The sequence below is a fragment of the Hemiscyllium ocellatum genome, chromosome 2 (assembly GCF_020745735.1).
Source record: "Hemiscyllium ocellatum isolate sHemOce1 chromosome 2, sHemOce1.pat.X.cur, whole genome shotgun sequence".
Taxonomy (NCBI): Eukaryota; Metazoa; Chordata; class Chondrichthyes; order Orectolobiformes; family Hemiscylliidae; genus Hemiscyllium; species Hemiscyllium ocellatum.
In genome coordinates, this window is record NC_083402.1 from 85,656,144 (window position 1) to 85,944,501 (window position 288,358).

The 288,358-nt window shown below is 40.3% G+C and overlaps 1 protein-coding gene across 2 annotated transcripts; it reads right to left on the reverse strand.

Annotated features, from left to right (window-relative positions):
- Positions 1-39,490: 39,490 nt before the first annotated feature.
- LOC132823933 (transducin-like enhancer protein 1) lies at positions 39,491-163,409 on the reverse strand. 2 transcript variants are annotated; one of them, XM_060838071.1, is made up of 20 exons: positions 162,929-163,409; positions 162,361-162,461; positions 161,682-161,745; positions 161,475-161,519; positions 134,276-134,338; positions 133,220-133,294; positions 115,287-115,491; positions 111,421-111,437; positions 78,734-78,853; positions 71,983-72,036; positions 69,039-69,191; positions 61,605-61,737; positions 61,078-61,262; positions 52,022-52,098; positions 51,113-51,362; positions 48,811-49,058; positions 47,854-48,001; positions 42,640-42,790; positions 41,773-41,849; positions 39,491-40,152 (listed from the first exon to the last, which is right to left on the reverse strand). In XM_060838071.1, the coding sequence occupies exons 1-20, from the start codon at positions 162,950-162,952 to the stop codon at positions 40,045-40,047; spliced, it is 2,298 nt and encodes a 765-aa protein (XP_060694054.1). In that variant the 5' UTR covers positions 162,953-163,409; the 3' UTR covers positions 39,491-40,044. The 2 variants fall into 2 exon arrangements, with proteins under 2 accessions (XP_060694054.1, XP_060694043.1); XM_060838060.1 differs by having other exon boundaries at positions 133,190-133,294.
- Positions 163,410-288,358: the final 124,949 nt, after the last annotated feature.

The window sequence follows — 288,358 nt, forward strand, 5'->3', positions numbered from 1 at the left end:
TTCCAGACAAGCATAGAAGGCTAGAGCTTATCGGGAAAGGATGCATTCGTGTCAGCAATTCTACTCAAACTCACTTTATAGCCTGTTATATTATAGCCACAGTTAATAAGGGTTGTCTGGTAGTTCTGGGATTCTAGCTTAGTCTGGTATTGTCTCTTGGCATCCCTGATGGTCTTGCGAAGATCATACCTAGATTTCCTGTTCGGGTCACTTGACTTGAATGCCTTAAACCTGACTTCAGCAGGGAGTGGATCTCCTGGTTCATCCATAGTGTCCAGTTGGGGAACTTACAGGTTACCTTAGAATCATAGAGATGGATAGGATGGAAACAGACCCTTTGGTCCAACTCTTTCAGATATCCTAAATTAATCTAGTTCAATTTGCCAGAAATTGGCTCTTATCCCTCTAAACCCTTGCTATTCATATATCCATCCAAATGCCTTATAAATGTTGTATTGTACCAGCCTCCACCATTTCTTTTGGAAGATAATTTCATGACAAGCACTACCGTTGTGTCAAAATATCAGATCCCTTTTAAGTCTTTCCCCTCTCATGTTAACCCTATGCCTTCTAGTTTTGAATTCCCCTACCTTGGAGGAAAGACTTTGATTATTCTCCCTATCCATGTCCCTTATGGTTTTATAAACGTCTAGAAGGTCACCCTTCAGCCTTCAATGTCCCAGGGAAAATAGCTCCAGCCTATTCAGCGCCCCCCTGTAGTTCAAACCCTCCAACCCTGGCAACATCCTTGTAAATCTTTTCTGAACACTTTCAAGTTTCACAACATCTGTCCTAAAGCAGGGAGACCAGAATTGAATGCAATATTCCAAAAGTGGCCTAACCAATGTCCTGTACAGGCACAACATGACCTCCCAACTCCTTTACTCAGTGCACTGACCAATAAAGGCAAGCATACCAAATCCCTTCTTCCCTACTTGGTCTACCTGAGACTCTACTTTCAAGTAACTATGAAGCTGCACTTCAAGATCTCTTTGTTTGGCTATACTCCCCAGAACCTTACCATTAAGTGTATAAGTCCTGCCCTGATTTGCCCTACCAAAATGTAGCACCTTACATTTATCTAAACTTCAGGGGTGGCACGGTGGCTCAGTGGTTAGCACTGCTGCCTCACAGTGCCAGGGTCTCAGGTTTGATTCCAGCCTCGGATGACTGTCTGTGTGGAGTTTGCACATTCTCCCCGTGTCTGTGTGGGTTTCCTCCCACAATCCAAAGATATGGAGATTAGTTGAATTGGCCATGCTAAATTGTCCATAGTGTTAGGTACATTAGTCAGAGGAGGGTGGATTACTCTTCAGAGGATTGCTGTGGACTTGTTGGGCTGAAGGGCCTGTTTCCACACTGCAGGGAATCTAATCTAAACTCCACCTACCACTCCTCGGCTTAAGGGCCCATGTGGCTAACTCTATCCTTATTTCATTGTAATTCCTCTTATTTAACAGCTATTTCTGACCAGATTTTTCATTCTTAAACTGAATAATAAATTCTACCATCTTAAGATCACTACTTCCTTGGAGATAATTTCATCTGAGGTCATTATTTAAACTTGCCTCATTGCCCATTACCAAATCAAGATAGCCTGCTCCCTGGTGGACATATCATTTTGGAAAACTACCCCTGATTCACTCTATGAATTCATTGTCATAGCTACCCTTGCTAATTTGTTTACCCCAATTAACATAAATAATACAATAATTTAATTATTGCTCTATTCCTTTTACATACTCTAATTATTTTTTTGATTTACAGCATTTCTAACAGAGTGGCTACTGCTTGGAGTTCTATACATTACTGCTCCCAATGTCTTCTTTATCTTGCTGTATTTTTAACCTCTGCCCAAATGGACTGTACATCATCTGAGCCTGAATCATCTTTCACAACTGTGCTCATTTCATTGCTTATTAACAGTGCTGCCCTCCCATCTTTTCCGTCCCTCCCGTCTCGCCAAAAGGTCAAATATCCCTGATTGTTAAGTTCACAGTTTTTGTCTCCTTGTAACCAGCTTTCCATAATGGCTATGACATCATATTAGTTTATAGATGGACCATCTGCTCATCTACTGTATTCCAACTCCTATATGCACAAACAAATGAAGCCTTTAAACGTATTCTATTATCAAATTTCCTTACGTTACTATAGTTCCTTGGTGCAATATGACATTCACACATTGTGTTCCTTTTACTTTGGGGCAACAATCAGCCCCAACACTACCCAGCAATTCTACCTTCTCCCTCACCTTTCTAACTTTCCATGCCACTGGTGTCAATGTTTCATGAATTTAAGCCCATTTCTCCCATGTCAATCTTTCGCCGTATATTTACCTCTCTAATCTTGTTGTCGCTGTGCCAATTTGCTCATGGCTCAGGTATTAATCCAGAGTATTACGTTTTTGGTTCTGCTTTTTAATTTAGCCTCTGGCTGCTCATATTCCCTCAGCAGGATCTCTTTCCTCTTTCCACCTGTAGGAAGTCATTGGTATCTTTATAAAGCACAACTGCATCTTTCCCCTCCCACTCCAACTTACATTCCAGCCCATAGGAGATATCCTGAACCTGGGCACCAAGCAGGCAACACAGCCTTCAGGATCTGTGAGCCTGGTTACACAGAACAGTGTTTATTCCCCTGACTATTCTATTTTCAATTACAAATATATTTCACCTTTCTTACCCCTATTCGTAATACAGCAGATTTTACTAAAATCTTTAATCTTTTGGAAGATGGCAAATTAAGTATTCAGTGTTAATGCAATTAAATTTTTGTCTTCAAAATATCTTCCCTCGATATCAATAACATTTACTTAATAGAAAGGTTTCGTTCAATTAAAGGGATATAATATCTGATTGCATAGACTGCAAATTCATGAATTTCCCAAATATAATAGTTTTATGATTTTCCACCTCTGGTTTTTATCTGTACATTCACCACTGACAATGCACTTAACACTGATATTTTACTGGATACCGCATTTGTGCCAATACAGTGATTGATCCTAATAAGTTGGGAACACAGGAACACGAGTAAGCAATTCAGCCCATTGAGAATGCCCTGCCATTCAGAGGCGGTGGTGACATAGTGGTAATGTCAATGGTTCATGTCCTTGAAACATTGATTTTGTATCCCATCACAGCAGATGGTGAGATTTGAAATCAATAAAGATTTGGAATTGAAAGTGTTACATTACAAACAGCCAAAACGAAGCAGTCTTTCTACCTTTGTATTCACAACACAGTAAAAATAAACTGTTGAAGAACGTGCCATCACTCCCAAATAGTCACTCTAATAGCTCCTAACAAGATTTTTGATTAACCAAAACCAGACAGTGAATAATTAATTTCTAGACACCACTTTTGTGTCTTAAATAAAAGACTTAATTTATTAAATATAAACATTAGCAGAGAGAAAATTAAATGGAACAGTAAGCTGATTAGCTTTAAGCTCAAAACATTTGTTTTCAACCCATTCAAAAGACAGACAGATGGACAAACAAAGAAATAAATAAAAGAAAATAACAAATTGGCCAGATTACTTAAATGTCGTTCACTATGCAATGTTTATAGGCACAAATGTAGACTGTTTCTCTGGAAACATCGATCAGGGTTACCTTCTCAGTTCACCCAGGCAAAGGCATCAAAACTTCGAATGTAGCTTTCCTTTCTTTGGGCTTCCAGACGCTGGTGTATCAGATTAAGAAGGGAGGTTTCAAATCGTCATGCTGTCTGAGCAGTAGCCCAACACCATCTCTCAGAAGGTATTGTTCAAAGATAGACTAATTCACTCTCCCTGAGGCCTCAGTCACCTTTCAACAACTGCCATCTGTTTGAACATGGCATCTCTTTCATACTTATTGGGACCAACCCCCAGCTACTGACTTTGTTGTATCCAATTTCTGCTACCTGTTTAAGCACAATGTTTTCTCCAGGGGTTGCCATATACATTAGGAACTTTTAATCAAGGCTAAGCATTAGCCTCCAGACCAGGCCTCACAAACAAGCATAGCTTGCGTAGTCTTTTTTTTCTTTTTTAAATCCAAGCTGTCCCAAAATACATCAGTCATTTCCAACTCATAATTCAAAATTTATAAAATAAAAATAATGAAAAATCAGCCAGGGTTCTAACAAAAGCTCGTCTAATGGCAACCATGTAACCATTGTCAATTCATGTAAATACGCATGTCCTTTCGGGTTCACTTAATGTCCTTTAGGAAAGGAAATCTGCCAGCTTCACCCGGTCTGCCTATATATGACTCCAGACCAATGTGAGTGACTGCCCTGTAAGCAATTTGGGGTGGAAGATAAATGCTGGCCGATCCAACACGCCCACATCCTGTGAATGTTTCTGTTTTTTTTAATTTCTCTTCATAGGACAGTTCTGACATCTTGGGAGCAAGTCTGGTGAACTTTTATTGTGCTCTGTCTAATGCAAGGAGACCAAAACTCCATACATATGGAAAGTTCTTACACAATCCTCAAATCCTCTTACACTAAAAACTATCATTCTTAATAGCTTGCTACACAAACATAATAGGTTTTAGTGACATATGGACAAGGATACATAGATTTCCTTTGTACATCTACATTTTCCAGTCTCTTACCATTTCAGAAATACACTACATAACCTCCAAAGTGGATAAATACATTCTTCCACAGTATATTCTATCTGCTATGTTCTTGCTCACCTCCTAAACCTGTCCAAATCCTCCCCCAGCTGTTTTACATCTTCCTCAAAACGCACATTCCCACTTAACTTGATATCATCCACAAATGTGGCAATAATACATTTGGCCCTCATCTCCAAATCATTGATATACTTTGTGCAAAGGCACGTTCCAAGTACTGACCCTTCCGGTACCCAATGGTCACAGCCTGCCACTTAAGAATGATTCATTTATTCCTACTCTCTAGTTAACAGACAGAAAACAATCATTAATCCACATTATCTCCTATCCCATGTGCTTTAACCTTTCTAACCAACTTCCTGCAGGGAATTTGATCAAAAAACTTCTGAAAGTTTAATTATGCGACATCCATTAGCTCCCCTTTAATCAACTGTGTGAATAATACCTTCAAAAATCTCCAATAGGTTTGTCAAACACAATTTTTCATTGGCAAATCCATGCTGACTATGTCCAATAAGATTATTATCAACAAGGTGTCTATTTATTCAATCCTAACATTTTAATGCTATGATTCTAATAGGGATGGAGAGTGGCACCAGTTGAGTAGCTCTTTTGGAAGCTGGTACAGATATGATGGATCAAATGGCCTCCTTCTGTACTTTAAAATTCTATGATTCTATTTTCCCTGCTACTGATGCAAGGCTAACAGTATGTGTTGCCTGTTTTCTTTCACTCCATTTTTATATAGTGGGGTGACATTTCCTACCTTCCAATTTACTGGAATTATTCCAGAAACTGTAGAAATACGAAAGATAAATTTTACAAATACATTTTCAGCAAATTCTTTCTAAAGACATTACAGTGGTGTGTTATTATCCACAAATCTGGTAGAAATCTCAAATCCCCTAACTGTGTTCCCATCCTTATTATTTAGAGTGTCTTGGAACATTTTTGTCAGACTATTCCATACATTGTAAATATGCATCTGCCGTTTAGCACTGAATGATTGAAAGATTCTGTTAACAACACATTATTAGGCTGAGACTTCTTGAGGCTATACTCTCTCATTTATCCACATCTCCATTTTCTGCTTCCAAATTTTCCATTTAATGTTTAACTTTGACTACTCTAAGTTGCCTATTTGGGACAATTCATGCCAATTCAGAGTGACACAGTGGCTCAGTGGTTAGCACTGCTGCCTCACAGTGCCAGGGACTTAGGTTCAATTCTAGCTTCAGGTGCCTGCCTATGTGAAGCTTGCATGTTCTCCTCATGTGTACATCGGCTTCCACCTGGTGCTCTGGTTTCATCTCGCAGTCCAAAGATGTGTAGGTAGGATGAATTGGTCATGCTAAAATGCCTGTAGTGTCTGTCGATATGTACTAGGTGGGTTGGCTGTGGTAAATGTGGGCTTATGGGGATAGGTGAGGGCTGGGTCTGGGTGGAATGCCCTTCTGAGAGTCAGCGCAGATTCAAAGGGCTGAATGGCCTCTTTCTACACAGTTGGTATTCTGTAAATATGGTACTTTGAATCACAACTAAAGCGTTGACTAATTATAGCATGACATTTCACTTTCCTGATGTAACTGCTAAATTCTCTTTGTTTCACAAAACTATCAAAAGCACTGCTGCTTTCATTTCGTTAAGTTGTTGTCTCCCTTTCATACCATGCCTACAACTTAATCTAGAGAATTCCATTAACATTGCATCCTCCACTTTCTGTCACATAGCTAATTGTGTCCCTTGTTCTGGGAATGCTAGCAGGAAGAAATGCTTTCAAATGATCTTCTTTATGTTCTGGCACGTATCCTTACCTGCAAATTACCAACAAAAACTAGGGGGTCTATCACAGCAAAATCTAATACCTGAAATGCTAACACAGATTAAGGAATTTGCAAATGGAATTTTAGCAGTCTTGCATACAACCTACTGATGTTCATTATGTACCCTTCAATAGCACTATCTCCACTTTTTCCTAAATGTACCAAAATCTCACCATTTGATAATTTTCTGACCAATAAGCAGTTAGTGCATAATCTTTTTGACAATCTTTTTCCAATTAATTTAATATCTCATCCAAAGTTTAATCTGTATCCATATTATTAATCTTCAATTTTGCAAAAGAATTGCTTCTCGCCCAGCTTTTATATGGTAGCCAAAATGTTAAGGTCTTTTCTTGTTTCCTGTTCGGTAAAGAAATAATCCAATTAATTACTTCACTCTTCAAAAGATTTGCACTCAGAAAACTGGAGGTAGGTAGACATGCCAAATAGTGCATATTTTGTTCAATGGTCCTCTACTACCAATGTTGTACATTTGAGCTATTTCAGTTAACCACACACCAAAAACCCTCTTACCTTTTGACCGACTCACCTTTATATACATATTAAAACATTAATGCCAGGTACTTAGCTTCCTATTGACAGATTTAGATATTGTCAAAGCAGATTTAAGTGTTCATCATAGCAACTCACCCAATATCCACTACGTACAGTTCAGAGGAGTTATGTAAAAACAATGGGAAGTCTTTGAAATGGAGATGAAAGATATTAAACCTCTACCAGTTGTCACAGCACAGAAGGACCATCACTTTGGTGCTGACGTACCAAATAAGAATCAGATTCTGGGTTCATGTTCCATTCCAGAGTTGCAGGTTGATTAACAGTGAATTTTAAATGCCTTTTGTGATATACTGACGTAGAAACTAGGCATACAATAAATTGATGCCATGGTGAAAGAATGTTGTAAACTGCAATTAAAAGTTAAATTACAAAGCTAGTTGTGCAAGCTAATTCTGAACCTTCAATGAAATAAATGCCATGATTTAGCACTCTTGAGACAGAAGGGAATTGGTTAATGATTGAATATGTAGAACATTGTGTGATTTATTATTTGCATGAAATAAAACAGGACACAGTAAACGCTTAATCTGATGAGAACAAGGATATGAGAGACCCTCCCAGACAAGATAATGTGGAGGAGAAACTCTTCCACACAACAGAGTGATGTTGAGAAGAGACTGAAATTTAGAAGTTTCTAGACCTTGCATTCTTCCGTCCAGAATAGTATGGGCATTACGTTGATCAGATTAGACTGTCAGTCAGTAGGTGACTTACTTACTATAGTTTACATGAAACATGTTTTGACTTTATTTTATTAAAGTAATCTAATTTCTGAGCTATCTCTGTGATTCAGACCTATCTGGAAGAATTAAGATTGCCTGCCCCTAAGAAGTTTGCTTTAAAAATCATATAGGTCTGCCAATGGGAATAAATGCCTTCACAAAGCTTATATCTAAAAGCATTTTAGCCACAACATTTATCATTTTGGATTTAAAATTGTATCAAAAATTTCTGATGTCGGACATACCATTTTGGCCTCATGTTTCACATGGTGTTGGAACTGTGAGACAGAAGTCTGCTTTGGCCATTTTCAACTTGAACATTTCAATTAATGCCTTGTCTTAACCTTTCATAACTGATGACACATTCAAAACAACAAACTCAATTTATAGGGATCAGCAACAATTTTCAAGTTAGTTGCTGACTGATTCCTACTGCAAATTGCTGATTCAATGCAAGTGTTTTTCTTTCCACCTCTGTCAATATACTGAAGATTACTGGGAGGTGTGTAACACATGGTAAAAACTTTGGTTCTATCCTAAAGATCCTGATTAGGTGATTTTTTTTTCCCCGATTACAGATATAACATTTCTTATTCCTTTGGGTTGCAGATTGACAACAGAATGAAGGATAAATTGCTTGAAGAGACAAGAAGATGAAAGGCAGAAGCCAAAATCTACCAGGGTAATTAAGGATTACTTCTTCCATCTCAATCTCGTGAGGAATACTGTTTCAGATCTCTGAAGTACTCAACAGAGAGCATATCAGAGATGGTCTGCTGCAGTGGACACAACATCAATAGGATACAGTTCTTGACACCAGAATTATGAGTGAGGAACAGGAGTAGAATGCGAATGAGGAAGAGTAGGAAAATGAAAAAGAAAGAGGGAAGCTGGAAGCCAATATAGCTCATTTCTGGTAATCTTTCTACGATTAGTTCATCCAACTAATGAAGTCAATCACAATATACATTTACCAATGGTTCCAAGTCAAATAGCTATAAATGTTTGTTAAGACACTTTATTATTAATCATCACATTTACCTCTTGACCACAATGCTGAAAGAAAATCCAGCACAAATATTTTTCAAACCAAATTTATAAATCAAACTATCCAAGCGTCAACCAACTATCTTTAAGCATTGTTCTAAATTGCTGTCATCCATGTCTTTGTAGTGGTCCAATACCTTTTCACCCAGAGAATGCAATATGATTAGTGGAAACCTAATAATATTCAATAGAAGAGACCGTGGATGGCCTTGTAGGATGACCTTGATCAGTTGAGCCTAGAAAGTCCAGAGGGATTGCACTACCTTGGTGTTGGACTGGGTGCCTGGTAGAAATGGCACTGGCAGATGGACAGTATCAGTTGCTATATTTCAAGATAGACAGTGGATTTGCTTTCTGGAAGCCACTGCCATGCCACAGAACAAATATGGGAATGGAGATTGCTAGACGATTGTGAAAACCTGCAAACATTTTTACGTGCTAGAAACCACAGATATGCTGGCAATCGCGATTTCCCCTGTCTGATTTTGGGCCTCATTAAATCTTGTGGTCATTGTGGTATTTGTTTGAAAGTAACCCAAAGAGCTTGTGGAAGGTTTTATTATTCTGCATAATTTGAGAGGAATTTTTTGGGCAAATTTAAAATGTTGAAAGTTTGTAATTTATAACAATCTAGTTTCAAAACTGAAGTTGAATAATACTACAACTCTTCAGCCATTTTCTTTTTGTTAGGACTTGCTATAATTTATCAACTACTTATATATGGGCTCAGAAAGTACTACCTTAATGTGAACTTGAACCACGTGTTCAAATTGCATACTTTTAAATCATTCAACTTGTTCCAAAAATATCAGGAAAAAGAAAATCTTTGAACTTGGAATTAGAATCTGAAAAGTTCATTGCATTTAAGCATTTGTGCACAGAAATGGTTAAGGATTCCAAATATAAATTGTCAGATAACGTAATGCTGGGAACTTCAAGTCAGTAACTCAATCAAATGTTTGAATCTTATTGTGAACAGTGAAAGAAAGCTCCAGTACAAATATTGATTTAAAAGGTTTGATTAAAGAATATTTGGTGACTTGTTTATTCTGCTTAGAAATGCAGGATGTGTTGGCACAATTGAGCTACAGCCGTTCCATAGTTGGATAGAAATTACAGATGCCTTCAGCAATTGTTCCTTATTCCTTATTGCAAAATATCTATTATTCTTTCAAACATATCCTCAATAATCAATATTCTTACAGAGTCCTGGATGGAATCCAAGGGTAAATGTATGGGCATATGGATCAAACTGTTCCCAAAACTACATTCTATCATTATTGAGTCAATCACCGATCACATAAAGAATAATGACTTTGCAGATTGTACTGAAGAACTATCTGTGACCACAGTATTTTATTCCAGAGTATCGCTGATCAAATTTTAACAGTTATGCAACATGCACACTGAAAAGATGACATCAAAAAAGAAGGGCAATTTGCAGGATTCATGCAAAGTGCCAGGTATTATAAAATTCCAGGGTCTATTTTGGTAGCAGCTTATTCAGTAATAAATTATTTTAACTTTATTACATATGATCTAGCGATGATAATGGTGAAAACATATGTATTTATTGTTAATGTCTCAGTAAGGTCAACCTAAAAACTAACCAGTTAAGTATAATACCTCAGTTGATCTGTGTTCATTCTGAGTAAGAATCATAGAACCCCTGGAGTGTGGAAGACGGCCATTTGCGTATCAGGTCCACACCGACCCTCTGACGAGTATCTCACCCTGACACCCCCACCTACTCTATGCCTGTAACCCTGCATTTCCCACCTAATCCACCTAACCTACACATCTCTGAACACTATGGCCAATCCACCTAATCTGCACATCTTTAGACAGTGGATGAAAATTGATGCAGACACAGTGAGAATGTGCAGACTCCACACAGTCACCAAAGGCTGGAATAGAACCCAGGTCCCTCGCACTGTGAGGCAGCAGTACTAACCACTGAGCCACCGTGCTGATCTTATGATCGCCATATGAAAAATATTAAGAAAAACATGTGAAAACTGACAAAAGTGTCCTGTGGCTGCACAGATTTGAGTGTGCTGACAAATCCTGCAATCCACTTTACTCGATAAGTTCTGTGAACAGGACTGGTGTAATGTATGTGTCTTGTGATGATTGGCAACCACACAGATCACAAGATTCCAGATGAAAAAGGCCTGTGCAGTTATACAAGGCATTGCTCTTCCACAAAACAAGAATTCTGACTCTAATATGGATTGTCTGGTTAGCACGGACGCCAAAAGAATACTAATAGAAAACCTCCAAAAGGATAACTCTGAATGAGAAAATAAACCACTCATTTTGCAAGTTTGATGATTTAGATAAGGAACAAGCAGACATAAACATGCACTAAACTTCCTTGTCTCACTCAAGTCTTGATCCAAATATGATCCACATGATTCTGTGTTTGCTAATGTCTGGTTCAAAAATAATGATGAATTCATATTTAAAATACTAAATGATTTACTGTGCGGGCGTTTATCTCAAAATGACAAAGGGAGTTGTAGTGATCACTATTCATTGCCTAATTGTTGCTAGTAATATCACTAGTAATAATAAAGGTACAGCTTTTTAAAATTCTGAATTGCATCTTTCTACATACAATGATGTTTTTCACCACTGTCTTATATTGTTTCAAATAACATTGATGAATTCTATGTTGACTTTGCTCAACTAAACAAAAGATTTTCAGGAAACTAATGTAGTACTGTCTAACTGCAATAATAATGTTTTAATGTTGAGAAATCATTCCAAGGTGCAGGCTTAATCACATAAAAGTAAGCTGCAATGGTGTTATAACTCTAACAAAACAAATGCACTGGTAATTAAGCTGCACTACCCCATTCACCACACCGACATTGTAAATGCATTACTTAATTCCCAAAACTGTCATTTTATTTCTCTTTATTACTGATAACCAAAAGTAATTTTCAACAGGTTTATCCAATAAACTCAAAAATAACTTGTTTATTATAAACAAACTTATGCTGAAAATAAGTGGCAAAACTGGTTATTAATTAAGCTACTATGCAAAGGTAAATTGTATCCCCTTAATCCCAAATGTGCATAATCATATGACAGACAAGCCAATGTAACTCTGTAGAGATGATACAGGATTATTTTTGGAATGGCAAATGGTTGACCAAGGACCTAAATTCCAAAGATAAAGAAAGAGAAAGCCCCTCAGTCCAATTTATTTCCTGTCATTGAGGCTATGGCGCTGACAACTGTAGAACTGATGACATCTTAAATCAGACTTCAGTCCAGATGGAAAGGTAGTTAGTGGCTTAGAAAGTTAATAGACTTAATAGTTGAGCTTTTAGAATTTAAGAGAAATTTAAAGATATATTGAGGTGCATTGTGAGGCAATCTGCAGTACATAGGCCACATCTCTTCCAAATTTAATTAATCTATCCAGGATATCCAAATGGTTTCATACTCCAGTCAATCATAGTCCTCAAAAATGAATGTGTATTCCCATCAATATGCTAAAATGTGTTATGGAATAGTCTTGCTTGCAAACTGCCAATTCAATTCTTAAGCTATGTCAGGTATTTCAACATAATTATTGTTCAATGGTATTATTCTTGTTTATAAGCATTAACCTCCTTTTAAAGATTATTTAACACTAAAATTCTTGCTGCAATTTCTGGCCTACCCTCATTGCATTCTTGGATTCATTGTCACTGATTTCTCTCATAAAAGGTTGTGTATTCCTAACAACACAACATCTTTTTATAGAAGCAGAATACAGGAGCATGGGGACAAGAAGAAATGGAATGTGGGATCACAGGTCTGGTTTAACATTTCAACTTTTAATGTGAGGACAAATTTGAGTGCTTATGCAACTAAGTCATTTAAAGCCCATTTAATGGGTGATGCCTGATAAATCAATGCACTATGGATGCCTACTACAGGTGAAAAATACATTGTACACAACCTTGAAACGAAAAAATATGCCAGCGGAACAAAACACCAATGTACGTTTTTCTTAATGCTATATTTTCTGAAAACGAATATGACATGCTAGTGTCCATTTGATCCCCTACCGCCCTTGTTTGCTATACAAGAACGCACGGCCATTCTACAGGCAATCCTTTATCCGAAACCCTCAGGGCCAGCTGGCTTTACAATTTTGGAATTTTTAAGACAAAGGATTAAAGGACCTTTTCATAGTAAAATAAAAAGGTTACTGAACAGCAGTCTCACCTGTGATTACTAAGAGCACTGAGACAGAATTGACGCCCACCAGTGCTGGGCCAAACTGTTACATCACGACGTGGGTCAAGTTGCGTTAACTGTTAGCATGCCAAATAACCTTGTTAATGAGAAAAAAAACTTCAGGAAAAACTTTGGAGTTTGGAGCTTTTCGGATTTCGGAATTTCAGATAAAGGATTGTCTATCTGTATTTTCCAAGCAGGTGGGTCTTGATCGCAGGCCTCCTGCTTCAGAGATAGGGAAACTTCCACTACAAACATAAGCCACTAGAATTACATTTTTTTAACCTATTGACCAATCAACTTGTTCAGCGACATTATTACACACCTCTGGTACAGGTGGGACTTGAACCCAGGCCTTCTAGCAGAGGTAGAGATACAACCATTGCGCTGAAAGAGTCCTAATGACCATTCTATGTTGTTTGTTTTTTTTAAACACCTGCAAACCACCACTAAACACTTGTGTAACCAATTGAATATTAACAAGCAAAGCCCATTATTAACAATGCAAATTATCAAAAATGAAGGGGTTTAGAGAGAGCAGAAAGGGACTAACTCAAAATGGAGTTGGAGGGGCAGATATAGCACCATGTTCCCTGTGGTGTACACCACTCTCTAAAGGCATCAAGAGCATTGATGGACACTGCGTGCTCCCTCTTCAAAGACATGCAGAATGACCATTGTATTAACAAGCAGACAAACTGTGAATAGCTGCTCAAATAATGTGTTAAAGCATTGCTTTGAAAACAGCTTCAACACACTTACTTGGGAGGAAGGATATTTGACAATGATTCCTGCATGTTGACTGGCATTTCTTTTATTGGAGAGTTAATCTTGAAGAAGGTTAGTTGGTCTACATTATTTAAGAGACCTTGCTAGAGTCTAAGGTCTTTTCATCATAGCTGTTCTTAAACAGTCTGAGGCTATACACATTTAACACAAGGTCAACATTCAGCACTCTTAATCTCTCAGTTACCATGTAATCTTCATATATCACAAACGACATAGCTTAGTACACATTCAAGTTTTAACCTTTTAATCAACATCTCCCCTTCAATCATTGTCTTTATATAATAGTTCCATCTTCTCACAACTCCCCTAGGTTTCCCATTTTACAGGGATAATCACAATTGTAGCTTCCCCAAATCCCCTGATCTTATTTGAAGTTCTCTCTGAGCTGCTTGAAGGTGTGTTTGCGTGTGTACATTACAAATCATTGCTTAAATAATCAACAAATTCTTTCTCACTTGGTCATGTTCTCTTCCTGGATGCCTGAACCATCATAATATTGGCTAACTTCTCATGAATATTGATCCATTTCCATTTCCTCTTATGGCGCTATTACCCATTCTGACCTCAGTTGTTGAGTCTCCTCCATGACTGTGCCTTCTTGATCTTAGATTCACATGATACAATCTTACAGGAACCCGAACAACTTGATTTATGGCAGAATTGAATGAGAAGTTTGACATGCCCTATTTTGATGTCAGAAACATCTTTTATGCAACTGTCAAGCAACAGAGTGTGTTTCTTGCTGGGCAATGCCGAGTTGCCAATTAAAGGGGCTTATAGCATGTTAAACACTTTATGAATGTTTCAACCCACTTCATTAATATTCAACTTTCTATCTTAGCAAACACACTGAGCTAGTTAGACATCAAGAATTCTTGACATGGAAGCCAGACTGAGCACCTGGTAAACTCATTTTGTTGCTGGCTGCAAAGAGTCTCCATGTTGCTCAATACCAAGCAGCATTTCCGGCACCATCCTTCACGGTTATGAGCATCCAAAATTTGCTTGACCCATCACAACCATCATGGCACCTCTTCCATAAAGATGTAGGCTGATTATGAAGCTAGAACTCACACTGCAGGGCACGCTGGCAACTGGCATGAATGACATTTTGTGCCAGGGACAAGCATCCAGCTCATGTGTTGGATGGGATTGCACTAACCAAAATGTAAAAACGATCAATACTGCTGCAGGCTTTTGTGCAGACCGACAAGCACCCTGCTACTCACTAAGGATTTGTTGCAAATCAGAAATCCCACATTTGTTTTCAGTAGCTATTGACTTTAACCTCCAAAGAGTTTCATGTTGCTCTGGTGCAGTGAGTACTGCATATGAGTGAATAGGGGGAGTTAACAAATGTCCTCCAAACAAATGGAAGTCAAGATTTTACAATTTAATTTATTTTAATTCTTGTGATTATTAATTTTTAAGTGGGTTATTGCCGCCTTTATAACTCTACAGATCAAGACAGGGCAAACTATGAAGTTTTGAGATGAAGTTGAAAGAGCTCAGATTTTGATAAACACCTGCATCTTTTGTAACCAAATGGAATGAGAGTCAATAAACAGCAGCTCGTGTATCTTAAATTGCACATTGCCACATGCCTGAACAGACACTTTTGAAGTACATTTATGTAGCGACTTTACAGCTAAGAAAGGGCACAATGGTAGCACCCCTACTTCTAAATGTACAAATCAGAGAGGTGCTTCAGAGGTGTGTAATAATATTGTTGAACACTTTAATTAGGAAACTTCTATTTCTTAGAAAGGTCCTGAAGAAGAGATGCGACTAAGGGGAAAAGGTGGATTAAAAAGTGAGTTCATATGGGCATCTTATGAAAAGGAAGGAAGTGCTAAGGAAGAGGGATATCAGGAGGCTGGCTTTTCAAGGTATAGGATGTAAATTAGATAAAGGCATCACCATCAATGGTAAAGTAATGGATCTCAGGGAGAAGGCTCAGATCACCAGACAAAGAGGAATAAACAGTTCTTGGAGTGCAGCTGAGGGAAAGAGTAGGGGATATGGTAGGAAGCCAATTGTATGCAGTGCTGGAGAAGTTTAAAACACTGGTTTGGAGCAATGGATTGAAACAAAAGAAGTGACAAGTTAAAGTTGATGTACTGGGAACTGACAGTCACAGTTTATCGGTTAACTAAGTATTGGGATGGAATGTATGCAGCAGAGTTTTAGGCACTAGGTGTGAGGTCAATCAAGGCATTTGATGGTTTCAACTACAGTGACAGAAATGTTTCCTAGCTCCTTGAATTTATTGTTTGTGATGGGACGAGAGAGCAAATGTTTATAGAATATTTTTGAGGTTAATGGCTTAAGTATGGCATTTAATGGTGTATGGAATGATTAGATTAGATTAGACTTTTAGATTAGACTTACAGTGTGGAAACAGGCCCTTCGGCCCAACAAGTCCACACCGACCCGCCGAAGCGCAACCCACCCATACCCCTACATTTACCCCTTACCTAACACTACGGGCAATTTAGCTTGGCCAATTCACCTGACCCGCACATCTTTGTGACTGTGGGAGGAAACCGGAGCACCCGGAGGAAACCCACGCAGACACGGGGAGAACATGCAAACTCCACACAGTCAGTCGCCTGAGTCGGGAATTGAACCCGGGTCTACAGGCGCTGTGAGGCAGCAGTGCTATCCACTGTGCCACCGTGCCACCCACAAATGGTTGGTAACAAAAATAAAATAGTACTCTTTGTTCTCCAGGGTGGTGTTTTTGACAAAAATTAGATTTATACTGGCACCTAGAAAATTTGTTTTGTACCAAAGTGCGCATATATAGCAAGATATCTAAATGCCTTACTTGCTGCACCAGGTTAACAGTAAGATAATTGTATCATACATCATCTGACTAAAGGCTTTGTGTAAGCAAATATTTGGAACTCTTACAATGGTAATCTTGTTTAAACTGGTGAACTTTAACATTTGTTCCCATGATAACTGGGCATGAGAACCATCACTTCCTTCCACTTAGTACGGACAATCCTTTAGGATAGAGAGAGCCTCTCCTAACCGGTGAGTACCACAAAATGGCCGCAGTGTAGGGGCTGAAAATGGAATGATCTTACTTCTTCGCCTCATGAACCTAAAATCAAACTTGCAACAAAATACTAGTTCTGATCAAACAACGACACTCTAGAACTATAAATATTTTTTGGAGTTGAACATCTCACAGGCCATTTTGGGGCAGCACAGTGGCTCAGTGGTTAGCACTGCTGCCGTACAGTGCCAGAGACCCGGGTTTGATTCCAGCTTTGGGTGACTGTGTGGGTTTTCTCCAGGTGCTCCGGTTTCCTCCCACAATCCAAAGATGTACATGTTAGGTGAATTGAAATCAAGTAGGCAAAAGTGAGGACTGCAGATGTTGGAGATTAGAGTCGCGAGTGTGGTGCTGGAAAAGCACAGCAGGTGAGGCAGCATCCGAGGAGCAGGAGAGTCGACGTTTTGGGCAAAAGCCCGTCATCAAGAATGTTAGGTGAATTGGCCATGTTAAATTGCCCATAGTGCTAAGGAATGTGTAGGCCAGGTACGTTAGTCAGCAGAAATGTAGAGCACTAGGGTAGGGGAATGGATTTGGGTGGGATACTCTTTGGAGGGTCTGTATTGGACTTATTGGGCCAAATGGCCTATTTCCACACTGGAGGGTTTCTATGATGACAGTTTTGGTGCATTTGTGCAATATGAACTTTGACATCTTTACCTTTAGTGGCTAAAGCAGCAAAAAAGCACCCTCACTCCTACCAACAACTATCAACAAGTTGTTTGCAACAAATTCACAGATATATTAGTGACTGGCCATTCCATTAGACAAGACACAATTGCAGTTTTTGTATATCATAGTAGATTTTTGATAAGAGTTCAACACCAAGAATGGGAAAGTCATTCTTGTTTCACAATGGACTGGATACAATTGTGAGATAATTTTAGCACTGATAGACTATTAAAATGCATTTGTACAATAATGCATACTTTATCCCTGCAGATAAAATAATATAAATAATTGTCCACTGCTTCTTAAATGACCACTGGCAATAGTCAAAGTCATCTAAAGAGACAAAGTGAAACCTCTCTCCTGTTTTAGATTTTCTATTTTAGGAAAGACATCTCGAATTCATAAAAGAGATTCCCTGTACTAACATTAGAGTTAAAAGTCCTATGAGGAGAGTTTAGAGAAATGAGGCCTTTCTTCCTAAGAACAAAGATGGTTTTAAGGTTTTTGAAATTTTCTTGAATTTTGCTAAGATAGATCAGGGAAAAATTATTTCCAATGTTTCGTTGACTCAGCAAGTCAATTCATGCTGAATTTCAACAGAGCATGGATAGCACAATCCAAATATATTACCTTAGTAAATTTCATCCTCTTCACTAAGATCAATTCCATGTAGGATTGCACAAAAAACACAATTATTTTTTAAATTCACAGAGGTTTAGCGTGATGCCAGTTTTGATTTTCTTCCTTGTAAGACATTTAAGATGTCTATTTTTAAACAGTTTTATAAGTTTTATTAACAATTTGTTTGTCAACTTCCACATTTTTCTTCATATTGTTCCTCCAAGAAAATTCCAAGAATCATTCCTCCAAAAACAACTGGCCACCTTCCCTGATCCTGTTGAATTGTTCAGAAGTAGGGAGAGGTCACCTAATTAACATGAATGCTGTGGGCATGTTTGCCACTCTTGGTTTATGTTGGGATGCTGCCAATAGAACATAGTGGTCAAAGAATAGACACGCTATTCACCAATAAACTGACATCAACAGGAGAGAGCTGCCAAGACATCTCTTTCTCTCCAAATTAACCTCTTTTCAGGTGAAGCATGAATTATCTCTCTCTTAATGTAAAAACCAGAAGAGAAAACCACAGTAGTGAGTCTTTCCAGCAATTATTTTTTCTTACATTAGCTAAGAAGAAAATTAGCTTGGATATAGTTGGTGTTTTCTACATGTTCTGACAAGAACATTGTGTTTCAATCAAACAAATAGAAAGAACCACACCTGCTTTGCCAAGTTAGATGTAAAGGGCAGTGTATAGTGATTAAATGAATCATACCAATTTCACAAGAATCAGGGATTGCCAATCAACTGTGGTGATTTTACAGACCTCATAAATCAAGGTTATGTGGCTTGCAATCCCCATTGCAATAACATACAGACCACGCAAGCATTATTAAAGGGAATAGTGCAGAATTTATATTAGGACTTTCATTGTTTAACAGTTGGAACTGAAAGCAGAGACTGAAGACAGAAAGGTCCTCCAGGAATGACTGCTCAACCTGTGATGGAGAGACGTTTTTATTGTGTATGTCAGACATCCTGTGGCTTTTGCTTCCAAAAATATTTGGTAATGGCTTGAATAAAAAAATGAGTTTGATTACACAACTCTGCATGCTATTTTTCTTTCAAGTTTTGTTTATTCAAACTTTCCTATACAGTTCTGTTGAACAAGCTGCATGCACTTAACCAATTTTCCTCCTTTCCTCTGAAGTCAGGGGCTTGTGTTAAGATATGTCTCATGGATTATGCTGTACTGATAGATTCCTCCCAGGTCTAAGCTCCATATTCCAGCCACAGCCATGAATTCTGGTGGTCAAATTGTGGACGAACCTCCACAAATATCCCCATCCTCAATGATGGGGGAGCCCAGTCTATCAGTGCAAAATGTAAGGCTTAAGCATTTGTAATAATCTTCAACTAGAAGTGCTGATTGTATGATCCATCTCAGTCTCCTCCTGAGACACCCAGCATCACATATACCAGTATTCAACCAATTCCATTCACTCTACATGATATCAAGAAACAGTGAATAATCCAAAGGCTACAGAATCCGGCAATAGTAGTGAAGACTTGTGCTCCAGATCTTGCAGCACCCCCAGTCAAGGTGATCCAGTACAGCTGCAATAGTGGCATATACCCAACAATGTGGAAAAGTGCCCAGGTCCAGCCTTGTTTACAAAAGCAGGATAAGTCTATTCCAGCTAATTAATGCCCCATCAGTCTACCCTTGATCATCAGTAAAGCAATGGAAGGTGTCATCAACGGTGCTATCAAGTAGCATCTGCTCAGCAACAAACTGCTCAGTGACACCCAGGCCACTCAGCTCCTGAATCCTTGGTTCAATCATCATCCACAGAGCTGAATTACAGAGATTAGATGACTGACTGCCCTTGATATCAAGACCATATTTGATTGAGTATGGCATCTAGGAATCCTAGAAAAACTTGAGTCAATGGGAATTGAGGGAAAGTTCTGTGCTGATTGGAGTCACACCTGGCTCATTGGAATATTGTTGCGACTGTTGGAGGTCAATTCAGTCCAGGACATCATTGCAGGAGTTCCTCAGGGCAAATATTTTCTAGTGAACATGTTCAGAGGTGTTGTGATATACCACTTGAGGGGTTGGACTTGAACCTAGGACTCCATATCCAAAGATAAGGACACTATCACTGCACTACAGGAGTCCCTCAGCTTTGTGTCCATGTCCCAACCATATGGAAGCACACTTTATCCAAACATAGCAAGATCTAGACAATATCTGGGCTTAGGCTGAAAGGAGCAAATAACACTTGCTTTGATTTATTATTGTCACATGTAACTAAGCACAATGCAAAGTTTTGTTTTGTGTACAGTAGAGGCAGATCATAACATACAAAGATCATAGGGTGATTGAACAGAGCAATACAAAGTTACTTGCAAAGAAGCTGCATCCAAAGCAAGATCAACAGTAGATTCATGCCACACAAATGCCAGGCAATGACTCTCTCCAACAAGAGGGAATCCATTCATCATCCCTTGACATTCAATTGCATTCCCCACCCATTCTGGGTGTTACTGTTAATCAGAAACTGAACTCAGCTAGCAAATAAATACACTGGTAGCAACAGCAGGTCAGAGGCCTTCTATCTTGCTGTGAGTAGCCCACCATTTGATGCCCCAAAGCCTGTCCACCATTTGCAATGCACAAGTCTGGAGTATGATAGTTGCCTGATAACTTTTCACTTTATACTTCAATGATCTAGATGAAGGAACTGAGGGCACTCTGGTTAAGTTTGCAGATGAAACAAAGATAGGTGGAGGGACAGATAGTATTGACGTGGTGGGGAGGCTGCCGAAAGATTTAGACAGGAAATGACTGCCACACTACTCAGATCACTTGGCACCATGGTAGCCCACAAACCCACCAACACACTAAAACAGCAGCTAATGAACTTGAAAGACCCGATACAGACAACGAGCAAAACAAAAGTACTGTGCAAGGACTGTAACAAACACTACATTGGACAAACAGGCAGAAAACTAGCCATCAGAATACATGAACACCAACTGGCCACATGACCCTCCCTCACTAGTATCCTTATATACGGATGAAGAAGGACATCACTTCGACTGGGACAACACATCCATCCTAGGACAAGCCAAACAAAGACATGCAAGAGAATTCCTCGAAGCATGGCATCCCGACCGGAACTCTATCAACAAACACGTTGAGTTCGACCCCATTTACCACCCCCGAGAAAAGGAACAGGAAGTGACTTCACCACAGGAAATAATATCACCAACCCAAAGAAACCCAAACATACAAACAGAAAGCAGGAATTTTCAGCAGTGCTTCATCTGAAGCTCACTGAAGATGTTACCTAGTAGGGTGACAAAACATTTGGAAAAGAACCATCCAGCTCAGTGAGCAAACTACATTCAGAATAGTAGAGGCAGGCATGGTAGATTCATTTAAGATGCATCTGGACAGATGCATAAGTAGGTGGGGAGCAGAGGCATACAAATGCTTAGGCATTGGGTGACAGTGTCAAACAGTGGATTTGGATCAGTTCAGACTTGGAGGGCCAAAGGGCCTGTTCCTGGGCTGTAAATTTTCTTTGTTCTTTGTTCTTGGTTTGTCGAAATTCATCATGTAAAGGATGGTGGAAGCAGTTTCAATAGGCACTTTCAAAAGCAGACTGAACAAATATCTAAACGGAATGTGCATGGCACCGACTTTCAGAAAAACTCACCTGAGGTTGATGTGTAACAATGAGTGATAGCTGATTCTTCAGTCACGGGTTATCTCACATCAAGGAACCCAGTCAAAATCCATAGTGCATCAGTCCAGTTGAGCAAACTGCATTGAATCAGATGGAAGTATCCTTAATCAGTCTCAACTTTTTCAATTGCCAGGTCTTCCTCAGTCTGAATCTCCATTTGTCACTAGCGCACTGGAACAGTGGGAAAAGATGACAGAATTTATGAGAATGACAGGATGAAGGAGACTTTAAAAGGTGGTGGAAGACTGTATGTATGTGATTCTGTAGAAGGCTGGCAGGACTGGTTTGTATACACTCAGTGAACATGGTACCAGCCAGTGAAACAACTACTTCATGTGGCAGAATGCTCAACAACCAGAGGCAAAAGAACCAAAGAGTGAAAGCAAGCAGGACTTTCTTCAAATGTGATGAGTTTTATGATTTGGAATTCATTGTGTAAAGGATGGTGGAAGCAGGTTCAATAGGAAGTTTCAAAAGCAAACTGGACAAATATCTAAAGAGTAAAAATCGCAATGTCAAGGGGAAAGGGCAAGGAAATGACACTTCAGTAACTTAGTAAAAGAAACAGATCCAAATTATGGGTTGATTGGCTTTGATCTGAATGATAGCATTTTGATCCTAGACAGTCAGCTCTCCTTAAATGAAGCCAGTGCTGCCATTGATAAGTCACCTACTGATCATGAAACAAAAACATTAGCTTTCCATTCAGTCATTACCATGACCAACTGCAATGATCCTTTTCCTATTTCCTACATCACATTTTCAAAAGCAATTTGTTGTCATTCTCATCTTTTTTCTACCATTTTCCTTCCTTGAAACCTCTGCACGAGAAAACTGTTCCATAGATTCCTTCTAATATTTTCCTCAGGCAACCTGCACCATGTGAGAGACTTTATTGTAAATGTTGGTAGGACTGGGGCTCAGAATGATTTCTTATTAGCTAAGGCAATGACCATAGACAGATAATTGGCAATTTTATTCTACAATATCTACAGGGGATGTCTTTGCTTGTCACACACTTAAAAGGAACACTACTGTCTCTTAAAATCAGGTTTCCTTTTTGAATGACTAATTCTTTCCGAAATTCTAGACATGGTCCCAACCCCGTCGGTCCATGTCCAGGTGTGGGATTTTCCCATCCTTAGTTGCAATGCAGGAATAGGTCATAGTAACAGGGAGAAGTTACTGAGAATATGACTAGAACTAAAGGTTGATAATTCCCCAAGTCCCCATGGCTTCATCAGAAAGGTTTTTAAAATGTTTTCTCAGAATATGGAATTCACTGGATAGTTATTGCCCATCCCAAATTACCCTGAGAAAGTGAGAGTCAATCACCTTCTAGAAACTTTGCAGTTCATGTCTTAAAAGGGCCTTAAAAGAAATAGCTGCTAATAAAATGCTGTAATGGTTTTAATTTTCCAAAATTTCTTAAGGGACTTGAAAAATCTCATTAGATTGAAACGTAGCAAATCTTTCTCCTATATGCAAAAGACAGAAAACCAAGAAATTACAAAATAGTTAATCTCAGAACTGTCAAAGAAAAGTTGTTGTGATCTACTATTTAGGAGGTTGTAGGAGGGAGCATAGAAAATCTGAATGCAGTCAGACAGGGTCAATCTGGGTTTGTGAAAGCGGAATCATGTTTCAGAAAGCAACAAGCTATATGGATAAAGAAGAACCCAATGAGGTAGTGCATTTGGATTTCCAGGTGTTCTGTGCCTGATCCACAGACTTGGCATCTAGAGGGGGAAGGTGTTGCTAAAAGCCTTTGACTCCCTCTGCACCACCCCTGCTCAGCCTGAGGTCTACTTCCCACTCTCAATCACCTTTGACTTCTGGTCCTTTAGCAATCCTGGGCCTCTGATCAATTCATTGCAAGAGTTACCACTGTTCCCAGTAGCACTGATAGCAACAAGGAGCTGCTGGTTTTCAGTTAGTCAACAAATAGACTGTGGCGATTGAGTTCAAAGTAAGCAAATGAAAGGTTATCCATTTTGGACTAAAAAAGGATAGATCAGGGTACTTACTAGATGGTACGAAATTAAATGCAGTGAATATCCAAAGACCCTTGGGGATTCAGCTACTTAGGTCTTTAAAATGACATGAACAGGTGCAGAAAATAATGAAGAAAGCTAATGGAATGTTGGCCTTTATTAAAAGAGACTGGAGAATACGAATGCAGTAATCATGCTGCAGTTACACAAAACTTGGTTAGACCCCCACTTTGACAATTGTGAGCTGATCTGAGAATAACACTTTAAGCATGATATATTGGCTTTGGAGGGAATACAACATAGATTTACAAAACCTATACCTTAACTTCAGGGATTAAGATATAAGGAGAGAATATACAAATTAGGCCTGTTTACTTGAGAATTAAGCTAGCTAAGGGTGATCCAATCGATGTGTTCAAGATATTAACAGGGTAGATAAAGATAAACTATTTCCACTGTTTAGAAATTCTAGAACTAGGGGGCAGTGTGAGAGAAATAGGGCCAGACCATTCAGGAGAGATGTTAGGAAGTACTTAGGGTCACAGAGTCACATAGCACACAGAAACAGGCCCTTCAGTCCAAATCATCCATGCTAGCAGATATTCTAAACTGATCTAGTCCCACTTTCCAGCATTTGGCCCACATCTCTCTAAACCCTTTCTGTTCATGTACACATCCAGATAATATTTAAATGTTGTGATTGTACCCACTTCCACCACCTCTCTGGCAGCTTGTTCCATCCATACAGCATAATCTCCGAGAAAATTTGCCCCTCGGGTCCCTTTTAAATCTTTCTCCTCTCACCTAACATCTATGCCCCACACTATGGGACTCCTCTACCCTGGGAAAAAAGACCTGAGCTATTGACTCTATCCATGCCCCTCATGATTTTATAAACCTCTATCAGGTCACTACCCATCCCCCCACCACCACCCAGCCTCTGATGCTCCAGGGAAAACAGCCCTAGCCTATTCAGCCTCTCTCTATAGCTCAAACCCTCCAATCCCAGCAAAGCGCTTGTAAATCTTTTCCGAACTCTTTCAAGTTTAACAACATCTTTCCTATAGCAGGTACAGGTTTGGAACTATCTTCCACAAATGGCAGTTGATGCTAGATGAGTTGTTAATTTTAAATCTGAGAAAGAAAATATTTGATTAAGCAAAGATATTAAGGGATGTAGGCCAAAGGTAGGTATGTTGAATTAGGTCAGTGATAAGCCATGATCTCAGTGAATGGTTAAACAGGCCTGAGGGGCTCAATGGTCTACCCCTGTTCTTATGTTCCTAGTTCTCAGCCAGTGAGACTTCTGAATCTCTGCAGAAGGCCCAGCAGTGAACATTGAAACACTTGGAGGGCAGTTAGTACCATCAGACGTCATCAGGCTGATTAAAGTGTGGGATTTATTGCTTTTCTCCATTCTGTACTCTCCCAATTAAAAAGTTACTTATTTATTATACACTCATTTTTCATAGAATGGGTTTAATTCGAGCTATTTATTTTTGCATTTCAACGACTGAATGGAAAAGTGAAGGAGTTCAAGAGATAGCTATTGCTCAATTGTTTCTGATTATCAGTGGCTTAAAGAAAAGTTCAAACATCAAATAAAGTTCTCACTTGCTTGACATAAAACTTCACACTGTAAAGTCAAGAATTAACTGCCCCTGCATGTACCTACACAGCAATATAACAACAATCACCAGGTAAATATATTCGTTTGTAAAATAGCTATGTACCCAAAACAAACCCACAATGCACTTAACGTATGGATGGATGGATCAAGCCAGGCACTAGTGATGCAATATTACTATATTCTCTGGCTTAAGCCACAGAGAAAATCGCGAGAGAGTTACACTGAATTTGTCATAAAAATCTCTAAATGACTTTCAGATTTTGTATTTTTTATGAAGGTAACCTTTATCAACTCAAGTTATTTCAGTTAACAATGATAATTAAAATTATTATGAGCCACAATCAGATTATTAAAGAGATTATATTAAAGGTGAGAATTCAATTTTGCTAATAATGTTTGATAAAGTGTTTTAACTGTCTTAAAATTATTTGCAAATTTCAGATGGCACAGTGAGCAAAACTGAACACACAATAAAGATCTAGGTCTTTCTTCGGGGTATTTTTGGTGGTTTACTGCTGAATATATATATTCTATTGAGGTTGCAGAAATTCAAAGACATCTGGTTACATCCTATTGTCAAGCTTATACATCCAATCGGACATTACCATTAGTAAAACATGTTAAACAAATGATTGGTCGTCCTGGTTACAAGTTTGATGGTGCCTTTCCAGTTCAGATGTGCCCTTTATGCTTCCCTCCACTTAACCATCTCCAAGAGATCCACTGATGTATGATATAGAGTTGTACAGTTTGGAAACAAACTCTTCAGTCCAACTCATCCATGCCGACCAGATATCTTAAATTAATCAATGTTGCACCTCAAACTTTAAAATACCTTGCCCTATATTCTTGCAAAGCTGCTCCATTGGGAATGTCCCACATATGGAGCAAGCACATCCCATGCAAATGGACTTTTCGCTTTTCGTTAAGATGTGTGTATATATGGCCACATGCAAATCTTGAAGTGACTGTGCAGTGCAACAAGCTGGCTATATGTAGTGTAGGGGGAAGTAGCAGACACCAACATTTAGGGACGCACAATATCAAATATATCTTGAACAGGTACTTCACTGAGATGGGCATTCATAGAACAGGAACAGGAGAAGTCTAGCACAGAGGGGCCACCCAATTTCAGAATAATGTGGCTACAATAATGAATAAGATGAAAAACTGATCAAAATTTATCCCATCCAGATGAATTCAATTCTCCAGCAGGAATTGTAGCAATCTTTAAACACATGTTTTTCAGCACTGATCAGCAATATTTGCTTCAGGTGTTACAGCACATGGGTTTCATTTCAACATTCTTCATCTTCATTATTTGAATAGGCCTACCCCCCAAAGCAAGATTAGATGACAGTAATAGTTTCAAGCCATCTCTCTTTCCCCACAAATGCATGGTACATTATTCAAAAAGAAGGGCTCTTAAGGTAATTGGTTATATGGAGGATAGTTTGCAACAAAATATACTTCTCTAATGGATTTGTGGTGACACATGTTTGCAAATGCACTGTTAAATGTTTTTTTTTCGTGGAGGTAGCACTAGCTTGCATAAAGTGTCCTACGCATCAAACACCAAACAATACGTTGATTTACTTTAAATTCATTTCACTTTAAATCAACTATCAATAAGAAACTCTTTAAAAATAATTTACTGAGATGGCTCATTTGCATATTAGAATAATGGCACTTTTACAGTAAAGAGGGTCCTCAATCCCTACTGGTCATCAAATATCGAGCCATTCTAATCCCATTTTCCAGCACTTGGCCCATTGTCTTAAATGCCGCAGCATTTCAAGTGTTCACCGAAATAATTCTTAAATATCCTATGGGTTCCTGCATCTAGCAACCATTTAGGCAGTAAGTTCCTCATCATCCTCTCTGTGTAAAAAAAATGTTCATTAAATCCCCTCTAACCCTCCTGCTCCTCATCTTAAAACTGCTTCCCTAATTATTGACCCCTCACCAAGCAGAGAAGGTTCTCTGTATTGCCCTGCTCTATGGCCCCTTTTTGTATACCTCAGATGCCCCTCGATCTTATTTCATTTGTGGAAAACAACCCCATTCTATCTGTTCTCTCTTCATAGCTAAATCATTCCAGTCCAGATAACGTTCAGGCAAATTTCTTCTGCAACTCTTCTCAAGCAATACTGTGCCACAGACCACAACATCAATGGGAGAGAAATTATTCGAAAAAAAGCTGAAGGAGAGACGTAATCTCCACTGCAAGGTTTAATCAAGGATTCTCAGCGTAGCTTTGTCAGAGGAAGGCCATGCTTAACGTAATTGATAGGATTTTCCAAAAAAGGTGATCAGGTGTATAGATGAGGGCAATGTGATTGATGTAGTTGATGTGAATTTCAACAAAGAATTTGACAAGGATCCATATTGGAGATTGGGAAGGAAATCAAAAACATGCGGAATCCAGCGGAACTTGGCAAGTTGGATCCAAAATTGACTTTGCGGTGGATGACAGAGGGAAGTGGTAGAATGTTGATTATGTGACAGGAGACCAGTGTGCAGTCGCATACCATAGGGATCAGTGTTGGGTCCTTATAAAATATTACGGGAGAAGAGGGGGAGGTGTGTGTGGAATAAGTGGGTTTGTGAATGACATGAAGATTGGTCAGGTGGTAAATACTGAAGAAGGAGATCTTAGGTTACAGGATGATATTGACCCTTTGGTCAAATGGGCAGATCAGTCACAGATTGAACTTAGCCCTGGTAAGTGTAAAGTGATTGACTTTTGAAGAAAGAACAAGACAAGGGAATAATCAATGAATAGCAGGATTTATTGGAAGCATGGAGTGCTTGTCTGCTGATCCTTGAAGACAGCAGGACAGGTTAACAGGGTGGTTGAGAAGGCATACCGGCACTTGCATTTATTAGATGTGGCATAGGTTATGAAAGCAGGGAGGTTATGTTGGAGCAATCCAGAACTTCAGTTAGGCCACAGCTGGAGCACTATGTGCAGTTCTGGTCACTACACGAAAGGAAGGATGTGATTTCACTGGAGGGGGTGCAGAGGAGATTCACTAGGATGAAGCATTTTAGCTATGAAGAGAGGCTGGGTAAGCTTCGGTGGCTTTCTTTAGAGCAGAGAAGGTTGAGGAGAGTCCTGATCGAGGTGTATAAGATTATGAGGGACATGGTCATGATGGAAAGAAAGCAGCTGTTCCCCTTAGTTAAAGGGTCAATAACTGGAGGACATAATTTTAAGGTTAAAACATAGGCAGTTTAGAAAGGATTTGAAGAAAAAAGCTGTTCCTCCCCCCTCCCCTCCCCCCCGCCTCCCCCACCCCCCCTCCCCCCCACCTCCCCCACCCCCCCCGCCTCCCCCCCCCCCCCTCCCCTCCCCCCCGCCTCCCCCCCCCCCCCCGCCTCCCCCACCCCCCCCTCCCCCCCCCCCCCCCCCCCCCCACCCCCCCCCCCCCCGACTCCCCCCCCCCCCCCCCCCCCCCCCTCCCCCACCCCCCACCCCCCCCGCCCCCAGAATACAGTGGGAATCTAGAATGCACTCCCTGGGAGGGGAATTGAGATGGGAAACTTCATTACCCTTAAAAGTCTATGCATGGGTATATAATGTCAAAAAATACATTGCTATGCACCAGGTGCTGGAAAGTGGGGCCTAAGGTAGAGTTAGATTTGTGTAATTGGTACAGACCTGATTGGCAAAGGCTTCCTAGGTACTGTATGATTCTACATTGTGATAACCAGAACTGCACACTGTACTGCAGCCATGGCCTAACTAACATCATATACATCTCCACCACAATCTTCTTGTTCTTGTAGTCAATGCCTTGCCCAATAAAGCACATGCCTCAACAGTCTTATCTACTATCTTGTTGCTTTTAATGATCCATAGATATGCACAACATAGTCCCTCTAATCGTCTCTATTTTTAAGATCCTACCATTCAACATGTACCCTCTTGCTTCATTAGTTCTCCCCAAATGTAACACTTTACACTTTTCAAGATTAAATTCCATTTGCCACTGTTCAGTTTGTCTATACACCTGTAGTCTGAGATTCCCTCCTTGCCATGTACCACACACCCAATTTTCTTGGCATCTGCAAACTTCCCACATTCATGTGTGGATTATTAATGTATAAAACAAACAGCCAAGAGACCCAGCACTGAAACCTCTCGTACACCACTAAACATGTCTTGTCACAAAAATATCCCCTTTCACCATCACCCTCTGCTCCTTGATGCCATGCCAACTTTGGATCTAATGTGTCAAATTGTCCTGGATACCATGGGCTCTTAGCTTCATTACCAATCTTCCAAGTGATACCTGGTTAAAAGCCTTCCACTACCCTCATTACCACCTTGAAAAATTCAATCAAATCTGCAAGTCATGATTTCCCTGAACAAGGCCATGTTGACTGGCCTGGAAGAATCCTTGCTGCTTTAAGTGGAGGTTAATTTTGTCCCTTTGAATTTATGCAACAGTTTCCTTACTACAGATGTAAGAGTCGGTGGTTTGTAGTTTCCTAGTTTATCCTTAACCCCCTTCTTGAATTATAATACCACATTACCTGTCCTAAAGTCCTCTAGCATCTCTCCAATGGCCAGAGACAAATGAAAAATTAATGTGAAGCACCTCTGCAATCTTCTCCCTTGCCTCCTACAACAGCCTGGCGTACATCTCCTTTAGAACTTGGGATTTATTCACTTTTGAGCCTGTTAAAACCACGAGTACCTCCTCTTTCGCAATGCTAATTCATTCAAGTATAGTACAGTCTTCCTCCATGATTTCAGTATCTACAATGTCCTTCCTTACACTCTGTACAGATGCAAAGTAATCATTTGAAACATCCCATTGATTGTAACTTGAAATGGGCCGTACTATTCTTGGGTTTGTTTTTGCCCCTAAAGTACTTCGGAAGAATGTCGTGGAACTTGAAAAGTTCACAAAAGATTTACAAGGATGCTGCCAGGGTTGGATGACGTAAGCTATAGGGAAAGGCTGAACAGACTGGGGCTGTTTTCCCTGGAGCGGAGGCTGCAGGGTAACCTTATAGAGATTTATAAAATCATGGGGTATGGATAGGATAAATAGACAAAATCTTTTCCCTGGGGTGGGGAACTAGATTAGGTTAGAATATCTGGTCGGCGTAGATGAGTTGGACTGAAGGGTCTGTTTTCATGCTGTACATCTCTATGACTCTACTTATAAAATTATTTTGGATTTTCTTTAGCTTTTTTTTCATGTTCCTCTTCACTGTCCTAATTTCTGTTTTAAACAAATCCCTACACTTTCTATACTCATCTCAGGCATTTGCTGTTTCAATTGTCTGCATATGGTCTGAACGGATATAATGGAGCTTCAAGATGAGAGAAATGGTAAAGGGGAGAAACAGCGAAGTGTAATGGAGTCAGCGTGGACTGCAAGGATTTATAAACATCAGAAGGATGTCCGGATATGAATGAGATGTTCCAGGTCACATGTTTTTGATAAACTGGGAATGGTTGTGGGTCTTCAGGCTTCACCTCAGGACCATCATTTTTACCAGGGCAATTGTCAGCGTGACGCAAGTATGGTCATCAGTATATAGAGCAAGTTGCACCCACCGATTTCTCTGGCAGCTCATCCCACATGCTAACTACATTCTGGAAAAGCAGTTGTTCCACCTTTGAACTGACAAGATGGTGGCAGAGTAGGATGCTTCAGCCAGAGCTCATCAGCTCCATTCATTTCATTCTCATTTCTTCCTTTTTTTTTCTCTCTTGATGTTTCTTCTTTCCTTCATTTCTGGCCTCAGCGTGGATCCCGCAAAGCATTCTCTGGGCAATATCTCGGCCTTATCTATAGGGAGCCTATCGCAGTCCTGCAGCCTGGGATGGCAGTGTCTCAGCCTCATCTATAGGTAGCCCATGGTAGCCTCTTGGTGTTGGTGTGGCAGTGTCTCGCCTTGGTCTATAGGCAGCCCATGGTAGTCTCTCAGCCTGGGATGGTGGTATCTCAGCTTGGTCTATCGGCAGCCCACAGCAGTCTCTTGGCCCAGTATGGCAATGTCTTGTCCTGGTCAATAGGTGGCCCATGGTTGTCCCTCAGCCTGGTCTATAGGCAGTCCATAGTAGTCTATCAGCCTGGCATGTTCTGGGGGCATAGGAGGATAGATCAGGGAGACATCAACTTCAGCAGTAGCAGTGATGATGGTATTATGGCCCAAAGCGGGAAATGTGAGCAATGAGGGAGGACCCCTCCCTCCTTCCCACACCCCCCATTTCTGCCAATATCTGCAACAGCCTATCGAGAACAGGCAGCTGAGGCCTCCCAGGGAGTGAGATAAGGGGAGGACTCATCGAAGACTATTGAACTTTTAACATTATTCCATTATTTTTGTAGTTTATATTAAGAAGGACTTCGAGTTAACTATTACCTTATTTCTTTACTTTGCTACTTATTCTGTGAAGGTAATGTTTAACATTTTAACTTGTTTTCTTTTACCAATTTATCCCTGAGTTTTCGTACCTGGGTGCCATTGTAAAGGTGGGCTGTGTGTGGTGACATTGTACATTTTTCACTGTAGTCCTGTACTTCTGCACTTGAGTATACATGACAATAAAATCTAAGTCTATCTGACTGTCCCTTAAACATTGCTATTGCATCTGCTTCTGTCACCTCCCCAGCAGTGCATTTCAGGCACCTACCATCCTCTTGCCTCACACAACTCCTTTCAACCTTTCCTCTCTCACCATAAACCTATGCTCCTAGTGTCTGATTATCTACATGGCAAAAAGACTCCAACCATCCACCTTATTCATGTCTCTCATAATTTTATATCCTTCTAACAAGTTGCCTCTCAGCCTCCAACACTCTAGTAAAAACAATCGAAATTTGTCCAAACTTTCCTAATAGCTAATACACTCCAAATCTGGCAACATTCTGGTAAAGTTTTCCAAAGCCTCTGTCTTTTTTTCTATCGTGTGGCAACCAGAACCGCAGATAACACACCAAAATTGGCCTAAAATTCTATTCAAATGCAACATGACTTGCTAACTTTTAAAATTAATGCCATGACTGATGAAGGCAATTATGCTATACACCATCTTTATCATCTTATCCACTTGTGCTGTCACTTTCAGGGAGCTATGGACTTTCACCTAAAGATCCCTCTGCATATCAATGCTCCTAGGGGTCCTGTAATATACTATATACTTTTCTATTGCATTTGACTTCCCAAAATGCATCACCGCATACCTGTTTGAATTAAATGCCATCTGCCATTTCTCCACTTATTTTTCCAACTGATATAAATCCTGTTTTATCCGTTGACAACCTTCCAAAATTCCATCAATTTTTCATGTCATCTGCAAATTTACTAATCAGACCATCTAAATTACACACACACACACACACACACACACACACACACACACACACACACACACACACACACACACACACACACGTAATATACATATATATAAATTACAAATGACAGAGATCCCAGCACTGATCCTTGTGGAACATGATTGGTCACAGACCGCCAGTCAGAAAAACACCCCTTCACAACTACCCTCTGTCTTCTATGAACAAACTAATTTTATATCCAACTTACCAATTCACCATGGATTTCTGGACTGCTTCTGGATGCTGACTGCAGGATAATCTTCCCGGACCGTGTCACTATGATGCCGTCTTCAGGATACCCTTCTCAAGAGTCTTGAACACAATCAAAAGTATTTTGGATACAAATTAAAAATTACATGTGGAAATTTTGTTTTCTACACAGCTGCCTCTTTTTTGCTCAGAAAAAATAAATATACTTTTAGTCTTTCTTGTTTTTTCAATGTCGTGACCAACCACTTCACTCTGCTATCAAACCACAGACAGGAAATTTCCAAACTCAATCACCAGGACTATGCTGAGTCAGTTCAACTCAACACTCACTGCTGCCATCCTCTCTCTGATCGATATTAAACATTCCAGTTTTGCAATGACAATAAAGATCAACGGAGAGTTTAATTCCTTATCACATGATTTTCTGCTACTGAATTGTTGCTCTCAAGGGAATGTTGTCCAAGTTTGGAAACTGTGTTGTTTCAATTTATGTATTGAGACAATTGTTGATTGAGAAATGTCAGGGTGCAGTACAGTGATAAATCTGGTAGATTTCTTGAGACTTCAAGTTGAAGTATGACTGAAGCTATTTTACTGTTTATATCAGAGTGGTGTTGGAAAACCACAGCAGGTCAGGCAGCATCCGGGGAGCAGGAAAATCAATGTTTCGGGCAAAAGCCCTTCCTTAGTAATGGAGGCAGGGTGCCTGCAGAATGGAGAGATAAATAAAACATTGCCTGAAGATATTTTACTGTCAGCTGGAAACCTGGAAAAAAGCCGATAATATTATAAATATACTTTAAGTCCACAGCAGTATTAAAAGACATATTGAATGTCAGAAGTAAATAATGTTAACACAAGTACATTACTGAGGAAGGAACAACAGATATTTCAATCACACAGAGAGTTATAGGATTAAACCTGTTTAAAATATTCAGACTTAGCTAAGTGGTAGCAGCTTCACCGAGTTAGGTTTAGCAATTAATCCAGGAGAACATGTTATTGCAGGTCTGAGGATGTACAGTATTTACTGGTGTAATTTATTTTGAACAGACATTGAACAGTTTAGTCATAGTCATGATCAACATTTATCGATAAAACTGGTTACCTGCTCGATATTTCATTGATGTCTTTGGGATCTTGCTGAGACATATTTCAAAAACGACTGCATTTCAAATGAGTTTCCTCACTTAGAAATTGCTTTCAACTGTTCAATATTGGGATCTCTCAAAGACTGAACTTTCCTCGTATTTACCATGTAACATAAGATTCCATTTTACAGCAATTATAAGAGTAATTAACCTTTCAAAATTCTAAACATATGAAAGCAAAGGGAAGAATTATGAAAATGGTCACAATGTCCTTTGAACTAACATCAACAACTTACCTGATGTCAAACAGATTTTTGTTGTGTTGGTTTTGAAAATAAGAAATATTTTCTTTCAAAAAAAAGGTAAACTAACCCTCAGAAGAAGGCAGGCAATAGACAAGGATTATCCAACATGATGAGTGGCTGTCTGATGACGATTGACTCAAAATGTTCAGACAATTGGTTGATACAGAGAATAAAACCTGCCCCTAGAAATACGATATAATAATAATGGTTGGGGCTGAGGGGAATTCTGTTCTTGGGGAGTTCTTACTAAGCAGACCTTGCAGGTTACAGTTCTCATTGCTCTCTAGACACTATCCAATCATCATCAAGCAGTCTTCTCAATGTCAGCAAAATTGACTTCAGAAAGAAAGGAGGAGAACATCTATGTTAACAGTACTCGGGTTGAGAGGGTTGAGAGTGTCAAGTTCCTAGGAATGACGATAACGGATAACCTGTCCTGGACCTCCCACATAGATGCAACAATGCCCCTTCTTCCACAGGTGGAAATTTGGTAAGTCCATAAAGACCCTCACCAACTCTTACAGATGCACCATAGAAAACATACTGTCTGGGTGCATATAGCCTGGTGTAGCAACTGCTCTGCCCAGGACCGCAAGAAACTACAGAAGTTTGTGTACACAGCTGAGACCATCATGGAAGCTGATTTTCCATCACGGAACACCAATTATACCTCTCGTTGTTGCAGAACAGCTGTCAACATCTTCAAAGACTCATCCCACCCTGGTAATGCTCTCCTACAACCTCTTCCATCAGGCAGAAGATACAGAAGCTTAAACACGCACATCTACAAGTTCGAGAACACCTTTTTCCCATTCATTATTAGAGTGATGAGTGGACTGTCTAACCTTAAATAATACTGAGCTTGTTAATGTGATCTTGCCTAGTGCAAAGTGTAACCTGTATGCCTCACTCTGTCCAAATGTTTTTTCACCCTATGACATGCTGGCTTTCACCTTGCTTACTATGATCTACCTGTAGTGACATAAAAAAGCTTTTCACTGTACTTTGGTACATGTAACAATAAATCAAATCAAATCAAATCAAATAAATAACAAGGCAGATCAAAACTGGACTAGAAGGAGAGGAGAGACATGGGGAAGAGTTTTGTAATATCCCGGCTAGAGAGTAGGATGTTGTCCCCAACACTTTAACAAGACCAAAACTTTCCTTGCCAAGTCTGTTTGTCCTCTGATATCCTCACTATCCTCAATTGCCTCAGTTGTATACTACCTTTACCTAATTAACTAGTGTGACAGATCTACACTGTTGCTTCTTAACAAACTATCAAAAGATTGCTTACAAGTTGTTAACTGCCTGCATTAGGTAGCTGATCATGAACCCCAAATATCAACAAAGGAATCCTGAAGTCATGAATAGCATTATGTTGCTATGGGCTCCTACTTTCTCATTTGAAAAACAGCAATCACTATATGTGTGACAAGCCCATCTCAGTGAGGCAATAAAATATATTTGAAAAGTAAGAGTGTGATAATAGCTAAGCTGATGAAGAAGCTTTAGAAATTAAAATAAAAGGCAAACAAAATTAGAAATGAAAATCCGCAAGTACATTCAGGAACAAATCAAGTCACTTTTACCTCATTAGGGTGATCACTTATATTAGTTAATTCTATCCTGCTTTTCTATCAAGCAGTTCACACTGCTTCAGCCCATTGATCATTAGAGTGCATGTAGATTCTTTTCTCATTAGTACCACATACATTTTTGCATTTGGACAATGAATATTATCTTTTATCTTTTTGTTTGGACATGTGATGGATATTGGGTTGCCTTAGTGTCATTAACAAACAGCAGAACAAATATTCAGTGCCTCATGTTTAGGAACATAAACAAGTTTGGTTTATGATAAAAGCAACTCAGTAATATTGGCTAACAAACACACAATACTTTGGTGCTGCCCACAGTTACAAAATGCCCTGATGCTCACCAGTGTATGTGACATGCATTTCCCAAAACCATCCAATTAAGGCTACAGAAGAAATAGACTGCCAAAGGGACTGTAGTCACTAGTCATGCTAATTCTGCAGGAATTCCTGATCCCAAAGACTGGCGGATGCTCGATCAGGAAGTATATTCAAAGGAGTTTTTGAAATTTTTTGGGCACGAAGTGAATAAATAAGTGCCAGTAAAGTAGGAGAAGGTGGGGTCAGATAGGAGATTGGCTCTGGTATTTCTCCACGTTGGAGCAGCTGGAATAGTCTACCCTAATGGCCTACTCCAGCTCTTCTTCCTAATGTTCTTCAAGTTAAACTAAACAGGGACTACAATCTTTAACAATTCAGTTAGGCATGAAACATAGTTTCAACAAGGCTGATAAAACAGTAAACTGTTGAGTAGCTTTAAAAAAATATTTATTGCATCAATGTATTTACAACATTCTCTCTTTTCGGTAATCTCAAATATTACTGCAATGGATTTAGACAACACGAGAATATTTCAATCACAAAAGGGAGCGTGGGAACTCCATGACTTGCAAGTTTTTGTCGAAGCTACACACCATCCCAGCTTGGACTCTTCTGCATTGGCATTCCTTCAGGATTGAAGATGATGGAGGCAACAAAACAATCCAAAGCTGGAGCTGTACTCCCAGACTCAGTTTTTGATATGGTGGGACAGTGGGATGTTTGGGTTTCTACTTGCTCCTTCCTCTGTTTTCACTTGGCCTACACTTGGGCCTGTTGGAAATGCTCAAGGTGGATTGTACTATTGTAGATACTTCATCTCCAATTCTGGCAGTCTTGTACTACACATACCTTGTCAATGAGAACATTGTAGTTTTTTCAGGGAGACATTAAGGATATTCCTAAAGTGTTTCCTCTACCTTCGTGTTAACTGCTTGTTGAGATGAAGCTCAGAGTAAAGTTGGTTTTGGAAGTCTTGTGGCTGCGTGCAAATGTTGTGCACTGCCAACACAATTGATTGACTGTGACCAGTGCCATAATACTGGAGATATTGGCCTCAGAGAACACATTAACATCGAAGTTCCTATCTTGCCAGTTAATTTGTAGGATTTTGTGGGGGCATAGCTTGTGATATTTCTCCAGGGATTTGAAGATTGGTAACACCGCTTCCCTTTAGACCATTAACTTTGTGTTGGGCTCACGGTCTTGGTCATCAACCATTTTCTTTCCCAGATTAACCAAATTTTGCAGACTTGAGGCAATGATGAATTTTACCATCGACTTCTGCCCTCATTGAGAGGAGACTCCTAAACTATGAGAATTAATGCACATTGTCCAGTGGCTCATTGTGGATCTTGACAGTCAGTGTTGCATGACAGGAGCAAGATGGCAGAAGAACGTGGTCTTACACTTGTTTAGCTTAAGCCCTATTCTTTTATATTCCTCTGTAAATATAATGGATGAGGTTTGAAGCTCTGAGTATGAATATACACAGGCACCATCTACATATTGCAGCTTGATGACACGAGGCTGGGATGGTCTTGTTTCTAGACATTTCTCTCATTTTGCACAGAAGGTTGACACCACTGTGAAGCTTCGTGGAGGTGGGGTGGACAGTTGTAGCAAGGAAGATGGAGAAGAGCATTGGTGGAATGACACAAGCTTGCTTGATCCCAGTTTGCACATGTGCTGGGTCGGTGGTGTATTTGCTGCTGATGATCATGGTTTGTATGTTGTACTCGCAGGAGGTGGATGAGGACGATGCATGTTTTTGGGAACTGAATCTAAGAAGGAAGCTCCATATTTCCGCTCGTTTGACAGTAATAGTCCTTTCTGTGGTTAAAAGTGGCCATGAATGTAGCCTATCTGCCATGGGGAAGGCCATTGAAAAAACTCCCCCAGAACTATTGCACTATTCCTTCACATTGCTGTGTCAAAAAACCTGGGACTCCCTCCCTGGCAGCAATATGGGTATAGCTATACAACTCCCTCAATACTTTGAAGTAAACATAGATGAATTATTGATAAACAAGGGATCAATGCCCATCAGGTCTAGACAGAAGACTGGAATAATGTTATTGAATGTCTAAGGTGGTTCAAGGAGTTGTTCATATGTTTGGATGTAAATATGAGAATGGTAGCAGTTCAACAATGCAGCTCTTTATCAAATTCTCAAGGACAGTTAGGGGCAGGTAATAAATGCTGGCAAGTGATGACTACATCCCATGAACAAAATAAAAAACATCACTGATCAGGATATTTATACAGAATATTAAAAAGCTGAAAAATAGTATTGCTGGAGAACAACACTGTACTTTGCACAAAACTAGTCAGCCATAATTTGTCAATGATTTTTATTTTCAAAATGTTGTCTCTTCTGTCTCTGATAAGAACCTCAAATTTACTGCACAGTTTTCAGTCTGCCAATGTTTCAAAACAATTGAGAATCTTATGAAAATAAATGAGTTGAATTTGCTTAAAATCCTAACAAAGTATGCTAAGTTGCAGTAAGAGCCAAATCAGTTTTGAAGGCTTCTAGGATACATGGGCACTGTGTTGAGTACAGATGGTTCCTAGCAAACCCATTTTCAAAAGGAGCTCAGGGGAGGATGGTAAGAAACCACTCACTGATTTTGGTAAAAATCCAAGAAAGCATTACAAAAAAGTTACAAAACAGTAACTAATCAGTGTTGAAGGAAATGGAGTTCATGGGTATGCCATCAAACGCAGATGGCTCTCAGCATGTCTACTTTCAAAGGGAACTCACAGACAGAAGATAGGATGACAGGAAGATAGGAAGTCAATTCTAAAATTTGGTCAAAATCCAGTATGTACTTTAAACAAATGATGTGCAAAGTTCTACTGGTGTGTAATAGTTAGACAAAAAAAAAGCATTAAAGTTAAAGGAAGTGAATTCCAAAATCGAGTGACACAGTGATTACAGTACATTTTAAATTTTGCAAATTTAATGTATAATTTCTTTTATAAAATCACTTTTGCTTGCGAATTGTTCTGAACTAACTTTATTCCACTTGCTTGAAATGCTGATACATAACTGAATGATGATGATGTTCTTACGAGCTTGGATCCTTGTTTGAACCCTCTTTAGCTTGCAGCAAAATCTTTAAAAAAGTTACAAAACCACTTTTTTCAATACTGTCTTTACTGTATTAAACTGAATATTTACAATTTGTACAAATGTCTGAGCTCCATCAAGATACAAAATACAGTTCACAAGATGCAATAACCCAGGGTCCAATTTCACCTGGAATACCATTGCACTACAAAGGACAGAAAGTCTTTCAAAGAACAAATGAACATCTGGTTAGGCAACTCCACAAACGCAGCAATTCAGGCAATAACAAAAATACAACGTGAGGTCAGAGAGGATTCAAATACTCTTCTAATAATCCAGGGTTCTACAAAGCAGGGTCCTGGAATTTTTTTGGGACTACCAAAAAACAGCTAATTGCGCCTAGGTCGATGGAGTTTTCTTTGATCCAGTCAATCATTGGTGCACTGACGATCAGTCCTTAAGTATAGGCATTCAGAAAAGCATCTTTTAATTCTGAAGCCCAGGAGGGTGTATTTGTTTATGAAGAAAAACTGTTCTAGACATATTTTCTCAGTTGCAGATGTTAGTAAATAACTTCATAGACCGATGCTTTCTTATCTCCTGAGCCAGTGACTATATATTTATCATCCACTGAGATATCACAGCTCAACACTGATGATGACTCTTTAGACTGTAAAAGGAGGGGAAAAGAAAATCAGTAAATCTGAACTAACCAGAATTAATTCACAGACTATCTCTACATTTAAAAATCATAATGCCATTCAAAGCCTTAAGGAAAATTTCATAACAAAGTTTACATCATCTACTCCTACGTGCTTTCGAATTCTTCTTTTAAGTTTCCCTATTCCAGCTTCTCCAGTATCTTCACACATCTAAAACCATCCTGCTATCATGCTGGTAAATTTCCTTGGCAGCTTCTCCAAAACCTCGACACCCTCATGCATGCAGAAATGTCAGTGAGGATAATGAAGTGTTGAAAATCACTTAAATCATGTAAACTTTAAGGCAAACTTTCTCTGGTGTATTGACTTCTTAAAAGTCCTTTCAAGCTTCACGATTGCTTGATATTACTAAAACATTCTTGGGATCGGTAGATCATTTTTGGCCTGTCCAGTATTACTTTTCAGAGTGGGGTAGCTCAGTACTGCTGCCTCACAGCACCAGGGATCTGGGTTCAATTCCAGCCTTGGGTAACTTGTGTGGAGTGTGCATATTCTCCCTGTGCCTGTGGGGATTTCCTCCAGGTGCTCCGGTTTCCTCCCACAGTCCAAAGATGTGCAGGTCAGGTGGACTGGCTATTTTTAAATCACCCATAGCATGCAGGAATGTGCTGGCTAGGTGGATTAGCCATGGGAAATGCAGGGTTACAGGGATACTTTAGGGGAAGGAGTCTGGGTGGGATCCTCTTTGGATGATCGGTGTGGACTCGATAGACCGAATGGTCTGCTTCCACACTGTAGAGATTCTATGATTCAGAAGGTGTTGAAACTTCTTACTGAAATGCTAACGTTAATGTAATGTAGCTCCTAGATTATTTCAGAGGGTACTTCTAGGGTCACTATGTTGGTCACAGAGTTATACAGCACGGAAACAGACCCTTAGGTCCAGCCAGTCCATGCCGAACATAATCCCAAACTAAGCTATTCACACCTGCCTGCTCCTGGCCCATATCCCTCCAAGCCTTTCCTATCATGTATCTATCTAAATGTCTTTTAAACAATGTAATTGCACCCATAACCACCACTTTCTCAGGAAGTTCATTCCACACGCAAACCATTGTCTGTGTAAAACGTTTGCCTCAAGTCTTTTTTAAATTTCTCTCACAAACGTGCCCGATCATCTTGAAATCCCCTATCCTAGGGAAAAGATAACTACTATTAACTCTTATCTATACCTCTCATTGGTCTCAGCCTATCCACCCCTTCTTTATAACTCAAACCTTCTACACCTGTCAACATCTTGGTAAATCTCTTCTGAACCCTCTCTGGCTTGACAATATCCTTCCTATCATAAAAAGGCTAAGTTAGATATGGATGGCACTTATCCCCACCCCGCTCTTTGGGCATCGGTGAACTAACTGAGACTTCATGAAAATCCAACAGTTTCATAGTCTAATAAACCTGCCCCAGCACAAACTTTTCAAAGTTATAACATTTACAGTTAGCAGCAAACTATACTTAGTATATTTAACAGTTGCCACAGTATTCTTGATCTGAATGAGTTTGCTTAATATGTTTCTCAGTCAATTATAGAAATGAAGTTTTGTCTTGATATTTTGCCTTAAAATTACCTGGAAAATGCTGGCTCCATAAGGCGTCCTCCATGCATTTAGAAGATTATCTTTTCCAGTGCTTACAAACCATTTACCTGTGTCAACAAACCAAAAAATCAGTTAAGTTCACTGTCCACTGTCTGGTCAAAATTTAGTGCTAATCAACAGCCTAAAACCAATGGCCTCCTTCCTTTATCTTATTCTTTACTTCATCTTTTGGTCAATAAACTCAAATAACTTAAGTCCTTGCACACTCACATTAAGGATTCCCTGAACCAGGTCAACAGGTTCATACAGAATCATGGTAGAGACACCCAGTTATGACATGCTTAAGAGTGTGCTGTGATTTTCTTTGGCAAATCTCTTTCAGAAACTGCACCATAGGCTTCAAAACATCCTAAATTTGGGAAACTAAGATTACTTCCACTAAAATTTTGGAAAAAAAAGAAAACGATTTGTCAGCTGCAGCATGACAGCTGTAGTATAGATATCCTTGAACCACAACCACAACCATGCTATTGTTTACATTGATTGAACTAATCCAGTAATGATTCATTAAAATTAAGGTATAAACAGCAAATTTCATTCACCAAATTTTAAATTTTGCTTTCTCCACCCTGCAACTGTGGCTTACAACATGTTTATATCTGCTGGAATCAAAGAGGAATGATGTGAAACCCAAGAAAAGACAGGTTTCTTATTCCTAATCAAAATCCAGCAGCAATTACAGATGAAAGGTAAGGCAGACAAACATCTGGGTGAATAATCTGCTAAATGTAAGGGTATTTGGGCAAGTTATCACAGGATTAGAGATGTCCCAAGAACTGTATCACATCATAGAGTCAGTAACTTTAGGATAATGGAATCAAAGCTGACAATCCTTACCACAGTAAGCAAATTTAAGGGACAGAACACAACTTTCATGGAGGTGCAGTTGATATTTGTCTGGTTTTGTTACATGCAGCACTTCGACATTACTGCTCTCCATCCCCACAGCCAGCCATTCGCCTGTAGGACAGTAGCCAAGAGAGAAAATCTTTTTTCAAAAGAAAAGAAATGAGATTTAGTTAGAAATTATGCTTTAAAATTCTAGATATTACAAAAGTCTATTTTGACTCCAAGCCCTTTCTCCGTATGCCAACCATGTCTTGTTTGTGCCTGTTGGCTTTGTTATCAGCAGAGGATCCATTTTCTCTTCTTCATACTTAAGATGTAATAACACCTACTTTACCAAACTATCTCCCCTTTAACCACATTAGCATTCCTTTTTTTTTGCTCATCACCCTCACCATCTGTTCCACTACTCCCTGTCACCAAGAGTAATATTAGACTCGAAACATTAACTCTGTTTCTCTCATCACAGATGTGGCCAGACCTGCAACTTTCTCTATCATTTTCTCTATTTATTCCACATTTCCATTACTTGTGACCAAAGAAACCTGTTTGAGGTGGGGTGGTGAGGTGGGTTACAGGGACAGGAGATGTGCTTCCAAATTTGCATCAACACTCTAAACCAGTACCAAAATATGCATTAATCATCAGTCTAGGGAGAACTTTACAAACTAATTTCCAGCTCTCGTTAGGAGTTGCTCAGCCCCACTGCTTGGTGCTTTCTTGCACCAGAGATTGGGATTTGGTACTGAGAACCTGAACAGAAGCTGAAAAAAAAGCAAACCACCTGCTGCAAATAAATTAGCTACTCTTGAACTGGTTTAGAACAAGCTGTCATTCTAATTGCATCTTTCTTACACACTTTCTCACTTGTGAGATGTTGCACGGTAGACCTGAGATTATAGTATGTCATTTTCAAATGTTATTTTGAATCTCCACCAGCTATAGCTATAGCTTGGGCTAGAATAAACATGTTTTTTACAGTTCAGACTAATCTACTGATGGATTGTTCCAAAAATGTATTCTGTTTGGATTGCTGTAAAATCTGGGGAAGTGATGATGTAGTGGTAATGTCACTGGACTAGCAATCTGCAGGGCAGGGTTTTGGGTACATTGGGTTTAAATCCAATTGGGAAATCTGAAATCTGAAGCTTATCTGATGGTGATCAAGAGACCATTGTTTTGTTGCAAACCATCCGATTCACTAATGTCTGTTAGGGAAGAAAGTCTATTGCCTTTATCTGACATGGTCTACATTCAGCTCAGCCCCATAGCAATGTGGCTAGCTCTTAAAATGCCCTCTGAAACAGCCTGGCATAACACTCATTTATATGTAACTGCTACAATGTCTTTAAAAACAAAAGCCAAAAAGTTACTGTTCATTGACATAAGCAGCAGAATTTATACTGGTAAAGCTAGCCCAGTTGAGTCTACAAAGTTGTCCTTACTGAAAGCTGGATGCTCCTGCAAAAAATTTGGAAAGTTTCCCATGAACCGGTCAAGCAGGAAACAATGTCCCAAACACTATATTTACTTTCCCTGATTGTATCCTGGCCAGCTGGTAGGATAGGCACAGCAGAGTTAGCGGCAGAGTGGTACACGTTGAGAGGAAGTTGTCCTGGAAGCCCTCCAGACTGGCTCATGCCTTCAGTATAAGGAAATCCCCAACCCTCCCACTCATACATGAATTGCTACAGCTCCCTGTTGAACACCAATCGGAGGAAATAATGAGGCATGCAAATGCACCCTGGGCCAGGAACTTCAATGCCTATCACCAAGAGGACCACTATTGAGCAAGCTGCCAGGTCCTGAAGGATATAGGTGCTAGACTGGGTACATGGCAGTGGAAGAGAGAACAAAGTGCCAGGGACCCAGGTTCAATTCCTGCCTCAGGCAACTGTCTGTGTGGAGTTTCCTCCCACTGTCCAAAAATGTGCAGGTTAGGTGAATTGGCCATGCTAAATTGCATGTACTGTTAGGTGAAGGGGTAAATGTAGGGGAATGAGTCTGGGTGGGTTGCTCTTCACAGGGTCTGTGTGGACTCGTTGGGCCAAAGGGTCTGTTTCCACACTGTAGGGAATATAATCTAAACAAGGGGGAAAAATGTATTTGATCTTGTCCTCACTAATCTACTTGTTGCAGATGCATCTGTGCATCACAATTTTGGCAGATAGGGCTACTACAGAGTTGCACACGGCGACTCGCATGTATGGCAGCGGTGGAATTCAAACCCATGCGTCCCTAGAGACTGGAGCTTTAATCCAGTGCCTTAGATCACTTGGCCACACCACCAGACTTCAACCCCAGGGCATCAATGTGGACTTCAACAGTTTCCTCATTTCCCCTTCCCCCCACCTCACCCCAGTATGACTTGTCCTACCTGCCTATCTTCTTTTCCACCTATCCACTCCACCCTCCTCCCTGACCTCACCTTCATCCCCTCCGCCACTCACCTATTGTACTCTACGTTACTTCCTCCTCTCATTTATCTCTCCACCCTTCAGGCTCTCTGCCTATATTCGTGATGAAGGGCTTTTGCCCGAAACGTTGATTTGACTGCTTCTCGGATGCTGCCTGAACTGCTGTTTTTCCAGCACCATTCTAATCTAGACTCTGGTTTCCAGCATCTGCAGTCATTGTTTTTACCTAGTACAGAGACTATATGGATATGGTTAAAAATCACACAACACCAGTTTATAGTCCAACGGGTTTAATTGGAAGCACACTAGCTTTCAGAGCGCTGCTCCTTCACCAACTGATGAAGGAGCGGCACTCCGAAAGCTAGTGTGCTTCCAATTAAACCTGTTGGACTATAACCTGGTGTGAGATCTTTAACTTTGTACACCCCAGTCCAACACCGGCATCTCCAAGTACATAGATATGAAGTCCCAACTTCACATGAAGGATAATTTCCAAGACTCCCACTGTGCTAAAGTAAATAGGTTTCAAACAAACCTAGCAAATCAAGACTGGGCTTCCACAAAGCATTGTGGGTCATCAGCAAAAACAGAATTGCATTCAACCACAAGTCTGTAACCTCATGGTATGACAGTGTTAAACTGTGGTTGGATGTAGCCATTGTGAGCTGCATTCACTAGCATCACTTGCCATTTGCAAAAAGCAAGTTGTAACTAGAAGATGCCTGTGATGTGGAGCCAGTAATAAGCAAGAGTGCAGGCTCCACTCCTTCTGGACAGGAGAACATTTAGGGACAAAAGATCCAATCATGCATGATTGAAATGTGCAGATAAACATCATATGGAATCACGTCATCAAACATGTGCAATGCATTCAATCTGGGCGTATTGGGGTTGAGATGTTTGCCACAGATGATGTATATCGTGCTACTGGCCCTTGCAAATTGCATGTAGAGAAGCAGATGTCGTCACCACTGACTCTTAAACAGGTATTTACAGGCTACAATCGACACTACCTGTGAGAATTTCAACAGAACTGAGAATAGAATGACAGATGTTACTGCTTGCAAGAACTTCCATATCGATTTGGAGTTGAAATGAGAATGGTTCAAAGCACATGGAACAATCCCATGTGTTTGTCAATCTGTCGGTGCATCAGTTCTACCAAGTTCTGTGCTTCAGGAGGAAATCATTAACTAAATGATTACAAAAATGATCAAGAACCTCAGCAGTGTGCTTTCCTTAACAGATCAATCTGAAGATTTATACTCTTGAAACTGTTTTTTGCAACGATTGAAAACTATGGGCAGAATCTTCCCAGCCACTGAACGATATGGGCAACAGTGAGTCAGTTGGAAAACATAGTGAGATCGGTAGAATGAAATTCTCTACGTTGAGGAAAAAAGTCTAATTTTCCATCCAATGTTTTAACAGTGACACGAGAATCTTGCTAATGAGCATCAAGGAGCCTATTTGTTTATTAACATCTCAATATCCGTTAATCTTCCTCATTTATATGCAGCTTGCAATTTTATCAGGCAGTAGAGGATAATGCATTCGCAACAAATCTCGATTTGTGGGCACCTGACAGCTTCAGCTCATTGCTTGCTTCTTCAGGCTCCATCTTGTTCAGCATTCCTCAACAACACAGGGCATTAACCTCCTGCAACCTTTGTCGATGTAGTTTGGCATCGGCAAAACACCAACATCACATCTTCAGGGCACATTTGGGACTCACTTCAAGACTGCATTTTGGAGTTCACCGACTCCTTTCGATACAATGCTGCTACCAGACACCCTTATGCATAAGGGCAAGCAGCTATCTCATGCATCGGAGTAGGACATATCTCAGGGCTCTTACCCTGCTTTCTTCATGCTTACTCATTTTGTCACCATGTGAATGCCCACAGCATCTCCGCTTGCCTTGTCTTTTCGTACAGGCATGTAGCCAGGCACATTGTTCCTTGTTGCTAAACATAACAATCAAGGGAAACTATGGTCAGTGACGGGCTTGGTCCTTCATCAGTTAGGAAAGGTAGTGAGGTGTCACAACTGATCAAATGGGAAGCACAGAGAGCAGGTAAGGTTAATAATTCAAGTGGATGGGTGGATTGAGGCAAGATACTGCATGCAATTTTGAGAATACTAGGCCAAGCACTTTGGTGGGACATGGATGCAATGGTACAGTTGCAGCAAGTGCGAAGTAGCAGATAGAATTGAGTGCTGCAGACCTGTGAAGATCGTCAAGCTTCTTGCAGCATTGCCGTGCATTCCTCCCGACAATCCACAGCACACTGACCTGGGTGGCTAATACAGGCCAGGAAGCAGCATTTGAAATGGTGTACAGCTGTGGTTTAAATATGGCACTTGCAGCATGAGACCATAAGGTTTATCAGGAGTTAGGACATGTTGCTGCTGAGTGCAAGGAAGTACAAGAGTGATGCCATGGAGTCGTGGTGCTTACTTTAATGATGTACACAATGAAAAATTGTGCAAGGTAACTCTCTCTAGAGTGTTTAGACAAAAACATACAATGAAACTTCCCAAAAGTGACATATGGCCAATTATAGATAAAAATCAACCCATCACATTATTTTGTTCATGCTTTAAAAAGTCAGTAAAGTTAATTTGAGTGTGTAATTATCTGCTGTCAAACGCTAATGATTCTTAGCTGCTGACAGCTATGAAGGACAAACTCCAGTTTTCTCAGTTGATTTTTTTTAAAAATTGTAATTGTAGTGCAGCTCCAGGCATACAAAGAAATTAGGATTAGTGTTAGATCTCCAAATACCTGAGATGTGAAGTCATGCTGTTGCAGTTGCCTTCCTTCCCGGAGATCCCAGGATCTTACAGTGTTGTCTAAACCTCCCGTCCAAAGTTTGGTACCATCATTTGAAATGTCAATACAGCTGGCTCCATCTGTGTGACCCTGGAACTGCCTGATTAAACAAACAAAATAGAATAAAGACTTCCTCCGCAAGCCTTAGGCAAACACAATTGCGTTGTTAGTTTTGGACCTCAGATCAACATGTTTCTTCACTGTCTGGTATTGCATTTGGTTAAACAAACCACAGCAGGACATAACATTAGTTCATGATCTACGAATTGCAAATATTACCCAGGTGCAACAAGCCTAAAGCAAAATTTCTCTTCTTTGTAAAATAACATCAGCAAATCTGCAGCTGTGAAGAAAATACATTGTTTCCCCTTTAATCAAAGTTAGTGCCAAACTCATTTATTATTAAACGCCGACTATGCTTAGAGTACTTAAAGAAAGTATCCACATAATTACATACAAGGACTAACTCCTCCTCATTGAATTGAGATGATTAGTATCTAATGCCATTTTTAGATTACAAAAGTGGTCACTGGGGAGCAGTGCTCAAACAAAACATATGCCCTTTACCCACTTCTTTTCATTATTACTTATCCCAGTCAAAACCTTTAATTTTGATAGTTAAAAAGATAAGGGTGCAACTTGATTATACTGTACTTTTGATGAGATATCTAATAGCAGTTCAACGTCTATAAAAAGGCACATCCTTGAAGGCAGAGGTGCTACATGCCTGATATTCATTTAACTAACAATATAAAATAGGCAAAACATAGCATGCAGCAATTTGATTAAAATTAACTTTTAAAAATTGACTTGATTACAATTAATTTCTAAGCAGATATCTATCATATTTCCACCAACCTTTTAATGTAGCCAACTGCAGAACAACAATTTCTGTAATTAAACACATACCTGACTAACGTCTGATTGTGCAGATCCCAGACAGCAATATTACCATCGCTACAGCAGGAGAAACAGACTTTGGAGTCAGGGCTGATTGCCAGAGCATAGCAGGCAGGAGCAGAGGATGTCAACTCTGCCTTTATACGAGGAGTTGGAGCTGCCAGGTCCCAGATAGATAACGTGCTGGCTTCCCCACCAACAATCAGGGTACAACCATCAGGTAATAACTTGCATGATCGAATGTAGTTGTCTCTGTTCTGTGGATTAAGAAATAGAGCTTTTGTGTTAACTCTTAATAAATATACTTCAGATTTTCATTTAGCAAAATGTAGTAAAAAACTCAGCAACCTGGAAAACAACTACTCAAAGTCAGCTGTAAAACAATGTTTAGATAGAGATGAACGTTCAAAATTGGCATGCTCCAGGCACCAGTGTGTTTTGCATATAGGCTGTATAACATTTATGTTTAAGGGAAATTGGGAGCTTTCTGCTGCGTATGGATTTACATTGTTCCCCATATGGTAAAGAGCCAAATACCTCTTATCATCAGCTTGGGTTAAGGAAGGTTTTCTTATGTTCTTTAAACAACATCTTCTTTTATCCATTCATTCACTCATAAATTTACCTCAAATTCCAAAAGATCAATAAAAAATGCCTTCAAACCAGTTCAGCCATCCACTCACAAATAGGAAACATTTTTAAAACTGTAAAAATTATTTGACTTCTTAAACCAAGTGTGGTGGACTCATTGGATTTTCTTTACATACCTTGTGGTCAGCCACACACAATTATAATAAATTCTTCCTCTGTACAAATGGTTTCAATGACCACTGCTGAAATCTGGTTGACTAAACATGCAAGCAGTCTGTGTTCATGTCATCTTTGTACCATTACCATCAGTGCTACAGTTCTGAGAAACTCCTTCAAACAAAGCAGATACTGAGATTTATCAGCTAGCAATTTGGTTAACTTTTTCCTCAAAACTTCTAAAGCTAAATATAAAGTATCAGATTTGTTTATAAATGGCTTTTGAGCATGTAAAAACAAAATATTTTTAATATCAAAGCTTCTAAACAGTTCTTTACCCACTGTTCGTTTAAAATGCTGGAGGATGCGGAAATGTGTAGAAATCCACCATTACACAATAACATTTCAATCTGCTTGCACGTCATCAGCATAACTGCAAAATGATTGAATATCCTTTGCTAACTAATAAAACAACCTGAATGTAAAATGCTTCGCTATTTGTATATTTCCACACAAATTCATTTGTAGTCATCAGTTTATCACTAAGTCTTTCAGGTGTTTCTTTAGGTTTCCTCAAGTCTGGTATTTTCAGCTCGGCTTTTGAGACAGCCCAGTTTTTCAGCAAATGATTTGAAACTTAAAACAAGAAAGTAGAATCAAAAAGCCACTTTGTTATTTGCCTTGCAATGTGGAGACATTACTCAGTTCAATGTTTTGAGTGTTTTCACCCTCTGCAAATAACAAGAGTTCAAGCCAGATCCCATCATGAGTCTATTATTAGATTAGATTAGATGGAAACGGGCCCTTCGGCCCAACAAGTCCACACTGACCCTCCAAAGAGTAACCCACCTAGACCCATTCCCCCTACCCTATACTTACCACTGGCTAATGCACCTAACACTATGGGCAACTTAGCATGGCCAATTCACCTAACCTGCAAATCTTTAGATTGTGGGAGGAAACCCATGCAGACACAGGGAGAATGTGCAAACTTCACACAGTTAGTCACTCTAGGCAAGAATTGAACCCAGGTCCCTGGTACTTTGAGGCAGCAGTGCTAACCACTGAGCCACCATGCCACCCCAACACAGCAATGTTTAACACAGAACTTTAACAAGCTACAGTATAACAGGCACCACGCACAAATGGCAGCAGTGGGATTATGAACCTATTACTAATGCTGTTTTGAATTTGAGATCAAGTGCAAACTGTAAAATTATATGGAAATACAATTTGAAATTTTCTCACCAGGTCCACCTCCTCATCATGAACTTGTAAAACTAATAATTCTTTATTATGAGATCCAGTTTCTAAAGGAATTACAGATGTACACTAATATTAGTGTCCAACTGAACTTTTCAATTTCCCAGGTGAATCTGGTTCAGTTAGTTATGATGGAAATAAAAATATTTCAAAATTGGCATTAAATATGCACATCAGGGAAAAAAAAACTCATTATTTCCTTATCTGTGAACAAACAGCTACCTAGAATTGTTACAATTGTTTCAGATTTCCCTAATTGAATCCTTAAAAAAAAGGAACTGGATTGCAGTAATTCACTTACCAAGCAGTCCAGCTGTGATACTGGGCTTTTGCTGCCAGACTGGCTGATATCCCAGACCTTGACACAACCCTTCCCACCAGTGTACACATGCCTTGTGGGATTGCTGATGGTCACTGCACACACAACTTCACCATGGCTCAGTGTGTTGATTTGCCGAGCATGTCTTGGGATTCCTGGTCCAATCAGGGCATCAGGTGGAAAAGGCACAGGCTGCATTTGTCCATCCGCAGTGACATGAAATGAATAGGCTCTATTTAGCAAAAGTTGAAAATAAACAAAACTGAAGGATTTGGGCTAACATCTGCTGAGTACCAACCATGCTTTAATTTTGCTTGTAATTGCAAGTGACCACATCCAGCTTACATGTCTTAAGTTAGCATTTCACAAACTAGTCCATCAAACAGAACTCTCGAAATACTGTTGCTTTGCTTTACATTACAGTGGTGCACATGCAAAGGTTTGATTAATTCAAAAGTTGGCATACCTGAAAACACAAGGTCATTGCAAATCACAGAAGTGACAGATTTTGAAATCGGATTAAAATTTAATGTGGAATTAAACCTGTTCATTTAACAACTCTTTAGTTCTATAAGCCTTTACTAATTCAATAACGTGAATTAAGCAATTTTCATATCACAGCAACATGGGGAAACAACACTAAAATGAATTGCCAGCATACTGTACATCCTTCATCTGTAGACAATGCAAGTACTGCATTAACTTACTCTAATGAATAAAAATCATTATAAATGTTTGAAACAGTTAACATTCATGATTTTAAGGTCATGAAGATGGATTCAGAACTAACTTCCTCTGTTAATGCTCAAAAAAAAACACAGGGCCAGATGAAGTTCTAATATAAACTATACAGGTATATATGAAGCAGAAGAATTTTCATTGGTCACTTACGGTTTTCCACCAGGGATCCCAGTCAAATTTGGAGGCATTCCAGGTACACGCATATGAGGATGAGGGTCAAACCCAACCTGTAATTAAAATGCAGTGGATAACCCAAATTGGTTGGCACATGATTCTAAATAAAAATGTTCCAACCGTGTGATTTCCTGCTTGATGAGTTGTCTCTTGATACTCATTTGATCTTTGGCTTTAGAGGTAAACAAAAAAAGACCTAGGCCTAGTGATGCAAATGTGTGGATTCAGAACATCAACACTGCTCTCCAACAATCCAAACTGCAGAACAGAGGTATATATAGGCTCTTTTTTGAAAGGAATAATGAAAGTAATATTGCAACTTTTCTACTTACAACTATAACCACTCTTTCAAAATTATTCAATTTGCGGCAAAATAATCTGGAGTGTTCGGAGTTCATGACAGATGCTATTTGAGTTCAAGAGCATTCTTTAACATGAATAGAAAGCATTTAGATGGTATTTTTAGCAAAAAAAATAAATCCCCATGTACTCCTTGATGAAAACCAATGCTGAGCAAATGACAGCCTTGAATGCTGTCAAGGACATTAGCTGTAAGGGTTCTGAAAGGAGAAGAGAGAGGTGGGGGTTTCAGTCTCAATTTCCAGAGACTGGGATGAACTAGTTGAAAACATAGCCTCAAATGATAGCGTAGATGCATTACAGACAATTCACAATTAGGCTTGCACAAGGCAACTCAAGTATTTAATAGCAATGGTGTGAATTAGATGCAACTATCAGAGTTTCAGGTAAGCTGATGCCTAAAGTAAATGCAGGATGGTAGGAATACCTGTAAGGAGGCAGACAGCTTGGGGTTAAAGGACAAGAGTTGACATAAGCGAAAAAGGTATGGAAGAAGATAAGGGGATCAGTATAACAAAGTTAATCAGAGAAGGGAAAATAATTTTATGCATTTGGCATGTCTCCAAAAGTATCATTTTTTTCCTAAATATTAAACTACTTAATCCAATTAATAACATTTTACCTGTTAATTTCTATGTTTTTTAATATATTTAACATAACTTATTCTTAAGGGGCTAGACAGGGTAAATACTGAAAGGATGTTTCCACTCATGGAAGAGTCTAGGACCAGAGGGCAGAGTTTCAGAATTAAGGAGCACTAAGTTAAGACTAAGTAATGTCTTTTCTCAGATGGTTCAGTGTTTTTGAAACTCCTTGTCACAGAGAGCATTGGGGGCAGATTCCTTGCATATATTTAAGGCAGAGATAGTTAGATTCTTGATCATTGGGGGAAATCAAAGTTTATGGAGAAAGGGCAGCAGAGTGGATAGGAGGCGTATCAGATCAGCAATAATTCTACTGAATGGCAGAGCAGGTTCAAAGGGACAAACAGCCTACTCCTGTTCCTACTTCTTATGGTCTAACTTGGTTGCATTCAACAGGTCCAGTGCATCTGTTTCCCTTCCAACTGTTTCCTGAATGGCAGCTTTTGCTCAGACATGCCTCCATTATAATAGCTTCCTGGCATCTTTCCAAAATGGTTATGTTTCGTGCCTGAGCACATCACAAAGTCTTTACACCTCAAAGTAGGATGTGCAATAAATGATCTCCCAATTGCTGACACCTATATTCCCCTGTGATGCTGCTGCTCCTTTAACAAGGTTAGGTTGCTCTTGTTTTTTTTCAGGAGGTCGGAAAGACACAGGCTCTGAAATGTCTGGGGTTGATCAATTGAGGGAGCTTTTAAGTTTTAAAACAACACTTATTCAATGAAAAGGGAGTGGCCAATTCTTCCAACTCAGCTTTTCTCTGGTTTGGTTTAGGTTTTGGTTTTAGCAGTCTAACTGTTGAGAGCCACTAGCTTTTTTTTTTGAGGCTGATAGTCAAAGTAACAGTTATGTGGAAGAAGGTGTTCCATGTTGAATCTCTCTGCCATTTCTCTCTCTCTCTCTTTTCCCCTGTAAAACCTTTTTTTGATTTTTCCTTTTTTGTCAAGGGGTGTTTATGGGGATTGTTGCAAGTATTTGGAACAGCATCATTAAGTTGTGTTTTCGCACAGGTGAAGTTATTCTATATTCTGTTCCCTTTTGTTTGTGATTCATTTGGTAATCTTGCAAATAAATTCACTTTTGTTTAAAGCTAAGTGGTTGGACCAGCTGCATCACCCCGGAACACCTGCTTAAAACAGCTAGCAATGTTAGGGTCTGGACTACTTCCTTGAAATGTTTTGAAGGTGTCTGGCCTGGTCCCTAACACCCCAAAGAACAAAAGAAAACAATAAAGCCCATTCTTAGTTGCGTTCTGCATCCATAAGTAAGGTTCTTTCCATCAAATGTAAAAAAACAATGCTTCCATCAACAGTAGCAAGAATTGAAACACACTTGTCTCCCCTCACCCAATCCAATCTGGGAAACAATCACGAAAATGACTCTTACGTTTTTGTTACCAGCCTTATCATCACGTCAGTCTCAGCATCTTTACTTTCTGGGATGGAAGTGGTAAGGTTTGCTATTATTAATGATTAGCCACTACATCCTGTTCGAAATTAAGGACACTTGATAATTCAGGTAAACTTTGATTAAGCTCAGCTGTAGTGCCTGTTGTGCCTATTTATGTTACATAGGGTCCTGAAGAGCAGCCATTTGAGAAGGCACCAGTTTGTTATGAGAAACTATGGAACGGTGTTGCAGCATGTGCCACCAACTTCGAAGAGGAGAGGGAAGTTTTGCAAGAAATGTAAATTCATCTCAAAAGAATTCATGGCATTACCAAAAAACTGAAGCACTACTCTAATAGAATTTCAAATATCAAGACCAAAGTTTATTTAAGACCACATGATATATAATTTCAACTTGATGTTACACAGCAAGTTATTTCTTGTGAAAGAATTGCATGATTTAAGAACTGTGAAAACAATTATCACCTCAAGAGAAAAAAAGATTAGATTACAAACACGGTCACCTCTAGCTTTATTTTCGAATTGGTGTACTAATCATACCCACAAAGAGAAATCATAAAGATATGTTTAAATCTAGCTCATCACAAAAAAATCAGAAATTTTTAGAAGTCTTATTGAACGAAACCAATATGGGGTGCACAAAGTGGACAAAGGTTGTTACTTATTGTCTTTGCATAATGTACTGAGAATATAAGTTGAGAATATTATTAAAGCCAAACATTGTTCCTGCTAGACGTCTGAATTAAAAACTGGAAATGACCAGACAGCATATATAGGGAGAGAAATAAAAAGTTAATACTTTGGGGTCAATTGTCTTTCTTCTTCCTGTTCTAATGAACCGAGACAGCTCAAATTATTGATTCTCTCCGAAATGATTCTCTCTTAAGTACATAAGGAGGAGTCAGATAAACCCTGAGGAAATTCATTCCCTGCTTTTTATTGATTGAAGAGTTAATCTTTGCAAGCAATATTTCATTTGCGTTGAGCCTGTCATCTTCAACAGTCTAGCCTCAATTGAAAATATTTCATTATTTTTAAATTACTCTGTAATTTATTTCATGATTATTGTTACAAAAAAGCCCACAGCAAATTGTTAAAGATGCTTAATACTGTGCTGCATTATCACCAACATATTTGATGTTTTTTTAAGAACTTGTGTGGCTGGTACTTTGTCACTCAGTTTATCAACTGGCAAGTTTTCTGTTTATTACAATCAAAACCTCGAGCCAAAAAGTCTTAGAATGAGTACATTAAACCTGTCAGGTAGTCATGGGGGATTCAGAGATTTTGCTTTATAGATATTTTCAAAAACAGTCAAAACAATACAGTAAACCTTAAACATTAACTGATTATGCAATTTTCAAAGGAATCTGCAGTTCCTTTTCCTCCTTTCATCTTTCTCACTCATCTCAAATCCTTTCATTTATAGTGTATTACAGATTACAGCGCCTGTCTGGAATTCTAATGTTTCTTCCTAAGCAAGGATTCAATGTAAACACGTAAACATACGTGCTCCTCTCACCACAATGTTAAGCTGATTTACTTAGCTAATGCAATGTCCATGCTGTCAGCCATTAAATCATCTGTAGACAGATTTATAAAAGTGGCATCCTAGTATTTTCTAAAACTGTACGGACATTAAACTAAAGTTAACTCCAACAGTGAAACAGGTACAAGAGTACTCCTTCAAGACTCTTTTACTCTTTGTACTGCATGTGGTTGTGATTTTGATTATAGTGTAACTTTGGTACGCCACCTCTTCATAGCGATGTTAACATTTCTGTGTGTTCTCGTAAGAAATTTACAATTTCATTATGAATTATGACCAAGACAAATCATCCATTATTCATATTGGAACTACTTAGCTCATTTATGTAGAAATGATTCTTAAATTTAGACTTTAACAAGCGGGAAATGCATGAAATCAAATCTAATCATGGCAGCTGGGGAATTTGCATTCAGTTAATTGAATAAATCTGGGTTAAAAGCTAGTGTGGTTAGTAGTGGTTACTTTGAAATAATCAGATTGTTGTAAAGCCAACTTTGGGTGAAGTATCCTTCAGAGATGAAAGTCTGCTAACCATGCACAGTTCAGCATAAACATAACTCCAGATCTAGAGTAATGTGAATATGACCTAGTAAGTCACTTAGTTGTAGTTAGCCATTAGGAAAATACCTAACAATGAATTTGGATGGACCAGTGGCATCAACCTGGCATTGGACATGACAAAAGCACAACCAACCCAATCAACCCTGAAAAGTTCTCACTAACCTGTTGGGGCCTGTGCCTAAATATTCATACTCTCAGAATTAAGCCTTTGAACCAATGTCCCAGACATCTCCATCAGCATACCTGGATCTATTCCGGTCCACTGGTAGAATAGTCCCATCAGAGATTTCAATGATAATCAGCTAAGAAGGTGTGACCTTGGGAGCTCAAAAACCCAAGAAGTCTCAAAGCATTAAGAGTCATAGAGATGTACAGCATAGAAACAGACCCTTCGGTCCAACTCATCCATGCTGACCAGATATCCCAACCCAATCTAGTCCCAACTGCCAGCACATAGCTCATATCCCTCCAAACCCTTCCTATTCATATACCCATCCAGATGCCTTTTAAATATTGCAATTGTACTAGCCCCTACCACTACCAGCCCATTCCATACACACACCACCCTCTGCGTGAAGAAGTTGCCCCTTAGGTCTCTTTTATATCTTTCCCCTGTCACCCTAAGTCTATATTCTCTAGTTCTGGACTCCCCCACCCCAGGGAAAACACCTTGAATATTTACCCTATCCATGCCCCTCATGATTTTATAAACCTCTATAAGGTCACCCCTCAGCCTCCGATGCTCCAAGGAAAACAGCCCTATCATATTCAACCACTCCCTATAGCTCAAATCCTTGTAAATCTTTTCTGAACCCTTTCAAGTTTCACAACATCTTTCAGATAGGAAGGAGACTAGAATTAGATGCAAACTATTCCAAAAGTGGCCTAACCAATGTCCTGTACAGCCGCAACATGACCTTCCAACTCCTGTACTCAATACTCTGACCAATAAATGAAAGCATACCAATAAATGAAACACCTTCTTCACTATCCTATCTACCTGCAACTCTATTTTCAGAGAGCTATGAACCTGTACTCCAAGGTCTTTTTGATCAGCAACACTCCCTAGGACCATACCATTAAGATTTGCTTTCCCAAAATGCAGCATCTCACATTTATCCAAGCTAAACTCCATCTGCTACTCTTCAGCCCATTGGTCCATCTGATCAAGATCCTATTGTTATCCAGGGTAACCTTTCTTGCTGTCCACTATACCTCCAATTTTGATGTCCTCTACAAACTTACTAACTATACCTCTTATGCTTACATCCAAATCATTTATATAAATGATGAAAAGTAGAGGACCCAGCACCAATCCTTGTGGCACTCCACTGGTCACAGGCCTCCAATCTGAAAAATGACCCTCCACCACCACCCTCTGGCTTCTACTTTTAAGCCACTTCTGTATCCACATGGCTAGTTCTCCCTGTATGTCATGAGATCTAACCTTGCTAATCAGTCTCCCATGGGGAACCTTGTTGAATGCCTTACTGAAGTCCATACAGATCACATTTACCGCTCTGCCCTCATCAATCCTCGATGTTACTTCTTCAAAAAACTCAATCAAGTTTGTGAGACATGATTTCCCACGCACAAAGCCATGTTGACTATCTCTAATCAGTTCTTGCCATTCCAAATACATGTACATCCTTTCCCTCAGGATTCCCTCCAACAACTTGCTCACCAACGATGTTAAGCTCACAGGTCTATAGTTCCCCGAATCCTCCTTACCACCCTCTTTAAACAGTGGCACCACGTTAGCAACCTCCTATCTTCTGGCATCTCACCTGTGACTATCAGTGATACAAATATCTCAGCAAGGGGCCCAGCAATCACTTCCCTAGCTTCCCACAGCGTTCTAGGGTACACCTGATCAGGTCCTGGGGATTTATCCACTTTTAAGCATTTCAAGACATCCAACACTTTCTCCTTTGGAATATAGACCTTTTTCAAGATGTCACCATCTAATTCCCTACATTCTATGTCTTCCCTGGAAAGTTTATATATTGACAGGAAACTCTTGCTTATTATCACCGACACTGTATGGCAGCTTGTAAATCAAACACCACCACCAGTTAAGAAACATTAAGTGGAGCAAGAAGCAGAATGCACTTGGGACTTTTGATGCTCTCCACTTAAAAGTGACACAGTAGCTCTGTTGTTGACTGAGCTGGCCAGGTTTTGACTGCTGTGGCTGATGGATAGGTCCTGTACAGAGAACCAACAGAAGAAAAAACTATTTGACTTAATTCCCACCAAATTACCAGTCATTCAGGCTTTTTGTCTTGACAGTATTGGTAGGAATGATCACAACATATTTGCAAGAGTACTGTGCCTTTAAAAGAGGTTTATTCCGTGTTATTTCTCTTGCAGAGATGTATTGCCACAGTAGTATCAAAAGCAGTGGATAAACAGCTTTGAGCTCCCTGAGTCTTTCTTTAAAATTAGACAAAAGAGACATGGATGCATAGAGTCAGGCTGTCACAGAGCCACGGTTAGTTTAAGTTTTGCTTCTAGTTGGGGCTTTTAGAGATGATACAGTGTTCTCTCCATTGCAGTAAAAAGCTTGAGTTCTCTCTCTTTTGCTGGATTATTTTTCTTTTGGTGTTCCTTTGTCCAGGACTGTCCAGGAAATGGCATCTGAGAAAATCTGTTTTGCTGAATTAGCTTTTGCCAATGGTGCGTTTATGTGATGCTGCTACATTGGAACAGTTAATGATTAGTAGTTAAATAATATATTTTTTAAATTATTTCAATAAAGGTAGGCCAATTCTTCTTTGTTTATTTGTATTTAACTGTGCTGTAATAATCGAATCACATCTGGAATACAGCACTTTACATTTGTCTTAAATTAGATATAAAATTAGGATCTGGGAACCTCTTTGTTAGGTTTTTAGAACACAGAGCAGGCCCTTCGGCCCTCTATGTTGGGCCGACCTGTGAACTAACCTAAGCCCATCCCTCCTACACTATCCCATCATCATCCACGTGTTTATCCAAGGATTGTTTAAATGTCTCTGATATGGCTGAGTTAACTACACTGGTAGGCAGGGCACTCCACGCCTTTATCACTCTCTGAGTAAAGAACTTGCCTCTGACATCTGCCTTAAATCTATCACCCCTCAATTTGTAGCTATGTCCCCTCATACAAGCTGATGTCATCATCCTAGGAAAAAGACTTCCACTGTCAATCCTATCTAATCCTCTGATCATCTTGTATGTCTCTATCAAATCCCCTCTTAGCCGCCTTCTTTCCAATGAGAACACACCCAAGTCTCTCAGCCTTTCCTCACAAGACCTTCCCTCAAGAGGGGAATTAAGGGGGTTTGGTTTAGTCCTCAACATAGCCCTTTAGAAACAAAATCATGCCTTCATACCATGAACTCCTGTCATTTTCTGGGATACTAACATGGTGTTAACTGGCAACGATTCAGAACAGATATAGCAAAATAAAACTGAACACCCATGAGTTGGAGTGGCCCATCAACAGACAAAATAAATTGGTGACAATCTACAGTCTCTGTCTGGCAAATCTCCATTTTGCCATTACCATTAAGCTAGAGATCAACAAGAAATGTAGAATAGTTTGCCAAAGCAGCACCACACATACCTAAAGTAAAGAAATACCAATCTGGTAAAGCTACAACGCAAGCCTCAATGCATGTTAAACAGTGAAATCACAAGCAATAGATTAATTCAAACTTTTCCTCCCATATCCAGTCATAATTTATTTGTTTATTTATTCATTCATACATTCCTTACTTCATTTCATTCATGGGATGTATGCATCGTTTTTGCCCTAATCCAACTGGCTTTGAGAAGGTGATGGAAACTTATTACCCAGTGGAGACATAACTTACCAGGGGACACAGATTTAAGTGTTTGGCAAAAGGATGAGAGTGGACATGAGGAAAGGTTTTTTTTTAACCCAGAGGTGTCTGGAAATCGCTGTCCAGTTGCTAGTTGAGGAAGAAACACTCAATTCAATTAAAAGGAATCTGAATCTGCACATGAAGTGCTGAAACCTGTAAGGCTAGGGAACAAGTGTTGTAAAGTGGGATTAAAATGGGCTTCCAGTTTATTCAGCCAACTTAGCTCTTCTTAAAATAAACCTTAGCTCCACGTCTTTGGGTTATTATTTAATATCTTTCATTGGTTTAGCAACAGTTTTGTCTCTTTATACTTGCAAATTGCTTTTTCTTGTTAATGATGTCATTAAATTTAAAATCTCATTTAGTGAGTTATAAGTGTGTGTTCATTTTGTAAAAGAAATGATTGCTAATATCCTCAACACTTCCTCATAATTAAAGTTCATGTCACACAAAACCACCTTGAAAATGAAATAATTTATTTAATCAAAACTGTAGTTTTCAAAGGGATCTGATAAACATCTTATACAGCAAGAACGCAACCTACAGATCTGCAGTCAATCTTCTACTATTGCTATCTTTTCATTTACTTAATGAAGTCAACTAACTTTATGATTGTGTGTGATCCATGACTTACCATAGGGGGTCGCGCATAAGCGACAACTGCTGCTGCTGCTGCAGCACTCATCTGAGGTGAGATATTGTGCAAGCCTGGATATCCTCCTGGGCTGTTCAGATCTCCATTGATACCGGAATGAGGCACTATCCCAAAAGGTGAAGGATAAGGTCCTGGTACCGCCAAGGGTGGCCTTAATGCTGAGGCTATAAAGTAATTGTGAAAAAGGGTTAGTTTTTTTTTAATTTGCCCAATGTTAATTATGGTTAAGATTCAAAGATAAACCTACCCCTTACATTGCTAAAATTTTTATTCTTGCAGGATAGTTTACAACTGATCATAAATACAGAAACACTTTCAAAATATAGATCTGCTGAATTGGCTCAAAGTGTTGGCAACTTAAATTAATGTGACATGCTGCTCTACAGCATTCCGTTCTTAAATTAGACTTTGAATATGAACAAGACTACTCTAAAAATGAAACAAGGAACATTTATCAAATGTTTCACCATTTGTACACAAAAAAAGATAGATTATAGACAATTTACGTAATGAGTCCATTCCTGGAGGTTTGCAGAGGCCCGGACGTGGTCCTGAAGATGCACTTGTGCCCGGAGTTGGCACATCACCTCGCGGAGTTGGGGTACTGGATTTCATCACTGGGGTGCCGGTCTTTTCATGCTACAAAGTCAGGTTTAAAGTGTGTAAGTTATTCCAATGATTATAATATTAATTCAATTTCAAAACATACATTGGCTGAATGCTTCGTAAAAAAGAACAAAGCTTTTCTTTGAAACATTGAGCAGGATATTGCCCTCAACGTTCCTGGACTAGAGTGGATACAGCAAGTCAGGAAAGCTCTGAGCTTAGAAATGCTGCAAAGATCTTTTTTCAAAAGGGTGAACTGGACACAATTAATGATTTCTAGTTTTACCTAAAACTATTACCAATGTAATACCCTTATTTAAAAAAGGTAGGAGACCAAAAAAACAGATAAATGTAAGGCCAATTAGTTTAACATTGGTTATTGGGAAAACATTAAGAGTCTATTGTAAGAGATATAATAACGAAGCGTTTTGAAAACATAAATCGATCAAGCTCAATCAGCAAGATTCATAAAGGGGAAATCAAGTCCGACAAATTGATTAGAGTTCTTTGAGGAGGTAACAAGTGAGGTAGATAAAGATGAAGTAATGGATGCAAAATATTTGATTTCCAGAAGACATTTGATACCACACGCTCAGCTACTTAAAAAGATGTTGGGTTTTGGAGGTAGTACGTTGACAAGGATAGACGATTAGCTACAAATAGGAGACAGAGAGTTGGAATAAAGGGGGTTCTTCAGGATGGCAATCCGTAACGAGTGGAGTGTCACAGGAATCAGTGCTGAAACAACAGCTATTAACAATATATAAATGACTTGGATGAGGAAAGTCAATGTAGAGTAATTGAGTCATAGAGATGTACAGTATGGAAACAGACCTTTTGGTCTAACTCATCTATGCCAACCTGATATCCCAACCCAATCTAGTCCCACCTGCCAGCAGCTGGCCCATATCCCTCCAAACCCTTGCTAATCATAGACCCACCCAGATGTCTTTTAAATGTTGCAATTGTGCTAGCCTCCATCACTTCCTCTGGCAGCTCATTCCATGCATGTATCACCCTCTGTGTTAAAAAGTTGCCCCTTAGGTCTCTTTTATATCTTTCCCCTCTCACTAAACCTATGCCTTCTAGTTCTAGACTCAACCCTCCCAGGGAAAAGACTTCGTCTATTTATCTTATCCCTCATGCCCCTCAGGATTTTATAAATCTCTATAAGGTCACCACTCAATCTCAGATGCTCCAGGGAAAACAGCTCCAGCCTGTTCAACTTCTCCCTTTAGATCAAATCCTCCAACTCTTGCAACATCCTTGTAAATCTTTTCTGAACACTATCAAGTTTCACAACATCCTTCCAATAGGAAGGAGACCAGAATTGCACGCAATATTCCAAAAGTGGCCTAACCAATGTCCTGTACCGCCGCAACATAACTTCCCAACTCATGTACTCAATACTCTGACTATAAAGGAAAACGTACCAAATGCCTTCTTCACTATCCTACCTACTTGCGACTCTACTTTCAAGAAGCTACGAACTTGCACTCCAAGATCTCTTTGTTCAGCAACACTCCCTAGGACTTAAGTACACAAGTCCTGCTAAGATTTGCTTTCCCAAAATGGAGAACCTTGCATTGATCTAAATTAAACTCCATCTGCCTCTCCTCAGCCCATTAACTCATCTGATCTGCTGTACTCTGAGATAACTTTTTACTCTGTCTGCTACACCTCCAATTTTGGTGTCGTCTGCAAACTTACTAACTATACTTCTTATGCTCACATTCAAATCATTTATATAAATGACGAAAAATATTAGACCCAACACTGGTCCTTGTGGCGTACTTCTGTCAAATTCACAGAGAACACAAAAATAGGTGGGAAGGCATGAGGTAAAGATAGTACAGAGTCTGCAGAGTGATATAGAAAGGCTGAATGAGTGGGCAAGAATTTGGCAGATGAAACTAATGTTCAAAAATACAATGGGATGCACTTTGGCAGGTAAAAGAATGGTTTATTATTTAAAAGGAGTTACTGAAGAATTTGAGAGTCTTAATGCATAAATCACAAAATGCTGCACATAAGTTCAGCAGATAATAGGGAAAGCAAATGAAATGTTGACGTTTATTTCAAAGGGAAGTATGTATGAAAATTAGGAAGTCTTGCCAACACCAAAGGCAATGGTCAGACCACAGCTGGGAATACAGTGAACAGTTTCAAGCCCCTTATCTAAGGAAGGATATACTGACATTAGAGACAGTCCAGAGAATATTCACCAGACTGATCTCAGCTATGAGGGACTGTCTTGTGAGGAGATGTTAAGTAGGTTGGGCCTGTACTCATTCATATTTAGAAGAATGAGAAGTGATGTTACTGAAATGTATGAGCTTTTTAGGTGACATGACAGAGTGGATGCTGAAAGGTTATTTCTCCTTGTGGAAGAGTCTGAGACCAGATGCCTAACCTTCCAGAATAAGGGAGAGTAAAAGAATGTCCATCTAAGTTAGAGATGAGGAGGAAATTATTCTTTCAGACAGAAGTGTATTTGGGAATTTCTTTATTACAGAGGACTACAAAGGCTGAGATAGGCATACATCACTAAGAGGAATTAAGTGTCATGGGGCAAAGGTAGGAAAATGGGGTTGTGGATTTTCAGAGCAACCATGATCTCATTGAATGGCAGAGCAGATTTCATGGTTTGAATCACCTTTGTCTGTTCATTTGTCTTATGGCCTTGTGTTCTAGGAACAGAACAAGGCTTTTTGAGAGTGGAAATTCACGATCCCTGTACTGAGAGATCAGAAACCACGGCTTGGATCGTCACTTTCCCATAACAGCACCAGGTAAGAGCCAAGGTGGCTAACTGGTTTTGATCTCTCAAGGGGGTTGGTGGAGGGAAAGGACAATGCCTAGAAAGTGTTGGGGGAAGGCAATAGTGACCCCATGATCTGAGAGGAAAGGGCAAATGAATCAACACCATTTTTTAAGATAAATCTGATTCAACAAATATGTTTGTATGCAATCTGCTGCTCCTCAGATGCTGCCTGAACTGCTGTGCTCTTCCAGCACCACTAATCCAAAATCTGGTTTCCAGCATCTGCAGTCATTGTTTTTACCTAATCATAGTAGCCTGTCAGGAATAAAATACAGTCTCTAAAATAGTCATGCCAAATTGGAAGACAAATTAGGGCATGTGTAGTCACATTGGGGGCGAAGTGGTATTTTCGGGTTTCATGGTGGAGGTTACAAGGACATAGGAACGTAAGCAACAGGAGCAGGCATAGGCTATTCGGCTCCTCAAACCTGCCCTGTAATTCTGCTCAGATCAATCCTGATTCCCCCAGGTCTCAACTCCTCTTTTAGCCCAGCTCCTTAAAGTCCTTAACAACATGATACTTTGAAAACTGATCTACCGCTTCTTGAAATACTTTCAGTGATCTAGTGTCCACACTATCTGGGGTACAGAATTCCAGACTTTCACTAGCTTCTACTTTTCTTTCACGTCTTAATTTTAAATGAGTGCTCTCTTATTTTGTAACTGCATCTCATAGTTCAAGATTCCCCACTAGTGTAAACACTAGATCACTGAAAGAAGCGGTAGATCAGTTTTCAAAGTATCATCAGATTAGATTAGATGAGATTACTTACAGTGTGGAAACAGGCCCTTCGGCTCAACAAGTCCACACCAACCCGCCGAAGCGCAACCCACCCATACCCCTACATATACCCCTTACCTAACACCACGGGCAATTTAGCATGGCCAATTCACCTGAATCGCACATCTTTGGAATGTGGGAGGAAACCGGAGCACCCGGAGGAAACCCACGCAGACACGGGGAGAATGTGCAAACTCCATACAGTCAGTCGCCTGAGTCGGGAATTGAACCCGGGTCTCTGGTGCTGCGAGGCTGCAGTGCTAACCACTGTGCCACCGTGCCGCCCACATGTTGTTAAGGACTTTAAGGAGCTGGCCTAAAAGAGGAGTTGAGACCTGGGGGAATCAGGATTGATCTGGGTGAATTACAGGGCAGATTTGAGGAGCCGAATAGGCTATGCCTGCTCCTGTTTCTTATGTTCCTATGTCCTTGTAACCTCCACCATGAAACCCGAAAATACCACTTCGCCCCCAATGTGACTACACATGCCCTAATTTGTCTTCCAATTTGGCATGACTATTTTAGAGACATTTCCCCCCCCCCCTGTGAAGTACCCTCAGAGTCTTATGCTTCAATACGATCACCTTTCAGTCATCTAACATCTTATGGCTAAAGGCTCAAATTGTTTAGCTAGTATTGATACGTCAGACCTTTCATCCCAGGAATCAGTCTCTCAAATCTGTTTTGAATTTCCTCCAATGCTAGTATATCCGCTCTTAAATATGGTAACCAAAACTTTACACAGCATTCCAAGTGCAGCCTCAGAAACAGCCTGCTGTGGTGTTAGAAAAGTTGTCACAAGGGTTTTCTGTTTTTAATCTCCAACCCCTTCGCAATAAGGGGCAAAATTCTATTATACTTCTAAATTACTTGCACGCCAACTCATTACATTTCATGCACAAAGACCCAGATTCCTCTGTGCTGTACCTTCTTGGATTGTCTCTCCATTTAAATAACATACTGCCTTTTGATTCTGCCTACCAAAGTGCATAACCTCACATTTTCTTACATTAAATTTCACCTGTCAGGCTTTGCCTATTTGTTCAACCTATCTATATGCTCTTGCAAATTCTTTACAACCTCATCGAAGCATGTCCTCCAATCACTTTTTGTATCATCAACAAATCTGGATACATTGCATTCGGTCTCCTCCACTAAGTACAAGGCACAAGTCAGGAGTGTAATGGAATATTCGCACTTGCCTGGATGCAGTTCCTTCTAGACTCAAGAAACTTGGAACCATCCAGGACCAAGAAGCCTGTTTGATTGGCACCACGTTCACAATGTCCACACCCTCCACTATTGACGTTCAGTAGCAGCAGTGCACTACAAGATGCACTGCAGAAATTCACCAAAGATCCTTAAGCAGCGCCTTTCAAATTGACAATCCCTTCCAACTAAAAAAAAACAAGGGAAGCAAATATATGGGAACACCGCCACCAGCAAGTTCCCCTCCAAGCTATTCACCATTCTGACTTGGAAAATGCCACTGTTCCTTCAATGTCATTGGATTGAATGGAATGGAACTTGTCTCTAACAGCAGGTGAACTGCTGTGGTTTGGAAGGCAACTCACAACTACCTTCTCAAGTGCAAGGTGAGACAGACAATAAATGCAAGCCCAGACAGCAATGCCCATGTATCAAAAGTGAATGCAAAAAAATTTACTAAGGCTGGTAGTCACAATTAAATGCAAAGTGAATTAATGCTACAAAATATAGCTATGAGCTCTAAGATGAATCACATGTAGTTGCAGGAGATGGTTATGTATCCTTGTTCACAAAGCAATTCACCACAAGCATGCATGTCAAAGGTTCCCTGAGCTCCAAAACGAAAATCTTAAATTACTTCTAAGTTGACTGAAAATCGGCCATGATAATGTGGTGAGACTGGTGGTTTGTCACTGTTGACTTAGGTAGATGAGGATACCGTCTATGGAGCATTCATAGACATGATAGGGAGGTGATTTTAAAATGAAGGCCAAGATAAGAAGCAGAGCGCTACATCTGCCAGCTAACTTTTGACTTTCAATTCAGAATTATCACTGTCTAACTACTCAGGAAAGGAGGAGGGAGCTGCAAGCTGTACATACGCAGCACAGTTTGTTATTAATGAGATGCATATACATGAAAATGAGGTAGTTACCATTTGTCTGCAAGATTCTAATCTCACCATGAAAACCTCAAAGAAAAAATTGGAGATTTGTTTTTTTTGGTGGCAAGAATCAGATTGTTTCATTCTTGCCTATGTTCCCACATTTCGCACCAATGCCCACATCACTCTGGGCATGGGAAAATTCCACTCCAGGAATTGAATGTAAACATTTAGCCTATTACTACATGACTGATCTATGTACATCTCTGAATGAATACTTTCCAGCTATTTTGAGATTTCAGATTAAATTGCAAATGGAAAATATAAGATTAGCTTCTTTTGAAATATATAAAATGACATTACTTGGGTAAAACTTCCAGTTGCAAAATAAAGTAGTAATTATTGCAATGTTGCATGTTGCACTTGCATGCTTTTAGGCCACACAAACAATAATGATTCAGATCACAGCTGCATTCTTTCAGTCAAGCTTATACATCTTAAATCCTGCATTTATATACAGTGTGTAAATCATACTTTACAATGCACACTGTCAATAGCTTAAAAGATCAATTTTGCACTGGCAACTCAGGTAACAGACACTAATAAACACATTAAAGGTCAAACCTAACCTGAACTAATTAAGAGACAACATCAGCATGTGGAGTTATATCTGAATTTGATACTGTGTCATGATGATAATGGTCTCATAATCAATCACTTATCAGGGATTAATTAACTTGATAGGTTAGCTCACTCAAAACACATAGCAAATTAACCCTTGAAAACCCATCAAAATTCCTAACACCTCACTGTGCTGGTAAACTGTACATACCAAAATTGGTTGTTTTATTGCTCTAATGTCTGCTCTGTAACACATTAAACACATTACAAGTTATAAGGTAGACAATAGAGACCAAAAAAAAACTGATTATCTGTATATCTAGCTTGGAGACACAAAGCAGCAAGGAATGAGATGTTAAACCACTTTAAAGGACTTTAAGGACTCCAATCACTACATGTAGATAATTTTATGACTCTGTCTGCAAGTTTTTTCTCACACCAGTATGCTGTTTTCCAAAAATCTTAAGCATGTAAATTTCACCTGCAAATTATCTGCTTGTTAACTGTTCAAGAGCAGGAGGTGTCATCAGCACAATGTTATCTTATTATATGCCACCATAAAAGGCATCTGGATGGGTAAATGAATAGGAAGGGTTTAGAGGGATATGGGCCAAGTGCTGGCAAATGGGACTAGATTAGGTCAGGATATCTGGTTGGCATGGATGTATTGGAACAAAGGGTCTGTTTCCGTGCTGTACATCTCGGTGACTCTATGCACACAATTTGGCATGCATAGTTTTAATAGTCTTCTGCAAGACTCATTCTTAAATCTTTATAGGACTTAGTTCAAATATTTCCTGAGCCAAGTATCAAGACAGCATTTACATCATGCTTTACTCCCTATTCTAAACAAAACATGTGCAAACTTATTGCATAGCCACAATTATGGATGTGTCTAATCTTGTTATACAAAAGTCATGTAGTTTCTGCTCTAAAGCATTTTAAGGTAATAACCAAATTTGATTTCTATAATTTCTGGCATAATTTAAATGAAAATGCTTCCACCTGATACTCACATGGCCTAGCTCTTTGGATTTGAGAGATGAGGAGCTGCCAGAAGATGCTGTGGAAGCTGGGCTACTGGAAGCATCCTTCTTGAGTAAGCGAGATTTATCCAAGCCATTTTCACGAGGCGAGTGTGCAGGACTGCCTCGTGGTGACGATGGGTCCTACACATATAGATAGAACACATTCTTGTCATTTTTGCATTCACAAATTAATAACTTTGCAGATAAAAGGCAGGTTAACAAAATTCAGACTCATGGAATAATACCATCAGAGTGCTTTGATAAAAAGTTGGCTGTAAGATCAAAACAGCATGCTATGGTGAATAGCTGTTGTTCAGATAGGTGGATGGCAGACAGTGGTATTCTGCAAGTTTCAATACTTGGATAACTGCTTTCTTTGATAGATGTCAATTAACACAACTTTGGAATACAAAATAAAATTTCAAAATTTGTCAAAGAGGAGATGTGACTAACATTAAGGATGATTTCAATTGACTGCAACGTTTGATACCTAATTTAGTAGAATCGGTAGATAAATGATAGAAATTAATCAGTGAAGCTTGAGGCAGTACATTTTAATGGAAAGAATAGTGAAAGGTAATATTGATTAAATAGTACAGTTCTAAAGAGTAAACAAAGTCATGGGGACTTGGTGACTCATGAGCCTTGAATCCTTGAAGGTAAAAGGACACATTGGAGAGCAATTAGCAAACTTCATGGGCCTCACAATTAGTAAGAGATAAACAGAAGTCTTGCTGAAAGTTTATCGAGCTCTGGTTAGGCCACAATTGGAGTATTACATCAAGTCCTGGTCATTACAATTTAGGAACCTCCTTGACAGGCTGCAGAGGAAATTTACAAACATGGCTCCAGAGCTGAGGGAATTTAGCTACAACTGTGGGTGGGGTAGTTGGGCTGTCCTCCTTGGCAAGAGATTGAGAGGAAATTTTATCGCAGTATTCAATGTAATTATCTGGAACTTGCAGGATAGGAAGGTAGTGAAAGCAGAGATGGTAAATGATTTTGGAAGGAAATTGGAGAAGCAATTGAGGGAAGTCAACTTACAGAGCTGTGGGATTGAATTGTGTAATGTGTCTGATTGGTGAGGTCCAGAAAATGAGCATGGGTTTGAAGGGTTGATAGGATCATTATCACCGAAGGAGGCCAATGTTAAAATAGGAACCTGAGATATTGTAGTCAAAAATGGTATGTTCCTCATTTTAAAAGCTTGGAGGGATACTTTAGTAATGGCCCAAACTCTGATCGACCTGCATCAACAATCACTCATGGCACAAAGTAAATGTCAGGGCCTGGATGAAAAGTCAATATTTCACAAAGGAATTCAAGAATTGAATCCTAACTTCCAAAGATAGATGGTTGAAATCTAAGGTATCTGAACTTGCTACAATGGAAGTTGGATAAGGGGTGATAAGCAGGCAGCTTCCCTTCATTTCAATTATTATTCTATTTCCTACCATAGACAGCAAGTCTCCCAGACCTCAGGAAACCTGGCAACTTAAAGATGGGGTGAACAAGTGAATCTGCAAGGTAAGCACCTTTATAGCATTGTTCCCCACCTCATCACCTGTGCTTGGAACCTGCCAAACCACCATCTGAGACAACCAAACTTATGGACCACCACACGATTCCCCAATCACTCCTTTGTGCATGTAATTTCTTTTATCTGCCTCTGGTAAACTTTAATATTGCAAAGCAAACTTTTTGCCTGAACAGCCTCCAAGCCGCAAGACAATTAAATTCTGTAGGACATACTGGAAAACTATTTCTTTGACCTTATGGCATCACCTCCAGAATAAAATCCAGATTGAACTCTCCTTTCTAACAGACATAAAGGGGCCATTTTGGTTTAAGTGCAATGCTTTCATCTATTCAATGAATACCCAGCTGCAATGTGGGCACTAATTAGGAATCCATCTCAATGATGTTAAGTAATAACTGACAGCAGGAAAGGGAAATAAATCAACGATGCAATTGAAAGGAAGAACGAAAGGGGTGTCCTCTGTGTTGGGGTTAAAAGAGGTTGAAGAAAGGACTAAACTTTGACACCAATACCTAAAAGTGGAAAACATTCCAACTGTTAGCATAGATATCCTCAACACCCGAGAGCATAAAGGAGGATGAAACAAGACTTTAAAATAAATCAAATCATAGCATGATATTTTCTCTTCCCATCCTTCAGCAAAATGAATCCTCCAAAAATCCGACTTGCAATAAAAGGTACAGATGAAGGAAGTCTAAGGAAACTGTTTAACTATACATCTTTCTAAAGAAGGCTATGATTCTCTGTCCACGCCTAATGCTCTATCCAAAATAGCAAAAATAGAGATAAGACATTGAAATGATTTACACAGAGGACACCAAGATTTATAAACTGGTACATGAAATGAGAACAATGCACCTTTTCATCAAACAATATTTTTATGTCAGCAAGAGAATCAAAACCAGTATAAATAAGCTGATAAAGACTTGACCAGAGTTTCTCAGCATTCGGAGATGGTGGTAAATTTCAATCGGGGTTCCTGCTCATGTTGCTATTAAGTGCAGTTATGTCCTTGTGGGTTGACAGCAACTAAGGGGAGGATCAAATCATCTGTAAAGCCTATTATAACAAAATGCCCTTTGAACTTGTAAGTGACCTTGGTACTTGGGCTTCCAGCCCCGTTGAACCATTGCTCAATATAAACAAACATTTTAAAAGATTGGAATGGGAAGACAGAAAAAAAACACGTTGAAATTACACTGTGTGAAGATAACATAAAATGTTTACTACATTGAATTAAGCTTCATTTTCCATTATTTTAAGGTAAATGTTAAACAACATTTAATTTTGTATCGAGCATCTATTCAAAGCACAAAAAAGTTAAACATTGCTGCAAGGTCATTAAATAAAATATGAGACAGCATGACACACAAAATGAAAAAAAGTACAAACCTCATTAGAAACATCCACTACTAAATTGTCATCACTTTTATCTCCGTCGCTGTCCTTTAAAACAAGATAAATATTTTCAGATGAACTGAAATATTAAAATTTGTTAGGACTAATAGCTTGATCAACTAGCTACTACACTATGAATATAACATGCTTTCAGCAGGTACAAAGTCTACTGTGGTAGACTATTAGCAGTCACTGGACATAGGAGGAAATAGCTGGCAGGTTTTACCATAAATAAATATAAACGATTGGGATAGAGTCAGGCAAAATTCTGAGTATTTTATGAAGTCACCTCCAAACTGGAACTAACCCATTTACAGCAGGCATGTAACAATTATAATACTTAATAAAATTGGTAGCTTCCAATTCAGTCTGCTCTGCAGGTTTTGCTAGTGTGTTCCAGAGATTCACAAATCCTGGTAAATCTAGCATTCGATGTGAGACAACTTCAGCTTAAGGGAGAAGAGAAGCACCAAAACCGGATTTATGGAACTATAAGCAGCAGATTTTCCTGTAGAGAATGGGATTAACAACAGAAGTATACCTGATAACAATGTCATTGCATCATCAGCATCGAAGTCACAAAATCAACTGCAGAGTGTTGGAAAGGAGCAGAAGTTCTAAGTTTTATGAAAATAATGTAAGTCTCGATCATGCTGCAATTAACAAGTTTTTGCAGGAAGTTCCATGGACTTTTGCAGCATTTCTTTGGGAGACTAGGCAGAGCTGGACCTCAAACACAAGATAGCAGGAAAGGCAAAAAAAGCATCAAGCTGAAAGCTTCAGCAACTGAAGGGTGTCTCACAGTCAAGAAAAACATAAAAAGTGCTTTCAAAGGCTCATCTGGACATTGGAGGACTGGTGGGAAAGTTGAAGGCTGGAAAATAATATACAATACCCCAATTAATAAACTGCAAGATATTGTGGCAACTGCAGGAACAGGAGTTGTGAAATCCAACCTACCACTCACCGAAACATTCAAGAGACCATGCCCAGCGCCAGGAATGGGGAAGTAGAAGAAAAGATGGACCAGGCAGCAAACTGTTTCAGGATTAGTTAAGGCAAACCAGAAGGACAAAGTCAGTGCATTATCCTGTGGGAACCATTGCTACCAACATATTAACAAGACAAGGCATGTGCAGCTTCACATGAAAGCATATTATCGGTATTCAATGCAATTTTAGTGTTGGATTAAATCTAATTCCTGAACAGACAAAATTCAATAGAAAGAACAGAGGCCAGAAGAAGGCATGGATTCATTCATTCATTAATAATCCTGATGGTTGACAGAGAATTGTGCCTATGAAGAATCTAAGATAGAAGGACCAAACAACAGAAGATACAATTTCAAGGATATCGAATGGAACAGAACAAGATGACTTGGAATTCATGAAGTTGAAGCCTACAAATCAGAAGCTTCTAAATAACTTACCAGCTACTTAAAGGAATTTAGAACAAGTCCAAAAACAAGATGAAGAATACATCCAAGCCCAGAAATACTATCTGAAGGATGGGGAGACTATATATGGAACAAGTAAATACTGGCCCAGTATTTCGAACAGTACAAACATCTCATCATCATTGGTTGATGTTTTGAGTTGTAGCCTTTCAGATTTAGTAGAACAGAACTGAAGCAGTTCTTAGGAAGGGTCACAGGACTTAAAATGTTAACCCTACTTTCTCTCTACAGATGCTATCCGATCTGCAGAGTTTCTCCAGCAATTTTGGTTTATGCTTGTTGCAGATCTTCAGCATCTACAGTTCTTTGTTTTATTACATCACTAACCTTCCACCATAGCTTAGTAAATAATAAGAAATTTTCAGTTTGAAATTCTTCAAAAAATCCATCAAAGACACTTAGGAATTACAAAGTATCATTCAAAACAAAGACGGACACCACTTTGACTGCGACAACACACACATCCTATGACAGGCAAAACAAAGACATGCACAAGAATTCTTAGAGGCATGGCATTCTAATCAGAATTCCATCAATAAACACATTGATTAAAATCCTATCTACCTCCCCTTGAAAAAAAAAGGAGAAATGACATTATCCACCTTAAGAAACCAAGACCTATAATTAGAGAGGTGGGACGTACTACCAGCACTTCACCGAACACACACTCTGATGATGAAACATCTGAAAACAAACTTTCAAGCTCAGCGAGCTAACTTACATGCTTACCCTGATATATACCTCAACCTTCACTATAATACACGGATTTGATGGAAGCACAGGGATGTGAAAGTTATGCTGCAGTTATACAAAGCCCTGATTAGACCCTACATGCAGATTGTGAGCAGATCTGGGCACCAGAAATTAGGAAGGAGACTGGCCTTGGAGTGAGTACAATGTAGATCTACAAGAATGATACTGGACATCATGAGTTTTGTTATGAAGGGAGTTTATACAAATAAGGCCTATTTTATCTAGAATTTAGAATGTTAAGGTGTGAATTCTCTGAAATATTAACAGGAAAATCCAGGGTAGATAAAGATAAATGGTTTCCAATGGTTAGGGATTCTACAACCAAAGGGCACAGTCTGAGAATTGGGGGCATAATCTGAGAATTAGGGCCAGACCATTCAGGAGAGATGTTATGAAGCACTTTGACAAGTTCACAGTTTCTTGAAAGTGGCGTTGCAGGTAGATAGGATTGTGAAGGCAGCGCTTGGTACACGTGCATTTATTGGTCAGTGCACTGAGTATATGAATGGGAGGTCAGTTTTCGGATGTACAGAATGTTGGTTCGGCCACTTTTGGAATACTGTGTGCAAATCTGGTCTTCCTGCAATAGAAAGGATGTTGTGAAACTTGTAAGGGTTCAGATAAATTTACTAGGGTGTTGCCAGGGTTGGAGGGTTTGAGCTAAAGGGAGAGGCTGAAAGGCTGGGGCTATTTTCCCTGGAGTGTAGGAACCGGAGGGGCAACCTTACAGAGGTTTATAAAATCATGAGCGATATGGGTATGGTGAAAATCCAAGGTCTTTTCCCTGAGGTGGGGGTGTCCAAAACCAGAGAGCATAGACTTAAGGTGAGAGGGGAAAGATTTGAAAGGGACAACTTTTTAATGCAGAGGGTGGAGTGTGTTTAGAATGAGCTGCCAGAGGATGTGGTGGAGGCTGCTACAACATTTAAAAGGCATCTTGATGGATACATGAATAGGAAGGGTTTAGAGTGATACAGGCCAAATGCTGGTAAATAGGACTAGATTAATTTAGAATATCTGGTTGGCATGGACGAGTTGCACAGAAGGGTCTGTTTCCGTGCTGAACATATCTATGACTCTATGATTGTTAACGAAAAACAAAGATTTCAATCTTGCTCTAAGTTATCAATCTAAACTATTACAAAATTAGTTATTACTATCAAGAGTTACTGATGAACAAGAGATTGAGAGTACAACTTGCTGCCAGAGGAAGTGCCAGAGGTTGCAATAATTACAACATTCAAAAGGCATCTGGATGGGTTTATAAATAGGAAAGGAATAGGTTAATTTAGGATATCTGGTCGACATTGGCAAGTTGGACCGAAGGGTCTGTTTCCATGCTGTAGATGTTGAGAATGATTGTAAAGTGAACAATTGTGAGGAAAAGCATAGAAACAAACAGTTACCAGAGCTGTAACCCAGGGTGACAGCATGTGTAAGAGATCAGCAGAGACGGGATGATCAAAATAAAAACACCACAACTGAGATCACAAGATTATACGGAGAAATCAAAAGCAGTGATATCATTAAACAAGAAATTAATTGAAATTTGGAAATATTTCTCAGAAGAGGAGAATGAGGAAAGTTTACAACTACCTTGGGAGAGACACACACAACTGACAGAAGAGCAAGTGCAGAACATCTTCAACTTCAGAATGATATCAGAATTAGAATCAGAATCAGAATTTAGTTCTTTGAGAAGGTGACCAAGGAAGTGGATGAGGGTAAAGCAGTAGATGTTGTGTATATGGATTTTAGTAAGGCGTTCGATAAGGTTCCCCATGGTAGGCTAATGCTAAAACTTCGGAGGTATGGCATTGAGGATACATTAGAGGTTTGGATTAGGAATTGGCTGGCTGGAAGGAGACAGAGGGTAGTAGTTGATGGATTATGTTCATCTTGGAGCGCAGTTACTAGCGGTGTACCACAAGGATCTGTTTTGGGACCATTGCTTTTTGTTATCTTTATAAATGATCTAGAGGAAGGACTTGAAAGCTGGGTAAGCAAGTTTGCGGATGACACAAAAGTCGGTGGAGTTGTGGATAGTGAGGAAGGAAGTGGTAGGTTACAGCGGGATATAGATAAGTTGCAGAGCTGGGCGGAAATGTGGCAAATGGAATTCAATGTAGCTAAGTGCGAAGTCGTTCACTTTGGTAGGAATAACAAGATGATGGATTACTGGGCTAATGGTAGGCTACTTGGTAGTGTGGATGAGCAGAGGGATCTTGGTGTCCATGTACACAGATCTCTGAAAGTTGCCACCCAGGTAAATAGTGCTGTGAGGAAGGCATATGGTGTACTGGGCTTTATTGGCAGAGGAATTGAGTTCCGGAGTCCTGAGGTCATGTTGCAGTTGTATAAGACTCTGGTGCGGCCTCATCTGGAGTATTGTGTGCAGTTTTGGTCGCCATACTATAGGAAGGATGTGGAAGCTTTAGAACGAGTGCAGAGGAGGTTTACCAGGATGTTGCCTGGAATGGTAGGAAAATCTTATGAGGAAAGGCTGAGGCACTTGGGGCTGTTCTCATTGGAGAAGAGAAGGTTTAGGGGAGATCTGATAGAAGTGTATAAGATGATTAGGGGTTTAGATAGGGTAGATACTAAGAACCTTTTACCGCTAATGGAGTCAGGTGTTACTAGGGGACATAGCTTTAAATTAAGGGGTGGTAGGTATAGGACAGATGTTAGGGGTAGATTCTTCACACAGCGGGTTGTGAGTTCATGGAATGCCCTGCCCGTATCAGTGGTGAACTCTCCTTCTTTATGGTCATTTAAGCGGGCATTGGATAGGCATTTGGAAGTTATTGGGCTAGTATAGGTTAGGTAGGATTCGGTCGGCGCAACATCGAGGGCCGAAGGGCCTGTACTGTGCTGTATCCTTCTATGTTCTAGACCAGGGAGATTGGTCAAAGCATCAGAAACTAACTCTGTGAATTAGAGACTTTAGACAAGATGTTTGGAAAGTAAGTTTAATGGGGATAAAGACTTGGTAGGAGATCTAAAGTAACAGATTTAAAGCATGATAATGATGATGATGATGATGCAAATAACATATTCAGAGTTAATGATTAAGTAAAGCTAGCTGGAAGCGAACAGATTCTCTAAGATAATTTGTGAGCAGATCAAGCTGAAAAAAAGAGTTCTTGCAGAAAGTTTCGTGAACATTATTTTGCATATATTTATATCCCAACCACACACAAACACTTCCCGCTCGCACCTGTACATGCCCTAGATAATATTTGGCCAGTGTTTCTTCTGCTCTCATTTTTTTAAACACTTGAGCTATAGGCAGAGATTGAACAAGCTGGGGTTGTTTTCCCTGGAGCATCAGAGGCTGAGGGGTGACCTTATAGAGGTTTATATAATCATGAGGGGAATAGATAGGGTAAATAGACAAAGTCTTTTCCCTGGGGGTGGGGGAGTCCAAAACTAGAATGCATAGGTTTAGGGTAAGAGGGGAAAGATATAAAAGAGACCTAAGGGGCAACCTTTTCACGCAGAAGGTGGTACGTGTATGGACTGAGCTGCCAGAGGAAGTGGTGGAGGCTGGTACAATTGCAACATTTAAAAAGGCATTTGGATGGGTATATGACTAGGAAGGGTTCAGAGTGATATGGGCCGGGTGCTGGCAAATGGTTATGATTTGGAGATGCTGGTGTTGGACTGGGGTGTACAAAGTTAAAAATCACACAACACTAGGTTATAGTCCGACAGATTTAACTGGAAGCACACTAGCTTTGGGGCGCTGCTCCTTCATCAAGTGGATTAGATTAGATTGGGATATCTGGTTGGCATGGACGAATTGGACCTAAGCATCTGCTTCTGTGTTGTACATCTCTACGACTCAATGACTCTTCTTTCTTGCTCCCACTTGCTCAGCTGAAATTGTGCAATGACATCAGACTTTCTCCCTCAAGCAGGCCTGAAGATGTAATTGCCCTTTTACTTATATCTTATGATCTTCTAAAACTTATCCTGTACACAGATTTCATTCAAGTGTGCAAAAATTGTTTCCAAATACAAAGAATCTGTTACCACTGGCATGAAAGTTGGAAATTCAAGTATTAAAGATAATAGGCAACAGGCCCAGCAGGGAGGTGGGAAGATTATTTTCTTGAATGCAGCAAATTGCTATGATCTAGAATATCCAATCTGAAAGGCTGGTTGAAGCCAATTCAATTGTAACTTTTGAAACAGAATCATATATATGTTTGAAAAGAAGATACTTGTTGGGCTTTTGAGAAGAGCTGGGGAGTGGAACTTACTCCATAGCCATTTCTACCAGCTAATGCAGACACATTGGGCAAAATGGCCTTCTTCATTGTTGAACAGCTATACAATTCTAGAACATTCACAAGTAACTAAGCAAGTTTCTCACTTTTAACACTCAAATCATGCTTGTTTTAATTTTTTTATTTCATTCATAAACATTATGTTAAATATTAGCAAGGTTTCACATTTTGTACCAAAAATGGCAAGATTCTACATTTGAAGGTAAGTCTGCATTCTTCTGAAGCCTTCACTGCTTGCACTTACATAGTGGCTTATGGAGTCCTTATCATCAACCTTCCTCTTTTTCACATCATTAGAATAATCAGGTCCATTCCTGCGCTTATCAGTGCCTCGCAGATTGTCGGGTACCAACAGGGAATTGCTCTGTGAAGACATAATAGCTGCTTTCAAACTAAAATTCCTTTCAATTTCCCTGTACAATTCTATGAATGTTTATGATACTAAACACAAATATATAGTATTTACAGAGTATCCAGTGACCTTAGCAATTTACCAATTGAAAGTATTAAAGAAGGATGTTTGTTTAAAGATGGAGATATTTCCTCCTCCTATTGAACCACCAAGACCACATTTTAAAATGTTTAAACTGCAGCACATACTGCTCATGACAAAATACTCATGGGTAGCAAGCATTTAACATTACTCATTAATTAAGATTTTACTACCTAAGCCCATAAAGTCTGACAGCTTATTTGCAGTAGCTTCTTGCCAAACACCAACTATTTAGGGGATTTTTTTCCATTTAAGTCTGTAGTTATATTGCCACTTTCCACTTCATAATAATGCAAACGTGGCGATACAAGTTGAGAACCAGATGACTAATTAAAGTAGAAGTGATAGTCCCAGCGGTGGGATTTCAAATCAGACTTTCAATTTGCAGGTGTACAGCAAGGCATCAAATTGATGTACATAATGATGCAATGCCAACAGGACTGGAAGAACCAAATCTAAGTGGCAACATAAATTCAATCTGTTCACTTGGTGAGCATAAAAAAGATGTACTGAATCTCTGAACAGTGCATGTAATAATAACTGTAGCCAAAATGTCTTCCCTACAATAACAAAACACAATGTAAAAACTGCTTTATTAATGATCTGGTATTAATACAAAGTCCTGCTGCCTTCCAAGTGTGAGAAACTCCAAGTTTACAGTATGAAATCTAGCCCCTTTGTCCTGGCAGCATACTCTGAAACTTAAAACAAAACTGGGTTTATTAGTCAGCTCTAGAATCAGTAAGCCAAGTTTAGCTATATAAGCATCCCATGCTGCAGTCAGTCATTCAGCTTGAATTGAAGCATATCTAAAGATAGTTTGGAGAATATAAAGATCGTGAAGAGAACTGTTTATATTAAAACCAACATCAAATTTTAATTTCATTTTGTCTATATTGGTCAAAGACATTTTACATCTGTCCGTTGACATGGCAATTTGAATGGTTACATGCTTCAATTTAACACACCCAGTTCCCATCTGCACTCCATGCAACAATGAGCCATTTGAAGTAGTTGGTTGGATTAGCACATTCAAGGGGCAATTTACTCAGTGATGTGTTAAAGGGTGTGACCAATGTAGAATAAAACATGTGAAAACCACCCTAAATGCTCAGATAGCTGTTATTTCAGGAAATGAAAACAAAAGCATAATGTAGAGTCACATGACATTTACTCTATTTGGAATGCATGGAGCTCTTATTTTCCCTTTTGTTCCTTGACTTTACTGAGTCAGTAAATGTAAGAGAAATTCATTAGTTGAAAAGAACAAGGTTCTCACGAACATGTGTGATACAAATTTTTAACTGCCAGACTCATGAAAGGCAATTAAAGCTTTCCCTTAACATTTAAAGCTACCAGTACAATTTTCCAGCATAGCTAAAGATGATATAGAGTTACAAGCACAAGAAACAAGATTGCCCAACACCTCAAGCCTCATTTTGTCAACTTCAAAAACCTTCCGCTTGCTTCAGCAAATCCTTCTCCGAGGCTAATGCTAAGCTGTCTATTATTGCTGGTCAGTCAAGCTAAAGAACAGTCAGAGGTCTCGCGTAAATTGTACAAAACCCCAATGAAATTTAATCCAGTGTAACCTCCCGTGTAACCTTTACTACTGGTTTCTAGCCAAAAGGCACAGTCTTCTGGAATCTTGACAACATTTCATTTCCACTGGTTAGTCTTCATATTGTGCCTTTAAAACTTAACTAGGCAATCGGTATGATATTGCTCATGAACTTCAACAGCCCAGAAAAATGCCTGTCCACACAAACAAAAGGGCAACTCATTTGAATTTAAACAATGCAACTACTGGTCTTTGTAGATTTCATGTAATTTACAGAGAATAATTGATGACTGGGAGCAATTACGTTGTACTAATCTAATTGAGGGGTTATAACTCTGCCCTTAACCACAAGATTGAAGCTTTAATGGTTTTGAACTGTCATCTGAATCAAACGATTACATTTCTGCTTTGAAATCATTCCAGGGCTTTTATTAAAAAAATTACAGGGAGGTTTTGTTCAGTTTTTATTGTGTTGACAGCATCTGACTTGGTTGGCAGATATTGATTGCCAAAACATTCACCCTCACTGAAGCCTGATGATGCTTACTGAAAGATTAATATTTGTGACAATACGCTAGTGTGGAATAATACGCTGTTAAGAATTGGCAAGTTCTATGGCCAGTATTTATAGTTTACCAACTGGAGCTGAAAGAACCCTTTTGTAATAAACCCTGATGATAAAATTCTATAGACCATCTCAAGGGGCAATGGAAGAGGAAGTGCTGTGCCTAAATGCACACTACAATTATCCTAACCCCCAATGACCACCCCTCCATTCTCAACATATTATAGGTTTTGAGCCTCAAAAAGTAGCAAAATAATTAATCTAGGGAAAACCTAAAGTGTGCTTTTGATGCAGCCCACAGATGCACCTTTTAACCATTTTTGTATATAGTTTATTAAGTGCTCTGGCATTTTATAGCACATTATGGCTTAGTACTTTATGAAGGATGCTTTAGGCCTATTTTGTTAATGTAACAACTTTGACCTTAGGATTAACAAGATTTAAAGACCAGTTTGTAAAATTCCCTCCAGTCTATCAAAATCATGCAGCTGTGACAGGTTTTGACTGCAACATCAACTTAATCTCCACGACCAGACATCTTCTCATTTCATGCTAGGTCAGAGTATTTTGGGGTAGGTCGAGCAATAATCCGATGGCATTAATTCCATTCATGATGTTAAATAGGCATAACTTCAAAATAATCACATAGCTCAGTGTCATTGAGCAAAGTACCACATAAAAGCCAGGCCATTATATTATATCGCTAATAACCTGACCAAAGTACTTAACTTGTTTTATTACTGAAAAGTGAGAAATGTTGCAGAAACTTTGCTTTGCACTCATCGGAACGAATACAACAAAGTCCAATTTCAAATGTTTCTTCAACATATCAAAAATATACACTGGGCAGGAAGTTAAGCCTCATTCCATCAAAACAAGTTTCTTGTTGAAACCTATGAAAATATTAATGCAGTAAATGCTATCCTCTGGCTTATTTTTTTTATGACTATGTGCAAGAACCCATTCGCTGCAAACAGAAGGAACATGTTTGAACCTTTTTTAACCTATAGTTCCCCATTGCTTTCTCTACTTTCCATTCAGAGTCAATTTACCTAAGAATCAACATTTTTCTCCTGTGCTGTAATTTGCTGTGATCGCTAGAAACTTGGTATTTGTCCTGACAAATGCAGTATGAAAAGATTCACCAACATGTCTCTCTTTTCAAAAATATTCATATTTTTAAACTTATAATTAAAATCTTGCACTGTTATGAAAGACAATGAATAGGTAAATTGTCTCCCTTTTTTCAGCATGTTATGGAAAGAAACTTCAGAGTGGTTCGGTGCAAAGGGATCAGGGTGTTCTTGTGTGTTTATCACAGAAAATTAATACGCAGGTACAGCAATTAATAAGGAAGGCAAATGGAATTTTGGCATTTGTACTCTATTCCTTCACCAATAAAAAGAGGGAAGTGTTGCTGCAACTGTACAAAGCATTAGTGAGATCACATACAGGTTTGGTCCCCTTACTTGAGAAAGGATGTAGTTGTATTGCAGGCAGTTCAAAGGAGGTTCACTAGATTGATTCCAGAGATATGGCACTTGTCTTATGAAGCGAGATTCAGCAGCTTAGGCCTATGCTCTCTGGAGTTTAGAGGAATGAGAGTAAATTCAGTTGTATATAAGATGCTAAAGGGGATTGACAAAATAGATGTGGAAAGGATATTTCCTCACGTGGGACAATGTAAACGGAGAAGTCAAAGTTTTAGAATAATGGGCAGCAGATTTAAAACAGATGAGAAAAATAATTTATTTCAGAGGGTTGTGAACCTGTGGAATTCACTTCCCAAGAGTGCGGTGGATGCTGGAACGCTGAATAAATTTGAGGAGATAGACAGATTTTAAATTAGTAATGGGTTGAGAAGCATGGACAGCGGGCAGTAGAATTGAGCCCGAGATGTGATCAACCATCATCATATTGAATGGCAGAACAGATTTGAAGGGCTGAATTGCCTACTCCTGCTCCTAGTTCTTATGCTCTAATGCTGTATTCTCTAATGGCATCATTACTTCTCAGTCTCTACATGGCCTCTAATTTGTCATGATGCATGTTAATATTGGATGAGCAGAATTTTTCTTCAGTTAGAATAGGAGGCAAACTAAAGCAGTAGTTTTCAGTCCCCAGCACAAACACAAACCCAGTCTCTTCTTGGTTACTGTCAGAGACCAAAACTTGAAGTGGGAGCCCCAATCCAAACCCATATCCCCTCCTTTGTGAAGACAGCCTCCTTTCTAAGATTGCCCATTTCTGGTCCTGTGTCAGCTCATCTCAAGCTAATACTCTACTCCATGTCACTGTTACCTTCAAACTCAACTATTAAATGCTGTCATGGCCAGTCTTCCACTGTTCACTCTTCAATGAGGTTGAGCTCATCCAAGATAATGCTGTCCACAGTCTAACCTGCATCATGTCACGTTCAACTATCAGCCTTGTTGCTTGCTAACCTACATTGGCTCCTACAATTTTCATCCTAAAGTTCCCATCAGCGCCTCTCCCTTCTCTCACAACAATTCCCACAACTCTCCTAGATCCATATACCCTTCCAGCTGATGTATGTGTACCCAAGTGTTCACTGCTCCACCTTTGCTGTCAAAGCCTCCACTGTTTATGCATCTAACCTTGGGATGGTCTTATTACACCTCTCCACTTTGAAGTTGTTCACATAAGAATCCCGCTGTCTTTGACCTGGCCTTTGGCACCTGTCTTAATACTTCTTTATGTGGTTCACTGTAAAATCTCAATCACATTGCTGCAAACAGCTTTGGAATGTCTTCTTTTGCTAAATTTGCTACTTAAAATGCAGATTGTTTTGATAATCCAAATTTCCAACCTGGGCTTTAAACTAAATTTTCTTCTCTTAGCAGTACAATATGCTTTTACCGTTCAAAAGGTTACTATGTCAATAGTTTGCACCAGAACAAACATATAGGACAATGAAGCTGAATATGGTTTATCAAAATATATAGGGAAACAAAATGTACATTCTTCTGAATAGCTCACAAAACTGACTGGAACACCTATCCTGCTGCACAAATACAAAACACAAGCATGTTTTTATAGCTCTGCATAACTCCAATGCAAAAACTAACTGTACCCACCTCATCCACAGTGTGTGCTCGTATTTTCTTGAAGGCACAGATTCACACTAGGACTAGGACTATACAGGCACAAGCTATCATTGACGGCTTGCCCTCAGCTTTCCCAGCATGGGAAGTATTACAACTGAATCTGATATTTCCGTCAAATAAGCTACAAATGCACCTTGGCATCACATGCCTCATCAGATAGCCAACTATAAATTTAGTACTTCTGTAGTTTGAGAAATTCCCAAGACTATATTCCAGCTTCCATTGTTTACACTATTAAGACAGGTCTCCCAATCTCAATGTACAACTGTGGTACATAAATATGGGAAGTCAGTGCAGAAGTATCAGACCCTGAAACCCAACCACAAAAACCCGAAATGCAGACACCATAAATGAACTAGCCTGTGATCTTTTTCCTGTTTTCCCACCTCTCCTAATAGCCCAAAGGCCAGTAGTGAATGCTTCGATATTTCTACCAACTGACATAAGCTCATGTGGAACTGACCAAGGATTAAATTGTCAACCATTCCCATGCACAGCCAAGTAATTCAGTTTTGTCAGCTAGACCCAATGGACAATATTATTTCCCTAAATCCAAGTGAGAAGGTTGAGGTTCAGCATTAAAACCCAAGTGGACATTTCAATGTTGTAGATTCGGAACGGTACTTTGTAAAGAGTGAATCAACTGAAGCTTCATCTGCAGATCCATGGCACCATTCTAAGTTTAGCCAATTCTCCTAGTACTCTGATCAACAATTCCCACTCAACCAGTTATTACTACTACTCCAATGTTAACTGTTCCAAAATGTGCTAAGGGCTCTCCTCTTTCTCCCTCTTTAGCCAAACCAATGTCGGGATCAATATTCTTGCAAAGCTGTTGGCTTTGCAGCACTGTCTAGGTTCTACATAGAACTTGACATAAACAAATGATTGTACAAAAAACAAAATAAAATTTTGTGCTTGTACACCTTTCCCACACCTCAGTGAGAGAACATAAAACTTTGCTGTACTGAGATCTCATTAGCTGATGTGCATAAGTAACAATAGCTAAATTTCACAATTTGTAGTCAAACCCATGCAACCATCCTTTGGTCTCTATGAAGAATGAGGTATTACATTTGTATTAGTTAATAACTTTTAATTTTGTACACCTTGGTCAGTGGATACCTCTCTCTAGTAAGATCCTAGAAAATAGAACCTAAATTTCTACGCAACGTTTGATTGTAGAAAATAAGAGGTTAGGGGTAGAGAGTAATAGATGGATGATGGCCAGTTAACATGAGACAGAGAGTAGGCACAAGTGAATCATTTTCTGGTTGGCATGATGTAATGTAGCATACCACAGGGATCAATGCTAGAGCCTCAATTTTTTACAATTTATGTGAATGAATTGGGTAAAGAGACCAAAAGTTTGATAGCTACGTTTGCTGAGAACACAAAGAGGGGTCGGGAAATAAGTTGAAAAAAGGACATAAGGGGCCAACAAATGGATAGAAATAAGTTTAATAAGTGGATAAATATCTAGCAACTGTAATATGTGGGAAAATTTGTTAGTTTGACTGGGAAGAATAAAATTAAAGGATATTATTTAAATGGTGAGAGATTGCAGAGCTCTAAAATACAGAGGGATCTGTATATCCAAGTGCATGAATTGTAAAAGCTTAGTATGCAGATAAAGCAAGTAATTAGGAAAAGTAATAGAATATGATTGATTATGGAAAGGGAAACTGAACATAAAATTAATAAGCTGAAAATGTGTTGCTGGAAAAGCGCAGCAGGTCAGGCAGCATCAGGAATCATTCCTGATGAAGGGCTTATGCCCGAAACGTCGAATTTCCTGTTCTTTGGATGCTGCCTGACCTGCTGCGCTTTTCCAGCAACACATTTTCAGCTCTGATCTCCAGCATCTGCAGACCTCACTTTCTCCTATAAAATTAATAAGGTTGTGTTTCAGCTGGACAGGATACTGGTTAGATGGGATCTTAAATACTTTGAATTGGATTGTTCTCCTTACAATAATAGATGTAAATGTTACGAAAGCAGTTCAGAGAAGGTGTAGTAGACTAATACCTGGAATGGACAGGTTACTTTAAAGAGAAAAGGGTTTGACAGCTTGGCTTGTATCCACTGGAGTTTAGAAGTGCAAAAGGTAACTCACCTGAATCATGTAAGGTCTGTGGCATCTTCACAGGGTTGATGTGGAAAATTCAAAAACTAGAAGCTACTGTTTAAAAATAAGGGGTCGCCCTTAACCTATTGCAATTAGGGATTAGGTTAAACAGTTCTCTCAGAGGATCAGGAGTCTTTAGAACCCTCTTCCTGAAAAGGCAATGGAAGAAGTCTGTGAATCTTTTTAAAACAGTTGGAGGTAGATTTTTACGAACGATGGGGTGAATGGCAATTGTGGATAAGTGGAAATTGGAGTCATCAGATCTTCCACACCTTATTGAATAACAGAACTGACTGGAATGGCCTAGTAGCCTACTCCTGCTCCTGCTCTATCAGCTGATCGGTTTATGAAATTATGATCAATAGTGCACAACAGTGCCATGTGAGATTACCGACACAGATCAATTGGTAAAAATTAGTTTAATTTTTGAACTTGACAGCAACTCCCAATTATATTCACGAGATATCTTAGAGACAGTAGAAAAGAATTTTTTTCACAGCATCAGTTGGATTGGTTTCAAACATAGGCCTCAAGTGAACGATTCAAATTATCACTGTTCTACACAGTTCCAATGGTGAAAGATTGACTTGAAACTGAAGTGAAACTAGTTACTTAGTTACAGCTAAAGCAAACTTCTGAACCAAATCCCCAAAATACATGCATCCTTCGTCACTCCATACAGTGAGCATTCACAATATGCACATTTTAAAATAACATCGAGTTTCCAGTAAGTCAATGCACTGACACTGAACAATAACTTTGCTGGGAAATGATACTAATGGTAATTGTATGAATTGGATCTGCTGTTACAAGTTACTGAAAGCAAGAGTAATAATGCCACTGAGTGGCCAAGGAACCCTCCAACCACACAAGATGAATGTAGATTTCTACAGCTTCCTCATTTCTCCTCCCCACCCTATCTCAGTCCCAACCCGCGGATTCAGCACCTCCCTCTTGACCTGCAATCTTCTTCATGATCTCTCCGGCCTATCACCCTCACCTCCTTCCACCTATCGTATTCCCAGCGCCCCTCCCCCAAATTCCCTCCCCCCTACCTTTTATTTCAGCCCGCTAGGCACACCAGCCTCATTCCTGAAGATGGGCTTATGCCCGAAACGTCGATTCTCCTGCTCCTCGGATGCTGCCTGATCTGCTGTGTTTTTCCAGCATCACATTTTTCAACTCTGGTCTCCAAGCATCTGCAGTCCTCACTTTCTCCTAATCTGGTCCCATATCCCTCTAAACCCTTTCTATTCATATACCCATCTACATGCTTTTTAAAACCAGTCTCCACCACTTTGTCTGGCAGCTCATTCCACACACGCACCATTTTCTCCATGAAAATGTTGGGTCCCTTTTATATCTTTCCCCTCTCACCATAAACCTATGCTCTCTAGTTCTGGATTCACCCAGGAAAAGACTTTGTCTATTTATCCTATCCATGCCCCTCATGATTTTACAAACCTCTATAAGGTCACCCCTCAAGTTCAGACACTCCAGGGAAAACAGCCCCAGCCTATTCAACCTCTCTCTATAGCTCAAACCCTCCAAGCCTGGCTACATCCTTGTAAATCTTTTCCGAACCCTTTCAAGGTTCCCAAAATTCTTCCAATAGAAGGAACACTAGAATTGCACACAATATTCCAAAAGTGGCTAGAATGAGAGAAAACCATGAAAAGAAAAGAACAAATTGATAAATAACGTGTTAAACATAAAATAAACATAAATCTTTGATTTTAAAAATCTCTGATACTTAAACCTGAAGGAACGAGTCTCTACATTTGAAAATGGGTATCTCTTAGTGCCAGAGAAGTTTTAATTACTTCCAGTTAAGCTACCATTTATTTAGAAGCGTACTTGGACTGGAATAAATGAAGCTTAATAATATTCTGTGGTGAGTAGTTCATATGCAACTTCAAAAACAGTAACCTCAAATTATTCAGTATGTTTCAAAAGTGAGACAGAGAACATAACACGATTTGCAAAAAGCCAACGCAGCTCAGTACATCTGGGACATCACCTTTTGAATCTAACTGTACATCTGAGTGGCTATACCATTTGTACATAAATTAAGCCTCACAGTTTGACAGCAAATTATGCTCCAATAAACAGCATACTGGTTCTGACAAATAAATTAATTTGCTAAATACTCCAACATAAAACTATCACTGCATCAGCCATAACCTAATGGAATAATCTAACTGAATACCAAACACTAACCAAGAGAAGATTGAATAGAGCATATCTTACATTCCCCAGACTGGACCTAGATAAGCACACTCCTCTAATTTAGATAGACTGAAAAAAAAAAACGAGAATTGACCTTCTAAATCCTTCGGTTTTTTTCATATATTTCATGCTGCTTCAAGAAACAACCGACTCCAAAAAGAAAATGGTTTTTGGCTTATTCTACTCTTTTTTTTAAAAATGGTAGTTCTACCATTTACACTGAGCTTTCTCAATGGATGGCCCTTTGAGGCAAATACATCAAAATTATAATCTATCTTGCTTTTTACATTTTACTTGTGCATTATTTATGATCATTTAGGATGTAGGTTTGCTCGCTGAGCTGTAGGTTTGATATCCAGACGTTTCATTACCTGGCTAGGTAACATCAACAGTGGCAACCTCCAAGTGAAGCAAAGCTGTTGTCTCCTGCTTTCTTTCTCCTGGATGGGGTTCGTGGTGATGTCATTTCCTGTTCGTTTTCTGAGGGGTTGATAGATGGCATCTAGAGATATATGCTTGTTTATGGCGTTGTGGTTGGAGTGCCAGGCCTCTAGGAATTCTCTGACATGTCTTTGCTTAGCCTGTCCCAGGATAGATGTGCTGTCCCAGTCGAAATGGTGTTTTTTTTTCATCCGTGTGTAGGGCTATGAGGGAGAGGGGGTCGTGTCTTTTTGTGGCTAACTGGTGTTCATGTATCTTGGTGGTTACCTTTCTTCCTGTTTGTCCTACGTAGTGCTTGTGGCAGTCCTTGCATGGAATTTTATAGATGACGTTGGTTTTGTCCATGGGTTGTACTGGGTCTTAAGTTTGTTAGTTTTTGTTTGAGTGTTGGTGATCAAAGTTTGTGAGAAGATTTGTAGCTCGGGTGCTCGTTGTTGTGGTTCTGTTCGCCGAGGTGGGAGCTTTTGTTGCAAACGTTTCATCCCCTGAGCAAAACCAACGTAGTGTACAAAATCCTATGCAAGGACTGCACAAAACACTACATAGGACAAACAGGAAGACAGCTAACAACCCGCATCCATGAACACCAACTAGCCATAAAACGACATGACCAGCTATCCTTAGTAGCCATACACTCAGATGACAAACAACATGAATTTCGATTGGGACAACACCACTATTATAGGGCAAGCCAAACAGAGAACAGCCAGGGAATTCCTAGAGGCATGGCACTCATCCACAAATTCTATCAACAGACACATCAACCTAGACCCTATATACCGGCCACTGCAGCGGACAACAACTGACAACCGGAAGCGGCAGATTCAAACCACTATAAATGCCGGAGGAATCAGCACAGAAACGCTGCACAGGAGGCTCCCAAGCACTAGAAAGGGGACGAAACGTTTGCAACAAAAACTCCCAGCTCGGCGAACAGAACCACAACAGAGTGTTGGTGAGTTTGTGTGCTACTAGGATTCCGAGGGGTCTCAGTAGTCTGGCTGTCATATCGACTGGGACAACACATCTATCCTGGGACAGGCTAAGCAAAGACATGCCAGAGAATTCCTCGAGGCCTGGCACTCCAATCACAATGCCATAAACAAGCACATAGATCTAGATGCCATCTATCAATCCCTCAGAAAATGAACAGGAAATGACATCACCACAAATCCCAGGAACCCCATCCAGGAAAAAGATATAAATAGAAAGCAGGAGACAACAGCTTCACTTCACTTGGAGGTCGCCACTGACGATGTTACCTAGCCAGGTAATGAAACGTCTGGATATCAAACCTACAGCTCAGCGAGCAAACTTACACCCTAAACCTCAACCTGAGCTACAAACCTTCACAAACCTTGCGATTTATGATCATATAAAGTTTGAAAGAAATAAATGTCAAACATTATTCCAAAAACTGATTCTGTTATGATGTGCCATCTGAAATGCCAAATAAATTAAATTAGGACCAAAATTTGAAGATTTTTCAATTTTCTCTTGTTTGATTGCTTTTTTAAAGATGAATGCTTATGGCTGCAAAATTTCTCCCTTCAAAGCTTAAAACCTGTACTGTATTACAAAATGCATAATCCTTATCCACATGACTGCAGAATCTAAAAGGCAAGGCATTGCATATTGAAGTTCCAATCTTAGCCTTGCCTCAAAATGGTTAATGTACCATTTAGTTATTTCAAAAGCTCAACTTTTCTCAAACTGAGGGAACTGAGGAAGGGAGCCTTTGCTAGGTGCCTCCAAATGCAGCAAGTTACACTGGTTCTATAATGTTGGGTCTTGCTATACCATGCATACAACTCTGCACCAAACAAGGAATTGCTGTTTTGTAGCACATACCCACAATAAAAATAACAGAATACAACAAGGACAATGTTACCAGATCAGGAGCACCAGCATTTGTACATTTCCTCTAAGTCATACACCATCCTGATACAGAATCATATGATCATTTCTTTGCTGTCGCTAGTTCAAAATGCTGGAACTCCCTCCCTAACAGCACTGTAGGTCAACACACACTGCAAGGATTGTAGTGATTCATGTGCACCTTCTCAAGAACAATATATCTTGCCTGGTCAGTAATGCCCACATCCCATAAATGAATATGAAAAAAATGCCACATGGCTCCAGGGATGGTGCATGAGGGAGGGTTTCAGACACCTGGATAATTGGGCCTTATTCTGGGGTAAATGGGACCTCTCCAAACAGGATGGTCTATACCTGAACCAGAGGAGTACCAATATCATGGGGGAGGGGAGGCGCATATTTGCTAATGATCTTTGGGAGGGTTTAAACTAATTCAGCAGGGGGATAGGAACCTAAATTGTAGTTCTAGTGTCCAGGAGGTTGAGAGTAGGGAGGTCAGAAAGTCGCAAGAGTTCATCAGCAAGCAGGAAGGTGGTTTGAAGTGTCAACTCCAACACTAGGAGCATCCAAAATAAGGTGGGTGAACTTGCAGCATGGGTTGGTAGCTGGAACTTAGATGCTGTTGCCATTTCAAAGACATGGATAAAGCAAGGACTAGAATGGTTGTTGCAAGTTCCGGGATTTAGATGTTTCAGTAAGAACAGAGAAAATGGTAAAAGACGGGATGGTGTGGCATTGTTAATCAAGCACAGTATTACAGTAGCAGAAAGCACATTTGATGACTCATCCACTGAGGTAGTACAGGTTGAGGTTAGAAACAGAAAAGGAGGTCACCCTGTTGAGAGTTTTCTCTAGGCCTCCAAATAGTTCCAGAGATGTAGGGGAAAGGATAGCAAAGATATTTCTGGAAAGGAGCCAGAGTAACAGGGTAGTTGTTATGGGGGACTATAACTTTCCAAATATTGACTGGAAATACTATCGTTTGACTTTAGAGGAGTCAGTTTTTGTCCTGTGTGCGCGCGGGAGGGTTTCCTGACAGTATTTAGACAGGCCAACAAGGGGCAAAGCCACATTGGATTTGGTACTGTGTAATGAACCTGGCCAGGTGTTAGATTTGGAGATAGGTAAGCACTTTGGTCATAGTGACCACAATTCGGTTATGTTTACTTTAGTGATGTAATGGGATAGTATATAACACAGGGCAAGAGTTATTGCTGGGCAAGAGGCAATTACGATGCGAATAGGCAAGATTTAGGATGCATAGGATAAGGAAGGAAACTGCAGGGGATGGGCACAATTGAAATATGGAGCTTATTCAAGAAACAGCTAGTGCGTGGCCTTGATAAGTTAGTACCTGTCAGGCAAGGAGAAAGTAGTCATGTGAAGGAGCTGTGGTTTAGTAAAGAAGTTGAATTCTTCTCAAGACGACGACGAAGGTTCTGTTAGGATGACACGTGAAGGCTCAGTTAGGGCACTTGAATGTTACAAGTTAGCCAAGAAAGACCTGAAGGGAGAGCTAAGAGGAGTCAGGAGGGAATGTGAGAAATCATTGGCAGGTAGGATCAAGGAAAACCCCTAAAGCTTACTATAGGTGTATCAGGAATAAAAGGACAACTAGAGAAAGATTAGGTCCAATCAAGGATAATAGTGGGAAGCTGTGCATGGAGTCCAAGGAGTTAGAGGAAGCACTAAATTTTTTTTTGTCAGTATTCACACTAGAAAAAGATAATGTTGTCGAGGAGAATACGGAGATACAGACTACTAGAATAGATGGGATTGAGGTTCACAAGGAGGTGATGTTAGCAATTCTGGAAAGTATGAAAATAGTTAAGTCCCCTGGGGTAGATGGAATATATCCTAGGATTCTCTGGAAACCCAGGGAGGAGATTGCAGAGTCTTTGACTTTGATCTTTATGTCGTCATTGTCTACAGAAATAGTGCCAGAAGACTGGAGCATAGCAAATATTGTCCGTTTGTTCAAGAAGGGTAATTATACACCAGTGAGCCTTACTTCGGTTATGGGTAAAGAGTTGGAAACGGTTACAAGAGATTTACAATCTCTAGAGAGGAATAAGTTGATCAGGGATAGTCAATACGGTTTTGTGAAGGGTAGGTCGTGCCTCACAAACCTTATTGAGTTCTTTGAAATGGTGACCAAACAGGTGGATGAGGGTAAAACAGGTTGATGTGGTATATATGGATTTCAGTATGGTGTTTGATAAGGTTCCCCGTGGTAGACTATTGCACAAAATAGAACGGCATGGGATTGAGGGTGATTTAGCTAGGAACAGAAATTGGCTAGTTGAAAGAAGACAGAGGATGGTGGGTGATAGGAAATGTTCATCCTGGAGTTGTTACTAGTGGTGTATCGCAAGGATCTGTTTTGTGTTCACTGTTGTTTGTCATTGTTATAAATGACCTAGGTGAGGGCATAGAAGGATGTGTTAGTAAATATGTGGATGACACTAAGGTCAGTGGAGTTGTAGATAGTGAAGGATATTGCAGATTACAGAGGGACATACATAAGCTGCACAGCTGAGCTGAGAGGTGGCAAATGGAATTTTAATGCAGAACAATGTGGGGTCATTCACTTGGGAAGGAGCAACAGTACTGGGCTAATAGTAAGATTCTTGGTGGTGTAGATGAGCAGAGAGATCTCGATGTCCATGTACACAGATCCCTGAAAGTTGCCACCCACGTTAATAAGAATTCTTAAGAAGGCACACAGTGTGTTAGTTTTTATTGGTAGAGGGATTGGGTTTCAGACCCACAAGATCATGCTGCAGTCGTACAAAGCTCTGGTGCTGCTGCACTCAGAGTATTGTGTACAGTTCTGCACACTGCATTATAGGAAGGATGTGGAAGCATTCGAAAGGGTTCAGAGATTTACTAGGATGTTGCCTGGTATGGAGGGAAGGTGTTATGAGGAAAGGCCGAGCGACTTGAGGCTGTTTTCTTTGGAGAGAAGGTTGAGAGGTGACTTAATTGAGACATGCAAGATAATCAGAGGGTTGGATAGGGCAGACAGTGAGAGCCTTTTTCCACAGATGATGATAGTGAGCAGGAGGGAACATAGCTTGAAATTGAGGGGTGATAGATATAGGACAGATGTCAGAAGTAGTTTCTTTACTCAGGAGAGTAGTAGGGGTGGGGAACGCACTGCCTGCAACATAGTAGACTCACCAACTTTAAGGGCATTTAAATGGTTATTGGATTAACATATAGATGAAAATGGAAGAGTGTAGGATAGATGGGCTTCTGATTGTTGCACCGACCTGTGGAACCATCGAGGGCCGAATGGTCTGAACTGAGCTGTAATGTTCTATGTTTGATGTTCTGTGCCATATCTCTGAAATACTTCTGCGTGTAACTGTGTATTAAAGTACACATGCCTTATTTAAAAGATTATTGCAGGCAAGTATACAATGTCTTTTTGGACAGTACCTTATGATCTTAAGGTAAAAGAAGGAAGAAAAGTCAAGGTAGGCCTTAGCTAATATGGAAACACCTCTGTAGAGAATTTGAAACTGTTTGGTAACCTGAGCCATCTGATCCGACTGGCTGGATAGAGGCAAAAAGAGAAGAGAAGAAAGAGAACATGCATTCTGGGGACAATGTTTCAAAATATTCAGTCCAAAGAACAAGAGATGTCGAACAATTGTAAGAGCATTAAGTTCATTTACAGATAAGAGTCAATGAATATAACTTCATTATTTAGCAATGACAAGATATTTTGCTGTGTAATGCAGACAGCAGACTTTTGCCAAACACCACTACATGTTGCATTAACAGAATCAAAGCAATATTTAAAGTTTCCATAATGCAATTCTTCAAAAGTAACTCAACGCTTCTACTATTAAATTGCTCAAGCAAACTAAGCTTATTTTTTTTCATAACTATTACTTAAAAAGGATTTTAATGCTTAACATAGCATTACTTCCTGTCATTGTGAATTGTGTGATGTGAAGCCTACATAATGGCTAATCTGGACCCTCAAGCTGACTCTCCTGCCAACAGAATTCAAAAGAAAAACCTCAAGTGGCAAACGCAAATCATCTTTTGAAAAGAAAACCCAATCGTGCATCACAATCAAGATGGCAGGCTCCCTAATGTGAATATAATGCCTATTATTCAGATATGTTTCCTCAGCTGCCACACCGATTCTCCTGGGACCAATACTTTCCAGGCTGTAAGAAATAAAGGAAGCATGTCTGAAAAACAGACCTGAAGCCCATGACAACTCATTTATCCTCACTAGCCTAACCCAAGCATAATGTGGGTAATGCACGAATAAGCTCATAGTGTTGATAAATAACTTGGTGTGCTGCACATTTAAACAATTAGATAGTCATTAAGCTCCAAATAATATTATGTGATAATTCTATGCTGCACCTGGTGCAAATTATGACATTTTAATTCACCTACATACTCATTATGACACGCTTTATGCATGTGTGGCTAACTGCATCTTAATGAAAGAAACATAATACGGGAAAGAACAAAATATGTTCAAGCGTTAAAAGCATGTCATTTTCAAAGATGATCTTGATACACATGAGAATAATTAGGACAGTACAAAGCAAGCTAAGGCTTTTCAGTGGCAGATCATGCCCATATTACAGTATGAAGCTGTGAAAATTTGCCAGAATTTTTTTTTAAAAAGAGTAGCTTCTGTAAAATGCCATGGATAATTTGTTATACTGGCACAAAACAATAGAGCGTAAAAACCAGTGTAAAATAAATTTATTTTAGTACACAGCACGTCGAAGCCATTTTCCATTATTTTCTGAAATACAATGGACTATCCATTGGGCAGAAAAGTGATTCACACCATCAAGACACACTGGGGTAAAATTGCCTCAGGCACTTGTTCAGGCAAAAATGATTTGCATGCTTGAAGTGTGAAACTTATTATTTATGGTGTAATTAAGGCCCCAAATTGGTCCCGGTGTCATATTTGACTTGAATAGGTGAGCAGCAAACACAGTACATGCTAAAAGGTGGGATCTAGCTTAATTGGATTGGGGCAGAATAGATATTCCTGTCACCATCAAAATAGAGGCTCCTGATTACAGGCATCTAGAACTCAAGACCTGCAAAAAACGGCAGAAAAAGGAGAAGCTCTCCAGTTTCTCTCACTTTTGGGTGCGTCCTCGAAGTTATATTTGGAGGACTTCGGCAGTAATAAGGAAGACCTCATTCAAATCAGCATTAGAGCAATCTGTAGTCACATCCGTAAGGATAGCATCCTTAGCCTAACTCTATCAATGGGAGTGGCACGGTGGCTCAGTGGTTAGCACTGCATCCTTAGTGCAAGGAACCCAGATTTGGTTCCAGCCTTAGTCAATTGCTTTGCGGAGTTTGCACGTTCTGAGGGTTTCCTTTGGGTGCTCCAGTTTCTTTCCATAAACCAAGAATGCGAACGTTAGGTGGACTGGCCATGCCAAATTGTCCACAGTGTCCAGGAGTGTGATGGGGTATGTGGGTTAGCCATGGGAAATGCAGGGTTACAGAGATAGGGTAGGGAGTGGGTTTAGATGAGATGCTCTGTGGAGGGTCGATGAGGACTTGATTGGTCAAACAACCTGCTTTAATAACATAGGAATTCCTTGATTCTATGACCTTCGCTATGTTAGAGGGGCAATATTGGGCTCTTTTACCGATTGAGAAAGTGAGGACTGCAGTTGCTGGAGAGTCAGGGTCAAAAAGTGTGGCGCCAGAAAAACGCAACAAGTCAGGCAAAATATCTGAGGAGCAGGGTAGTCGATGTTTCAGGCATACGCTCTTTACCAGGAAGGTGGGGAGGTGGATAAAGAGGGTGGAGTGAAGTACCTGGGAAGGTGAAAGGTAGATGCAGCTGGGCGGCGATGGTGATAGGTCGGAGGGGAAAGATGGAGCAGATAGGTGGGAAGAAAGATGGATTGGTAGGATAGCTCAAGTGGATGGTGCTAAGTTGGATGGTAGAATCTGGAAGGAGATGGGGGAAGAGGAGATGAGGAACCTGGTGAAGTCAATGTTGATGCCATGTGGTTGGAGTGTCCGAAGGACATGCATGTCTTTGGTGGAGTGGGAGGGGGAGTTGAAGTGGTTGACCACAGGGCAGTGGGACTGTTTGGTGCAGATATCCCAGAGATGTTCCCTGAAATGTTCCTACACCCCAACCCTCCTATTTATCTCTGAGCTCCCTTCCACCCCTCCTTTTCATAGTTGTTGTCGATTCTGCTTTCAATATATTGAACTCTAGATCCTATCAACAGCCTGCATAAAACACTTCACCGAACCGCATTCCACTAATGTTAATGATCTTAATGTTATGTGGTGGCATGGTGGCTCAGTGGTTAGCACTGCTGCTTCAATTCTGGCCTCAGGCAACTGTCTATGTGGAGTTTGTACATTCTCCCCGTGTCTATTTGAGTTTCCTCCAGGTGGTCCAGTTTCCTCCTACAGTCCAAAGATGTGCAGGTTAGGTGAATTGGCTATTCTAAATTGCCCATAGTGTTAGATGCATTAGTCAGACGGAAATGGGTCTGGGTGGGTTACTCTTCAGAGGGTTGGCGTGGACTGATTGGGCCAAATGGCCTGTTCCCACACTGTAGGGAATCTAATCTTAATATCACTGAGCAAGCTCTGACTGTGGACTGCAGAAATCTAGGAAGTCAACTCGGCATCACTTTCTCAAGGGCAATAAGGTATGGACAAAGTATTGACCTTGCTATCTAACCACAAATCTTATGAACAAATAAAACTGGGAACAGAGGAAACACAGGAGGACTGTGTGTGTTAGTCCATATCATAATTTTGAAAACAGTTTAGTGGATATCTGAGGCATCGGTCACCTTAAGGAAAACATGAAAGGTTATGTCTCACAAGGATTTTGGTCAGCCAATCATATTTCTTACTTCACTCAAATGTCATTCTCCATCACTATGAGGTGAAGACTCAGTTATAATGGCATCCCAGAACCCCAAGCTAACGCTGTGTGGCATTGATTTGAAACCTACCAAATCAGATGGTAAAGTTCGAATTCAATTAAATCTAGTATTAAAAGCTAGCCTCATGGTCATCATGCAACCATCATTGATCATAAGCAGAACATATCTGGTGTACTAGCCCCTTTAGAGGAGGGGATCTGTTGTCATTACCCTGTTTAAGCTAGTACTGCCAATCCTGTAAAGTCCTCCTTACCAACATCTATGGGACTATGCCAAAATTGGGAGAGCTGCCTCACCAACTAGTCAAGTTCATGGAATCATACATCATAGGCAATGTCCCAGATACAACCATCTCTGGGCTGCCCACCCACATTATAATCAAGCTAGGAGATCAGCCCCAGTTCAATGGAGAGTGCAGGAAGGCATGCCAGAAGAAGCACCAGACATTCTTTAAAGTGAAGTGTCAATCTAGCGAGGCTACAATATTAGAGAACCTGGATGCCAAGTCGGGGGAAGAAAATGCGATAAGCAATCCCCCAACCAACAGATCAATCTATACTCTGCAATCTGGCCACAGCCAGTTGCGAATAGTGTGGGCATTTAAACAGTTCAAAAGAGGAGGCTCCACAGCATTCCATCCTCAATGTTATGGGAGGTGAGGTTGTGTCAGTGTGAATGGGGTGAGGGGTAGGTGAAGAAGAAAAGCCCACACATCAGTGAAAAAAGCAAGGCTGAAGTATTTACATCCACCTTCAGCCATCATCCCCATCTCGACTTCCTCTCAGTTTTCAGCATCACAGATGTCAATCTCCAGCCAATTCAATTCACTCTACATGATATCAAGAGACAGCTGAAGCAACTGCATAGACTATTAGTCCTGACAGCTTTCCTGCAAATCTGTCAAATACTTGAGCTTGAGAATTAGCCCTGTTCTAAGCCAAGCTGTTTCAGTATATTTACAATACTGGCATCTAACCAACAAAATGAAAAAATGTCCAGCTAAGTCCTATCCACAAAAAAAAGGGACAAATTCAACACACACTCTCAATCATCAGCAAAGTGAGGTGAGGACTTGTGGACAGTGTTATCAGACAGCACTCCCAAAAGGAATAACTGCTTATGAATACACTGTTCCACAGGGAGGATTCAGCTCCTGACCATATCACAAATTAGTTTAAAACCAGACAAAGGAGCTGAACTACAGAGATGAGGTGAGAGCGACTGCTGTCTACATTAAGGTAGCACTTAACTGATTATGACATCAGGGGGTCCTAGTGAAATTGAAAATCAGTGGGAATGTAGGGGAAGGATCTCCATTGGTTGAAGGCATACCTGGTACAAATAAATGGTTGTAATTGCTGCAGGGCAACTTGTTCAGCTCCAGGGCCCAAATGAGTTAAGCTACTTGATTAGCATCCCAACCACCACAACTCAACATTTACCTCCTATAGGATTGACTTACAATAGCAGCTTTACTTACTACACAAAATGCACTGCACCTTCTTATTTTCCTTCAACTGCAGCTTGTTAACCCATGGCATTTGGAAGAACAAGAGCAACAGACGCACAGGAACACCACCTGCAAGTTCCCATCCAAGTCACTTATCATCCAAACTTACAACTATGTCACCATTACTTCACTGCCACTGGGGCAAAATCCGGGAACTCCCTTCCTAACAGCAGTTTGTGTGCTCCTACACACCAAGACAGCAGCAATTCATCATGGCACCTCACCATGCATGAGCAATAAATACTAGCCTAGCCAGAAACAATAATAGCCCATGAACGAATTTTAAAAAAATTTGGAGTACCCTTGATCTTAAGACATTTCTTTAACTTGGGATGCGAGCATTACTGGCATGATAGATATATATTTGTCAAATTTCCCTTGTGCAGATAGCAGGGATTACTTTCTTGAACTACTAGCATTCATATGAAATAGGTACACTCATAGCTCAGAGGTAGGGAGTTCAGAACTTTAGTCGAGGAACAATGAAGAAACAATAAAATTGCTCCAAGTCAGAATGGTTTGTGGCTTGGAGTAGAACTTGCAGGTGATGCTGTTCTTCAAGGTGGTGTACGTGACAGATTTGAAGGGAACTGTTAAAACAGTCTTGGTGAATTGCTGCACTATATTTTGTAGATGGCACTCAATGCTGCTACTTTGCACTAGTCATGGAGACAGTGAACGCATAAGGTGGCAAACAGTATGTCAATTAAACAAAGAGTATGTGGCCTTGGATGTTGCCAAATTTTGATTGTTTTTGGATCTGTAGCCATCCACCCAAATGGGGAGTATTATCCCACATTCTTGACTTCTTGCAATTGTTGTCAAATAGGATTTAGGGAGTCAGATGGCAAGTCATGTCTTGCATAATTCCAAGTCTCCAACCTGGATATTTTCTAATCAACCAGTTCAGAGATGCTATTTCATACCTCTGGAGCAGATTGGGCTTAAACTAGGTCACCTGGTCCAGAGATAGGCACACCTCCACTGCATAACAAGAACTCTTCCAGTCTCTGATCTGATTTTCTTCTCGTTATTGATATTTCATGTCAAGTTTCTGAACAATGATCAATAGTGTGCTTATGATAATCCCTTGCTTTTCAGGTCAACCACCTGAAAACATTCTAGGGAAGACAGGGTACAGAATTTGTGATGAGCGACGAAGACTACCTTGAGCAGATTGAAAACAGGGAGTGTGGAAGAATTGCAGATGTTGGCCAGCTTAAAATCAGCCCAATCTCTAGGTCCAAATGAGTTGTATCTCAGCCTGCTGTGGAAGACAGGAGGAACTTACAGGGATGTGGACCTAAATATTTAATTTCCCTTTTGGCCACAGAGAGGTGCTGGAAAACTGGAGGGCAGCTCATGTGGGTCCACCTTTCAAGAAGGCTGGTAGAGATAAACCAGAGAGTTACTGATCACTAAGTCTTGCATCAGTGGTGGTGAAACAATTGGAGAAAATTCTGAAGGAGAGAATTATTCTTCACTTGTAGGGGTAATGTTTGATCAGGGATAGTTAATATGTCTTTGTCAAGAGGGAGGTCATCCTTAATAAATCTGATTGAATTTCTCAAGAAGGTGACCAGGTGTGTAGATGAGGGTAGTGCAGTAGCTATAGTTTTTATGGATTTCAGCACAACCTTTGACAAGATCCCACATGGGAGACTAATAAAAATATAAGTGATCCAGGGTAACTTGGTGAGTTGGATTCAAAACTGGCAGCAGTAGGAGATGGAGGGTGGAGGCAGAAAGTTTTTTGTGTCATTGGAAGCCATTTCTAGTGACTTTTCAAAGGGATCAGTATCGGATTCTTTATGGTTTGCGATATAGTTAAACAATATAGGAGAGAAAGTGGGAGGGATCATAGTAAGTCTGTCATCCACAAAAAAGATTGGCCAGGTAGCTGACAACAAGAAAGACATTCTTTGGTTACAGGAGGATGTAGTCAAAAAGTCAGGTCAGGACTGGGAGAGTCGACTCTCCTATTCTTCAGATGCTGCATGACCTGCTGAGCTTTTCCAGTGCCAGCTTTTTCGATTCTTATCTCTAGCTTCTGCAGTCCTCGCTTTCTCTAATGGAGTATGTAGACAGGTTGGTCAGATGGACACGTCAACTGGAATTTAACTCTGATAACTGAGGTTATCTTTGGAAGAAGTAACAAGATAAGGGAAAACTCATTGAATGCCAGGGCACACAAAAGCTCAAAAGGAATTAAGGGATCTTGGGCTGCTTATCCACAAATCTCTGAAGGAAGGAAGGATAGGTTAATATAGTAGTTAAGGAGGCATATAGATGCGTGCCATTATTAGTCATGGCAGAGATTATAAGACCAGGGAGGTCAAGTTGGAGCTGTGCAGAACTTTGATTAGGCCTTAGCTGGAATACTGAATGCATTTATGGTCACCACTATAAGATTAGATTAGACTTGCAGTGTGGAAACAGGCCCTTCGGCCCAACAAGTCCACACCGCCCCGCCGAAGCGCAACCCACCCATACCCCTACATCTACCCCTTAGCTAACACTAAGGGCAATTTAGCATGGCCAATTCACCTGACCCGCACATCTTTGGACCGTGGGAGGAAACCGGAGCACCCGGAGGAAACCCACACAGACACGGGGAGAACGTGCAAACTCCACACAGTCAGTCGCCTGAGTTGGGAATTGAACCCGGGTCTCAGGCGCTGTGAGGCAGCAGTGCTAACCACTGTGTCACCGTGCCGCCCGCATAAAATGGATGTAATTGCATTGAAGAGGGGGCAGAGGAGATTCACCCAGGATGATATCTGGACTGAAGCATTTTTGCTATGAAAGGAAGTTGAATAAGCTCAGATTGTTTTCTTGGTGAAGAGAAGGCCAAGAGGTAACTGGATTGACATGTATAAGATTATGAGGAGCATGGACAGGGTGGAAAGGGAGCAGCTCTTCCCCTTCGTCAAAGGATTGATAACAAATAGCACAATTTGAAGATGAAAGATAGGAGGCTTTGAGGAAAAATATTTTCTCCCAAAGTGTGATGAGAATCTGGAATGGACTGCCTGTTAGGGTAGTTCAGGAGGTAAACCTCAACCTTTAAGAACATACTTAGATGAGCACATGAAATGTCATAACATGAATGGTTATTAATCAGTGGAAAGAGTGTAGAGTCAGAGCTTTGTCGGTGCAGATTTGATGAGCCAAAGTGCCTCTGCTGTTTGGTAAGATTTATGAAGTTTCATTCAACACAAGTTGCTCACCAGTGGTCACCCTGTGTATTTTTAGAGGGTTAGTTAAAGGAGTCTGCAGTTGGAGTTGCATGATGCACCAAGGAGCAATATCTGAGGAAAGGATGGTGTAAGAAGTCATTGACTGGAGGAAGAGTGCATACCCTAAACCTGCCCATTAAAGTACAAATCCAGATTTCCAGGGTCCAGCCAACGAAGGCTGATAGTTAGATGCAATGAACCTTTTAAGTACACAGCATTTCCAGCTAGCCAGCTGATTAGGAATCCAGCTCCAACTTACATATCATGTTTTCCATAACATCAAGGTAATTTAGTCAACCATGGAACAAATGATAAGACTTGACTCTCAGTAGCATTTCTCCCTTATCTTTATTATCTGAAAAAAAAGTTTGAAGAACATTCCAAACAATCTATTTCAATGTTCCTATGATTTTTCTCCATGGTTGCATACAGCAGTACCCTGAAGATTGATGTTCAATTCATGGAGACTCTAGGCCAATCCCAAGAGAACTATCATCCCCAGCAGGGCCATACGGCCGCAACTCTCACCAAGAAACTGTAGTCATCAGCCAGATCCACAGACAGAATGGCCTGTAATTGTGAATCTTAAATATCTACAATGGAAGTAGTCTTCCATCGCCAATCAGATTGGTTGAATTGTATATGTTTTAAAAAAAAGTTAGGCAATTTGAGAAAGATGCTTCTTGGAGAGATAAACTTCTTTTGGATTGCTGTCAGTTTTTTTGGGATTAACAAAATAATAGCACCGCCCATTAATTTGCATGGCATAACAGCATTTAGATGGACTGAGTGAGGACGGGATGCGATCTGAAAAGGGGCTATTAGTGCAAGGCAGGCATGGATTTCTTTAATAATTTGGTCCCTTATCATTCTGGAGGTCACAGTACTGCTGAACATTATATCTGAAAAGGTGTTGCTGGAAAAGCGCAGGTCAGGCAGCATCCAAGAAACAGGAGATTCGATAAGAAGGGCTTATGCCCGAAACGTCGAATCTCCTGTTCCTTGGATGCTGCCTGACCTGCTGCGCTTTTCCAGCAACACACTTTCAGCTCTGATCTCCAGCATCTGCAGACCTCACTTTCTGCTGAACATTATATGTCCACTATACCCACCATTGCTCATCCTCTTCGTGGTGCCAAGTAAATGATCATGCTCGGCATCATCCTGGAAAGTCCCAGCATCACAATTGCCAGTTTTCAGCCATTTGATTCACTACGCATAGGGTCATAGAGATGTACAACATGGAAACAGACCCTTCGATCCAACCTGTCCATGCTGACCAGATATCCCAACCAAATCTAGTCCCACTTGCCAGCACCCGACCCATATCCCTCCAAACCCTTCCTATTCATATACTCATCCAAATGCCTCTTAAATGTTGCAATTGTATCAGCCTCCACCACTTCCTGTGGCAGCTTATTCCATACACATACCACCCTCTGTGTGAAAACATTGCTCCTTAGGTCTCTTTTATATCTTTCCCCTCTCATCCTAAACCTATGCCCTCTAGTTCTGGACTCCCTGACCCCAGGGAAAAGACTTTGTCTATTTATCCTATCCATGCCCCTCATGATTTTATAAAGGTCACCCCTCAACCGCTGACACTCCAGAGAAAACAGCCCCAAGACTGTTCAGCCTCTCCCTATAGCTCAAATCCTCCAACCTTGGCAACATCCTTGTAAACCTTTTCTGAACCCTTTCAAGTTTCACAACACCTTTCCAATAGGAAGGAGACCAAAATTAAGCAGTATTCCAACAGTGGCCTAATCAACGATCTGTACATCCGTAATATGACCTCCCAAACCCTGTACTCCATACTCTGATCAATCAAGGAAAGCTTACCAAACGCTTTCTTCACTACCCTATCTACCCGCGACTCCACTTTCAAGGAGCTATGAACCTGCACTCCAAGGTCTCTCTGTTTAGCAAAACACCCCAGGACCTTAACATTAAGTATATACATCCTGCTAAGATTTGCTTTCCCAAAATGCAGCACCTCGTATTTATCGGAATTAAACTCCATCTACCACTCCTCAGCCCATTGGCTCATCTGGTCAAGATCCTGTTTTAACCGGAGGGTAACCCTCTTCACTGTCCACTATCTCCTAATTTGGCGTCATCTGCAAACTTATTAATTGTACCACTTATGCGCACATCCAATGACAAAATGTAGAGGACCCAGTACCAGTCCTTGTGGCACTCCATTGGTCACAGGCCTCCAGTCTGAAAAACAACACACCATCACCACCCTCTGTCTTCTACTTCTGAGCCAGTTCTGCATCCAAATGGCTAATTCTCCTTGTATTCAGTGAGATCTAACCTTGCTAACCAGTCTCCCATGGGTAAATTCATCGAACACCTTACTGAAGTCCATATAGGTCACATCTACTGCTCTGCCCTCATCAATCCTCTTTGATCCTCATCAATCTTCTTCAAAAAACTCAATCAAGTTTGAGAGACATGATTTCCCACGCACAAAGCCATGCTGACTATTCTTAATCAGTCCTTGCCTTTCCAAATACATGTACATCCTGTCCCTCAGGATTCGCTCCAACAACGTGCCCACCACAGATGTCATGCTCACTGGTCTATAGTTTCCTGGCTTATCCTTAACACCCTTCTTAAACAGTGGCACCATGTTAGCCAACCTCCAGTCTTCCAGCAGCTCACCTGTGACTATCGATGGTACAAATATCTCAGCAAGGGGCCCCAGCAATAACTTCTCTAGCTTCCCACAGAGTTCTAGGGTATACTTGATCAGGTCCTGGGGATTTATCCAACTTCATGTATTTCAAGACATCCAGCACTTCCCCCTCTGTAATATGAACATTTTACAAGGTGTCACCATCTACTTCCCTACATTCTATACCTTTTATCTCGTTTTCCCACAATAAATACCAATGCAAAATATTTCATTTAGTATCTCCATTTTCTGCGGCTCCAAACAAAGGCTGCCTTGCGGATCTTTGAGGGTCCCTATTTTCTCCCTAGTTACCCTTTTATCCTTAATGTATTTGTAAAAACCCTTTGGATTCTCCTTAACCCTTTTTGCCAAAGCTATCTCATGTCCCCTTTTTGCCCTCCTGATTTCCCTCTTAAGTATACTCCTACTGCCTTTATACTCCAAGGATTCACTCGATCCATCCTGTCTATGCCTTACATATGTTTCCTTCTTTTACTTAACCAAACCCTCAATTTCTTTCATCATCCAGCACTCCCTAAAACTACCAGCCTTCCCTTTCACCCTGACAGGAATATATTTTCTCTGGATTATCTTTATCTCATTCTGAAATCTTCCCATTTTCCAGCTATCCCTTTACCTGCGAACATCTGCCCCCAGTCAGCTTTTGAAAGTTCTGTCTCATACTGTCAAAATTAGCCTTTCTCCAGTTTAGAACTTCAACTTTTAGATCTGGTCTATCCTTTTCCATCACTATTTTAAATCTAATGGAATTATGGTCACTGGCCCCAAAGTGCTCCCCTACTGACACCTCAGTCACCTGCCCTGCCTTATTTCCCTAGAGTAGGTCAAGTTTTGCACCTTCTCTAGTAGGTACAGCCACATACATTCTTGTGCACACTTAAATTCCTCTCCATCTAAACCCTTAACTCTATGGCAGTCCCAGTTTATGTTTGGAAAGTTAAAATCCCCCATCATAACCACTCTATTATTCTTACAGATATCTGAAATCTCCTTACAAGTTTGTTTCTCAATTTCCTCTGACTATAATACAATCCCAAAAAGGTGATCATCCCTTTCTTATTTCTCAGTTCCACCCAAATAACTTCCCTTGATGTATTTCCAGGAATATCCTCCCTCAGCACAGCTATAACGCTATCCCTTATCAAAAATGCCACTCCCCCTCCTCTTTTGCCTCCCTTTCTATCCTTGGATAAAGAAATTGTACAAGACACTGAATCTCATGAGAGCAACAACATCCTGGCAGTAATACTGAAATCATGTACTCCAGAACTAGCTGTGCCATTTCATTTTGGCTACAACGTATAAAATTGTGCAGTTATGCTATGCACAAGGAGGACAAATTCAATCCAGCCAATTATCCACTCACCCATCCTCAATTATCAGCAAAGTGATGCAAGTGTTAGTGACAACATTATCAAGCTGGACATTCACAGTACTAACCTGCTAACTGAGGATCGGCCAGGGCTGCTGGGTCCTGATCTTACTCCAACCTTGGTCCAAACATGGTCAAAGAGGTGAATGCAAGAGGTGAGGCGAGATGAGATTATGATTGCCCTTGACTTTAAGACTGTATTTGACAGAATGTGAATCAAGCAGTCCCAGTAACACTGAAGTCAATGTAAATCAGGAGATGATTTGGAGACACCGATGTTGGACTCGGGCAAACAAAAGTTAAAAATCACACAACACCAGGTTATAGTCCAACAGGTTTAATTGGAAGCATTAGCTTTCGGATCAGCACTCCAAAAGCTAGTGCTTCCAATTAAACCTGTTGGACTATAACCTGGTGTTGTGTGATTTTTAACCAAATCAGGAGAGACTGTCTAGTGGTTGGAGGCATACCTGGCAGAGAGGAAGATGCTTGTGGTGGTTGAGGTCAAGCATTTCAGCTGCCAAACATTTACGCATGAATTCCTGTGGAATTACTCCTCGGTCCAACTACTGCCAACTGCTTCATTAATGACTTCCCACAGCACAAAAATACAGAAATATAGAAACATAGAAAAGAGTAGGAGTAGGCCATTTGGTCCTTCAAACCTGCTGACCATTCAATATAAAGACGGCTGATTATCTAACTTAATGCCCAGCTCCTGCTTTCGCCCCATACCTTTGGACTTCTTTCGCTCGAAGAACTAGGCAGATTGCACAGATAACTGCACTGTTCAAATACCATTCACAGCTCTTCAAATAATGAAACAGGCAGCAAGACATTCAGAGTTAGGTGAAATTCCGAGTAACATCCACACCGCATAAATACCCGGTAATGGTCATTTCCAACCAGTGAGTCTAACCATCTCTGCTTGACATTACCGATACGAAAACCTCAAACATGAGTGTGCTTGGGGTTATAATTCACAGCCTATTAAATACTGTAGTCACAAGATTATATCAGAGACTAGGAAATGATTATGGGTAACTTATGTCCATATCCCCCAAACACTGTCCATGAGCCACAAAGTAAAGTCAGAAGTGTCATGCAATACTTCACTTTCCTGGATGTGTGTGACTTAACCAACAATCAAGAAATTTGACACAATCGACAACTTTAAAGATGAACTGACAGCAACTTTCAAACCTGCAAGCTTGACCACGGAGAAGGGCTGCAGGCCCATGAGAGCAGCATCTCTTGCAAGTTTCTCTCTAAGCCACAAGCTATCTTAAAGCAGAAATATAAACACTGCCCTTCACTGCCGCTAGGTCAAAAACTTGGACCTCCTATGTGACCACACTGTACATGTACCTACACCAGATGTAATGCAGTGGTCAAGAAGATGCTTTCCCCTGCACATTAACATTCTCAAGGGCAATTAGAGAAGGCTGCAAACATCAGCCTTGTAATTGGCACCTTCATCACATCGATGTAGCCGCCAAGAAAATGAGAAGTGTGGTTAGACTAGGTTGTTCATATACAGGCCAACAGGACAAAAATGCATTTGGATTTATAATCTTACATCCAAGCAATTTTATGTCACTTTGCCAATTTTTCAATTCTATAAAGTTCTTTCATAATATTGTTATTTACTACACCATACTTCAAACAAATTGCTTTCCAAGTTCTCTTCATAACTCTATAATATGCAATCATACAAAATAGGAGAAGACGACCATTTGGTCCTCAGCCTGTACTGCCATTTAAATTAGATTAGATTCCCTATAGAATGGAAACAGGCCCTTTGGTGCAACAAGTCCACACGGAACCTCCGAAGAGTATCGCACCCAGACCCATTCCCCTCCCCAATATTTACACCCCTGACTAATACACCTAGTTCTATGGCAATTTAGCATGGCCAATTCACCTGACCTGCACATCTTTGGATTGTGGAAGGAAACCCCCAGAGGAAACCCACGCAGATACAAGGGAATGTGCAAACTCCACACAGACAGTTGCCAGAGGCTGGAATCAAACCCGGGTCCCCTGGCGCTGAGAGGCAGCAGTGCTAACCACTGGGCCACCGTGCCATGATTTAATAAGATCTTGGCTGATCCATTTGTGTTTCTACATTCCTAGTATATCTGTAAACTTAATTCTTATTTGTCTCCTGAATCAAAGGTTAAGAAGAACTTTAATAATTTAACTTCTTGTTCTTCCTAAAGTTGTCATTGAAGCACAGTTTAATTTAAAGCCCGGTAATGTCATTTTTATTTGATGTTAATTTGGACCAAGTGACGCTTGGGTGATTTTCTTCACTTGTTATACAGTAAACAGCATTGCCACAATTGCATATCCTTTACAAAAAATATATATGTTTGCAAGGGATATAAAATTAGCTGCTGGAGAAATAAACACACAGAGTAAGCATTACTTCAAAATAAAGTAAATATTGTACTGATCCATGATGGGCTATTTTCCTACAGGTTTTGCAGAGTACCAATGCTGCTGAAATTTCTCTTGCACATAATTTGACGTGGGGTCAGGCACTGCAGACAGTGTTACATTGCTTTCACAACATGATCTCTAAACAGTAGGAAAGCAAATGATAAATGAATACCTGAGGTATGACAAATGCACTAGTTCATTCATTAATCTCGCTAGAGGTAAACAGACATCAAGTGCTTTGTTAAATGTAGCCACCCAAACCTGTGCCAGGTTCAAGCAACTCAAGCTTCATGCATCATATTAAATTTAATTAAATTCACTAGGCAGTTATACCCATAATAACAGACAGCTAATCAAATTCCAAGCTCAAGGGAGATTTGGTCACAAAAGGAAATCAGTGGTCATGGACTTGTGCGAATTCCATAAAAACCACAGTTGTTACTCGATTTCATATCAGGCTGAGCAGTCAATATTTCGCCTGTTAGAAAACTAATGAGAAGTGGCAGGACTGGAGCAGTACTTAGCAAGTTTCGGTCAGTTTATAATAAATCACATTCAAATTCAGGATTGTTAAAAGGAAATGCCTTGAGTACAATTTCATGACGGTAAGAAGCACTTCAGGAAGATATCTGAATGCAAAGGTATGTTTCTTTTAAAAACAATTGTATGGTGTAATTTTTTCACTGTTAGAACATTTGCCACTTTTAACTCTCCCAATCTGTTAAACTATTTAAACAGTAACAAATCAAACACACATAGTTCTGCATTCAGGTGACAATGTATAGCTCCTCTACACCATTGCTTGCCATAGGTGGTGAATGAGACTGTGCTGCCACCACTGGACTACATTTAAAGGATCCACTTTTCTAATCATTTTAGTTTGGACTATAGATGTATGCTGTCAGTCAATGCAGTGAGACAAACAACATAATTTCCCCATGAATAGTATGCGTAGATCTTTGCCAATCTCAAGAGAAAAAGTGAAGAAACCTCACAAAACTATACATATTAACTTCATAATGGTTATTTGCTTTGTGTTGTGGATTCTTATTCATAATGCAAATGGCACAAGCTGTCTTAAATAGTACAATTTCATGTAAGTATTAATGGAACATCAAACAAAAATCATTCGGCATAAAAACAAGACGAAGCACAAATTGCATCACAATTAATGTGATGCAATTTGGGGCGGCACAGTGGCACAGTGGTTAGCACTGCGGTCTCACAGCGCCTGAGACCCGGGTTCAATTCCCGACTCAGGCGACTGACTGTGTGGAGTTTGCACGTTCTCCCTGTGTCTGCGTGGGTTTCCTCCGGGTGCTCCGGTTTCCTCCCACAGTCCAAAAGATGTGCGGGTCAGGTGAATTGGCCATGCTAAATTGCCCGTAGTGTTAGGTAAGGGGTAAATGTAGGGGTATAGTGGGTTTCGCTTCGGCGGGTCGGTGTGGACTTGTTGGGCCGAAGGGCCTGTTTCCACACTGTAAGTAATCTAATCTAATCTCTCATATGTGACAAGGAGAACACCTCCTAAATTGTGCTCACAACTATAAAGTTGTTGATTGGAATATTAGGATACTTAAGTATAACTGATTTGCCTTATTCACGTAATTCAATTTAATTAACCACACCCTGAAAGGCCAGCAATAGCAGACTGACAAAACTAAACCGTATTTGGATTCACAAACTGTGGAATGTTCATCATCTTATTTTTGCCAGTTACATTAAGCTTCAGAAACTGGCACTTACAGTAAAACGTTCTTGAAACATTCCAGTACTGGAAAACAGGAACTGAAATCTCAATTCGCTCGTGTAGTTCTGACCAATGTACTTGCTTACAAAAGTTGAACAGATTTGTAATTAACTTGCCAATGAACACTGAAGTTTTCAAAACCAATCACAAGTTTATAAATTTCAAGAGCTCAATATAATAATTATGGGAAACATACCAAGTGAATTTTTCTTCCCAGTAGCTTTTAACCATTACAAAGAAATGATGGTATATATTGCTTACATAACTTTTTGATGCATTGCAGTAATCTGGTATAACTAAGAGAGGAAAGGATATAAAATGAAGATAGGGACACAAACCTTTACCCAGTTTGTGCCACTTAATATCCAAAGTAAATTTGATTCCAGTAATTTAAAGAGTGTTTGAAGATAGCTTTAGTTATTTGATAGGAGGAGAGAAATTGGCAGACAGTATAGTGAGATAGTTTTTGTTTTAAAATCTGCTTTGAGATTTGCCTTACTGCCTGGTCACTGAAAAAGTTAATGAGAGTGGAAGTGGGATGTTCAGAAGTACTTACAGTGCCTGGATCCCTCTCTGTTTCCACAGTAACCACAAAATGCATAGACATGGTGGGTCAGATACAAAGGCAAAAAAAGAAACAAAGAAAAAAGAAAATTAGAACGCAAGCCGACAGATGCTTTCACAACAGCTTTATTCATTCAATTCATTGCACATTTCTAATACATTTCTTTTAGAAGTTCCACTTGTACTTTAACATTATAGGTACATCAGTTCTTTGCATACAACCCCTGGCCTTGGAACCAATGACAGAATAAATTACTGCTGGGTTATTAAATTAAAACGGCAACGAAAGTTATTCAGCAAGTGCAAGTCTTATTCATTAAATTAAATTGATTCACAGCACATCGATCTTAATACAAGACTTTTTTAAAAAATATGAAAAGCAAAACTGTTCAAGTTAACTGAGCAGAATGATTTAACATGACTACAGCTAAAACTTAGCAACATCAAATTTATTTTCCCTCTCCTGATACACATTTCAGAAAGATAAAACAGTATGGATGGTTTTCTGGTATTGTCATTGTCCATCAAACACTCTTGTTATCAGTAGTTGTAAAAATGCTGAGAGTAGGAAAAAGATGAATAAACTGTAGCAGAATTACAGCATCTCCCATTTGTTTCTGGCTAGTGCAACCATCTCCTGTGCATGGTTAGTGAAGCTAGAAATATTGTAGTATGATCTACTTCGGTTCAAGCCAAGCCTGTTTAGATTCAGAAGTATTTCTTTGACAAAAACGCCTACCAATATCATTCCAAACTTAGCATCGTTGTGTGAATAGGTCTTATAGTTGTTGAATTTTTAATAAAAAAGGTGGAGAGATAAAAATGAGCAATGGAAAATAAAGAGACGTGAAATCAAAGCTGGCCTTTGTGTTTGTTTTAGTTTACATTAGAGGAGGTGACTAATATCATATTTGGTCCAATGCACATTTTGTGCTTTTTCTCAACCTTTCCAAAATTTCTTCAATACACAATGCAGAAATGTCATTTTCATGCTTTAAAAAAACCCCACCATTTACATCATTCCATTCATCATCAAGACAGCATAACTTTAGATTACAAAGTTTGAAAGCCTAAGCCAACAATTCACAACAGTATTAACTGAGGAAAAAGATTTCAGAGAGGTGTGTCTTCTAATTTCTTACTGGGGAGCAGAGGGGCTAGAAGATAAAGGATCAGGTTAAGACCATAGGGTTTCAGGCAGCTGCACTGAATATTCATGACAAAGAGGACCAAACATGCTGCAAGGAAGGCCATGTGGCAAACAGTGACAAAACCATAAGACATGTTGTACAACGAGTATCTCTTTACAATAACCATCTTGATCATTTTAAAAGTGATTGATCTATTTAGTTTATTTTCATCACTACTTTTGATCTCGTCAGAACAGGAAAAATGTCTCAGTTTGCATGTGGCTATGTTGTTCAAGAAATCTAAAGCTTTGTGTTGATCCTCCAGATCTACACATCTGGCATCAAATGGAGGACAGATAAACAATTTATAGCTGTTTGCCTTTATTTGCATTAAAATCACAGAATCTATCATGTAAATCAAAATTTTGATGGGAATAACTTTCTATTAAATTTCAAGTATTAAGACTATTCCCAATTAGTGAATAAACTCTATTCATAAACACTTGCACATTGACATTATTTTAATTAGATTTTCAAAAAAATATTTATTAGGTAATTATCACCACTGTTTGCGAAATTCTCTTAAAAAAAAGACAATCATATTGCACATTGAATTGCAAAGTTCACTTTTTGGAACAGTTTATTGGTTCTGGAAAGTTTGCATAGATATATGGTTAAAAAAAGCTGCACTGCATTTTACTGTACTCACAGGAGCATGCATTTATGCATCATGTTGAGTATGTAGATATATATCAAGAGGAGAAAGGCAGTCTGGTAGCAGAAGGCTTTTTTGAAACAAGAAACCAATACGCAAACAACTTAGTTTGTATTCGTTTGAACAAATAATTAACCTTGAAGCGGTTTGGAATATCATCACTATTCTGTCCCTCTACTGTTCCACTACTTTTACCCTCCTGGTGGGGTGGATGGGAGAGTGGTGGGAGTACAAAATAAAAGCAAGGAGAGAAGATGTAATATTCCTCAGCCTGCAGTGAGAATGCACATAACTCAGGCTTCCAAACACCCTACACAGTTGTTTTCTTCACCATTATATCACATTGTTCTGCTGCTGTCCACAAGAATAATGCTTGCTTACAATGTTAGAGAGGCTTGCTAATCTTGTATGAGGCTTAGCAGGGAGTTGGATCCAAAAGATCACAAGATTCCTCTTTAGTGATTACTTCCAAGGCATGTGAACATAGAGTTGAGGGCAGTGTGGAGGGCAAATAAGGGAAGCTGAACATTTGCAATGCATGATGCCAATTAGAAATCATAAACATATTACTTAAGGCAAAATGTTCTAAATATTACCTGACAAAGCATTTAGATTAAGACACTTGAAGTAACTTCAACATTTGTAAAGATTTCTTTTAAGACAAAGGTTCCTCTGCCTCACCCGTTTTAATTTGCAAATTTCACATTTAAAAGGTAGTGTTGGAGAATGGAAGTGAAGTAGTAGGAGAAAAAGGTATGCTAACAGTGAAAACGGAGTAGCTGCTAATACTAACATGCGTGCAATATGAGAATGGACTTTTTATCCCAATCAAACAGGTCAAAGCAATTAAAAATGAAGGTGATACAACAACTAGTTTCCATCACATCAATACATCCATTACAGAAAGTAAATCAGAGCTAATTTTAAGAATTAAGATCTACTTATTCCAAGAGGAATGATCAGTTAAACAAAAATAGGCAGCGAATAATATGGCAGAGGAATAAGCAACAATGTAATACTTCTATCTAATTCAAACACCATTACTTGTTGTTGCCTTGATTCTCAAAGACTACAAACAAAAAGCCTTCCCCCACCTCTCCACCAATGAATCGATTTAAATGGAGCTATAAGCACTGTAATGACGTGATAAAAAGGGATCGATCTCTTTCAGGTATTACCACTTTATATGCTATGTCAGCTTATTTACTTGTGGACTTGGACTTTTATTCATTTGCTGAGCATTTGCTATCATTAACAAGCACTCAGGAGTAATCAGCAAAGAAACCGAAGATCAGTCTACAGATAGCAAAGATTATTATTGCCATGATTTTTGTGGAATATAATACCTTTACTTCATGTAATTATAACATTTGTGACATGAAACTGGGATGGCAGAAATGACATTAAGAAGCAAGTTTGGAGAAAAGCCCAAAAATGTCGTAACGGTGCCTTCATCTCCCACGAAAAGGAGGAAGTCTTCTTCCATTTTCTTTAAATGTGGATAATGCTCCACAAGGTAATGCTTCAATACTGTTCATTTTAATGTAGACTGCCAACAAAATTGTCACATTTGTATCAGTGCTGGATAAAACTGAGTAGGTCTGGCCCCATCTGTGGAGAAAGAAATAAGCAGTTAACATTTCAAATCCAATATGATTCTTCTTCAACAGTGATTTGAAGAGTCATTGGACTCAAAAAGTTAACAGTTTTGCCACAGATGCCGCCAGACCTCCTGTGGTTTTCCAGCACTCTGCTTCTATTTCAGATCACTAGCATCTGCAGTGTCTTGTTATAATAGCTTTTTCACCATAACATATCACAGAAAACCATAAAATTCAGAAGATGACAAACTTAAGTTTAAATCTTGGATATAAACAAAAACTGATTGTTTCAGCAATTGGTTAACTATACATTTTTTTGCATCTGTGTCGATTTTGAAACCAAAAAAAGAATGTAGCGGTGATGGACTGAAATTCACAAAAAGTTTCTAATCAGGCCTGCCTTGCTTCTCACCTCTGTGATGGTCCGATTCATGGTGCTTCTTATCATCTTTCATAGAAAGGTGGGGCTGTCCACCCAAAACACTTGATAGAGTCAAAAGGCCTGCACTGCTACCAAGAGAGGGGATTGATGGAGGCTGAAGTCCTGAAGGGTGAGGAGTGAGAGGCACAGGAGGTCCATGACCATGAGAAAGATGTTGAGCCTGAAGTTGCTGTTGCTGTCCATATTAAGACCACCACGGGTTTGCCAGGAAATCAAGATGGAGGGAAGAAATGAAATAAAGCATGGTTAATTTCAGTGAGGAGCTCTTTACACAAAGTTCAGCAACAAAAGACAAGTAACATTTGCAGTAAAAAATACTATAGGAACTAATAGCAACTGCAGTTAACAGAAACTGTACCATTTTATGTGCTAAGTCATGATAGCTTAACATTTACATATAACCATTGTCCACTTTGATTGTATCTGTGCAATATTACAACTCAAACACACATAAGCGATAAACAACCACACAATTAGATGCAAAGATTGCACCAGGCCTTTTAAGTCTATATTAGATATACTTTACTCTGGAAGTGGCCAAACATTTACTCTCACTAATTCTATTCTGATTACAAAGTTCAAACTCAGAATTAAACATTACACTTGAAATGGTATCTATAAATCATCCTCATCTCAAATTCCATATTAATATAACAAATAAAATTTACTAACATAAATGTTTGTATGTGGCTTGCTGATGATGGTCTGCAAAATAAGAGATGCAACAGAAGTAGTTTTAGAGTGCAATTTTTGAAAAGTGAATCTCCAGTGCAATGTAAAGTGTCTGGTTAGGTAATGTGGAAAGCGTAAAACTGTAGTCAGTGCAGTAACAGGAGACAAATGATCTTTTGATATATGTATCTGATCAAATAGATAAACTTTTAACTTGCAAATGAAAATGTATGTTTCAAAAATGCCTGGCTAGGTGGTAATGGTTGAGTAGGGAATATGCCAGACCATGAGGTTGCAGATTGCGAAGTACAATTCTGCTGCTGATGGCCCACAGTGCCGAATGGTTGCTAGATCAATTCAAAGCCTCTTCAACTAGCATGGTAATAGTGCCACATAACACATCAGTGTATATTCTCAATGTGAAGGCAGATCTTTGTCTGGATAAGAACTGTACGGTGGTCACTCTTACTGATATTATCATGGACAAATGCATTTGCAGCCAGCAGACTGGTAAGGAAGAGATCACGTAAGTATTGCCCTTTTCCCTCACCACCTGCTGCAGACCCAGTCTCACATCTACATCTTTAGGACCCGATTAACTTGATCGGTAGTGCTGTCGCTGAGCCACACTCGATGGTGGACATTGAGATCCCTTACCCAGAGTACATTTTATGCCTTTGCCACCCTCAGTGCTTCCTCCAACTGTTGTTTAACATGGAGGTGTACTAACTTATCTGACAAGGGAGTACAGTATGTGGTAATCAGCAGAAGGTTTCTTTGCCCATGTTTATCTTGATGCTATAAAACATCATGACGTCCACAGTCAATGTTGAGGATTCTAAGGGCGACTCCCTCCTGACTGTATACCATCGTGCCTCCACCTTTGCTGAGTCTGTCCTGCCATTGGTACAGGACATATCCAAGAATGGCGATTGCGCTGTCTGAGATATAGTCATACCCAGAGACTCTCAGACAATGTCAGACTACTGTTTGACTAGTCTGTGAGATAGCTCTCCAAATTTTGGCACTAGCCCAGAGATATTAAGGTGGCTGCTTTTCAGGAATAACATGTCGTTTCCATGTTGTATCAATGCCAGTTCACTTATTAGGATTAGGATTCCCATCAGCTTCTCAAAGGTTTTCCAGCACTCTGCTGACCATACCACCATGGCTTGTTTCCATAACAAATCTGTTAAGATCCAGCTGTTGTGCTAAAGTTAGACACAAATTTCTGATACAACCTACACATTCCCAGAAATATCATGATTTTCCATTTAATTTTAGGAATGGGGAATTAAATCAAAGCTTTCAATACTTATCCTCAATTTTGTGAATTCACTTGGTGCGATTTATTACACAGCCAGCTAAGTTTAATTACATATAAGTCTTCTAGTTGCTTTACTTTTCGCCCCAGGTGTTAGTGTTTTGTTTTTAAATTGTTATTTATTCATAAGGCATGGATGTTGCTTGCTGGGTCAGCATCTATTGCCCATCCCGAGTTGCCCTTTAGAATGTGCTGCAGTTAATTCAGTGCAACAGTACCCAGAGTGCTGTTAGTGAGAAAGTTCTGATTACAATATCATCTAAATAAACTATATAGATAGGTACTTTAGCTACAACCTAATTCACAAGTCTTTGAGACATAGCTGGAGATTATTAGACCCAAATGAATCACTCAAAACTGGTAAAACAAATGGATTATATCAAAGTCTGAAATCTTCTTAGCGTTTGAGGTTACTGATACCTGTCAGTACCCTTTAAATCGATTAATCTTAGAAAGGAATGAAGCAGTGCCAACCTTATCAATATAACTTCCTCACTGAGGAATTGGGAATTAATTTGATTTTGTTACTGCATTTACTTTTCTCCAATCTCTAGTACTTAATATCTAGTGAACACATCCAGTTTAGGAACCAATAACAGTGATCTTCACCAAAGGATTTTCCAGCACATATTGAATCTCTATTTTCATTCAAAAATAAGAGAGAAATTTTATCAGTACTGCTTTGTCAACATTCACATCACATCTGGCCAATACAGTATATCCAGTGTAACTATACAGATTTTCTTGAATTTCATAAGCAACCTTACTGGGTCTTCCTGTTGTCTTTTCTCCATCTATGTTATCTAACTGTCCCAGTATTTCAACATTAAGTAGTCAAAGTTTTTGGAAGTTTGTATTGTGAATGGTTTACCTCTCCTCCAACCTTTGCGAATCTGTCATAGTCCTGTACTCTTACCACCTGGCATACTTGCTCTTTCTCATCTTTCTCCCTGTGATGAGATCATTTTAACATGTTCACCATGACATAACAGATTTTTCTTCCTGCTTTCATGAATATTTACTAGGTAAGTCATTGGTGTAATTCTCCTAATCAACTTGCACGTAGCACTGAATTTCATCTTCAGAGACTAACCTTATTAAAAAGGTAATAACTAACACTTTTTCTCCTATTTGAAATTCTATAGATGCAGGTTTGTCTGTCCATTCTTTCAGTTTGTTTGTGACTTTTCCAAATGCTCTTGTGCCATTTTAGATGCTCCTGCCAATCTCTCTAGAAACACAGACATGTAATCCAACAGTCAGAATTCCTCTTATCGCCTTAAAAAGTCTTCTTAAACAGCTTTAATGGATACAGATCAATTCAAATGGACCAAACCCAGAAAATTCATTTGGGGTATCTCTGGTAGCAATGAGTAAGAAATCGAGTCCTTTGTCCTAATCCTGTCGGCATTCATGACAATATACTTTAATCATGATTTTTGAGAGCGGATGGTATCTTTCCAAAGCACAACATGTTTGTAAATGATAGACAGTAGGCTTCAACTGTTTTATAGCCAAACTTGCTCATTCATTACTGAAAGAATTGAAGGCATAAACTCAGAACCTTGGTATGAGATTACACTGTTAATTGGAAGTTTAAGTTGGCCAGGTAAAATGCCTGTTTATCAATGCTTGAGTTTTCCATATTCCAATATGCCCCGCATAGGATTTCATGCGCTACTTGCAGTAACTCTTACAGTATTTGGATAGTATCTCACTCTGATGAGTGAGTGTTGTTTCCTCATACATAGGTATTTGAGGATGTGTCCATTTCCTCAGAGTATCAACTTATTTAACTCCGGATCCATTTTCTATGCTATTAAGCACTTCCTTTGAATTATCCACATTCTGAAAAAAAGTTTTAGCTCCTCTATTTTTGGTATAACTTTGATCTCTATAAATGAATGACTGTTAGGGTTGGTTTGGTCTGGTCACCATGTGATCAAGAAGTACTAAGAACCTATTCCTGTACTTGTTCTGTCACTTTAACCCCATTAGGGCTTTCATGATTACAGTTGAACTATCACCAAATCATTACAGAGATGAAGTCAACTCCATCCCTAAGTTATTTAATTAGATTAGATTCCCTACAGTGTGGGAACAGGCCCTTCAGCCCAACAAGTCTGCACCGATCCTCCGAAGAGTAAGCTGCCCCCCTCTGACTAATGCACCTAACACTATGGACAATTTAGCATTGCCAATTCACATGAGCTGCACATCTTTGGATTGTGGGCAGGTACCGGAGCACCCGGAGGAAACCCACACAGACAAAGGGAGAACGTGCAAACTCCACACAGACAGTTGCCTGAGGCTGGAACCAAACCTGTGAGGCAGCAGTGCTAACCATTAAGCCACTGCGCCGCCTATAACAACTCCTCCTTTCATTGCTCTAGACAACAAGCTACACTTAATTGCATTTTATTTTACAATGGAACGTGGCATATCTCCACTTACCCAGTTTATTAAATCTCCGCCAATGAATGCCATTCCCTGGAAGGAAAATATATCCCTCTCCAGCAAGAGAGCTTGAGAATCTCTTAATAGGGTTATGGTTTGACTGTATCATTTAAAGAAAAAAGGCCTCTTTCTCCTTCTTTAACTCTTTCATCTAACTTATTAACCTCTCCTGCACTCACGGCAATACTTACCCCTAATTTTCTGGCTGTAATTAATGCTACAAAGTGATTGATGGTATTTTCCTCGAGTTTATTATTAGGACTAAGGGAAGTGACAAGCTGATATTATTACTGAACAGTTAACCCAGACGGAGGTAACATTCTGAGGACCTGGGTTCAAATTCTGCCTCAGCAGATGGTGAAATTTGAATTCAATAAAAATCTGAATAAAGAGTCTAATGATCATGAACCCATTGTCGATTGTTGGGGAACAAAACAGTTCACTAATGCCACTGAGGAAAGGAAACTTTATTCTTACCCGGTCTATACTACATGTGACTCCAGAGCCACAACAATGTAGTTAACTCTTAACTGTTGTCTGGGGTGGACAATAAATGCTGGCTTAGCCAGTGATGCGCTCATCCCATGAAGGAGTTAAAAAAGCTCACTAACTACCGCAGAAAAATCCCACAGAATTCCCACTCAACACCTAACATTCGATGTGAAGGTGCCTGACAGCATCACAACAGAAATCTTTCGGCATTCAATTTTCACCTCCACTCTCAGCACCTATTCTTCTGAACGGAGGGAATTTTGGGCATTCACAGACTCGTCTTTCTTATCCTGGCCACTAGTTTACATTTCATTCTCACATCCTTTATTCTTCAAATTTATGAGGGCAACTGAAAAGCAGTTTAGTTTTATGTCAGCCATTTATTTAGTTGCTGCTTATTTAGCAGTTGCAACCCTTAGTCCTCAACGTGTTCTAACGGCAAAAATAGGTGAGATTTTAATGTCTGAGAGCTTCAAAATTACTTTGGTTTACCGTTTCAAATTTGATATATGTTCATTCAGCTTTCTTCCTCAGAGTTCGAACCTTTTACTTGTGCACTTCAGGAACCAACTCACAAACCGAGTTGCCTTTCTACAGTGTCATCGTCCATAGCAATCTTTTCTGACAATGATGCAGACTTCATGTGCTTTACCTGAAAAATAGCTTTGCACTGGGCACAATCCAGCTTTCCTTTAGCCACTTCATTTCTTTTGCTATTTTCACAAATGACAGGCAGAATGCTTTGACATCCTGTCCCTCTACTGGACTTTGTATTATGACTAAAGTTTTCATCATTACAACCTTTGTAAGAGTCTAGCATCTTTTTCGTTAGAATTGTAAGACAATATTCATCATTTTCCTCTTATTCCTTTCCTCCCTGAAACTCAGTTTTACGTTTTCTCATATCTTGCTTTTATAGTTTCCTTTTCCATTATTTTATTCAAAAGCTTGTTCCTTTTCTATTTTGAACTGCTTTCTCTTTTCCTCAGCTTTAATTTAATTGAATCATTTCCATCACGAGTGGCTCATCACTTGGTGAATCTTGTCCCCCCTGGTTTTCCACCAATCCCATAAAATTTGCCAATACTTCAATTCTCTCTCCCTTTTGAACTTTGGCAGAGAATTCTACTTTGAAATCATTTGCCAATTCCAGCAGTCTAGCTTTTGTTACTTCCTCTAAATCCATCAGGGATGTCTGTTCCAACAGCAGAATGGTTTTAGCTGTTTCTATCTTATTTTCTGATGTGGAGGTGCCAGTGATGAACTGGGGTGGACAAAGTCAGAAGTCACAAGACACCAGATTATAGCCCAACAGGTTTATTTGAACACAAGCTTTCATAGCACTGCTCCTTCACTCGACGAATAAGACTTGAGAATTCAAATAAATGTGCTGAACTATAACCTGGTGCTGTGTAATTTCTGACTTCATCTTACCTTAGGTTAAGGAACCTGGTATCTAACCATGTTCAAGCTTTACCATATGCAACAACTGCACATCCATTCATACATTATCCCCTTGCAAAAGATCCCAGCAGCAAGCCCCAAACGTTTGTTATGACTTTCCGCAAACTGATCATTGTATTCCACTGTTCCATAAGTCAGCACAAAATATATAAAATGTATAGAATCCCAATGAGACCAATGGCCAAATTTCCTGACTGACTACTATTCAGCACAGAAATAATTCACACTAGGTTTTGTCATTAACGCTATACACTCATTTGCAAGCTTTCAGTAAAGCTCCAAAAAGAAAATGGACACAACTGCATTAACAGGTCAGGTTTGGAAGTTTTTTTGTTTGATTTGCTAAAGAACTTCCCAACATATCACAGTCCAACCAGAAAACACTTTACTTTTTTGTTTTCAATTATTTCCAACAAGATTACCCAGGCAATGCTTAGGTATAGCTTAAAATGTTTATTTTGCACATTTTAAATCCATTGCCAGCCATTATCAAATTTTTCCAAGTTACCATTTTAAAAAAAGAATATTTTATGTCTGGTTTTTGCAGGGTCATGGCAGATATTATGATTGCTCATATGCAAGTGTGAGAGTGGAAGACAGCTACACTTTTCGAAACAGGTACAATTTGGTCCCAAGTCACTGACTGTGCCTGCAACAGAAACTATGTCCTATTACATGCAGTGCTCAGTACAAGAACAGGTCACAACAGGTAATTAAATGTGAGAGATTTCCTCATATAAACGATTTAGCTATACAAAGTAATGCATAGTATATGATAGTAACACAGTCCATTAATGCAGACTGGTGAAAGATTGAGAAGCATCCTAACTAAGTCTTTAAATTTTATTGCAATGTATATGACTTCCAAAATACAGCTGAATTTAAGGCAATATCTAAATGAGTTAATTAACAAAAAAGCTATACTAGAACATCAAACACCACTCCACAGTAACAGGTTTCCTTAAACAAGTTAATATATATTTGCTTCATGCCCAAAATAATTGAGAACTTTAATGATAGGCTGCAAGCCAGGAAGGAAAATAAACAAAGCAAGTCGATGTATGCACTATGGTCCACCAAGCATGCTTATTAGCACTTAATTAAAAACTGGACATATGCCATTTAGAACTATGTTCACTACAACCCAAGTAACAACTTTGTCCTCTTACCAATTACTACTTTTGCTCACTACTCAAGTGTTGTGTCCAAGTTCTTTGAAAGAAGCAGTGATGCATGTACAGCAAGCTGAACTGACAGCAATTAACAACAGGCTTTATAAAAATAGCTAGAACGTGAACATATAACTCCTCAGTACTAGAACTCAGGAAAGAGAATAGAACTTTACATTGCAAACAGCAACTGCATCAGGCTGATCTGTCTCCCCAATAGAATTGTGGATAATAGGATTAATTCTGTCCAACCAGCATTCAAGTTTTGAGGGATGCAGAATTAAATATCGGTTCATACTAATTAGATTTCAAATATTCAAGAGAGCTAGCAAGTTTCTGTTTACATTTCCAAATAGCACAAGATTAGGATGCGTTGAACTTCCTATCACAGTCTGCTGTCAACAACTAGTTGGAGATTAATAATAAAAAAGACTATTGTTGTTTGTCCTGTGGAAGCATTAGGAAGTGATTTTACAACACCAACTCAAAATGACAGTTTATTCTCAGTTTTATTTCACACTCAAGACATTAGAGTTGTTAGATGCTAAGATGGAAATATCTCATAACTGATGGCAACTCGAGAGTAAGTTTAATGAAATTTATTTTGTCGAGAGTGGTTCAAAGGAACAATTTTTGGAAAAAAAAATTCAAATATTAATTTTTGAATTAAACGGACTTTCAATTCTTTGAGGAAATATTTTTCCCCACCTAATGCACTACAGATTTGGCAATAAAATGACTAGGTTGCTCGATAACAATCCAGATTGTCTGAATCCAATTTCTATGTTGTAAATTGTAAAACTCAATTATATCTGGTAAATTGTAGCCTGTTTACAGAAAATAGCTATGAAACTACCGAATTGTAGAAGCCATTTTTAAATCAATGAATAGGCCAGCAATTAGTGCATGGCTAAAATTGTACTTAAGGTGGTGGAGGTGAGCTGCCTTCTTCAACCAATGCATTTGGTGCAGGTAGACCCACAGTGCTATTAGGGAGGGAGATCTAGGATATTGACCCAGCAACGGTGAAGGAACAGGAATACAGTTCCTAGCTAGGATGATGTATGACTTGAAGGAGAATTTGCAAATGGAGATGTTCCCATGTATCAGCTGGTCTTGTCTTTCTAGGTCATGCAGGTTGCAAGTTTGGAAGGTTCTGTCTAAGAAGCTTAATTGACTCCTGAAGGAGTCACTGAAAAACAGAGAATCTGCTTTGCTGACTGCTGTACTTGATTTTGGGATACTAAACGGCACGATGGCACGGTGGCACAGTGGTTAGCACTGCTGCCTCACAGCGCCTGAGACCCGGGTTCAATTCCCGACTCAGGCGACTGTGTGGAGTTTGCACGTTCTCCCCGTGTCTGCGTGGGTTTCCTCCGGGTGCTCCGGTTTCCTCCCACAGTCCAAAGATGTGCAGGTCAGGTGAATTGGCCATGCTAAATTGTCCGTAGTGTTGGGTAAGGGGTGAATGTAGGGGTATGGGTGGGTTGCGCTTCAGCGGGTCGGTGTGGACTTGTTGGGCCGAAGGGCCTGTTTCCATACTGTAAGTAATCTAATCTAATCTAAACAACACTGGCAACTTGTGTTTGGGCAATTTGCTGCCACCAACTTATTTTTAACGAGACACACTGACCTTAAATAAAGGTAGAGCTTATGTAGTTTATTGCATTATACAGTCCTCTACAAGTCACATTAGTGAAATAAAGATTGCTGCTAACAATACGAAGAGACAGGTGGTTATAGGTCTTTACTCAATGAGATACCTAGATAATGACTTTATCTTCAATTAAGCCAGAATGACTAGATTGATTGGAGCTTAATAACACTTTCAGAACCATGATCTTTTATAAAAACTCCACTCTACCTCCACACCCTTCTCCCAAGTTTTGTCTCCCTGCAATCCACCATAGTCAACATTTATAATTCATTTGTGAGTTTAATTTATATAAATATCTAAAACATCTGACTACACAATGTCAGGCAGTCTGGAAATGTTGCAATTCTTTCAAAATGTCCTCTTTGGACTGAAAACTTGATGGGTCTTTGACTTGAGGAGAGTTGACCTTAGATGTGTTCTTGGTCCTACATTTAAATAGGTAGCCAATTACCTTCCATGGAAAGCCCTTAATGTCCAGAATTAATTTTTCTGCAGAACTCTTCCCTGAATGATCAGGCCATTTCCCCATTACATCATCTGGGGGAACCTTAAAACTCATTTCCTTATGGAATATGGCAGTTCTGTTGAAGTAAGTATTTTCTTTTATACGGTATCCCGTATTTGAGTCAGGCAAATCCTCTATCACTGTGGTAGTTTTTTTTCTTGACCATGTCCTAAACTTGTGAATGTTGATCATCCCAAAGCAGTGTTGACATCCAGGGAGTAGCATGCAGCCTGCCTTCCATCTGTGTAAGTAAATCTTTAATCCCAAACTGCAGAAATCCCTGTATTGTAATGTGTAAACTCTTCACTTCAACTTGTAAATCAGTTAAACATCTTTATTTGCCCTTTGGTTGTCTTACTGTTGAACCTAACATGTTCACTTCCTCATTCATGCTCTTTGAAAATAGCTGCTAACCTTGCTCTTGTACTGATAATTCTTCCTTAGAAGGAAAAGAATTGAAATATTCTTCTTGAAACAGTATAGCTTGATCATCTTGCATCAAATTCAAGCCTGCTATTACTCATTGTTCACCAGCTGTGTTGGTTTGTGAAGAATTTCAGTTAAAGATTGATCAAGTGAGTTGTACTGCTCATTCTGATTTGCAAACTATGCTGTTTTCCTCAGTGATGACAGGACCATTTTCCAATGTTCAATCTCTGGGCACCATACCACTAACTGAACTGGATATACAACTGCCAATCCCTAAAATGTCCTTGGTACATCCTTTGCAAGATATTTTCCCAAAGCAAAACAAGGATAACCAGCCATCTAGAATAGCAAATCACCCAGAATTGTGAAATGCTATCAGTGCTTAAAGTCCTCACCCAACTCACCGGATATTTGGCCTGGTCATCCTTCAACACAATACAAAAATAGCAGAGAATTCTCAGATTTTGTTCTCAACAAATTTACTTGAGCCTATTTTGGTTTACTGGCCATTAGTTCTTCTCACCCATATGAAGCATGTTTCTTATGCCTTCCAGCTAATCTCAACAGATTGATAGCAAGTCCAAGGAGATGAGACAGTCAAGGCAACCCAATGAAATCTTCTAACCATTGTTCACCAGCTTGCTTTTGGATCTGGTTAGTGCATCTTTGAACAAATTAACACAAGTTACTTTCTTTTGACCTGTTCACTGTCTATTGTAACCAGTCAATCAATCTCTTTTAGCAACATGCAAATGCTGAAGTCAATACATGTGAAAAAGTTTCTTATCTCTTACATATGCATTCTCTACTTATCTATTACATACATATCTTATGTCTTTTGTATTGCAGTGTTGGTTGTAGAATATATTTAACATTGAGAGCAATTTCATCTCTGAAGGCTCTAACTTCTATTTCTTCCAATGGTATTACATCTAATAAGATAGTGATACTCAAACATAAAATTAATGAGCTGTCCATTCTCATACGGTTCCATCAAACTCAAGCCAGCTAGATAATTAATTTCCTCGAGTAGTGCATTGGGTATCTTCTTGGCACAGTACAAGTCATGTACATTGTTTTTATGTTCAGTCCAATGGATTTAGAGCAGCACAGTGGCTCAGTGGTTAGCATTGCTGCCTCAGAGCACCAGGGACTCTGTTCGATTCCCGCCTTGGGCAACTGTCTGTGTGGTGTTTGCACATTCGCCCAGCGTCTGCTTGGGTTTCCTCCGGGTGCTCTTGTTTCTTCCCACAATCCAAAGATGTACAGCAGGTCAGGTGAATTGGCCATACTAAATTGCGCAAAGTGTTAGGTGCATTAGTCAGGGCTAAATATTAGGGTAGGAAAATGGGTCTCTCTTTGGGAGGGTCGGTGTGGACTTGTTGGGCCAAAGGACCTTTTTCCATACTGTAGGGAATCTAATCTAATCTAATCTAATCCCTAATGCTGGTGGCTCCACCACATTAACATTGAAGACTAGCTATTCTGAACCACAACCAAAAATATTCCTTTGCCCAACAGGAATTTTTATCTTTACTCACCTTCAACAAGTGGTCACTGAACCTCTGATCTAGACTGCTCTTGCTAATTCTCACCATCTAACAGATCTGTAACTAGCAACTGTGACTAGTTTCTTGCTCACGCTTGCTTCTACCCTCCTTACCAGGATGAGAAGCAAAAGGCTTTCAATCATGAAGTGTTGTTGTTCCCTTACTAATATTTTCAGGATTTTCTCTGAAGCTGTTCAGAAATTTATTTGATTGGCTGAGTGAGTAGTTCTTAAAGCTGTAAATTTAAAGTTCTTCTGTGTTGGTCATAATTCATTCTCTACACCCAAATCAAATTCCTATCCTCACTGCTGGTAATTATGTCCTATTAATCAATGATGCATACTGCTGATCACTGTGTCATATATTAGTTTGCAATACCAAACACTGGTAAAACGTGGTTGGGATAGTTCACTGCCATCAACTGAATGTTAACAAGAAGAGGGTCTTGTATTAACAAAGATGTAATTTACTATGTAATAACAGTCAGGTACAATTTACAATTTTCAGATAAATATTGTCACCAAGATCATGAGACGGCCTGTGAATATAGGTCTTTACTCCACGAGATCCTAACATGTTCTACCTTTCCCTACCCAAGACAATCTTATGCCACATTAAGGCTTAATGCGGTCTCCACTGTTAACCTTTCCTAAATCATTACCTTATACAATAATGTCCTTGTGAGGATTTGATGCTTTCATCGCAACCAGAAAATCATATATATCTTTTCAATATTACCCATGGGCCCCCAAAAATTAATTTTAAAACTTTGTCAATCTCAATACAAAGAATCTGAAAACCAACATTTCTATTTTAGTGCTGAGTGCCTTTGGAGCGAAATCTTAGAAGGTCATGTTTGCAGGTTCCTGATAAGCATAGATGCATTAACTGAACCTGACCATCACATTTAATCAAATTCTTCCGTTTTATTGTATATTTTCATATGATTGAGGCTGCATCACCAAAACAAGTACAGAGACTGGAAGGGAGGCAAAGGAGGGAAAAAAAATAAAGAAATGGATTCAACTAGGCACCAGCAGAATGGATAGAATTTACAGCTTAGTATTTAGAGTACAACTCATAAAAACTTAATCATTCTATAGGAGTCAAACAAACTATTTGTGTTTCTTTGAATTAGTGTATGAACCAACAGCCAAAAAGTAATTCATGCTAAGTTCCAAAGTATATTGTTTGAAGTGATTTTAGAACTTTAGTTACAATGAACAGCAGAGAAATCGTTGCATGCTGGATTTGAACAAGACCACAATTACTACAAAGTTTGCTAATTTGGAAGGTTTCAAATGCAATCAAGACAGCGTTTACACCAAAGGCATGATTTCACATGTGCAGATAGATCATCTTGGCCCTAATTTCTCGTGGTTCCTATCACCTGTATTGGAAACACACGCAGTTTAAGAATATGCTTTCTTGATCGGTAAACTGTTGTGGTTCTGATCGCCGAGCTGGGAATTTGTGTTGCAGACGTTTCGTCCCCTTTCTAGGTGACATCCTCAGTGCTTGGGAGCCTCCTGTGAAGCGCTTCTGTGATCTTTCCTCCAGCATTTATAGTGGCTTGAATCTGCCGCTTCCGGTTGTCAGTTCCAGCTGTCCGTTGCAGTGGTTGGCATATTGGGTCCAGGTCGATGTGCTGATTGATTGAATCTGTGGATGAGTGCCATGCCTCTAGGAATTCCCTGGCTGTTCTCTATTTGTCCTAAATTAGTAGTGTTGTCCCAGTCGAATTCATGTTGCTTATCATCTGTGTGTGAGGCAAGTAAGGATAGCTGGTTGTGTCATTTCGTGGCGAGTTGGTGTTCATGGATGCGGATCGTTAGCTGTCTTCCTGTTTGTCCTATGTAGTGTTTTGTGCAGTCCTTGCATGGGATTTTGTACACTACGTTGGTTTTGCTCATGCTGGGTATCGGGTCCTTTGTTCTGGTGAGTTGTTGTCTGAGAGTGGCTGTTGGTTTGTGTGCAGAGTCCTAGTGGTCGCAGTAGTCTGGCTGTCAGTTCGGAAATACTCTTGATGTATGGTAGTGTGGCTAGTCCTTTGGGTTGCGGCATGTCCTCGTTCCGTTGTCTTTCCATTAGGCATCTGTTGATGAAATTGCGCGGGTATCTGTTTTTGGCGGCACACTGCAGCACCCCAGAACTGCAAAAAGGGGAAAAAGAACACCTATACAATGTATTCGCCAAAAACAGATACCCGCGCAATTTCATGAACAGATGCCATGGGGAAAGACAACGGAACGAGGACATGCCGCAACCCAAAGGACTAGCCACACTACCATACATCAAGGGCATTTCCAAACTGACAGCCAGACTACTGCGACCACTAGGACTCATAACAGCACACAAACCAACAGCCGCTCTCAGATAACTCACCAGAACGAAGAACCTGATACCCAGCATGAGCAAAACCAACGTAATGTACAAAATCCCATGCAAGGACTGCACAAAACACTACATAGGACAAACAGGAAGACAGCTAACGATCCGTGTCCATGAACACCAACTATCCACAAAACGACACGACCAGCTATCCTTAGTAGCCACACACGCAGATGATAAGCAACATGAATTCGACTGGGACAATACTACTATTATAGGTCAAACAGAGAACAGCCAGGGAATTCCTAGAGGCATGGCACTCATCCACAGATTCAATCAATCAGCACATCAACCTGGACCCAATATGCCGAGCACTACAACGGACAGCTGGAACTGACAACCGGAAGCGGCAGATTCAAACCACTACAAATGCTGGAGGAAAGATCACAGAAGCGCTTCACAGGAGGCTCCCAAGCACTGAGGATGTCACCTAGACAGGGGACAAAAGGTCTGCAATACAAATTCCCAGCTCGGCAAACAGAACCACAACAACAAGCATCCGAGCTACAAATCTTCTCACAAACTTAGATCAGCAAATAATTCATTACAAGTAAAACACAATAAACCCTTCATTTAAATAGCATTCTATCAATTCTGATTTTGGAAACAGGAATAATTATTTTCACTTTTAAGTCAAAAATTACATTTTGAAATATGATTAGAACAGAACATACAAAATCTTGACTTCCGAGGTTACGGCAGTCAAACTTTTACAGGTCGTGAACCTCTTCACAGCAGTTACAATGACTCACCATTAAACATCATCTATCCTCTTAAACACTATCCTCTTAAAACGTATTTCAAGCAGTCTAGTTGGTAACCCTATTAAACAATTCAAATTTATTCCATCTTGCATTGAAACTGGAGTAAGTCAAAAACTACAAATCAATCGAACTTCAATTTACCTTTGTCCTTTCTTTTGCTTCATCCCTTCCCATAGACCATGCCCCTACATCATTAAGCATTGTTGGGAGGATACTTAAAACCACTTTTCATTATTTTTATATATAAACCATGTAAATGTCATGACAGCCACTTAGCTTTGGCTTTATCTTACACCCTCAGTCTGATTATTAATAGATCATGAGATTGACCAATTACTACAGAATGCACCTTCAAGAAGTTAACTCTGTTCACTGAACCTCATCATAATACAGACAGTGGATGCTAATACAAGTGAGGGAAATAGGTCAATGGGTTGGGTCGAAGGCAGATAAAAATGATCCAACACCTTTTGATTCTCTGGTCAAATCTAATTGTATGAAATCTTTTCTTCATGAAGTACCAGATACCTAATTGTACATATCAATGCTAGCTAAATTCTATTAACATTTTTATAGATTTGTCTGCACAATGTGAGGAAGAAAATGGACACATCACGAGCGTTGCTAATCAAGGTGATTACCATTAGTAGCAGCCAACAAAATGCACACTTTGCGAAGGGGGTTAAATGAAATCAGTCTAAAACGAAACATAATGTAGGAACTTAGGTCTTTCCTAGAAAAGAACTTCACTAGGACTTTTCTTTTTCAGTTATTCTTAATATAATTAAGAGTGTTTTTTTGTAGATAATCCTCATTGTCCTTTACATAGGTCATGTCCCTTTGTGATGCAGGCAGCTGCCATAAAATGGATCAGCATTTATTTGCACTGCAGCTGCTGCTATTACAAATAGATAGACTTCTGCTGTCTGTTTCCCCTTAGGAGACAGGTTGACACATTGCATGTTCAGTGACAGAGCAAAAAGGTCCTGAGATTTGTCAACCCAATTTTATGCTGTTCTGGTTTGTCAGGATGCACCAGTTCCTCTTTAAGCAAAAATGACGCACATGTTAGGGCACAAATTGAATTGCAGCACACAGAATAATTATAAAAATAGCCATTTAGTTTTTGACAGAACACATACGACAGAATAGAACAGATTAAGCTATATTGCTTAGTTAGGGGAAATTGTTTGGAAATTATTGATTGAGTTTAGCAGGTAATGTCACTTTTCTAACGTAAGACCAAACCCAGAGAGGTCTGCATGAATTGGCTTTTCCAAAATTTGGCACAACACTAAAATGATTAAATTACTAAGTACATTATGAGTGAGCACAAGCAACATTTTAAAAAAAACACTTGCCAATTTATATAATTTTGAAGTTACACTGTGTCTATTTTTAATTTTTAAAATACGACGAGGTAAAGTGATTCATAGATCATCAGTTTCTTGAATGATTTGTATACCATGAAAACAGGAAAGAAACATTAGCGAGATTTTCCCGCTTCTGTACCAGCGCACATTAACAGTAAAATCCAGCAGAATGGTGCATATGCTTTCAACTTGATTGTTAGCATGAAAGTTATGAATAAACAGTGACCTCCAATGACAAAGTATTCAGAAAATCAAAGCCAGCATCTCTGGTCCCCATTAGAAACTTCATGAGCTGGTTACCAACTACTTCCTCTCCATGGCTACCTCAGGCATAACCACACAGTTTGCAAACAAAATCCTGTTAGATCTAAACGGAGTTTCCTAGCTCATAAGCTTTCCATACGAAGAATGTTATTCCACCTCTAAACCTCAGCTCATCCAAAACTCCCCTGTCCATTTCTTTAAAAGCATGATATTGCTTAGGAATCACAGGACACAAATATAAATTATTTCTTATTGTGGAGTTTATGTCTTCAGTGGGGATAAAACTGAGCTTGAAGCAATTGTTGTACAGCACAAACAAATGTTTTGCAGTTCCAATATGATAAGACTAAAATAAATTGAGAGAGATGCAGGGAAGTGGGGACTAGAGATGGTGATGAAGATAAAAGGGAAGAGAGCATGGGAGAGGCAGAAGGGTTAGAAGTTAGAAGGAATGTGTGTGAAGGTTATAACTTACTGAAAACCACAATAGTCATGTACAGCTAAAACAGCATGAAAAATGTACTCCTAAATGTCAGTGACATTGTTTTAGAACAAAATCACTAAAAATAAAATGAAGGTCACCCGTCAGTTTCTCTCATCTAACTGACTGCCAATACTTTACCAGAAGCAATCTAACTGTAGATCTATAATTGAGAAATGATGAAAGAAAACTTTTCAAGCAATACACAATTCATTTATCAGCACTAATCCACCGCTTTTATTTTTCAATCTTCAGTTGGAATGTAATTTTGAGTCCAGATGGATTAACTAGTCTCTTTGTCTAAAGATGTCATTGGTCTTTGCCAGTGTTAATCCTTACAATGGCATGTCTAATTATCATTACAAAGTGCCTCAGAGAACTATAAAAACCAGCAGGGCATCTTCACACAGGCAATTAGCATAAATTGATAAATGAGTAACTTGAATTTGCCAAATCCTCTCATGCATGAAACAAATTAAAATAGAAGTGGGTTGTTTCAGCAACTTTGAAAGTATCAAAATTTACAAAATCCATTCTTATGGCTAACGTGATAGAGGGAAGGAGAATAAAATCAGAAGCACCAATACTTACAGAATTCATTTCATAAAAATTGTGCAAAATTGACCATTGCGTCAGAATGTTTCAGTTACAAAGGCACGGTATGATACACAAGAAAATGCCTTGATCAACAAGCAAATTGACTGGCTAAATTTTACTCTCCATTAGAAACTATAATTACCAGAGATTAATTACAGATTTTCACTTAGCATCAAAGACAACATTATTTTATGGAATAAAAAATACAATATATTAAGTATATTACCCTAAAGCACCAGCATATAATGTATAAATAAAAGTAAGTGAAAAGATAGTATACACACTGTAAGAGGCAGACTGGGAAGCCCACGTACCCCGATGATGCTGTTCAACTCTGCCATGGTCACTTGTTTTGCACGCTCTACAGCCTGTGCCACCTGTTGTTGATGCTTGATAACAGAAAGAAATTTCTTGTGTTAAATTATTATTCTTCATAAATAAATCCTGTTGCATTTAGAAAACTTAAATGTCGATGGAATTCGTTTCATTTATTATGTTGGTGTTGTACAAAGGAGGAACTATATATATCAAAACATAAGAGACCAAATTCAAAGTCAAGCAGCATCCCACATTAATACACCAGAGTACAGTATCACAGATGCAGCAAGAGAAGCCTCAGTTAAATGCCCAATCGGTCTGTGTTGGCCTCAACAATAAGTGTCAATGAAGTTTTTAACTGAACTAGGCTGTACCATCGTTCAATCACAACAAATACCCAGCAGGAGTCAGTGGACAGACAACAAGAAAAGCACTGGGTTGTCTCTTTTCATCACCTCTTCCACCAAACAGCAGTGTATTGATCAAGACTGAAGGGTTATTGTAGCATGGATTAATATCCTGGTTGAGATCAATTAATTCTACAGGACCAGGAAACAAAGTTGAATTGGTCAGTATACACATGACACCACATAAATGCAATGATGTGCATGTGTGCATATATGTGTGACAGATGTGCAGGTACATGCATGTGCATTTACACATGTGTAGGGTTAGTTTTGGCACAATCTAATTTGTTTAGGGAACTCAGTTCTTATAAGTTTCTTTGGGACTATTGATGAGGATGTAAAAAGTGAAAAAAACTATTATACTTTTTCCTTGTGAATAGTTTCGAAACCAAAAAATGTGAAATGAGGAAAAAAAACAGTTAAAACAAAGGCATGCATTCATAATGGAAAGTTCTAATATTTGGCAAATTAGTTTCCCCTTGCAATTTAGCACGTGAACTACAGTACTCATCATCATGTTATATTAGAACTTACACCTAAAAACACTCCTCCCAAAACAGTAACAGAGATATTCACAATAATCATTACCAAAACACAGAACAGAAATGCAAATAAACAACTAAACAATTCAATGAGTTTACTTACTTCCTGAGACAGAAAGGGAATCACTTGTGCACAAATCGTATTCAGACGTTTCGCTATTTCTGTCTGGATAAAAAAAACGACAATTGATTATTTTTTTAAAAACTTGTCAAACATCCAGCAAATGGGAAAACAAACATTACACCACAGTAAATTGAGTGACAAATATTTATCATGTTGTAGCTTAAAATATCCCTAATTTAAAACTACTAATAAGAAACAACTTTCTGATCAGCATGAGCACAGTGAAAGGTCAACTGAACAGAAGTTTTTTTCTTAATTTTAAAGCAAAATAAAAGTGTTATCGAGTCAGGCGAGTCACACAGCACGGAACCAGTCCACATAGTTTAACTAGTCCATACCAAACAATCCTAAACTAAACTAGTCCCACCTGTCTGATTCTGACTCATATACCTCCAAACCTTTCCTATTCGTGTAACTAATTACTGCCTTTTAAACATTGTTAAGTGTGTCCACATCCATCACTTCTGCAGGAAGGTCATTCTACACGCGAACCACTCTCTTCTTTGAAAATGCAGAGTTGCCAAACAAAACATGATGTTACTTTCAATATTTTCCATGGATTCTGTTATGCCTGGAAGATATACAGAGATGACACCAGTTTCCAAACCTAAGCAATGCTTGTTAAAATAATCTGCATTCTCATACTTACAGCTTATTATTTTCAGTTTAGTTTTTGTTCTTGGTAACAATACCCAGACATGACTGTCCAGTCAACAGAAACGTTCATTGTTTCATTCACTGGTCAGATTATACAGCTTTCTATCAACTTCATCATTCTTAAAATAGCATGTTGAACTTTATAGAAAGGTGTAATCTGACCAGTCTCTGCAGTTTAACCACAACTTCCTGACTAAAATGCTACTGTTTTGCTTATGTATCAAATGCTATTGGCCTGGTTGGTTGGACATGCTTAGCATCAAGACTATCAAGAGTCCAAGGTTTCTTACAACTACTTATTTTGCAATTCAACACCACTTATAGAATATTCAAGTTGGTCTTTATGTTTTACTTTCTTATATTGTTCTGCCCATTTACAAATTTTGTCCACGTGTCCTGTAAATTCAGCTGCCTCCTTACGACTCCACCATTTCCCCATAATTTATCTACAAAACTAACAAGTTTCTGAATCTGATTTACTTGCATAAATCCAAAGCAAAAACAGTAATATCCAGGACATCCCGTTCAGAAATGCAAGGTCCTCCACTACTACACCCAATTTGGTTCCTTTAAGCTCATAACACTGAATGTAAGTGTACATATTCTTATGAGACTGTCAGGTTCCCAAATTAGAAAAAGTTTCTGCACCTTTTAGGTCTTTTTAAATACTGTGACCATTGCCACAGTTTCATAGGGTGGATGTGGGGATTGAAAGATATGAGGGAGGGAAGGAGGGAGGGAGAGAGGGAGAGAGGAGGATGCAATGAAGTGATCCTTACAAGCGGAAAAACCAAACTTGGTGGGACCACAAACTCAGCAATTAGTTCAAACAAGCTCCATTCCCTTGTGATTTTGGAGAAAATTTGAAGACACAACAGACCCAGAGACTCTAGCCAACTTGCCACACATTAAAAACATCTCAGAGATGACGACCAGACTACTACTGCCCCTAATCATCATGGTAGCCCGTAAACCTACGACCACACTGAAACAGGTCCCAACAACCAGCAGAACAAACATCATATACAAATTATCCCGCAAGGACTGCAACAACCATTACATTGGACAAAATGGGCAGGAAACTAGCCACCAGGATACATGAGCACCAACTACCCACCAAAAGACCTGACCGATTGTCACTAGTATCAATACACAAAGACAGAGAGGGACACCAGTTCAACAGGGACAATACATCAATTTTGGGACAGGCTAAACAAAGACATGCATGGGAATTCCGAGGTCTGGAATTCAGACCAGAAAACCATTAACAAACATATTGATTTGGACCCTATTTACCAACCTCTCAGAAGAACTGGAACAGACTACAACAGACCAAGACAGATAAATAGAAAGCAGGACACAGAATACCAGGACTTCATGAGGCTCACTGATAATGTTACCTAGCATGGGGACAGAAGGCGGAGAACAAACCTACCAGCTCAGTGAGCAAACTTAAAACCAAAGCCCCATTTTCATTGATGTCCAACATGAGTTATGAACTTTTAAAATACTATTGAAGAGCAGATAAGGTATGCACAATTGTCAAGCTATCAGGTTATTCAAACTGCCAGACATGAAAATGATGTTTGCTAGGAATTTCAACTGCTGTTTAATTACAAAACACAAACTTTATAGTGATATTCACCTGACCTTTCACATTTGCATAATGAGTCTCCACCCTTAACACTCCATTTGGACAGTGACGTATCCATGAACAATAAAGCATCTGTATTTATGATCCCACAAAGTTAGCTAATCTTTTTAATAACCTCTTCGAACTGATGTAAGTTGTATCTGAAAACATGTGTTTGATTCCTTTAAATTGTTCATGGGTGGGTCACTGCCTAGGCTATTGTTCTGAAGGTAGTTCAGAGTTAACAGTTGTGTGGTCTGGAGTCACAAGTCGATCAGACCAGGCAAGGAGAGCAGATTTCCTCCTTAAAAGAATATTGACGATCTAGTTTTTTTTTAAATGACAAATCGACAGTAGTTACAAAGTTGCAATTCAACCAGCAATTTATCCCTAGATTTTGTACCACTATGAATTTCAAACCATAATCGCAGAATGTTAGCTTACGGTTTTGGATTGTAAACCCAGTAATGTCGGCACAACACCATCAGCTGCCCACTAGTATTGAATCAATTTAAATGTATTGGATGGGCTTTCATGACAAAGGGCTTTTTTTAAAAAAAAAAATCCAATTCTGTCGTAGAAATGTAGAATTTTATTTAATTCCAACATGATTCTTTAGTCCTACTCATTAGATATTAGGCATAGAGCATACAAGATCAAAGAGTGAAGGGTGTGGGCAGAGGTAGCACTAAGTTGGTATAGTGGGTATATAGGACCATGGGGTGGTGTGGTAGGAATTGGCATGCATGTGCAAAAGTGGTAACTGGGGACAAAAAGGGAAAAGGGCTCGAGGGCCCACTGTTTAAGAACAGAAAAAAAACCTGAGTTTAAGTCCAATAGAACAGATGCCTGATTTGACATTCATAACAATATGCTATCGGAGCCAAACTTATAGATAGGGCCTACTGTCTCAGCACTAACGTTTTCAAATTTAAACGCAATATAAGCTCCTTTATACAGATCTGCATTTGGACATTACCTTGTAGAAAGGAAAAAAACACAAAAGACTTAGGAATCAGACAAAACCATAACATATACAGAAACAACTATATGCTCTGGATAAACTCCCCAGAATTCCAGTGAAGTATTACAGCCATTTGTATATACACAGAAGTTTAATGAGCACTTCTACCTTTAATTACATGGAAACATACACTGAAAATCAACCTCACTCCCATCCTTCATTATTAGATAATCATTTACGGTAGAATAAACATTTATGCAATAACCACAAGTGGTCATATCAAATCCCAATTCATACCCCTGATATAACCTGAGAACAGTGACAGGAGTACTGAATTCCAGGCATGAGAAGAGAATGTTGGAATCCATAAGGCAGCATTAACTACAAATCTTACAGTAAAAGGAACAACTAAGTCATCATAATGTAAATAAATCCTATATCAAATTTGAAAGTCATTTGGTTGAGTCTAGAAAAAAAAATGTACCTAACTGAAGTTAATGCACTTAGAAAATCATTGTATGATAACAAAGAAATAACCAACGTTTCGTGAAAAGTAAGTCAATCAATCTGGCTTGTGAGATTTACTAGATTTTTAGGACAGCAATATTAGCCAGCATTAACCACGAACACAAAATTTCCCCATTTCTGACTTCATAATGGAGGGAAGGTCAGTGATGAAGCATTTGAAAATGGTTGGTCCTAGGACACTACCCTGAAGAACTGGTTCTTGTGTCTCAGTGGTAGAGTCCCTACCTCTCAGCCAGGAAGCCCAGGTTCAAGTTCCACCTGCTTCAGGGGTGTGAAATAACATCTCTGAACAGGTTGATAAGTTTTGTTTTATCTACCCAGAGGAACATATGTACTCCTGCAACAATTTACCAGGGAGCAAATGACAGAACTCCAACAACCACAAGCACTGAAACAGGTGTTCCATCCGAATTTTATCAGCATATAGCAGCTCTGAAGATCCAATTCAGGTGAAGTAAAAGTCAACTTTGCAAGTTATGATGGGGTTTTCATAGTCATGCAACAAAATTCAAAAGGAGCTTTACATGTCAAATCACACACACATTCCAAAGAAAATCATTAGAGGCACATTGCTGCAGTTACTGATGAGGTGGCAATCCACTGCTTTCATGGCCATTTTCATCTTGCTAGGCCACAGTTGTAAGGAGCAAAAGTTATTCTGCTCTACAATGTGAGAAATTGCCCTGCTACATGATTTACAAACATCAGAACAAATTTAATCCAGCCAACAAGTGACCTGTCAGCCTATTCTTAATTATTGACAACGTGATGAATGGAACCTTCAACATCGTTGTAAAAACAATGACTGCAGCTGCTAGAAACCAGATGGTGCTGGAAGAGCACAGCAGTTCAGGCAGTATCCACGGAGCAGCGAAATTGATGTTGTTTCGGGCAAAAGCCCTTCATCAGGAATAAAGGCAGAAAACCTGAAGCGTGGAGAGATAAGCTAGAGGAGGGTGGGGTGGGGAGAAAGTAGCATAGAGTACAATAGGTGAGTGGGGGAGTAGATGAAGGTGATAGGTCAGGGAGGAGAGGGTGGAGTGGATAGGTGGAAAAGGAGATAGGCAGGTAAGACAGGTCATGGGGACAGTGCTGAACTGAAAGTTTGGAGCTAGTGTGAGGTGGGGGGGAAGGGGAAATGAGGAAACTGTTGAAGTCCACATCGATGCCCTGGGGTTGAAGTATTCCGAGGCAGAAGATGAGGCATTCTTCCTCCAGGCGTCTGGTGGTGAGGGAGCGGCGGTGAAGGAGCCCCAGGACCTCCATGTCCTCGGCAGAGTGGGAGGGGGAGTTGAAATGTCGGGCCACAGGACGGTGTGGTTGATTGGTGCGAGTGTCCTGGAGATGTTCCCTAAAGCGCTCTGCTAGGAGGCACCCAGTCTCCTCAATGTAGAGGAGACCGCATCAGGAGCAACGGATACAATAAATGATATGAGTGGATGTGCAGGTAAAACTTTGACTCCTTTAGGGCCTTGGATAGAGGTGAGGGAGGAGGTGTGGGCGCAGGTTTTACAGTTCCTGCGGTGGCAGGGGAAGGTGCCAGGATGGGAGGGTGGGTTGTAGGGGGGCGTGGACCTGACAGGTAGTCACGGAGGGAACGGTCTTTGCGGAAGGCAGAATGGAGTGGCGAGGGAAATATATCCCTGGTGGTGGGGTCTTTTTGGAGGTGGGGGAAATGTCAGTGGATGATTTGGTTTATGCGAAGGTTTGTAGGGTAGAAGGTGAGCACCAGGGGCGTTCTGTCCTTTTACAGCTGGAGGGGTGGGGTCTGAGGGCAGAGGTGCAGGGTGTGGACAAGATGTGTTGGAGGGCATCTTTAACCACGTGGGAAGGGAAATTGTGGCCTCTGAAGGAGAAGGCCATCTGGTGTGTTCTATGGTGGAACTGGTCCTCCTGGGAGCAGATACGGCAGAGGCGGAGGAATTGGGAATAGGGGATGGCATTTTTGCAAGAGGTAGGGTGGGAAGAGGTGTAATACAGGTAGCTGTGGGTTTGTAAAAAATGTCAGTGTCAAGTAGGTCATCATTAATGGAGATGGAGAGGTCCAGGAAGGGGAGGGAGGTGTCAGAGATGGTCCAGGTAAATTTAAGGTCAGGGTGGAATGTGTTGGTGAAGTTGATGAATTGCTCAACCTCCTCGCAGGAGCATGAGGCGGCACCAATGCAGTCATCAATGTAGCAAAGGAAGAGGTGGGGAGTGGTGCCAATGTAATTACGCAAGATCAACTGTTCTACGTAGCCAACAAAGAGACAGGCATAGCTGGGGCCCATACTTGTGCCCATGGCTACCCCTTTGGTTTAGAAGAAGTGGGAGGATACAAAAGGAGAAATTGTTAAGGGTGAGGACCAGTTCGGCCAAATGAATGAGTATCGGTGGAAGGTACTGTTGGGGACGTCTGGAGAGGAAAAAACGGAGGGCTTGGAGACCCTGGTCATAGCAGATGGAGGTGTAGAGGGATTGGATATCCATGGTGAAGATAAGGCATTGGGGGCCGGGGTGGGGGGCGGGGGGGGGGAAGGTGGCATGGTCAAGGGGGCAGTAGGAAGAGGTGTCCTCGAGTTGGCATTTGGCTTCAGCGGTGTAGAGGTCAGTGTGCCAGACTACCACTGCGCCCCCTTTATCCACTGGCTTGATGGAGAGGTTGGGTTTGGAGCAGAGGGATTGGAGGGCTGTGCATTTGAGGGTGAGCGGTTGGAGTGGGGGAGGGGGGTAAACAGGTTGAGGCGGTTAATGTCCCGGCGGCAGTTGGAAACGAAGAGGTCGAGGGTAGGTAATAGGCCAGCGTGGGTTATCCAGGTGGATGCAGTGTGTTGGAGGTGGGCGGGAATCCTGATTGTGAAAGTAAGCTCGGAGGCGGAGGTGACGGAAGAATTGTTCGACGTCATGGCGTGTATTAAATTCATTGGATGCGTGGACAGCAGGGTATGAAGGGGAGTCCTTTGCTGAGGACTGATCGTTCATCGTCAGTGAGGGGGAGGTCTGGAGGGTTGGTGAAAACTCGGCAGGGCTGGGAGCTGGTGTGGGTGTGGAGCTGGGAGTGGGGGCGGAATCTGTAACTGAGTGGGTATGGTGGTGGGGGGGATGGGGGTGAAGTCATGAGCAGGGGTAGTGTTCCCCTCGGGGTTCTGGCGGGTGGGGATAGTGACAGTGGGGTCTGTGGGGGGCGTGTCAGCAGAATGCAGGTCAGTGGCGCTGGTGGGGGCGAAAGTGGTGGTGACCACAGCAGTAGGGGTGGCAGAAGTCACTGAGCGTGTGGCATCAGTGATGATGTGAGGGGCGGAAGTGATGGCACGTGTGTTGCATGAGGAATTGTGAGGGGTGGGAGTGGCCATGATGGGGGCAGAAGTGACCTCATCAATCAGCGTGGGGGTGGCAGCTGCATCAGCCACATGGCTAATGGCATCTGAGTAGTTTCCGAGGCCAGGGGAATCTTCTGGAATGTTTGAGGAGCGCTGGTTATGGAGGTGGGTAGATAAAAAAGTTTGTTGTACTTACAGTTTTTGATGTTTGAGATGGAATTGAAATACTGTTTGTTGAGAGTATGAATTCTCCTGAGGATGTAGTACAGAATGGGTCCTTTGCAATTCTGAGAGTGTGTGGCCCTCAGCTGAGGCAGGGCTGACTGTAGAGAGGTTAGGTGCTGGCGCATTGCTGCAAGCATGGAGGGGAGGATCTTGAAGGAGAACTGTTGCTGGTGTTTTTGAATCTGTAGTCTGTACTGCTTGTCCTGTTCGGGTCCGAACTCTGCTGGTTTAAAGGTGGTCCGGAGTCCATGTGGGATGAGTTGGTTACGGAGGCAGGCACTGAGGAAGTAAATGTGGCTATGGTAGCGAGTTTGTTTCACGACATGGTTGAAGAGCTTCAGGGCAGAGGAAATGACCTGGGAGTTGCTGTGGGAGAGGGTCTCCCTGAGATTCTTGTAGAGGGAGGAGGAAAACTTCTTCAAGGCAGGCATCCTTGCAAGAGAATTCGCAGTAGGGTTAAAATCAACAAGGTAAAAACAATGACTGCAGATGCTGGAAACCAGATTCTGGATTAGTGGTGCTGGAATCATCAACAATGTTATCAAGCATTTTTTACTCACCAATAAACTGTTTACTAAAGACAATCGAATTTCATCAGGACGACTTAGTTCCAGAACTTATTATAGCCTTGCTTCAAAACAAAAATGACAGAGGCACTGATTTCCAGGCATAAGACAGCATTGGTGTCACAAGGCAGCATTAAATACTAATAGTACAGTAAAAAGGAACAATTAAGTCATCATATTATAATTAAATTCTATATCAAATTTGAAAGTCATATCACCAAGTCTAGCAAAAAAAAATTATACCTAACTAAAGTCAATGCACTTTGAAAATCATCATATGGTAAAAATTGGTGAGTAAAATTTTAGAAGCTATAATGATCACAGTTTATAAAGAGAAGCTAGTTGATGTAATGTGTTTAGATTTACAAAAGCATTTGAAAAGGTGCATATAAAAGATTATTAAACAACAACTCATGGAAGTAGGAGTAATGTTTAATCAGTCCTCAATCAGTATGTTAAATGAACAGATATACTGCAGAGGAAAAACAGTACTTTCAAACTGGCAGGTTGTGCAAAGTGAAATGGTGCAAGGATTACGTTAAAGAGACATAGTAAATTTGCCAATGAAACAAAACAAATTAGAATGTAAACTGTGAGGAGGACAACCAAGAGCTTACTAAAGAGGTACAGACAGGTTGAGTGATTAAGAAACAAAGTGGGAAATGAAGCATTACGCAAAGAAGTGATAGGTTATTCGCTTTGGTCATAAAAATAGAAATGCATTTTTTTTTCTAAAAAGGTATGAAACTTCTAAATGTTGATGTTCAGAGAGTGTGTACATATGAAGACAAAATTACAGAAAGCAATGAGAAAGGCACATGAATGCTGACCTATTATTGGAAGAATGGGGTTGGGGGAGTCGCTAGCAGAATGGTTTAGAAGGTAAAAAAGAAATTTGTTACAATTGTATATAGCTTTCTTGAGACTACACTTGCGAGTAGTGTGTGCACAATTGGCTTCCATATTGGAAGCAGTACAGAAAGATTCACCACTTTCTGGGATCAGAGTATTCTCCAACAATGAGAGACTGATGCTTTATATCATTGACTCTAGATAATCACATAGATCGGAAATAAAACAAATACCTTCAAGCAGGGACAGTGAACCTATAGAATTCTCAACCACTGAGGGTTATGGTTGCTCCGTCACTTCATAAAAATTAATTCATGGAGGGTGGTAATTATTGGCTGGCCAGTCTTTATTGCTCAGCTTGAAAAGATTGCAGTGAGTGGCCTTCCTGAACCGCTACAATCCATTTCGATTAGCTAAACCCATGTGACGTTAAGGAGGATTTTTGACTCAGCAATAACAAACATAAATATATATTTCCAGCTAAGGGTGGTGAATGATTCGGAGGAGGACTTGCAGATGGTTCCCATGTATCTGCTGCCCTTGTCTTTTTCAATTATAGCAGCTGTGGGTTTGGAAGGTACTAGCGAAAGAGTCTTGGTGAATATTTGCAGTGCATCTTGTCAATGTTACATGCTACTGCGAGTAAGAGTCAGTGGTGGGGAACGGGTGTTTGCTGATGTGGTGCCAATCAAATAGATCACCTTGTCCTGAATGGTGTCAAGCTTCCTAACTGATGTTGGAGCTGCACTCATTTAAGCAAGTGGGAAATGTTCCATCAAACTCCTCTCTTATGCCTTGGGAAGCGGTGGATAGACTTTGGAAAGTCAAGTCAAGTGGGGAGTTACTCACTGCAGGATTCCTCACCTCTGACCAGTCCTTGTAGCTACACATTCATACGGTTAGTCCAGTTCAGTTTCTGATCAATGGTGATTTCCAGGATCTTGATAGTAGAGGATTCAGCAATGGTGATGGTTAGACTCTCTCTTGTTCAAGATGATCACTGCCTGACATTAGTATGGTGTGAAAATACTTGCTACTGCCATCCCAAATCCGGATATTTTTCACATCTTGATGCACTTAGACATGGTCTGCTGCAGTATCTGATGAGTTGCAAATGGTGATGAACATTTTGGATGCACATGGCCCTCCAAGAGGGAAGGTCACTGATGAAGTAGCTGAATATGTTTGGGAGCAGGACACTATCCCAAAAAAGCTATACACAGATCCCCTGAAGCGGAGATGACTGACCTCGAACAACCATAATCTTTGTGTCAGGTATGATACCAAACAGGAGAGTTTTCCAGATTCCCATTGACTCCTTGATACCACACTCAGTCAAGAGTAATCTCTCACCCCATCCCTGGCAATCAGCTCTTTTGTCTATGTTTGAACCAAGACTATATTGAAGTCAGGTCCCATGTGATCCTACTAGAACACAAACTGATCATCACTCGACAAGTTATCACTAATCAAGTACTGCTTGATAACCGTGTTGATGATACTTTCCATTATGTTACTAATGATTGAGAATAAGCTGCTGGGACAGTAGTTAGCCGAGTTGGATTTGTCCCACTTTTAGTTTATTGAAGATCTTGATTTTTATTTTGTACTTATCTGGCCAAATAAAAGTTTTTATAAACATTGTCTCTGTCTCAACACTACTCAAGCTCTGTATGACCAAACAACTGTTTACCAGAGACATCAATTAGTATCGGTTATAACTGAGATGAGGGGCAAGGTGACAAATTTAGCAGTGACCTCATTGATGGATGAAAAAGGCTAACTGACCTATGTGCAAAGATATAGGGAGCAATATATTAAGCATGAAGTATTTCATTCAAAATAAAATTAAACATGGTCTCAAATGATTCACAACTTCAAGCAATCTTAAACAGTAAATTATACAGGTTTGACTGGTTTGGATTAAAAAAAATCAGAAACAACAGTTTTAACAAAATAATGCAATGGCTTATCTACCGGTTCCAAGATTTGATAAAACCATTAAAGGATTGTGTGCCCCTGTTCCTGATGAATGCAAGTATAATAATTAATACTTGTAAATTCATCCTTCAGAGATGAGGAATAGAGTGTTGCAATTATGGGCATCTACATCACTTTTGGAGAAAGGCGTTTTTAGAGCACTCAAAATGAAATCTCACCTTTCCTGAAACATGGAAAAGAACAATCAGACAAATTTTATTATTTATATGCTATGGTCACAATAAGGAATTCGGGGAGGGGGAGCAATATGCAGATTTTTTTTCAAAAAAAAGGAAAAATCAACAGATTTCAGGCAGTCATGGATATATCTATCATGAGGTTATTGACCACATTTCAATGTTATTGCTGATTACTCCCAAAGCAACTAGGTCCATTCACTCAAGTCTTCGCTCAGCTTTTGTCTCCCTTCAAAAGCCATTACCATTGCCTCCTCTGCAAGTCTGACAATGATCCAATAGCTAATATACCGCTGTAAAACTGGAGGATTTCATACATAAAATGTATAGCTTTAGAGTTTTGTTCTATCTCCTCCTTTAAAGTTAACTTTGGTACTACCATCTATATCTTATACAAATAAAAAAAAACTGACCGAGTGGAAGGCATTTTTCAGGTATAGGAAGTGTAGATACAGAGTTCATTCTGAAACTAACACAAAAAGCTGGTTCATGCATCTCAGAGTTGGCTATAATCTGCCTGCTACTTGTTTGAAAAAGAGCAATATCATAGCCCTTTGAAGGAAATGATGAGCATGACGAGTTAGTATTGTTCTAATTCAAGTGCAGTTACCAATGCTAGAATAATATGCATAAATGCTAAGTACTGCATCTTTGAATGAAACATACCCAAACAATTGAAAAAAGTGTGATAAATGAGCAGTTATAATCCCAAATACCTTAGAAACTACACTCTTCAATAGTATCCTCCATGGCTCAATGGTGACACTTCTGTCACAGCTTCACTCAAGAGACTGGAGCTCAGAATCTAAACCAACACAAGTGCAATAACAAGAGATTGCTATACTGTGTTTCATATGTGATGTTAGGGCAAATGGTGTCTTTATTTCTTATGTAGACATAAAAGAGCCTATTGCACTACTTCATGGCACTGTAGTATTGTCAGTATGCTGGCCAATATTTATCATTCAAATAACACCACAAAAAAGTGTCTGTTCATTATCTCAGTGTTACTTGTGGGACCTCACTGTGCGACCATGCTTCCTGCAATAGTGATTGTATTTAACAATTACAATTACCTCATTGGCTGTAAAACACTTTGCTTAATTTGGGACTTCCTGAAGTCACAAAAAAGACACTGTACACATGTACAAAATTCTTTATTTCCCAGTTTTTCACAAACTGGTAAAATACATATTTAAGAACACAAAAAGGGATCTAGAACCAATTGTGACACTATTTAAATTAAGCTGGAGTTTGACTTGCTTGATGATTCCACTAAAGAGACACAAAGCATGTTTCACAAGGTTTTCATCGGAATTTCATTTTGTCCCCATAAGTGCATTCACAGTCAAAATCATACATTGTATAAAATCACTTCACATCATATAAGGAAGATTCTAACTTCAAAGCTGACCAACATGAAAATTAATTAGCTATTTCATTGTTAGAGTGGTCGAGAGACCTGCCTGCTTATTGAAAAGAAACAGAGCCAAAAGTGCCCTTCAAGAGAATATGGAGCAGAAATCATGAAATTATTAAAAATAAATTTTAAAAGATACTTCATTTGAACAATATAGTTCAAGTTTCCAACACATTTTGTAGAAATGACAGCTTCAGGTATGCATATTGATTAAAATGCATTTATTCTTTCTTTTACGTATTTGAATTTTGTTTTGAAAGCTGCATGACCAGAGCTTGGCAACACTAAGTACATTACGCTTATTCACTCTCAAGGCAGATTTTGAACCCATTGACAAGAGGAAGCTCTCGTATATGTCTGGCAGCTCTTAGCCCAGAATCTCAAGTACTCTTCATTGTTTGTGTTCCTAATGCAGAACTCTTGAAACATGCCAGGATGTTTGCATTCATTTTTAATAGCAAGCTTAAGAGCAAGGCCTATCAAAAGAATGACAAAGCAATTCCATTCATCAGTTCCTGCTACAGCAATGATGGCCTTTTGATTTATTCACAAATGACAAGCTCAGCAAGCCCCTTACTGAAGTACTTTCGTCTTTTTGAGAATCATTAGAATTAACATGAAGGAATTCTGCTATATTTTACATAATCAATGAGCATATGACACTTTCTATTGTTGGTTCAGTTCTCACTAATTACCAGCTTACAGCACTGACCCACTTGCTTTCAGGCAAGCTTAAATTATTTGCTGCACACCCATAGTCATTATGTAACTACAAAATGTAAAGGGACAACTAAGAATATCAAGATAGTGTACAAACTGATATTTGAACAGAAATGAGGAATACCTCAAGCATAATTGCATTCATGCATGACAAACAATAAAGCCTCAGAATTTGCAGTCAGCGGCAAATTAGTGATGTTGTTAGTCACCAGTGAATTCAAAGCACAGTCGGTTCCGCTATAACATGGTAGTTCCATTGTCATGCAATCCCTTGTTATCAGAAAAAATCATGTAACAACAGCAGCACTGAAACTAATGGGACTGGAACTACCAATACATGCTTTCAAAGTTGACGGTGTAGAAATAGTGTCCCCAATTTGTCAATCGCGTTATAGAGAATTCACATTAATGAAACACGCGGTATAGCTGAACAACCTGTAAGTTGTCCACAAAGTTCTCGTGAGCTTTGCAGTATGGATGTCACCTTTTTCAACATTAATTTCATTCAGGTGCCAGGTATAGGAGGCTTCCGCTGTCAAGTCGTAGAGGAGACCATCACAATGAAGAATTCTTTCAAATAGCAAATCATTAAGCAGTTTCAATTGTTCATTTTTATGAATTTAAAGAAATGGAACAAAAGATTATAACATGAGATTAAAACACAAAACAGAAACATCACACAAAAAGAGAATAAAAATACATTTTGCAAATATAAAACATGTTCACCGAAGCCAGAGACTTTATTCAAAAGTAATTACAAATTGACACACTTAAAAACCCAGTTACATTTCATTCAAAGTGTACCTTTGTCAAGGGTTGCTATGGGTAGAGAATAGTATAAAAATGAAAGCTCACATCAATTCAGTACTATCTACCCTATTTCCATCTGCTCGAAATTAAACAGCACAATCTACAGAGTAGCAGAGAATCACTGACAGCAACTTCTGGATTTCTGCATTCAGCTCTCCATATTTGTTCTCCAAAGGTTATAGTCAATTTTTAAAAAACCGCAATTGTAAATGACTTTTGCCATAATTTAAACTGCAAAATCCAGGTCAACAATTAATTATACCTTCTTTTGACAGTAATCTGTTAGCTGAAATATATATACCATAAATTTACACTGAACTCACGTAGTCTGATATTAATAGGTGTTAACTTCCTGAATGTTTTGCCACACAAGAATTGCAATATAGAAATATGGAAACTTGCAATTCAGGCCTTTCAACTGGTTAAGCTTGTGCTGCCTCATTTAAAGAGCAGTTGAGCTTAGTCCCAAATCTCCTCTACTAGAATTTAACCCTATGAAGTTCTTAACCTTCAAGGAATTGTCCAATTTCATTTAAATTTTTAAAAATCAATTTCCATCACTTTTCAAATAGAGATTTTCTGATTCTAATAGCTTCTTTCCTCTCTAGATTTTTGCCAGAGATTCTGAATTTATGACTCCTAATTAATACCCTACTTACCCAGAGAAAAATTATTCCCTCTCCTTCAAAATATCTCAGTATCATGAATACTTATATTCAGTCATTGCATAAATCTCTGCTTCAAGGAATACAGTCTTAACTTCTCCAACCTCCCCTAATTACAGACAGCTCAGAGCATCTTGACAAATTCTGATCAACCTTTAGGCCTTTTTAAAAACTTTCCTAACTGTGGTGCCCAGAATTGGCCACAATACTGCAGTTGATGCTTGATGACTTCTTAGTAAAACTTTTTGTAAATTAACAAACTCTGAAATGTTCAAAACATTTCTTTGCTTATATTTTTTATGCTCAAAAAGGGGTGTCAATTTTTTCCCCCACAACCATGAAAACTTGGGCTATTTTTCTGCACTGCTTTCTACAAAATGGTCAGCTAATTAATCACCAATCATTGATTCGTGTACTGATATTATCAAGTGAATATAAGAATCAGGCTGTATTAATTTACATTTTCCAGATTACTCCTTCTTTGAAAAAGGTACTGATTGGAGATACCACCGGTACTAAATGCCTTTTGTCAACTTTTTCAAAGAACTGTGCTGCAAACCAACAATGTAGTTTCTGTGTGCCTAACAGAGTCAATGTTCTCTGCCCATTGTTGCACACCCCTAAGCAACTTGTCTAACTTTTGTCAATTATCGTTTAGATTGCCAGAGTTTATCAATTTCAATTAAAACGTATGCAATGGTGAAGTTTAACCAAACTAAACGTGCCTAAGAAATTTTTAAGATTTTCCAATTTTCCTAACCAAGGTATGCTTGATGGGTGATTTGAAGCAAATACAGTCTCAAACTCCTATGACACTATGTTTCAATAACCAAGCTACTGGATCAAGTCATCTTGCCCCAATAAACATTCCAGCAGACTTCTCTGTTAAAAATACTGCATTACCTGTCTGCTAACGGAGCACTAGCTCAGCACTAAAATGTTTCATTAGCAGACACCTCATTCAAACATCTGATAAATGACCCTGCCTTTTTATCCCCCTTTGTCCATAGCTTCGTGTCCACCTTGCTACTGAGAATAATCACATACAATGCGAGAGTACGACATGGACGGCAGAGGATATTCCAAGTGTAAACATTACATCAAAATTCTGTGGCCAGGGTGGGTTAAGGAAGAACGAGAAAGAGAATAAAAACTGAAAGAGCTGTGGATGCTGTAAATCAGAAACAACAAACAGGAGGTTGCTGGAAAAGCCATGCAGGTCTGGCAGCATCTGTGAAGAGAAATCAAAGCTAATGTTTCTGATCTAATGACCCTTCCTCAGGACCAGAAAGAGAACTGCATTAGCCATGGCTACAAGAGCCGGTCACTAGTTGGGAATTCTGCAACAAGTAATCAACCTCCCAATTAACTAGAACCAATAGAACCAATTCATTGGGATCCTGCCTAGTAGGTACAAGACAATGAGATATTATCTACTTGCATGAACAAGTGCAGTTGCAGCAACTCTTAAAAGCTCCATACCACCCAAGAAAAAAGCACCTCATCCACCACTTAAAAATGCACTCCCTCTACCAGCAGCACACAGACCCAGTCATGCGGAATATTTACAAGGTTCAATCCAACAAGTAGACAAATCTTCTTTGTCAGCAAAATTCCTGACAAGTTGCATAGCCACACAGATTCCTCCCAAGTCAGCATGTGCAGATTGATATGCTGACGCACTGAGTTCTGGTTTTAGAAATTACTGCCATGCACGGACATTGGAAGTCCTTACATTAAAGAAAAAAAAAGAGGGAATATACCTTCCAAACCTGTATCACCATTACCTCGAAGTACAACAGCGTCAGCTGCATGAGAACACCACTAAGTTTCCTGCCAAGTCATAACGCCTCACGCATCTCATATAGTCAGTGCTTCAAATGCCTGGAACCCACTTCCTAACAGCAAGTGGAGTGTCGCCACATACCACGGGCTATAGCTTTTCCATTCAGGTCACCATCACCTCCTTAAAGTTTAATTAGGAAATGGCAATACTCATCACTTGAATAGAGTTTTAGAACTTGATCATCTTTTTGCTAATATAAGTGTAAGTTTTCTAAAAACCATTTACAACAGGAGTTATTGCCAAAAGATATGGAAGTAATTTTATGCAGTTAAGTTATGGCAGGTACTTGGGTAGATGGTTTCCATCAATGACACAAAGATTATATTGCTAACTGAAGTGTCTACATATGTCATACTATGCTAAAATTTACTTTCTTATTTACAAAGAAACTTGCCCATTTTCAGCAATTCAGCATCATTAGTGACTGATTGAATGAAGTGCAACTTTAAGTGGTCTGTGGAATTCTTATTAAAATACTTATAAATTTAAGAACAACTACAAGTCTCAACAATTTGCCGTAGACCAAGAGCCACTTTTGAAACTGACAGTGATAGGAAACATTTATTTATACTTCTGATTACCAATTAATGTTATGAGGGCATTTTAAACAGTTGCTGTCAGACATTAGAGTCACACAGGAATTCTATTGTATGCCAATTCATTCACAAGGAGGTCTGATGTTACGGTGTAAATATACAAATCACTAACAGCATTTATTGCTGAAAGTGGGAAATGGGTTGCTGTATGAATAGAAAAGTAAACTTACGTAGCACTTGCTAACGTACAAAGCTCCAATTCATACTGAAGCCTTACATCACAAAGAATACAGGAGCTTGGCTCTCAGAAGAAGGAAAGACGACTTCAAACTTATACACAACCCAAACATATTGGTCACAACAACAGCTGCATGGACAAGGTGAAATATTGTAGGTTACCTTGATAACTTTGAACACAGCACAAACACTAAGCATTTTTAAAAAAAGGCAACATATGGTTCAATGCCAAAATACTTCTGTTATACAGGACACTGATGAGACCACTTCTTCTTTACAGAAGAATATAAATGCACTGGAGATAGCTCAGAGGAGTTTAATGGATTGATGAGGATAAGCTGGACAGTCAGGGCTTATTTCCCCTGGAGTTAAGAGGAGTTAAGAATGACGACTAAAGTTTAAATGATCCCGAATGGCCTGGAATGAGAAGGTGGGCATGGAAAAGATATTGTTGTTGTTGAGGGTGCCCATTAGAGGGGGCACTCTTTCAAAATTAGAGGGTCATCCTTCAAGGATAAAGATGAGGACTTATTTACTCCAGAAAGTTGTCTGACTTTCAATGGAAGTAGGGTCATTAAATACTTTGAAAGCAGAGGTAGATTGATTCCCTTACCGAAGAAGAATTTGAGGTTAATCAGGGAAAATATAAATGTGGAAGACAAAAAAAACACAAACTAAACAGGCATAATCTTTCTTGAATAATAGAGAAGGGTCAAAGTGCCCAATGGTCTACTTCTACTCCTATTTCATAATATTTTAATGGACCTGAAAATTACGAAAATCAAGTAAGAGAACATTAGTTTACTTTTTATAGCAAATAATATTCATATGATTTGAAGGTGAACTTCTCATTTTAAGTATCATGTGACACACACTACCTTTTTCTGAATCTTATGAACATATGATTTAAAAACAAATCACACTTGCAAGAATCGTCACATAGATACCCTTTCATTTGTAAATTGCAACACGATAATGCACAATGAGAAATTCCAATGTTGCACTTTTGCTCATTAAATGAATAATTTAAGATGATCTATGCCAAGCACAAAGAGAAGAAGAAATCGAAGGCTGTCAGACCACCACAAATGGCTTATTGACCTCAAGCCAATTCTCATTTCCATTTATTTTTTAAAGCAGACTCATGACAAAGGCATTCCTTCATGTCACTCAAATAAAACAGCATACTAATGTATTCTAGTGTTCCATTAATTGATTGTTTAATAAATGAGGAGCCAGAACCAAATTGTTAAGAGTGTAACATCACATCAAATACCTTCCATCAACACTGTGGTTTGAGAAAGCATACTGCAAACAGAAAAAAACAATTGTCAAGTTCAAGAATTTACAAGTGCTTTCAAGGTTTGAGTTTGAGAAGAAAAATTAAACTGTGGTTTACATCAGTTCTCATTTTTTTATGATCTGTGGGAATGCAGAAGCTACAAAATGGCTTATCAAACCAAAATTTAAATCAGTGCAAGTGCCACTGCCAAAATTAGCACTCCCAAAAGCACTTAAAAGATTACTTAATTTCTTGAAATTTAATTTGTTCCAGATAGTCTCCATAGCAACACAGATACAATCCCTAAATCATTGAGTAATTGGAGATCTTGTCTTTTCTATCACTCCAAAATTCAAATGATTTCTTCCGTGTACAGGTCTCTGACGTGACACTTAGGCATCCATAGTTATTCCCAGTTTACAGAATCATTAATACGAAGAAAGTCAAAACTTGGTGTTTTAATTCATTGGTAGACAATAGTTTTACTCATGCTTGTGTTGTGTTACCTCCAGATTCAACCATTCTAACGGTCCGCAAAGAGCCTCTCTTCCACTACCCTCCATAAATGTATATTTATATAAGGCTTATAATAAACTAATAGAATTTATTGCAAGATATCTACCACACTCGCTGACTTCCATTTGCTCCCACACCAGCTATGCCTCTATTTTAAAATCCTCATCCTCATGTTCAATGCTTCCATGGTCTCAATCCTTCCCATTTCCGCAATTTGAACCCATCGTCTAACTCTCAGAAAACTCAATGCTTTTGTGTATCCTTCACTTCTTTTGGTGTGACAATAGCATTTCACTAGTGACAACATTTTCAAATGTTGACCACGCTCCTCAGGAGGCAGACACTGATTGCAATCAATAGGGTACCCTTCGGTGTCCAGTACTCCCCAGGAGCCGAAAAACCATGCCATGTTCTTCACAGCCTGCAACACACTGATGAGGATGAGCATCTCACCAAGATCTTCCCTATGCCTCCACTTCTCCCCTTTAAATCAACTGCCAAGCCTTAAACAGACACTTGTTCGCAGCAAACTGCCCAGCCTTCAGGACAACATTGACCACAACACATACAACCCTGTCATGTCAACCACTGCAAGGTGTGCCAGAGTGTCAACAAGGATACCACCATTGCACATATGGACACTACCCACAGCAGATACTCATGTGACTTGGCCAACATGGTCTCTCATATGCTGCAGCAAGGATGCCCTGAAGCACGGTACATTGGCAAGACCAAGCAGACGCTACAACAGTGGATGAATGGACACCACATAACAATCAACAGACAGGGGTGTTCCCTCCCAGTCGGGAACACATCAGTGGTCAGGAACATTCAGTCTCAGATCTTCGGGTGACCATCTTCCAAGGCAGACTTCGAGATAGGCAACAGCACAGAGTCACGGAGCAGAGGCTGACTGCCAAGTTCAGGAGCAACAAGGATGGCCTCAACCGAGGTTCATGTCACACTACAGGTGACCCCATTACACCAATCTCTCTCACGCACACACTAACAGGTTTATACTCTATCACACCCACACTTTACCAAGCTTTCACACATGCAAACACATTCTCCCAGGTGCACTCACATGCACACATTCACTTTTTCTCTCTCTCACGCACGCGCATTCACATACGGACAATCTTCAGGCAGTCAATACATGCAATGTTTTGTAAATTCCACTTTGGAAATTGAACCAGTCTGACTCAAGGTTGGGATACAGCCAGACTCTAACCTCACACCTTTAATGCATTGTCTGAGCTAAAATGTCACCTAAGTTATCTCGAGAAGGTGACTTAAAAGACATTCTGGGACTTACATACTAATGAACTGAAACCTGCAACCCATTCTAAAAGATAAACGACTTAACAACAATCCATGTTTGTTCAACACAGAGGAACCTCGATTATCCGAATGACACGGGCAGGGAGTACATTGTTCGGATAATCGAATGCTGGATAACAGAGTGTGACCAAGCGTCGAGACCTTGCGATCTTGTTTGGATAATCCGAAATTCAGATAATCGAATGCTGGATAATTGAGGTTTGTTGTGTATCATTTCAGTTGCATGACACTAATATTTTGCAATAAATTCTGTGTCTTATGGTCTTATTCTCCACAACCACCTGACGAAGCAGCAGTGCTCTGAAAGCTAGTGCTTCCAAATGAATCTGTTGGACTATAACCTGGTGTTGTGTGATTTTTAAACTTTGCCCACCCCAGTCAAATACCAGCTCTTCCACATCATGGTGACCAAGCTTTCGATCAACTTTGTTGGCTAATGTCATTGTTTTTTTGTCTGATTACACTTCTGGGTAATTACACATTGGGATACCATACAATATTAAAAACCTCAAATAAATGCAAGTTATTATACCACAACAAACCGAAAGGATACAATATTTTAGTGATGTCTTTAAGCAGCTACCACAAAACTAATCCAAACAAAATTTTTAATGGGGAAGTTTGTTAACGAATGGATTACAAAGGGCACAACTCAGATAAAAAGTAAATAAGATTTTACTACAGTCTAAACATTTTAGATTTCAGACATTAGTTTTAGTCAAACTTACAAATGAAATGTGCAAGATTCAGAGAAATTTCTCACTAATGAAACTTGCTCTCAAAATAAACGGACAAACTCCATGCAAATTAGAAACTGCCTCAAATTGGCCAGGAAAAGTTAGAATTTCATATATAATAGAGAAAAATGTGCTCACCAATTAGTGTTTTGTTTATAAATCTGAATAGTTTCTTTTAAGACAAACATAGACTAAAGCATTTTTCATTTTCCAAATTTCTGTTACTAGAAAATAGTCTTCAGTAGCTGCTGCTCACTTTAATGCAAATATTCACATTGCACAGCTGCAACTGTGAATATTGTTGAATCATAGCCAACTGACAGAAACTTAGCTGTCATCGAGATGCTGGGAGTCTCCTTCTCACATCTTTAGTATGTCATGACTCTCCTTGGCATAAATGCCTCACACTGTTACCCATGGTGGTAACTTGTTTTCAACACATCCCAACATATTTAATTTATTCAACTTTATCACCATGCAGTAGCAATGAGGTGAACATTGCAACCTGGAATCGCATGAATGCAAATCACTTGGCGCTCCACCCAAATTATATTGAGACGCCTTCCATTTGATGTTGGTCAGCAGCCTCCCCAAGTGCTCATTTGTAGAAATAGGTTTGCTTGCCATTAAAGTTATTCAGATTTCGTACTGAAGTATTTTAGCACAGAAAGCCAAGCCTGTTCTACTCATACAGTAGTAGCCCATTGGGAACCTATGCAGTTGCAGCACAAGATCTAGGAGTCTATTAAAAGTTTCAAATTAAATGACAGGAGGTAAATGCAAATGGTTGAGCAAAACAAGTACTAATTTAAACCATGGAAGAAAATAATTACTTAGGTACAAACAGTATATCTGAAAATAAAACTACTTTATTTTTTGAGACTAGACTTCCAAACTTAATTCTATACTCCTGCTTTTCCGGTTCATTGCATTATACAGCCAAGCTACAACACAGAATCTAATGAAGCAAAGATCCATGCCATCCTCTAAACCCATACAGCCAGCTCTTCTATAATTAACAGGCGCTTTTCATGATTCATGCAAAGACAGCAATTGGATCTCAGAGTCAATTTCTCCAGCCATCACCAATGCTTTCCAACAGCCTTGCCCTTCTAATGCAAAATCCATACTCCCATAGCTGTGCAAAATGCTAAACAAGCAGTATTGGCAATTCACTTGAGTGCTGTAATATATTTACTGCAAATCCTCATGGCAAGACTCCTAATATAGTTTTTATTGTGTCTGCACTTGTCAATACAGTGACTGGTCACTGTCTGGATAATCTGCCAAGAGCAACTGTTTACCCAAGACAGCAATAGGATACACAAGCCGTGTAAAGCTTTAACTGTCAAGATTCCCTGGCTCTTGTCAATGGCCTTTAATTAACAGTTCACTTTATAAACTTTAGACCTCATCAGTAATGCCTTACAAAAAAAGATGTGGGGAGAGAAGTGCCAGACAGGCCATGCAGTTACGAGGTGCTGATTTGTTTACATAAATAAAGTAAACATGGTTTAATTTAATTTCAGCCAACAATTAGTTCCAATTTATTGTTTAGAATTGTGCAATGAAATTAATTGATATAAAACTTTGGACTTAAAAAACCCTCAAATCAGTTTTCAAGGTAGTTCCCTTCAATTAAATGATAAGCATGTATATGGAACATTCTTTTAAAAAAAACCTTCCATGGCAGGCTCCTCATTTTGTTCTAGGCGTCTAGATGCAAATAAACATAAACATGGTTTTGAGTAACAATTCCCAAAGTGGAAAATAAAGTAATAAGACTATTTTATCCCAATCTGATAATAACCAAATTTAAATGAGCATTCAAATCCTTAAAAAGGGGTCTTGTAATGCAGTCCCTTCCTCTCGGCCAGATGATCCAGGTTCAAGCAATGCCTGCCGAGTGGTGCATTATAACACATTTAAATAAGTTGATTAAAAATATTTTCAAATCCCTATTCAGCTGCCAACACAGACAGCATCTTTACATTTAGAATTGACCAAAGGCTGAAATCCAACTTAATATCTCCCATTGAGAAAATTACAGAAATTTAAACTTGGTCACTTACAAAATAAGCTTTTTGCATTGTTATTATAATTCAGTATAAATAAACAATTAATTTGAAAGAGGTTCAGTTTCATTACAACAAAACAACACCTGAGAGAGAAATGGTGATATCAATGACTCACCAAATGCAAGACTCAACTTGAACACAATGTCAGAAAAATTAATGACACAAGTCACCTACAGCACCCTCAAGCAACACAATTGAATCTAATGAGAAAAGGGAGATTAAAATTTCCAGTATCAGCACTTGCAATTACTCAGCCACTTTGAAGAACCCAAGGGAACCCTACCAAGGGCCATAGAAATGAAAATCTAATAAAGTGAACAGACCCAAAGATACAAGGCGTATGACCTACACTGTAATTAAATGGGCCTTACAGATACCTCCACACAAATTGAGAGATCAACTTGAGACTAACAAATTAAAGACATGGTAAAACTTCATTATGACATCAGTTACAATAGGGCAACAGATTTTCCTTTAACCACCATGCACAATGAGAAGAACAGGATCTTTCCTTTTAACAAATATTTGATTTAAATGAGACTGAAAATACATGCATTACTCAGTTTCAAATTAGTTTAGTTGCATGACTATACATATGAGTTCACTGAAGTGTTGCTAAGCTACTTGAACCACTGGTCATCATAGTGTTACACACTAATTGACAGGAGGCATCATCATTTACCTGTCATCAGCTAGCAACCCCCTGGTGCAATAATCTATGTCCATGACCTTCATGCCATGATTGTAAGCATCCTTGAAGTGGAACTTTGGGGGTCCTACTTAAGTTGCCTGGTCCTGTTTACCTCAACATAATCACTTGAGGACTGCTGTCTCTTCCATCCACATGTGCCCAATCCATTAAACCAACTTTTGATGAGTGCTAACAAACGTGGGAGTTCTGCCAGAGTCTTGATTTTGTCCTGCCAGGATATAAACATCATATGCTACAGATGGCAAAAGGTCAACAGTTGTATTACTTCACTCCACAGATGGAGTGTATCTCTGTATTCTTTTATTTACAGCTAAATTGAAAAACATTGCATATCCAGCATTGTGCAGTGCAAATTTTTTTTCAGCCATCACTTAAGCCAACCAAACATTGCATACCGATAATGTCAAGTAACAAGACTGCCCACTTCTACACAACCACCTAGTAGTAATCTCTAGGAAAGGCAAAATGAAACTCAGCTCATACTAAATGGAGAGGCTAAGAATAGTATCCCATCTTAGATCAAGAATAGGTCAGACCAAATTACTTGAGAAGGGGAAAAAAAACTGTCACTGGAAGCACAGGTATCAGGGGACTGAAAGAGGAGAGAATGGGAAGAAACAACTAAACTTAAGAGACGTTTAGTTTCATCAATTGATTTAATAGCAGGAAGTCTTCTTTGGTCATTTTCTATTAAAAAGCATAACCATACATCTCAATAATACTTACTTCAAACATAGAAAATTGCATCCTTGCTGGCTTGCTTTGGAAGAGACCAATCAGCCAATTAGCACTGCCAATAGCAGCAAAACGATATATAATCGAAGTCCGTCCTAGCCTAACTTATAATTAGTTTAATCAAATGTTATGTTATATCTGTTAGAACATATTATACAGTATTTTATGCATCTGTACATTATCTGAAATTTCCCAAGGACAAGAATTCCACACGACAACAACTTAAAATGTTTCATATACTTAGGCACTATGTTCAGTACTACAGTCAACTAATCAGGACAAGAGTTAAATTAGCATTAAAAGCTGGACTATAATCTCAATATTCAAAGTCATATTCAGATTACTAGATCAATGTTAATCTGAAAGTTAAAAAGGATGGCCAAGACTAGCTGCAGGATCCTAGTTACTGAATAATATCTCAATAGCCAAAATATTTCTATTTTGGGTGAAAAGGAATTTTGTGAGCATGAAGTAGGAATAACGAGATTCTTTCTGCCAAATCAATTTTGAAATGCCACCAGTTAAACTGTGAGATCACAACACTCCACCTTTAATTATCTGCAAGAAATCATTATACTGTGGAACATTATGCAGGTTGATGTAAAGAGCTGAAACATTAACAACTTGAATTTAAATCTTTCCTTCATATTTATCAATGCACTGTTGACCAGTAAGAAACCACATCTTTTTACACATTACTACTACATCAGAAAAGAAAAAAACTTGATGACATTCAGAAAAGGAATTTAAAGTAACCAATAAAACAAAGACAGTTCAAACAATGAATATTCCTCACTAGTCAAAATACAGACTTTTCTCAAGCCAGTACAAACATGAAAAAAATATAATTTTAATCAGTTAAAACTGACATGTAATCAATATCCATTCATCTTCTTACAAATGCTTCTAAATATGCTAAAAAAATTTATATTTAAACAAAAACACAGTTTCTTTTTCATGTTTTCAGTATTACACCATGAACAAAAACCACTTATGCCTGAATAAAAACCATTTGCTTACGACTCTACAACTCTGCAGGTGGTATCCTCAAAGACCAAACAAAGTGCCTACAGAAGACAAACCTCAAGAAGAACATTTTCTCTTACAATGTTCACTTGCTATCTAGAGTATAAACTATAAAAAGATAAGCCTGCTAGGAGCCTCACTAATGCCCAGTCATCTCCCAGAGAGAATTCTTGTCAAACGTAACCAGGCTGCATAAGCCTTTTCTACAGCATAATGAGCACTTAGGCCACACTGGTGATCAGTCAGCAAAATGCTTCAGTTTCAACCAAGTTATACCTCTGGCCCCAAAAGTCATCTATTTTGAAGAATTATGATCAGATACCTTTGGCAGACATATATAGTAACAATAAATGTCTGAAATTTGTAGTATAAACATTCAGCATGGTTGAAAACATATCTTTACATTTAAATTACATTTTTTGTTATGTATAAATTCAAATCTCTAGAGAGAAGCAAATCAGGACTGAGAAGGAATCCATCATATTGCATTCTACAAAAAAAATTAACTGAACATCCTTCAATGCTGTACATAAGTAATATTGCTGCATTTGACAACCATCAAGGTGATTATGCAGACAACTCTGCATTTCCACTTCAATGCAACACAACCAAAGACAAAAGCACAGTAGACCACTTGGGCAATTACTGCATTTAAATTAATACATCAAATAATCATTTGATGGTGAATTTTAAAGCATAGAATCAGTCAAAACAGACCCCAAGTTGAAACCCATTCCTATGTTTTTTGGCAAGGGTGTTTCAGCAAAGAGATAATGGTGACATTTTCAAAAAAGTAAATCAATGTCTTAAGGACTTACTATCAATCGTATCTTCAGGAATAAAAATCACAAAGTCACCACTTCTCTTGGATTGCTTGCATCCTGCAATTAAATGCTTTCTTGGCACAAAACCAGAGTCAAAGCATCATTTAATACATCAATTGCTTGATTTGCCTTGCTCACATTATCCGTCTTCATTGTGCTTTGTTTTGTTATTTTAATATACTCAAAAATAGCCTAGCCTTATCTCAGTATCATCAATTGTGTATCTATGCCTCATGTACAAGAGCAGTTTTAGTTATCACGATCATACAATGCAGTAACTTATGACCATCTCTTTAAACCTCAAAGAGCTTTTATTTCCCTCAACCCCATAAACTCCACATGCATCGGACCAAGCAGAGGCATCTGTTCACCTTCAATTTTTTTTGCATACAAAGGAGCGTTAGTCACTACACCATACTCTGTAGACATTACATAAATCCTTCTAGAATGTTAAATTTTGTTTATCAAGCCATGATGATCATGTCAACTTGCCAGGCATATAATAAAATTTGAATTTTAACATTATGTTGCAAATTTACATTTTCCAGTAATCCTGATCCACCATACAACATTAAAAAGTGAATTCTGAAATGAAATATTTGCTAATGAGATAATAGAGCAGCTCTAACCAACATTTGAAAAAGAGAAAGGCTGTTCTTGGTAAAATAGTGAGTTCTAATAATGATTTGATACAAAATGGTTCAGGCTCTTCCTTCAGATGTTGACAGCAAATGTTTCACTACATCTACTTCACTAAGTAGAAAGAAAGAATTTCTATAAAAATGAGCTTACCTGTTTGTGCATCTCAATATTCAATCCATAAGACATTTCATAATACTGTAAAGGAAAACATTATGATAAACCAAATGATAATGATAATGATGTTTTGACTAAACTGAAGTGCGAGTTTTCAGTAGTTTACTTCCCATTTCAGATTGGGAAACGTGACAAACTAATAGCATACTACTTTAATTTTAAAAGATAATTGTTTAAGCTCACCATAACATAGTGTCGCTGCATTTCTGTCTTCTCACTTGCCAATTTCTCACATTCCAATTTTAGACTGTAAAATATCAAAAAATTTAAAAAATCTTTCACAAGATGTAATTGTCGCCACAAGATCCAGTGTTTGTTACCGATCCTTAAACAGCCCCGAAAATGTCAACATAGGAACTTTTTAAAGGAACAAGAAAAGCATCTTAAAAAGAGTGCCTACGTAAAAGACTGCAGTAATAGCAAAAGCAGAAGTACTGGATAAATCAAAAGAAAGAACAACCCCTTGTAATACACCGGATATCAAAATCTAACACTAAACTTCACGAATACATAAAGCAAATAAACTCAACTGTTCTAAATGCTTTAGTCATTAAATTAAGCCGAGTTGGATACAATTGAAATCAACTCGTATAATTTATGATTTTTCAACGATGTAATTCACAAGTGTCAAAAAAGTTCAGAGGGTTTAGACCACTAAGACTCCTGTTTTCCTCAATGTGTGGTTTGTTTGCAATCTTTTGAAAGGAACCAAAATCTGGCCGCAGCGAGAGCGCCGCTCTCTGGTGAGGGAAAGTAAGCATTGGCTACCTACCGCAGACAAACCAAATAACACCGGAGACTGAACTAACCAGCAGCAAATAAACATACTTTTCCCCGGCAGAGAATGGAAGACTTATTTCACCTGTGATACTGAGCCTGCAAAAACTGGAACTCTTCTTTAATACGATCCAGCGATTCGGGGATGGTGAATTTGAAAGGCTGGGCTGCAGCCTGGTGCGGCGTCTGAGAAAACAGCGGGTAAGGAAACAAGAATTACAAGTACACAGAGACAAGAGACCGCAAACGATTCGACTCGCAGCCTAGGCAGCTTTATACCAGAAACTTTCCGACAGAAGAAAGCAACGAACACAAACACATGACACTGAAAGAGGGCAAGGTCGTTTGACAGAATTAAACACTGGACCTTTTGTCAGTCTACGTAAGCTCGGTAGAATCTGTGATCTTCCTGCCCAACTTTCAGGGGGGACAGTTATTGAGATGACATTGTTTCAAAACACAGCAAGGAACAGATGTGCACGCAGGTTATCTGGGAACTGATTAGAAGTAGCTTTCCACTCAAAATATCACACACTTTGCTGGTAGTGAAACTATACATCGCTCCGCTGAAGGTGTTTTCATTTCCTTGAATTAAGATCACACAATGAAGTGACAAAGCGGCCGACCAGGAGAGCTGCTTTCTCTTTACTTACAGGATGCCTGCTCTGAGGAAACATTGCTGGGTCCGCCAGACGCTTAGCTCCGTTGCTCAAACAATCGCTCGATCTCCTTTAAGAAACGCACATTAATAAGAATTCCCTCGAAAAGAAAAATAAAGTGTTTACTGTAAGCGCATCCTTGGCTTAGGTCCACAAAAAAAGGTGGTGTTTCAAGAGAGACTTTAAAGTCTTCAGGGAGGCTGGCAGATTTCGCTGTCCCAGCTCAACTCCTCTCGGTCTTTAAGACAACAAAACCTTTCGGAAAACAGCAATTGCCACTTCTGTAACAAGACCAAATTTCTAAACCGCCCCAGGAAATCTTCTCGGCTTCTTTTTCTTTGATTGCAGAATATCCACCAGAATAAATATAGAATGTATACCGTGCGAAGTTTAAGCGGGTATAATTGCTACAGTGGAAAACAATGTAGCAGTTTCCCCCCACACAGACTGGTTACATTAACACGCGGTTTCTATTCCACCCATCCTCCCCCACACCCCCCCCATCGTGATCGTTCACCAAATTTAGACACGCGCAGTCTGAGGATACGTTCCATCCCATTCTTCGCCAATCAGGATGCGGAGAGGGGCCCCTGTCACACGTGGGGTTGTGTCATCATCGCGGAGCGTTGTCCAATGGAAGACGGCTACCGTTGTCGGCCAGCTGTCAATCAAGCTGAGCGGAGACAGAGCCCAGCAATCGCGAGGCGGCCTGCCGTTCGACTCCTCTTCTATTGGTGACTATGAAATGTCAATCACGCTGACGACTTAAGCCTCAGACCAATAGAGCACTGGATTGTGACTGTTTGTCTCTTTCTGATTGGCCTCTACTTCCTTCCCTCCGCCCTCATTTTCCCACCCCCTTCGCTCGAGCGGGCTGCGCTGAAACGGTTCGAATCAAACGAGTGGCCGTCAGTCAGTCAGAGAGAGACAATAGGGCGGCGGCGGGCTCAGCTGTCACTCAAAGTAACGTGGGTTCCAAATACTGACAGGGGAAAAAAACACAGACAGACAAGCCTTTGTCCCACCCACAACGAAAAGAGCCGGAGCAGGAATGTTAACTAATTATAACAGTGTAGCAAAGCTTCACATCTTGCTTTTGTTGAAGGAGTGCATCATGTCGGGCTGTTATGATTGTCGTAAGCAACTTTGAACAAAAGGGTTTCCTTGAAGCTAATGTAATCATAATTTTAGGTCTTATTATACACGTCGCGTTAATTAAATAAATTGGAATTTATTTTGGTGCGTAATTCACCCCTTCCCCCCCCCCCCCCCCCCCCCCCACACACACAATTTTGACAATATCTACCTCACTTTAAGTCCTGGGTTTGGTAAAAGCGGGAACACATCAACAATGTATGTACTGAAATGCACATCAAAGCAGCCGGCGTATGTTTTCAGTTTGTTTTACTAGAAAATTGCATCCAGATGTTTAACAGGTATTAAATCGGCTTTTTCAGCCTTGATTACATCGGTTTATTCTGTTTGTTTACAGCTCTCCTGGCTTGTTAGGTAACACAAAGGAAATATTCACAGCGAACTTCTTGTTGATTGTTTGAAACTGACTTGAGTTGAGAAACAGATTATATGTGTTACCCTTCCGTTCACCACCTCCCACTCCTTCCCCCCCCCCCCCCCCCCCCCCCCAACCAAGACGACAAGTTGCTCGGAGTCCTGACTATAGTTTTGTTGTTGGGGAAAACCCTCAGGGTGATATTCTCCAGACAATGCCTTCTTTGCACGCAGGACCCCTGTGAACTGAAACTCTGATAAGTGAAAAGACTCCAGACCACACGTGCGATACGTAAAAGACGCCTTTATTTGTTCAACTACTTCGTTACGAGAATCTTAATACGATACAATATTCTAAAATTCCACTCCTTATTAATTCATGGTATCTCTCCTGTCAAAGCGTCATGCCATCACTGCACCAAGGTTTCGTAAATTTGCAAATAATTCCCCATGTTAATAACAAATTAAGCTTTATTATGTGTTCATGGACATCTTACACAATAATAGACCATGGAAAGATTAACAGTAAGTGTGACTCGGTTTCAACAAATGGTCTCCCGCCACACAGCACACTGGAAATGAAGACTGAATATTTCAGATGAGAACCAAAAAGACTGTGGATGCGGAAGTCAGAAACAAAATCAGAACTGGCTAGAAAAGCTCAGCAGGTCTGAGGGAGGACCACTGGACACTAAATGTTAACTCTGATTTCTCTCCAAGGATGCTGCCTGACCTGCTGAGCTTTTCCAGCAATTTCTTTGTTTAGATTTCAGATGAGCCTGGTTAGGAGTGCAGTGTGTAATTCAGTTCCCATTTTAAAACTGTAAATCCAGTTCTTATTTACACATCATTATATCAGAGTATTCTCGTTACACAATTCCTTTGTTCACATATTTCATGTTTTTGTTATAGTCTTTTTTTAAATAGTTGCTCTGTAAGATTGTCATGCTGCCACACCACTTCAGCTTTGCAATTCCAATCAGCTTGTACTGCTTAGAGAAAGTCATATATACCAACGATGTTCTGCCATCTAAGTTGCTGAAACATTTTATAATATCTCTGTTAATAACAACATGAAATCAAAGTATTATATGAAAATAAGGTTAGATTTTATGACATTCAAATTTACTCCCTGTCCTTAATTCCTGCTTCACCTTAAGGTACACTTGAATTTGATGACCTATGGGACAATGTTCAACTGCCTGCCACAGGAAGAACAGATGGCAGCAGCTAACAACATTGAAGATAGTGGACTAGTGAGGCCTGGGGAAAGCGAAGTGGTGTGATTGACAGGTTGGAATGTGGGGATGATGTGTTTGCAAGGTTTGGGGGGATGTATGAGGTTGTCAGGAGATTCATCTCAACCAGTGCATTAATGCCATAAACTTGCATGTTACAACTTCACAATGGATATGTGAATGAGTAGGCTGTCAATATGCCTGGAACAGATATTGGGTTTCTAAATATCCAAATTAAAATTATAAACAATTTTTCAGATATAACTTAGGGAATCGGGCACCATACCTGGTAAATTAGCTGTCCTCAAATGACACACTGGTGACTGCTCATGAAACAGCTAAGATAACCATTAGACATAAGGGCAGAGATTAGGTCATTCAGCCCATTTAATCTGCTTCACCATTCAATCATGGCTGATAAGTTGCTCAACCCCATTCTTCCATTTTCTCTCTGTAACCTTGATCCTCTTGACAATCAAGAATCAATTTGGTTCTGTCTTAAATGTACTCAATCACCTGGCCTCCACAGTCTTCTGTGGCAATGAATTCCATAGATTCACCACTCGCTGGCTGAAGAAGTTTCTCCTTATCTCCATTCTAAACAGTCTTCTGTTTACTCTAAGGCTGTGTTCTCAGGTCCTGGTCTCTCCTTCCAATGGAGACAGCTTCCCAACATTCACCCTGTCCCAGCTGTTCAGTATTCTGTAAACATGATTTTTTGTTTGGAAAAGTCCAAGAGAGTCAACAATATCCCTTTATTCTTGAAAGAAAATTCTCTCACTGCTGGCATCTTTGGTTCCTGCAACCTGTCACTACCTTTCCTCCCCCCATCCCCAACTACCCCAGTGAATTCCATCAGCCGATTCCTGCTCGATCTGCCTGCGAGATCAATATTAGAGTTGAATAACTTCCCAACTCCCAGAAGAAACAAGTTGCAATAGGATCCCTCTTGATGTTTGTAGCTGCCTAGCTGTTTACTAATAAATCTCTGGCATGTAAAGACCTAACTTCAACCCATCACTAATGGCAGATGGAGCAGCTGCTCATTTTGGATACTACAAGAATCCCACCCTCATCTCCACCTTCATCATGTGCTTCGAATTCTAGGTAGTCACAGGTCTTTAGAATGCTAAGTTTGGGCAGCTTCAAATTCTAAACTAAATGCAGTCTGAATGCAATGTTGTACTTATACGTATAACTCTATTTTGTCTTTTTAGAATTTTTCAAGTTTCAGTATTCATTGACCTCATTTATTACTAGTTCTATTCTTAAGTTTTTTTCTAATGATCCAGATTTCCTGTCAAGAAGTGTGAATCTTTTACAACATTGCAATGTTAGAATATTGTTACAATAGTAAATGTATCAGCTAATAAGGCTCTAAAACCCCTTTTAAAATACTGCTTGTTGATTTCAGCTAAAGTTCCATTAAACTCACAAAATACCATCAAGGCTGATCTGTGGCATAACTTCATATATCCATCTTTGTCCTGTATCCCTTGAAAAATAAATATCTACCAATCTCAGATTTAAAATATACAACTGATCCAGTATTAATTACAGTTTGCAATTCCAAACTTCTACCAATCTTTTACTTGTAGAAGTGTTTCCTAATTTCATTCCTTAAAGGTCTGGTTCTAATTTTTATTTCCTTTGGAACTAGACACCTAGCCAATGAAAATAATTTATCTTTATTTATCCTACATGTTCCCCTTAGTAGTTTGAAAACTTTCATTAAATCTCCCTCAAACCTTCTAAACTCAAAGGAATACAACCACAGTTTGTGGAATGCATCCTTGTAATTTTACCCTGGTTATAGCCATAGGCTCATAATTTCATTTAAAGGGGAGATAACCAAGACTGGCTCTTCAATGCTTTCTAGTGCTCTTGTTACACAGCAGTGTCAAGATTAAAATTTGCTCTTCAGTTTCAAGTAGAGTTGATGATGGTGGGAGAACATATAGATGGAGTGGAGAAGGCAAAAAGTGTCAATCAATTTGCATAATTCATGTTCTAGGTGGAGGTACATTTGAGTAAAGTACACATCTATCTGGAAATATGATGTTAATAGTTTCCAGCAATAACCAAAAACTTGCCCTTGATTTATATTTGCATCCACTGAGAAAATACTTCAAATCTGATAAGCATGCAATTGGAAGCATTATATAGGATAGGATATACTATTTACATGACCCTGTAACTATCTTATTTATCCATCATGCAGCCAATGTAAACACTTCAGCTGTATAATCAAGCAAGCTTCTGATTCAACCCCTCAGTGACATTGTATGCAACACAGCAACACAGAGTAAATTTACATGTTTACTATGTAATCAGAGAAAGCAGTCAAGGTGAAATCTAGTCATTACTAGAGCAGGTCTTTTCAGTGGTTAGAAAGAAGCTGGCAAAAAGACTGTTGATCCTAGCATCTTTTTGCTGTCACAGGTGTGAAGACTTGTATATTTATGTGTGTTGGGTAGTACAATTAAGTCTAACCTGAGAGTTGCAAGGAAACTGTTATACTGTAAATTTTAAATCACTTTTGCGTTGTGATTCTTGAATGAAAAATAAACATACATGGTTCATGATCATCTGCAGATATATAAATTTGATCTGCAATTAGAACTGATTTGCTTTGCACAATAGTGTAATAAACTGCTTTGCTGTAAACACAAGGAACAGTGAAACCAGACACTTTTTAAAATAGATCTCCAGGATCCACAGCTCTTTATTTAACTTTTTAAAACAGATTGGATATCACCGTGCAGTGATAGTGCAGTGTTTGATATTTCACCCGAAATGGCCATTCAATAAACATTGCCTAATTTTAGAGCTGCTCTTAAAGAAAATTTAAGCAGCAGCAAATGGACAGGGATATGCAGAATAAATCAAGTCAACACATAGCAAGATTAAAGCAAATGAATTAATTCAGAAAAATCTTGTTTTATTCACTAATAATAAGAAAGTAACATAGAAATGTTTTAATCGTCATCCATCTCAAATGGGATCCTTAAAAACCATTGCGTGCATTTCAAATGTGTACATAAATTGTATGCGAGTTTTGAAACCGATTTATTTCCACCAATATCCTACAAAAAATATTGTTTACTTGTGATAAAATGTGTGAAACTTTGCTTGTCATTTTGTTTGCCAACAATTTTCGCATGTGATGCTGGGAGATGATTTGGAAAATTTTAGTCAATAATCTGGCACAGATGGACACTTCATACATTGAATAATTAACAAGCCTCTGAAATTCAGTCTTATTTGGTTAGTAAATTAATCGCTCAAAAAGTGCTTTAAAGAAAACAATACAAAATGTGTACCTATTTAGTTTATTTTAAATTAGACATTTCAAACCTCTTTGTTTCTAAAATTTAACTGGAAGATCATAAATGACAAAGAAAAACAATTTTTTTTCACTCATTCTCCAAACTGAGGGAAGTATTCTAAGTGGACTTCCTGATGTATTTACTAAATAAGCAATGTAATATCAGTGGAAATAAAAGCATAATTTAAAACTACCATTTTAGATTTACAAGCATTAGATTTAAATGATCAAAACCTTTTCATCATTGGCATATTTCATAACAGTTTTGAGTGCCATTGATAATCTCATTTTTCTACAAAGCAGTCAGTGTAATCAGGTGACACATTACAGAACACAACTATTTTCCCTTAGGGGTTGTCTATCATTAAAGCATTCACTTCTCATTTTAGTTTGCAGTTTACATAATTATTAGACATTTAAAGAATGGTGGGAAGTTGTGGGTGGATAATTCATAGCTGATTTGTTGTTATGTTCAGTGGGTTAAACATTTAATTAAGTGACAAAGAAGTAAGACTGTACATATGGATTGCTCTGCTAAATAAAGCATTCTATTCCTTCTGTTGGCAATAATTTTAAAGCTTAAGAAAATGTATAAAATAATATCTCATATGCTCTTTAATTGAAGAATTCCAAACAAGTTAGAGACTGGAAAAACAAGGAGGTGCTGCTATAGATGGTACTCAAAACTAAATCTAATATCAGGAGAAAGTGAGGTCTGCAAATGCTGGAGATCAGAGTCGGGAGTGTGGAGCTGGAAATGCGCAGCAGGTCAGGCAGTATCCGAGGAGCAGGAGAATTGATAGAATTGAAATTTTGGGCATAAGCCCTTCATCAGGAATTATACCCGCAACATTGATTCTCCTGCTCCTCAGATGCTGCCTGACCTCCTGATCATTTCCAGCGCCACACTTTTGACTCTACATCTAATACAACCCTTGCATCTAACTGCATTTAGTGTGTGATGGAAAATCTATTACATATTTGAAACTATCACTGTCAGAAGTGACACACATCAAATATGCAAAGTGTCTTCCCATCTACTTAATATGTTTTCAAAGAGTAAACAAAAAGCATATCATTTTTTATTGAATGATAGTGATTGCTTCAAATGTTTCTTGTGAATCACCCACAAATGAGCAAGCAAAAAGCAGGGTTGGATTTCAAATTGGAGATGGTAATCAAGCATTTGAAGCAATCAGGCATCATGTCAAATCCTAGCAATGTCAATTTGGTGAGACACCAGTTTCACATTGGATTGAATTGCACTTTGTTTAATAACATCTAAAATAATAAAACTTAAAAGCATAGAGTCACAGAGTCATAGAGATGTACAGCATGGAAACAGACCCTTCGGTCCAACCCATCCATGCCGACCAGATATCCCAACCCAATCTAGTCCCACCTGCCAGCACCCAGCCCATATCCCTCCAAACCCTTTCTATTCAAATACCCATCCAAATGCCACTTGAATGTTGCAATTGTACCAGCCTCCACCACATCGTCTGGCAGCTCATTCCATACACGTACCACCCTCTGCATGAAAAAGTTGCCCCTTAGGTCTCTTTTATATCTTTCTCCTCTCACCTTAAACCTATGCCCTCTCGTTCTGGACTCCCCAACCACAGGGAAAAGACTTTGTCTATTTATCCTGTCCATGCCCCTCATAATTTTGTAAACCTCTATAAGGTCACCCCTCAGCCTCCGACGCTCCAGGGAAGACAGCCCCAGCCTGTTCAACCTCTCCATGTAGCTCAGATCCTCCAACCTTGGCAACATTCTTGTAAATCTTTTCTGAATCCTTTCAAGTTTCACAACATCTTTCCAATAGGAAGGAGACCAGAATTGCAGCAATAGTCCAACAGTGGCCTAACCAATGTCCAATACAGCTGCAACATGACCTCCCAACTCCTGTACTCAATACTCTGACTAATAAAGGAAAGCATACTAAACGCCGCCTTCGCTATCCTATCTACCTGCGACTCCACTTTTAAGGAGCAATGAACCTGCACTTCAAGGTCTCTTTGATCAGGAACACTCCCTAGGACCTTACCATTAAGTGTATAAGTCCTGCTAAGATTTGCTTTCACAAAATGCAGCACCTTGCATTTTCTGAATTAAACTCCATCTGGCACTTCTCAGCCCATTGGCCCAAATTAACATCAAAAGAGTACATGACACATTCCAATAGCTCAGTGAGCGCATCCAGTGAGCAGTCAGAGACTAAGGCCAAGAAGACTAAGAGGAAAAGCAGGCAGGGAGAGGTTGCTGAACAGCTAAGAGAATGGGCTGACACATTGCAACTCTCTTCCCTTCATTTTCCTCCAGGTTAGGCAAGGGTACATGGTTTCTGTCCTCTTTTTGCATCATTGCTAAAGAGGGAGGTTTTCTTGAGTGGAAATTCAAATGAAAAGTCGGACCAAGAACTGAAAGAGACTGGACTGATGGTCTGAGGTGTAGTCATTTTAATGAGAGGAGTATGACAAATAAGGCAGATAAACTGAGAGCATGGATTAATACATATAGCTCTGATCTGTAGCTGTTACAGTGGCTTAGTTGAGAGAGGGACAAGATTGGCAGGCTGATGTTCTGGACTATCAATGTTTTAGATGAGATAGAGAGGGATGTAAAACATAGAAGCATAGAAACTAGGTGCAGTATTAAGCCATTCGGCCCTTTGAGCCTGTACTACCATTCAATATGATCATGGCTGACTATGCAATTTCAGTATCCCATTCTCCCCATACTCTTTGATCCTTTTAACTGCAAGGGCCACATCCAGCTCACTCTTCAATGTATTGAAAGAACAGGCCCAAACAGCTTTTGTGGGAAAGGTTCACAATTCTCTAAGTGAAGAAATTCTTCTTCATCTCAGTCCTGAATGGCTTACCCCTTATTCTTAGACTGTGACCCCAGTTCTGGACTTTCCCAACACTAGAAACATTCTTCTCACATGTCCAGTACCATCAGGATTTTATATGTCTACAAGATCCCTACCTAATTCTTCTAAGATCCAGTCTTTCTTTCTATGTCAGTCCTGCCATCCTGGGAATCAGTCTGGTGAACATTCACTGGACTCCCTCAATACAAGAATGCCCTCCCTCAGACTAGGAGAACAAAACTGCACACTGTACTCAAGGTATGGCCTCACCAAGGCCCTGCGTAACTCCTACTCTAATACTCAAATCCTCTCACTCTGAAGGCCAGCATGCCATTAGCATGCAAGGATGCCCCAAGGCATGGTGAGATGAAGCAGATGCTACAAAAACAGATGAATGGACACGGCACAACAATTGCCTGATAGGGACATTCCCTCCCAGTTGGGGAACACTTCAGTGAGTCAAGGACATTCGGCCTCAGATCTTCGGGTGACCATCCTGTAAGGTGGATTTTGGGACATGCAACAATGCAGAGTCACCAAACAAAGGCTGATAGCCAAGTTCTGTACCCATGAGGATGGCCTCAGTCGGGATCTCTGGTTCATGTCATACTGTAAGTGACCCCACTTCATTATACGCTCTCACACACAAGCACACACACACATGCTCTTACACATGATCACACACACACTCACACACACACACTCACACACACACGCTCTCACAAGCATATACTCAGTCACATATGCGCACACTCTATCAAGCATGCACACACTCTCTCCATTTCTCTCTCTCTCACAAACACACACGCAACACTCTCTCTCTCTCTCTCTCAGACACATGCACACTCATATAAAAGTCTATGAGGTGAATTTGCATTTGCAGATTTTATTTGCAGATACATTTCATTTTGTTTAAAAAGTACACAATCTGTAGGCAGTCAGTCTAGGTGACATTTTATAAGTTCCTACTTTGGAAATAGAACCAGTCTGACTAAAAGTTCAGATACAGACAGACTCAAATCTCACACCTTTAATGCATTGTCTGAGCTGAGGAGTCACCTTTTTTTTATAAAATCTTAAGTTATCTCAGGACTGTGACACGAAAGAAGTTCTGGGATTTAGATATTAATGAATTGAAACCTGCATCCTCATTCTAAGTGATTAAAGATTTAACAGCAATTTAGGTTTGTTCAAAACTTTGCATCAGTTGTATGACATCTACTATAAGTTCAGTGTCCTATAATCCTGCCCCACTAGCTACCTGATGAAGGAGCAGCACTCTGAAAGCTAGTGCTTTCAAATAAACCTGATGGACAATAACCTGGTGCTGTTTGATTTTTAACTTTGTCTACCCCAGTCCAACACTGGCATCACCACAGCATTAGCTTTCCTCACCACCAGCATGCCAACCTTCAACAACTGTTCCACCATGACACCCAGGTTTCGTTGCACCTCACCTTTTCCTCAAATGCCACCATTCAGAACACAATCTAACCTCCTGTTTCTGTGACCAAAGTGGATAACCTCACATTTATTGTATTTGCCAAGCATTTGCCCACTCAACCAGCCTGTTCAAGTTACTCTGCAGCCTCTTAGCATTCTCCTCACAGCACACACTATCACCCAGCTTGATGTCATCTGCAAATTTGGAGATATTGCATTCACTTCTTTCATCTAAATCGTTAATGTATATAGTGAACAATTGGGATCCCAGCACTGAACCCTGGGTACCCTCATCATCATTACCTGCCTCTCTGAAAAGGACAAGTTTATTACAAGACTCTGCTTCCTATCTGCCAACCAGTTCTCCACCCAAGTCAATAATTTGCCTTCAATACCGTGTGCTTTAATTTTTTTTACTAATCTCTTGTGTGGAATCTTATCAAAAGCCTTTTGAAAGTCCAGATACTCAATACCGACTGATTCACCCTTATCCTCTCTGCTGCTCAAATCTTCAAAAAATTCCCTTTAGTGAATCCATGCTGATTTGGAACAATTCTTTCCAAATGCTCAATAATTACACTCTTAATAATTGACTCCAGCATTTTCCCCACATCCAATGTCAGGCTGGCCAACTTATAATTCCATGTTTTCTCTCTCCCTCCTTTTTAAAAAGTGGGATTACATTAACTGCCCTCCAATCCATTGGAACTCTTCCAACCTCTATAGAATGCTAGAAAATGGCCACCACTACATCCATTATTTCATCAGAAGAGGTGGGGAAGTTGTGTTACTGCTAATGGAGAATATCACAGCCTATTGAGGGGGACACCTTGGTTGGGGGTGGGGTGGGGGGTGGGGGGGTGGTAGGGTGCTCATCCAGCGAAGCCATATGAGTAGACCTCAGGAATAGGAAGGGTGTAATCACTTCATTCGAATTTTACTCCAGGCTTCCCAACAGCCAGTGGGTGACAGGTAAATAGATATGTTAGATTTTGAATTAGAATTGATATTAGCATTATTGTCACATACTCAAATGCGTACAGCGAAAAATTTACAGGTTGCCACCTATGGCGCACTTTTAGGTACAAGGGTACTTATGACCAGATTCTTAAGTACAAATTCTGAAGAGACAAAAAAATGATAATAAATAAATAAGAAGTCCAGCATTACAAATCATAGGAATAAATCAGGAAATAAAGAAGTAAAGTGTTCAGAATAACTATCCTTCCAACCCAGTTCATGATAGCATCTAACCTTTAGTTCACAGCGGTCTTTGACTCCAGACTGTGCCTCAAGGCCCTCTGGAATCATCTCAAGTCCGAAGATCCTTTCTGAGCCCACGTGGGGCTGAAATAGCACCATACCACGTTGCCAAGAGACCATGACACTGGGCTGTCAAGAGACCACCACACTGAACTGAGAGTTTGCCATGCTGGGCTGGACGACAGCCACATGACTGATGACCACCACGCTGGTCTGTTGAGAGACTGCCAGACTGGGTGTGGTGACTGCCATGCTGAGCTGAAGGATCGCCATGTTGGGTTTACGCTGAGACCAAGAGTCCAAGTCCATGCTGAGGTCAGGAGTTCAGGACATCGCTGAGAAGAAGGAAAGTTACAAAAACACAAAAGAGAAAAATGAGAAAAGAAAAAAAACAGCTGGAGTGGATAACCTCTGGCTGAGGAGTCCTACTCTGTGACCATCTTGGAAGAGAACAAGTATATGGATAGATTATGGAAAAATGTAAAGACAACAGGATCATTGTGGTGAGTAATTTTAACTTCTCCTATTTTGACTAGGACTTCCTTAGTGCCAGGTACTTGGATTCAAGTAATTTCTACTTTTGTCCAGGGTGGTTTTTTGAAACAGCACATGAGTAGTAAATAGGGAAGGGACTATACTCGACCTGATATTGGGGAATGAGCCCAGATCAAAGTTTCATGGGCAAGGTTTTTGGGAATAGTGACCATAATTCTTAAGTTTTAAATTACTTATGGATAAAGATAAGAGTTCTCCTCAGGCAAAAGTATTAAATTGGAGAAATTTATGACAATATTAAGTAAGAACTATGAAATGTAGATTGGGGAAGCACTTTGAGAATAAATCCACATCTGACAAGAGGGAATTTTAGAAAGGCCAGTCAATTTGAGTTCAGGACCAGTATGTTCCTGTGAAAATGAAAAATAAGGATGACAAGCTTTGGGAGTATTGGAGGACACTCAAAAAGGCAAAAGGAGGCATACATAAGGTTTAGGAAACTGAAGACTGGCAGAGTCCTCGAAGAATACAAAGATAGCAGGAAAGAACTCAAACAAGGAGTTAGGAGAGTTAAAAGGGGCCATGAAATGTCTTTGGCAAACAGGGTAAGGGAAATTCCAAGGCATTTTATACATACATGAGAAGCAAAAGTGAAAGGGTAGGTCCATACAAGCACAAAGGAAGGAATTTATGCATGGAGCTAGAGGAAGTGGGTGAGGTCCCATCAGTATACATCAGTATTCACAAAGGGGGAGAACATGGCGGACAGTGAGTCTTGAGAGTGGTATGTTGATATTCTAGGACCTGCCAGTATTAAAAAGAAGGCAATATAGGATGTTTTGGAAAGCATTAAGGTAGACCAGTCCTAGGACCTGATGGGATCGATCCCAGAACATAATGGAAGCCGGTAAGGAAATTGCCGGGGCCTTGCATGAAATCTTTGTATCTTGTTTAGTCACAGAAGAGGTCCCAGAGCCAATGTTGTTGCTTTGTTTAAAAAGGGCAAAAGGGATAATACAAGAAATTAAAGGCTGATGACCTTTAATTCAATAGGAGGGAAATTATTGGAGAAGATTCTTAGATACAGCATTTGCTCACATTTGGAAAAATATGGACAAATTAGTGACAGGCAGCATGGTTTTGTGAGGGGAAGGTCGTGTCTCACAAACTTGATTAAGTATTTTGAGGAAGGGAGAAAGATGATTAATAAGTGAAGGGCAGTGGATGTTGTCAATTTGGACTTTAGCAAGGCCTTTGACAAGGCTTCTCATAGCAGGCTGATAGAAAAAGTGAAGCCACATGGGCTCCACACTGAGTTGGTAGGCTGAATACAGCACTGGCTTAGTCAGAGAAGACAGAGAATAGAGTTGCAAGGCTGTTTTTATGACTGGAGATCAATGGCCTGTGTTGTTGTGCAGGGACCATTGCTGGGATCCTTGTTGTTTGGAACATATATATAGATGATTTGGAGGAGAATGTAGGGGATCGGATTGGTAAGTTTGCAAACGATGTAAAGATTGGGTGAGTTGCGAACAATGAGGAGGATTGCCAAAGGATATAGCAGGATTTAGATAGGCTGGAGACTTGGGCAGAGAAATAGCAGATGGAGTTCAATCCAAACAAATGCAAGGTAGTCTATTTTAGAGGATCTAATGCAAGAGGGAAGTATGTAGAAAATGCCAGAATCCTTAGTAGCATCAACATAGAGAGGGATGTGGAAGTCCACAGTTCCCTGAAATTGGCCATACAAGTGGTTAATATGGTCAAGAAGGCCTATGGCATGCTTGCCTTTGTTGGTTGGAGCATAGAGAATAAAAATTGATGAATCATGTTGCAGCTGAAGAAGTTTAGTTAGGCCACATTTGGAATATTGTGTACTTTTCTGGTCACCACACTATCAGAAGAACATGGAGGCTTTGGAGAGGGTTCAGAAAAAGTTTGCAAGGATTATTGCCTGGTTTGGAGGGTACTAACTATGAGGAGAGATTGGACAATCTTGATTTGTTTTCATTTGAATATCGAACAGTAAGGGGCAACCTGATGGAAGTTTACAAAATTTTGAGAGGCATGGATAGAATGGATGGTCGGAGTACTTTTTCCTGAGGGCAGAAATGTTAATTACTAAGGGACATGGGTTTAAGGTAAAAGGGGATAAGTTTAAAGGAATGTGAGAGTCAGGTTTTTACACAGAGGGTGCTCAGGGCCTGGAATAGACACTGAAAGCTCTGCCAGAGGAGGTGGTGAGGTGGATGCCATAGCAACATTTAAGAGGCATCTTGATGATATATGAATAAGCAGGGAATAGAGGGATATGTACCACATAGAGGCAAAAGGTTTTTAGTTTAGAAAGACATCATGTGTCAGCATGGTCTTGGTGGATTGGAGGGCCTGTTCCTATTTGTACTGTTTTTGTTCTCTGTCAGTTGAACCACACAGATTTTAAAGAGCCCAAGTTTGATTCTGGGTCTGTTCCCACTGAGCTGATCACCAGTGTGGTTGCTGCAAGTGTCTTCAATGAGATAGAGATGGAAATCAGAACCAGCATATTTATTCCTAAATGGCATTCAATGTGGAGGACTTGCATTTCAATAGACATTAAGTGAGGGGTAACAAGTACTCACATATTATAGTCTCAATGCTTGATCACACTGTTGGTATTCTTTGTCAAGGTTCATTAGGAATGCTGGGTACTGAGCTAAACCATAGCCAAAAAGTCAAAGCCATCAGATGCATAGAGATTGAGAAATAAATTGTTGAAGAAAATTGACAAGGAATGAAACCATAGTTGAAAAGCAGTTAACAGTCTATTTATTTGTGTCAATGACATGTCAGATCTTTCATCCTGGAGCACATTATGTTACAACCAGATGAGGAGGAGTTGAACGGTTCCTCCCTTTTTCCTTTCCTTGTTTGAACTTAATGGCACTTTTGTTTTGTAAAATAATGTCCTTGTCAATTTTATGTGTACTTAACTGTTTGGTTTGATAAAATAAAAAGTTAGTTTTTAAAACCCTATTAAAAATGCAATGGAACACACATACACACACCCACACCACACACACACACGCACTTCCTCTGGCAGCTGATTCCATACACGCACCACCCTCTGCATGAACAAGTTGTGCCTTAGGTCGCTTTTATATCTTTCCCCTCTCACCCTAAACCTATGCCCTCTAGTCCTGAAATACCCCACACCTGGGAAAAGACCTTGTTTATTTATCCAATCTATGCCCCTCAGGATTTTATAAATCTCTATAAGGTCAATCTTCAGCTTTTGATGCTCCAGGGAAATCAGCCCCACCTTATTCAGTCTCTCCCTACAGCTCAAACCCTTCAACCCTTTCAACATCCTTGTAAATCTTTCTGAACCCTTTCAAGTTTCACAACATCCTTCCTGTAGGAGGGAGACCAGAATTGCATACAATATTCTAAAGTGACCTAACCAATGTCCTGTACAGCCACAACATGATCTCCTAACTCCTATACTGAATGCTCTGACTAATAAAGGAAAGCATACCAAACACCTTCTTCACTATCTTATTTTATCTGCAGTATTTCTAAAGTCAGAACATCCCTCCTCAGATAACATGACCTAGAATTGCAAATAGTGCTGTAGAGTGTGATCTTACTAAAATGTACAATCTCAGCAAGACACCTAGCTCCTCTACTCAAATCCCCTCACAATGAAGGCCAACATACCATTTGCCTTCTTCACTGCATTCTGCACCTGCATGTTTACTTCTAGCGGTGTAGAAGGATACCCAGGTCTCATTGTACCTCCTCCTTTCCTAATTTATTGCCATTCAGGTAGTAATCTGCTTTCCTATTTTTGTTATCAAAGTGGATACTGTCAGCTGGCTTGCTTTAGGTTGAAATTGTAGTAGGCTGTTATAAAAAATGTAATTTAAACGTCCAATCCTGTTTCCAGTTGATGAGTTAATTACAAATTTAGTTTTGAAATTATGATGTTTAACATCAGCAATTTTTAATTTCAATTAATGCCGATGAAAAGTCTTCAACCTGAACTTTAGTTCTTTTTGTCTCCTTGCAGATACTGCTAGACTGGTTGAGTATTTCTGACATTCTTTTTAATTCCAGATTTCCAAATTTGGCTTTTGAATTTTTATGTTTCTGTTCTCTGTGGGTGTAGGTCTCAACTATTGGTTAAACTGTGAATTATCACTGTGTGAATTGAATGGCTTTTACTCCCTCGACTAACATCAATAATTCTGTTAATAAGGATTGTGTTAAGATTAATTTTCACATGCCTTTAAAGCTCTCTTAGATATGTTCTGGAAGGATCACAAATTTGGGTAAAATTCAGATATATCAGAACTCATATCAAGGTTTTTGCAATAATCTTTATTTCCTTCTTTATTTGTTTATGGGATATGAGAATCACCACAGGGCCAGCATTTGTTACCCATTCCGAATTGTTTTTAAAACGTTGTTGGTGAGCAGCCTTTTTGAACATCCTTCTGGCATAGGATCTCCAACTGTGCTGTTGAGTAGGAAGTACTTGGTATGAGTATCCGATTATTTGAATGTCCAAGACAAACGTCTAAAGCTTGCTTTGAAACATCTTTACAAAATTCAATTTTAATAAGCAATAAGGTTGAGTCCTATGATTGTCCATGTATAAAGTCAGGTTTGTGGTAACTCTTAATTGGGACAGTCTAGGAAAACATGTCTGACTTCTGGAATGCACCATGTGTCAACTTGGAATGTACATTTGATTTGAAAGTTGAGGACAGTGATTCCATTCATTGCCTTTGCGTTCATTGCTTATTTCTGAAAGACTTTGTGAGCCACTTTAATTACAGGACAGCCTAAACCTCATTATGCATTGTTCCTTTGCCATGACTGATAGATAACACCCAATGCCAAGGGCAATATCTGTTATAGATCATGCGCAACCTGTATTCTTTGTATTTTTTCCTCCCAATCCTGTTTAATTGCAATATTACTACCATCTGTAGGAGCCACACCCATGCACTTGGGAAAGAAACTCCTTCAAACTGTTTATGTCTCATTACTGATTCTTTGGAATCATCTCTTTCATATTATAATATTACAGTGCAGCAGTGAAAAGTTGTACAAGTTCATAATTAATTATTATTGCATTCAATGTGCTTTTACGTTAGTAATTTTTGATCACTTCTTGGTAGCTTTTATTAAAGGTTTCGTATGGTTGGAGCAGCAGACTAGACGTTTACATACATGTTGGCACACTGTCCCTGAAACCATAATGGGAGCACACTGTAACAACAAGAGACTGGATCAGCATTCTACATTGCTAAGTCTCAACTTATGGTGGTCTTTCAGAGGTAACCTGGTGGTATATAAGCCTCTGTCTTCCTCTTTAAAGGCTATTGTTTGAGGAGTGACTGAGCTTAATGAAGGAGCATCTTACAGTCGATTTTCTGGGACCAGAAAATAATATGTTTTGCAGTATCTCTGAGCATTTCAATGCATTTTACTCATGCCAATAAACAACATTTATTCATGCTACAGAGGGAATGCACACAATTTTCCATTTTGTTGATATTAGTCGCCTTTTTATTAAATTCACAATGCTGCATATGTTTGATGAGCAATAAATCATAATCTGCTAATATGGATTATGATCTTCTAATTCCAGTTACAGTGGCAACAAGCAAATGTGGGTGAGAAATCCTAGAGTTAGTTATCTTTGTAGGCGCTCTGTCAATTCAAGGGTGATGTCTACTCGGGATTGTAAGTTTCTGTTGCAGATTATCATGCAACTGAACTGGACAATTCTCAGCCACAGATCTTTGTGCAAATGGGGTGGATGTCCACCAGATAAGACAATCCAGCATTCAGCTTCCTCCTCATGTTGGTATTTGGAAAATGGACAGCTTGTTCACTCATGTCTTTCTTTAAATTTTAGAGCTGTACCACCTTATTGTTTCACTGGATTGCTCAATTCTCAAATAAGACAATTTACAATGTGAATTGCTGACCATTACAAGTATAAACAATAAAAGTAATTGTGGAATAAATTGCAATTATTTTAATATGGCCATAATAATTCTGACATATTTGACTCGCATTCCAAATCTTGCTCATCCAAAGAAACTTGTTCACTTATATCCCAAACTTCAAATGGATTACTTACCATCATTTGTGGATAATTTTGATGTATTATTATCTTCTGTAAAGTTTCCCCACTTCCTTTTCCCTCCTAATCCTGCTGGTGCCTGAAACTATTTTCTGTCCCCCTGACAACCATTTCCCATGAGACTCAGCAGAAGATTCAATTTGTAGGGGCCTCCTCCCTCACCCTTTTCTGGGACATATGCACATCCTGCAGAGTTTATTGGATAACAATCAATCGGTGTATAAAGGTGATATCCCAATGTCTAATCCAGGATTGTTATGGTGTATTGTGTCACCTCTCTGATTGCCTTAGCTGAGGTTAATTACTCAGCATGGTGTATAGATTGAAGCTGGAACTTCCTGATGTGACTGGTCCAGTTATACTTTGTCATTGCTTTTGCCTCTGCCTCTCAAAACTGGGCCATGAATGGATTTTTTCTACTTCCTTATTATCTTTGGTGTTATTGTTATTTTATCCAGCATCACTGGTCAAGAAAGGAGTTCAGGTGCTACTAGGGTTTTACTACCACGCAGTATTGCTCAATGAAGTAAATCATTGTCCCAGAAATTCTTGCAAGTGTTTTCATGTTATTCATATATCCATTAATGTGTGACGCTTTGTCACAAAAATTTTTGTCAGAAAAGATCTAGGATGTAGATCATCTAACAGTTAGTTATGGAGCTAAATGTTGGCACCCACCCTTGGCTTTTTATCACCATTGCAGATGACAAGCACTCTAGCATATCCTTCCCTAACTTAAAATCTTCAACTTTCAGAATTTATTTTGGACAAGTCCTTCAGAAGGTCCTGAAACTGTTCTACCTAACCAATGGACATCTCTTCAAATTCATACAGAAACATATGACTAAAGGTTGAGCACATTTCTAATCCACCTCTGAATTCAACATTCTAACAACTATGGCTTAACAGTGGGGAACACAGTGTTCTGGAGCACAAGTCTTCAGATCTGTTGCAGCGATGTTGTCTGAGCCATAGCTTTTACATTTACCAGTGCCTTCAACCATTTCTTGATATCATATTCAGTGACTCAAATTTGCTGAAGATTAGTATCTGTGATGCTTTCATCCACTAGAGGCACTTCAGATTGAAGCTTATTGTGAATGCTTCAGTCTTAACTTTTGCACTGATGTGTTGTGCTCCCTCATAATTCAGATTGGGATGAGTTGTTTAGTGTTTAGTGATTACCATCATTCATGGCTGGATGTGGAAGGACTGAAAAGTTTAGATCTGATTTGTTGGTTGTGGAGTGAGGTCATTTGTTGCTTCTGGTTTGGTACACAAATAGCAAGTACATAAGGGGTTTTATAGCTTCACCAGGTTGATACCTTACACTTGAGTATGCCTGATGTTGCTTCTGGTATACATTCCTGCACTGTTCATTGAAACAGGGTTGATCCTCTGACTTGTTGATAATGGCTGAAAGGGTTATTATGCCTCGCTATGAGGTTACAGATTTTGTTGGAGTACAATTCTGCTACTGCATACGACCCACCACGCCTTATGGCCGCACAGACTTGAACTGTTATATCTGTTTGAAGTCTATATCATTAAACACAGTAATAGTGCCATACAACATCAACATGAAGATGGGACTTTGTCTCCACTAAGACTTTGAGGTGATCACTTTAATCATAACTGTGATAGTAAGGTGCATCTGTGACAGATTGGTAATGATGAGGTGAAGTATATTTTTTTCCCTCTTGTTGGTTCCCTCTCCACCTGCTGTAGATCTAGTGTAGCCTAGCAGCAAAGCCCTTTGGTTTTGTCCAGCTTGGTCAATAGTGATGCTGCCGAGCCACATTTGGTGATGGACATTGAAATCACCCACCTAGAGTACATTCTGTGTCTTGCCATTCTCAGCATTCCTCCAAATGGTTTTCAACATGGAGAAGTACTGACTCATCAGTGAGGATTGGGAGTTTGGTGGGCGTGGGCATGCAGTGGTCAATATGTGATAACTAGCTGGAGGTTTTCTTGCTTAAGTTTGACCTGATGCCGGGAGACTTCAGAGGATGTGGAGTCAATGTTGAGAGATCTCCCTCCTGACTGTATACGTATATGCCACTGTCTCTGCTGAGTCTGCCATGCCAGTGAGACAGAGCATATCCAAGGATAGTGATGGTGTGGGGATATTATGTGTAGGACATGATTCTGTAAGTATGACTGTGCAGACGGTTGCTTGATTCGTCTGCAAGAGAGCTCTCCCAATTTTGGCACTAGCCGCCAGATGATAGTAAGGAGGATTTTCAGGTTTGGGTTTGTCATCGTTAATTCCGATGTCTTAATTAAGGCCAAGTAGTCCATCTGGTTTCATTCTTTTTTGAGACATTTTAGCAGTTGTTACAAATTGAAAGACTTGTAGGCCATTTCAGAGGGCAGTTAAGAGTCAACTACATCACTTTGAGTTTGCTGTCACAGGTATACAAGACCAGGGAATGATGGTAGTTTTCCTTCCCTAAAGGATATTAGTGAATTTGGTGTTATTACAACAATCTGTAATGATTTAATGATTATCATTAGGCTGTTTATTCCAGATTTTATTGAATTCAATGGTGGAATTTTAACATGGGTCCCCAGAGTGTTACCTGGACCTCTGGTTTACTTGCCCAGTCACATGCCACTACATTATCCCCTCCTCCAAAGGAAACCGGAAATGGGAAACAAATTCTGGCCTTGCTATCGATGTTCACATCCTATTAACAAATTAGAACAGAATATCTTTATGGAGTCTGATGGGGAAGATTGGGGTTCAGTGATAAGAACAAAAACATTGAATTGCAATATCAACACATGATGAGAAAGAGAGGGTGGAGAGAAACCTGGGCCTAAGAAAGATCAGATCAACGCATGTATTCATTGAAAAAAAAGACTGTAAAATCATGATAGTTTTCAAAAGATTAATAAATCGCTCTTTGATCTTTTTGACCTTAAAGTGTTTGAACAAATATTTGTGAAATCTTAAAGATTTGACTAAGTAGGAGCAAAAACAATTGGTCGAGTTAAAATTGTTGGGGTTTAAGATACCTAATTAAGAGAATTATCTCAACTCAACAAATTCCACTTTAAACACTGTGTCTAGGAATATCACAGATTAGAAAATTAAAGCAGCAAACAGAACTTTCAAACAGCTGCAAAAGTGCAGGCATGCACATGCACAGCTGTTTTTGTATTGCTGCCAGCACATCGAAATCTGCTCCGTAATTTAAGTGGGACCAACTCCAGAACACAGGGAATTAATGTATTCAGAGTACAGGCCATTTCCATTTTAACTGCTCTATGTAATATATAAACAGAGCAGAGAGAATGTACTTCTTACCTCAGTGTACCAGGGGCCATTAAAAACTTCGATTGACAATGAGGCATTGATAATTCTAGGGCAGATGAGCTTACTCGAGAGGATTAAATTAAACACAGGCTCTCTGTTAACAGTTGCTTCAGCCAATCCATTTAAATATGATTGTGCTGACTCTCAGTAAGTAGGTCAAATTAATTATATCTCAGTTACATTGAAAAGAGCTTATGAAAAATGCCCATATAGCATCCACAATAATACCTTGTTATGCACATTCAAAGTTAAAATTTTAGTAACGTGTTATCACTGTCAGAAGAGTTGCATTGAATAGGTTGGAAACTTTCTTTAAAAATTCAAAATAAGTTTAATACATTGGCCTTGATCTTCTGGTCAGTGGGTTGCTAATGTCTTGAATGTTTTTACTGGCCTGACAATCCTGTCAATTGTTTGTAATGCTGAACCCTGAAGTGGAAATGGTCTGTGCCCACATCTCCTGGGTGAGTGCAGTACAATGAAGAAAGAGTGGTCCTGTCCCTAATTTACCATATTCAGCTAAGATTTTAAAGATTGAAGTCACTTAATTATTGTGTGGATTAGTGAACAACTAAATGGATGAGCGAAGGAATGGTAGGTGAATAGATGCATGAGTACTGGGGGGTGGTGGGGGGGTGTTGATATAGTAATCATGTCAAGTCAGGGTGGTAATCAGGTGGTAGAGGATTAGTGCAATGGTCAGAGAGTAGCTAGAAGTCCAAAAGGTGATTGGGAGAGATAATTGTAGATTTAACTCACTGTTAGTCAATTTGTTAATATTTCCTGAGAAAATATTGAGATAAGTACTGCATTTCTAAACAAAGTCTATGCCTAAGGCCTCAGACATTCATAGAGGGCTCAGAACAGCAGAGAATCAGCCTATTGGAAGCTTAGCTTTCAGACAATTCTGCATGCCTTTATGTCAGGCCCTCTGCACAGTCCTGACACATATCTCCTGACATTCGTCCCATCTCCAACGATCTGGAGACAGGAAGGATTAGGCCATTATTTCATTCCCACTCAAAATCAAATGACATTCCCCATCTGATGTGTTGCACTGTTTGATAACTGGGATTCAGGAAATGTACACAGTCAGTAGGATAGGAATTACTCTGATTTCCCTTCTGGCCTCCCACATTTTGTGTTCACAGCTTAAGACATGAGTATTGGGGAAGTTATACTTTCATTACAGTATTTGTCAGACTTAGAAGAAGACTTCAATTATATCTTAATCACATTTTTTATTTCTTTTTTTCCCTTGAATTTTTTCACTCTTCCTCTTCTGAAGGCCCTGGGTTATAGCTCGATAGATATTTAGCTGATACTTTATCCAAGAGGGGCATTCTTCATGTAAACAATGTGTAACTGTAAGTTATATGTGTGATGGTGGGAGGTACAATGCAGTGCTTCACTGATATCTGCCAGTGGGTTTGTACTAGTACTAGGCAGCTGGAATGTGACCTATTGTTTCTCCTCTTCTATCTGTGCAAATTGAGCTCAACTTTCATGTCATCATGACCACAGCAATTCAGATCAGCTCATTCAGCACTTCACCAAGATGCTGCCAAGGAAATGTTAAGATTTCCAGTATATTATCTTATTAGCACTTGTTTTTTTTTAAATCATTGTATTGACTGTGTTTACAAAACAAATTGCTTTTTAAAAAATAATAGGTCAGCAATGAAAATTCATGGCTTTTAAATAAATCCAGATAATAAAACGTTTTGAAATGGAAATTGCTTGGCAATTCCGGCAAAGTTCCTGCTCTAACTCAATGGAGGGGCTGATATTGAAAGGCTTCAATTGATCTTGTTGGTCAAATTCAACCTCCACCTTTTCCAAAGAAGATATGGCGAGGAAATAAAAATCATGAGACTCCCTACTCAAAGTAAACAGTCTGAATCTGAAGTTCAGGTGAGTGGAAATTTATGTTTATAAATTCTCAGGCCAGATTTTCAAATTTGAAATAGGAATCAGAGCTTGGAGGATTTCCTGCTGTTTCGATCCTGCCTTTTTACCTGTCCATGCCCAATTGCATTAGTTCCATTGTGAGGTAATGGGAATGGCCAGGCAACCAACCTTAAGCAAAGCAGTGACAGAACTAGGTAATGCTAAGGCACCCAGGTTTAAAAAAAAGTCTGCCTCTGCTGACTCAGACATTGGCCCAGTTCATGTTATGAAAGTGAACCCAATTCCCACCCCCCACTCCCATTTCTCTACCCCATTGCCTTCCGGACTCCATATCCCTCCAGAATCCCATATCACATCGAACCTTAATATTGGGGATATATACAGAAATGTCAGATTTGGGTTCACCATTTTGAAAGCCAACCAAATGTAATTCAGCTCTGCATTGGGATTGGAAAATCTTGACCCTCATCTATGATAAGTTTTGATCCTTATACCCCAGTGGGCAAACTGGTGCAGTTTTAACATTTTTATTGATATTGTTCTACGTTTCTTGTTATCAGTCAGACTCCACTGAAACCTTTTCTCGTTTATTCACATAATCACAAAAAAATGTAGCTGAAGTGATATTATGTTCATTCAGCTCATGTGAAGTACCAAAAATAAAATTAGTCACATAACTAGCTGTTCAAAATAATTTATTCATGATTCAAAAAACAAATGACAAATATAACTTTGCCAAATAACTTTCTGTTGCTCCAATATCTCCAATATCTCCTCAATCATGCAAAAACTAAGACCTTCAATCCAGATGCACTCTCAGTCACTGATAGACAATAGCATCCCGACATATCTCCCCACAGTATAGCATTCAGGCCAACTTAGGCCTGACCTTCTTTGACTTAATGCAAGAAACAGATGCTGAGCAAATCAAAGGCATTTAGACAACACTATCCCTCCCTGGGATTATGGAACTGTCTACAGATCTCCTGCTCACTACCTCCCATATCCATTTACTCACTGCTTAATGTCTTCCCATTATGCCTCTGTTGAGGTCATGGTGTTATTGTTTTAGATCTTTGCAAGAGAAAAGCAGCAGTCAGATGCTATTGAAAGAAAAGTGCATATGGAATGATAAAGAAAATCCTAAAGTCATTGAGAAAGTAGATGAAAAAGGCTGACAATAACAGGCAGTAAAAAGTGAAACATGAAGAAAAAGATTATAACAGTTAATTCTGATAAACAGAATATTGTTACACTTAATCAGATGTAGTCTTGCATTCCTGATATGTGTTCACAATGAATGAAACTTTCTGCTAGAATCATTAATAATGATAATATAACTCAGAAAAAAAAGGGAACAGAGATCAAAAGAGTGAGAAACATTGATAAAAAGAAGGCAGCACAGATGCAAAAGAAAATGTAGGGCTATTCAAAATATCTTGATGCAATCATTCATACCAGGTGGACAACCATTTTGGAGCTGTTTTTATTTCCCAAACCCAAAAAGTTCACAATCAGTAAAAACAATGCATTCAAAAATGACCAACATAATCAGCAAGTTTACAATGTCCTATCTCGGCTCTTAGTCACCATAGTATTCAATGGACAAGCAAAATCTCAGAAGAGACAATTGCAAGACCTTGATGAAAAATAAATTGGCTTAATATAGGCAATATATATGGAGCACAGAATTCCACAAATCAGACTACTCACATGTAAAACCCTGGGGATTGACTAATCATATAAAAGATCCATTTTACTGTACTATGAATGTTATTCAGACTTAAGTGAAAGGAACTGATTTTGGTTTCAGAGGGATTAGGTATTTCAGAGCCACAGGACTGATTACATATCTATTTGGAAGAATAATGAGAAAGATAAATCATCACTGTTTTTCTTGCTCACCAAAAATTCTCACATAAAAATAAAATAGCTCTGCAAATCTTGTCATTCACCATAATATTATAAATTCTAAGTTGCTCTGAAAAAAAAATTACAGAAAATACCAACAATAAAAGAAGTACCATTAGTGACTGGCTAAATTAAAAATCTAAAGCTAAAAATAATTTCATCAATTTAATGTAATTTAAATGCAAAATATCACACAGAAATACTCTTGTTAGTACCATCTACCTTGGGCAAAAAAGGCACTTTAAAAAGATTTTCTCAAAGCTGTCAGCAAACTTTTATTTAGGATACATAATGCCGAGCCTGAGATATGAGGTGAAAGCAGATTTAATCATAGCTTTCAAATGGAATTTGAAAAATATCTAATAAAAAAAAATAGAGGGCTAGAGGAAAAAGGCAGGGCTAAGGGACTAACTAATTTGATCGTCCATCAGCAGGTGAAATGGCCATCCTCTGCACTGTAATCTTTCTACGATTCTAAGGTTCGCAAGGAGGGCAAAGAAATATTGGCTAACTGGTTAGCACTGTTGCCTCACAGTGCCAGGGACCTGGTTTTGATTCCAGCCTCAGGCAACTGTCTGTGTGAAGGTTGCACATTCTCCCCGTGTCTACATTGGTTTCCTCCGGGAGCTCTGGATTCTTCCCAAAGTTCAAAGATGTGCAGGTTAGGTGGATTGGCCATACTAAATTGTTGAGGGATGTGGACGCTAGTTGAATTAGCATCGGGAAATGCAGGGTTACAAGGTTGGGGTTGGGGTAGGTGGGGTCGATCTGGGCAGGATGCTCTTTGGAGAAGTGGTATGGACTCGAGGGGCCAAATGGCCTACTTCCACCCTGTAGGGATTCTATGACAAAAGAAGATGTGTATTTAACCCTTCAAGTCTGCTTCAGCATTAAGACCATAACAGATCTGCTGTGCTCCTAGTGCCACTTTACCATTTGCAGCCATGACTTTTGGATCCCTTGACTATGAAAAATCTAACTCAACCTTGAATAAATTTAAAGGCTCAGGTTCTACTGCTTACTGAGGAAGAGAATTGTACACTGTAATGATCCTCAGAGAAATAAAATCTGCATCACATTTTGGCTCAATAATATATATGTGCCTTTCAGCTCAAAACATATCAATACTTTTTACATTATAAATAATAAAAGATCGACAGAAATTAGAGCAGCAGACCTTTTGTAAGGCAAAGCAAGTCTAACTGTGTATTATCATTTTCTATCCTTTTGGCTGAACCAAAACTCAAGTGTTGACATACAGAAAAAAATGTTGATGAACCCTATGTAAGTCCCTTTTATGTCCTGCAGATTGCCGTTCAACATTATTTCCTTTGCATCATGTTGAGTGGAAGCCAACCTGGCTGCTTTATCTGAACCATGTCGTTTTCATTGTATTTCCAAAGAAGGTCAGCACAGGTCTGGTGGGTTCATTAAGGTTGAATCTGCTTAATTTATTTCATGCTTGTAGTAAGTTAAGTAGATGAGAGAATTCATAAATAAGATGATAGAATTTAGATTATAGTTTTCCAAGACCTTTTTATCTCAGTGGATGAAAGTTTTTTTTTCTTTCATTTGTTAGATGATGAAATCCGCTCAGTGTGATTTATGAAGGAACTTGAAGTGATTAGTTTCACAGCACAGAAAATTCCTTGGGTTCAGAAGGATGTCCAATCTGTTACACCACAAACTGTTGACTGTATGAGAACATGAGCAGCTCTGCACTAAGGAGATTGTGTTGAGTTATTAAACACTTGTGCTAAAGCTGCTTATTGTTAATTCCCCGATGTCCTGCTGAACCGATCAGATCAAATCAGATCAGATTAGATCAAAGAGCCTGGGAACCAGAGCTTTGAGCAGATTCATTTAATCAGTAAAAAGAACCTCAGAGGAGAGAGCAGTACCAGGATCACAGAAGATTAGAACAGAAAATATGAAACAACAATCAGATGAGCAACGTCAGTAAACCAAGAATGTTAAGCATGGGAAAAGCATATTAGCACACTGTTTAGTAACCTTTTAAGTGCTGCATTTCCAATGTAGCTCATCTAACAAATTACATAATTTCCATTGTGTTGCTTTCCCCATGTTATTGTTCAGTTATTAGAAGTAATAAATAAAAAGCAAATTGCCTTAAAACACTGGTCTCTGAAATATAGAAAACCTCTCTACCAAGTGTGCATTCACCAATAATTGTTAATGTCAAATACAATATGCAATAGCTAGAATATGCAGCAGGCTTTTTAACAAAAGTTTTTGATCATTTTCCTCCTGTTTTAACTTCCTCGGTCTTGAAAGTGCTGAGTCATGGCAGGATATAGTTTGACAGACTGTGGCAGACTTATTACCCCTCATTTAGTAATAGTGGACTCTGCAACTATATAAGGCATTGCACTCAAGCCCAATATTCCACCTTTATCATGCACAACATATATTCTTCCCTACGGGATCTACTGGATAGTGAATAGGTACAAAATGCCTGGCTGATTTTATGAAACCATTTTCTCATTATTGAAAATTTTGGAATTTTAAAAATAGTATTGATAAATTAATAACAATGTAAAGTCATATTGTTTCTGTAAACTGCTTTGAAACGGTACGTAAATTTAACATGATAGATGCAACAATTGAAGACCAATCAATACATAGAATTTTCTTGCTCTCTAAGCAACATGAGCAATGATGAGTCAGTTGGGAAAATATGATTATACTGAAAAAATTAGGTTCTCAATATTGGGGCAAAGCTTCCCAGTTTCCATCTTTAGTATTACCGGGGAGGTGAGAGTCTCACTAGCAAGTGACAAGAGACCAATTTGTATGCATTAACTTGACATCACTACTGAATTTTACATCATTTAAATGCAGTTTGCTTTTTACCCAGACAGTAGAAGAAGACTACATGGCTGCAATTCCCAAAAGGTCATATAGTCATAGAGATGTACAGCACGGAAACAGGCCCTTCTGTCTAACACGTCATGCCGACCAGATATCCTTATCCAATCTAGTCCTATTTGCCTGCACTTGGCCCATATCCCTCCAAACCCTTTCTAGTCCCATATTCATCCAGATGCCTTTTAAATATTGCAATTATACCAGCCTCCACCACTTTCTCTGGAAACCTATTCCATTTACCTCTGTGAAAATGTTGCCTTTTAGGTCCCTGTTAAATATTTTCCCTCACCCTAAACCTATGTTCTCTAGTTCTGGACTCCCCCCAAACCCAGGGAAATGACCTGGTTTATTTACCCTATCCATGCCCCTCATGATTTTATAAACCTCTATAAGGTCACCCCTCAGCCTTCAACACTCCAGGGAAAACAGCCCCAGCCTGTTCAGCCTCTCCCTATTCCTCAAATCCTCCAACCCTGGCAACATTCTTGTAAATCTTTTCTGAACCTTTTCAAGTTTCACAACATCCTTCCGCAATATTCCTAAAGTGGCCTAACTAATGTCCTGTACAGCTGCAACATGAACTCCCTGCTGCTATACTCAATACTCTGACCAATAAAGGAAAGCATACCAAAATGCCTTCGTCAGTACTGAAAATGTGTTGCTGGAAAAGCGCAGCAGGTCAGGCAGCATCCAAGAAACAGGAAATTTGACGTTTCGGGCATAAGCCCTTCTTCAGAAATGAGGAGAGTGTGTCCAGCAGGCTAAGATAAAAGGTAGGGAGGAGGGACTTGGGGGAGGGGTGTTGGAGATGCAATAGGTGGAAGGAGGTCAAGGTGAGGGTGATAGGCCGGAGTGCGGTGGGGGTGGAGAGGTCAGGAAGAAGATTGCAGGTTAGGAAGGCGGTGCTGAATTCGAGGGATTTGACTGAGACAAGGTGGGGGGAGGGGAAATGAGGAAACTGGAGAAATCTGAGTTCATCCCTTGTGGTTGGAGGGTTCATAGGCGAAAGATGAGGCGCTCTTCCTCCAACCGTCGTGTTTTTATGGTCTGGCGATGTAGGAGTCCAAGGACCTGCATGTCCTTGGTGGAGTGGGAGGGAGAGTTAAAGTGTTGAGCCACGGGGTGGTTGGGTTGGTTGGTCCGGGTGTCCCAGAGGTGTTCTCTGAAACATTCCGCAAGTAGGCGGCCAGTCTCCCCAATATAGAGGAGGCCACATCGGGTGTGTGGAGGTGCAGATGAATTTATGGCAGATATGGAAGGATCCCTTGGGGCCTTGGAAAGAAGTAAGGGAGAAGGTGTGGGCGCAAGTTTTGCATTTCTTGTGGTTGCAGGGGAAGGTGCCGGGAGTGGAGATTGGGTTGGTGGGGGATGTGGACCTGACGAGGGAGTCACGGAGGGAGTGGTCTTTTTGCAACATTGATAGGGGAGGGGAGGGAAATATATTCCTGGTGGTGGGGTCCGTTTGGAGGTGGCGGAAATGACGGCGGATGATATGCTGTATATGGAAGTTGGTGGGGTGGTAGGTGAGAACCAGTGGGGTTCTGTCCTGGTGGCGGTTGGAGGGGTGGGGCTCAAGGGCGGAGGAGCGGGAAGTGGAGGAGATGCGGTGGAGAGCATCGTCGATCACGTCTGGGGAGGAATTGCGGTCTTTGAAGAAGGAGGCCATCTGGGTTGTACAGTATTGGAACTGGTCCTCCTGGGAGCAGATGCGGCGGAGACGAAGGAATTGGGAATATGGGATGGCGTTTTTACAGGGGGCAGGGTGGGAGGAGGTGTAGTCCAGGTAGCTGTGGGAGTCAGTCAGTTTATAGTAAATGTCTGTGTTGATTCGGTCGCCCGAGATAGAAATGGAAAGGTCTAGGAAGGGGAGGGAGGAGTCTGAGATGGTCCAGGTGAATTTGAGGTCAGGGTGGAAGGTGTTGGTAAAGTGGATGAACTGTTCAACCTCCTCGTGGGAGCATGAGGCAGCGCCGATACAGTCATCGATGTAATGGAGGAAAAGGTAGGGGGTGGTGCCAGTGTAGTTGTGGAAGATGGACTGTTCCACATATCCTATGAAGAGGCAGGCATAGCTGGAGCCCATGCGGGTGCCCATGGCTACTCCTTTGGTTTGGAGGACGTGGGAGGATTGGAAAGAGAAGTTGTTCAGGGTGAGGACTAGTTATCCAATCTATGTGCAACTCTACTTTCAAGGAGCTATGAACCTGCACTCCAAGGTTTCTTTGTTCAACAACTCTCCCTAGGACCTTACCATTAAGTGTAGAAGTCTTGCTCTGATTTGCTTTTCCAAAATGCAACTCCTCACACTTATCTAAATTAAACTCCATCTGCCACTCCTCAGCCCATTTGCTCATCTGGTCAAGATCCTGTTGGAATCTAAGGTAACCTTCTTCATTGTCAACTACACGTCCAATTTTGGTGTCATCTGCAAACTTACGAACTATACCTCCTATGTTCATATTGAAATAATTTATATAAATGAAGAAAAGTAGTGGTCCCAGCACTGATCCTTGTGCATACCACTGGTCATAGGCCTCCAGTATGAAAAGCAACCCTCCTCCACCACCCTCTGTTTTCTACCTTCAAACCAGTTCTGTATCCATATAGTTTGTTCTCCCTGTATTTGATGAGACCTAACCTTGTTAAACAGTGTCGGAACCTTGTTGACTGCATTTCTGAAATCCATATAGATCACATCGATCACTCTGCCCTCATGAATCCTCTTTGTTATTTCTTCAAAAAGCTCAATCACGTTCGTGAGGCATGATTTCCCACCAAATCCATGCTGACTATCCCTAATCAGTCCTTGGCTTTACAAATACAAGTAAATTTGTTCCTCAGGATTCCCTCCATTAACTTGTGCACCACAGATGTCAAGCTCACCAGTCTATAGTTCCCTGACTTTTTCTTATCAACTTTCCTAAATAGTGGCATCACGTTTGCCAACCTCCAGTCTTCTGGTACCTCACATATGACTATTGATGATACAAATATCTCAGCAGGAGTCCCAGTAATCAATTCTCTAGCTTCCCAGAGTGTTCTAGGGTACATCTGAGGATCTATCCACTTTTATGTGTTTCAACCCATCCAGTACCACCTCCTCTCTAGAATGGACATTTTTCAAGATGTCACCATCTATTTCCCCACATTCTCTATCTTCCATGTCCTTCTCCACAGTAAACACTGATGCAAAATACACATTTAGTAGCTTCCCCATCTCCTGTGGATCCACACATAGGTTGCCTTGCTGATCTTTGAGGGGCCTGATGAAGGGCTTTTGCCCAAACTGTCAATTCTCCTGATCCTTGGATGCTGCCTAACCTGCTGTGCTTTTCCAGCACCACATAATCTTGAGTGTGAACTCCAGTATCTGCAATACTCACTTCCACCTAGTTGATCTTTGAGGGGCCCTATTCTCTCACTAGTTATCCTTTTATTCTTGTTGTATTTGTAAAAACCCTTTGGATTCTTCTTAACCCTATTAGCCAAAGCTATTTCTTGTCCCCTTTTTGCCCTCCTGATTTCCCTCCTAAGTATACTTCTACTGCCTTTATACTCTTCTCAGGATTCACTCGATCTATCCTGTCCATACCTGACATATGCTTCCTTCTTTTTCTTTACCAAACCCTCAATTTCTCTAGTCATCCAGCATTCCCTACATCTACCAACCCTGCCTTTCACCCTAATAGGAAAAAAACTGTCTCTGGACTTTCATTATCGCATTTCTGAAGGTTACCCATTTTCCAGCCATCCCTTTACTTGCGACCATCTGCCCCAACCAGCTTTTGAAAGTTCTTGCCTAATACCATCAAAATTAGCCTTCCTTCAATTTAGTACTTCAACTTTTGGATCTGGTCTATCCTTTTCCATCCCTATTTTAAAACTAATAGAATTAGAGTGGATACCCAATAGCTCACTGCTTGCTCCTGTTGGCCTCAGACATGGCCAGCATTGCCTGAAATCTCAGTGTGCGCTCCACAGGCAGCAACCACCTGTATCCTTTGTTCAAGGTGGTTGGCATTGGACACACACCAGCCTCATCATATCATCATGGCACATCAACTCACTTATAGAACAGTTCACCACTTTAAAATTGCACTTTCTGATCACTGGCACCTTTCATTGTAATACTGCTGTTGCTGAGACATTCCAGGATTGGTAATGCTCAGATGTGCTCCCGGCCAAACACTACCAGCCAGGAATAACCCTTTGCAGTACATGAAATGGGTGGGGAAAAAAGAAAAAGAAAAGCTTCTGAGGCCACATAGGTGGCACATTTCTTGTAAGTCCTGCTCCAACTGATAAAACAGTTCTGTGATGGTATCCTGGGACATTCTCAGTCTGAGGCAATGCCACACCTAAATCATCTGTAGGATGTGCTTCAATGATGATGAATTCTTGGCATGCAGTACTTACTGCCCATCCTAAGGGGACCGTCAGCTGCAATATAGAGGCTGTTTAACAGCCTCTGGAGTTTATCGTTGGTCCTGGGCTTGCTGGCACATTTGTTCCTCCTCAATTTCTCTTTGATATTTTGTAGCCACAGTGATGATAATCCATGCTGTGGTCAGATCCATTAGCCACCTTTTTAATGAAGGTATATGGGGAGCATCAAATTTTTAAAAAGCAAATCCGTAGCAATGTGAGCAGTCAGCATTCACATCACATCACACACAAATGACACTTTAACATCGTTCTTGATACAGGTGGACACACAAGATTCCAACATGGAAAACCATCGAAGGGACCTTTGACATAGTGGACCTTATTCTAATGTCTGCAGCACAAGTCACATCATGCAAACAGCGTAGGATATTGTAAGTATGATAGGATTACTGAAGCCTTGTCACCACTGTCAAATACTTACAGTTCAAAGTGAGTGGAAAATAGCTTCATGCACTTGTGCAGCCTATTTGACCTTGTCACGTGTCTTTATGAATTGTGGACCACAGACAGCACTTTTAAGGTCATGTGTAGTTACTTCTGCTTTACAGAGATGATTAGGATCATTCTTTAATGACCAATCACATGGTCAAGATGGCTTCTGACTAAGATTTGTATCTGATACAGTTAATTCTGTGAATAGTTATTTTTACTTATACGTCAAGTTAAGATTGCCATAGTCCCACTCCCTTATTAGAGAAAGATGTCTGATGGTGGGTTTAATTTGAGGCTCACCAGGTAAGGGGTGACATTGAGAAAGCAGGACCTTCATGGTGACCTCAGCTGGACTGAGAATCGAACCTGTGTTGTTGGTGACACTCTGTATCACAAACCAGCCAAAAAGCCAACTGAGCTACCCAATTCCCCCACCTATACTGCAAAAGTACTCGATTAATATAAATGCCCCTTGAAGGGACTCCTATCACTCACAAGTAGACTCCACATGCTTAGACAGAAAGCGAATTAAACTTACTCTGCCCAATCCATCTATGGTTGCAACCATTTTTCATTTCTATTGCACTTTTGCAGACCCAATTTCAGGCTCAACCTGTCAATCTATGTGAACCCCATGTTCCTTACTTTTATTTAAATCTTCATGTCCTAATTTTACCCCTTGAGGTAAAAAGGCCTATAACTTGGTTATACTATCCAATGTGATGCACTGTCCCTCCTGTCGAAGCCAAGATAGTCAGTGAGTCCCAATACTGCAGTAACCTTCACTGCTGTCCAATGCACTATTGTCTCCCAAACTTATATTTCAAGTTGCCACACTTCACAATTATTGTCCTTTCTCCATCACAGCTTGTTGCCCTATCCCCATAATTGACTTCTTCAACCTGACCACCACAGCAGTGACCTCTGACTACCCTCCTTGATTTTAAATGAGTAGACCCTTGGACTGATCACTGCCCACCTCCTGACTGACTCAGGAGGACAGCCCCAATGATGAGTGTCAAAACCCCTGACTGAAATCTGCACAGCTCCACAATTGGACAACTGTTATGCCCTAGACTGGCCGCACTGGACCTGCAGGACTGACAATGGCCCACATTCCGTGGATTGTAATGATACGGAATGCCTGTTCCAGGACACCCAAAGCAGCCGACAGACTGTGTCCAACTCCCTGCACCATGATCAGAAGATGCCCTTGACTGATTTGGTGGGAACCCTGATTGAACATAGACTTCTCTCCGTCTTGAAAAGTGGATTGTTCCTCTTAGACTTTGGTTAAAGCACATGCAATACGTGTGACCTAGGCTGCTGGCACATGTTGCAGGTGTGAGATTGTATGGTCCCACACTGCAATATGTTGAGTCCTCTGACTGATCACTGCTGATATATGTGATTAAAATCTGATTGAAGATTTGTAGCTCGGGTATCCGTTGTTGTGGTTCTGCTCGCCGAGCTGGAAGTTTTTGCTGCAAACGTTTCGTTCCCTGGCTAGGGAACATCATCAGTGCGGTGGGAGCCTCGTGTGAAGCGCTGCTTTGATGTTTCTTCCGGTATTTATATTGGTTTGTTCTTGCCGCTGATATATGTGACCTTGGCCTTGTGTTTTAAGGGTGTAAGTTTCAAATAAGGCAACAAAGCACTAAAAGCCAAAGCAGAGCAATGCAGAGATGCTATGAGCATCCAAGTAGGTGCAAAGAGAGTGAGCGCTGGGAGAGCAAAGCTAAAAGCCCTAAAATGCACCATTGTCTGATGTATGAGATGGATGCTTGTCCACTCCTGCTTTTACTGACACCGGCCAACCTATTCTGTTCTTTGGGATCCCACTTCAAATGCTTCTGAGCTCCATGATCTCTTTTGTGCATCAACCTCCAAAATGCAGGTCAGTTGGTGCCCTTAAAAAGACCCGATCCTTTGTTGCAAAGAAAACACTTAAACAGAGCATGTGCAGCCTGTGACAGTATCACATTGAACCTCCACAAGAAAAGCAAGATTTCTTCACAATATTTGTAATTAAATATGCAAGATAAGAAGTTTGTGGTATACAATAGCACAATGTCCAAAGCAATCAAAGAAATAGCAAAGTTAAATCTTAAGCATAATTTGTACTCTGTAAACAAAAATCCTTTCATGTGATTAGATTCATGGTGAAATTTAGTTTACAGAAATGTAAAGTGTATTTAATTAAAGCCTAAAGGTTTACATTAGTTTATGAAAGAAGGAAATGTTAATGAATAAATACATTTAAATCGTGCCTTTCACAACTTCAGAATGTTCCAATATGCTTTATAGTTGATTTGCACCTTTTCAAGTGTAGTCACTTTTGTAATATTGAAAAGTTTGGTTCTGATTTATGTGGTCAGAAGTCCCACAAGCATCAATGAAATCATGACTAGATAAGCTTTTTGTAGTAATATTGATCAATATACAAATATTAAACAAGTCACCAAGAAGAACTCATCTCATCTTTAAATGGTCTGGTGGGAGTTTTGTCAAGAGGTGAGAAATGGCTTTCGCTTTTAACTTGATTCAATAATGCTTATGATAACATAAGAAATTAGGTGCAGATATCATGGTATGGAATAACTTAACAGGCATTTATTGGAAGTAACTGTTATGTATAAGTATTGCATTCTTCACACACCTAAGTGTCTGGGCTAACACTAAACTATCAGGTTATAACAGAGCAGCATGCTTCCAGTACAGAATCATGCTTCAAGTGATCTAAGGTAAGATGGAGTATGAGGTCTTTATACACTCAGGTCACATGCTATGATACAGTGATGACATCATGAGCATGAGTCTTAAAGATACACTAATATACTAATGATAAGGTATATCAAAACAGTTTATGAGCTCACCAAAATCATTACTTTTTCAGCACAGCAGCACTGAAGTACCAGAATGATTATGCACTCAAATTTTTAATTCTTATGGCTTGAATCCACAAGTTTCTAGCTCATGGACAGGAGAATAATATTTTTAACTGAGAAGGAAGTCTAAAAAAACTGAAGATCATAACAAAACAATATATGAAATTAGAGCAGAGTATAAGCCATCTGGCTCCTCAGAGGTCATTTATCATTCACTATCGTGTCTAATCATTGATTTCAACTCCATATTTACTCCCAATCTCTGCACCCTTCCTCGGAATCAAAAAGTCCCTTTATCTTGGTCTTGAGTATACTCAATGACTGACTGAACACAGTTTTCTTAGGCAAGAATTCAAAGGAATCACAATCCTCTTAGGGAAGGCACTACTTATTTCAGTCCAAAATGACAATTTCCTTACCCTAAGACTGCGCTTCCTAGTTCAATACTCCCCAGCAAGAGAAAACCTCCTTTTAGCATCCATCCCATCATAAAACCTTGTATGTTTCAATGTGCTCACTGCCTATTCCCCCAAATGCCAGATAGTATGCACTCATCCCTCAATGTCTGTCCTTGGGATAACCCACTCATCTCAATAATTAATTTAACAAGCTTGCATTGTGACTCCTCTGAGTCAAATACACCTTTTAATTTGTCATGGAAACAAAATATAGTCTAGGAACAGGAACAGAAATAATAGGCATTGAGTATGCTTCTAACCCAAGCCCCTGATCCCTCCCCAAAACTCCTCCTCTCCCAACCTGACCATAACAGCCCTATCCCTGACCTGAGGGCGGTAGCCTCACTCCTGACATGAGCATGGCAGTCTTGCCCCATCTGGGAATGGCAGCCTATCCCTGGTCTGAATACAGCAGTTTGGCCCTGGCTCCTACCACAACTATCTCATTGCCTACCAAAGCATTGGCCCAATCACAATGGCCCATCCCTGCCCCTAACACAGACAATCAATCCGTGAATTGGGGCAGTGGGCCTGTCCCTTACCCATGTCTGACCCTGCTCCACACCTGATCTGAGCAAAGCAGCAATATGTTTAGTACCAGCATGACAGCTCCACATTGCTCCCAGCATAGTGGATCCATACTGGGTCTTAGCTCAGGCACCCCTTCAGAGCCCCAGGTCCTTGCTGTTGGGCTGTGACATAAGCCCTGTCTTGGGTCCTGTATGATATGTACCAAAGGAACTTGAATTAATGATAATCATTAAAGCTGAGATAATTTGGGGTGCTCGAGTCCATCAGGAGGTTCAGTAGTCACAGAGTCATAAAGTCATTGAGATGTACAGCATGGAAACAGACCCTTCGGTCCAACCTGTCCATGCCAACCAGATATCCCAACCCAATCTAGTCCCCACCTGCCAGCACCCAGCCCATATCCCTCCAAACCCTTGCTATTCATATACCCATCCAAATGCCTCTTAAATGTTGCAATTGTACCAGCCTTCACTACATCCTCTGGCAGTTCATTCCAAACATGTACCACCCTCTGCATGAAAAAGTTGCCCCTTAGGTCTCTTATATATCTTTCCCCTCTCACCCTGAACATATGCACTCTAGTTCTGGACTACCTGACCCCAGGGAAAAGACTTTGCCTATTTACCCTATTTACCCTATTATGCCCCTCATAATTTTGTCAACCTCTATATGGTCACCCCTCAGCCTCCGATGCTCCAGGGAAAACAGCCCCAGCCTGTTCAGCCTCTCTCTAGAGCTCAAATCCTCCAACCCTGGCAACATCCTTATCAATCTTTTCTGAGCCCTTTCAAGTTTCACAACATCCTTCCGATAGGAAGGAGATCAAAATTGCACGCAATATTCCAACAGTGGCCTAACCAATGTCCTGTACAGCCACAACATGACCTCCCAACTCCTGTACTCAATACTCTGACCAATAAAGGAAAGCATACCAAACACCTTCTTCACTATCCTATCTACCTGCGAGTCTACTTTCAAGGAGCTATGAACTTGCACTCCAAGGTCTCTTTGTTCAGCAACACTCCCAAGGACCTTACCATTAAGTGCATAAGTCCTGCTAAGAGTTGCCTTCCCAAAATGCAGCACCTCACATTTATCTGAAATAAACTCCATCTGCCACTTCTCAGCCCATTGGCCCATCTGGTCCAGATCCTGTTGTAATCCAAGGTAGCCCTCTTCGCAGTCCACTACACCTCCAATTTTGGTGTCATCTGCCAACTTACTAACTGTATGTCTTATGCACGCATCCAAATCATTTAATTAAATGACAAAAAGTAGAGGACCCAGCACCAATCCTCGTGGCACTCCACTGGTCACAGGCCGTCTTTGCCTTAGTCAACTTGTTTCACTACATTGTTAAGGACTCAATAATGAAGTTGCTTGCCAGACAGCTAGGGAATCACAGATTGATAAAAGCAGAAAAAAGAAACCAAGCAGGATAGAAAGGAGAAACTGTTGGATGTGCTCTACTTTGAGTTCTAAAATATTACTCAGAAGGTGACTTAATAAGAATCGAGCTCATGGTGTTGGAGGTAGTAAATTAAGATCGATAGAGGACTGGTTAATTAATAGAGGATAGAGTTTTGGGATAAGAGAGGCATGTTCAGGATGGAAACCAGTAACTTGCAGAGCGTCACGGGGATCAGAGGCAATTTTCGGGCCACCATTATTTGTAATTTCTATTATAGTCTTGGCTGAGAAGAGTGAATGTTCGATTGCCAAGTTTATAGATTATATGACAATAAGTGAAAGTTCAAGTCGTGAGGATGAGACACATATTCTGTCAATGGATATAGATAGGTTAAACAAGTGGGTAAAAATGTGGCACATGGAATATAATGTGTAAAAATGTGAAGCTAAGCACTTTGGCAAGATGAACAGAGGAGCTGAATATTATTTAAATTCAAAAAGAACAGAGTAAGCATGAATCTCAAAAAGCTACTATCCAGGTTCAGCAGGTAATAGGGAAGGCAAGTGGAATTTTGGCCTTTGTTTCAATGGGAATGTAGTATAAAAGAAGAGAAGGCTTTCTAGATCTATGGAAGTTATAGTTCAGCTATATGTAGAGTACATTTTAATTTGATCCATTTTCACAAGAGAAACTTTGTAAAAATGTTTTACTGATTCTCACTTAGTTCTTCCAAATGTGATGACTCATTATAGATTACAATGGGACCAGTATACCAGTCAAGAATGTAGTGCAGGAAAAGCACAGCAGGTCAGGTAACATCCAAGGAGCATGAGAGTCAATATTTTGGGCAAAAGCCCTTCATCTCTGGATGCTGCCTGACCTGCTGTGCTTTTCCAGCACCACACTCTCGACCCTCAGATTCTACCTGACCTGCTGTGCTTTTCCAGCACCACACTCTCGACCCTCAGATTCTACCTGACCTGCTGTGCTTTTCCAGCACTACATTCTTGAATCTAATCTCCAGCATCTGCAGTCCTCACTTTCACCAGCATACTAGTATTAGGAGGGCTTATTGACTCCTTCTCCAAAAGCCAATGACAAAGTGGATCTTCCTCCAAATACTCAAACTTATAGAGCAAGTGTGTGATAATAAATAAACTTGCTTACTTTAAAATGTCCATAAGCTTGTTGATGACATCATGACTGGGAATGCAAACTGTGGACTTTCAGCTCTATTTACCATACAAAATGATTCATGTAGTAATACTGCAAAACCATTCCACATGTTTCAGCAACAAAAATGAACAGAAATAAGGTTGTTTTGAGGTTGTGTAAAATGATGGACAACAATAATAAGATTTTAGGTCAATTCCAGGATTAAAACTGTTCTTGCATTAAAGGACTCATAGTGTAACATACTGCTAAAATCTGTCACATTGATACAACGCAGCTATCAGTCTATAATTTTTACATCCATTTTATTCATTTGAGCCAGCTACAAATATCAATTCTAATTACTCCCCCAGTGAAAAATAAAAACCAATGGATTATATACCCCTTTCATAACAAGTCCGATTCATTTTGAGCTGCCAGCTGACCCTTTACGTTAAAATTTTCATTGGGCAGGATCACCAAAAATTGTCACCACACTGGGGGGAATCTGAGCAAAGACTGGGTGTATGGGCAGATGAAGGACTATCCAGACTGAGTTGTTTAAACACAATTGCATGATGAATCAAATGGCATAATGAAAACTTGTGTTATTTGCCTGCCTACCCTTTCAGCCAAGAAACTGAACACAGCTTTGAGAAATATTGGCATATGTTCTCCATTTATTGTGGCCTTCCTTCCGTCTTACGACTTGTCCTGAAATTAATGAGAACTTCCCGAACACCAAAATTTTATGTGTGATGATGCCTCTGTGGGCTAATCTACAAAGGGAATGCAATTTAAAATGAGAAAGAATGAAAATAGGGTATGAAAGTGCCTTTTGCTGGAGGTCTTTTTTCCAAAGTCAAACAATGTAACTGTATACCTCTGAAAAGTGCCAATTAATAAAAATATTTTACACAGAAACAGCTGCAAAACAGTAAATAGTATTTTTGGCTTCACTTTTTGTTCTGCGTCATTTCTCTTTGATCTCTCAACCAGTATTACTGTTAATTTCTTCCAAATATTGCCCCACCTATGTTGTTTTGTTTTGCTTTTGTACTCTTCTATAAAAGTATTTCATTAAACTAAATGGGGCATCCACTCAGATTAAGTAACTGATTGTGTACATTGGGTTAGAACTGCTTTTGCAAGATAATAACATTTCACCAACAGCTTCTTCTATTTCATTTTAAATGTCCAAATCCATTGCATCTAATCCTATAAGCTTTATAACAGCATAGTTCATCTCATGAGGGAAATTTGCTGTGCAGCACAATGTAATGCAACAAATCTAGTTTTGATCAATGAAACTATATTAACATTTTGTGCTTTTGCTTCAAGTAAAAATACTGTTTTTAAATTTAGATGAAAAATAAAGCACGTCAAGGTCTAGAACAGTCGTGAAGAGTGCACCAGAAATTGAGAAACATTGTAAACAATAACTGTAATAAAGATTCAGTGGTGCAATGAATAAAGTGGTATGATTTTGTGTAATAAACTAAATCTTAAAACTTTCCTAGTTAATTATCAGAAAGTCAGATTGAAAATAGTTCCTCATTTTTACTTCAATTAGAATAATTATCTGTAGAGAATTTGCTCAGTGAGTAACATTGTTTAGCACAAAAGCAAACATAAATGTTGACGAGAACTGTTATGTGAACACGCTGGACAGACACAGCCTTCTGCTGAGAGCACATTTTCTGCTTCTCTTTGCTCTTGCAGTATTATGTCCTGCTTCGCATTCTCCCTGTTCATTCTCATACAGTATCGCAGAGACAAAAACAGAAATTGTTGGAAAAGCTCAGCAGGTCAGGCAGCATCTGTGCAGAGAAATCAGAGTTAACATTTTGGGTCCAGTGACCCCTCCTCAGACCTGCATACTCAGAACTTCCTGCAATTTCTGTTTTTTTTCTGATTTCTAGCATCTGTAGTTCCTTGTTTTTATTTAGGTTTTTAATTTAGTATTGCAAAGGGGTTGCCCATGGGTGACCGCATAAGTTGGTGTAACTTATTTGTGCAGAGGCTTTAAAGTTAGGGGCAATTCCTTTAGCATCTATTACATCATCCCATGTGGATTTTGTCACTTTGAATAAACAATGGAAAGCATCAGACACTTACACAGTCTAAATGATAGCCAAGGTAAAACAAGTGATTACAAACCTATAAATAGTTGATGATGGTGACATGTAAATAAGTGGTTGATGATTGGATTCTCTTGTGGTGGTGTCCCTATCTCAGAACCACGGACACTTGGATTCAAGTCCCATCTGATGCAGAGGCATGTAATAACATCACTGAACAGGCTGATTAGAAAATATCTAAGTAATTGATGATCCATTTAAGTAGCATTGGGAGAGGGAAAGGTGCAGTGGGGTCCTTCCTGCTGTATTAACATGTTCAAATAGAGTCATAGAGTCATACAACTTGGAAATAGACCTTTCGGTTCAATCAGTCCACACTGGCCAGGTTTCCTAAGCTGAACTAGTCCCATTTGCCTGTGTTTAGCTCATATCTGTCTAAACTTTTCCCATTCATCTACTTGTCCAAATATCTTTTTTTATAGATATTTTTATTGAAAATTTAACATTTTTACAAGTTTACAAATAAAAAAAATCAAGTATAAACATTGATATACAATTAAATCTTAAATAAATAATAACCAAAATCTATCAAACAAAAAAAACAAGAAAAAAAAACAAAACTCATCTAACTACTAATCTAACCTACAACTAACCAGAGTGTATAATTAAGTTTCTTACATTATTCAAAGAAGAGACAAAAAAAAACAACGGATAACACAGAAATTGGATAGCGAGATACATGCTCGGAATGTATTAACATCAAATTGTAACAAAACCCGTATTAATGCGGGATTCCTCTCCCAAGGGGCCCAGGACTGGCCAGGTTTGTCATCTCAATTAAATAAAAGCCCTCGTTAGGATAGCCGAAATATCTGTATTTATGTAATTCAAGAAGGGCTGCCATATTTTATGGAATAATTCAGTCTTTCGGTGCACCATATTTGTAAGGAAGTCAAGGGGAATACATTCCATAATTACTCTGTGCCATTTCGAAAGTCCAGGGGGCCCTCAGCCACCCAGTTTACCAAAATATTTTTCCTTTCACGGAAAGAGAATAGAAAATAATCTCTTCCCGTTCATATCCAGAGAGGGTAAGTTTGAAAAGCCCAAAAGGAGAGATACAGGGTCCACTTTAATTTCTGTTCCTCTATTTTACATTTGGGACATATTGGAGATGCTCCTGCCTTAAATTTTGCCAATCGATCCGGTGCTATATGGGCCCTATGAAGTATCTTCAAATGAATGGCCTGAGTTCTGTTGCAGATGGTGATTCTTCTGGCGTTTTCCCAAATGTCATTCCACGTTTCTATAGAGATTTCCAGTCCCAATTCCTGATCCCATGTTTTAAGCAGATTGTCCATATCTCCTGGTACTTCATCATGTAGTAAATGATAAGTAGTAATGACGGAAGATACCCCCATTAGCTGTAGCACTCTACATTCTCGATCTGATTTATAAAGACTATCTAATAATGTAGTCTTTTGTATGTACTCTCAAATTTGGAAGCATCGAAAGAGGTCTCCATTAGGTAATCCAAATTTCTGAAACAGCTGTTAAAGACATCAGGACCCCTTCTTTAAACAGATCCCCTAAACATGAGATACCCTTGGATCTCCAGAGTTTGAAAGTGACATCTGTAAGCCCCGGTTGAAATCCCCATGTTCCCACTATCGGAGCATAGGGGGATGTTTATGTGAGTTGCCCTCACTTTGCCGCATTATATTCCAAGCTTTAATTGTGTTTAGTATTATAGGGTTTTTACATTGATCCGTAATGATTTTCCTTTTGTCTGAAAATTAAAGGTTAATTAGTGGGCATTTTACTTGAGAAGCCTCGATGTCCAGCCAGATTGGGTCTTGTCTGACCAGCAATCAATCAGCTATGTAACTTAATAGGGAACTTAACTGATATTTCCTAAAATCTGGGAAATCCAATCCTCCCCTTACCAGTGGAAGCTGCAGCTTCTTCAGCTTAATGAGGGGCCGTCTATGATTCCAGATAAAGGAACCCAGCCAGCCATATAATTTACGCACTGCCAGCCTTGGCAGCATCACCAGAAGCATTCTCATAGGATATAGGAGACGGGACAGGACATTCATTTTAATTAGTGCTATTCTACCCAACCAGGAAATTGGAAGGTCTCCCCATCGTTGGAGGTCCTGCCTTATCCTTTCCAGTAAATGCACAAAATTAGCCTTATACAACTGACCAAATACTGGGGTAATAAAAATGCCTAAATATAAGAAACCCTCCAGGGACCACCAAAAGGGAAAGTGGGATCCATCCAATAAGTGGGGTATACTAACAAAGCCACCCATTGTCATAGCCTCCGATTTTCAGAAATTAATTTTATAGCCTGAAAATTCACTAAATGTATTAATAACTTGGATTAAGCGAGGCACAGACATCAGGGGATTACTGAGAAATAGAAGAACATCATCTGCATAATTTTATGTTTACCTATACCAATCCTCGGGGCCGTTATATTAGGGTCAGCCCGTATAGCTTCTGCTAGTGGCTCAATTATTAGTGTAAATGGCAATGGCGAAAGAGGACATCCTTGATGGCAGCCCCTACCCACACTGAAGCTATCCGAGCCTAATCCATTGGTAACCACAACTGCTTTGGGATCACCATATAATGTTGAGACCCATTTGGTAAACACCTTTCCAACGTCAAAACTTCCCAATGTGTAAAACAAATATGACCATTCAACCCTGTCGAATACCTTTTCCGCGTCTAATGAGACTACACTCCCGGTATCTTTCCCTGATGGCAGGCTTGAATCACATTAAAAACCCTACTAACAATATTGAATGATCTACGGCCCTTAATAAACCCTGTCTGATCCTCCTTTATGATGTATGGCAATACCCTTTCTAGCCTCAATGCTAACATTTTAGAGAGGATTTTAAAATCTACATTTAGCAAGGATATTGGTCTGTATGATGCACAATCTTCTGGGTCCTTTCTTTTTTTGAGGATAAGAGAGATATTCGCCTCTTTCAGCGAAGGCGGGAGACAGCCCTGACTGTATGAATAGTTATGCATGTCCACAAGTGGACCAGCCAGTATTCCTTTATAGAATTCAGCTTGAAAGCCATCTGGGCCAGGTGCCATACCGCTCTGAAGTTGCCTGATTGCATCAAGTAATTCTTGGGTTGTTAGGGGAACATTCAAGACCGATACCTGTTCTGGAGTTAGGTCCAGAAAGGTCAGGATTTTAAAAAATGACTGCATCGTCCTAGTCCTGTCTTCACAATCCTGCGATTTATATAAATCAGAATAAAATTTTCTAAAGATTGCATTAATCCTTTTATGATCATGAGTCAAAATACCTGTATTTTCCTTGATAGACGTGACAGTTTGAGGGGCCTTCTTGTTCTTTGCGAGAAATGCTAAATATCTACCAAGTTTATTGCCAAATTCATATATCCTTTGTTTTGCAAATAATATTTCCCTCTTAGCCATTTGGGTAAGCGTGGTGTTTAGAGCTGTCCTAAGGGACATAATCCTTTGTAATTTGATAATAGAAGGTCTGTCAGTGTATGCTGTTTCAGCCGCTTTTAAGCGAGCTTCGAGCAGACGCTGTTGTTCTCCCTTTAATTTTTTCTGGGTCGCTGAATATGAGATGATCAAACCTCATGCGTAAGCTTTGATGGTCTCCCACATCAATGATGGGTTGCTAGCCGTACCAGAATTAAGTTCTAAAAATGTTTTAAATTCTTGAGAGAAGTACTTTACAAATTTCCTATCTTTCATCAGGAAGGGGTCCATATGCCAATGCCGAGGGGATGTCCCTTGATTTCCATATATACAGCAGCATGATCGGAAATTGCTATATTACCTATTTTACAGGATGATACGGAATTTTAAAAAATCGAGGGGACAAAAAACATATTGATTCTGGTATGACATTTATGTGGATTGGAGTAAAAAGAAAAATCTCTGCCCTGTGGGTGAAGGCATCTCCATACATCTACTAGTCTTAATTCTTTGTTCAAATCCACCAATTGTCTAGATCTGGGAGATATTCCTGCAGTATTCTTGGGAATCCTATCTATTTCCGGGTCCATATTACAATTAAAATCTCCCCCTATAGTTATATGATGAGCACCAATAGCCTTCAATTTTAAAAAGGCTTCCATTATAAATTTAAAAGGATGTATGGGGGAGTGGGGGGGGAATACAAATTTAAGATCCCACATTCCTCTCCATTTATAAGGGCTTTAATCGGAATATATCGTCCAGATTCATCTTTTATCTGATTTAGGATTTTGAAAGGGAAATTCTTCTGAATAAGAATAACAACTCCCCTGCTTTTTGAGCTGAAAGAAGAAAAAAAGGCCTGATCAAATCCACCCTGTGGTAATTTCAAGTATTCTTTATCCAATAAGTGTGTCTCCTGTAGGAGAGCTATATTGACCCTTTCTTTCTTGAGGTTTGATAATATTTTCTTCCTCTTGACTGGTGAATTACTCCCCTTGACATTCCAGGTGCACCACTTAGCCGACTGATCAACCATAATCGTCCGGGCAAGTCCGAGGCCCCTCAGGAGGGGAAACCCTATCCAAAACATCCTGAGCATAGAGCATATAAAATTTATAAAAATAAAGGCTCTTTAATTCACTCACATCAATATAATAAAAAACTATTTCTAAATAAAAAAACGTATTTAAATGGAGATTTTCCCTCTTGTTCCCGGGGGTATCACTCCCTTTCCCACAGTCCATCGTATTCTCTCCCAACCCGTGCCCCACCCTTGATCCAGGTGCCCCTCAATAGGATGAAAAAAATTCAAATATACTACAGAGCTAGACTTAACAGTGAGCACCCTACCTCCCCCTCCCACCCACACCAACACCTGGATATGTTTGGTAATGTTAATACCATGTATAAACATATATAATTATAAAATTACAACCTCAACAAGTAATAATTAAATATAATAATACAAAATAACAGGGGAAAACAACCCCGCTCCTAGAGATAGAGGTAAAATAGGATAAGGTAACCACCTCCCCCCACCAATATTAACTAGACCCCCTGGCCTATATGTATATAAAGAAAAGGGGAGAATATCGCCAAATAGAGAACAAATAAATAAATCCCTCTCCCCACCCTCCGAAGATAATATTTAACAGTAAGGTAAAAAAAGGGATTAATATTAAAACAACAGGGCATGTAAACTGGACTGGGGGGAGAACAAAATAACATCAATGATCTCTTCCAATTTATCTAAGAGAGTCCAAAAATTCCTTGGCCTCTTCTGGCGATCTAAAGTTATACACAGACCCATCATGGTTAAAGTGTAGCATCGCTCGGTAGCGCAAGGAGTACTGAATATTTAAGTCCCTTAAACACTTCTTGGCTTCATCAAACGCCTTCCTCTTTCGGACCAGAGCTGGGGAAAAGTCCTGGAATAACATAATCTTGGATCCTTTATAAACCATGATTTGGGGATCTTTCTCAAGATTTCTGGAAGCTTCTAAGAGCATCTGCCTCTCCTTATAGCTCTGCAGCCGGAACAGGACCAGGCAGGGGCGTTGGTTCGAGCCGGGCCGGTGTATTGCGATCCGGTAGGCCCATTCCACCTTTACCTGGCCTGATCCAGCCTCCAGATTTAACAGCTGTGGAAGCCACTGTTTGAGAAACACTGTAAGCTGGCGTTCGTCTTCCCGTTTGGGAAGGCCCAGCAAACGATTCTCGAGGTCGTCAATGTGATTCTCTTAGGTCCGGACTTGCTGTTTGAGAGTCCGGACCCGATCCACAGCCAATTCTGCTGTAGTTGCAGAGGTCGCGGCCTTTAGCTCTGCCCCTCAGACTCGGCATTCAATTTCCTTGATGTCTCGGTCGTGCTTTTATTGCATGGCCGAGAGTAAGTCCCATCTGCTCCGGGACTCTTTGATGAAAGCGTCGATATTCGCATCGAGTTTAGAGATTATTTCCGCGAGGCTCGCCACCGTTGGTAAGTCCCCCAGGGGCGGCTGCAGACGCCTCTGCTGCAGCTGGAGAGGATGGGGGAGGGGTTCCTGCCTGTGGGCTCCCTTCCCTTTAGTAATTTTTACTGGAGGTTAAATTGTTTAAATGTAGTAGTAAGCAATTAATTCCATTAAGTAAAAACTATTTTGAATGATTTGGTGAGTGTGGTGGGGTGGGTGACCCAATTTGCCCAAGTCTTGGGAGGAGCACTGTAGACTCAGACTTGCTGGGTCACCGCCATCTTGGATCCCCATCCAAATATCGTTTAATTGTTGTAATTGTACTCACCTCTACCACTTCCACTGGCAATTCATTCCATACACACACCACCCTCTGCGTGAAAAATTTGCCCCTCAGGTCACTTTTAAATATTCCCCTCTCATCTTAAACTTAAGCCTTTAGTCTAGGACTACCATATCCTGGAGAAAAGATCTTAGCTATTTACCTTATCTATGCCTCTTATGATTTTATAAACATCTGTATGATCAGCACTAAACCTCCACAGCTCCAAAGAAAAAACATCCAGTCTATCCAGCCTCTCTGTATAACTCAAATCCCCCAGTCTGGGTAACATCTTTGTAAATCTTTTTTTGCACCCTTTCCAGTTTAATAACATCCTTCCCATAGCACAGTGACCAGAATTGTACACAGTACTCCAAACGTGGCCTCACTAGTGTCTTGTACAGTAGCAACATGATGTCCCAACTCCTTTACTCAATGCTCTGACTGATGAAGGCATGCATGCCAAACACCTTTTGTTGGCCTGTGATGCCACGTTCAAGGAACCTATGTCCCTGAACCCCTAGATCCCTCATGAAAAACACTCCCCAGGCCCTACCAATAACTGTGTAAGTCCTCCCCGGTTCGTCTTACCAAAATGCAACAGCTCACATAAGCATTCAGGTAAAAACAATGACTGCAGATGCTGGAAACCAAATTCTGGATCAGTGGTGCTGGAAGAGCACAGCAGTTCAGGCAGCATCCAAAGAGCAGCGAAATCGATGTTTCGGGCAAAAGCCCTTCATCAGGAATAAAGGCAGTGAGCCGGCAGGATGGAGAGATAGCTAGGGGAGGGTGGGGTGGGGAGAGAGTAGCATAGAGTACAGTGGGTGAGTGGGGGAGGAGAGGAAGGTGATAAGTCAGGGAGGAGAGGGTGGAGTGGATAGGTGGAAAAGGAGCTAGGCAGGTTGGACAAGTCCGGACAAGTCATGGGGACAGTGCTGAGCTGGAAGTTTGAAACTAGAATGAGGTGGGGGAAGGGGAAATGCTGAAGCTGTTGAAGTCCACATTGATGCCCTGGGGTTGAAGTGTTCCGAGGCGGAAGATGAGGCGTTCTACCTCCAAGCGTCTGGTGGTGAGGGAGCTGCGGTGAAGGAGGCCCAAGACCTCCATGTCCTCGGCAGAGTGGGAGGGGTAGTTGAAATGTTGGGCCACAGGGCGGTGTGGTTGATTGGTGCAGGTGTCTCAGAGATGTTCCCTAAAGCGCTCTGCTAGGAGGCGCCCAGTCTCCCCAGTGTTTTCCCTGAAGTGCTCTACCCACCCCTTTCCGCACCCCACCACCAGGGATATATTTCCCTCCCCACCCCTTTCCGCCTTCAACAAAGACCGTTCCCTCTGTGACTACCTGGTCAGGTCCAGGCCCCCCTATGACCCACCCTCCCATCCTGGCACTTTCCCCTGCCACCACAGGAACTGTAAAACCTGTGCCCACACCTCCTCCCTCACCTCTATGCAAGGCTCTAAAGGAGCGTTCCACATCCATCAAAGTTTTACCTGCACATCCACTAATATCATTTATTGTATCCGTTGCTCCCGATGCGGTCTCCTCTACATTGGGGAGACTGGGCGCCTCCTAGCAGAGCGCTTTAGGGAACATCTCTGAGACACCCGCACCAATCAACCACACCGTCCCGTGGCTCAACATTTCAACTCCCTCTGCCACTCTGCCGAGGACATGGAGGTCCTAGGCCTCCTTCACTGCCGCTCCTTCACCACGACACGCCTGGAGGAAGAACGCCTCATCTTCCGCCTCAGAACACTTCAACCCCAGGTCACCAATGTGGACTTCAACAGCTTCCTCATTTTCCTTTCCCCCACCTCATCCTAGTTTCAAACTTCCAGCTCAGCACTGTCCCCATGACTTGTCCGGACTTGTCCGACCTGCCTAGCTCCTTTTCCACCTATCCACTCCACCCTCTCCTCCCTGACCCATCACCTTCATCTCCTCCCCCACTCACCCATTGTATTCTATGCTACTCTCTCCCCACCCCCACCTTCCCCAAGCTTACCTCTCCATGCTTTCGGCTCACTGCTTTTATTCCTGATGAAGGGCTTTTGCCCGAAATGTCGATTTCGCTGCTCCTTGGATGCTGCCTGAACTGCTGTGCTCTTCCAGCACCACTGATCCAGAGAAGCATTCAGTCCATTGTTATCATGGTTCACTCGATGCTTCTCAGTTCCACGTCCTACCTTTATCTCCATAACCTTAATCCCCTGGCAAATAAAAATTTGTCTATCACAGTTTTGAATGTACTTAATGATCCAGCCTTTACAACCCTCCATGGTTCACGACCCTCAAAGAGAAGAAATTTCTCCTCAATTCTGCTTTAGAAGAGTAACCCCTTATTGTGAGATTCTGCCCTGTGTTCCTGGACTCTCCCACAAAGGGGAACAACCTTCCTGCATCCACTCTTTCAAGTTCCCCATGAAACATATGTTTCAATCAGGTCACGTCTCATTCTTCTAAACTCCAAAGAGTTCAGGCCCAACCTACTCCAGCTGATGTGGTACGACAGCCCCTCCAAACCTGGGATCAGCCAAGTGATCCTTGTCTGCACTGCCCACAATTTGCCCAGTTGAAAATAATCCATTTATCCCAATGCTCGATTTCCTGTTATTTAGCCAACCTTCTTTCTGTGGTAATTTTCTTATCTTATGGAGTAATCTTTTCATGGCTTCTTATCAAATGCTTCAGATTATGTAGAAATATTGTGTGACTGTAATCATTAACTAATTTTATATCTGAGTGATAAACTTGAGTTTGAACACACTCAAACCTGAACAAGTGGAATCAATTAGCTCATTAAAGCAAAACCCCTTAAAAATGGGCAGCATTTCAATGAGAAACAGGACTCCAGGGTAGAGGTACCAGGATCTGGATTCTCACTAAGGCTGTTTTTCATTTATTCTGGCACCACATGTGGGCACCATTGGCAAAGTCAGCATTTATTGTCAGTCACTAATTGTTGTTCAGATGAAAAGAAACAGGAAACAAGTCTGTTTTAGTGACAGAAAACTGTCTCCTGTCAGAAAGAAGTAAAGATCAAGTTTTCCTGAGTTGAACCCTTAATGAATGTAGAAATAGGTTTCCCATCAAACTGAAACTAATGAGGTAAGAGTGAGTCAAAGAAAAACATACTGGATGATGGAAATCTCAAATAAAGTTAGAAAGGCTGGAGAAACTCAGCAGGTCTAAAGAAGAGTCATATTGGGCTCAAAACTCAATCTCTCTTTGCCTCACCACAGAATTTCTCCAGTACTGTCTGGGGTTAGAATAGAGGGGGGTTTCAGGCCCCAAGACAGCCAGGACTGAGGCTGCGGCTTATGCTGAGAAGGAGAGAATTTGTGGAAACCTGCCGCTATACCAATGAGAAGTGAGATGTCATTGGAGAGCTGGAGGTCTGGCATGGAACACAGAGAAGAGGGAAGTCTTTCTTCCGGAAGGTGTCAGGAAGTGGCCACCTTATCATGCATGACGACATTTAGCATTTCTGATATTAGCACCATCTCCCCTAGCCTTCAATTCCCCAACTTTCTCACCTATTGCTTATGCTGCGCTACCAAATAGCTGCTCCTTTCCAGGACCTCAACATCCTCAAGATTCACCTCCTCTGGAAGGCTACTCTTATGGAGAGGACAGCAGACCACCACAATGACCAAGACCCTTTCAGGATGGAATTGCACAGCAACACCCAACTGACCCTGACACTTGACTCCATGCCCTCTGCCACTGCAATTTCCATCCTTTATGATTTCAGTACTTAGCAACCTTGGTGACAAGGATATCCATTGACTGGGTGGTGCAATGGGCATTGGAGAAACAATGCAGCAGTGTGTGCAGATGTCTGCAGCCACCTGACTCAAATGTCACAATTTTCTTTGGCTGTTTAGGTTGTCAGCTTTGTCTAAGACTATTTACATCTGACTTTAGACATATCAATTTCTTTATTTTTTTTAGAGGATGCAGCATCCATTTCTAGTTGCACCCTTCCTGATTATCAGATGTTAGTCTTGCTCACTGCCCTGGTTACACACAATGACAAGCGGGTACTGAACTGGCAAAATTCTGAATTCAGTCTCCTCCCTTCACCTGCGATGGGTTACTGCTACTTTAACTTCTAAAGGCTAAGCATTTCCTCTTGAGAAAAGCAGGAACACCTACATTTGAAATGTCGCTGGTCTCTAGACTTTCCCTTGAAATAGTTCTCACCTGCTGTCAACAGGACTGGGAAAGATCTTTTCAGTATCTAATGTCTAAGACTTCCTGAGAATCTTATACTTGTCAACATGATCACCTCTCATTCTTGTGAACACAATGAATATAGGCCTGACCTCAAGCCATTGAGAGACTTTGCAAGAATGCATAGAGCTGAAGTTGAGGAGCCAGAGAGAGCACATAGACCTACAAACAGCCATCCAACTGTCCTTGTATGTGGTGGAGTCTCCACATAGCGCATTGGACTTTTCTTCAATTTCAGAACATATCGAACCACCTCAGGATCCTCAGCAAGTCATCCTCAATCCCAAGCCCCTGACACAGAAAAAGACCAAGCCCTGAATAGCCATATACCTGAAACATTGAGACATGAAGGTGAATGCTATCAGCTTCTATCAATGATGAGCACTCCTGCTGTACAGCACCAGGGACTCCAGTTTGATTCCAACCTTGAACAACTCTCTGTGTGGAGTTTGCACATTCCCCCTGTATCTATGTGGATTTTGTCCCACAGACCAAAGATGTGCAGATTAGATGGATTGCCTATGGTAAAAAATGTCCTTTAGTTCTGGATGTAGGTTTGCTTGCTGAGCTGGAAGATATGGTTTCAGATGTTTCATCACCATACTAGGTAACATCATCAGTGAGCCTCTGCATGAAGCACTGGCAGTCTGCTTTGCTTTTTATTTATGTGTTTAGGTTTCCTTGGGTTGGTGATGCAGTTTCCTTGGTGATGTCATTTCCTGTTGTGATGTCATTTCCAGTTCTTTTTCTCAGTGAGTGGTAAATGGGATCCAAGTCAATGTGTTTGTTGATAGAGTTCTGATTGGAATGCCATGCTTCGAGGAATTCTCGCACATGTCTCTGTTTGGCTTGTCCTAGGATAGATGTGTAGTCTCACAATTCTGGTGTCCTTCCTATTGGAGGCTGGTGTGAAACCTGAAAAGGTTCAGACGTGATTTACAAGAACGTTGCTAGGGTTAGGGGATTTGAGCTATAAGGAAAGGTTGAATAGGCTGGGGCTGTTTTTCCTGGAGCACTGGAGGCTGAGGGGTGACCTTAAAGAAGTTTATAAAATCATGAAGGGCATGGATAGGGTAAATAGACAATGTTGTTTCCCTTGGTTGGGGAAGTCCAGAATGAGAGGGCATGGGTTTAGGGTGAGAGGGGAAAGATGTAAAAGAGACCTAAAGAGCAACTGTTTCACACGGAGGGTGCTGCGTGTATGGAATGAGCTGCCAGAGGAAGTGGTGGAGGCTGGCACAATTGCAACATTTAGAGTCATAGAGTCATAGAGATGTACAGCATGGAAACAGACCCTTTGGTCCAACCCGTTCTGCCGACCAGATATCCCACCCCAATCTAGTCCCACCTGCCAGCACCCGGCCCATATCCCTCCAAACCCTTCCTATTCATATACTCATCCAAATGCCTCTTAAATGTTGCAATTGTACCAGCCTCCATCACATCCTCTGGCAGCTCATTCCATACACGTACCACCCTCTGCATGAAAAAGTTGCCCCTTAGGTCTCTTTTATATCTTTCCCCTCTCACCCTAAAACTATGCCCTCTAGTTCTGGACTACCCGACCCCAGGGAAAAGACTTTGCCTATTTATCCTACCCATGTCCCTCATAATTTTGTAAACCTCTATAAGGTCACCCTTCAGCCTCCAATGCTCCAGGGAAAACAGCCCCAGCCTGTTCAGCCTCTCCCTCTAGCTCAGATCCTCCAATCCTGGCAACATCCTTGTAAATCCTTACTGAAGCCTTTCAAGTTTCACAACATCTTTCCGATAGGAAGGAGACCAGAATTGCATGCAATATTCCAACAGTGACCTAACCAATGTTCTGTACAGCCACAACATGACCTCCCAACTCCTCTACTCAATACTCTGATCAATAAAGGAAAGCATACCAAATGCCTTCTTCACTATCCTATCTACCTGCGACTCCACTTTCAAGGAGCTATGAACCTGCACTCCAAGGTCTCTTTGTTCAGCAACACTCCCTAGCACCTTACCATTACGTGTATAAGTCCTGTTAAGATTTGCTTTCCGAAAATGCAGCACCTCGCATTTATCTGAATTAAACTCCATCTGCCACTTCTCAGCCCATTGGCCCATCTGGTCCAGATCCTGTTGTAATCTGAGGAAACCCTCTTCGCTGTCTACTACATCTTCAATTTTGGTGTCATCTGCAAACTTACTAACTGTACCTCTTTTATGCTCGCATCCAAATCATTTATGTAAATGACAAAAAGTAGAGGACCCAGCACCGATCCTTGTGGCACTCCACTGGTCACAGGCCTCCAGTCTGAAAAGCAACCCTCCACCACCACCCTCTGTCTCCGACTTTTGAGCCAGTTCTGTATCCAAATGGCTAGTTCTCCCTATATTCCATGAGATCTAACCTTGCTAATCAGTCTCCCATGGGGAACCTTGTCGAATGCCTTACTAAAGTCCATATAGATCACATCTACTGCTCTGCTCTCATCAATCTTCTTTGTTACTTCTTCAAAAAACTCAATCAAGTTTGTGAGACATAATTCCCCACACACAAAGCCATGTTGACTATCCTGAATCAGTCCTTGCCTTTCCAAATACATGTACATCCTGTCCCTCAGGATTCCCTCCAACAACTTACCCACCACTGAGGTCAGGCTCACTGGTCTATAGTCCCCTGGCTTGTCTTTACCACCCTGCTTAAACAGTGGCACCACATTTGTCAACTTGCAGTCTTCCAGCACCTCACCTGTGACTATTGATGATATAAATATCTCAGCAAGAGGCCCAGCAATCACTTCTCTAGCTTCCCACACAGTTCTCGGGTACACCTGATCAGGTCCTAGGGTTTTATCCACTTTTAACGTTTAAAAGGCATTTGGATGGGTATATGAATAGGAAGGGTTTGGAGGAATATAGGCCAAGTGCTGGCAGGTGGGACAAGATTGGGTTGGGATATGTGATTGGCATGGACAAATAGGACTGAATTGTCTGTTTCCGTGCTGCACATTTCTATGACACTATGGCTCCTTCACGAATGCCTTTTTTTCCAGTTTGGACGATGCTGGGCTGAAGATTTCTATGAGTCAGTGAAGATATTGTATTTTATTTCAGGGAGGCTTTGAATTTTTCCTTGAAGCATTTTCTCTGCCCGCCAGGAAGTAGCTTCCCAAGATGAAACTTGGAGTAGTGAGACTGTTTTATAATCTTGTGTCAGGCATGCAGACGATGTAGCCCACCAACTGAGTGTAACTGGTACCTTGATGCAGAGAATGTTGACTTGAGAGAAGACACTAACACTGGAGCGTCTATTCTGCCATTGGATTAGTCATTGAGTTACAGAGAGGTACAGCACAGAAACAGAGCCTTCGATCCAACTTGTCTATGCCGACCAGATATCCTAACCCAGTCTCAGCCTATTTGCCAGCATTTGACCTATATCCCTCTAAACCCTTCCAATTTATGTACCCATCCAGATGCCTTTTAAAGGTTGCAACTGTAACAACTTCCACCACTTCCTCCGGCAGCTCATTCCATACGTACCCACTCTCTATGTGAAAAAGTTTCCCCTTTGGTCCCATTTAAATTTTTCCCCTCTCACTTTAAGCCTATGTTCTCTAGTTTTGGACTTCTTTACTTTGGGAAAAAGACCTTAGCTATTCACCCTAACCATGTCCAGATTTTGTAGAGATACCACTGGGTCAATTCCTCCAGGAAATAGAGGTGTCTTTTGTACATTGTCCCTCCCTTCTATGTATACAAGATCAAGACTAGTGTGGACTGCAGTAGTCGTGGAGTGATGGGATGGGGAGAGGTGCTTATTATTCAGCAGTGACCTTTGTTGATGAACATTTCGAATCTCATCACGTCCATATGTTTTATAAGTGTGCCTTTGTTGGTTACACATCACCAGGGATCCTATAAAGAACTGTTTGACAGGCCAAAAATAGTTTGATTTGCTTCAGGATAAATAAATATTGCAACGGGGCATCAAAGAAGGTCAAGACTCCTTGTTTGCCAATGAAATGTGCCTAATATCAGTTTCATGCCTGAGCACAGCTTTGTAATTAACAGTGAGATGCACTATGCACTTGTGACTCATAACATTTGTGAATGTACTGCTGCCATTTTGAAAGATTAGGCAACCATTGAGTCCTACAGTTGTTATATTCAATAAGACTAGAGCTAGTCCCTCTAAATGTAGATTTTACAGCAGCTATTTTTTTTCAAGTGAGAAATTCAGAATCTTATCTGCCATTTCATTGAAGAATTCCACATTTGAAAAGATGAACTGACAAGAGTCTATTAAAAACACTTAAGGGGCTGATGCACATCTCACCGCTCCGCCTGTCATTCGCATCACCTTACTTATATGACTGGAGCCTCGAAAGGGGTGGGGACACCTAAAACCTGAAAGGTGGCCTTGCTGCTGCCAAATCACCTAAACCCAATCATTTTGAAATTTTACCAGGGCTAGGGCAGGCATCAGACAGACCACTGATTCATGGGCCTAGTGAGGTCCTTTAGGTCCTTAAAGTTATTTAAAAGCTTCCTCCTGCCCACATATATTTCATCAAATTAGGTGGAAGGTGGACAGTAGTTTTAGCTGTTATGGGCTAGCATTAGATAAGAAATGTTGACCTTTTTTGCAGGTCCCCTGGGCCTAGTGGAGAGAACCCAAGCTCACCCCTTTATCCTTCTTGGCCTCCCGAGCTACTCCCACTTTTTCTGTCGCTCAACGAGCTCCTTACTGAAACCTCCTACCTTGGATCTGCTTGTATTCCTCAGAGTGATGGGACGGTTTGTAGTCCTGGCAGTGATCTCTGATCCTGCATGGTGTCACTGGGATAAGAAAACTGCCTGTTATCCTGTTGGTTGGCAGCTCTCTATTATAGTTGAGATTGTGGTGCTGAAAAAACACAGCCGGTCAGGCAGCTTCCAAGGAGCAAGAGAATCGACATTTTGGGCATATACCCTCATCAGGAATTATGCCCGAAACATCAATTTTCCTGTTCCTCAGATGCCGCCTGACCTGCTGCGCTTTTCCAGCACCACACTCTTGACTCTGATCTCCAGCATCTTCAGTGCTCACTTTCTCCTAGCTCTCTCATATAGGGCCTCTTCATGAGGTAGAATTGAAAGTCTTGCCTTAAAGGAATTAACAATGCTCCTAATGTTAAATTGCTGCAGGACAAACATCACTTTCATTCCACCCACGATCTTCCAGCCAAAAGATCTGATCACATCCAGCTCATGGTCAGAGCAGAAAATATTGACTCAATAAAAACCTCATCTTTTTGTTCACTGATTTATACCGGCTCCTGGCCTGTAAACATTTTGAAATGCTCACTCTCTCGTTCTTGTTTTTAGGGTCTTGTCCCTCCCTGTACTTATCACATCCCCAAAAAACAACATTCTGTACTCTGTACTTCAGTTCTGGCCTATTCAGTATCCTTGAATTTCAATGTTCGAGTATTGATGCCATCAATTGCTTTGGTAATAATCTCTGAAATTAATACTCCTCCCTTTCCCACAATCTCACCAAAGATTTTTTAACTCTTTCTTCTCCTTTGAGACTTTCTTAAAATCTCAAACTTTGATGAAGCTTTTCGCTACCCATCTTAAAATCACCTTATGTGCATTAATGTCAAATTTAATTGGGAGAGCGCCTGTGAAGCATCTTGGAATGTGAAGAATGGTCCATAAACATAAGTTATCAATTTTATAATGCACAATGCCAGCTTACAGAATGAAGCTCCATCTATCTTGAACAAAACAGTTCCCTCCTATAAGGATCTGACATTTTAGCATTTCTGACATTATCCACCTGTATCGGTTTGCACTAATTTAAGAAATGTTTCAGTCAACATTTTCAACCAATTTTAGGTTAGGTGGTTACAGTCAACAGAGTGAGACAAGTTTCATCACTTTATATGATTTGGATGTGAATATAAGAGGCATGGTTAGAAGGTTACCTCAGAGTACAATTGGACCTTAATCAGATGAGCCTATGGGTTGAGGAATGGCAGATGGAGTTTAATTTGGATAGATGTGATGTACTACATTTTGATAGGGCAAATCAGCACATGACATATATACTTAATGGTAAAGTTCTGGGGAGTGTTGCCGAACAGAGACCTCACAATACAGGTTCATTGTTCAGATTAGATTAGCTGATTAGATTCCCTACAGTGTGGAAACAGGCCCTTCAGCTGAAACAGTCCACAGCGACCCTCCAAACAGTAACCCACCCAGACCCATTTCTCTCTGACAAATACATCCAACACTATGGGCAATTTAGCATGGCCAATTCGCCTGCCCTGCACATCTTTGGACTGTGGGAGGAAACTGGAGCACCCGGAGGAAACCCTTCCTTGAAAGTGAAGTCACAGGTAGATAGATTGGAAAGATGGCATTTGTATGCTTGCCTTTATTGGTTAGTACATTGAATATAGAATTGGGAGGTCATGTTGCGGCTGCACAGAACATTGGTTAGGCCACTATTGGAATACTGTGTACTATTCTGGTCTCCCTGCTGTAGGAAAGATGTTGTTAAACTTGAAATGGTTCAGCAAACATTTACAAGCATGTGCCAAGGTTGGAGGGTTTGAGCTATAGGGAGAGGCTGGGGTTATCTTCTCTGGAGCATCAGAGGCTGAGGGGTGACTTCATAGAAATTTACAAAATTCTGAGGCAATCAGGGTAGCTGAGTCTAAAACTAGAAGGCATAGGTTTAAGGTGAGAGGGGAAAGATTTAAAAGGCGCCTAAGGGGCAACTTTTTCACGCAGAGGGTGGTGTGTGTAGGGATTGAACTGCCAGAGGAAGTGGTGGAGGCTGGTACAATTTCAACATTTAAGAAGCATCTGCATGGCTTTATGAATAAGGATGGTTAAGGGGGATATGGGCCAATTTATAGCAAATGGGACTAGGTTAATTTAGGATATCTGGTTGACATGGATGGGTTAGACTGAAAGGTCTATTTCCATGCTGTAGATCTCTATGACTCTATCACTTTAATTCAAACTCAGATGACGTAAATCGAAGGTAATATCTGATTGACTGTACCAGCCAGTCACAATAACAATATGTATTAAAGTAGAGCATAGGTATTCAGACTTAAGCCAATTCTTTGACTTCAACTCCCAGCAGCTAAAGTAAACTTCAGCAAAGTCAAACATGTAAGTCCTGAAGCAAATTATTTTAATTTGATGCAGAGATACTAAAGTAATTATCTTTTAAAATAATAATTCATGAGTAATGCAGTCCTAAAGGAATTTAGATCAGCTCCAGCTCCATTATAGCACTCCAGTTATTACAAATATAAAATTGCTTTTTTAATTTAAAGTAGTTGGTGATTATATTTGTCACAGTAGGTAAAAATGGGCTATTGATTTTCAAATTCTGTCATCTGATTTTAATACAGGAGACTCTGTGAATAAAAATGGTTTCAAAAAAAAGAATCAACAACTAATTCAATGGCCACATCAGTCAGCTGACTACACAGATTAGCCAAGCTTTATGGAACCAACTTTGAGCAAACAAGGTCATCTGAACTGAAATTAACATCTTCAACTCAAATCGGGTCAGGCCTGAAGAAGTCCTGTCTCCTATTTTTATTTACAGCTGTAAGAGAAGCTCCTTATTTGAAGATGAAAGACATCACCTACATTTATCAAGCATGAAAACAAGCAAATCGGACAAACCAGACAAACACACAGAACAGCTATTTTTCAGAGAGCTGCTTTTCGAAGAGCAGGAAAGATTTGTGAGTGGAACAAACTGAAGAAAGCTTCCTTTCTCAATCTCTCTCGAAGGACAAATCAGTCAGTGACACCATAAACCAGAAAAGAGCATCAGAACACCAAGAACTCAAAGGACAACTGAAATATTTGTTGCTGCTGAGGATACAAAACAACTGTGGACTCAGGTTAAAGCATTTGCACCTCAAGGGCACCTTAATGTGTTTAAACTCCTTTCATCTTCTTTTTGAACTGGACATTATGGATTTTCAACTTTGTTTATGTAAACATATATGTTTGACGTTGTGTCTTTAATAAGTTTTGGGGGTTAGCAGATTTTAAGATTGCTCACTATTTCACTCAAGGAGACATTGTAATACACCTCTTTTAGTTTCTGCTGAACTAGTTAACTGAGCAAGTTATAGCCCATGTAAAAAGAACAATAAATTTTTCTCGCAGCCAACTGAGGAGATGGGAAAGAGGGGAGCAAATTAATGTTTCCTCTTTTTGTTGCAGCATTAAATTATTGCTTTCTGTCTTTCATCCTACACCTTTTCCTGTTATTAATTTCCTCTCCTTCTCATCAGAGAGTCCTTACAGTTTGGGAAAGTGCCATTTAATGGGCAGATTCATCTTCTGCTGTTTCACCCAACAAGCTATGACAGTGAATGCTTACCAGATGCTCCGGCACATGAAGCATCACAGACAAAACTGATCTTGATTATAGACACAATGACAGCAAAGGTTACCAGAGGCTGGAACTCAGACCAATGTTTTACTCACAATCCTCTGGGCATTAATGCTAATTTTAGGGTTCTGACTGCTACCCTGACTGAAATCATTCAAATCTGACAAAGGAACAAATAATCTTCCTAGCTCAGCTGCTCATAGAGTCATCGCCTAGACCTGGCTGTCCTTCATTGATCTAATTGAGCATACTATACTTGCAGTAATCCCTCCAAAAATAATTCTAATTTCAATTCCCCCGATATTGATACTCTGTTCACTTGTACAGAGCGTACAGAGCTTTGATATTGCTGAAAAAAGGCACACTTTAGGGTCACCAAGTCAGAGATCTACAGAACAGAAAAGGTCCATTCAGCCTATCACATCCACTCCTATTGAAAGCAAACACCTAACTATCCCAAGCTCCGTCTCCAGCACCTGGTCCATAGTCCTGATTACCTTGAGATCATAAGTGCACATTTAAATACTTCTTCAATGTTGTGATGGTTTCTGCCTCTACCACCCTCACAGGCAGTGAGTTCCAGATTCAAAACCGAACATTGTCCTCTAAACCTTCTCCCCTTCCCTTAAATCTATCCCCCCGGTCATTAATCCCCCCTAAGGGGAAATGTTCCTTCCTATCTGCCCTATCGATTCCCTCATAGTTTTATAGATCACAATCATGTGTCCCTCTCAAACTTCCCTGCTACAATGAAAACAAATCCAGTCTGACTAATCTCTCTCCTGACTGAAACTGTCCAGTCCAGACACCACGCTGATTAATCTCCTCTGCAGCCTTTCCAATGCAATCATATCCCTCTTATAATGTGGATTCTAGAACTGCACACAATACCTTGGCTGTGGCCCAGCTAATATTTTATACAATGCCAGCACACCCTCCCTGCTCTTAAACCCTATGCTTCAGCTAGTAAAGGCAAGTATACCATATGCTTTCTTAACCTTATAAACCTGTGTACATGCACAACAAGATCCTTCTGATTCTCAGGGCTTCCCCAAGATCCTATCATTCATCATGTATTCTCTTGCCTTGTTTGCCTTGTTCAAGTGCATCAGCTCACACTTATCTGGATTGAATTCCATTTGCCACTGATCAGCCCATCTGACCAGGTTGTCTATATCCTCCTGTGGTCTAAGGGAAACCTCCTCATACTTATCACCCCTTCAATTTTTGTATCCTTTCAAGCTTACAGATCAACACTCCAACATTCAAGTCTAAATAATTTATGTAAATCATAAACATCAGAGCCTCAACACTGATCCCTGTGGAATCTCACTGGATATAGAAAAACACCCCTCATCCATCATGCACTGCCTCCTGCCACTCATCCAATTGTGGGTCCAATTTGTCAAAATTTCCTTTGCTACCAGTCTCCCATGTAGGGCCTTATCAAAGGTTTTACTGAAGTACACCTAGATCACATCAAATGCGTTGCCCTCATCTACACACCTGGTTTCTTCTTAGAAAGATTCAACCAAATTAGTCAGACCTGACCACCCTTAACAAAACCATGCTGACTGTTCTTGATTAATCCCTGCCTCTCCAAATGCAGAATAATTCTAACCTTCAAAATTGCTTCCAAAGGTTTCCCCAGCCCTGAGGTTAGACTGACTGGCCTGCAGTTTCCTAGTTTATCCCTTTCTCCCGGCTTGAATAATAATACGGCCTTAGCTGTCCTCCATTACCTCTCCATTACCTTAGCACCTCTCCTGTGGCAAGAGATGAATTGAAAACTTTTGCAAGCGCTCCTACTATTTCCTCCCCAGCCATATAATTTTGTCAAAGGTTCTCATCTTGCATTCAGGACATTCACAACAAATAACAAATTAAAAGTAAAGCAACATTTCTGCTATTTGACAAGAAAATGCTGATTGGTTGGGATACAGGCTCTAAATGGTTGAGGCAATGTCATGAAAAATAGAATCTCACACACATGCACCCTCTCTCACACATACACGCACACACAGTTGCACACACACTCTCACACATAAACTTCCTTTCTCTCACATGCACACTCACTCTCACATTAACCTCTTTCTATCATACACAGACTCTCGCATGCAGACCCTCACACATAAACACCCTGTCTCTCACATATAAACACTTTCTCTCACACACATACACAATTCCTTGCACATAAACACCTTTTCTCACATGCACACTCTCTCTCGAACACACACACACACACACTCTCTCTCCCACGGATATTCACACAGTCTTTTTCTGTCTCTCTCTTTGGCACACACACTCTCTCACACACACATTCTCTTTTACACACATACACACACACTCTCCCACACACACTCTCTCTGACACACACACATCCTCTTCACACACACACCCCCTCTCTCACACATCCCCTCTCTCACACACACGCACTCTCTCTCTGACACACACATACCATCTCTCTCTCTCTCACACACACATACATACACACACACACACACCCTCTCTCTTACATACATTCTCTCTCTGACACACACCCTCTCTCACACATGCACTCTCTCTCACACACACTCTCTCTCACACACTCTCTCTGACACATACACACTCTCACACATACACGCGCTCTCTCACACGCGCACACACACACACACACACTCTCTTACACACACTCTCTCTCTGACACACACTCTTTCACACACACATACCCTCTCTCTGACACACACACTCTCTCTGACACACATATTCAGGCTGGTGACTAAGCCCCAAACCATCAGAGGACACATGCCAACACCATGTGAGGCAGGCTGACCAAGCAGTCAGCAACCATCTTCAAGTTGCCAAGTTGGAACAAAGATGAAGTGTTAGGAAAAGAAAAATTAAACAAAACAGGTCATTCTGGGTGATTGGGTGAAAGCTTTTTATACAGCTTGACACAAATATAGCATTTCATACTGCAGTTCTGTCCTCTCTTTCAATCTGTAAAGGCTGCTGACTACAGGTTTTTATATTTTCATTGTAGATCACCTTGAGGGTGCTGACCACTGTACGCTCATGTTTAGTAGGTGGAGCACTGCAAAGAGTATGGACTGGTCATTCTCTGCTGCTCTCTGCAAAGCTGAAACCAAAGTTTGATAGTCATAGACACATAGATATTTACAGCATGGAAACAGACCCTTTTGTCCAACTTGTCCATGCCAACCAGATATCCTAATTAGGTTTTGAAGTGAGATGGCAGAGAGAAAGTTCAATGCCTTCAAGCTACAGCACCATAGGCATAGTGCTGCCTCCCAAACCAGCCAGCTGCAGATCTGCCTGCAGTATCCAGCATCCCTTGTCATGCAAAAGTATCTGTGACACTGCACACTGCAATCATCTTACAGGCAGCTGTAATACCTTGCGAATACACTCTCTCGGTACACTGCCTGAGAATACTGAAAAACCTGATTTTCCTCTTTGTTGTCAACAGCTGCATTCCCTGAGCCTTGTGTCTGTTGGAGCTGGGAATTGCTACTTTCAGTCCTCCTCCTCCTTTCTAACCTCGGTAATGCCAGTACAGCCACAAGTTGTTCAAACAAGTACTGATCTGTGAAGAAGTATCAAAGAACGAGACGTTTGTTTTGCATCTGAGATCCTGACATAGGGACTATACTAGGCTGTTCATGTGTTTGAAGCTTGCTGACCCTTCAACATAGTGACTGGTTTTCCTCTTCCACATTCTGTCTGGGATCTTTGTAGTCTTGATCTTGAAGGATCTTCATTTTTATCCAAGGTTTTCAGTAGAGAATATCCCAGTTTCAGGAAGAGAGACTCTTTTTAAAGCACAGACTATTGGTCCCAAGACCAGAAAGAGCAAATCCTTTCAGATACTAAACTAAAACTCATGTCACTGAACAGAGGCATCGATCATCCAATCGTCAACTCCAAATTGGCTCAGGAGACAATCATATCCACTTTGTTTGATAGAATCAAAGAGACAACAGAACCCATTTGAAAGCAGTCCACAATCCATGTATTATTCACGATCAGAAATTCCCATTGTTCCGCATTGCCAGCTAGATGAGGGGTGGGAAAACAAACCTTTCTGTCCAGGGGACCAATTGAGGCAACTATTGTTCGTTTTCACCATTTGAGTAGACCGGTCAGAAAATGGCATAACTGGGACAGCCTCAGAAAAGAGGGGTCAAAAGTGAGGACTGCCGATGCTGGAGATTAGAGTCGAGAGTGTGGTGCTGAAAAAGCACAGAAGGTCAGACAGCATCTGAGGAGCAGGAGAATTGGCATTTTGGGCAAAAGCCCTTCATCAAGAATGAGGTTGTGAGCTGAGGTGTGGTGAGATAAGTGGGAGGGTGATGGGACTGGGGTCAAGATAGCTGAGAGTGCGATAGGTAGATGGAGGTGGGGCTAATGGTGATGATTGGAGGGGAGGGTGGGGCGGATAGGTAGGAAGGAAGACGGACAGGTAGGACAGGTTATGAGGGTGGTGCCTAGTTGGAAGTTTGGTTCTCGGATGTGGGGGGAGGGGAAAAGAGGAAACTGATGAAATCCACATTGATGTCATGAGATTGTAGGGTCCTGAGGCAGAAGATGAGGCGTTCTTCCTCTAGGTGTGAGTGGTTAGGGTATGGCAATGGAGAAGGCCCAGGATATGCGTGTCCTTAGCGGAGTGGGATGGGGAGTTGAAGTGTTCAGCCACAGGGCGGTTGGGTTGGTTGGTGCAGGTATCCCGGAGATGTTCTTAAGCGCTCTGTGAGTTGGCGTCCTGTCTCCCCAATGTAGAGGAGACTGCATCGGGAGCAAAAGAGCGGGTTGAGCAGTGAGGAAAGAAAGAAAGAAACACAAGATACTCAGCTCTACAAGATGGGTTCACCGAGCAGTCTCTCTCTCTCTCTCTCTCTCTCTCTCTCTCTTTCACTCTCTCTCTCCTCTTCTCTCTCTCGCACACAACAACCAGGACAGAAGGAAGTTCTCTAAGCAGCTCCTGCCTGAGGACTTTGACTAGAAAAAACATAACAGGGTGAATATTTCACCTGTATCCTGCAGAAAACTGAAGCCAAAGCCAAGTGAAGAGATGCCCCATACCTCCAAATCTAAACCTTCCATAACTTTGGAAGTTTAACAACCATCAGTAAGGGAAGCCAGAGGGCCTTAGTCTAATGAAGACCAAAGGGAAGTAATCTGTTTTGTTATTATTATACAAGAACACTTAGACTAGATTGTCCCATACTGAGATTCACTATAAGAATTAAACATACTCTTATTATTCAAAACCTGAAAATTTATCGATTGCATCATTCATTATGCTTCAGTGTGATTTATAAAAGCCAGCCCAGATCTCTGATTTTAAATCAATGAGTTCAGTTGTGACCAGCAAGGCCAACTAACTCTCACATGTTCGGAACTATGGGGATTAACGCAACCTGACTCTCAGCAGCTTTCATTATTCTGCTGTGATATTGCTTTAAAATCTTGGAACCCACAGCCTCCATAACAGTTTCATCCCATGTCCAGGACTTTCAGAAACATGGGCCTATGAATATTCCTGTATGGCTAGTAACACTACAGAAAGCATCCTATATGGATGCATCACAGCATGGTCTGGCAACCTCTCTTCCAAGACTATAAGAAGCTACAAAGAATCGTGAATACAGCCCAGTCCATCGCGCAAACCAGCCTTCCATCCATTGACTGTACTCCCCGCTGCCTCAGGAAAGCAACCAACATAAACAGAAACCCCTCCCACCCTGGTTATACTTTCTTCCATTGGGCAGAAGATATAAAAGATTGAATATACGTACGAATAGATTCAACAATATCTTCTTCCTTGTTGTGATCAGATTTTTGAACAGACATCTCAAATATTAATGTTCATCTCTCTCTCCTTGCACCAATGTAGGTGACTCCTAGATGTGCTCCTTTTTCGAGTTAAATGAATCACATTACATTATTGGGATGTTGGTGTTAGGAGCTGATAGAGCTTATACACCTTTATTCTAAGGTGGTTGCTTCCCTTTGGTCCCAAGGTCTTAGCAGAGTGTTCACACAATCTTATTTTTCAGTTTATGTTTCAATTCACTCTGTTAGGTGTGTTGCGCTGAGCAGGAACATGTGTAAAAATACCTCAAGTCTCTTCTATTCATGCCATGAATTCACTGTGCCGTCTTCTTTTATGAGCTGATTTAGGAGAAAGGTGGTGGCTGAAAATTTTTCACTCGATCATTTCAATATCCATTCTTTCCCTCTCTACTATACTTTTCTGCATCACTTAGATGGCCTAGTCCTCATCTCCGTACATATTCCTACTTCTCCCACCGCACACCACCCCCCCACTCCCATGCTTAGCCAAGTACCCCATGCCATACCTTAGCCTTATGTTGCACATATTCAGTTCTTCTACTCTTTCAAAAGGGCAGCATGATGGCTCTGGGGCTACCACTGCTGCCTCACAGTGCCAGCTATCCAGTTTCAATTCCAGCCTCGGGAGACTGCCTGTGTGGAGTTGTACGTCCTCCCTGTGTCTACAAGGGGTTCCTCTGGATGTTCCAGTTTCCTCCCACAGTCCAAGGATGTGGAGGTTAGGTGGATTAGCCATGGGAAATGCAAGATGATTGGGTGGGGTGCTCTTTTGTGGGTCAGTGTGGACTTGATGAGCTGAATGACATGTTTCCATGCTGTAGGGATTCTATGATTCCCTCTTCCCAGTGTTCCAATAACAATAATGCAATGTTGGCTCTTACTTATTCCCCTTGCCCTGCCATATTGATTTTCCCTTCTGCATCCCAATTTCCTCCCTCCATTTCATAGAATTCTTCTGATGTCCTGGCAACCAAGCCTTTCACATTCTGTTCCTTATAGTTCCATTCTACCCAAAAAGCCTTAGTCTGAACCTGTTGATTTGAGCCTCACTGACCTACCCTGTCAGGTTTGCTGGTGTTGGCGAGAGTGGCTGCCTCACTTGGAGAGTGAGAGCCTTGTCCAGTTGCTTAGGAACACAGAGCCTTGTATTTCCACCCAGGAACATAAAGCCTCAAGCTTGTAGTCTCTCCCTCACAGAGCCAATGTTCAGATCTCAGACTAACGTGAAGACACTTGTCTTGGTATCATTCACTGCTCCTTCAAATACAGACCATTTCACATTGATGTACTGCACAGAAACAGACCCTTCAGTCCAACTTGCTCATGGCAAACAAATATCTCAAACTGATCTCGTTCCATTTGCCAGCACTTGGCCCATATGTCTCTAAACTCTTCCTATTCATATACCCATCCAGATGTTTTGTAAATGTTGTAATTGTACCAGCCTCCACCATTTCCTCTGGCAGCTCATTCCATATATGCACCACCCTTTGTGTGAAAATGTTGCCCCTTGGATCTGTTTTAAATTTGTCCCCCCTCGCCCCAAACCTATGTCCTCTAGTTCTGCACTCCCCCACCTCAGGGAAAAGACCTTATCTATTTACCCTATCCAAGCCCCTCGCAATTTTACAAACCTCTATAAGGTCACCCCTCAGCCTCCAACACTCCAGAAAAAACAGCCCTAGCCTATTTAGCCTCTTCCTATAGCTCAAACCCTCCAATTCTGGCAATATCCTTGCAAATCTTTTCTGAGCCCTTTAACTTCATAGCCAGTCAGCTATTCACTACTTTTTTTTTGCCTGAACTCTTTGGAAACCAGCAGCTCTCGGAAGCAACCTCCCACCTGGTCTGCTACATTCTCTCTTTTTTCGCATTTTAAAGTACCATTTTGATCTATTTCTTTCAAAGTTCCAAAACAAAGCAAGAGTTTATAAACAGTAATCCCTGCTCCAGGAATTCGAGGAAATCAACTCCAACACTGAAAAGAAACCCTCAAAAAACAGGCAGCTCTTTCTAGAGGCTAGAATCCCTACAGTTTGGAAACAGGCCCTTTGGTGCAACAAGTCCACACCGACTCTCTGGAGAGTAACCCACCCTGATCCGTTCCCCAACTACTCGATATTAACCCCTGACTAATGCACCTAACCTACACATCACTGAACACTATTGGCAATTTAGCATTGCCAATTCAGCTAACCTGCACATCATTGGATTGTGAGAGGAAACCCATGCAGACATGGGGAGAATGTGAAAACTCCACACAGATGCCCAAGGGAGGAATCGAATCCGGGTCCATCGCATTGTAAGGCAGCAGTGCTTATCACTGAGCCACTGAACCACTACCAGCTGCCAATATGTGAAAGAAACAGGCTGCAATTGGAAAAACAACATCGTGTGGATTACCAACTTACCAATAGTTTGAATATGGATTTTGCAGGCAGAATGACATGTAATGGCGGGCTGCATTTATGCCCCGGGCTTCAGATAGAGAAAACTACTGTTGTATTTCTTGAAAGCAGCTTGTAAAATCATGGTTAATGCATGCTAATCTTAGAAAAATTGGGCATTTTCTTTGCAGAAAGGTGAAGATATTTAACAAACTAAGTTAAAAGATCGGTTTGAAAACATACCTCCATGCAATATCAATCAGAAAAAGAATGGAAAAACATAAAATAGGAAATAAGGAGAATGCCATGAGAGGAATTGATCATTATGACATGAGAGTTCAAGACACTGAAGTAAAATGAAGGATTTCATGTTAGGGATTACTGTAAATAAATGCAATTATTGATGGTAGGAGAAGAATCACAAATAAGTTACTGGAGCTTGAAGGTTATTTGTAGAAAGAATTAAATGCTAAACATAGGGCCACAGACTGGGAATGGGCGTGGTTTCATCTCATTCATTTTAAGTTTTGTTTTAAAACAGCTGAGGGATTAGTGGTGGCACTGTTAAAAAGAGAGGATCTGTGAGTAATCCAAGTATTTTATTTAATCTGAGATAGATAAATCTAATCCTTAGACTTGGACAAGAAATGAATATTACAGTGATGATAAACTAGAGCAAGATTTAAACAAGAAATCCCTCCTAGAAAGAGGCCAACAAGACAAAGGACAAAGGGAAATATTCTGTCTGCCACCTGTGTGTGTTTTGGTGCAATCAGAGTTTAAAAGTTCAAAATGGAACTGTCAAATCTTCAGATATCTGCGAACAAGTTAAAATCCAAACCATTTGCAAATGCAGGTCCATGTATCCAAATCTTTTGTGTGAGCTGGAGAAGAGGGGTGGGCCTTAAAAACCACATTAAAAACTAGAAACATGGAAATTCCATTGCACACCTGTTGCAGTGCATGAAACCACCAGCAAAAAGTGGAGTTATGGTTTTCTGAGGGTCCTCAAAGCGAATGAACTTCCATCCGTTTCATTTGACTTTCGGGGACTGGGATTTGAGGATGATTTGAGGGTGCTGGTGTTGGACTGGGGTGGACAAAGTTAAAAATCTCACAACACCAAGTTATAGTCCAACAGGTTTATTTGGAATCACTAGCTTTCAAAGCACTGCTTCTGTGGGATTTGAAAAAGGAGTATATGTCACTGTGTGGTCAACAGCCTTATTTTTTGTCAGCTTATTATTCATAACAATTAGTTCCAACCTCATCCTGTGAACATGTATCCTGTGATGCCTAATACTGCTTCTTTGAAGTCATGTCTAAAGCAACAATGTATCAGTCCATCAACCTACCAGTCACCTGGAGAGCTAAAAGAAATGTACATGATGAACATCAAGTATTTTCAATCTAAAATATGATGATTTCTGAAAGAATGCAACCAAAAGGCATAACACAGTGGGTGCCTGTCAGTAAAAATCAAAACACATTAAATAAAATAAATGCTGGAATAGTTCGAAAAATCAATCCAAATTAAGGTCAACATGAGTGAGAGAGAAACTGAGTAATCCGCGGGAAAATGAAATGTACACCCAATGGAACAGAAAGAAAGAAAGGAACAGAAAGACCTTTGTGGGCGGCACGGTGGCACAGTGGTTAGCACTGCTTCCTCACAGCGCCAGAGACCCGGGTTCATTTCCTGCCTCAGGCAACTGACTGTGTGGAGTTTGCACGTTCTCCGGGTGCTCCGGTTTCCTCCCACAGTCCAAAGATGTGCGGGTCAGGTGAATTGGCCATTCTAAATTGCCCGTGGTGTTAGGTAGGGGGTAAGTGTAGGGGTATGGGTGGGTTGCGCTTCGGCGGGTTGGTGTGGACTTGTAGGGCCGAAGGGCCTATTTCCACACTGTAAGTAATCTAATCTAATCTAAAAGAGTTTTGAATTTCAGAATTGTCACAATGCAGGAGACAGTGAGGCCTGCAGATGCTGGAGATCAGAGTTGAGAGGATGGCTGCTGGAAAAGCACAGCAGGTCAGGCAGCATCTGGCCCGAAATGTTGATTTTCCTGTTCCTCTGATGCTGCCAGACCTGCTGTGCTTTTCCAGCAACACACTTTCAACAGTGCAGAAGGAGGCTGTTCTGCCCATCCCATCTGCAATAGCTCAAGGAGTATTTTAACTTTCTGTCATTCTTTTGACTTCTCTCCTTGACACAATATGATTGCGATGTAAATAATCATCTAATGCCCTCATTAATGTTTCAGTGGAACTTGCCTACAGCTGCGAGCTGTGCATTCTAGGCCCCTATCTCACTGTGTAATTTTTTTTTCCCTCAGCTCATATTTGCTTATTTTACCAGTGACCTTATTAGCTTATACCTATGTACTCACATTCACCATAATTTTACAAGTGGGAACAGTTTCTCCCTATAATCTCTGTATAGCCAATTTGTGATTTTGCAAATATCTGTCAGTGCCCCTCTTAGCTTTCTCCTCTTCAAAGAAAACAGTCCCAACTTCTCTTTCATGATAATTGAAGCGAGTCAACCCGAAACCACATACATGAACACATTCTGCACTCTCCAATGCATCCACATCTTTCCTGAAGTATCGTGCCTAAAATTATACACAGCCCTCTAACTGAGGTCTAACTATTATCTTATAAGCTCAGCATATCCTCCATCCAGCTGTACTCTGCATTTCTATTAATAGCATAGAATATTATACATATTATTAAATATGCTTTCCACCTGTCTTGCCACCTTTAATAATTTGTGCACGTACACATCCCAGTTGCTGTGTTCCAGTACACCCTTTAGATTAGTACCCTTTGTCTTGAACAGTACCTCCATGCTCTATCTACCACAATGTATCACCTTACACTTCTCTGCATGGAACTTCATCTGCCCCTTATTCGTCCACTCCACTAATCTGTCAATATCCCTTTGTAGTTTTTTGTTCTTCATCCCCATTCCGTGCCAGCACCTAGCCTCCACACTGCACCGGGCCAAATCTCCAGACCACTTTGAGCTTCAAAACTCAAGGCCTCACCTTCAACCCACGAAGGCCTTGCCTCCCCGCTAAAGTCTCCGTTCTGGGACTCGTCTCCCACATGGCATCTGGTCAGGGAGTCACCTCCTCCTTTCTCCTCTGAGTGGGTTTGAGTATGTTAAAAAGTTAAGTTTAAAACAAATCACTCAAGGAAAGAGAAAAAAAGATGAGGAAAAGAAAAAAAAAGCAAGCAACAGAGGAGCTCTGGCTGAAGCATCTGACTCTGCCTCCATAGCAGCCAATTACAGATAGTGAGGTGGGTATGGAACCTATAATGAATGAACAAGGGATGAAGGAGTTGAACATTCCTGCACCAAGTGCAGGCCTTTAGTGTCACTGGAAGCTCCTGATCAAGAGAAGTCCTCAAGGCTGAGTTGAAGAAGTAGTCGTTTTACGTAACTCATGTCTTGCTAGCAGGTTTTTCAGTAAATGTGGAACAACAAGCATTTCCTGTACAACTGGAAAGCTCATGGATGTAGGTTGACACTTTGCCACTTTGTTCCAGCACAGGCTCCATCTCTCTTGTACATCAGCAGACTTCATTGCTTGTGCAGGAGAGATGCCATCAGGGATAAAAACTGCCCAGATGTGACGGAGGAGGTAATGGAGGCACTCAGCTGTAGTTTTATCTCCTTGGAGGAGTAAGGATAGGCCCACCGATGCTCAGCTCTATGTAAGTACTGAGCCTTGGAATGTGATCAACAATTTGGCAGGTGCTCCAGCCGCAGCATTGAATGACTTTCCAGAGTCGCTGTACTCACAGAGACAAACAATGGCAAAACATCTCCATCCCTCGGAGAAAAACTATTTCTCTGGCATGTGAACACATGACATCCACCAGTTGGAGAGTTGCAACAACACGGATTGCCACATGGAGCATTGCATCAGGGTGAATGCTGTGGGGATACCAGGACTTCTGAAGCATTGACCTCATCCTTGGAGTTTACAGAGAATTTCTGATGAATCTTCTGTGCCCATTCTAGCCCATTAGTGCTGGCCATGGGATGTACAACTGATTACTGTTGTGGCAGACTGAATAACCACAGTGTTATCTTGAACAATGAATAAAAGCGAATTGTTCAAAGTATCCATTACATTAAGCTCATTGTCTTTCCAGAGTTGCCTTAGAAGCTGATATTCCTGGTGTCACGATGCTCCAGTTTAATAATCTCCAATTTACTCTGCACATTTGTCTCTTTTCTCATTATTATCACATAGTTAGAAACAAAGAAAATAGAAGCAGGAGTATGCCATTCGGTCCTCAGGCCTGCTGTCATTCAATATGATCTTGGCTGACCATCTAATCCTATTCTCACTTTCTCCCCACACCCTTTGATCCCATTAGCCCTAAGAACTATATCTGTCTACTCCTTAAAAACATTCAATGTTTTGGCTACAATCACCTTCTGAGGCAGAGAATTACACAGGCTCTCTACTCTCCAGGTGAAAATATTTCTCCTCATCTTAATCCTAAGTGGCTCATCCTCTTTCTTTAGATTGTGACCCCTGGTTCTGGTCTCCCCAGTCATTGGAAACACTGCTTTTACCCTGTTTAGTCCTGCTAAGATTTCATATGTTTCTAAACTGTCCTGAATACAGTCCTGACTGATTCAAACATCAGTCCAGCTATCCCAGGAATCAGTCGGATAAACTGTCCTTGTAGTCCCTCCAATCTTTGGGGAGCAGTGCAGACTATTGGAAAGGATCAATGCGTGACAGACTGCCACTTGAATGGTCCTTCCTTTACCATAACCATCTTTTTAGCAGCTGATGTGTGGTAGAAGTGTTTTCTGGGAACCACAACTCATATGCCAAGGCAAGGGTTACTGGCAATTATCAGATATTAGCTTCCTGCTTGACAGTGACCCACAATACCGAGCCAGAGCTGTACTCTCCACTTATTAGATCTGTCTGGAGTAGTGTTTATAAACTGCAGCACATACACTGAGATGAAAATCTACCACTGTACCAGGGGGCTTGTTTGGTTCTGCAGCTTATGGGGAAGTTACAATATGTTGCAGGTGTGGGTTGTAGAATCCTCAGAAATTATATTTCTATTGGTTCTATTATTTTAGTGGATATGTTAGTAAATCAGGAGGTACATCTCTCTAACGCTCAAGTGACTATGATCAAGACATTCTTGAGGACACAATTGTGCAGGTTCATTGCTCTTGGCTTTGTATAGATATGCCAGTGGTTAATTGCTTTGGGCTGGCTCAGCACTGCACTCCAAATCAGCAAGCATGCATGCAAAACTGGCTACGATTCAATTTGACACATTATTAGTAATGATTATTGTCACAGATAAATTAGATTGAACAGAAAATAACCTTCATCCTCAGTGAATTTTAGCTCTCAGAATTAATGTGATTTGGTGAACACATATAAATAAAAAATTGATGAGTCCCCAGTGACTGCTAGCCATGTTGGTTCTGAAGTATATTAATTTTATGCAGATGATGAATTCCTTAAGCATTCCATGATAATCATGCTTGATTTGACGAGACTTTCTCATGCTATTTTAAGGCTTTAATTTTCTGTGAAGTTCTGTCAAGTGCTCATCAAGCACCCACTTATCTGCCTATATTACCTTGGCAGTCAAATGCGGGGTTGCATAACAGCAGTGGAACAAAGTGTGAGCTGATTAATATTCAAATCATGTGACCTTAAGACGAAAAGCCAATCATTGACTGATTAGCATTGGGTCACATGATGCCCAAGGAGAGTAAATGAGTTACACAGTAAGACATCAAAATAATTTCCATCTTGAAAGAGTGATTGCCTTTTCTGCTGCTGTGATGTTTGTCAAATTCACTCTAGTCATGTCCAATTAAGCCACATGAGCTGAATTAATAATTAAAGGATGTATTTCTTGCCAATATGCATGCAATAAATTGCATTACCGAATATGAATAGTGCTGAAATGATTGAAAAATCACATCTGGAACGTAACCAGAACTGTATTTAACATTCAGTTTTCTTTTATTTCTCTGAGAACAAAGTGTGAATTACAGCTTGCAATGAAGCAACACATTTCCTTGCACATAAAAAGTGAAAATTATTCTTTGTGGAAACACATTTTAATTGCTACAAGTATGAAGAATAAACAGACATTCCCTTGTTACATGAACATATATTAATTTGAATGGTGTCAATTTACTGTAAATTATCAACCCTTCTATTTTTTGCACAGTAGTTGAATAAATTAAAAATAAGACAGTAGACTGATTTTCTGAAATGAACGCACTGTCAGTCTTCAAGTTTGCAAATTTTACTATTAAGCCGTTGCTTGTCTTTCACACCCACTTACACATTAACTTCAGCCTCACTCAATCATGTACCGGTACCACCACTTTAAGATCATGAACTAACTGGGATAAGCTGTAGACTTATCACTGAAAACAGTAGTAAATGAAACATAATTATAGAGTCATAGAGCCATGGAGATGTACAGCAAGGAAACAGACCCTTCAGTCCTACCCATCCATGCCGACCAGCTATCCCAAGCCAATGTAGTCCCACCTGCCAGTACCCGGCCCATATCCCTCCAAACCCTTCCTGTTCAAATACCCATCCAAATGCCTCTTAAATGTTGCAATTGTACCAGCCTCCATCACATCCTCTGGCAGCTCATTCCATATACGTACCACCCTCTGCGTGAAAAAGTTGCCCCTTAGGTCTGTTTTATATCTTTCCCCTCTCACTTTAAAACTATGCCCTCTAGTTCTGGACTCCCCAACTCCAGAGAAAAGACTTTGCCTATTTATCCTATCCATGCCCCTCATAATTTTGTAAACCTCTATAAGGTCACCCTTCAGCCTCCGACGCTCCAGGGAAAACAGCTCCAGCCTGTTCAGCCTCTTCCTGTAGCTCAGATCCTCCAACCCTGGCAACCTTCTTGTAAATCTTTTCTGAACCCTTTCAAGTTTCACAACATCTTTCCGATAGGAAGGAGACCAAAATTGCACGCAATATTCCAACAGTGGCCTAACCAATGTCCTGTACAGCCACAACATGACCTCCCAACTCCTCTACTCAATACTCTGACCAATAAAAGAAAGCATACCAAACGTCTTCTTCACTATCCTGTCTGCCTGCAACTCCACTCCCAAGGAGCTATGAACCTGCACTCCAAGGTCTCTTTGTTCAGCAACACTCCCTAGCACCTTACCATTTAGTGCATAAGTCCTGCTAAGATTTGCTTTCCCAAAATGCAGCACCTCGCATTTACCTGAATTAAACTCCATCTGCCACTTCTCAGCCCATTGGCCCATCTGGACAAGATCCTGTTGTAATCTGAGGTAATCCTTTTCGCTGTCCACTACACCTCCAATTTTGGTGTAATCTGCAAACTTACTAACTGTACCTCTTATGCTTGCATCCAAATCATTTATGTAAATGACAAAAAGTAGAGGGCCCAGCACCAATCCTTGTGGCACTCCACTGGTCACAGGCCTCCAGTCTGAAAAACAACCCTCCACCACCACCCTCTATCTTCTACCTTTGAGCCAGTTCTGTATCCAAATGGCTAATTAATTAAGTGGACCAGGAACAGGAAGGTGTGAGATACAAGTTGAATGGAGCACAGATTTTTTTTATTTCCAGCCATCAACAGTTGAATTATTTTCAACATCCACTGCTTTTTATTGGTAATTTAGTTGAATTGCAATTTTCTGTGCTGCAATTATAAAGTGACTGCAATATTCTATAATTGAAATAAAATTTTGATGATAGACATAACCCTATTTGACCCATTGTTATATGGCATTATTAATACTATATCAAATTTACAGAGTAACTCATAGAGATATGGAGCAGGTTAAATCCAGACTCAGAAATGGTAAATATTAATGATATAGAAATGTGGTACATTCATGGTAATCTATCTAAGTGAGAAGAGACAGTATAATTTGCACATTCATTGAGAAAGTGATAGATAAAGCCTGGAAATTCAAAGAGATGATTTTATACTATGTACAACTCCAAAGTCATTCATTATGTACCACTGTAGGAGTAAAGAGGCAACGTTATTAATAAAATATTTTTAATTATGAAATATAGGAAGCTTAGCAGTTCAATTGTGTCTTCTGGTCATATATTAATTGTGCTTTTATATGACAGCATTACTGATGTTCGAAATACATTCTATTATGAAAATTACAATCATTACTAACCAACACACTCAAAGATAGCAATGTCCATTGTCTGAAGGACAGTTAATTAAGTGTCAGCTCACTCCTCCCCATTTCAAGGCTTTAAACCTGTAACTGCTGATCAAAAAAGACAGCACAAAATGCTAAAAATAAGCAAACATTGTGCAGGTGTTAACATATTAGCATAGAAAGAAGATTGACTGGCTAACAGGAAGCAGAGATTAGACACAAATTAATAATTTTCTGGTTGGCAAAATATATGCAGTGGGAGACAGAGATTAATGTTGAGGTCACAACTTTTAATAATTTATATAAGTGACTCGGATGAAGGGATCGAAGATATGTCTGGCAATTGCTTTTGTTAAGCAACATGAACTTATGAGCTATAATCAGAATCATTGATTTGCAAACAGTTGGTCACAAAAAATACATTTTTCAATGTCATGCAGTTGAAAATACAGGGCTAACTTTCAGTTGATAGAAACAGGTGAATTTGGGTTTGATGAGTGCATGTGTTCTGAAATCTGTTTTCTAATACGATCCCATATCCAGCTCATTTATTTCTGGTTTTTACTGATGTTACAAGATGGCCCATTACAGCTGTAAAACTGAGAATGAGGCCATAGCATGCCTTAATTTTCCACCAGCAGAATCCATCTGCTCCTGGCCAGATTTCCCGAATCTCAAGAAACCCAACAGCTACCATAAAATGAGGTGAGAGTGACCTCAAGGCAACATTCAACTGACAGTGGCCTCGAGTTGCTTTATCCATTTTCGTGTTGTTTGATTTTATGAACCTGTATGGAGCTCTAGCAATACAGAAGAGAATGGGAATCAGCAAAAAAGCTCTTTGCTGGTTGGAATTATACCAGATGGAAAGGAAGATGGTCATGGTTATTGGAAATCAGTTCATATCAGTACCAGGACCTCTCTGCAGGATTACCTCAAGGTAGTGTCCTCGGCCAAACCATCTTCAACTGCTTTATCAATGACCTATCCTCCATCATAAGGTCAGCAGTCGGGATATTTGCTGATGATTGCATAATGTTCAGCACTATTTGTGACTGATATTGAGGCAGCCCATGTTCAAATGCAACAACAAGAAGATCCAGGCTCAGGCTGAACAGTAGGAACTAATATTTCTACTTTCTAACATAATTTGCAAGCCGTACAATGACCATCTCCAATAAGGAACAATTCAACCATTGCTCCTTGACATTCAATGGCATGACTATCATTGAATCCCCTTCAATCAGTATCTTGAGGGTCACCATTGACCAGAAACTGAACTGCACTACTTACCTTAATACAGGAGCTACAAGAGCAGGTCAAAGGCTAAACATACTGCAATAGGTAATCCCTCCTGATTCCCACCATGTACAAGGAATACCCATTTGTCTGCATGAGTGTAGCTCCAACAAAACTCAAGAAGCTTGGGACAAAGCTGCCTGTTTGAGTGGCACTACATTCATAAACATTCATTCACTACCAACGTTCTGTAGTAGCAGTGAGTACTGTCTATAAAATACAATGTAGAAATTCACCTAGACTCCTAGGACTGCACCTTTCATACCGAAGAATACTACCATCTAGAAGGATAAGGGCAGCAGATACATGCAACACCACCACCACCTGTAAGTTTTCCTCCAAGCCACTCATTATCCTGAATTGGAAATGTTTTGTTATTCCTATCGTGTTGCTGGGTCAAAAGCCAGGAGCTCCCTCCTGTAGTGGCATTGAGGGTCGAGTTACAGTGCATGATTGCAGCCTCTCAGGATGGCAAGGATAGGATAAGTAATGACATAAATGTATTCAAATTTTTTAAGAATGTTAATGTAATGGACAAAGTAAACAAGCCCAAAAGGGGTAATTTCCCTGGTGCCGATTGGTTAATCTATACCTTTGAAATGCATTAATTTTTTTTCTATTCATTTATGAAATGTGGACATTACTGGCCTAGACAGCATGTGTTCTCCTTCCTAACTAATCTTGAGAAGGTGATGGTGATTTCCTATCGTGAACTGCTGCAGTCATTAGTGTATAGATACACCCAGAATGCTGTTAGGAAGAGAATTCCAAGATTTATGACTTTGCAACAGTGACAGAATGGCAAAATTTTCCAAGTGAAGATGGTGGGTGACCTGGAGAATACATTCCAGGTGTTTGTGCTTCCATACGTCTGATGCCTTAGCCCTTGTCGGTAGTAGAAGTCAGAAGTCTGTTTGAGGTCAGAAGGTGCTCTTAAGTGCATCATGTACATGGTATATACTGCTGTCACTGTGCATTTGTGTTGCAAGGAATGAATGTTTAAAGAGGTAGACAGGGTGCCAATCAAGTGGGCTGCTGTGCCCTGGATGGTATCAAGCCGCTTGACTGTTGTTGGAACTGTAGCCTCTAGGCAAGTGGAGAGAATTTCTTGCTGAAAATGTGTTGCTGGAAAAGCGCAGCAGGTCAGGCAGCATCCAAGGAGCAGGAGAATCGACGTTTTGGGCATGAGCCCTTCTTCAGGAACGAAACATCGGTTCTCCTGCTCCTTGGATGCTGCCTGACCTGCTGTGCTTTTCCAGCAACACATTTTCAGCTCTGATCTCCAGCCCTCACTTTCTCCGAGAGAATTTCTTGGCCAATTCACTTAACCTGCACATCTTTGAACTATGGGAGGAAACTGGAGCAAACCCATGCAGACATGGGGAGAATGTGCAAACTCCACACAGACAGTCGCCCAAGGCTGGGATTGAACTCGGGTCCCTGGCACTGTGAGGCAGCAGTGCTGACCACTAAGCCACCGTGCCACCCAAAAACTGTCTTTTTTTTTTCACACTTCACATTTACATTAATAATTTGGATAAGTTAGACAAAGGGTCTGTTTCCGTGCTGTACATCTCCATGATTCTATTCCCCGTGGCTGTGAGCTCCTCATCAGTCTCCAGTTAATGTAATTTCTGAATTAATAGATTACACCAATTGATGGGGCAGTCAATGCTGAGGAGGACTGCGAAAAATTACAGGATAACATTGATGAATTTGTAGAATGGGTAAACAAATTTCTAATAACTTTCCAGAAAGATGAATGTGAGTTAGAATGTTTTTGTAGGGAAACTCGGGAAGTACTTACTGTTTGGAAGGTGCTGGTCTAGATCAGAAAGAGGAGCAAAAGGATCTTCGAGATCAATGACGAAATGTCGTAACTCATGTTAGCAAGACCATTAAAAATAAAGCACAACAAGCACTGGGTTTTATTTCCAGAAGGATGGAATTGAAAAGAAGAGAAGTTATGATAAACCTGGAAAGAACTTTGGTTAGAGTCTACGTAAATTATTGTGTGCAGTTCTGATTGGCAGATGAGCAAGGGATGCTGAGGCCTTGAGAGACTGTTGAGATGATTTACAAGGCTGATACCAGAAATATGCGGCTGAATGTGTCAGGAACGAATTGACAAGCTGGTCTCTTCCCTCTTGGAAAAACGTGAGGAATGACTAGTAGAGGTCTTCAAAATTATGAAAGCTTTCTCTTGTAAGGACGAGAAAATCAATGGTCATGAATACAAGATTGTCATAAAAAGTCCAGCTGGGAATTCAAACTAAACCTCTTTAACTGGAGACTGGTGAGGATGAGGGAATAGAGCTATAGAGATGAACAGCATGGAAACAGAACCTTTTATCAACTTGTCTATGCCGACCAGTTATCCCAACCTAATCTAGTCCCACTTGCCAGCACCTGGCCCATATCCCTCCAAACCCTTCCTATTCATATACCCATCCGGGTGCCTTTTAAATGTTGCAATTGTACTAGCCTCCACCACTTCCTCTGGCACCTGGTACACACACCACCCTCTGCGTAAAAGAGTTGCCTCTTAGGTCCCTTTTATGTCTTTTCCCTCTCACCCTAAACCTATGCCCCCTCTAGTTCTGGACTCCCCTGCCCCAGGGAAAAGACTTTGTCTATTTATCCTATCCATGCCCCTCATGATTTTATAAACCTCTATAACGTCATCCCTCAGCCTCCGATGTTCCAGGCAAAACAGTCCCAGCCTGTTCAACCTCTACTTGTGCTCAAATCCTCCAACCCTGGCAACATCCTTGTAAATCTTTTCTGAACCCTTTCAAGTTTCACAACATCTTTCCGATAGGAAGGAGCCCAGAGTTGCAAGCAAAACTCCAAAAGTGACCTAACTAACATCCTGTACAGCCTCAACATGACTCCTAACTCCTATATTCAATACGTTGTCCAATAAAGGAAAGCATACCAAATACCTTCTTCACTATCCTATCCATTTGCCACTCTACCTTCAAGGAGCTATGAACCTGCACTCCAAGGTCTCATTGTTCAGCAACACTCCCTCGGACCTTACATTACTCTGATTTGCTTTCCCAAAATGTAACACCTCACATTTATCTAAATTAAACTCCATCTGCCACTCCTCAGGCCATTGGCCCATCTGATTGAGATCCCATTGTAATCCGAGGTAACCTTTTTTGCTGTCCACTACACCTCCAATTTTGGTGTCATCTGCAAACTTACTAACTATACTTCCTATGTTCGCATCCAAATCATTTATATAAATGACAAAAACTAGAGGATCCAACACGAATCCTTGTGACACTCCACTGGTCACAGGCCTCCAGTCTGAAAAGCAACCCTCGACCACCACCCTCTGTCTTCTACGTTTGAGTTAGTTCTGTACCCAAATGGCTAGATCTCTCTGTATTCCATGAGATCTAACCTTGTTAACCAGTCTCCCATGGGGAACCTTATCGAACTAAAGTCCATATAGATCATGTCCACCGCTCTGCCCTCATCAATCCTCCTTGTTACTTCTTCAAAAAACTCAACCAAGTTCATGAGACATGATTTTCCATACACAAAGTCATGTTGACTATCCCTAATTCATCCTTGCCTTTCCAAATACGTGTAAATCCTGTCCCTCAGGTTTCCCTCCAACAACTTGCCCACCACTGACATCAACTCACCGGTCTATAGTTCCTTATCACCTTTCTGAAATAGTGGCACCATGTTAGCCAACCTCCAGTCTTCTGGCACCTCACCTGTGAGTGTTGATGATACAAATATCTCAGCAAGGGGCCCAGCAATCACTTCTCTAGCTTCCCACAGAGTTCTAGGGTACACTTGATCGGGTCCTGGGGATTTATCCACCTTTATGCATTTCAAGACGTCAAGCATATCCTCCTCTGTAATATGGATATTTTTCAAGATGTCACCATCTATTTCTCAACATTCTATAACTTCTATGTCCTTCTCCACAGAAAACACTGATGCAAAATGGGGAGGTCGTGCCTGACTAACCTGTTAGAATTCTTTGAAGAGGTGACAAGTAGGTTAGACCAGGGAAACCCAGTGGATGTGGTCTATCTAGACTTCCAAAAGGCCTTTGATAAGGTGCCACACGGGAGGCTGCTGAGTAAGGTGACGGCCCATGGTGTTCGAGGTGAGCTACTGGCATGGATTGAGGATTGGTTGTCTGACAGAAGACAGAGAGTTGGGATAAAAGGTTCTTTTTCGGAATGCAGCCAGTGACAGGTGGTGTCCCACAGGGTTCAGTGTTGTGGCCGCATCTGTTAACGTTACATATTAATGATCTGGATGAAGGGGGCATTCTAGCAAAGTTTGCCAATGATACACAGTTAGGTGGACAGGTAGTACTGAGGAAGTGGGGAGGCTGCAGAAGGATCTAGACAGTTTGGGAGAGTGGTCCAGGAAATGGCTGATGGAATTCAACGTGAGCAAATGTGAGGTCTTGCACTTTGGAAAAAAGAATACAAGCATGGACTACTTTCTAAATGGTGAGAAATTCATAAAGCCAAAGTACAAAGGGATCTGGGAGTGCTAGACGAGGATTCTCTAAAGGTAAACATGCAGGTTGAATCCGTGATTAAGAAAGCAAATGCAATGTTGTCATTTATCTCAAGAGGGTTGGAATATAAAAGCAGCGATGTGCTACTGAGCCTTTATAAAGATCTGGTTAGGCCCCATTTGGAGTACTGTGTCCAGTTTTGGGCCCCACACCTCAGGAGGGTCATACTGGCACTGGAGCGTGTCCAGCGGAGATTCACAGGGATGATCCCTGGAATGGCAGGTCTAACATACAAGGAATGGCTGAGGATCCTGGTATTGTATTCATTGGAGTTTAGAAGGTTAAGAGGAGGTCTAATAGAAACTTACAAGATAATACATGGCTTGGAAAGGATGGACGCTAAGAAATTGTTTCCGTTAGGCGAGGAGACTAGGACCCGTGGGCACTGCCTTGGAATTAGAAGGGGTAAATTCAGAACAGAAATGCGGAGACATTTCTTCAGCCAGAGAGTGGTGGGCCTGTGGAATTCATTGCCGTGGAGTAGTGGAGGCCGGGACGCTAAATGGCTTCAAGGCCGAGATTGATAAATTCTTGATATCACAAGGAATTAAGGGCTACGGGGAGAATGCTGGTAAGTGGAGTCGAAATGTCCATCAGCCATGATTAAATGGCGGAGTGGACTCGATGGGCCGAATGGCCTTACTTCCACTCCTATGTCTTATGGTCTTAAAATACTCACTTAGTATCTCCCCCATCTTCTGCGGCTCTGATCTTTGAGGGGCCCTATTCTCTCCCTAGTTATCCTTTTGTCATAAATGTATTTATAAAACCCTTTGGATTCTACTTAACCCTATTTGCCAAAGCTAGCTCATGTCCCCTTTTCACCCTCCTGATTTCCCTCTTAATTATACTCCTATTGCCTCTATAGTCTTCTAAGGATTCACTCAATCTATTCTGTCTATACCTGACATATGCTTTCCTCATTTTCTTAAGCAAACCCTCAATTTCTTTAGTCATCCCGCATTCTCTACACCTACCAGCCTTTCCTTTCACCCTAACAGGAATATATTGTCTCTGGACTCTTGCTATCTCATTTCTGAAGGCTTCCCATTTTCCAGCCATCCCTTTACCTGCGAACATCCGCCCCCAATCAGCTTTTGAAAGTTCTTGCCTAATACCATCAAAATTAACCTTCCTCTAATTTAGAACTTCAACTTTTGGATCTTGTCTTTCCTTTCCCATCAGTATTTTATTACTATTAGAATTATGGTCGCTGGTCCCAAAGTGCTCCCCTACTAACACCTCAGTCACTTGCCCTGCCTTATTTCCCAAGATTAGGTCAAGTTTTGCACCTTCTCTAGTAGGTACATCCATACTGACTCAGAAAATTTTCTTGTACACATTTAACAAATTCCTCTCCATCTAAATGCTTAACACAATGGCAGTCCCAGTCTATGTTTGGAAAGTTAAAATCTCCTACCATTACCACCTTATTATTCTTACAGATAACTGAAATCTCCTTACAAATTTCTCAATTTCCTGCTGACTATTGGGGGGCTATAATACAATCCCAATAAGGTGACCATCTCTTCCCTTATTAAAAACGCCACTCACCTCCTCCCTTGCTGCCCTTTCTATCCTCCCTGTAGCATTTTGTATCCTGGAACATTAAGCTGCCAGTCCTGTCCATCCCTGAGCCATGTTTCTGTAATTGCTATGATATCCCAGTCCCATGTTTCTAACCATGCCCTGTGTTCACCTGGCTTCCCTGTTTGGCTTCTTGCATTGAAATAAATGCAGTTTAATTTATCAGTCCCACCTTGTTCTCTGCTTTGTCCCTGTCTGCCCTGACTGTTTAACTCACTTCTTTTCTCAACTGTACCAGTCTCAGATTTATCTCTTTCCTCACTATCTCCCTGGGTCCCCGCTCCACACACGCCCCCCCCCCACCCCCGACTTTAGTTTAAATCCTCTCTAGTAGCTCTCACAAATCTCCCTGCCAGTATATTTGTCCCTTTCCAATTCATGTGCAATCCATCCTTCTTGTGCAGGTCACTTATAGCCCAGAACAGATTCCAATTAATCAAAAATTCTCCCATACACCAACTCTTCAGCCAATATCGATGCTTTTTAGTGGGCACTGGAGAAATATCTGAGAGAGAATAGCCTCTCTTAAAAATGTATTAGCATTATTTTAGAAGGTAACAGGATGCATGTGTGTGTGTGTGTGTGTGTGTGTGTGGTGCAATGGTGGTCACCTGTAGTGTGACATGAGCCCAAGGTCCCAGTTGAGGCCCTCCCTATGAGTACCGAACTTAGCTATTAGCCTCTGCTCAGCCAGTTTTCGCTGCTGCCTGTCTCAAAGTCCGCCTTGGACGAAGGTCCAAGGCCGAATGTCATGGACTGCTGAAGTGTTCTCCAACTGAGAGGGAACACTCTTGTCTGTTGATTGTTGTAAAAAGTGGCCCAGCAGAGGTTGACAGCTAAGTTTGGTACCCATAAGGATGGCCTCAACTGGGACCTTGGGTTCACGTCACACTATAAGTGACCACCATAGCACTCCTACACAAACATACACACACACAAACATACGTTTGTGGGGTGAATTTGTACCTCCAGAGTTACACTGTACTTTACTCAAAAACTGTAGGAAGACTTGTTAACTCATTTTTTAGATTAGAATCAGTCTAAACATTATGGCACAGACAACAGCACACGGGGGCTAACACCTTCAACACATTTTCTGAGATGACACCAATTTTAAAGTTAACCTGAGAATGTAACTTTTCAAAAAGTTTTGTGATGTACATATGGAAGAAGTGAAATCAACATGGTCATTCTAACAGATGAGAGACTTAACAAACAATCAAGGTATTTTTCAATGTATAATTTCAGTTACATCACACTGTAAACTTTTGCTATAAATTCTGTGCATACAATTTTGTATCCCACAACCACCTGATGAAGGAGCAGCGCTCCAAAAGTTAGTGCTTCCAATTAAACCTGTTGGACTATCAAATGGTGTTGTGTGATTTTGAACTTTATACACCCCAGTCCAACACTGGCATTTCCCAATCCATTCATGAGCATTGTACTGCTTGGTTTGCCACTGCTTTCTGCAGGATGACTGACCAGAAAGTGTCCAGCTCTTACTGCGTGTCTTCAGGCATATCAGGAACTCACTTCTTAATGCATTATGGGCTTACCTAAATGAAAGTGATTGAATCGTTTAGGAAGACTTTCATCATACTTTCTCAAAGACAGCTAAGGATGGGCAATAAATGCTGGCCCAGTCAATGGTGTCCATGTTCCACATATGAATTATAAATAATTGGAAGGATCTACAGATCGGTGACTGTTTGGGCATGTTATAGATGAGCCTTCTTCTATGTCCAATAAGTCCTTGTTTGAGACTTGTACATGGAGTTTCTAGCCCAGATGGAGGGCTGCTACCATTGTCTCACCAGACCTTCTATAAAAGGGGTGTTCTAAAACTGAATAGCAAAGTGCATGAACAGATTATTATAAAGTAAAGGTATTTTCTTCCCAAGTCAAGCCAAGATTTTGCTGGCTAGTTTATTTCGAGTTCTGACCTTCTTTGTAACTTTCAGAAGTTGATTCTTGTAGATTCAGGTGTATTGAGGCTGATGCCAAGTAAACAAGGTAAGCATGATTGACAATTTACATGAAATTGAGTTTCATAACAGCTACAATCATTGTACAAGTGCAAGACAAAGGATTCTTTGTGAGACATGATTGATTAAGCTACTAAGGTTGCACTTGATCCTACGTTTTGTATCATTTGCATGTGTAAAAGTCACTTTCTTGAGTAGCAAAATCACTGTTAATACCAAGCAGAATTTCCTGACCTGACCACAGGTAGGTTGCTTATGAAAAGATTAAAAAACGTATTGGTGCTAGAACAGATTTCTGAGGGCAGCTGTTAACTTGGCATTTGAATGAAATTGGTGTAGATATATGTAGACTGAAATATTGACCGTCAAAATCAGTCAAACTATAATATGCAGAAATCTTTATATTTGTATTAAGAGATTGTGACATAGACTGTTCTTAGATTAAGAATGACAACAGTGGTTTTAAGATATGTCTTAAAATCACTTAAAGTGAAGGAGAAGATTATTGCAGATGCTTGTATCTGTATTGAAAACAGCAATGCTGAAGATCACAATGGGTCAGACAGCATCCCTGGAGAGAAAGCAAGCTAACGTTTCAAGCCTAACTGACTCTTCATCAGACTGAAATGAAGTGTGGAGGGGATAGTATTTATCCTATTCCTTATTTTTGTGGGGGGGGAATGTTGGGGGGATGGTGGGTGTAGGGTGCGTTAGAGAAAAGATGTTGATAGTTCAGGTTAAGTGATCAGAAGGTGAGAATGGCTGAATAATGGTGTGTCTCCTGCCAGACTTGAAAGGACAGACAGTGGGACTCTGCTGTGACCTCCAGTATTGGCTGTTTTCACTTGCAGTGAATATGGTCTGGCCAAGTGTTAATCACAATATGTTACAACTATGACAAGACCCATGAAATGTTACGTCAGGTTGACTACTGAAATGTTACGTCAGATTGGAAACAGTTTGGTGATAGAGGAGTAGTCAGATTGAGTCTGGGGATAGTTGGGGATAGCTAAGGGTAGGGTAGCCAGACAAAGGGAGCCAAATGGATCTGGTCTGTCATTTAGTTCAATACTGTAAAAAGGTGCTCATGGGGGCAGTTGTTTGTTCGGGTGTGGTGATTGGTGATTGTATGTTTTGATTTTGTTGCTCAGTCGAGTTACTTGGTTATGGGAGCAGCTATCAACCTGCTTAACATTTCCAGGGAATGTACATTGGTAAGTGCCCTGCAACTAGCCCAAGTCTCCACTCTGAGCTCAGCTTTGGAAACATTCACAGATCTTCACAGGAAGCAGGAAATCACTGGAAGTTTAAATTTCCTGGGCAATTCTACAAATGTCTGTGTATCAGAATGTCTATGCATCTCCCAGTCCCAGTGCATGTCTCATCTTTGATGATTTGGAAAGAGGAAGATTTGAGCTACTATTTGACATTTACACATCAATGTTCAACTTCTGTTCTATGTTTGGGTTGCCTAAGTACCTCGTGTATATCAGGAGCAACTGCCAGTTGGCATATTTTAATTGCTATATCCCTTGAAGATATATTGTATTGTAATTAACACTCCACCATATAAAATCACAACTTCAAGTGAAATGCAGCAAACCTGTGTACTTGCCAAAATGAAAAATGGTAAGAAGTATCCAGTTGTGTGCTTAATGCCTTTGTTTTTTTTATAGCAGTGCTTGCTTGGCAGTCTTTATGAATAAATTATTGGAACAGTCAATCATCGCCATGCATTGTGTGCCATTATGCATAGCTTTGAGGAGTTGAAATGCAGTTCTTCTGATCTGTACCAAGCATCTTCCAGAGAGTGTGGCAGATACATAAACTTCCATCAGCCCCAAAATGCTAATGGCACAAACACTCAGACTTGTAGTGTGTTGGCTCAAGTTCAGTCGCAGATTTGGAGGAGACAAAGAGGCTGTGTTGTGCCATGGAATTAATTTTCTTGTTTACTTCCCTTAGTAACAAGAGCACAATCGACACTCACACCATCAAATACGATTGCTGAGTTGTTGACAGAATAGGACTGGCAGCGGCCAGCTTACCAAATGAAATACTGGCCCCTTCTAATATGTCCCTGATATTTTCAGCCAATTTTGGCTTGCTTGGAAAGACAGGGAGATAATTAGCATGAAGTCCCAAAACACAATTTGATGAAATGTAGTGTTTTATGTTAGTAATTGTGAGTCAACATCTGTTCAAATATAAACAGAAAAGAGCTGACAAAAATTGTCAATCAGAAAGCAGTTTTGAAGAGAAAGCAGATATACAACAACTGGCATTCATGTAAAGCTGGATTTTATATTGTCAAGTCAAATGCACTGCCCCCACTTTGATGCAAAAGTCATCATCCTGTCTTGTTTGTAATAATATCGAATGTGGGCTGGCACCAAAATCAACAACATGTCAGCCATTTCAAAAATCTAATTATTGAGCATTTCAGCTTGTTAACAAAGCAATAGATTCATGTTACACTATAATAAAAGCAACACAGACTTTAAGCAGCACGCTCCATTTAAAATCAGAAAAATATTAGGTAGATTCATGTCCAAAATGAAGAGCTTGTGCAAATGTGGATTAAAAAAGATAGTAGGTACAACCTTAGCTAACATCACAGTAGGAAAAGCTACTGCAGCTTGAAGCATTTGCCTATGTTTGCACATTTCTCTGAGAACGCCATAACGACAGACATAACTATAAAAACATCAAAGAACCACAGTAGAGCAGTAAGAGTCCTCTGTCCCTCATGGGGACAATGCAATCTGAAGACACTCATCCTTCAGCGAAGAAGATTGGAGAAGGGGACAGAGGAAGACAGCTATCCAGGAACAAGTGTAGTCCAGGTTGGTAAAGGACCTTCCACTGCACAAGGATCTGCAGATGAGAGACAACAACAGGATCCAGATGGAAATATCAGTAAAAAGAAAGCAGTAATGCTCAGAAATGAACATGCTAAGGTATTTAGTCTTATAATTTGAAATGTACAAGATCAGTCAGAGCAGTTTGTGTCATTTGCAGGTCTTAGTGGCTTTTCCTCTGGGCAGACAGGCAGAGTCAGCAGAAGATGCAATCCTGCCAACTGAGTGTACAGGTCAGGGATGTCATAGTGCCAAAGCTTTCACAGGCCGCATCTCTCCAGGAGACAGTGACATCCCCCTGTAACACATTGGCTGTGAAATTATTTCTAACTGTGTTGGTGGCCTCCTGTGGCTGTTGCTTTGAAGGTAACTATGGCCTTGAGTTATCTTTTTATACCAGGGTCATTCCGGGCAAAGTAAAGACAACTTCAATGTTCCAGCAAGGCAATGAGCTCATCACATTCAGTGCACATTATGCCAGTTAAGCCAAAAGTGATATAGGTTTTTCATGTCTTACTGGAAAATTCCAGAGGTCATGAATTGCATGCAATTGACCACTGAAGCTTTACTGGGATAACAAGAGGCATTTGAGAACAGAAACACTTTACATTTCATTAACTTGCAACCCGTGTGTATGCAAAGTAACATTATCATTTAGGTGTGTGCCTGCTGCCCTGAGACTAGTCGTTGCTCTGCCATAATTAGACATTCTCAGCTGCCAGCGACATCCATTGACCAGAGATGTCTCATCTCTTAAATTTACTCTATCATGGAATATGGGCATTATTGGCTTAGTTGGCATTTGTTGCCCATCTATAATTGCCCTGGATATAATTATCCTGATTCATGTAAATGAACTGTTGCAGTTCATGTGTTGTAGGTACATTAGGGAGGGAGTTCCAGGATTTTTACCCAGCAACAGTGAAGGAATGACAATATAGTTCCAAATCAGATGGTGCGTGGCTTGGAGAGGAAACTGATAGGCATCTGCTGTTCTTATCTTTCTAGATGGTAAGAACACAACTTGGAAGTTGCAGTTCAATGAGCCTTGTTGCATTACTGCAGTGTATTTTGTAATTGGTATACACTGCTACTGCTGTGTATCAATGAAGGGAGTGAATATTGAAAGTGGATGAGGTGCCAAACAAGCAGGATGTTTTGCCCAAGCTATGTCCATCCAGGAAAATGGAGAATATTCCATTATAGAAGGACCATAGAAAGACAGAAGCTCTTCAACTTTGCATACTAGCTAATACCAATCTCCCACTTTTCCTCATACCCTTGTATATTATTTTAATTAAAATAATTTCCCAATGTCCTCCATATTTCCAGGCAGTGCATTCCATACCCCAATTGGTCACAAAGTGAAGAAAAACAACAATGTCTTTCAAAAGCTCTATGGATATACAAGGTTGATTTCTAGGTTTCATTAGATATCTGCACTACAACGGCTCACAAAGCCTCTTAAAAGTCCTCCGACTGCAGCTAAGGATTGTGTTAGATTTTGGAGGTTCATGACAACTGTTATGAAGATGTGAGTGTACTGTAATTTTAAGAGAGTTAAAAGCAACAGAACTACCCAACAGAACCAAGTGTTCTGAAAAGAAGTGCAATGTAGCATTTGGTGGAACAACTTGATTAGCTGGTTGTCTGGAAATGACAAAACAGATTTGAATTAGGCCAATCAGTTTAAATTATACCCTGAAAAGTACCAAACATCAATCCAGTTTGAATTGAGTATATTGACAATCTTAAAAGCCAATGACATAATCAGATGCTTTGAGAATAGAAGGCTGAGGTAAATTGAACAGTTGAGAGGAGAACTGCTAAGCCCTAGCATGTAAAAAGACTGCTGAAAAATAGCACTCTTAAAGGTACCTTAATCAATCAGTAACCTGTGAAGCAGAAATCCCTAAGAAGAAGAAAAGAAGTCGGGAATTCAGAGAATACAAACACTAACTGGTTTTGAGATCAGATGTCTTGTTTTGTAAGTCATAATCAAGAGTCATATTGGACTAGTATTATAGAAGGGAAGGTAACAATTAGTTTAGAGTAAGGAATTGTAAATAGTTGTTATACTTTAAGAAATAAAGTTGTTAACTTTTACTTTGACTCATTCTTGGCCTATCGAATTTTCACACCCAGAATTTTCACAGATTACTGCACGGGATAGATCTTTTCTGTATTGCTGGTTTTAAATTAAGCAAGAAAGTTTACCCCATGTCGTAACACAACAGTCACCTAATGTAAGCAGTTGAACATTTGAGAGGAATTTTTAGATAATCTTTACGTTTGTTTAGAAGCAGCAGTTTAGCAATGATACATTAGTTAATTATAATCAAAAAAAGTATACAATCCATGAGATTTGAGGATGGATCACCAAAACCAGAGTACAAACAGACAGTGTTATGGAATGTGTCAAGCCCATTGAAATTGTGAAGGCAGCATCCTGGTGAAATGTTAGGAATCTCTTTCCAGTGCTTTTGCTCAATCTCCTCTGGTCCATCACAAAAGACGTAGGAGGGTCAGTAGCTCATTCAGCTCATCCAGTCAGCTCCACTATTCAGTAAGATTATGACTAATCTAATAACCTTCAATTTCATTTCATCTGAAGAAGACAGCTCCCGTTTGAGGATTGACCCCTATAAGAACTTCCTGACAAGGGCTGATCTCTGACCCTGGGCACTTGCTGGTGTACCATATTCTTAGAAGTTGACAAGTTTACAAGTTGTTTGAATTCTTCTAGCCAATGGGTACAGGATAACTATTTATAATATCATATCATTTCCCACTTACCCACCTTCATCTGGAGGTTAATTTTCTTTCTTTTAGGGAACAATGTATTTATTTGCCTAAACACTGCATTAATATTAGGCTACATATGTCATGCACCAAAGTGATGGTGAGTTTTGAAATTACCTAATCTTTTGCTAGCTGGAAAGCATAGAAAAGGTTTCAAAACTTGCATTCACTTGCTGTCTTATTTAGAAATAGAGTCATAGAACTATAGAGATGTACAGCACCAAAACAAACCTTAGATCCAACTCGTCCATGCCAACCCGATATCCTACACTAATCTTGTCTCATTTGCCAGCACTTGGACCATCCAGATGCCTTTTAAATGCTGTAACTGTACCAGCTTCCACCACTTACTCTGGCAGCTCATTCCATATACGCACCACCCTTTGAGTGAAAAAGTTTCCCCTTAGGTTCCTTGTACATCTTTCCCCTCTAACCCTAAACCTATGCCCTCTGGTTCTGGACTCCCCCACCTCTTATCTATCTATCCTATCCATGCCCCTCATGATTTATAAACCCACAAAACTGAGCATCATAATGATGGGAAACTCAGACTTCAGACAAAATTTTCATTTCAAAGGACTGACATGTCTAATTTGTTTCAGGAAGCTTTTCTTAGCTTTGAGAAACCTTTGCCCAATGCTAATAAACAACTCATGTTATCCTTACTAGAATTTGAGCCCCTAGCACTGTTAACACAAAGAAAAGTAATTAAACAGGTATTTTGAAGCAAAGGTTTCTTACATTATGCAATGCATTACCACAGGTATTTCTTGAGTATGATCCAAATCAATCAGGAGACATAAAAAGAAGTAGGTTAACATTTGATACAGAAAAGAATTTGAGAATTTGTGGAAAAAGGTATGGAATTGAGATTAGTGTTGAGCTGATGTGGGAGGTTCAACAACATTGCAGATATAATGGATTGAATAACCTCCCTCTAGTTATGTAATATCATTAATTTGGAATATCATTTATCACAGTTTGAGATCATCACTACATTGCTTTAACATGCTGGTAACAACCTTTCCCCTCTAATAGAGCTTGATTACTAAAGAAAAAATTGTCTTTGTAAAGAGTCTTCCATGGCTTCAGGTCTTCAAAATACTTTGTAACTAATTAAATAGCTCTGAAGTGAAACCATTATCATTATTATAAGGTGGGAAAACAGTAGCTTTCATGACAGTGGGTAAAATATCTACCATCAATTTTTGACTTCTGTCAACTGGTTTTAATGTCTGGGTCTTTAATGGATTGCAATAATTTTAGAAGGAAAGACACTCACTTAAAAATGGCTGCAGTGATCATCTGATCAAAGTTGAAACCATTGTGGAATAAATGAAATCATCAGAACTGAAATTAAATCATGTTTCTTTGATATATAAAAAAAACCTGAAGCTAGTCAGGTGTGAAGAAACTTGTGTCTCCTATTTTTAATTTACACCTCTGGGTTGCATTTCACATATTGGAAATGAAAGATGAAAGCTTGCAATTATCCAGTTTGGAAAGACCCCAGTAACAGGAATACATAATGAGCTGTATTTCAAGCAATAGCTTTGGCAGATCATTGGAAATGAAATTGAGGACCTGGAATATTCTCTCTCTTGTTCTCTCTTTCTGTTTTTCTTACACTGTTTCTCCCTCATTTTCTCTCTTCTTTTATCACTTTCTCATTTTCTCTTTTTTTTATTGCTTTCTCATTTTGTCTCTTCCTTTCACAATTTTTTGCCTTTTTCTTTCTCCCTCAATCTCTCATTCTGTCTGTCTCTTCAATTCTCTGTCTTCGTCTCTTTTTCTCCTTCATTTTCCTCCCTTTTTTTTCCCTCTTTCTTTTTCTCTCTTTCTCCCTCTCTTCCAGTCTCTCTCTCTCTCTCTCACACACACTCACTCACACACTTATTCAGGAAGGATAAAGTGATCATGACACAAAGTGGAAAAACATCTGAACACTGAGAACTCAAAAAAATTTGCAATATCCCTTCTAACCCATAATACTAAATATAACCATTGTCTCAGGATAACACTGTACACTTGCAGAAGACCTTCAAACTGTATTCCAATTATTTTTCATTTTGTATTACACATGATCTTTTTTAACATTGTACTTTACATTTGATCTCATTTTTAACTTTGTATTTTGCTACTTTGTACACAAAATCCTTCATTTGTGTGTATGTTTGATGGTGCATCTTGATTATTTTTCTTGGGGTCAGGAAGTAATAAAATTCTAAACAAAAAACTGAAAGAACTGTGAATGTTACAAATTGGAAACAAAAATAGAAATTGCTGGAAAATCTCAGCAGGTCTGGCAACAACTGTGGAGAGAAAGTACAGTTTGGGTCCAGTGATCCTTCTTCAGAAAACTAAAATTCCTCTTTCTTCAATGCAGCAAAACCTTGCAATTGTTTCCAATTTTTGCTTTTGGTAAAACGGCCAACTATATTTTAATTGGAGTTGTTATAGCTGCATTCTCAAAAAGGATATTAAATCTTTGTTAAAGCAATCAAGGAGGCTGAAAAGACAAAGTCAATTCAACCTTCCTCACCTGGGCTACATTCTTTCCAACTTCTGCTGCTGCTGGTCAGACCACTGAGCAGACCCAATGAACCTGATCATAATAAAGCTGACTTTGGAATGGTGAGCTTTCACAAATTGTAATACGAAAACGACCAGCTAATTCACTTCAGATGTTGAATGTGGGAAAATATTAGTGAGGACACCAAGGTCAACCCATCTGCTCTCCTTGAAAATTGTGCCAGGGGATCTTTTATTGCTATCTGAGAGGACAGATGGTTTCATTTCTCATCTGCAATATGGTACCTTTGACAGTAAAGCACTCCCTTGGTATTGCAATGATGTATAGATTTTTGTGTTGCTGGCTCTGAAGTGAGCTTTCTCAGATGAAAGTGTTACCAACTGAAAACTAGGACAATGTATTTGTTTTGATATATCTAACATTAGGCCACATATGATGGAGACATTGAGTTACCAAACATTCCTACATGGACAATTCAATAAAGTATTTCTTATATTTTGCCAGATATCGAAATTCCTTTTACATTACAAACATCCTCGTCATCAGCTAATCTTGGATTCGAGGGTGACATAAACTCAGAGTCATATTTTTAGTCTGGGCTTTCATGTTTAAATTACTTACAGTGTGGAAACAGGCCCATCAGCCCAACTAGTCCACACCGACCCGCCGAAGTGAAACCCACCCAGACCCATTCCCTCACATTTACCCCTTCACCTAACACTATTTAGCATGGCCAATTCACCTGACCTGCACATTTTTTGGACTGTGGGAGGAAACTGAAGCACCCAGAGGAAACACGGGGAGAATGTGCAAACTCCGCACAGCCAGTTGTCTGAGGCGGGAATCAAATCCAGGTCTCTGGCGCTGTGAGGCAGCAGTGCTAACCACTGTGCCACCGTGCTGTGACTGAAGAGATTTCGGGATTTTCATTTCCATCAGCATATTGAGCAGGATGTCACATGTGGAAGTGAGAGCCAGAGAGAGTTTGCTCCTGTTTCTCTCCTTCACTAAAATCATTCTACCTTGTCATTCAGACATTATGATTCGTCATGATGCCACCATTTTGAACCATTGGCAGCAGTAGGCTCCTCCCAGTCATTAATCTTTAAGTGACTGCACATTTCAAGGAGAATTGCAGGGTGTCCATGAAATAGAGTCACAGAGTCAGAGAGTCATAGAGATGTACAGCATGGAAACAGACCCTTCAGTCCAACCCATCCATGCCGACCAGATATCCCAACCCAATCTAGTCCCACCTGCCTGCATCCGGCCCATATCCCCACAAACCCTTCCTATTCATGTATCCAACCAAGTGCATCTTAAATGTTGCAATTGTACCATCCTTCACTACTTCCTCTGTAGCTCTTCCATACACGTACAACCTTCTGTGTGAAAAAGTTGCCCCTTAGGTCTCTTTTATATCTTTCCCCTCTCATCCTAAACCTATGCCCTCTAGTTCTGGATGCCCCCATCCCAGGGAAAAGACTTTGTGTTTTTATCCTATCCATGTCTCTCATAATTTTGTAAACCTCTATAAGGTCACGCTTCAGCCTCAGAAGCTCCAAGGAAAACAGCCAAAGCCTGTTCAGCCTCTCCCTCAAGTCCTCCAACCCTGGCAGCATCCTTGCAAATATTTCTGAATCCTTTCAAATTTCATAACATCTTTCCGATAGGAAGGAGACCAGAATTGCACGCATTATTCCAACAGTGGCCTAACCAATGTCCTGTACAGCCGCAACATGACGTCCCAACTCCTGTACTCAATACGCTGACCAATAAAAACAGCATACCAAATGCCTTCTTCACTATCCTATCTACCTGAGACTCCGCTTTCAAAGAGCTATGAACCTGCACTCCAAGGTCTGTTTGTTCAGCACCACTCCCTAGGACCTTACCATTAAGTGTATAAGTCCTGCTAAGATTTGCTTTCCCAAAATGCAGCACCTCGCTTTTATCTGAATTAAACTCCATCTGCTACTTCTCGGTCCATTGGCCCATCTGGTCCTGGAGATGTATCCATCTTTGTGTATTTCAAGACATCCAGCACTTCCTCCTCTGTTCTATGGATGTTTTGCAAGGTGTCACCATCTATTTCCCTACATTCTATAACTTCTATATTCTTTCCCACAGTAAATACTGAAGCAAAATACTCGTTTAGTATCTCCCCCACTTTTTGTGGCTCACATAAAGGCCGCCTTGCTGATCTTTGAGGAGCCCTAGTCTCTCCCTAGACATCCTTTTGACCTTAATGTATTTGTAAAAATTCTTTGGATTCTCCTTAACCCTTTTTGCCAAGCTACCTCATGTCGCCTTTTTGCCCTCCTGATTTCCGTCTTAAGTATACTTCTAGTGCCTTTATACTCTTCTAAGGATTCACTTGATCTATCCTGTCTATAGCTTACATATGCTTCCTTCTTTTTCTTAACCAAACCCTCAATTTCTTTCGTCATCCAGAATTCTCTATATCTACCAGCCTTTTCTTTCACCCTAACTTTCTCTGGATTCTTTTAATCTCGTTTTTGAAGACTTCCCATTTTCCAGCCATCCCTTTACCTGCAAACTTCTGCCCCCAATCCGCTTTTGAAAGTTCTTGCCTGATACCGTCAAAATTGGCCTTTCTCCTATTTACAACTTCAACTTTTAGATCTGGTCTATTCTTTTCCATCACTATTTTAAATCTAATAGAATTATGGTCGCTGGCCCCAAAGTGCTCCCCCACTGATACCTCAGTCACCTGCCCTGCCTTATTTCCCAAGAATAGGTCAAGTTTTGCACCTTCTCTCGTAGGTACATCCACATACTAAATCAGAAAATTTTCTTGTACACACTGAACAAATTCCTCTCCATCTAAACCCTTAACACTATGGCAGTCCTAGTCTATGTTTGGAAAGTTAAAATCCCCTACCATAACCACTCTATTATTCTTACAATAGCTGGGATCTCCTTATAAGTTTGTTTCTCAATTTCCCTCTGACTATTTGGGGGTCCATAATACAATCCCAATAAGGTGATCATACCTTTCTTATTTCTCAGTTCCACTCAAATAACTTCCCTGGATGTATTTCCGGGAATATCCTCCCTCAGCACAGCTGTAATGTTATCCCTTATCAAAAATGCCACTCCCCCATCTCTCTTGCCTCCCTTTCTGTGCTTCCTGTAGCATTTGTATCCTGAAACATTAAGCTACCCATCCCTGAGCCATGTTTCTGTAATTGCTATGATATCCCAGGCCCATGTTCCTCACCATGCCCTGTGTTTATCTACCTTCCCTGTTAGGCCCCTTGCATTGAAATAAATGCAGTTTAATTTATTATTCCTACCTTGTCCCTGCCTACCATGACTGTTTGACTCTCTTCTGTTCTCAACTGTACCAGTCTCAGATTGATCTCTTTCCTCACTATCTCCCTGGGTTCCACCCCCCACACCTTACTAGTTTAAATTCTCCCAGGAAGCTCCAGCAAATTTCCCTGCCAGTATACTAGTCCCCTTCCAATTTAGGTGCAATCCATGCTTCTTGTACAGGTCACTTCTATCCCAAATAGATTCCAATGATCCAAAAAAAGTGAATCCTTCTCCCATACACCAGCTCCTCAGCCATGCAAATATCTGCTCTACCCTCCTATTCCTGCCCTCACTAGCTCGTAGCACCGGGAGTAATCCAGATATTACTACTCTCAAGGACCTCCTTTTTAAATTCCTGCCTAACTCTCTGTAATCTCCCTACAGAATCTCAACCTCTTCCCTTCCTATATCATTAGTTCCAATGTGAACAATGACCTCTTGCTGGTCCCTCTCCCCCTTGAGAACATTCTGCACCCTCTCTGAGACATCCTTGATCCTGGCACCAGGGAAGCAATACATCATTCTGATTTTTCTCTGCTGGCCACAGAAACGTCTGTCTGTACCTCTGACTGGAGAATCCCCTAACACAATTGATCTCTTGGAACCTGATGTACCCCTCGTTGCATTAGAGCCAGTCTCAATACCAGAAACTTGGCTGTTCGTGCTATGTTTCTCTGAGAATCCATCACCCCCTACATTTTCCAAAACAGCATACTTGTTTGAAATGACTATAGCCACAGAAGACTCCTGCCCTAGCTGCCTACCTCTCTTACCTTTCCTGGAAGTAACTCATCTATGTGACTCTATCTGAGACTTCCCCCCCCCCTTCCTATAACTGCCATCCATCACATAATGTTGCCTTTGCAAATTCCTCACTGCTTCTAACTGTCTCTCCATTCGATCTGATAAGATTCACATCCAGCAGCATTTATTGCAGATATAATCTGCATTAACCCTTAAACTCTCACATCTGATAAGAAGCACATATCACTCTACTACAGGCCATTTTTGCTCACTCACAATCTACAGACCCAGAAAATAACACCATCTTATTCCTCTACAAAACACTGCCCCAGGTTAGGTTAATAGTTATGGCTTATATTTTAAGTTTAATCAAGAACCATATCTCAAAAAACATATAATCAAGAAATAACCCACTCCGCTCACTATTGCAGCCTGTCTGTAGGCCGCTTAAAACAACTAACTTATCTGATTCTGTGTTGAGAACTTCGCCCAAACAGTTCCTCCAAAATCAGTTGTGAATTTCACTGTTTGTTAATTTTCTCAGATGCACTCCAATATCCAGCGATACATAAATTCAAACAGCAAAGGCAATAACTGCAAGTTCACTGTGGTTCTGGGTAATCCAAGATGGAGGACGGGAAAAATTTCTGGCTGCAACAGCTGCTCCTTTTTTGAGGTATTTTAGGTGTTGGAGGTGATTTCCTTGAATTCCAGGAGCAGCAATTACTGTTTCCTATGCTGTTGCATTGTTTTGGAACTTTGGGAAAAAATAATCAAAACAACAGCAGTTTTAAAAGGGAGAAACACATGGTAAGGTCAGTGCAGGAGAGAGACTGACATCACAGTGAACCTGCACAGTTTTAGATTACTTACAGTGTGGAAACAGGCCCTTCGGCCCAACAAGTCCACACCAACTCTCCGGAGAGCAAACCACCCAGCTCCATTCCCCTACACCTAACATAACAGGCAATTTAGCATGGCCAATCCACCTATTTTTGGACTATGCGAGGAAACCCATGCAGATAGACACAGGGAGAATGTGCAAACTCCACACAGACAGTTGCCTGAGGCAGGAATTGAACCCAGGTCTCTGGCACTGTGAGGTAGCAGTGCTAAGCACTGTGCCACCATGCCTTTGCTGTCTGAATTCACGTATCGCTGGACAAGTACTTTCTTATTCCTGATGAAGGGCTCTGGCCCGAAACGTCGAATTTCCTGTTCCTTGGATGCTGCCTAACCTGCTGTGCTTTAACCAGCAACACATTTTCAGCTCTAATCTCCAGCATCTGCAGACCTCACTTTTTACTTTCTTATTCTTTTCCAGGTTCGGTTGGCCATCTGAGCATTGAGAAAACAGAATCTCATGGGGAAACGTTTGCCTCCGTCTAGACACATTTACTGAAATTTGAAATAGCAGTAATTTTGCCTGAATACTTGTGGACTAAGAAGATTCGCGTTTGGTAATGATCTTCCCATTGAACCTACAGTAGAAGCATTGCTAATCATTATCTGGTGTTCTTGCATCACTGAGTCCAGTTTTCTCTGTAGTTTGGAGCTTGCTTATTTACACTAAGACATTTGTTGTAGGACTTTGTCATGAAACAGCAAATACTCATTTCTACTGCTTGCAGCAGGCTGAGCTCCTCATCAGTGGTATACTTATAAGAGAGGTGGATACCAAGGTATGGAAAGAGCTCAATATATTCCAGAATCTCTCCTTTCAACATGCATGGGAGATGGAATATGCAGCTCAGTTTCTACTTTCAGTTGATATAAGTCTTGTTTTGGTCACATTCAAGGAGAACGTGAGAACTGCAGATGCTGGAGATCAGGATTCCTGAAGAAGGGCTCATGCCCGAAGCGTCAATTCTCCTGCTCTTTGGATGCTGCCTGACCTGCTGTGCTTTTCCAGCAACACATTGGTCACATTCAAGTCAGGCTGATTTAATTGGATGCAAAGTTGAAGTGATTCAAAGTAGCTTGCAAATCTGGTGCTAAATAGACAATAATACTGTAGTCACCTACTATAGATTATTTCTCATTATGGTAATCACCTTAGCCTCCATCACCTCTATACTAAAACAACAGAGTTTTCCTTCTAAATGCAATTAATACTCATACCAGAAGGAAGTTGATCATTAAAGAGGAGAATAGCCACTGTCAGATATTTTGTAAAGAGTATGGAGACTATCTCACAGCCTTGATTTAGATTTTTGCCACAGAGACACAATCTCTGCTTCCCTGTCATATTGATGCCACCTTATGAAACTCTCATCCCTTGTATTACTTAACTGTGATGGACATTACTCCTGGGAGTCCATGATAATCCTACAGTAACTATGTGGTACTGCTGAACACAAGTATCACTGCGGGCCTTGTCTCTGTCTGATTGCTCTGTGGTTCACTGTGTCTTCCTGAAAATAGGCAGTTTAGTTCTCCAGAGGCAAATTAAATCCCCATTCAACTCCCAAACTGCTGGGCAGGCCACCCGAGTTTCCCTTTCAGGAAAGCATCCATTTTTCCAATCTTCTGTGAATTCTGATGATTGAATCAGTGGCAGTTTGAAGCCCTTAAGTGGTAATTCAGTGTTCATTTAAGCAACTTAATTATTGGCAGATCAGGAAGATTTTCCCAAAGTGCTTCCTGCACAGAATTTGATTGCTGAGGAAGCAATGGTACCAGTCCATTATTTACCGTTCCCAATACCTGCACTGCCATTTCTGAGGAGGAAGAAATCCTACCTGTGCTTAGAACTCGACATAGCAGGTACTTCTGAAACAATCATACCAATCTCCGTAAAACATTAGAATTAATTTTACTTAACTGGGTTACATTTCTGATTACAGGAACGATCCTATCTGTTCACTGCTTGAATGTGATGCAACCATCAAAAATAAGGAAGAAGTCAGGAAAGGTCTAGAACTCTCTCTAACAGCATTGCAGGTGTATCTACACCACATACATTGCAATGGTTCAAGAAGTAATCACTGTTGGATCTCCTATTTTCCAATAAGAATCTGAGTCTGGTGGTAAATTCAGGTACGATTATATTTTGGTGCAACTTCATTATAGCTTCAGACGTTTTTACAGTAAGGCACACTAAAACTTCAGATTGTATATAGCTCAAACTTAGATTCCCTACCCCCCAACACCCCCCCCCCCCCCCCCCCTTGATTCTATTGGTCAGTGGCACGCAGATGTCCCTCTGTAATTGGCTGTCTATTTCCAGTTAAGAATGGCCAAGAGATGGACAGCCTAGTGGTCCACCCAATGTCATGATATTTTCACAGACTTTAATGATAAGGGGGGGGGTGGCACTTCTACTGCCTGAAACTGGTTTGAATTTTTTCTTTTGGTGATTTTTTTGTGTATATGTGGATCTACATCTAATATGGAATCTACATCTATGATTATCTGAAGAATCTTAACCAAAACTTACACTTAATATTATAAAATATTGATAAATAATTCGAGAAATAGCTACTTAATATAAAATATTATTGTCTATGTAAATAACAGCAGCTGCACGCATTATATCCCAGAATGACTTTGATTAAACAGTTCTGCTATTGTTCAACCTAGTGAGACCACATTAAGAAATTACTTTCCCAAGGCTCTTTATCTACTGTCAGCCATCTTCTGCTGCACTCCGTCAGCCATTTTTTGTTCCGTTATGGGCAGCCATTGGCCATTTTTGCTACTTAATTATGGACAGCCCTAAGAATCTCCTTTTTGATTTCCTCCTAACGCAAATCACAAAGCACACAAGTGTATAGTTACACATACGAAACAGGCTTTCTATGCAAGAATGATTATTTCATGGGTTGATTGTCTTTCAGGAGCCTAACCTGCGGGGCTGCAACAGATGCAACCTGTGGGCAACAGCATTTGATTAACAAAAACAAACAATACCAAATGGGAATTACTACAGTGAATAACATGATACCCTGCACCAGGGAGGTTCCCAAGGTTCGCAACTAGCCCATTGCCCAACTCCACAGAGTGGAGAATGGGGGTTGTTTTAGTTTATTCATTTCTTTCCTAGCGTGCACTGCTAGGTCAGTGATTCCCTCAGCGTTGCCAGGGATGTAAGTATAGCAGTCTGCTCGGATCAGAGCGCAAATACCTCCTTTCTCTATTAATGTCAAATCAAGGGCTATCCTGTTCTGCAAAGCTGTTTTCCGAATGGGTACCATTTCAGCGCTAATCTTATGTAAAGCTTGGGTTGTATCATTGACTGCCTGTTCTAGGATAGCTGCCAAGCTGATGGATTGCCTTGCCAGCTTTGCATTTCCATACCAGGGAAGTAAGATGGCAAAGAATCTTTCAGTTTGCATAATGGCTCTCTTAAACCTTTGCCTGTGGTGAATTTTGGATATGGAAAATGTCTGACAGATCAAGGGGAGGACAGAACTCAAGTAACATGATCTGGTCCATGATAGGGGTAACGAGATGCTGGCCTTATGAAGGCACACAAAGTAAGTGCCGTGGTAATGAGTCACCCTCGCTCTTATCTCGTGAGATCACCTTTGCTGGAAAGTATGTTTGCTGGCAAGGTTTTGGAATGTTAGGAGGGTGGAATCAACACCTGGGTTACACCCCATATTGGGAAAACTTGCTGTATCCCATCTCCTGTCTTCCTGTCCAGGTTCTACATAGACATATCCCTCCTGCTGGTCTCCCAATTCCAGAAGTGTTAGCCAGGGTTAAGAATGGGGGTTGTTGAGAGGTGTTAGAATTCGGCTGGCACCACCTCTGAAAGACAGCCAGGTTGTAACCTGCTGACACCCAGTGCTCTCAGGGATCCACCACATGCACCTGACACACCCCTGTCCCTGCTGAGGACTGCCTTGCCAATTGTGCCAGATTCTCTGAGGAGACGTTCTGATGAATTACCCATTCTGTCATTTTGGATGCATTAAAAGGATGGGTCTTAAGGGGATACCCTCTTTCAAGTGGGTGTGAATATAGTAGCATACCCAGCAGCTGGAAACATTAGCTCATTTGTTTGAAATTTGGTGTAAAACTTGATCTACTCTTGGGAAATAAGGCAGGGCAAGTGACTGAGGTGTCAGTGGGGGAGCACTTTGGGGCCAGCGACCATAATTCGATTAGTTTTAAAATAATGACGGAAAAGGATAGACCAGATCGAACAGTTGAAGTTTGAAACTGGAGGAAGGCTAATTTTGATGGTATTAGGCAAGAACATTCAAAAGCTGATTGGATGTAGATGTTTGCAAATAAGGGGATGGCTGGAAAATGGGAAGCCTTAAGAAATGAGATAACGAGAGTCCAGAGACAATATATTCCTGTTAGGGTGAAAGGAAAGGCTGCTAGGTGTAGTTGTAGGGAATGCTGGATGACTGGAGAAATTGAGGTTTTGAAGCATATGTCAGGTTTAGACAGGATAGAGTGAGTGAATCCTTAGAAGAGTAATAAGGCAGTAGGAATATATTTAAGGGAGCAATCAGGAGGGCAAAAAGGGGACCTGAGATAGCTTTGGCAATTAGGGTTAAGGAGAATCCAAATGGTTTTTACAAATACATTAAGGACAAAAGGGTAACTAGGGAGCAAATAGGGCCCCTCATAGATCAGCAAGGCAGCCTTTGTGTGGAGCTGCAAGAGATGGGGGTGATACTAAACAAGTATTTTGCATCAGTCTTGACTGTGGAAAAGGGCAATAGAATGTAGGGAAATAGATGGTGACATCTTGAAAAATGTCCATATTACAGAGGAGGAAGTGCTGAATGTCTTGAAACACATAAAGGTGGATAAATGCCCAGGACCTGATCAGGTGAACCCTAGAACTCTATGGGAAGCTAGGGAAGTGATTACTGGCCCCTTGCTGAGATTTCTGTATCATGTATAGTCACAGGTGAAATGCCAGAAGACTGGAGGTTGGCTAACGTGGTGCCATTATGTCAGAAAGGTGGTAAAGACAAGCCAGGGAACTATAGACCGGTGAGCATGACATTGGTGATGGGCAAGCTGTTGGAGGGAAGCCTGAGGGACAGGATTTACACGTATTTGGAAAGGTAAGGATTGATTAGGGATAGTCAACATGGCTTTGTGCGTGGGAAATCATGTCTCATCAGCTTGATTGAGTTTTTTGAAAAAAGTTACAAAGAAGATTGATGAGGGCAGAGTGTGGACATGATCCATATGGACTTCAGTAATGTGTTTGACAAGGTTCCCCATGGGAGACTGATTAGTAAGATTAGATCTCATGGAATACAGTGAGAACTAACCATTTGGATACAAAACTGACTTGAAGATAGAAGACAGTGGGTGGTGATGGAGTGTTGTTTTCCACCCTGGATGCCTGTGACCAGTGTAGTGCCACAAGGATTGGTGCTGGTCCACTACTTTTTGTCATTTATATAAATGATTTGAATATGAACATGGGGGGTATAGTTTGTAAGTTTGCAGATGACACCCCAATTGGAGGCGTAATGGATCTTAATCAGATGGGCCAATGGGCTGAGGAGTGGCAGATGGAGTTTGATTTAGATAAATGTGAGGTACTGCATTTTGGGAAAGCAAATCAGAGCAGGACTTGTATACTTAATGGTAAGATCCTATAGAGTGTTGCTGAACAAAGAGACCTTGGAGTGCAGGTTCATAGCTGCTTGAAAGTAGGGTCGCAGGTAGATAGGATAGTGAGGAAGGCGTTTGGTATGCTTTCCTTTATTGGTCAGAGTATTGAGTACAGGAGTTGGGAGGTCATATTGCGGCTGTTTAGGACCTTAATTCAACCACTTTGGAATATTGCGTTCAATTCTGATCTCCATCCTATCAGAAGGAGGGTGTGAAACTTGACAGGGTTCAGAAAAAATTCATAAGAATGTTGCCAAGGTTGGACGATTTGAGCTACAAGGAGAGGTTGAATAGGCTGGGGCTGTTTTCCCTGGAGTGTCAAAGGCTGAGGGGTGACCTTAGAGACATTTATAAAATCATGAGGGGCATGGATGGGCTAAATAGATAAAGTCTTTTCCCTGGGGTGGGAGAGTCCAGAACTAGAGGGCATAGGTTTAGGGTGAGAGGAGAAAGATTTAAAAGGGACCTAAGGGGCAACATTTTCATGCAGAGGGTGGTGTGTGTACTGAATGAGCTGCCAGAGGAAGTGGTGGAGGCTGATACAATTGCAACATTTACAAGGCATCTGGATGGATCTATGAATAGGAAGGGTTGAGAGGGATATGGGCCAAGTGCTGGCAAATGGGACTAGATTAGATTGGGATATCTGGTCAGCATGGATGTGTTGAACAGAAGGGTCTGTTTTCATTCCCTGGAGCTTGAGATCTAGGAATGCTTTGAGTTAAGTTTGCATTTTGGGAATCTGTGGTGATTTAAAAATGTGGTGTGCATCTGTATCAGTGTGTAACATATATGGTTAACGTTGTGCCCTTTTAAGGAACTATCAGTGGTTGTGTAAAGCAAAAATTTGCGACAAAATGTTAATTTAAAAATTTGGTTCATAAAGCTTGGTAAAAATTTACCTCTTGGAATTGGCTCCATGCTGTGTTGGACTGAGGAAAGAGTCCTGGGTAAATTTTAATTTCAGAAAGCATTGTTAGTGACTTTGATGGAGTAAACAAAATTTTGAGTTTGGGCAAGTTTACATAAAGATGCATCAAATATCTAAAATGAGTTATCAAGTAACTTTTTTAAAAATTTGGATCATCCTGATCAGGTGTACCCTAGAACTCTGTGGGAAGCTAGAGAAGTGATTGCTGGGCCTCTTGCTGAGATATTTGTATCATCGATAGTCACAGGTGAGGTGCTGGAAGACTGGAGGTTGGCTAACATGGCACCACTCTTTATGAAGGGTAGTAAGGACAAGCCAGGGAACTATAGACCAGTGAGCCTTACGTTCGTGGTGGGCAAGTTGTTGGAGAGAATCCTGAGGGACAAGGTGTACATGTATTTGCAAAAGTAAGGATTGATTAGGGATAGTCAACATAGCTCTGTGCATGGGAAATCATGTCTCATTTTGTCTGAGATTTAACCTTTTATTCCTCCAGAGATCCTGCTCACAGTGCCATATTGTTAGATCTCCTATTTTCCAATAAGAGTCTGAGTCCGGTGGTAGATTTAGGTACAATTTCATTTTGGTGCAACTTCTTATAGCTTCAGATTTTTTCACAGTAATGCACACAAAAACTTAGAATGTTCATGCCAAGTGCCCCCCCCACCCACCAACACCCCCCCAACCCACTTTGATGCCATTGGTCAAGAGTGTTAAGATGTCCCTCGAAAATTGATTCTTTCATGCAGCATCTTACACAGTTCACAGCAATTTCAGTGTATTTCCAGTTAAGATTACTGAATGACAAAGAGATGGACAGCTTAGTGGTCCACCCATTGTCATGATCTTCACTGTCTATGTGATTGTGTGTGGGGGGTGGGGGGGGGGAAGGAGTGTGCTGGTGTGTGGTGGTTGGCACTTCTACTGTCTGAAACTGATTTGAATCTTTTCTTTTGGTGACTTTTATGTATATGTGGACCTATAGCCACTATAGAGTCTATATCTATGATATTCTGAAGAATCTTAACCAAAACCTACACTTATTTTTGTAAAGTGTTGATTAAATAATTCAGGAGAAACAATCACTTAGTGTAAAATTCTCCTGTCTATGTAAGCAATTGCAGCTGCACATTCTATCACAGCCAGTGACCTTGAATAAACAGTTCTGCTTTTGTTTGACTTGCTGAGACCACATTAAGAAAATATTTTCTCAAAGCGCTCTATCTACCATTAGCTATGTTCTGCTGCATTCCATCAGCCATTTTCTGTTAAGTTATGGACAGCCATCGATCATTTTGTACTATTTAATGATGGGTATCCCTAACACTCACTAACAGCTTCTGAAGACCAATTAAGGATAGCCAATATATGCTAGCCGAGCTTTTCATGACTACATCCTATAAATGAATTGAAGAAAAAGGGATGACTTTAACAGGTCTGCAGTCAACATAGATTATGGTAAACTTGTCCCACCTCCTATACTGTCTGCATTCCAATGGAAAATCTCAAACAATGCATTCACTGATACTCTGCCAATCAATAGCCTTGATGTTCTCTCACTCTGTATGACTGTCCCTAAACCTGGACATTCATTATCAGCCATCCACCATGATTTTGAACTGTCCACAAATCAATCTCAGTTAGGAGCAGAAGTAGACTCTTGGTCCCTTGAACCAGTTTTGCTGCTTACTAAAATCATAGATGGTTTGATTGTGGCCTCAGCTCCACTTTCCTTCCTGCCCCTGGTAACCTTTGACTCCCTTACTAGTCAAGAATCTCTCTAATTTTGCATAAAAAAAGTTCAAAGGCTTTCCAGCACTCTGTGGGAAAAAGAATTCCACAGACTTGTGATACTCTGAGATAAAATATTTCTCTACATCACTAACTTAAGTGGGAGAAACATTTTTTAAAAAAAATTATGCCTTAGTTCTAATCTCTTACAAAAGGAGAAATGTTTCAGTATATCCTCCCAAGTTCTTTAAGAATTGAATAAGTTTCAAATATATGTATCAACTTTCATTTTCTAAACTTCAATGGATACAGGTCTAACCTTTCCCCACAAGATATGTCCCTTTTCACAAGAATTAGTCCAGTGAACATTCTCTGGGCTTCTTGCAATACAATTACTTCATTTTAAAAATAAGATGAACAGAACTGCATTCAGTACTCACCAATACCTGCACAACTGTATCAAAACCTCCCTATTTATTTATGTATTCTGTCCCCCTTTTAATAAACAACAAGATTCCAATTTCCTTTTAATTTTTTGATGTACCCAGAAAGTTCTGTGAACTAGGACACCCAGACCCTTCCACAGTTCTAAAATCTCTCTCCATTTAAATAATACACAGCTTATTTTTTCTATTCCATTTTCTTTCTGCCTAACTGGACAAGTTCGTGTTTTCCCACATTATGCTCCATCTGCCAACTCATGCCCATTCATTAACCTATCTATATCCCTTTGTAGACTCCTATATCCTCTTCAAAAGTTACTTCCTTCTTATCTTTGTGTCAACTAAAAGTTTTAGCTACAATGACTTTGGTCCTTTCATTCAAGTCATTGACACACATCATAAATAATTAATGTTCTAGTCTCATCCCGTGGCACTTTATATCATGCACAATTCTTCTCTCTCAAAACTATTTTGACTCAGCTTGATTGTGTTGCAATTTTTTAAGTGGCCTGGGTACAACCTCCTTAATAATTGGTCTCTTCCCATATGACAAGCTAACTGACCTGTAGTTTCCTGCTTTCAGTCTCCTTCCTTTATTGCATAGAGGAGTCACAGTCACTATTTTCCAATCCAATGGAACCATTCCAAAATCGAGACAATTTTGGAAAATTATAACTGTCCATTCACTTTAACTTTTGGTTGTTGGTGCAGACTTGAGTACATCACTTTTAACTCCCAGAATACTGAATAGAGTTCTGTTCATCTTATTTAAGTAATGAGATAATTGCATCGGAAGAGTTTGTGCATGTATGGAATAAGCTGTGAGAGGAAGTGTTGGAGGCTGGTACAATTACAGCATTTAAAAGGCATCTTGATGTATAGGAAGGATTTAGAAGGAAATGGGCCAAATGCTGGCAAATGGGACTAGATCAGATTGGGATGTCTGATCTGTAGGACCAAGATGGACTGAAGGCTCCATTTCCATGCTGTATGAGGCTAAGTTGAGAAAAGTTTCACTCAAATAATTCCTGGGAGAAGGGACATATCTTGGGAGGAAAGATTAGACCTGTATCCATCGGAGTTTAGAAAATGAAAATGCATATATTATATATATATATATATGTATGTGTGTGTGTATATATATAAATATATATAAAGTATAAAAGTACTTGAAAGATAGTTTTCATTCTTTTCGCTTTTTTTTGTCCTTTTTCTTCTGTCTCTTCATCTTTCAGGATACCACAGCCATTTAGAAAATACAAAAGGGGGCAATTAGGATATTTGAGTAACGAGAAGGTTCAGTCTATGCTGAGCGTTCACTTACATTGTATATGTTGGCATTGGAACAGAGATGGCTAAGAGGTATATGCTTACTGTTCTTTAGTGTTCCAAAGATATTCAAGAATATGACCATGCCGAGCTTGTCCACCTCATCCAGATCAATAGAACTAAAAAAAAGTCTGTACTTGAAAGAGGGTAAATCCAAACCTAAATTGATTAAGGTTCTTTACTCAGAGAGTGGTAAGGGTGTGGAATGCCCTGTCTGCCAATGTAGTTAACTCAGCCACATGAGGGAGATTTAAACAATCCTTGGATAAGCACATGGATGATGATGAGATAGTGTAGGGGGATAAGCTTAGTTCATAGGTCAGCGCAGCATCGAGGGCCTGTTCTGGGCTGTTTTGTTCTATGTTCTATGAAACATTTTCACTCATCTATCAATATGGTCCAGGTGCAGGGCTTGCCTCATAGTAGGTATAGCTTTTTACAAAAGAATATCACATTCTGTGACATATGACTCTTTGACTCTGTGATGACAAAGTAAAAACAGATGACTAAATGCAAACCTGATGTATAACACTGGATTTGGATCTTTGGGTCAGTAAGGAGATTGCCGAATGTAGGCTGCTGTATGTAGGTCCTTCCATCAGGCTATAGACCACTACGGCAAGACCCTGCTATCTGGAAACATGTGTGTTCAGAGTTTTAGTCCTTCTCCACAAGAAGAACGCTTATCTGAAATGGTCATAAGTTTATGCTTAATTGAAATTGTCTTGAGATATTTAAGAAAATTATATTCAAAATTTGTTTTAGTTTTCCAAAGTCAAATATATAATGTACTCTATTAGAAGGCAAACTAGCTGGTTACTCAGCGAAATCAGCTTTGCAGTCATTTTTTTTCTGTTAGCTGTTGGTTCCAGATTGACTGCTTCAAAATAGATCCCATCTCATTGCTGGCTTTCGGCTGAGTGGATGGTGCTTGATTAAAAGACCTTGAAAGATGTTGTTATTGTTCTATCATGCAACATGTGGCATATGTAATCAGGTAAATTCATAGGTGCCATGCTCTCGGCAGGGGATGTCAGACTTGAATGCATTGATGTAGTTATCATCTATGTTTAATGTTTTATTGTTTAGGTAGATGGATTATGATTCAGTCGAAATAGTTCTGAAGAAGGATCACTGGACCCAAAACGATAACTCTGATTGCTCTCCACAGATGCTGCCAGACATACTGAGCTTTTCCAGCAATTTCTGTTTTTGTTTCTGATTTCCTGCATCCACAGTGCTTTTGATTTTTTTATTATGATTTAATCAGTGTGTTAGATATATAAATTAAGTACAGGTCTTTCTTCTTTCACAATGATTCTACATTTTCCAAAGTAATATTTAATCAAACCTGTGTTTGAATTTAACAGGAAATAAAATAGACATTTTCAGGAATGCTGTTCTGATTCATTCAGATGTAAGTTGTTTAAGCCAATCATCTAAGACTGTGATTGAAGACCTTTGACATTTGTTTGGCTGAAGTGTAGTCCGAGGAAACAGATCATTACCATATGCGAAGACACGATCTATATAACTTACCCTTTTCTATTTAACAGGAGTATTAATTTATAGACAAAATAAGTTAGGTTGGAAATTGTAATGGAAGCAATTTAAGGCATTACAAACATATAGAACTAGTTAATCGCACACTATAATTTATTCAAACCAGCATGTTCAGACACTGAAGGTGTATTATTGTTGAATAATGTTTTCTTATCAGCATAGCCTCCATTATTTATATGTATAGGCATCATTTCTGAAAGAAAACTCCACTAAGGAATCATTATTTGGAACATGTCCTGACGCCATGACCTGTAGAGTCCTAATTGTTATGATACACCATTGACACAGGAATTTGTTCCACCGGAGATCAATTCTTCCTTATTAATGATTATTTATTCTGATTTAGCCAGTTTCTCAACCATACAGTTCTGGGCAGATGTTGCCAGACCTGCTGAATGTTTTCAGAATGGTTTTTTTTCAGTGCCTGAAGTGCTTTGGAAGAACCCAGAGGGACTCGGTAGAATGCATCCTGGTGGTCTAGTGAATGCTGCACAAATTTGGTGAAATGATGATGTAGCTCTTTCTGCCAGTCAACCAGCTGAAGAGGAAGAAGAGACAGATGGTTAGAAAAGAAGCAGACAGAGGAAACATCATGTAAGTAATATTGTAGAACATAGGATTTAAACAGTGCAAAGAGGCCATTCAGCCATCAAGTCTGTACCAGATCATCCCAGTCAGACACAGCTCTCCATCTTAAAGCGCCACATTTTACCATGATCTAATCTACCAAGCTGACACATCCTTGTACACTCCAGAGCAATTGAACATGGCCAATCCCCTTAGCCTCCACATCTTTGGAGTGTGGGAGGAAACCGGACCACCCTGCAGAAATCCACACAGACATGGGGAGAAAATGCAAATTCCACACAGATAATTGCCTAAGGCTGAAATTGAACCTGGGCCCCTTGCACTGTGAGTCAGCAGTGTTAACCATTGTGCTACTCCATCGAGGAGGCAACAAATGCAGTACCTTTTTTGCTTGACTGTCTATGATTGATTCATCTGGCAGCAATCCCAGGGAAAGTAGCCCTATTTTCTCATTGGTCCCATACCTAACATCTGTCTTTCAAAGACCCTTACAGTCTCCTTTTAGGCACAATGCCATCGTACCTGTCTTCCATGTGCCTTTGTTGTCCCAGTACCCCTAAACAAGCTATCTTGATGGCTGCAGCACAGCTGTTGAATGCTCTTGATTGCACTAACTTGCCATGAATGGCAACAGCTTGATGTGGCTGGCTGAGTGGTGAAAGAGGATGACTGGTCAACACTCCTAATAATCTGTTGGATGGCAGATTGCTGAAAACCGCAAGTTCCTTTGAGCATGACCATCCTCGGCTATAAACACAGCATTCTGAGCTATGTGACAACAAGATGAACTTGTATCAATTTACATTTCCACCAAGGCTCTCAGACTTCGATTCCTTCTGTAAAAAAAATCTTTCTCATTTCTCTCCAAAATGATTTCTCATGAACTTTAAAGATTATACATTCCTTCATTCATGATTCTTACAGCTGGAAAACAAATTGCTCAGTCTTTATCGTTTTAAATACCTTGATATAATTGCCTTTCAATCTTCCTATTGAAGGGAATCAAAGCCAAATTTAAGCAATAACTGCTAACATTTTATGACATGAGCAATTTTATGATGAAGGATAGAAGTGAATGGGTGTTCATTAAGAGAAACGTAGCAAATATTTGCCTGTTAGTGCTTAACAGCAAGTGGAAATTTTACACCATAGTATGCAATTTTCTGAGTCAAACTAATGATGCAGTAACTGTTAGATGCCATAAAACTTTTGTAAAATTTATTTTCATGCACAGCAATGTAATGCAAGATTACTCAAATGTCTAAATAATTGTAATGAGTCACAGCTAACCTTGATAATGTCTGTATTTTATTCTTAAGAAGGAAAAAAATTAGGTTATTTGAATTCACTTGTTTTCAGTTTTCCTCTGAACTCAGCATCTGACATTTTATTGAAAAGTCAGGAGGAAACTGAACAGCTTTTGGAGTGCCATAGTGTGTGAGAACACTCTTCCCTCCTTGTGTAGGCAGGGTCCCCTTTCCCAATATCTCCCCCAAAGGCTTATTTCAAACTTAAAGCCCACAGTATGTGGTATCACAAAGCCACAAGCACTATTTACAGCATTAAATCCGTTTGAGTGCCCTCTCCAGAGAAATCAAAACAGATTTCATTGGCATGACAAAATGTATTAAATAAGAAAAATTACAGGCCCAGTATTGAACAATTAAATTCATGCACATTAACTGTGAGCAAAAGAAGCATTATCATTGCAAATGTGTCCGTTTCTGAATATGAATATCATTATAACATGAATTAGAATGCACAGCTAGCCGTGAAATGCCCATTGAGTTTAAACTCAGTTTAGCTTTGTTTATTTAAGCCAAGCACCCAGCCAACATCAGAAAATATGTTTCATCACATACTCTAGTGTCAAAAATACCCTACACCTGTTGACCAATACCATTTAAAGGGTACAGATGAACAGAGCTGACAACAGTGTAGAAACATGTTCCTGTGACAAGATCTCAAGGAAAAGAGAACTTCATATCAAGCACTGGCCACCAAGATGAGAAGAGATATGCCGCACAGAAGGAACTCATGGAGGCCAGAGTTGACAAAGCATGGCATTGGAAAAAGCACAGAAGGTCAGGCAGTATCTGAGGAGCAAGACTGCAGTCCTGAAGGGTTATGCCTGAAATGTCAACTGTCTTGATGCTGCTTGACCTGCTGTTCTTTTTCCAATGTCATACTTCATCAACTCTGACTCTCCAGAATCTGCAGTCCTCACTTTCTCCTATTTCTGCTCTCCATGAAGGCCAGGTGAACATTTTGTTTGAAGACTCCAAAGAGTAGATTTAGTTTATATTGGATTGAGTAGATATGAAAATAAGATAATAACTCAAACAAACTACGTACAAGGACAAGAAGGCAAATTTATATTATGCACATGTTTTACCTTAGCTCATAGAAATATGGCTAATTTTGGGAGCAAATTTAATGAGAGAATAGGTTTTATAGATTTGTGTAGTTGTTACATGCTATTTAATGCATAAGGCATTATCAATAAAGATGACACAATGAAATCTACTTTATATGATGCTTCAGATTAAGACTGTTAGATTCTATTTTTGTGGACTAAACACATTTGAAGTTTCTCAATATTAATTCTGGGTTTTATTAAATGAAACCCATGTTATTATGTGGAACCAAATATTTAAGAGGATAATTGCCTCTCGTCATATTCAGCAGCTCCTGCTATCTGTGTCACTGTTCCGTCACAGTGCTTATTAACTCTCACTTTAAGAAATAATTTCAAAAGTAAACATATTCTGACAACCCTGCCGTTGCAGTATTATTAAGCAAATCCATTTGATTTTTAATATTCCAAAACTCTCCTATTACATTTCTGTCAATCATTGCAATGGAATTCTTAGCTGCTGAAAACTTTCCCAAATCCAACTGAACAGAAGTCAATGGCCAAGAAATTGATTTGCACCTGAAGGGCTTATGCTCGAAACGTCGAATTCTCTATTCCTGAGATGCTGCCTAACCTGCTGTGCTTTGACCAGCAACACATTTGCACCTAGAACACTAGCTCAACACTGTATGTAGGGAATGGTCACTGCACTGTAGTGGGTAATCTCTAGTCGCAACTGAAATCAGACCTAACATTGAATTTAAAGAGGCCAGCAAGTTTTAGTCACAGGATGGATGGTCCCAGCCAGCTTTCCAACAGGCGTCAATGGGAGAGGGGAGTGTGCAGCGGACCAGTGTGCTGAAGGTAACTGTGCAAATGCTGCAGGTGATAAAGAAAGTAAATGGAATGTTGGCCTTTATGCAAGAGGTCTCGAGTACAGGAGCAATGATGTGTTATTGCAGTTGGTGAGGCCACACGAGATTACTGTGTGAAGTTTTGGTCTCCTTTTCTGAGGAAGGATGCTCTTGCTCCTAAGAGAGTTTACCAGGCTGATTCTGTGGACGGCGGGTCTGAAGTATGAGGAGAGATTGACTAGGTTAGGTTTGTTTTCGCTGGAGTTCAGATGAATGGGGGGGGGGGGGATCTCATAGATACTAGTAAAATTCTCATAGGACTATACAGGGTGGACACAAGGAGGATATTTCTGATGGTGGGTGTGTCCAGAACGAGGGGTCACAGATTTGGAGTGAACCATTTAGGGTGGAGATGAGGAGACATTTCTTCACCCAAAGAATGGTGAGCCTGTGAATTCATCACCACAGGAAATGCCAAAACATTGAATCTATTCAAAAGGCAGCTATATATAGATCTTGGGGCGAATGGGATCAAAGATAATGGGGAGAAAGCAGGATTAGGCTACTGAGTTGGATGATCAGCCATGGTCGTGATGAATGGCTGAGTAGGCAAATGGCCTCCTCCGTATCCTATCACAATGTCTCTATGTTTTTAAATCAATATTGGATTTTGAGCTGATGGCTCACTACCAGTGGTCTTCCAGTAGTTTGGGATGAAGAAGGTGAGCAATTAGGACTGGCTGAGGTTACCATAAAGGACACTCCTTCTCAGCCTCTCCCTTCACCTGAGGTGTGGTGACCCTCAGTTTAAAGAACATCTAGTTATCTCTCTCCAATATGTGAGCAGTATGATGGTCTGGTAAAACTATGGCAACCGTGAACACTCTCTCTCCCACTTCACTGGGAGGAATCCAGTTCTTAGTTTCTGACTGCCTAATAAATATTCGTAGAATCCCTACAGTGCGGAAAGAGGCCATTCAGCCCATTGGGTGTACACTGACCCTCCAAACAGCATCCTAACCAGACCTAGTCCGTCTCCATAACCTCACATTTACCATGGCTAACCCATCTAGCCTACACGTCCCTGGGCACTATGGAGAATTTAGCATGGCCAATCCACCTAACCTGCACACCCTTGTGGGGGGAGAACCAGAGCACCCTTAGGAAACCTGCACAGACAATCAACCCAGGCTGGAATCAAAACTGGGTCCCTGGCACTGTGAGGCAGCAGTGCTAACCACTGAGCCAACATGCCACTTAATTCATCAGAGTTGAATTTACAATAAGTTTTTTTTTCTCTAAGTGTCAGATGAACTTGCCCAGAAATTCCCACAAAGGAAACACATTCAAGAAAACTAGTTCAAGTTATTTGACATCAATTGGACGGATGCCTAGCTCCTCATCAGTCTATTTGGAAGGAGCATTGTAACAAAAATTACAACTGGCTGCATTAGATTTGTACAACAAGTGCCAGAAAATCCAAAACTATATGAAATAATTGAGAACACAACCTTCAATATTTAGCTCTTAGTCAGTTATTACTTTGCTAATGTTCTGGGAACAGAGGTTCCAATCTTGCCAAAGCATTTGTTGGAATTTGAATTCAATGAAAATAACTGGAATTAAGAATATACTGATGACCATGAAACCATTGTCAGATTGTCAACATTGTTGATTGTCAGAAATGCCCACTTGTTTCACTAATATCCATCAGGGAAGGAAGTCTTCCATCCTCATGTGGTCTGGCCGACATGTGACTACAGACCCACAGTAATGTGGTTAACTTTGAATTGCCCTCTGAAATGGCCTAACAAGTCACTCAGTTGTATCAATCACCATGAAGTTTCAACAAAAAAAAATTGGTTGGACTACCTAGCATTGGCCTAGGCAGTGGAAAAGGCAATGGCAGAAACAGCCCTGATGATCCTGCAAAATCCTCTTTACTGACATATGGGGGTGAGTGGCAAATTTGGGAGAGCTGACCCAATGACGAGTCAAGCAAAGCCTGACAAGGTCATACTCATGGAATCCGACCTTACTGACAGGCAACGTCCCAGACACCATCTCTGAATATGTCCTGTCCCACTGGCAGGAGGTGACAGCATGGTGTTGTACAGTTGGGAAGGAGTGGTCAACCTTCCCAATGCAAGAGGGCATGCCAGGAGCAGCATCAGGCATACCTCAAAATGAGTTGTCAACCTGGTGAAGCTACCAAAGAGGACTACGTACATACTTAACAGCATAAGCAGCAACTGATAGATAAGTAATCCCACAACCAATGAACCAGATATAAGCTCTGCAGTCCTACCACATCCAGTCATGCATTGTGGTTATATAGTGGAATTGTGGGAATAGTGGAATTAAACAATTCAACTGCAGGTGGAGGCTCCACAAATATCCCCATCCTCAGTGATAGAAGAGCCCAGCACACCAGTATAAAAGATAAAGCTGAAGCATTCACAGCAATCTTCAGTGTAGTGCTGGAAAAGTACAGTAGGTCAGGCAGCATCCGAGGAGCAGGAGAATCAACGTTTTGGGCATAAGCCCTTCATCAGGAATGAGGCTTATGGATTGCGGCTGAGAGATAAATGGGAGGAGAGTGGAGTTGGGGGGTAAGGTATCTGGGAAAGCGATAGTTGGATGAAGGTGATAGGTCAGAGGGGGCAGTGATGGATGGGTCCAGAGGGCAGTGCCGAGTTGGAGGCTTGGGACTGGGATAATGTGGGAGGAGGAGAAATTAGGAAGCTGTTGAAATCCACATTTATCCCTTGTGGCTGCAAGATCCCAAGGTGGAATATGAGATTTTCTTCCTCCAGGCATCAGGTGGTTTGGCAGTGGAGGAGGCCCAGGGCCTTCATGTCCTTGACGGAGTGGGAAGAGGAGTTGAAATGTTCAGCCATGGGGCTGTGGGGTTGGTGGGTGCGGGTGTCCCAGAGATGTACTCTGAAACGATCTGCAAGAAGGCGTCCTGTATTCCCAGTGTAGAGGAGACCACACCGGGTGCAACAGATGCTGTAGATGACATTGGTAGAGATATAGATAAATTTCTGATGTGGAAGGGTTCCTTGCGGCCTTGGATGAGATGAGGGGAGTGGTGTGGGCACAGGTTTTGCACTTTGTACAGTGATAGGGAAAGGTGCAAGGAGTGGGGTGTGGGCTATTGGGTCCTGGAAGGGTCCTGGAAGTCCTCAAAATTGACCCTGAATCCCATGAAGTCTCATGGCACCAGTTCAAATATGTGCAAGAAGATCTCTTGCTGATCACGATGTATCATCCTCCCTTGGCTGATGAATCAAGTTTTTCTGTCGAACAGCACTTAGAGGAAGCACTAAGGATGACAAGGGTGCAAAATGTACTCTGGATAAGAGTACATAACCAAGAGTGACTCGGCAGCATCACTAGTGATCAAGCTGGTGAGGTCTAAAGGACCCAGCTGGTAGATTGAGTCTGCAACAGCTGGTGAAGGAACCAACAAGAGGGATAAACATAGTTGATCTCATCCTTACCTAACTGCCAGCTACAGCTACAGCAGCCTTGGACGGAGATGATGGGAGTGGTGTGGGCACAGGTTTTGCACTTCGTACAGTGACAGGGAAAGGTGCAAGGAGTGGGGTGTGGGCAATTGGGGGTGTGGACCTGACGAGGGAGTCGCAGAGGGAATGGTCTCTCTGGAATGCTGATAGGGGTGGAGAGGGAAATATATCTCTGGTGGTAGGGCCCATTTGGAGGGGCAGAAGTGGTGGAGGATGATGTGTTGTATGCAGAGGTTCGTGGAGTAGAAGGTGAGGACATGGGTGCTCTGTCCTTGTTGCATTGGGAGGCGTCTGCTTTAAGGACAGTGGTGCATGAAGTGGAGGAGATGCGCTGGAGGGCATCGTCAACCACGTTGGAAGGGAAATTGTGATCTTGGAAGAAGGAGGCCATCTTGGACTTTCTGAGGTGGAATTGGTCATCCTGAGAACAGATGCGGCAGAAGCAGAGGAATTGGGAATTAGGAATGCTGTTTTTTGCAGGAGGTAGAGTGGCAGGAGATGTAGTCTAGATAGCTGTGGGAGTCAGTGGGCTTGTAATATATGTCTGTGGCTAGTCAGTTGCCAGAGGCGGTAATCGAGAGGTCCAGGAAGGCGAGGGAAGTTTCTGAGATGGTCCAGGTGAATTTGAGGTCGGGGTGGAAGGTATTGTAAAGTTGATGAACTGTTCAACCTCCTCGTGATACAGTCACTGATCTAGCAGAGGAACACATGCAGGGTGGTGCAGTGTAACTGCAGAAGATGGACTGTTCCACATATCCGCCAAAAAGGCAGGCTTGGCTGTGTCCCATGTGGGTGTCTATGTCTACCCCCTTGGTTTGGAGGAAGTGGGAGGATTGGAAGAAAAATTGTTGAGCCAGGCGGATGAGGGTGTCAGTGGAGGGTACTGGTTGGGACAGCATGAGGGCTTGGAGTCCTTCGTCATGGCGGATGGATGTGTACAGGGACTGGATGTCCATAGTGAAGATGATGTGTTGGGGGCTGGCAAAACGAAAATCTTTAAGAGGTAAAGGACATGGATGGTGTCATGAACATAGGTGGGGAATTCCTGGACTAAGGGGGACAGGATGGTGTCAAGGTAGGAAGTGATGAGTTCGGTGGGACAGGTGCAGGCTGAGACAATGGGTCGACCAGGGCAGTCAGGTTTGTGAATCTTAGGAAGGAGGTAGGATCGGGCAGTGCAGGGTTCATGGACAATGAGGTTAGAGGTTGTGGGTGGAAGATCCCGAGAGGTTATGAGGTTGTGGATAGTCTGGGAGATGATGTTTTGGTGATGGGGGTGAGGTCGTGATCAAGGGGGCAGTAGGAGGAGATGTCTGCAAGTTGGCACCTGACTTCAGCAGTGTAGAGGTCTGTGTGCCACACTACTATTGTGCCCCCCCTTGTCTTTGGGTTTGATGGTGAGGTTGGGGTTGGAGCGGAGGGAGTGGAGGGCTGCACATTGCGAAGGCAAGAGGTTGGAGTGGTGAGGCAGTTGGACAGGATGGGGCTGGCAGTTTGAAATGAAGAGGTGGGGGGAGGGGTTAACAGGCCAGCATAGGAGGTCCAGGTGAATGGGGTGTGTTGGAGATGGGAGAAAGTGTCCTAGGCAGCTCAGAGTCAAGCGTGTAGTGCTGTAAAAACACAGCAAGTCAGTCAGTTTAAAAGCTGATTGAAGATTTGTAGCTCGGGTATCCGTTGTTGTGGTTCTGCTCGCCGAGCTGGAAGGTTTTGCTGCAAACGTTTCGTTCCCTGGCTAGGGAACATCATCAGTGCTGTTGGAGCCTCGTGTGAAGCGCTGCTTTGATGTTTCTTCCGGTATTTATAGTGGTTTGTTCTTGCCGCTTCCGGGTGTCAGTTTCAGCCGCAGTGATTTGTATGTGGGGTCCAGGTCGATGTGTCTGTTGATGGATGTTCTTGCCGTTTCCGGGTGTCAGATATACGAACAAATCAACGGAACACCCATGGGATCACCAATCTCGGGACTCATAGCAGAGGCAGTTATGCAAAGGTTAGAACATACAGCCATACCACAAATCCAACCCAAACTCTGGATCAGATATGTTGATGACACCTTTGTAATCATCAAAAACTCAGATATAGAAAAAACACACCGAATCATCAACGCCACACTCACAGGAATCCGATTCACACGAGAAGAGGAAAAGGATAGCCAACTCCCATTCCTAGACGTGTTAGTAGAGAGAACACCCAACGGAGAATTCACCACAAGGGTACACAGGAAACCAACACACACAGACCAAGTCTTAAACTATGAAAGTAACCACCCCAACACACACAAACGAAGCTGCATCAGGACACTATTCAAAAGGGCCACAACACACTGCAGTACACCAGAACTGCGAAAAGAGGAAGAGGAACCTCTATACAAGGTATTCGCCAAAAACAGACACCCACGCAACTTTATCACCAGATGCCTAAGAGATAGACCGAGGAACGAGGACATGCCACAACCAAAAGGACTAGCCACTCTACCATACGTCAGGAGTGTCTCAGAACTGACAGCCAGACTACTGCGACCCTTAGGACTCATAACAGCACACAAGCCAACATCCACGCTCAGACAACAACTCACTAGAACAAAGGACCCAATACCCAGCATGAGCCAAACTAACGTAGTTTACAAAATACCATGCAAGGATTGCACAAAACACTATATAGGACAAACAGGAAGACAGCTAACAATCCGCATCCATGAACATCAGCTAGCCACAAAACGACACGACCAGCTATCTCTAGTAGCCATACACTCAGACAACCAGCAACATGAATTTGACTGGGAAAACACCACTATCATAGGACAAGCCAGACAGAGAACAGCCAGAGAATTCCTAGAAGCATGGCATTCATCCCCAAACTCCATCAACAGACACATTGACCTGGACACCATATACAAACCACTACAGCTGAAACTGACACCCGGAAACGGCAAGAACATCCATCAACAGACACATCGACCTGGACCCCACATACAAATCACTGCAGCTGAAACTGACACCCGGAAGCGGCAAGAACAAACCACTATAAATACCGGAAGAAACATCAAAGCAGCGCTTCACACGAGGCTCCAACAGCACTGATGATGTTCCCTAGCCAGGGAACGAAACGTTTGCAGCAAAAACTTCCAGCTCGGCGAGCAGAACCACAACAGGTCAGTCAGTATCCGAGGAGCAGTAGAATAGATGTTTTGGGCATAAGTCCTTCATCAGGAATGAGGCTTGTGGGTCAGGGCTGAGAAATAAATGGGAGAGAGTTGGGGTGGGGGGGAGGTAGCCTGGAAAGTGAAAGGTGGATGAAGATGAGGGAGAAGGTGATAGGTCAGAGGCTCAGAGGGTGTAGTGCTCTGACCTATCACCTTCTCCCTCACCTTCATCCACCTACCACTTTTCCAGGTAACTTACCCTGAAATCCACCCCCCTCCAATTAATCTCTCAGCCCTGACCCACAAACCTCATTCCTGATGAAGGGCTTATGCCCGAAATGTCGATTCGCCTGCTCCTCGGATGCTGATTGGCCTGCTGTGGTTTTCCAGCACCACCCACTTGACTCTGAGCTCCAGCATCTGCAGTCCTCACTTTCTCCACAGCAATCTTCAGTCAGAGAGAATGATCCATCTCAGCTTCCTCCAGTTGTCTTCAGCCAATTCAATTCACTCCATGTGATATCAAGAAATGGCCGGAGGCACATGAAAATGCAAAGTGGTTCACAGCAGCTGCAGGACCAGGTCAGAGGCAAGGAATACTATGGTGATTAACTCACTTCCGGGCTTCCCAAACCCTATCCACTACCTTCAAGGCACAAGTCAGGAGTGTAATAAAATTCTCCCCACTTTCCTGGATAGGTACAGCTCCACTAACTCTCAAGATACTTGATACTATCCAGGGCAAAGCATCCCATTTAATTGATACCATATTCACAAGCATCTACTCCCTCCATCACCATTGCTCAGGAGCAGCAGTGTGCACTATCTACAAAATGCACAATAGAAATTTGCCAAACATCCTCAGACAGCATCTTCCAAACCTGCAACCATTTCTACGTTGAAGGATTAGATACAAGGAAACACCACCACCTTCAAGTTCCCCTCCAAGCCACTCACCATTCTGACTTGGAAGTATATCTCTGCTACTTTATTGTCACTGGATCAAAATCATGGAATTCCCTCCCTAAGAGCATTGTGAGTCAACCTACAACACACGTACTACAACAGTTCAAATAGTCAACTCATCAGCAACTTCTCAAGGGCAGTTAGGAACAGTCAATAAATATTAGCCAATCAGCAAAGCCCACATGAATTTTAAAAGAATTGTCAATATTGCAGTTTGTTATGGGGCTCATTAATAGCTCTTCTGACTGGAGGTGTCCCTAAACTCTGGCCCTGCAGCAGCTGTGAGCTATTCTGTAGCACTGCCTTGAATGGCCTCAGTGAGATCATGGTGTCTGCTGTCTTGAATTAAAGATAATGTGAATGTTATTCCTGGTGAGATGGAACTTGAATCTGGACTGTACAGTCCCGAGGTAGGCACGCTACCATCACACCACAAGAAGTTTCTTGAAATTTCAAATATTTAAATAATTGACTCACCCGTTGATTATTTGGCATGAAAAATATTGAAACCAGGCACAGGAGTACACAAACAAACCATATTTCAGGCAGCAGTTTTTGATCAGAGAAAAGATAAGAACAATGGACTTATCATAGTGTAACTGGATGGCTTGTTTCCTTCCTCTTTGATCTTTCTCTTAACTTTTTACAATGTCTGGTGAAAATGGAGAAACATCCATTGACAAACTTATCTACAAATTTCACTACTACAGAGGATATCAGCCATCAACTAAACAACCATGGTCTCAGGTTAAGCCAAACACCTCTAAGGACTTTTCCAACAACATATTCTTGAGCTTTTTTATTATTCTAGATGCTCTCCCTTTTTAAAAAATTATACCGATGTTGGGAATCATGTTTCACTACTTTTCTTAAGGCTCGAAAGAAACTAAGTTCCTCTTTCGTTCACTTGAGAAAAGCTTATTATCAGCTCCTTCATTTTGAATTAACAAACTGAATTTTTATGGATGTGCAATCTAACAGTGTGCCAAAAGCAATTAAAATTGTACAGCCAATGGAGGGAGTTAAAAAGAAAGGAACTGACTCCCCGCCTCCTCGCCTGATCTTAACAAGGCTAACTTATTATGTTTTATTGATGCCATCACTTTCTCAATATCAATTTGAAAAATCCGGAAACCTGTGATTACAGCTATTTAAAAAGGCAGCATCTCGATTAAGCACTAACACAAAGAGTAGTAACACTAGCCCACTATCTTAAAAATGGAAATCTAATTGATTTAGTATGAAAGGCTTGATTATCATGATTCTATATATAGATTACACATGAATATACAACTGCAGCTGACCATAACAGAACTTAAATAATTTCATTTTTCTAGAACCACTGACTAGTACTCCACCAAGTTCCAAGGAATGGTAATTATTGCTCAAAATGTTAATGTCCTGCCTGTTCTAAGACATCAATACAGGGCAATATTAAATTTTAATAAATTTTAGATATTTCAGTCATGGTCAGAAACATTGTTTTCAAAGCTGGTTAGATCAAAAAGTACCCATGTATCTTTGGCTGTCTTTTGTTTAAAATACACTTTTATTGAAAAAAAGGGAAATAAGTTATTTTTTTCAAACATTACAACAAATACAAAACCAAACAATTTAAACTGATGTTAAAAAACAAACCCACTAATTAATAAACAAATAAATAGTAACTAATAGCTAAGCAAAAAAAAAGAAATCTTATAAGGAATAATAATAATAGCAATAACACAGCTCAACAAAACAAAACAATAGCCCTTGATCGTCGAATGCCTAAGTTTATACATATTCATATGTTTGTAGTTCCTCCTTTCTGGATACATAGAATTGCCATGGCAATATAAAGGCTCTTATTAGTATGGTGGACATATCTGTACCGAGATAGTCCAAAAAGGGCCACCATGCCTTATAAAGATTCCCAGTTTTATGGTGCACCATATTTGTCAGAAAGTCCAAAGGGATGTGCTCCATGACTAGCTTACGCCAGCCCACCACCCTTCCTAATAGAATGTTCTTTCTTGAACAAAAGATGTGGATACTGAAAAGCCTTTTTTGTGTGCATCTAATGAAAGAGAATGAACAAAGCCAAGAAGAGATACTGGGTGCATCTCCACCTCCGATCCCCAACGCCTTCTCTATTTTGCCTACTACAGCACTCCAGTATGCCTGCAGTCTGTGGCAGGACCAAAGACAATGAGTAAGCGTGTCCATGCTCACTCTACATTTAGGACACATTGGTGATGCTCCTGCTTTAAATTTCGTGAGATGGTCAGGGGCCAAATGAACCCTGTGGAGAATCTTCAATTGCAAGGTGTGGGTCCTGTTGCAAATCAAGATCCTTCTTGCATTTTACCAGATATCTTCCCATATTTCAGAAGATATCTCAATGTTCAACTCCCTCTCCCATACCTTACAGAGCCATTCGGTCTTGTCCGAGGGACGCTGTCCCAATAGGTGATAAGGGTTATTAACAAATAATCTATCCTCAGCGCTCAACACCCTCTTCTCCATGTCAGAGCTATAAGAATCAGTTAGAAGTATGGTCTCTTTTTGTATGATATTTCTTATTTGAAAAAAATAAGCAACTCA

Coding starts and splice junctions, on each gene's coding strand:
- LOC132823933 (XM_060838060.1), bottom strand. CDS start 162,952: ATGTTTCCTCAGAGCAGGCATCCT. Junction 161,520..161,681: donor TGCAGCGACACTATGTTATG/GTGAGCTTAAAC, acceptor TTTCCTTTACAG/TATTATGAAATGTCTTATGG. Junction 51,363..52,021: donor GGGATCCCTGGTGGAAAACC/GTAAGTGACCAA, acceptor TTTGCTAAATAG/AGCCTATTCATTTCATGTCA.